The sequence below is a fragment of the Delphinus delphis genome, chromosome X, assembly GCF_949987515.2.
Source record: "Delphinus delphis chromosome X, mDelDel1.2, whole genome shotgun sequence".
Lineage (NCBI taxonomy): Eukaryota > Metazoa > Chordata > Mammalia > Artiodactyla > Delphinidae > Delphinus > Delphinus delphis.
Genome location: NC_082704.1, coordinates 71,856,583 through 72,144,940, shown reverse-complemented (window position 1 = coordinate 72,144,940; position 288,358 = coordinate 71,856,583). Strand labels below are relative to the sequence as shown.

The window sequence follows — 288,358 nt, the reverse complement described above, 5'->3', positions numbered from 1 at the left end:
AAAACATACAAAAGTCAAAACTTTTAACAGAAAATTACAGACATTTTCAATCCTGAAAACAATTATTTTTAAAAAGCATATGGAATCTATCAATTCAATAAAAAATAAATCATGTTATAGATGCAAAAATTTTCATCAAAATATATACAAAGTGACTCAAGTAAAACATTAAAAGAATCATGCAACATGATCAAATGGGATTTATCCCAGGGATGCAAGGGTTCTTCAATATCTGCAAGTCAATCAATGTGATACACCACATTAACAAACTGAAGAATAAAAACCATAGATCATCTCAATTGATGCAGAAAAAGCTTTTGATAAAATTCAAGATCCATTTATTATAAAAACTCTCCAGAAAGTAGGCATAGAGGGAACCTACCTCAATATAGTAAAGCTCATATATGACAAACCCATAGGTAACATCATACTCAATGGTGAAAAGCTGAAAACATTTCCTCTAAGATCAGAAACAAGACAAGGATACCTATTCTCATCACTTTTATTAAACATGGTTTTGGAAGTCCTAGCCACAGCAATCAGAGAAGAAAAGGAAATTAAAGAAATCTAAATTGAAAAAATAAGTAAAACTGTCACTGTTTGCAGATGACATGATACTATACTTAGAAAATCCTAAAGGTATCTCCAGAAAACTACTAGAGCTCATTAATGAATTCACTAAATTTGCAGAATACAAAATTAATATACAGGAATCTGTTGCATTTCTATACACTAACAATAAAATAGCAGAAAGAGAAATTAAGGAAAAAATCCCATTTACCATCACATTGAAAAGAATAAAATACCTAGGCATAAACCTACCTAAGGAGGCAAAAGACCTGTACTCTGAAAACTGTATAAATGTAGATATATAATGTTAAATAATGTTAATAATAAACCTTGCTCATATATATATACACACATATAATGGAATATTACTCATCCATAAAAAGAATGAAATAATTTCATTTGCAGCAACATGGATGAACCTAGAGATTATCATACTAAGTGAAGTAAGTCACATAGAGAAAGGCAAATATCATATGATACCACTTATATGTGAAATCAAAAACATGATACAAATGAACTTAATTACAAAAGATAAATATATTTATAGACAGAGAAAACAAACTTATGGTTACCAAAGTGGAAAGGGGTGGAGGGATAAATTTGGAATTTGGTATTAACAGATACACACTACTATATATACAAAATAAACAACAAGGACCTACTGTATAGCACAGGGAACTATATTCAATATCTTATAATAACTTACAATGGAAAAGAATCTGAAACAGAATATATATCTATATCAATCTATCTATATCTATCTATATAACTGAATCATTTTGCTGTATACCTGAAACATTTTAAGTCAACTATACTTCGATTTAAAAAATTAAAAATAAAAGTGTTGGATTTATATTAGAAATGCAGATGTGTTTAGCATTAGAAAAATCAAGGTAATTTACCACATTAACATTCTGAGGGAGGAAGTCATAGATTTTCTATTTCATTAAGTAGAAAATATACTTGGTAAAATTCAGCATCTCCTTCTGATTAGAAACACTTGGCAAAAAAAGGAGTAATAGGGAATTTCCTCAACATGATAAAGGATATTGGGGAAAATATCTACATCAAACATCATATCAATCATGAAATATTAAAGTGTCTCTTTTAAAATTAGGAATTAAGACAAGGGTAACTACTATTACCATTTCTTTCTTCTTGTACTGAAAGTTCTTGCCTGAATTACAGGATAAGGAAAAAAAGTAAAAACTAATGGGAGCTTGAAATTATGAAAATGTTAGTATTTGCAGACTATAAAACTCTCCACATAGAACAACCAAGGAAACTCTTTGACAAATTATCAATATTGAAAAGAGAGAAAAGGAACCTCACTAAAGATTCCTAATGTAAGCTCACTATACAAGTCAATTGCAATTGCAAAATCAGCAATGAAAAAACAAGAAAGTGTTTTTTTATAAAAACTAAACCATTAAATAAAAGGTATAGAGATTGAAAAGGAAAACATAAAAATGTCCCTACTTGTGAATGATATGATTTCCTATGTAGAAAATCCCAAAGAATTTAAAAAGCCCTCCTAAAACTAATGAGTTCAGCAAGGTTGCAGGGTATAAGAACAACATGCAAAAACTCAATCACATTTGTATATACTAACAATGAACAAGTGGAAACAAATTAAAACCATCATACCATTTAAGATGATTCCAAAGAAAGCAAAATGCTTAAGTATAAACTTAACAAAACATGTACAGGATGTGTATGCTGAAAACTACAAAGTACAGATTAAAGAAATCAAAGAAGGTCTAAATAAATAGTGAGCTATACCATGTTCCTGGATTGGACGATTTGACATAGTAAAGATGTAAATTCTCTCCCCAAAGAGATCTAGGCTTAATAAAATTCTTATCAAAGTTCCGGCAAGGTTTTTTGTGTAGCCATAGACAAGTTTATTCTAAAATTTATGTGGAAAGGCAAAAGACCTTGAATGCGTAAGAAAATGCTGAAAAAGAAGAATAAAGGTTGGGATCACTCTACATCATATTAAGATATACTACACAGCTACAGTAATCATTACAGTGTAGTAATTTTAGAGGTATAGTTCAGAACCTAGAAATAAACCTACACCAGTATGAGAAACTTGATGTTTAACAAAAATGCCAAAATAATTCACCAATTACACAAATTGGTATATAATGCTGGACAAATTGAACATACTGAGGTATACAAAAAGAAGCTGAACCTAAGTCTAATACCTTGAACAAAAGTTAACTCAAAGTGTGTTATGGACTTAAATAAAAAATAAAGATATAAAACTTTTAGAGAAAAGCTAGGAGAAAATCTTCAGGATTTAGGGCTAGGCAAGAAGTTTTTAGCCTTTTAACCAAAAGCAAGATTCATAAAAGGAAAACTTGATAAATTCAACCTCAACAAAACTACAAACTCTTGCTCTATAAAAGGCCTTGTAAAAAGGATGAAAACAAGCAACAGACTTATAAGGAGATACTTGAAAACCACTTATCCAACAAAGAGCTAGCATGGGGCCCGGGTTTGATCCCTGGTCAAGGAACTAGATCCCACATTCCACAACTAAGAGCTCGCATGCCTCAACTAAAAGATCCTGCCTGCCACAACTAAGACAACAGGATATAATGGCACCAAAAGAAACATTACCCAAGGAAACACTCTTTTTCCCTGCCATACATGATTCCTCTCAGAGACACTAGTGCCGGGTGTGGGGCAGGTCATTTTCAAGGGAGATCACACCAAAAAAAGTGACCCTAACTCAGGAAAAGCTCACTATTCCCAAAAGGCCTTCCAGCCTGGAAAGAATGCTTTGTTTCCAAAGGAAGGAGACTCCTTTCCCACACTTACAAGGACAAGTTTTGTGGAAGCTCCTTCTACCCCATCAAGCAGCATCAGCAGATATCAGTGGGAGCCCCAAAATTATGAAATTAACCAAATACCACCATAAAGGCTCAGAAAATTAGAATGTCATTGGATCACACCCCACAAGTGTAGGCCAGCACTGGTGTGCTATACCTCAACAGGGTGACTACTTGCTAAAATAGAAGATTTATATAAGACCCAGAGTCTTCTAGTATAATAATCAAATTGTCCAGGATACAATAAAAAATCATGCATTATAACAAAAAATAGGACAAGTATAACTTGTATGGCAAAAGGCAGTCAACTGTTACCAACTGATCTGAGAGGTCAGATGTTTGACTGACTTGACAAGGATTTTAAATCAGCCATCATAAAATGCTTAAACAGGAAATTACAAATTCTCATGAAACAAGTTCAAAAATAGAAAATATCAACAAAGTTGAATATGTTGAATAGCATTGTTGGTGCTACTGGTTAAAATATGACCAGTTGGAAATTATAGAACTAAAATATACAATAACTGCAATTTTTTAAAACATGATTTGATGGGCTCAATAGTATATTTGATATCAAAAGGGATAGAATCAATGAACTTGAGGACAGAACAATATAATTTATGCAATCTGAACTATAGAGAAAAAAATAGACTAATAAAATAATGAACAGAGCCCTTAGGGCCTGTGGGACAATAACAAAAGATCCCACATTCATATCATCAGAGTCTAAGAAGGAGAGGAGAAACAGTGAGCCTCAAAGAGTATTTGGAGAAAAAATTGCTGAAAATTTTCCCAGTTTAGCAAAATACATAGGACTAAAGATTCAAGAAACTGAGCAAACTCAAAATAGAAAAAACTCAAAGAAATCCAGGCCTAGACATATCATAATTAAACTTCTGAAAAGTAAAGGCAAAGTAAAAGTATTCACAGCAACCAAAGACAAAAGACAAAATACCTATAGAGGAACATCAATTTGAATATCAGTAGCTTTCTCAGAAACCAGGGAAGTCAGAAGGAAATAACACAAAATTTTACAAGTACTAAAATAAAAGAATTGACAACTGTGAATTCTCTATCCAGGAAATCTATCCTTCAGAAATGAAGACGAAATAAAAAAAAAAAGTCATCAAATGAAGGAAAACTAAAAGAATATGACTCTAGCATATCTACCCCTAAAGAAAGACTAAAAGAAATTCTTTAAACAAAAAAGGAACTTATAAAAGAAGGAATCTTGGAGGAAAAAGATGGAAGAAAGAACAATGGAAAGAGCGAAAAATAGGAAAATACAATAGACTATCCTTCCCCTCATGAGTTTCCTAAATCATTTGTTATAACTGAAACAAATATTATAATGCCATCTTATACTTAAAACAATGATATTTAAAATGGGTCCAATCAAGATGTCAGGGTAAGAGGACATGGAGCTCACCTCCACCCACAAACACAAGAGCTCCAGCTATGTGTTATTTATATGCAAATGCAGGACAAAATGCTATTATGAATGGTTGAGTTAGTATAAATGAGAACAATTATTATTTTTATAAACTCATATTTATATAGTGTTTTTTAATATAAAAAGTGCTTTTTATATACTAATAAATCTGCACAATTAATTCTGTGACTTATGTTGTGCCCAATTTAGAGATTCAGAAAAATTTTAGACTAATGCACATCAGACTTAATACACATAAGAATCACCTGCAAATCTTGTTAAACTGCTGTTTCTGATTCTGGAAATCTGGGGTGGGGCCAAGTCTTAATTAATCACTGGTTTCTGGGTGATGCCAATGCTGCTGGTCTGTGGACCACATTTTGAGTAGCAAGGATCTAGTCTCCACTGGTTCTTGGGCCATTACATGCTACTGCTCTTTTGACTATCAATTTTTGAGAAATAAAATGGCAGGGATGTAATGTACACATAGGGAATATAATCAATAACATTGTAACAATTTGTATGGTGATGGATATTATGTCACTGGTCATTTCACAATGCATAAAAATATTGAATCACTATGTTGTATATTTAAAACTAATATAACATTATATGTTAATTATAGTTTGATAAAAATAACATGGCTATATATATATATATATATATATATATATATATATATACATGTGGAATTGTATATTGTTCCACATGTGTGTATATATATATACACATGTGGAACAAGTTTCACTGTAAGTTAGCAGAAGGACTCCTGTACAATCAAGGCTGTAGGAAAGATACACATATAATTAGATTGGGCAGGAAGAAAATCAACTGGATTGGGACCTGCGCTCCTGGGAGGAGACTCAGAGGAAAAGAGGGATCACAAAGACAGACACCTATCATAGGGAGAAAGCAGGCTGAGCCACGGACTGGCTGCCACAGTGCAGGAGAGCAGCCCCTTTGGCCAGTTGGAGAACCATTGGGATAGAAAGGCTGGAGAAGTCTGGACTCCACTTGTAAGGAGCAAAAGAGTGCTGGCTTTCTCCCGGAGCAGGGCAGAAAGAGGTATGCCCTACAAGTTACGAGGTTTCCTGAAATTGCCTCACTGTGATCCCAGACTGAGCCAAGCAAACACTTCATCCCCGTTCATTCCATCAAACAGTGCAGCACTGGACCTAGGGCATCCAGGATCTGTGAAAAGAACTGACCTTGGGATGCAGAGGTGATCTGCTCCAAAGGCAGAGCTCAAGTGAGGTGGCAATGGTCATTGTTGGTGCTACTCAATCAGTGCCCCAGAAACAGCCCATACTTCTTTTATTTTTTAAATTTTTATTGGAGTATGGTTGCTTTACAATGTTGTGTTAGCCTCCACTGCACAACAAAATGAATCAGGCATACACATACAGATATCCCCTCCCATTTGGGCTTCTCTCCCATTTGGACTTCACTCCCATTTAGGTAACCACAGTGCATTAGGTAGAGTTCCCTGTGCTACACAGTACGTTCCCAGCAGTTGTCTATTTTATACATAGTATCAATAATATATATGTGTCAATCCCAGTTTCCCAGGTCCTCCCCCCTCACTCCTTTCCCCCTTGGTACCCATACATTTGTTCTCTAAGCCTGTGTCTCTGTTTCTGCTTTGCATATGAGATCTTCTATACCATTTATCGAGATTCCATATATATGCATTATACGATATTTGCATTTCTCTTTCCGACTTGCTTCACTCTGTATGACATTCTCTAGGTCTATCCATGTCTCTACAAATGACCCAATTTCGTTCCTTTTTATGGCTGAGTAATATTCCATTGTATATATGTACCATAGCTTCCTTATCCATTCCTCTGTTGATGAACATTTAGGTTGCTTCCATGTCCTAGATATTGTAAATAGTGCTGCTATGAACATTGGGGTGCATGTGTTTTTTTTAACTATAGTTTTTTCTGGCTTTATGCCCAGTAGTGGGATTGCTGAGTCATATGGTAGTTCTATTTTTAGTTTTTTAAGGAGCCTCCATATTGTTCTCCATAGTGGCTGTATCAATTTACATTCCCACCAACAGTGTATGAGGGTTTCCTTTTCTCCACACCCTCTCCAGCACTTATTGATTGTAGAATTTTTGACAATGGCCATTCTGACCGGTGTGAGATGATACCTTGTTGTAATTTTGATTTGTACTTCTCTAATAATTAGTGATGTTAAGAATATTTTCATGTGTTTGTTGGCCATCTGTATGTCTTCTTTGGAGAAATGTCTATTTAGGTCTTCTGCCCATTTTTGGACTGGGTTGCTTGTTTTTTGGTATTGAGCTGTATGAGCTGCTTGTATATTTTGGAGATTAATCTTTTGTCAGTTGCTTCATTTGCAAATATTTTCTCCCATTCTAAGGGTTGTCTTTTTGTCTTGTTTATGGTTTCCTTTGCTGTGCAAAAGCTTTTAAGTTTAATTAAGTCCCATTTGTTTTTATTTTCATTACTCTAGGAGGTGGATGAAAAAAAATGTTGCTGTGATTTACATCAAAGAGTGTTCTGCTTATGTTTTCCTCTAAGAGTTTTATAGTGTCTGGTTTTAATTTTAGGTCTTTAATCTATTTTGAGTATATTTTTGTGTATGGTGTTAGGGAGTGTTCTAAGCTCATTCTTTTACATGTAGCTGCCCAAATTTCCCAGCACCACTTATTGAAGAGACTGCCTTTTCCCCATTGTATATTTTTGCCTCTGTTGTCATAGATTAGGTGACAATGACAATAGGTGTGTGGGTTTATCTCTAGGCTTTGTATCCTGTTCCATTGATCTATATTTCTGTTTTTGTGCCAGTACCATACTTTCTTGATTACTGTAGCTTTGTAGTATAGTCTGAAGTCAGGGAGCCTGATTCCTCCCACTTTTCTTTCTCAAGATTGCTTTGGCACCCCAGACTTCTGACAGCAGTGCAGCTGCCAGTTTTCCTGTGACCATATCCCTCTGTGCCCCAGCTCACACCAAGCAAATGCTCTGGCATCACTCACCCCATGCCACAGCACAGTACTGTGTCCTGGGCAGCCATGACCAAGAGAAAGGATCAACCACAGGCTTCATCTCAGTGGAGCTGCATGTGCCTACACAGGCAGAGCATCAGACTCTGTATGCACATGAGACTCACTTGCTTTAGCACTCCCTTCCTTTGTGGCAAATGTACCAGTGAAGGGAGAAGGAAAACCACACACTTAAAGAGAACAGAGCCAGCTCAAGGTCAACCCTCAGGGCTTTTGATCCAGCAACTTAATATCAGACCCCAACCTTGACAGGGTGGTGACTACCACTGAGCAAAGAGGAAGTCCCGCCTCACACCCTGTGCAGTATCTAGCTCCTCCATCTCCAACCCCAAGTTGTAGCAAGGTGATAGCTGCCATTAAACACTGGGGAAACATGTGACTAGTGGCTGCATCAAATCCAGCCCTCCCACAAAAGGCATTGGGTAGACGCAGTTGGCATAGGGACACTCCAACATAAGAACACCCCTTCAAGATGAAAAGAGTTAACTTTCACATAAGTTAAGTAAAATGAAAAGGAAGAGTAACAACACTTGATTGAAAAAGCAAGAGAAATCCCCCCAACACACACACAAAATAATGCAACAGAAGTAAACAATGTACCAGATAAAATACTCAAAACAATGATAATAAAAATGAAAATTGAATTAGGGAAAAGAATTGATCTAAACACTAGTCATTTTAACAAGGAAATAGAAAGTATATAAAAGACCCAACCAGAAACAGACACTTCGATATCTTAAACAAAACATACTAGGAGGAATGAATAGCAAATTAAGTAATAGAGAAGAATGCATAAGAAATATGGAATATAGAATAATGGAAATAACCCAATAAGAACAGCATAAAGAACAACAATTCGGATGAATGGATAAAGACGATGTGGCACATATATACAATGGAATATTACTCAGCCATAAAAAGAAACGAAATTGAGCTATTTGTAATGAGGTGGATAGACCTAGGGTCTGTCATACAGAGTGAAGTAAGTCAGAAAGAAAAAGACAAATACCGTATGCTAACACATATATACGGAATTTAAGAAGAGAAAAAAATGTCATGAAGAACCTAGGGGTAAGACAGGAATAAAGACACAGACCTACTGGGAACGGACTTGAGGATATTGGGAAGGGGAATGGTGAGCTGTGGCAGGGCGAGAGAGAGAGTCATGGACATATACACACTAACAAACATAAGGTAGATAGCTAGTGGGAAGCAGCCGCATGGCACAGGGACATTGGCCTGGTGCTTTGTGACCACCTGGAGGGGTGGGATAGGGAGGGTGGGAGGGAGTGAGACGCAAGAGGGAAGAGATATGGGAACATATGTATATGTATAACTGTTTCACTTTGTTATAAAGCAGAAACTAACACATCATTGTAAAGCAGTTATACCCCAATAAAGATGTTAAAAAAAAATGAAAGCAACCTATGAGATCTCTGGGATAATATTAAGTATGCCAACATTCACAGTATAGGGGTTACAGAAAGAGAGGAGAGAGAATAGGGGATCAAAAATGTATTTAGCGAAATTATGGCTAAAAAGTTCCCAAACCTAAAGAAGGAAACAGATATACAGGCACAAGAAGCACAGAGGGTCCAAGGTAAGATGAACCCAAACAGACCTACATCAAGACATCATAACTAAAATGGCAAAATTCAAAGATGGAGAAATCTAAAAGCAGCAAGAGAAAAACAAATAGTCATATACAAAGGAATCCCCTTAAGGCTATCAGCTGATATCTCTACAGAAACTTTGCAGGCCAGAAGGGAATGGCATTATATATTTAATAAAGTGCAGAAAGGGAACAGCTTGCATTTAGGATAATCTACCAAACAAGATTACCATTTAGAATAGAGGGAGAAACAAGCACAATCTAAAAGAATTCAGCAATACTAAACCTACTTTAAAAGAAGGATATGGAGACCTTCAAGATGGTGGAAGAGTAAGATGCAGATATCACCTTCATCCCCACAAATACATCAGAAATACATCTACATGTGGAACAACTTCTACAGACCACCTACTGAATGCGGGCAGAAGATCTCAGACTTCCAAAAGTTGTGTGGCTGATAGGGTCTTGGTGCTCCAGGCAGGTGTCAGGCCTGTGCCTCTGAGGTGGGAGAGCCAAGTTCAGAACATTGGTCCACCAGAGACCTCCCAGCTCCATGTAATAGCAAACAGTGAAAGCTCTCCCAGAGATCTCCATCTCAGTGCTAAGACCCAGCTCCATGCAGTGACTAGCAAGCTACAGTGCTGGACACCCTATGCCAAACAACTAGCAAGACAGGAGCACAACCTGTCCATTAGCAAAGAGGCTGCCTTAATCATAATAAGGCCACAGACACCACAAAGCACACCACCGGATGTGGTTCTGCCCACCAGAAAGACAAGATCCAGCCTCATCCACCAGAACACAGGCACTAGTCCCCTCCACCAGGAAGCCTACACAACCCACTGAACCAACCTTACCCACTGGGGGCAGACACCAAAAATAATGGGAACTACTAAACTGCAGCCTGTTTAAAGGAGACCTCAAACACAGGAAGTTAAGCAAAATGAGAAGAAAGAGAAACACATAGCAGATGAAAAAGCAAGGTAAAATACCATCAAACCAAACAAGTGAAGAGGAAATAGGCAGTGTACCTGAAAAAGGAGTCCGAGTAATGAGAGAAAAGATGATCTAAAATCTTGGAAATAGAATGGAGAAAATACAAGGAACGTTAAAAAAGACCTAGAAGAACTAAAAAGCAAACAAACAGTGATGAACAGCAAAAAAAATGAAATTAAAAATTATATGAAAGGAATCAATAGCAGGATAACTGAGGCAGAAGAACGGATACATGACCTGGAAGATAAAGTAGTGGAAATAACTACTGCAGAACAGAATAAAGAAGAAAGAATGAAAAGAATTGAGGACAGTCTCAGAGACCTCTGGGACAAATTAAATGCATCAACATTCGATTTATAGGCGTCACAGAAGAAGAAGAGAAAAAGAAAAGGACTGAGAAAATATTTGAAGAGATTATAGCTGAAAACTTCCCTAATATGGGAAAGGAAATAGTTAATCAAGTCCAGGAAGCACAGAGAGTCCCATACAGGATAAATCCAAGGAGAAAAACACCAAGACACATATTAATTAAACTATCAAAAATTAAACACAAAGAAAAAATATTAAAAGCAGAAAGGGAAAAACAACAAATAACATACAAGGGAATCCCCATAAGGTTAAGAGCTGATCTTTCAGCAGAAACTCTGCAAGTCAGAAGGGAGTGGCAGGACATATTTAAAGTGATGAAAGGGAAAAACCTACAACAAAGATTACTCTACCCAGCAAGGATCTCATTCAGATTCAACAGAGAAATTAAAACCTTTACAGAATAGCAAAAGCTAAGAGAATTCAGCACCACCAAACCAGCTTTACAAAAAATGCTAAAGGAAGTTCTCTAGGCAGGAAACACAGGAGAAGGAAAAGACCTACAATAACAAACCTAAAACAATTCAGAAAATGGTAATAGGAACATACATATCAATAACTACCTTAAAGGTAAATGGATTAAATGCTCCAACCAAAAGACATAGACTGGTTAAATGGATACAAAAACAAGACCTGTATATATGCTGTCTACAAGAGACCCACTTCAGACCTAGGGACACATACAGACTGAAAGTGAGGGGATGGAAAAAGATATTCCATGCAAATTGAAATCAAAAGAAAGCTGGAGTAGCAATTCTCATATCAGAGAAAATAGACTTTAAAATAAAGACTATTACAAGAGACAAAGAAGGACACTTCATAACGATCCAGGGATCAATTCAAGAAGAAGATATAACAATTGTAAGTATTTATGCACCCAAAATAGGAGCACTTCAATACATAAGGCAAGTGCTAACAGCCATAAAAGGGGAAATTGACAGTAACACAATCATAGTAGGAGACGTTGACATCCCACTTTTACCAATGGACAGATCTTCCAAAATGAAAATAAATAAGGAAACAAAGGCTTGAAACTATACATTAAATAAGATGGACTTAAGTGATATTTATAGGACATTCCATCCAAAAAAAAAAAAAAAAAAGAATACACTTTCTTACCAAGTGCCCATGGAACATTCTCCAAGATAGATCATATCTTGGGTCACAAATCAAGTCTTTGTAAATTTAAGAAATTTGAAAGTGTATCAAGTATCTTTTCTGACCACAATGCTATCAGACTAGATATCAATTACAGGAAAAAATCTGGAAAGAATACAAACACCTGGAGTCTAAACAATACACTACTTAATAACGAAGAGATTACTGAAGAAATCAAAGAGGAAATCAAAAAGCACCTAGAAACAAATAACAATGAAAACACGATGACAAAAAACCTATGGTATGCAGCAAAAACAATTCTAAGAGGAAAGTTTATAGCAATGCAATCCTACCTCAAGAAACAGAAACATCTCAAATAAACAACCTAACCTTACACCTAAAGTACTTAGAGAAAGAAGAACAAAAGATAAACCCAAAGTTAGCAGAAGGACAGACATCATAAAGAACAGATCAGAAATAAATGAAAAAAAAATGAAGGAAACAATACCAAAGATCAATAAAACTAAAAGCTGGTTCTTTGAGAATATAAACAAAATTGATGAACCATTAGCCAGACTCATCAAGAGAAATGGGAGGAGACTCAAATCAATAGAATTAGAAATGAAAAAGGAGAAGTAACAAATGACACTGCAGAAATAAAAAGGATCATGAGAGATTACTACAAGCAACTATATGCCAATAAAATGGACAAAATGGAAGAAATGGACAAAGGCTTAGAAATGCACAACCTTCTGATGGGAATAAAGATGCGAACCTACTAGAGAATGGACTTGAGGATACAGGGAGGGAGAAGGGTAAGCTGGAGCAAAGTGAGAGAGTGGCATGGACATATATACACTACGGAATGTAAAATAGATAGCTAGTGGGAAACAGCCGCATAGCACAGGGAGATCAGCTTGGTGCTTTGTGACCACCTAGAGGGGTGGGATAGGGAGTATGGGAGGGAGGGAGATGCAAGAGGGAAGAGATATGGGGACATATGTATATGTATAACTGATTCACTTTTTTTATAAAGCAGTAACTAACACACCATTGGAAAGCAATTATACGCTAATGAAGATGTTAAAAAAAAAAACACAACCTTCTGAGACTGAACCAGGAAGAAATAGAAAATTTAAACAAACCAATCACAACCACTGAAATTGAAACTGGGATTAAAAATTTTCCCACAAAAAACCCCCAAGACCAGATGGCTTCACACGTAAATTCTATCAAACATTTAGAGAAGAGCTAACAGCTGTCTTTCTCAAACTCTTCCAAAATATAGCAGAGAGAGGAACACTCCCAAACTCATTCTACAAGATCACCATTACCCTGATACCAAAACCAGACACAATGTCACAAAGAAAGTGAACTACTTGCCAATATCATTGATGAACATATATGCAAAAATCCTCAAAAAAATACTAGAAAACAGAGTCCAACGGTACATTAAAAGGATCATACACCATGATCAAGTAGCGCTTATCCCAGGAATGCAAAGATTCCTCAATATATGCAAATCAATCAATGTGATACACCATATTAACAAATTGAAAGAGAAAAACCATATGATCATCTGAATAGATGCAAAAAAGCTTTTGAAAAAATTCAACACCAATTTATGATAAAAAAAATACCCTCCAGAAAGTAGACATGGAGAGAACTTACCTCAACATAATAAAGGCCATATATGACAAGCCACATCCAACCTCATTGTCAATGGTGAAAAACTGAAAGCATTTCCACTAAGATCAGGAACAAGACAAGGTTGCCCAATCTAACCACTATTATTCAATATGGTTTTGGAAGTTTTAGCCACAGCAATCAGAGAAGAAAAACAAATAAAATAGTCCAAATTGGAAAAGAAGAAGTAAAGGTGTCACTGTTTGCAGTTGACATGATACTATATACAGAGAATACTAAAGATGTTACCAGATAACTACTAGAGCTAATCAATGATTAGGTAAAGTAGCAAGATACAAAATTAACCCACAGAAATCTCTTGCATTCCTATACACTAATGATGAAAAATCTGAAAAATAAATTAAAGAACCACTCCCGTTTACCATTGCAAGGTAAAAATAAAATACCTAGGAATAAACCTACCTAGGGAGATAAAAGACCTGTATGCAGAAAACTATAAGACGCTGAGGAAAATAATCAGAGATGATACAAACAGATGCAGAGATATACCATGTTCTTGGATTGGAAGAATCTACATTGTGAAAATGACTATAGTGCCCAAAGCAATCTACAGATTAAATGCAATTAGTATCAAATTACCAATGGCATTTTTCACAGAATTAGGACACAAAATTTCACAATTTGTATGGAAACACAAAAGACCCCGAATACCAAAAGCAATCTTGAGAAAGAAAAAGGGAGTTGGAGGAATCAGAAGCCCTGACTTCAGACTATACTACAAAGCTACAATAATCAAGATGGTAAGGTAATGGCACAGAAACAGAAATATACACCAATGGAACAAGATAGAAAGCCCAGAGATAAACCAATGCACCTATGGTCACCTCATTTTTGATGAAGGAGGAAAGAATATACAATGGAGAAAAGAGAGCCTCTTCAATAAGTGGTGCTGGGGAAACTGGAAAGCTACATGTAAAAGAATGATATTAGAACACTTCCTAACACCATACACACAAATAAAATCCAAACGAATTAAAGACCTAAATGTACGGCCAGACAGTATAAAACTCTTAGAGGAAAACATAGGCAGAACACTCTATGACATATAACACAGCAAGATCCTTTTTGACCCACCTCTTAGAGAAATGGAAGTAAAAACAAAAATAAACAAATGGGACCTAATGAAACTTAAAAACTTTTGCAGAGCAGTGGAAACCATAAACAAGACGAAAAGGCAACCCTCAGAATGGGAGAAAATATTTGCCAATTAAGCAACTGACAAAGGATTAATTTCCAAAATTTACAAGCACTTCATGCAGCTCAATATCAAAAAACAAACAACCCAATCCAAAAATGGCAAAAAATCTAAATAGACATTTTTCTAAAGAAGATATACTGATTACCAACAAACACATGAAAGAACGCTCAACATCACTAATCATTAGAGAAATGCAAATCAAAACTACAATGAGAGGCTTCCCTGGTGGTGCAGTGGTTGGGGGTCCGCCTGCCGATGCAGGGGACACGGGTTTGTGCCCCGGTCCGGGAAGATCCCACATGTCGCGGAGCCTGCGCTGAGCCTGCGCGTCCGGAGCCTGTGCTCCACAACGGGAGAGGCCACAACAGTGAGAGGCCCGTGTACAGCAAAAAAAAAAAAAAAATTACTACAATGAGGTATCACCTCACCCAGTCAGAATGGTCATTACCAAAAAATCTACAAGCAATAAATGTTGGAGAGGGTGTGGAGAAAAGGGAACCTTCTTGCACTGTTGGTGGGAATGTAAATTGAAACAGCCACTATGAAGAACATTATGGAGATTCCTTAAAAAACGAGAAATAGAACTACCATATGACCCAGCAATCCCACTACTGGGCATATACCTAGAGAAAACTATAATTAAAAAAGAGTCATGTACCACAATGTTCATTGCAGCTCTCTTTACAACAGCCAGGACATGGAAGCAACCTAAGTGTCCATTGACAGATGAATGGATAAAGAAGATGTGGCTCATGTATAAACTGCAATATTATTCAGCCATAAAAGGAAACAAAATTCAGTTACTTGTAGTCAGGTAGATGAACCTAGAATCTGTCATACAGAGTGAAGTAGTTAGGAAAAAAAACACCATATGCTAACACATACATATGGAATCTAAAAAAAAAAAAGTGGTTATGAAGAACCTAGGGGCAGGACAGGAATAAAGATTCAGGCCTAGAGAATGGACTTGAGGACATGGGGAGGGGGAAGTGTAAGCTGAGCTGAAGTGAGAGAGTAGCATGGACTTCTATATAGTACCAATTTTAAAATAGATAGCTAGTGGGAAGCAACAGCATAGCACAAGGAGATCTGCTCAGTACTTTGTGAGCACCTAGAGGGGTGGAATAGGGAGAGTTTGAGGGAGATACAAGAGGGAGGAGATATGGGGATATATGTATAGGCATAGCTGATTCACTTTGTTATAAAGCAGAAACTAACACACATTTTAAAGCAATTATACTCTGATAAAGATGTTTAAAAAACAGAAGGATAAAAACAATATTATCATCTCAATAGACACAGAAAAAGCATTTGACAAAATTCAGCATACAGTTATGAAAGTGTATATAGAGGAAAAATAGCTCAAAATTATAACGGCCATTTACAACACACCCACAGCCAACATCATACTCTTCAGTGAAAACCTGAAAGCCTTCCTGCTAAATTCAGGAACAGGAAAAGCATGCCCATTCTTGCTTTTTCTATTAACATGGTATTCGGATTCCTAGCCACATCAGTCAGACAAGAAAAAGAAATAAAAATTATAAACATAGGAAGGTAAGAGTTAAAACTGCCACTATTTGGAGATGACATGACAGTTTATATAGAAAATCCTAAAGTCTCCACTCCAAAACTGTTAGAACTAAGAAATGAATTCAGAAAGGTTCCAGTATACATGATTAATATAAATAAATATCTTCTCTTTCTATACACTAATAAGGAAATATCAGAAAGAAAAAGTTTTCTAAAATCCCACTTAAAATTGCATCAAAATGAATAAAATACCTAGGAACAGAGTTAACCGAGGAGGTGAAATATCTATATTCTGAAATCTGTAAAACACTGATGAAGGAAATTAAAGATGATACAAAGAAATGGAAAGATATCCCGTTCTCTTGGCCTGTAAGAATTAATATTCTTACAATAGCCATACTACCCAAAACAATCTACAAAGTTAATGCAACCCCTATCAAAATTCCCTTGACATTTTCTGCAGAACTAGAACAAATAATCCTAAAATACATATGGAACCACAAATGACCCCAAATTGCCAAAACAATCTTGAGAGAAAGGAACAAAGCTCGAGGTATATCACTCCCAGACTTCAGCCTATACTACAAAGCTAGAGTAATCAAAACATCATGATACTGGCACAAAAACATATACAAGGATCAATGGAACAGAGTAGAGAGCTCAGAAATAAATCTTGTGGTCACCAAAGGGAGGAGGGAGCCGAATTCGAGGTACAGGATTAAAGATACAAAGTACTGTGTATAAAATAGAAAAGTAATAGGATATATTGTATAGCACAGGGAATTATAGCCATTTTCTTGTAATAACTTTTTATGGAGTATAATCTTCAAAAATACTGAATCACTATGCTGTACACCTGAGATGAATATAATATTGTAAATCAACTATACTTCAATAAAAAATGAAAAATTAAATAAAATATTAAAATGGGTAGAGTATAGGGACCTAAATGGAAGTAATTTTTCACATTTCACTCAAAATGGTAACACCTCAGCACAAGCAGACTGATAAGTCATATATATTTTAATATCTAGAACGACTACCAAGAAAACTATACAATGCAAAGCACTCAAAATTATTATAAACAAATTGATATCAAATCTTAAAAAAATGTTGAATTAACACCCATGAGAGTGAAAAAGGAGGAAAAGAAAACAGAAAACAAAGAGTAAACTGACAGAATTAAGCCTAAGTAGTGACGATTACCTTAAATGTATGTCACCTAAATACACCAAGTAAAGACAGAGATTGATAGAGTAGATTAAAAAAAAATGGTCTAACTATATGCTATTTCAAAGAACTCAACTTCAGTTTCAACAACATAGACATGTCACACATATCTAACAGTATAATCCATAAAAAGCAATAGAACCATATCAAAAGTAAAATATTTTTGCTCTGTGAAATCTTATGTACAAAGGATAAAAATACATACTACAAAGAGAAAGAAAAGTTTACAAACCATATATTCAAAAAAGGATGGTTATGTTGAATATATAATGAACTCTAAAAATTCAACTTTAAAAAAGTCCCAAACATTACAATTAGAAAATATATAAAAAAAGAAAAGAACACCTATTTTACTGAAGGGGATATAAAGATGGCAAATAAGAACATGAAAATGTATTCAATGTATTCAAATGTATTCATTAGCCATAAAGGAAATTCAAATTAAAACTACAATGAAATATCACTATATGGTTATCAGAATAGCTAAAATAAATAGTTGTGACATTAATGTTGGCAGGGATGAAGGTAAACAGTATGATTCATACATTACAGATGGGAATTTAAAATGCTACAGCCATTCTGGAAAACAGTTTAGAAATTTCTTATAAAACTAAACATACCTAGAGTCTGTCATACAGAGTGAAGTAAGTCAGAAAGAGAAAAGCAAATACCGTATGCTAACACATATATATAGAATCTAAAAAAATGGTACTGATGAACCTAGTGGCAGGGCAGTAATAAAGATGCAGATGTAGAGAAGAGACTTGAGGACAGGGTGTGGGGGAAGGGGAAGCTGGGACGATGTGAGAGAGTAATGTTGACATATATACACTACCAAACTAAAATAGCTAGTGGGAAGCTGCTGCATAGCACAAGGAGATCAACTTGATGCTTTGTGATGACCTAGAAGTGTGAGATAGGGAGGGTGGGAGGAATATTCAAGAGGGAAGGTATATGGGATATATGTATACATATAGCTGATTCACTTTGTTGTACAGCAGAAACTAACACAATGCTGTAAAGCAATTATACTCCAATAAAGATGTAAAAAAAATTCAAAGAACATAAAATTCACCATTTAAAAAACTAAATAAACTAAACATACAGACTCCCAATGAACACAAACTTCTCTGATTTCTATCCCTTCTTAGCAAATGTTTTGATCCTAAATCATAGTTCTCAATTTCAGGGTGATTTATTGTGACTCTTAAGGCTACAAATACAAGTATCGTCAGCTTAAGAAGAAGCTAGAAGGTGAGTTCCTCAGACACCTGGACACCAGTTACAAGGGGACACCCTAGGCCACCTAGTTCTTTGAAGTGATGGTGGAGGAGGCTAAGGCTACTTCATGAATAAATATATAGGTTCCTGAATTAGATACTGAAATAGAAAAAGAACTTTAGTAGAAAAACTGGAGAAATTGAACGAAGTTTCTAGTTAAGTTAGTAGTATCTGACCAATGTGCATTCTTTAGTTTTGATTATCATACCACAGTAAATATAAGAGGTTAACATTAGTAGAAGCTAGGTGAAGTGTACATGTGAACACCATACTATCTTTGAAATTCTCCTGTAAATTAAAATTTATTTCAAAACAAAATATCTTTAAAAGTTAATCTGGACTTCTGATTTCAGCTTTAACCTATAAAGGGCTTAGAAGTATCACTCCAATCTTACTAGAAGAGAAAAACTGAAAAAACTGAATATAAATGACTTTTCTTGGCCTTACCAGAGAATTGAGGTCACAGGAAAATTACCACCCCTAAAATGTGGAGATACAGGTGAATGCAGAAAATTAGAGTTGATATCAATTTGCATAGAGCAGAAGCCACTGGAGCCATAAATTGGTAGGAACAGTTGAATGTTAATTTTGACAAATTGCTAGTGACTGAGTGTGGACTACCAGGAGAACAAAAAAACTCATAAGGGCTGAAGTCCTGGTTCTCCACATTTAACATAGATTATACCTCCAATAAATGCACCATGCTGTCAAAGTAAAGAAACAAGAAAAATCTTCTGTTTCTGGAAGAAAAAAGGGAAACGTAGGCATTTTTAAATGCATGCAGAGTATCCTCCATAAAAAGGCCTACTGTGCAGGGGAACATTCTTTACCAGAGCCTTATTCTACCTGAAAGAAAGATATTTACCCAAATCCAGACCCCTATACCTTCCTGTCTCATCTACAAATGGAAAAAAAACCAATAAATACCTTGTAAAGTGACATAGGCTCACAAAGAGAATACACAATTCTCTTACTCTATACCTTACCACCATGCCAACAGTGGTTCTGTATAATAACAGTGGATTACAGCTGAAGGAACTGTAAGTCACTGACTCTATTTAAGAAGAAACTCATATGGAGGGACGCTCCTGGTGGTGCAGTGGTTTAGAATCCACCTGCCAATGCAGGGGACATTGGTTCGATCCCTCATCTGGGAAGATCCCAGATGTCACGGAGCAACTAAGCCCATGTGCCACAACTACTGAGCCCATGCACCACAACTACTGAAGCCCACGCAACTACAGCCTGGGCTGCACAACAGAGAAGCCACCGTAATGAGAAACACGTGCACCACAATGAAGAGTAGCCCCCACTCACCGCAACAAAAAAAACCCACACGCATAAATGAAGACTCAACGCAGCCAAAAATAAAATAGATAGATAGATAGATATAGATAGATAGAGAGAGAGATAGATAGATAAAACTAATTGTATAAAAAAAGTCAGTTTCTTGCTAAAAAAAAAAAAAAAGAAAGAAACTCATATGGAAACCCAAAGACAGTAAGGGTGGCCAAAATAAGGACACTAGAGGAAGTTGAAATCTCTGGTCCCTACAGCTACAGCAAACATTAAATACAGCCCCCCCCCTTCATATAAGTATAAAATCTCACACTAAAGTCCTATTTATCTCAGTTTCTATTACCTAGGAACTTGAGTTACTATGATATCACATTGGGCTTCTAACAACAAAGTTACAAGTCATGCTAAATGGCAAGAAACCAGTTTGAAAAGACAAAAGACTCATCTGAGCCAGACTTAGGTATAATGTAGAGTTTAGAATGAGCCGATGGGCAACTTAAAATAACTATGATTACTATGCTTGTGACTCTAATGAAAAACATAGTTAACATGCAATTACAGATGGGTAATATAAGCAGAGATATGGAAATCTCAAGAAAACATTTTAAAAATGCTAGAATTTTTTAAACTAGCATAAATGAAAAATTCCTTTGATGAGCTCATCAGTAGGTTGGACACAGCTTAGGAAAGAATCAGGAACCTTGAAGACATGTCAATAGAAACTTCCCAAACTGAAATGCAAAGTAAAAAATAATTTTAAAAAACTAAATATTCAAGAACTGTGGGATAATTTCAAAGGTATTATATATATATATATAAATGGAATACCAAAAAGAGAAGAAAAAAAGGATGAAGTATGTGAAATGTTTGAAAGAGTAACGGCAGATTTATTCAAAACTAATGACTGACACTAAACCACAGATTCAGGAAACTCAGAGAACATCAAGCAGGAAACATGTCAAAAAATATAAATCTGGGCATGTCATATTAAGTTGAGAAAACAGAAGACAAAGAAAAACTTAAAAGAAACTAGAGAGATGAGGGGAAAATTTACCTACAGAAGAATAAGCACTACATTGAATTTGTCAAAACCAGGCATGCAGGAAGAGAGTGGAGTGAAATATTTATAGTGATAAAAATAAAACAAAACAAAACAACAAAAGACCACACCATCTAGAATTCTATATCCAGCAAAATTATCTTTCAAAAATGCAAGACAAATAAGGTCATTCTCAACAAACAAACACTAAAGGAATTCACACAAGCCTATCTACTCTGAGGAAATGGCAAAAGAAACTCATTGGTAAGAACAAAAATTAAAAAGGTCAGAAAATAGGATTTACATAAATGAGGAAGAGAATCAGAAAAGGAATAAATATATGTAAAATAATATATCTTATTCCTCTTTAATTGATGTAATAGTTTGTTCAAATCATAATCTTAATAATGTATTGATTGATTATAGCATATGAATAAGTTAAATGAATGACAGCAATGTTATAAAGAAGGGCAGAGAGTAATTTGAAATACTATGTTATAAGATAACTGTACTACACATGAACTGTTATGGTGTTATCTGAAAGTGGGTATAGATTAGTTGGAATTGTACATTACAAACTCTAGGTAAATCACCAATTTTTTAAGGAGTATAATTGATATGATAAGAAGAAAGAACATGGAATTCATAAAATGCTCAACTGAAACCAGAGAAAGTACTCAATCAAATTAAAAGGCTTCTACTCAGCAAAGGAAACCATCAACAAAATGAAAGCAACCTTAAAAATGGGAGAAAATATTTGTAAATTACATATCTGATAAGAGGTTAATATCCTATATAAAGAACTTATACAACTCAGTAATAACAAAAAAAATAGGATTTAAAAATGGGAAGAGGAATCGAATAGATATTTTTCCAAAGAAGACATATAGATGGCCAACTGGTAATTGAAAAGGTGCTCAACATCACTACTCATGATGGAACTGCAAACGAAAACCACAGTAATATATCACTTTGGTGGTGAAGATGTGGAGAAAAGGAAACTACTGTGCACTGTCGGTGGCAATGTAAGTTGGTAGAGCCACTATGTAAAACAGTATGGAGGATCCTCAAAAACTTAAAAATAGAACTACCTTATGATCCAGCAATTTCACTTCTGAGTATTTATTCGAAGGAAACAAAAACACTAATTAGAAAAGGCGTCTGAACTCTTATGTTCATTTTAGCATTATTTGCAATAGCCAAGACATGAAAGCAACCTAAGTGTCCATTGTTGGATAAACGGATAAAAACCAATGTTTTATATATAAAATGGAATATGATTTGTATTGTATCATGTCATCTGCAAACAGTGACAGCTTTACTTCTTTTCCAGTTTGGATTCCCCTTATTTCTTTTTCTTCTCTGATTGCTGTGACCAGAACTTCCAAAACTATGTTCAATAATAGTGGTGAGAGTGGGCAACCTTGTCTTGTTCCTGATCTTAGTGGAAATGCTTTCAGTTTTTCACCATTGAGGAAGATGTTGGCTGTGGGTTTGTCATATATGGACTTTATTATGTTGAGCTAAGTTCCCTCTATGCCAACTTTCTGCAGGGTTTTTATCATAAATGTGTGTTCAATTTTGTCAAAAGATTTTTCTGCATCTATTGAGATGATCATATGTTTTTTCTCCTTCAATTTGTTAATATGGTATATCACACTGATTGATTTGCATATATTGAAGAATCCTTGCATTCCTGGAATAAACCCCACTTGATCATAGTGTATGATCCTTTTAATGTGCTGTTGGATTCTGTTTGCTAGTATTTTGTTGAGGATTTTTGCATGTATGTTCATCAGTGATATTGGCCTGTAGTTTCCTTTCTTTGTGACATCTTTTTCTGCTTTTGGTATCGGGGTGATAGTGGCCTCGTAGAATGAGTTTTGGAGTGTTCCTCCCTCTGCTATATTTTGGAAGAGTTTGAGAAGTATAGGTGTTAGCTCTTCTCTAAATGTTTGATAGAATTCTCCTGTGAAGCCATCTGGTCCTGGGCTTTTGTTTGTTGGAAGATTTTTAATCACAGCTTCAATTTCAGTGCTTGTGATTGGTCTGTTCATATTTTCTATTTCTTCCTGGTTCAGTTTCAGCAGGTTGTGCATTTCTAAGAATTTTTCCACTTCTTCCAGGTGGTCCATTTTATTGGCATAGAGTTGCTTGTAGTAATCTCTCATGATCTTTTGTATTTCTGCAGTGTCAGTTGTTACTTCTCCTTTTTCATTTCTAATTCTGTTGATTTGAGTCTTCTCCCGTTTTTCTTGATGAGTCTGGCTAATGGTTATCAATTTTGTTTATCTTCTTAAAGAACCAACTTTTAGTTTTATTGATCTTTGCTATCATTTCCTTCATTTCTTTTTCATTTATTTCTGATCTGACATTTATGATTTATTTCCTTCTGAAAAATTTGGGGTTTTTTTGTTATTCTTTCTCTAATTGATTTAGGTGCAAGGTTAGGTTGTTTATTTGAAATGTTTCCTGTTTCTTAAGGGAGGGTTGTATTGCTATAAACTTCCCTCTTAGAACTGCTTTTGCTGCATCCCATAGGTTTTGGGTCATTGGGTCTCCATTGTCATTTGTTTCTGGGTAATTTTTGATTTCCTCTTTGATTTCTTAAGTGATCAATTCGTTATTAAGTAGTGTATTGTTTAGCCTCCATGTGTTTGTATTTTTTACAGATCTTTTCCTGTAATTGATATCTAGTCTCAGAGTATTGTGGTCAGAACAGATGCTTCATACGATTTCAATTTTCTTAAATTTACCAAGGCTAGATTTGTGACCCAAGATATGATCTTTCCTGGAGAATATTCCATGAGCACTTGAGAAAAATGTGTATTCTGTTGTTTTTGGATGGAATGTCCTATAAATATCAATTAAGTCCATTGTGTTTAATGTATCATTTAAATCTTGTGTTTCCTTATTTATTTTGATTTTGGATGATATGTTCATTGAGGAAAGTGGGGTGTTAAAGTCCCCTACTATGAATGTGTTACTGTCGGTTTCCCCTTTTATGGCTGTTAGTATTTGCCTTATGTATTGAGGTGCTCCTATGTTGGGTGCATAAATATTTACAATTGTTATATCTTCTTCTTGGATCGATCCCATCATCATTATGTAATGTCCCTCTTTGTCTCTTCTAATAGTATTTATTTTAAAGTCTATATTTTCTGATATGAGAATTGCTACACCAGCTTTCTTCTGATTTCCATTTTCAAGGAATATCTTTTTCCATCCCCTCACTTTCAGTCTGTATGTGTCCCTAGGTCTGAAGTGGGTCTCTTCTAGACAGCATACATACAGATCTTGGTTTTGTACCCATTCAGCCAGTCTGTGTCATTTGCTGGGAGCATTTAATCTATTTACATTCAAGGTAATTATCGATATGTATGTTCCTATTCCCATTTTCATAATTGTTTTGGGTTTGTTATTGTAGGTCTTTTCCTCGTCTTGTGTTTCTTGCCTAGAGAAGTTCCTTTAGCATTTGTTTTAAAGCTGGTTTGGTGGTGCTGGACTCTCTCAGCTTTTGCTTGTCTCTAAAGGTTTTAATTTCTCCATCAAATCGGAATGAGGTCCTTGCTGGGTAGAGTAATGTTGGTTGTAGGTTTTTCTCCTTGATCACTTTAAATATGTCCTGCCACTCCCTTCTGGCTTGCAGAGTTTCTGCTGAAAGATCAGCTGTTAACCTTATGGGGATTCCCTTGTATGTTATTTGTTGTTTTTCTCTTGCTGCTTTTAATATGTTTTCTTTGTATTTAATTTTTCATAGTTTGATTAATATGTATCTTGGCATGTTTCTCCTTGGATTTATCCTGTATGGGACTCTCTGTGTTTCCTGGACTTGATTAACGACTTCCTTTCCCATATTAGGGAAGTTTTCAACTATAATCTCTTAAATATTTTCTCAGTCCCTTTCTTTTTCTCTTCTTCTCCTGAGACCCCTATAATTCAAATGTTGGTGCGTTTAATGTTGTCCCAGAAGTCTCTGAGACTGTCCTCAGTTCTTTTCATTCGTTTTCCTTTATTCTGCTCTGCAGTAGTTGTTTCCACTATTTTATCTTCCAGGTCACTTATCAATTCTTCTGCCTCAGTTATTCTGCTGTTGAACCCTTCTAGACTATTTTTAATTTCATTTATTGTGTTGTTCATCATTGCTTGTTTCCTCTTTAGTTCTTCTAGGTCCATAGTAAATGTTTCTTGCATTTTCTCTATTCTATTTCCAGGATGTGGGATCATCTTTACTATCATTATTCTGAATTCTTTTTCAGGTAGACTGCCTATTTCCTCTTCATTTGTTAGGTCTGGTCAGTTTTTACCTTGCTCCTTCATCTTCTCTGTGTTTTTCTGTCTTCTCATTTTGTTTATCTTACTGTGTTTGGGGTCTCATTTTTTTAGGTTGCAGTTTCATTTTTCCCATCATTTTTGGTTTCTGTTCCCACTGGCTAAGGTTGGTTCAGTGGGCTGTGTAGGCTTCCTGGTGGAGGGGACTAGTGCCTGTGTTCTGCTGGATGAGGCTGGAACTTGTCTTTCTGGTGGGCAGGTCCATGTCTGGTGGTGTGTTTTCGGGTGTCTGTAGCCTTATTATGATTTTAGGCAGCCTCTCTGCTAATGGATGTGGCTGTGTACCTGTCTTGCTAGTTTTTTGGCATAGGGTGTCCAGCACTGTAGCTTGCTGGTCATTGTGTGAAGCTGGGTCTTGGCATTGAGATGGAGATCTCTGGGAGATTTTCACCCTTTGATATTACGTGGAGCTGGGATGTCTCTTGTGGACCAGTGTTCTGAATTTGGCTCTCCCACTTTAGAGGCATAGCACTGACTCCTGGCTGGAGCACCAAGAGCCTTTCATCCACACAGCTCAGAATAAAAGAGAGAAAAAATAGAAAGAAGAACGAAAGAAAGAAAGAAAGAAAGAAAGAAAGAAAGAAAGAAAGAGGATAAAATAAAATAATTAAAATAAAAAATAATTATTAAGGAAAAAAATTTTAACAGGAAAAAAAAGAAAAAGGAAAAAATAATGGATGGTTGGAACTCTAGGACAAATGGTGAAAGCAAAGCTATACAGACAAAATCTCACACAGAAGCCTACAGATACACAATCACAAAAAGACGAAAAGGGCAGAAAATAATATATCTTGCTCCCAAAGTCCACCTCCTCAATTTGGGATGATTTGTTTTCTATTCAGGTATTCCACAGATGCAGGGTACATCAAGTTGATTGTGGAGCTTTAATCTGATGCTTCTGAGGCTGCCGGGAGAAATTTCCCTCTCTCTTTGTTTGCACAACTCCCAAGGTTCAGCTTTGGATTTGGCCCCAGCTCTGTGTCTTGGTCGCCTGCGGGTGTCTCTTCTTCACTCACACAGGATGGGTTTAAAGGAGCAGCTGTTTCAGTGGCTGTGGCTCACTCAGGCCGGGCGGATGGAGGGGTATGGATGCGAGGTGAGCCTGCAATGGCAGAGGCTGGTATGACGTTGCACCAGACTGTGGTGTGCCATGTGTTCTCCTGGGGACGTTGTCCCTGGATCACGGGAGCCTGGCAGTGGTGGGCTGCACAGGCTCCCAGGAGGGGAGATGTGGATAGTGACATGTGCTTGCACACAGGCTTCTTGGTGGCTGCAGCAGCAGTCTTAACGTCTCATGCCCGTCTCTGTGGTCCGCTATGATAGCCGTGGCTCGCGCCCATCTCTGGAGCTCCTTTAAGTGGCACACTTAATCCCCTCTCCTCATGCACCAGGAAACAAAGTGGGAAGAAAAAGTCTCTTGCCTCTTTGGCAGCTCCATACTTCTCCCAGACTCCCTCCCGGCTAGCCATGTTGAACTAACCCCTTCAGGCTGTGTTCACGCCACCAATCCCAGTCCTCTCCAGGCATCTGACCAAAGTCAGAGCCTCAGCTCCCAGCCCCCACCCATCCCGGTGGGTGAGCAGACAAGCCTCTCGGGCTGGTGAGTGTTGGTCATCACCAATCCTCTGTGTGGGAATCTCTCCGCTTTGTCCTTCACACCCCTGTTTCTGTGCTCTCCTCCATGGCTCCGAAGCTTCCCCTCTATGCCACCTGTGGTCTATGCCTGCAAAGGGGCTTCCTGTGTGTGGAAACCTTTCCTCCTTCACAGCTCCCTCCCACTGGTGCAGTTCCCATCCTTATTCTTTTGTTTTTTTTTTCTTTTGCCCTACCCAGGTATGTGGGGAGTTTCTTGTCTTTTGGGAGGTCTGAGGTCTTCTGCCAGTGATCACTGGGTGTTCTGTAAGAGCAGTTCCACATGTAGATGTATTTCTGATGTGTCTGTGGGAATGAAGGTTATCTCTGTGTCTTACTTTTCTGACATCTTCTCTCGAAAACCTAAAATGGAAATTTTAGATGTGAAGAATACAATAACTAAAATAAAACTTTCATTGAAAGCATTCAATACCAGATTGGAGATAACAGAAGAAAGAGCTAGTGAACCTGAAGACAAGGCAATATTAATTATCCACTTTGAAGAAAAGAAAGAAAGAAAAATGAGCAGAGGTTCAGATATTGTGGAACAATACCAAAAGGTCTAATATTCATATCATCAGAGTCCCAGAAGTTTAAAGAGAATTATTTAGAAAAAAATGCTTGAAGCAATAATGGCCAGAAACTTCCGCAAACTGGTAAAATACATAAACTTACAGATTCAAGAAACTTGGCCAAATATCCAATGGATAAACTCAAATAAATTAACATCTAGACACATCATATACTGCCAAAAATCAAACATAATGAAAAAAATATTGAAATCAGAGAAAATCAATGCATTTTATATGAGGAAATAAAGATTCAAATGACTGCAAGTTTCTCATTAGAAACCATGGAGTCAAGAAGACATCTCTAAAGATCTGAAACAACTGTCAACCTGAATTCTATATACAGTGAAAATAACTTTTAGGAATGAAGATGAAATAAAGACATTTTCAGATGAATGAAAAATAACAGAATTCAGCAGATTTCTTCTAAAAAATGATAAAGGAAGTTCTTTATACAGAAAGGAAATGAGTCCAGGTAGTAACTTGGAACACTAGGAATGAAACAAGAGCAACAAAAAGATAAATATCTGTTTAAAAATAGTACACTATTTTTCTCTTTTTTTAGTTGAGGTAAAATTGGTATATAACAGTTTCAGGCATACAACTTAATAAGTCAATCTTTGTAATCACTACAAGTGATCAGCACAATACACGTTTTCACATGTACCATACAATTAACCACCTTCACCCATTTCACTCACCCCTGGTGCCCTTTCCCTCTGATTACTACCAAACTTTTCTCTGTATCTATGAGTTTTTGTGTGTTGTGTTTGTTTTATTTTTTATATTCCACGTATAAGTGAAATCATTGCATCATTATTAACAATAAGATATGGAAACAACTTAAATGTTAAAAGCATTTATCAATGGATGAACAGATAAAGATTATGTGATAAACACACACACACACACACACACACACACACACACACACTGGAATCTACCTGGTGGAGTTTTCAATGTATATAGATGTAATATATATGATAACTAAAACAAAAAAAGAAGGGAAAAGGGACCTATATGCTGCTAAGGTTTTTATGTTGCACTCAAAGTGGTAAAATATTTAGATATTCTGCCCATTTTTTGATTGGGTTGTTTGTTTTTTTGATATTAAGCTGTATGAGCTGTTTGCATATTTTGGAAATTAACCCACAGTCAGTCACATCATTTGCAAATATTTTCTCCCATTCCATAGGTTGTCTTTTCTTTTTGTTTATGGTTTCCTTTGCTGTGCAAAAGCTTTTAAGTTTAATTAGGTCAAATTTGTTTAGATTTGTTTTATTTCCATTACTCTAGGAAACAGATCCGAAAAAATATTGCCATGATTTATGTTAAAGAGTATTCTACCTATGTTTTCCTCTAGGAGTTTTATAGTATCCGGCTTTACATTTAGACCTTTGATCCAGTTTGAGTTTATTTTTGTATATTGTGACAGAGAATGTTCTAATTTCATTCTTTTACATGTAGCTGTCCAGCTTTCCCAGCACCACTTGTTGAAGAGACTGTCTTTTCTCCATTGTATATCCTTGCCTCTTTGTCATAGATTAATTGAGCATAAATGCATGGGTTTATTTATGTGCTTTCTATCCTGTTCTATTGATGTATATGTCTGTTTTTTTGCCAGTACCATACTGGTTTGATTACTGGAGTTTTGTAGTCTAGTCTGAAGTCAGGCAGCAGGATTCCTCCAGCTCTGTACTTCTTTCTCAAGATTGATTAAGCTATTCAGGGCCCTTTGTGTTTCCATACAAATTTTAATTGTTTTGGTTTTACTTCTGTGAAAAATGCCATTGGTGATTTGATAGGGATTGCACTGAATCTATAGATTGTCATGGGTAGTGTGGTCATTTTAATAATAATGATTCTTCCAATCCAAGAACACAGTATATCTTTCCATCTGTTTGTGACCTCTTCAGTTTCTTTAATCAGGGTCTTATAGTTTTAGGAGTACAGGTCTTTTGCCTCCTTAGGTAGGTTTATTCCTAGGTATTTTACTCTTTTTGATGTGAAGGTAAATGGGATTGTTAACTTAATTTCTCTTTATGCTATTTCACTGTTAGTGTATAGAAATGCAAAATATTCCTGTGTATTAATTTTGTATCATGCAATTTTACCAAATTTATTGATGAGCTCTAGTAGTTTCCTAGTAGCATCTTTAGGATTTTCTATGTATAGGATCATGTCATCTGAAAACAGTGATGGGTTTATTATTTCTTTTCCAACTTGGATTCCTTGTATTTCCTTTTTCTTGTCTGATTGCTGTGGCTAAGACTTCCAAAACTATGTTGAATAAAAGTGGAGAGAGTGGGCATCCTTGTCATGTTCCTGATCTTAGAGGAAATGCTTTGAGCTTTTTAACATTGAGTGTGATTTTACCTGTGTGTTTGTCATGTACAGCCTTTATTATGTTGAGATATGTTGCCTCCATGCACAGTCTGGAGAGTTTTTATCATAAATGGATGTTGAATTTTATCAAAAGTTTTTTCTGCATCTATTTAGATGATCATATGGTCTTTATTCTTCAATTTGTTAATGTGCTGTATCACATTGATTTATTTGAGGATATTGAAAAATCCTTCCAAAGAAGACATACAGATGGCCAAAAGGCACGTGAAAAGATGCTCACCATCACTAATTATTAGAGAAATGCTAATCAAAACCACAGTGAGGGATCACCTCACAGTGGTCAGAATGGCAATCATAAAAATTCTACAAGTAATAAATGCTGGAGAGGGTGTGGAGAAAATGGAATCCTTCTGCACTGCTGGTGGAAATGTAAATTTGTGTGGTCACTATGGAGAACAGTATGGAGGCTCCTTAAAAACTAAAACTAGGGCTTCCCTGGTGGCGCAGTGGTTGAGAGTCCACCTGCTGATGCAGGGGACATGGGTTCATGCCCTGGTCCAGGAAGATCCCACATACTGCGGAGCAGCTGGGCCCGTGAGCCATGGCCACTGAGCCTGCGCATCCAGAGCCTGTGCTCCACAATGGGAGAGGCCACAACAGTGAGAGGCCCGCATACCACACACACACAAAAAAACTAAAAATAGAGTTACCATATAATTTAGTGATCCCACTCCTCAGCATATATCTGGAGAAAACTATAATTTGAAAAGATATATGCACTCCAATGTTCATAGCAGCACTATTTACAATAGCCAAGACATGGAAGCAGCCTAAGTGTCTACTGACAGATGAATGGATTAAGCAGATGTGGTATATATACACAGTGGATTATTACTCAGTCCTAAAAATGAATTAAATAATTCCATTCACAGCAACATGGATGGACCTAGAGATTAGCATAGTAAGTGAAGTAAGTCATACAGATAAGGATAAATATCACATGATATCACTTATATGTGGACTCTTAAAAAATGATACAAGTGAACTTATTTACAAAACAGAAATAGACTGACAGACATAGAAACGAACTTATGGTTACCAAAGGGGAAAGGGATAAATTAGGAATTTGGGATTAATATATACAAATTATTATATATAAAATAGATAACCAACAAGGACCTACCATATAGCACAGGGAACTATACTAAATATCTTGTAATAATATATAATGGAAAAAGAATCTAAAAAATAGAATATGTAGATAGATATATATAACTGAATAACTTTGTTGTATACCTGAAACTAACTGAATCAATTTGTTTTATACCTAAAACTAACACATTGTAAATCAACTATATTTCAATAAATTTTTTTAAAAACCCAAAGTGGTAAAATATTAATTCTGAATAGACAGGAACAGTTAAGTATATATATTGTCCTTCAATATGTGAGTAAATAAACAACTGTAGAACATCCATACAGTGGAATAGCAATCAGCAATAAAAACAATGTGCTGTTGATGCAACAACTTAAATGAGTCTCAAAGGCATTATGGTGAGTGGAAGACAGTTTCCAGTGGTTACATACTTTATTATCCATTTATATAACGTTCTTGAAACAAGAAACTTATGGAGATGGGGAAGAGATTAGTGATTGCCAGTGGTTAGAGATAGTGAGGTGAGGAAAAGGTTGAGTAAATATAAAAAGAAACACAAAGGAGATATTCGTGGTAATGGAATAGTTCTCTATCTTGATTGCAGTGATGGTTATACAAATCTACACATGTAACAAAATGACACAGAACTATATACACACATTCTACCAATGTTAAATTCTTGATTTTGATATCAATATTATAATTATGTAAGATGTAACCATTTGAAGAAATCAGATAAAAGGTACAGTCTTCCCTTGAAGAAACGTATCTTAAAAAGTCAATGTTTCTCATAGTTTCACCACCCTGAGGTCATAACTGTTAAACGTACAGTATACCTTTTTCTATATCAAGAATCAAGAAACTTCTTATGTGGAGTCAAATAGTAAATATTTTAGGCTTTGAGGGCCATATCATGAAAGCTATCAGAGACAATTCATAAACAAATGGTCATAGAACTTTACTTACAAAAACAGGTGGTGGTGCTTAATTTGGCCCATGGGCTGTCATTTGATGAGCCCTGCTCTAGATTAAATATATAATATATTGTATGTATAATATAATTTTTGGACAATTACTATAGATAATTATATATAATCTTTATTACATAATATTTTAAATTTAATATATACACCTATACCCATATTATTGTTTATTTTACATATGTATGAACATATATACTTAATGTTTTAAAATTTTCTTTTTGCACTCAATAATACATTGCAGACATCTTTCCTTGTCAGCACACATAGATCAATCTTATTCCATTTCAGTGGCTGCAGAATATTTCATTGAGGAGAAATATATATTTAAGTAACCTCTCATTAATATTTATGGGAATTCCAATTCTTCACAAATATAAGGAATGCTACATTAAACATATTTATATATATGTATATATACATATATGTTTGCACTTGTGCAAATATTTCTGTAGAGATTAATTGCTTTTAATTCACAGATTGTTTTTAACTTCTTTATTGGAGTATGATTGCTTTACAGTGGTGTGTTAGTTTTTGCTGTATAACAAAGTGAATCAGCTATACATATACATATATCCCTATTCTCCTCCCTCTTGCATCTGCCTCCAACCCTCCCTATCCCACCCCTCTAGGTGGTCACAAAGCACTGAGCTGATCTCCCTGTATATGCAGCTGCTCCTCACTAGCTCTCTATTTTGATTTGGTAGTATATATAAGTCCATGCCACTCTCTCCCTTCATCCTAGCTTGAACTTCCCCTTCCTGGTGTCCTCAAGTCCATTCTCTACATCTACGTCTTTACTTTATAACTGTCATGCCCCTAGGTTCTTCAGAACCGTTTTTTTTTTCTTTTCAGATTCCATAGATATGTGTTAGCATACGGTATTTGTTTGTTTTTTTCTGATTCACTTCACTTTGTATGACAGACTCTAGGTCCACCCACCTCACTACAAAAATCTCAATTTTGTTTCTTTTTATGGCTGAGTATTATTACACTGTATAAATGTGCCACATCTTCTTTATTCATTCATCTGTTGATGGATACATAGGTTGCTTCCATGTCCTGGCTATTGTAAATAATGCTGCAGTGAACATTGCGGTACATGACTCTTTTTGAATTATGGTTTTCTCAGGGTATATGCCCAGTGGTGGGATTGCTGGATTGTATGGTAGTTCTATTTTTAGATTTTTAAGGAACCTCAATGCTGTTCTCCATAGTGGCTATATCAATTTCCATTTCCACCAACAGTGCAAGAGTGTTCCCTTTTCTCCACAAACTCTCAAGCAATTATTGTTTCTAGATTTTTTGATGATGGTCACTCTGACTGGTGTGAGGTGATACCTCATTGTACTTTTGATTTGCATTACTCTAATGATTAGTGATGTTGAGCATTCTTTCATGTGTTTGTTGGCAATTTGTATATCTTCTTTGGAGAAATGTCTATTTAGGACTTCTGCCCATTTTTGGATTGGGTTGTTTGTTTTTGCCATATTGAGCTGCATGAGGTGCTTGGAAATTTGTAGATTAATCCTTTGTCACTTGCTTCATTTGCAAATATTTTCTCCCATTCTGAGGGTTGTTGTCTTTTTATCTTTCTTATGGTTTCCCTTGTTGTGCAAAAGCTTTTAATTAGGTCTGTTTATTTTTGGTTTTATTTTCATTACTTTAGGAGGGGGTCAAAAAAGATGTTGCTGTGATTTACGGCAAAGAGTGTTCTGCCTATGTTTTCCTCTAAGAGTTTTATAGTATCTGGTCTAACATTTAGGTCTTTAATGCATTTTGAGTACATATTTGTGTATGGTGTTACGGAGTGTTCTAGTTTCATTCTCTTACATGTAGCTCTTCAGTTTTCCCAACACCACTTATTGAAGAGACTGTCTTTCCCCATTGCATACTTTTGCTTCCTTTGTCATAGATTAGTTGACAATAGTTGCGTGGGTTGATCTCTGGGCTCTCTATCCTGTTCCATTGATCTATATTTCTGTTTTTATGCCAGTACCATACTGTCTTGATTACTGTAGTTTTGTAATATAGTCTGAAGTCAGGAGCCTGATTCCTCCAGCTCCATTTTGCTTTCTCAAGATTGCTTTGGCTATTGGGGTCTTTTGTGTTTCCATACAAATTGTGAATTTTTTTGTTCTATTTCTGTGAAAAATGTCATTGGTAGTTGGAGGGATTGCATTGAATCTGTAGATTGCATTGGGTAGTACAGTTATTTTCACAGTGTTGATTCTTCCAATCCAAGAACGTGGTATATCTCTCCATCTGTTTGTATCATTTTTAATTTCTTTCATCAGTGTCTTATAGTCTTCTGCATACAGGTCTTTTGTCTCCTTTGATAGGTTTATTCCTAGGTATTTTATTCTTTTTGTTGCAATGGTAAAAGGGAGTGTCTCATTAATTTCTCTTTCAGATTTTTCAGCATTAGTGTATAGGAATGCAAGAGATTTCTGTGCATTAATTTTGTATCCTACTACTTAACCAAATTCAGATTAGTTCTAGTAGTTTTCTGGTAGAATCTTTAGGATTCTTTATGTATAATATCATGTCATCTGCAAACAGGGACAGGTTTACTTATTTTCCCATGTGGGTTCCTTTTATTTCTTTTTCTTCTCTGATTGCTGTGGCTAAAACTTCCAAAATTATGTTGAGTAATAGTGCTGAGAGTGGGCAACCTTGTCTTGTTCCTGATCTTAGTGGAAATGCTTTCAGTTTTTCACCATTGAGGACGATGTTGGCTGTGGGTTTGTCATATATGGCCTTTATTATGTTGAGGAAAGTTCCCTCTATGCCTACTTTCTGGAGGGTTTTTTTATCATAAATTGGTGCTAAACTTTGTTGAAAGCTTTCTCTGCATCTATTGAGATGATCATATGGCTTTTATCCTTCAATTTGTTAATATGGTGTATCACATTGATTGATTTGCGTATATGGAAGAATCCTTGAATTCCTGGGATAAACCCCACTTGATCATAGTGTATGATCATTTTAATGTGCTGTTGGATTCTGTTTGCTAGTATTTGTTGAGGATATTTGCATCTGTGTTTTTCAGTGATATTGGTCTGTAGTTTTCTTTCTTTGTGACATCTCTAGTTTTGGGATCAGGGTGATGTTGGCCTATAGAATGTGTTTGGGACTGTTCCTCCCTCAGCTATATTTTGGAAGTGTTTGGGAAGCATAGTTATTAGCTCTTCTCTAAATGTTTGACAGAATGCTCCTGTGAATCCATCTTGTCCTGAGCTTTTGTGTGTTGGAAGATTTTTAATCACAGTCTCAATTTCAGTGTTTGAGATTGGTATGTTTATATTTTCTACTTCTTCCTGGTTCAGTCTCAGAAGGTTGTGCTTTTCTAAAATTTGTCCATTTATTCCAGGTTGTCCATTTTATTGGAATATAGTTGCTTGTAGTAATTTCTCATGACACTTTGTATATCTACAGTGTCAGTTGTAACTTCTGCTTTTTCATTTCTAATTCTATTGATTTGAGTCTTCTCCCTTTTTTTCTTGATGAGTCTGGCTAATGGTTTATCAATTTTATCTTTTCAAAGAACCAGCTTTTAGTTTTATTGATCTTTGCTATCATTTCCATCATTTGTTTTTCATTTATTTCTGATCTGACCTTTATGATTTCTTTCCTTCTGCTAACATTGGGAGTTTTTCTTTTTCTTCTTTCTCTTATTCTTTTAGGTGTAAGGTTCGGTTGTTTATGTGAAATATTTCTTGTTTCTTAAGGTAGGACTGTGTTGCTATAAAATTCCCTCTTAGAAATGATTTTGCTGCATCCCATGGGTTTTGGGTCGTCGTGTTTTCATTGTCATTTGTTTCTAGGTATTTTTTAATTTCCTCTTTGTTTGCTTCAGTGATCCCTTGGTTATTAAGTAGTGTATTGTTTATCCTCCATGTGTTTGTATTTTTACAGATTTTTTCCTGTAATTGATATCTAGTCTCATAGTGTTGTGGTCAGAAAATATACTTGATACGATTTCAATTTTCTTAAATTTTCCAAGGCTTGCTTTGTGACCCAAGATATGATCTATCCTGGAGAATGTTCCATGAGCACTTGAGAAGCATGTGTATTCTGTTGTTTTTGGATGGAATGTCCTATAAATATCAGTCAAGTCCATCTTGTTTAATGTATCATTTAAAGCTTGAGTTTCCTTATTTTTTTTTCATTCTGGATGATCTGTCTATTGGTGGAAGTGGGGTGTTAAAGTCCCCTACTATGATTGTGTTAGTGTCGATTTCCCCTTTTATGGCTGTTAATATTTGCCTTATGTATTGAGGTGCTCCTATGTTGGGTGCATAAATATTAACAATTGTTATATCTTCCTATTGGATTGATCCCTTGATCATTATGAAGTGTCCTTCTTTGTCTCTTGTAATAGGCTTTCTTTTAAAGTCTATTTTCTCTGATATGAGAATTGCTACTCCAGCTTTCTTTTGATTTCCATTTGCATGGAATATCTTTTTCAACCCCCTCACTTTCAGTCTGTATGTGTCCCTAGGTCTGAGGTGGGTCTCTTGTAGAAAGCATATATACAGGTCTTCTTTTTGTATCCATTCAGCCAGTCTATGTCTGTCAGTTGGAGCAGTTAATCCATTTACATTTAAGGTAATTATTGATATTTCTGTTCCTATTACCATTTTGTTAATTCTTCTGGGTTTATTATTGTAGGTCTTTTCCTTCTCTTGTGTTTCCTGCCTAGAGAAGTTCCTTTAGCATTTGTTATAAAGCTGGTTTAGTGGTTCTGAATTCTCTTAGGTTTTGCTTGTCTGTAAGTATTTTAATTTCTCCATCAAATCTGAATGAGATCCTTGCTGGGTAGAGCAATCTTGGTTGTGGTTTTTTTCCCTTCATCACTTTAAATATGTCTTGCCACTGCCTTCTGGCTTGCAGAGTTTCTGCTGAAAGATCAGCTGTTATCCTTATGGGGATTCCCTTGTATGTTATTTGTTCTTTTTCCCTTGCTGCTTTTAATATTTTTCCCTCGTATTTAATTTTTGATAGTTTGATTAATATGTGTCTCGGCATGTTTCTCTTTGGATTTATCCTGTATGGGACTCTCTGCACTTCCGGACTTGATTCAGTATTTCCTTTCCCATATTAGGGAAGTTTTCAACTATAATCTCTTGAAATATTTTCTTAGTCCTTTTCTTTTTATCTTCTTCTTGTGGGACCCCTATAATTCGAATGTTGGTGTGTTTAATGTTGTCCCAGAGGTCTCTGAGATTGTCCATGATTCTTTTTGTTCTTTTTTCTTTATTCTGCTCTGCAGTAGTTATTTCCACTCTATGTTACTTATCCATTCTTCCGCCTCAGTTTTTCTGCTCTTGATTCCTTCTAGAGAATTTTTAATTTCACTTATTGTTTTGTTCATCATTGTTTGTTTGCTCTTTAGTTCTTCTAGGTGTTTGTTAAATGTTTCTTGTATTTTCTCCATTCTATTTCCAAGATTTTGGATCATCCTTACTATCATTACTCTGAATTCTTTTTTACATAAATTGCCTATTTCCTGTTCATTTGTTTGGTCAGATGGGTTTTTACCTTGCTTTTTCATCTGCTTTGTGTTTCTCTGTCTTATCATTTTGCTTAACTTACTGTGTTTGGGGTCTCCTTTTCACAGGTGCAGGTTCGTGTTTCCTGTTGTTTTTCGTGTCTGACACCAGTGGCTAAGGTTTGTTCCATGGGTTGTGTAGGCTTCCTTGTGGAGGGGACTAGTGCCTTTGTTCTGGTGGTTGAGGCTAGATCTTGTCTTTCTGGGGGACCAGACCACATCCAGTGGTGTGTTTTGGGGTGTCTGTGACATTATGATTTTAGGCAGCCTCTCTGCTAATAGGTGGTGCCATGTTCCTGTCTTGCTAGGTGTCCAGCACTGTAGCTTGCTGGTTGTTGAGTGTAGCTGTGTCTTAGCGGTGAGATGGAGATCTCTGGGGGAGTTTTCACTGTTTGATATTATGTGGAGCTGGAGGTCTCTGGTGTACCAATGTCCTGAACTCGGCTCTCCCACTGCAGAGACACAGGCCTGACACCCAGCCAGAGCACCAAGACCATGTCAGTGACTCAGCTCAGAAGAAAAGAGAGAAAAAAAGAAAGAAAGAAGAAAAAATAAAATAAAATAATTGAAATTAAAAATAATTATTAAAAATAAAAAAAATTAAAAGTAATTTAAAAAGGAAAGAAAGAAGAGAGCAACCAAACCAAAAACCAAATCCACCAATGATAACAAGCACTAAAACTATACTTAAAAAAAAAGGACTGACAGAACCCTAGGACAAATGGTAAAAGCAGTGCTATACAGATTAAATCACACAAGGAAGCATACACATACACACTCACAAAAAGAGGAAAAGAAAAAAATATATATATCATTGCTCCCAAAGTCCACCACTTCAATTTTGGGATGACTCTCTGTGTATTCAGGTATTGCACAGATGCAGGGTACATCAAGTTGATTGTGGAGATTTAATCCTCTGCTCCAGAATCTGCTGGGAAAAAAATTACCTTTCTCTTCTTTGTTCGCACAGCTCCACCCCTGGGGTTCAGCTTTGGAATTGGCCCCACCTCTGCGTGTAGGACACCTGAGGGTGTCTGTTCTTCACTCAAACAGGAAAGAGTTAAAGGAGCAGCTGATTAGGGAGCTCTGGCTCACTCAGGCCAGGGGGAGGTGGGTATAGTATACAGGGCGAGCCTGTGGAGTCAAAGGCTAGCATGATGTTGCAACAGCCTGAGGCGTGCCGTGTGTTTTCCCAGGGGTTGTCCCTGGATCAGGGCACCCTGGCAGTGGCATGCTGCACAGGCTCCCAAGAGGGGAGACGTGGATAGTGACCTGTGTTCGCACACAGGCTTCTTGGTGGCTGCAGCAGCAGCCTTAGTATTTTATTCTCGTCTCTGGTGTCCACGCTGATAATCGCAGCTTGCGCACATCTCTGGATCTCGTTTAGGTGGTGCTCTGAATCCCCTCTCCTTGCGCATGTGGAAACAATGGTCTCTTGCTTCTTAGGCAGGTCCAGACTTTTTCCCAGACTCCCTCCTGGCTAGCTGTGGCACACTAGCCTCCTTCAAGCTGTGTTCATGCAGTCAACCTCAGTCCTCTCCCTGGGATCTGACCTCCGAAGCCAGAGCCTCAGCTCCCGGCCCCACCCACCCCGGTGGGTGAGCAGACAAGGCTCTCAGGCTGGTTAGTGCTGGTTGACACTGATATTCTTTATGGGAATCTCTCTGCTTTGCCCTCCGGACCCCTGTTGCTGCGCTCTCCTCCATGGCTCTGAAGCTTCCCCCATGCCTGAAACCCCATCTCTGCCAGTGAAGGGTCTTCCTAGTGTGTGGAAACCTTTCCTCCTTCACAGCTCCCGCCCAGTGGTGCAGGTCCCATCCCTATGCTTTTGTCTCTGTTTTTTCTTTGGCCCTACCCATGTACATGGGGAGTTTCTTGCCTTTTGGGAGGTCTGAGGTCTTCTGCCAGCGTTCACTAGGTGTTCTGTAGGAGTTGTTCCACATGTAGATGTATTTCTGATGTATTTGTGGGGAGGAAGGTGATCTCCACATCTTAGTCTTCTGCCACCTTGAAGGTCAACTCACAGAGTTTTAAGAAAATATTTTAAAATAAATACGATTTTTTTAGTTTTAATTACATTTTTCTTTTTATTCTGTCGGTTTTCAGACTCACTGCCTTATTTGCCAATAGTGCTTTATACTTGTTAAAGAAAACTCATTTGATTTTATAGAAATGCTATTATACAAAGGATACTGAAAGCCATTATTTCTCTTTGTGTGTGTGTGTGTGTGGTACGTGGGCCTCTCACTGTCGTGACGTCTCCCATTGTGGAGCACAGGCTTGGGATGCACAGGCTCAGTGGCCATGGCTTACGGGCCCAGCCGCTCCGCGGCATGTAGGATCCTCCCAGACCGGGGCACGAACCCGTGTCCCCTGCATCAGCAGGTGGACTCTCAAGCACTGCGCCACCAGAAAAGCCCTATTTCTCTATTTTTAAGTTGAGGAAAATGAGGCTGAGGGAAGTTAATTGACTTGTCCAAGGTTGCACAGCAAACTGGTGTCTAAATAGGGCTTGGACTTCAAGACTCTTGATTCTTTGTTTGGGTCACTTTTCTCTCACATGGAGTGGCTCTTGTTTTAGTTTTAGCATGTTTGGAACCTGTATGACAAATATGGTTAATACTTTTAAAGATAAATGGACAAAGGACAGAAGCAAGTTCTTGTCCAAAAAAAAAAAAAAAAACAAAATACGAAAAACAAAAAGAAATACCCATTAAATATATGAAGAAATGCTCAGTTTATACCTTCATTTTCAAATTAAAACAGCAATTGGATTTTTCACCAATCAAATGCATAGATTAAAAAGTGTGTGGAATCCAGTTCACATATTGACTGACAATTGGAGTGAAAATTGAACAATATGCTAGTCTCTATGAGAATTTGAAACGTCCACACACTTTGATCCAAAAATTGTATTGAAATTTACCCTATAGAATTATCTGAATAATTGCAGAAACACACACACACACACATACACAGGGGGGGGGACACAGTAATCTCCAATTGCAGAACTGTTTGACATTGTGAAAAGCTGGAAACAACATAAATATAGATTAATAAGGGAGTGATTAAATTAAATACTATGCCTTTGTTAAAAGGAATAAAGCCAATCTTTTGTACTCAAATGGAAATGTATTCAAGATGTATGAATTGGGTAAAGAAAATGACAATATATTATAATGGTATAATCCTGTTCTTGTAAAAATAAAATGCTATGCAAATATATATACATGTACTTATTTGTGTGTATTAGGGATAAAACAAGTCTGAAAAAAATATCCCAAACTGTTAACAGTGATTATATGTGCAAAATTGTTTTATACATATTTGTGACAAAATGTCTGAATCCTTGGGCTCCTGAATCCAAAATTTTGATGAAGACCATAAAAAGAGAGACTAGACTTTAGAGATCCTTCACAAAAACGGGAACATACATCTCCAGTGAGTGAAAACAGCCAGTGGGGAAAACAAACACAGTTCCCCCAAGTTAAGGAGAAGGATGTTTATATAATTGGAAAAGCAAGCCAACCATTACCCCACTCCACCTTATGAAGGCACTTTAAATAATGCACCCTCGTTAGCTCTAGTGGTTTTCTGGTAGCATCTTTAGGATTCTCTATGTATAGTATCATGTCATCTGCAAACAGTGACAGCTTTACTTCTTCTTTTCTGATTTGGATTCCTTTTATTTCCTTTTCTTCTCTGATTGCTGTGGCTAAAACTTCCAAAACTATGTTGAATAAGAGTGGTGAGAGTGGGCAACCTTGTCTTGTTCCTGATCTTAGTGGAAATGGTTTCAGTATTTCACCATTGAGGATGATGTTGGCTGTGGGTTTGTCATATATGGCCTTTATTATGTTGAGGAAAGTTCCCTCTGTGCCTATTTTCTGCAGGGTTTTTATCATAAATGGGTGTTGAATTTTGTGAAAAGATTTCTCTGCACCTAATGAGATGATCATATGGTTTTTCTCCTTCAATTTGTTAATATGTTGTATCACGATTGATTTGCGTAAATTGAAGAATCCTTGCATTCCTGGAATAAACCCCACTTGATCATGGTGTATGATCCCTTTAATGTGTTGTTGGATTCTGTTTGCTAGTATTTTGTTGAGGATTTCTGCATCCTTATTCATCAGTGACATTAGCCTGTAGTTTTCTTTCTTTGTGACGTCTTTGTCTGGTTTTGGTACCGGGGTGATGGTGGCCTCATAGAATGAGTTTGGGAGTGTTCCTACCTCTGTTATATTTTGGAAGAGTTTGAGAAGGATAGGTGTTAGCTCTTTTCTAAATGTTTGATAGAATTCACCTGTGAAGCCATCTGGTGCTGGGCTTTTGTGTGTTGGAAGATTTTTAATCACAGTTTCAATTTCAGTGCTTGTGATTGGTCTGTTCCTTTTCTATTTCTTCCTGAGTCAGTCTTGGCAATTGTGCATTTCTAAGAATTTTTCCATTTCTTCCAGGTTGTCCATTTTATTGGCATAGAGTTGCTTGTAGTAATCTCTCATGATCTTTTGTATTTCTGCAGTGTCAGGTGTTACTTCTCCTTTTCATGTCTAATTCTATTGATTTGAGACTTCTCCTTTTTTTTCTTGATGAGTCTGGCTAATGGTTTATCAATTTTGTAAGTAGCAAGATACAAAATTAATGCACAGAAATCTCTGGCATTCCTATACACTAATGATGAAAAATCTGAAAGTGAATACAAGAAAACACTCCCATTTACCATTGCAACAAAAAGAATAAAATATCTAGGAATAAACCTACCTAAGGTGACAAAAGACCTGTATGCAGAAAATTATAAGACAGTGATGAAAGAAATTAAAGATGCTACAAGTAGATGGAGAGATATACCATGTTCTTGGAATGGAAGAATCAACATTGTGAAAATGACTCTACTATCCAAAGCAATGTACAGATTCAATGCAGTCCCTATCAAAGTACCACTGGCATTTTTCACAGAAGTAGAATAAAAAACTTCACAATTTGTATGGAAACACAAAAGACCCTGAATAGCTAAAGCAATCTTGAGAATGAAAAAAGGAGCTGGAGGAATCAGGCTTCCTGACTTCAGACTATACTACAAAGCTACAATAATTAAGACAGTATGGTGATGGCACAAAAACAGAAAGATAGATCAATGGAACAGGATAGAAAGCCCAGAGAGAAAACCATGAACATATGGTCACCTTATCTTTGATAAAGGAGGCAGGGATATACAGTGTAAAAAGGACAGCCTCTTCAATAAGTGGTTCTGGGAAAACAGGACAGGTATATGTATAAGTATGAGATTAGAGCACTCCCTAACACCATACACAAAAATAAGCTCAAAATGGATTAAAGACCTAAATGTAAGGCCAGAAACTTTCAAACTCTTAGAGGAAAACATAGGCAGAACACTCTATGAAATAAATCACAGCAAGATCCTTTTTGACCCACCTCCTAGAGAAATGGAAATTAAAACAAAAATAAACAAATGGGACCTAACGAAACTTCTAAGCTTTTGCACAGCAAAGAGAACCATAAACAAGAGCAAAAGACAACCCTCAGAATGGGAGAAAATATTTGCCAATGAAGCAACTGACAGAGGATTAATCTCCAAAATTTACAAGCAGCTCATGCAGCTCAATAACAAAAAAACACACAACCCAATCCAAAAATGGGCAGAAGACCTAAATAGACATTTCTCCAAAGAAGATATACAGATTGCCAACAAACGCATGAAAGAATGCTCAACATCACTAATCATTAGAGAAATGCAAATCAAAACTATAATGAGATATCATCTCACACGGGTCAGAATGGCCATCATCAAAAAATCTAGAAACAATAAATGCTGGAGAGGGTGTGGAGGAAAGGAAACACTCTTGCACTGCTGGTGGGATTGTGAATTGATACAGCCACTATGGAGAACACTATGGAGGTTCCCAAAAATCTACAAATAGAACTACCATATGACCCAGCAGTCCCACTACTGGGCATATACCCTGAGAAGACCATAATTCAAAAAGAGTCATGTACCAAAATGTTCATTGTAACTCTATTTGCAATAGCCAGGAGATGGAAGCAACCTAAGTGTCCATCATCAGATGAATAGATAAAGATTATGTGGCACATATATTACAATGGGTTATTACTCAGCCATAAAAGGAAACAAAATTGAATTATTTGTAGTGAGGTGGATGGACCTAGAGTCTGTCATACAGAGTGAAGTTAAGTCAGAAGGACAAAAACAAATACCGTATGCTAACACATATATATGGAATCTAAGAAAAAAAAATGTCATGAAAAACCTAGGGGTAAGGCGGAAATAAAGACACAGACATACTAGAGGATGGACTTGAGGATATGGGGAGGGGGAAGGGTAAGCTGTGACAAAGTGAGAGAGAGGCATGGACATATATACACTACCAAACATAAAATAGATAGCTAGTGGAAGCAGCCGCATAGCACAGGGAGATCAGCTAGGTGCCTTGTGACCACCTAGAGGGGTGGTATAGGGAGGGTGGGAGGGAAGGAGATGCAAGAGGGAAGAGATATGGGAACATATGTATAACTGATTCACTTTGTTATAAAGCAGAAAGTAACACACCATTGTAAAGCAATTATACTGCAAAAAAGATATTAAAAATTAAGAAAAATAAAAAAATAAAATAAATTGCCACTAAAAAAAATTTAAAAAATAACATATCCTGGGAAGCATCATAAATGACCAGCATGAACATGATAAATTCAATATGAATATCAATCAGCATTTGGACAGCACTTGGTATACGCATACATTATTGCATTCAGTTTTCCAAGAACTTTGTCAAGAAAGCAGGACAATTATTGTTACCTACATTTTGCATGTGAGGAAAATGAGACTCCAAGTGGGCAAGCAACTTGTTCCAATGTCACACAGCTAGTTCAGTGGTAAAATCAGTGCTAGAATTCAAGACTCTGTACATCAAACTCCATGCTCTCTTTGCTATTCATCTCTGGGTCAGTGAAACCACTAAGTTATTAGTGGTCATGTCTTCTTTCAAAGTATGAAGGGAGGTCCATCAGCATAACTGGAGAGAAAGAACAGACCTATTGTTTTATAGTTTTTAAATAATCACCTTCATCTGCCCTCGAAATCTTCAATCCCAGTTAAGAATTATTTATTGACAGATACACTGGGTTAGGAGAGGCCACTAACCCTCTGAGTTACCTAAGACAAGTTTATTTTCATCAGTAAGACTCAGTTTCCTATACAATTGGGGGTTTTCTGGTTTGAACATTCATATTCTCTGGAATTTCTTTCAATCCACATATAGGAGAGTAGACTAAATTATTCTGCTGTTCCAGGTCTGACAGTCTGTTCTTCCAGTCTGTTCTTCTATGAAACCTGCTGTTTATTATTAATAACTAATAGTTATTACATGCTCACCATGTGCCGGGCATTGTACTCAACACTTTACATTTACCATTTCATTTCATTATCACAACAAATCTATGAAGTAGGTGCTATTATGATTCTCATTTGACTCATGAACAGACTGAGACACAGAGATCAAATGACTTGCTCAAGTTTACACAGGAAGTGGCAGAGACAAGTTATGAATCCAGGTATTTTGACTCAAGAGCCCATGGTTTGAACCACTGGTTCCACTAGAAGGGACCATTTCTTCTATTCCAGTCATTTGCCTGAGAAATTATAGGAGATATCTTGATCAGACAGGGCAGTCTGGTCCCATTTTTAATGTCTGAAGGGCCTTCTCTGAATCGTTTTGAAATCAAAATCAGTTGATGCATTTCACCTGGAATTAATATTTCTGTAAATCCCTATGAGACAAATCTTTCATAGAGAAACTTCTCTGGAAGCACAGACATAATGTCAAGAAATTAAGATGGAAACTGAATTCCATGCCCCAAGCCAGCCTTTAGCAACACTGATGTAGAGAAGTTTTGACAGTGGCCTTGTCCTGTCTATTGGTGTTTCTTCCTATCCTCATAGACAGAACCCACAATGTGCAGTTTGCAGGTTATTCACTACACAAGGGGGCCTGGTGGAGGGCATGAGTGAGGACTGAAAACCAGCCCCTATTCTTCTTGTCCTGTGTGCCATGGTTTCAAGCCACAACGCCCCAAAGGAAGGACAGCTTTTTCTAATTTGCAGAAAGGCATAGTTCCCTCTCCAACTACTCACTTGCAGAGCTGGAACTGTTAGGGGTATGAGAGGTCGAGGAGAGTGTGAGAATGGCTTTTGCTAATTCACAAAATTTTGCTGCATGAAGCAGCAGCTGCCCTGCTGATAGATCATTACAGATAATTCTCAGAGCTTTTACAGACTTGTTACACTATCTCACAACTCAGGGTACTGCTCTCTTCTGGGAGACAACTGCTAATCTGAGAAATTAATTCCTACTACCAGTGTTAAATAGATCGACAAGGAGAATAGTCCTCATTCACAGTGAAATGAACATTGGTTAGAAGTACTCGAAATACAAGTGATATGAGTTTAAATAAGTTCAAGCCTCCTAAATCAGAAAAATTACATACCAAGAATTGTGAGAAAGGTTAAACCACTGGGTATTAAACAGCCCTGGAGGATTGCAGTGAAGCTTGAAAGCTGAAGATAGTTTAACAGGGTAAGCATTATCAGAAAGGGGAAGAGGGTGCCTTTGATAAACCACAAATGAACTTCTTGAAATCAGGTGAGATTCAATGACTTGTTTAAGGAATGATCCTTGATGACTTATAAAAAGTATATACTTGAAGCCAACATGCATTCACTGAAAACAAGTGATGACAAATAAACTTTGTTTTTGTTTGTGTTGTTAACAAGGTATCCATGCAAGAGAATAGAGTGTGAGACTTCAGTAAGCTCTCTCATTCTAATCTTTTTTAGATAGAGGCCCTAGGGGAATACTGATAGGGTTCACAACTGATTCAGGGCCAACTCTGAAAGGGGATGAGTAACTAAATAACAGGCTGACATAAACCTGATTAAAAAGCCTTGGCCTTGGCCCATTCACTGATTTATCAATGGCCTAAATGAAAATTGAGAAGATATACTCGTATAATTTGCAGTTATGGATATGGGAAGAGGAAGCAAATAACCCGGATTTTTTTAGAGCAGCCCTGATTTCATATATTGTGTCCCCAGACACCACCAAAATGGTCAAAATGTCCCAGAAATTCCAAAATTTTGGCAACCAAAATATACCCACCAGACTTCCTTCTACAGCTGGACACAGCACAAAATCCCTCTGCCAGACTGTGCCAGTTCAGAATTAGGAAAATATCATTATTCATAAGGAAAATTATTACGTCACCAGTTATATGGAAGGACAAAAGCAGAGGAGCAAGAGTGCCAGCAGGAAAACTGACTTGGGTAGCAGTGATGGGGCAATGTTAGCTGGAAGGAAAGCTATTTGTATTGAATTCTCTCCTTAGAGAAGTTACTACTTTGGTTTCTCTAGTTTCCCAGCCTTTCTAGGTTGCAAACTCAGAGCTTACTTAGTAATTTTGGACATCTTACTTACACTTTAGGACTTTCTTTTAGTCATTGAGGCAGATGTTGAGAAATGAAGCAAGGAAGACGTCAGGTGTTTGGTGCTGGTTGGAGTTGAAAAGCGTAATCCAAGTTATCCTCTGAGACTATGGAGAAATATGGAATGAACATGGGCTTAAGGGGTCAGAGAGAACACATTTCACATCTCAATTTTGCCATTTATTTAGCTATGTCATCTTGAGCAAGTTGTTTAACCTCTCTAAGCCTTGATTTCATAATCTGAAAAAGAGTAATTAGTGTAAAATGATAAACCTCATCTCACAGGGCTGCTGAATATTGATAATGCATATAAAGTGTATAACATGGTATCTAGCACATATTAATAACACAGCAACAGAACTCCTCATCTCTTTTCCTTATGAATTTGCTTCTCCATCACAGTTCTCTTTCCTCAGTGAATGGCCTCATCATTTACCTAGCTACTCAAAACCAAAGACTTGAATATCATCCTTAATTCCTCTATCTCTCTCATCACTCCATCTATCACTGAAAAACACACACACACACACACACACACACACACACACACACACTAAATTATTTAGTTCTTAAGCTCTTTATGCCATTTCTACCTCTTGAATATTTCTCAGATTTCTCCAGGCCTCTTCATTCCAATTGATATGTTCTTAGTCCCAGTCACCATCATCTTTCACCTGTATATTGCCACTGCCTCTTAATTGGTATCTTTATTTCTAGTTTTCTCCTACTATCCTTTTATTTCAAACATCAGTAGCACAAGGAACTCTACTCAATGCTCAGTGATGACCTAAATGTGAAGGAAATCTAAAAAAGGGTGGATATATGTATATGTATAACTGATTCAATTTGCTGTACAGCAGAAACTAATGCAGCATTGTAAAGCAACTATACTCCAATAAAAATTAATAAAAAAGTGATTTTCCCAATATGCAAAGTTTCACTAACCCACTTAAAACATGTCAATAGCCTCCCATTTTCTTTATGACAAAGACCAATCTCTTTAAACCAGCTCTCAAGGACCTGGCATCACAAACTCCTACTGTTCTTTCAGATGTGTCAACTTTAATGTCCCTTCTGAGAAGTCTTCCTTGGTGCAGTTCTTAGCTTAATTGTCACATCGTCAGGAAACCTTTCCTGAATCCCCAAACTAGATTGCCCCTTCTCTTTGTTATATGCTATGTGTTTCCAAGGCTCCCACTATTTCTTCTTTTCTGCACTTGATGCACAAATATTTATATATCACTTGCTGTTCTCCAGGAACTAAGCACTTTAGATTATTGTCCAATGCAATTCTCATGACAATCCTATGAAGTAGGTCCTATTTTTATTCCCATTTTTCAGATGATGAAACTGAAGTACAGAGAAGTTATTTACACAAGGCCATACATCTGGTAAGTAGTAGAGCTGGGGATTTGAAGCCAGGTGATCTGGTCCCAGAATCCATGTTTTTAAATCACTATATTATGTTGTCCCTCACTTTTAATAAATTACTTAATAGCATATAATTATGTAATTATACTAGGCTATAAACTCAAGGTCTGTGTAATTTACCACTGTATCTCTCAATGTGGATGCCAGAAACATAATTAACATTCAATAATTGATCATTAGATAAATTGGTCAATATTTATTGAATGAGTATTGAGGGAATAAATAGTGCCTGTTATCATCATTATCAAATCTGCCCTCAATGGGCTTCCCTGGTGGCGCAGTGGTTAAGAGTCCACCTGCCGACGCAGGGGACGCGGGTTTGTGCCCCAGTCTGGGAAGATCCCACATGTCATGAAGCGGCTGGGCCTGTGAGCCATGGCCGCTGAGCCTGCGCGTCTGGAGCCTGTGCTCCGTAATGGGAGAGGCCACAACACTGAGAGGCCCGCATACTGCAAAAAAAAAGAAAAAATCTGCCCTCAAACATCATCCGCTTTGTGAAGATTTCTCTGATCTCACAACTCACCCTGGACATATTTAGTGATTCCTACCTCTGTGCTCTCAAATTTATTACGTATAATTAGTCTTACCCAAGAGCATGGGAAGTCTTTGAAAGCAGCAGATATTTAGTTCATTTTTGGATCTCTAATATCCATATCAAGAATGCCTGGTATAGAGTAGGTACTTGATTAATGTTAAGGAATATGAAAAAGAAAAGAATATAGACATCTAAGTAGATGATATATGACAGACAGATAAATAGATAATAGACTGATATTACATAACCAAGTGAGAATCCAAAAATAAGTTTAAATCTAATGAGATGAAATTTAATTAGAATAACTGTATAAGGTAAACTCCTTGTTAATCAAATTGTGCCATTGCCAGCAAATGTAACGTGATGTTGTTAGGCCATTTCAACAGATACAGTGTCCAGAAAGAGAGAGCTGACAGCTACATCTTATGTGCTAATCTGCCCATACAAACATTACATGCTTAATTCTGGGCCACCCCCTCTAAGAAGGAAGTTTCATGATTGGGAGGGTGGCTATGGCTACAGTTCTTCATAAAGCTAAACTTATTTTTGGAAACAAATGACCATTCCCTCATGTGTTACTTTTACAAGTTAAGGTTTTCATATCCTTTCCTGTTCTGTATAATAGCAATAATAATAGCACTCCTCCATAGAGGTGCTGTGAGGACTAAATGAGGTAATACGTGTAGAGCACTTTTCCCCATGTCTGGCTGTCTGACTCTAAAGTTATTAGCCACTATCCTGTGTAACAGAGACACATCATAGTATTCGATTGTCACATCACATTCAATTGTTGCAGCACACCTGTGAAATGCATCTTATTATGGTCATTTTACTGGTGATAAAACTGAGGATCAAAAAGCACAAGGGGGGCTTCCCTGGTGGCGCAGTGGTTGAGGGTCCGCCTGCCAATGCAAGGGACATGGGATTGTGCCCCTATCCGGGAAGATCCCACATGCCGCTGAGCGGCTGGACCCGTGAGCCATGGCCTCTGAGCCTGCGGGTCTGGAGCCTGTGCTCCATAACGGGAGAGGCCACAACAGTGAGAGGTCCGCGTACCGCAAAAAAAAAAAAAAAAAAAAAAGCACAAGGGGTCTCTGTAAGTGACAGCTCTGGAATTCAAACCCAATTCCAGAGCCCATGGCCTTTCCACTAAACCACACTATCACCCTGGCAGATATATAAATTGTCATTTAGAAATCCATTATGAAGGAGATAGAGAACACGTGCACCTATCCTTCATCCTTCAAATGAAAAAAAAATAATTACAGCTCTTTAAAGAATCACTGCCTTTCATTAGTGAACAACATATCTATTAAGCAACTAGGAAGTCTCTTGCTTTTTGAGCATATGAGAAGATTACCTTTTCACCTCTGGCCACAGAGCACTTTTTCAACAGTTAAACTGCTCTAGGCCTTTGCTCCAAGAATCACACGCACACACACACAAACACACACACACACTTACACATATAAGCCCTTTCACCTTGGAAATGCTGTTTCTCTACAGGCCAAAACTTAAGATTTGGAAATGTAAATCAGTTCTGAGGAATCCTGGGGCTAAAGGAGCTTTCCCATTGATTAAATGTTATTCAAGTCACTGCTAGCCCACATCCTTTAACATATAATAGGGTTGGTCGGGACAAGGGGAAGATGGCGGAAGAGTAAGATGCGGAGATCACCTTCCTCCCCAAAGATACACCAGAAATACAACTACATGTGGAACAACTCCTACAGAACAACTGCTGACTGCTGGCAGAAGACCTCAGCCCTCCCAAAAGGCAAGAAAGTCCCCACGTACCTGGGTAGGGCAAAAGAAAAAAGAATAAAAAGAGGCAAAAGGACAGGGACGGGACCTGCACCAGTAGGAGGGAGCTGTGAAGGAGGAAAGGTTTCCACACACTAGGAGCCCCTTTGCGGGCGGAGAATGCGGGTGGTGGAGGGGGAAGCTTTGGAGCTGTGAAGCAGAGCACAGCAACAGGGGTGCAGAAGGCAATGGAGAGATTCCAGCACAGAGGATCGTTGCTGAACGGCACTCACCAGGCCGAGAGGCCTGTCTGCTCACCCGCCGGGGCGGGCGAGGCTGTGAGCTGAGGCTCGGGCTTCAGGGAGAGGTTGGAGCGCAGGGAGAGGACTGGGTTGGTGGCGAGAACAGAGCCTGCAGGGGGTTAGTGCACCACGGCTAGCTAGGAGGGAGTCCCAGGCAAAGTCTGGACCTGCCGAAGAGGCAAGAGACTTTTTCTTCCCTCTTTGTTTCCTGGTGCGTGAGGAAAGGGGATTAAGAGTGCTGCTTAAAGGAGCTCCAGAGATGGGCACGAGCCGCGGCTCAAAGTGTGGACACCAGAGACGGGCATGAGACACTAAGGCTGCTGCTGCCACCACTAAGAAGCCTGTGTGCGAGCACAGGTCACTATTCATACCCCCCTTCCGGGGAGCCTGTGCAGCCCGCCACTGCCAGAGTCCCGGGATCCAGGGACAACTTCCCCGGGAGAACGCATAGCACGCCTCACCCTGGTGCAACGTCACACTGGCCTCTGCCGCCGCAGACTCACCCAGCACTCCGTACCCCTCCCTCTCCTCGGCCTGAGTGAGCCAGAGTCACCGAAGCAGCTGCTCCTTTAACCCCATCCTGTATGAGTGAAGAGAAGAAGCCCTCCAGTGACCTACATGCAGAGGCGGGGCCAGATCCAAAGCTGAGCCCCGGGAGCGGTGAGAACAAAGAAGAGAAAGGGAAATCTCTCCCAGTAGCCTCAGGAGCAGCGGATTAAAACTCCACAATCAACTTGATGTACCCTGCATCTGTGGAATATATGAATAGACAATGAATCATCCCAAATTGAGGAGGTGGACTTTGAGAACAAGATTTATGATTTTTTCCCCTTTTCTTCTTTTTGTGAGTGTGTATGTGTATGCTTCTGTGTGAGATGTTGTTTGTATAGCTTTGCTTCCACCATTGCTCCTAGAGTTCTATCCGTCTTTTCTTTTAAAACATTTTTTTCTTAATAATTATTTTATATTTTAATAACTTTATTTTTTTAATTTACTTTATTTTATCTTCTTTTTTCCTTCTTTCTTTCTTGCCTTCCCTCCCTACCTCCTTACCTCCTTCCTCCTTCCATCCCTCCCTCCCTTCTTCTTTCCTTCTTTCTTTCTGTCTTTTTTTCCTTCCTTCCTTCCTTCCTCCCTCCCTCCCTCCCTCCTTTCTTTCTTTCTTTCTCTTTCTTTCTTTCTTTCTTTCTTTCTTTCTTTCTTTCTTTCTTTCTTTCTTTCTTTCTTTCTTTCTTTCTTTCTACTTTTTCTCCCTTTTATTCTGAGCCGTGTGGATGAAAGGCTCTTGGTGCTGCAGCCAGGAGTCAGGGCTGTGCCTCTGAGGTGGGAGAGCCAACTTCAGGACACTGGTCCACAAGAGACCTCCCAGCTCCACATAATATCAAATGGCCAAAACCTCCCAGAGATCTCCATCTCAAAACCAGCACCCTGCTTCACTCAACGCCCAGCAACTTACAGTGCTGGACAACCTGAGCCAAACAACTAGCAAGACAGGAACACAACCCCACCCATTAGCAGAGAGGCTACCTAAAATCATAATAAGTCCACAGACACCCCAAAACAGACAATGAGACGTGGACCTGCCCACCAGAAAGACAAGATCCAGCCTCATCCATCAGAACACAGGCACTAGTCCCCTCCACCAGGAAGCCTACACAACCCACCAAACAAACTTTAGCCACTGGTGACAGACACCAAAAACAATGAGAACTAAGAACATGCAACCTGCAAAAAGCAGACCCAAAACACAGTAAGATAAGCAAAATGAGAAGACAGAAAAACACACAGCAGATGAAGGAGCAAGATAAAAACCCACCAGACCTAACAAATGAAGAGGAAATAGGCAGTCTACCTGAAAAAGAATTCAGAATAATGATAGTAAAGATGATACAAAATCTTGGAAATAGAATAGACAAAATGCAAAAAGCATTTAACAAGGACCTAGAAGAACTAAAGATGAAACAAGCAATGATGAACAACACAATAAATGAAATTAAACATGCTATAGATGGGATCAATAGCAGAATAATTGAGGCAGAAGAACGGATAAGTGACCTGGAAGATAAAATAGTGGAAATAATCACTGCAGAGAAGAATAAAGATAAAAGAATGAAAAGAACTGAGGACAGTCTCAGAGACCACTAAGAAAACATTAAACACACCAACATTCGAATTATAGGGGTTCCAGAAGAAGAAGAGAAAAAGAAAGGGACTGAGAAAATATTTGAAGAGAGTATAGTTGAAAACTTCCCTAATATGGGAAAGGAAATAGTTAATCAAGTCCAGGAAGCACAGAGAGTCTCATACAGGATAAATCCAAGGAGAAATACGCCAAGACACATATTAATCAAACTGTCAAAAATTAAATACAAAGAAAACATATTAAAAGCAGCAAGGGAAAAACAACAAATAACACACAAGGGAATCCCCATAAGGTTAACAGCTGATCTTTCAGCAGAAACTCTGCAAGCCAGAAGGGAATGGCAGGACATATTTAAAGTGATGAAGGAGAAAAACCTGCAACAAAGATTACTCTACCCAGCAACGATCTCATTGAGATATGATGGAGAAATTAGAAGCTTTACAGACAAGCAAAAGCTGAGAGAGTTCAGCACCACAAAACCAGCTTTACAACAAATGTTAAAGGAACTTCTCTAGGCAAGAAACACAAGAGAAGGGAAAGACCTACTGTAACGAACCCAAAACAATTTAGAAAATGGGAATAGGAACATACATATCGATAATTACCTTAAATATAAGTGGACTTAATGCTCCAAACAAAAGACACAGATTGGCTGAATGGATACAACAAGACCCTTATATATGCTGTCTACAAGAGACCTACTTCAGACCTACAAACACATACAGACTGAAAGTAAGGGGATGGAAAAAGATATTTCATGCAAATGAAAACCAAAAGAAAGCTGGAGTAGCAATTCTCACATCAGACAAAATAGACTTTAAAATAGAGACTACTAGAAGAGAAAAAGAAGGACACTACATAATTATCAAGGGATAGATCCAAGAAGATATAAAAATTGTAAATATTTATGCACCCAACATAGGAGCACCTCAATACATAAGGCAAATACTAACAGCCATAAAAGGGGAAATCGACAGTAACACATTCATGGTACGGGACTTTAACACCCCACTTTCACCAATGGACAGATCATCCAAAATGAAAATAAATAAGGAATCAAAAGCTTTAAATGATACATTAAACAAGATGGAATTAATTGATATTTATCAGACATTCCATCCAAAAACAACAGAATACACATTTTTCTCAAGTGCTCATGGAACATTCTCCAGGATAGATCATATCTGGGGTCACAAATGAAGCCTTGGTAAATTTAAGAAAATTGAAATTGTATCAAGTATCTTCTCCAACCACAGTGCTATGAGACTAGATATCAATTACAGGAAAAGATCTGTAAAAAATACAAACACATGGAGGCTAAACAATACACTACTTAATAACGAAGTATTCACTGAAGAAATCAAAGAGGAAATTTAAAAATACCTAGAAACAAATGACCACGGAGACACGACGACCCAAAACCTATGGGATGCAGCAAAAGCAGAGCTAAGAGGGAAGTTTATAGCAATAAAATCCTACCTTAAGAAACAGGAAACATCTCGAATAAACAACCTAACCTTGCACTTAAAGCAATTAGAGAAAGAAGAAGAAAAAAACCTCAAACTTAGCAGAAGGAAAGAAATCATAAAAATCAGATCAGAAATAAATGAAAAAGAAATGAAGGAAATGATAACAAAGATCAATAAAACTAAAAGCTGGTTCTTTGAGAAGATAAACAAAGTAGATAAACCATTAGCCAGATTCATCAAGACAAAAAGGGAGAAGCTGCAAATCAATAGAATTAGAAATGAAAAAGGAGAAGTAACAACTGACACTGCAGAAATAAAAAGATCATGAGAGATTACTACAAGCAACTCTATGCCAATAAAATGGAAGAAATGGACAAATTCTTAGAAATGCACAACCTGCCAAGACCGAATCAGGAAGAAATAGAAAATATGAACTGACCAACCACAAGCACTTAAATTGAAATTAAAAATCTTCCAACAAACAAAAGCCCAGGACCAGATGTGTTCACAGGCACATTCTATCAAACATTTAGAGAAGAGCTAACCCCTATTCTTCTCAAACTCTTCCAAAATATAGCAGAGGGAGGAACACTCCCAAACTCATTCTATGAGGCCACCATCACCTTGATACCAAAACCAGACAAGGATGTCACAAAGAAAGAAAACTACAGGCCAATATCACTGATGAACATAGATGCAAATATCCTGAACAAAATACTAGGAAACAGAATCCAACAGCACATTAAAAGGATAATACACAATGATCAAGTGGGGTTTATTCCAGGAATGCAAGGATTCTTCCATATTTGCAAATCAATCAACTTGATACACCATATTAACAAATTGAAGGAGAAAAAGCATATGATCATCTCAATAGATGCAGCAAAAGTTTTCCACAAAATTCAACACCAATTTATGATAAGATCCCTGCAGAAAGTAGGCATAGAGGGAACTTTCCTCAACATAATAAAGGCCATATATGACAAACCCAAAGCCAACATCATCCTCAATGGTGAAAAACTGAAAGCATTTCCACTAAGATCAGGAACATGGTTGCCCACTCTCACCACTCTTATTCAACATAGTGTTGGATGTTTTAGCCACAGCAATCAGAGAAGAAAAGGAAATAAAAGGAATCCAAATCAGAAAAGAAGAAGTAAAGCTGTCACTGTTTGAAGATGACATGATTCTATACATAGAGAATCCTAAAGATGCTACCAGAAAACTACTAGAGCTAATCAATGAATTTGATAAAGTAGCAGGATACAAAATTAATGCACAGAAATCTCTGGCAATCCTATACACTAATGATGAAAAATCTGAAAGTGAAATCAAGAAAGCACTCCCATTTATCATTGCAACAAAAAGAATAAAATATCTCGGAATAAACATACCTAAAGTGACAAAAGACCTGTATGCAGAAAATTATAAGACACTGATGAAAGAAATTAAAGGTCATACAAATAGATGGAGAGATATACCATGTTCTTGTATTGGAAGAATCAACATTGTGAAAATGACTCTACTACCCAAAGCAATCTACAGATTCAATGCATTCCTTATCAAACTACCACTGACATTTTTCACAGAACTAGAACCAAAAATTTCACAATTTGTATGGAAACACAAAAGACCCTGAATAACCAAAGCAATCTTGAGAAGGAAAAACAGAGCTGGAGGAATCAGGCTCCCTGACTTCAGACTATACTACAAAGCTACAGTAATCAAGACAGTATGGTAATGGCACAAAAACAGAAAGATAGATCAATGGAACAGGATAGAAAGCCCAGAATTAAATGCACGCTTATATGGTCACCTTATCTTTGATAAAGGATGCAGGAATGTACAGTGGAGAAAGGACAGCCTCTTCAATAAGTGGTGTTGGGAAAAGTGGACAGGTACATGTAAAAGTATGAGATTAGAACACTCCCTAACACCATACATGAAAATAAGCTCAAAATGGCTTAAAAAGCTAAATGTAAGGCCAGAAACTATCAAACTCTTAGAGGAAAACATAGGCAGAACACTCTATGAAATAAATCACAGCAAGATCCTTTTTGACCCACCTCCTAGAGAAATGGAAATTAAAACAAAATTAAACAAATGGGACATAATGAAACTTCAAAGCTTTTGCACAGCAAAGGAAACCATAATCAAGAGCAAAGACAACCCTCAGAATGGGAGACCATATTTGCAAATGAAGCAACTGACAAAGGATTAATCTCCAAAATTTACAAGCAGCTCATGCAGCTCAATAACAAAAAACAAGCAACCCAATCCAAAAATGGGCAGAAGATCTAAATAGACATTTCTCCACAGAAGATATACAGACTGCCAAGAAACACATGAAAGAATTCTCAACATCCTTAATCATTAGAGAAATGCAAATCAAAAATACGAGATATCATCTCACACCAGTCAGAATTGCCATCATCAAAAAATCTAGAAACAATAAATGCTGGAGAGGGTGTGGAGAAAAGAGAACACTTTTGCACTACTGGTGGGAATGTGAATTGGTACAGCCAGTATGGAGAACAGTATGGAGTTTCCTAAAAAACTGCAAATAGAACTACCATATGACCCAGCAATCCCACTACTGGGCATATACCCTGAGAAAACCATAATTCAGAAAGAGTCATGTACCAAAATATTCATTGCAGCTCTATTTACAATAGCCAGGAGATGGAAACAACCTAAGTGTCCATCATCAGATGAATGGATAAAGAAGATGTGATGCATATATACAATGGAATATTACTCAGCCATAAAAAGAAACAAAATTGAGCTATTTGTAATGAGATGGATGGACCTAGAGTCTGTCATACAGAATGAAGTAAGTCAGAAAGAGAATGACCAATACCGTATGCTAACACATTTATATGGAATCTAAGAAAAACAAATGTCATGAAGAACCTAGGCTAAAGACACAGACCTACTAGAGAATGGACTTGAGGATATGGGGAGGGGGAAGGGTAAGCTTTGACAAAGCGAGAGAGTGGCATGGACATATATACACTACCAAACGTAAAATAGATAGCTAGTGGGAAGCAGCCACATAAGCACAAGGATATTAGCTCGGTGCTTTGTGACCACCTGGAGGGGTGGGATAGGGAGGGTGGGAGGGAGGGAGATGCAAGAGGGAAGAGATATGGGAACATATGTATATGTATAACTGATTCACTTTTTTATAAAGCAGAAACTAACAAACCATTGTAAAGCAATTATACTCCAATTAAGATGTAAAAAATGAAAAAACTTATAATAGGGTAAATATTAGCTCTGTAAGTACTAGAGACTTTATTTATCCACTGTTTATTTATTCAACAAATATTAATAATAATAGCTAATACAGATGGTGCCTACTATGTTCCACTACTATGTTCCACACACCATTCTATGTACTTTGAGCCTATTAACTCATTTATTTCATATAACAACCCTATGACACAGGGACTATTATTATCCTCTTTTAAAGATTTAAAAAAAACTTATGCATAAGAGAGGTTATGTAACTACTGTAAGGTCACACAGCTAAAAACTGATAGAGCTAGGATTAAAACACAGGCTGTCTGGCTTTAGTGCATGGAACTACTGTCTCTCTAAACTTCCCTAAATATGTACCAGGCACTGGAATAATTTGAATGTTCAGTATACTCCAAAATAAATATTGAGCACCCAGTATGTGCTTCACACAGTGCTAATCACTACATTCAGGATAAAAGAAACATTAGACAATGTCTTTGCCTTCAAAGGTCTTACAGACTATCAGAGGAGAACAGATTAACACATATGAAATAACATATAAAGACTCGGTGTCACTAGAATACTGGGATTCAGGATAATCCTGACTGCTAATAGCCAGTCCTAACGTCTCTGTAAACCCTTGAAATGTACCAGAAATGCAAATATTTTATAATCCAAACCATACCACCCAAACCACATATCAACCCTTTCTCCCACATCCAAAGTGCCACAGAACTTTAGTGACACATATATGCTCAAATACATCAATAATCTAATTTCGACTAATTTTGAGATAAATTCACAAATCACTTCCTGGACTGACACAGGTGAGCCTTTCATCAGGAAATATAGTTTAATATGGCTATTTGGCCTGAGTGGGCACCAGGAAATACCAAGCACTTTTTGAAAATGATGTTTTTCTTCTACTTCTACTTGGCATTTTATGTAATTCACATATGCCAGAGCCTGAAATAACAGAAGGATCATGACACACAAGGCAAGACTAGGTATGGGTGTGCAAACTTTACCATAAATTACACCCTGTAGCTGTCAGTAAATTTTGTCAGAAGAGAACCTATTTACAATGTAGAACTGTCTATAAAACTATACATTTAGAATATTTTCTCTTTTAAATGTTTTTAAAACTCAAAGACATTGATGGTATTTATAACTATTGAACTATTTTATATTTTTAGATTTTATCATCAACTATTTCAGGGATTAACAACCTACAGGCACTGCCTGTTTTGTACATAAAGCTTCATGGAACACCGTCACACTCATTTCTTTATATATTGTCTATGGCTGTTTTTGTGCTGCATTGGCAGTGTTGAGTAGTTGAAACAGAAACTGAATAGGCCACAAAGGCTAAAATATTCATTATTGAGCCCTTTACAGAAAAAAGTTTGCCAACTCCTGGACTATTTCATTGAAAGTGTTAACACCTGGACTATTTTATTGAAAGTGTTATTATAAATCTAATAGTAACAGGGGTTCAAGGTAGAAAAAGCATTGAAAACTTATCAGGAGATGTATATATATACTGACAGCTCATTTTTTATTAAAGAAATGTATTTGAAGATTAAATCCTAGAATATTGAACTGGGCAAAACTTTCAAAATGTGTCCATAGATATTCAATTTTATTTTTAATATTATTGTACTCTTAGTAGGAAAAAAGTCTCAAATACTTTTAACACAGTTATTTAAATCAGTCTGAGTTCTCCTCTGATTCTCGGCAGTGTTCACACATACACATTTACAGAATTATTCACGTACATGTGAATTTTATGATCTGCTTTCTTCATTTAACATTATTGCACAAATTCATAGGATGTCAGTGCTTAGAGGTACTTAGAGATTCTCTAGTTCAACCCAACCCCACCCCCACTCCAATGTTACAATGGGGACAATGAGGCTCAGAGAGGGGAAGGACTTGCACAAGACCTAAGAGACTGAAGTGAGCTACATGTTTTCACTGCTGTTGCCTCAACTCTGTTTTATATACACATTCTTATATACTGACATATCATTTGCATTTAGACGTTAATGGAATTTCTTGCTTAACCATTCTCTTACTTTTGTAACACACTTGGTTTCCAGATGAGCAACAAAGACACAGAAAGGCAAAGTATCCTGCCTAAGATCTCATGATGAATTAGAGGCAGAGTTGGGACTACTTGCATACTGCTATCGTCTGCAGAGAATGACAAAAGGTGACATTTGGTCCAAGCCTGCTGAGAAGAAGCTAGTGGTACTCTGAGACCCATCAGGTTCGCAAGGGAATGTCCACCTTTCACTCGATGTTAAGAAACTATAGATTGTACTACTCAACCTGGCTTCTTGCCTCCTTGTGGGCATAGTAGCCAGGAACAGGTGATTCTCAGGCAGCTTCTCCTGACAGTCTTGAGCAAAACAAGCAAAAGGAAGGCTTGATGAAAATAGGAATTATGAGATGGTACAAGGTTACTTCTGCTTCATGTTTTCCCTAAAGCCATGGATCCAGACAGTACAAGAGAAAAAACTGGGTACTTGCAGAGTCTCTGACATATTGGCTTTGGGACTTCGAGTAGGTCTGACCTTTCACTTTGTGCTCTTTTCAATCTGAATTGCCCAATGTCTCTGTCTCTGTTTCTCTCTCTCTCTCTCTCTCTCTCTCTCTCTCTCTCACACACACACACACACACACACACACACACACACATACACACACACACAATCTGTGCTTTCCAGAAGAGCCTGCTCTTTCCACAGTCCCTACTTGCCCCATCTCCCCCTGGATAAACTTGACCATTTTTCAATGTCATAAAGTCAGCTTGCATGCTCCTGCTCAAGAAACCTTTCAAGATCCCTGCAGCTGAAAATAAGTCCTACCTCCTGTGAAGCCTCATAGCTCTTTCTTGTATAATTCTTTACCTTTAGCCCCTGTATTATTTATTTATTTATTTTGCAGTACGCGGGCCTCTCACTGTTGTGGCCTCTCCCGTTGCAGAGCACAGGCTCCGGACGCACAGGCTCAGCGGCCATGGCTCACGGGCCCAGCCGCTCTGTGGCATGTGGAATCTTCCCGGACCGGGGCATGAACCCGTGTCCCCTGCATCGGCAGGCGGACTCTCAACCACTGCACCACCAGGGAAGCCCCTAGCCCCTGTATTTTTAAGATAGTATCTTGTACAACTAGGTATACCTATTGAAAAAATTAATGATAGTATTTGATCTTTATAAAAAGTGATGTCATAGGTAGAACAAGGGTCATCACTCCCATCTGATCGATAATAAAGTTGAGGATTTGAGAGGTGAAAAGCCGCATTGTTACTATGGGGCAGAGACCAGACACAAACCTAGTCTTCTGTTTTTCCTTATTGCTCTATCTGGAAGATGAACAGAAATAAGTTTTTTCTCTTCAGCGTAACATTTGTCAAGATTATCCCAGAACCCTGAACACACACTGGATCTCTTAAAATGTTGGAAATATGGCTTGGAACCCAAACAGAAAAGCCTGGGTGTGGACTCAGGGATTTTTCAAGCCAGGTTGTGTTTTCTCTGGATTATTTTCTACAGCCAGTATCAGGGTTGCATGGCCTGAAAAGACTATCAAGGTTATCAAGGACACATTTGTAAATAGAAAAACCACAAATTAAGACTGATAAAAACTGAAAGTTGTGAAAGTGCTGGCTGACTCTCCTCCCCTTTCCCTATAAGTGGACTAAAGCCTATATACTATACTTCAAGAGAAAAATACCTTCAAACTTCCACAGGAATTAATTGTGTCTCACCCCAAGACTCATGCTGCTGCTTTGTTGCCCTAGGAAATAAGCCAAGCAGCACTAGTTTAATTGTCAAATTTAGAATGAACATTCTCTGAAGAACTATCAGCCATTGAGAAGCCTTGTGGTCAGGAACTAAAAGCTATGCAATTGGCTTCCCAGGGTCCTGTTTTGCCTGAGGCCTGTTTAGAGTCTGAGCTGCATACTTGACAAAAACTAATTTTTGCAGCTGTCAGAAGCCAGGACAGCTGTGAAAAGAGTGAGTTGGATTGGGTTCTGCCTCCTGTACCAGTCCAAAGCTCTGCCAACACCAGTTTCTAGAACCATTCCCACAAATGAAACTACAAAGTGTAAAGAGTCATGTGTGCTTTTCACAGGCCTGGCAGAGCACAGAAGCTTGGCACTTAGGTACTTCTTGTTTCAACATGTACCCTGAGTAGATTCAAAATAGGAATGGCTAGAGGTTAAATATGAGGCACTGGGGTAGATTTTTTTACAGATTCTCATTTCTGGCCATAACTTCCCTAAATTGTATCTAAATTGCAATTACCAACACCTGTTCTCTAGGCAGCATGCAATTTGGGAGAGATTTGCAGTGTTCTTAGACATGTCTTTTAAAGTTTCATAATACCAGTTCCTATATTTCCCATGCTAGATGGGCTCAGAACTGGCAGTGTATGTTTTCAGAAATACAGGTATGCAAATGGGTCAGGCAGGATGTGAAGCTGCCAGGACTGGCAGAAGTCCAGTACCATATAAAAATGTGGGACCCTTTTCTAAAATTATTAAATTTTCATGATGGGGACTATAGATCATTAAGCCAATCCTGGGTCCTTCTAAATATGGGGCTCTTTGTGACTGCACAGGTCACACACTCATGAAGCCATCCTTGCTCCCTGTTTACACACAGACCAGAACATGATTCTTGAATTCAAGCTGTCCCTTGACAGAAAACCTGATAGGTATAATGGTTATTAAACTATCGTTCCCTATGTGATGATTACATCGTGGAATGCTGCAGGAAGACAAAATAAAAGTCTCCTAATGATGCTAAAGAACCATTTGAAGACTTTACTAATTGAGATGGTGACTTCCTAGACACAGAGGAATTGATTAAATGACCTTTTATCAATCTTTGAAAATGATACTATTTCTGTAACCCTCATTGACTTTCCCTGGCAAAGACCAGAATCTCTTTTGAGCATAATTAACAACCCATGTTGGCTTCTTGCCACTTCACATTTATTCACTGGACCAGTGCATGACTGCTCTTCTCATCCCACACAGTTGGGTCAGAGCCTTCACTGGTTAATATTTATAAAAAATACTTTGAAGATGAAATCCTTGGTGAGTAGAGGAAACCCTGGAGTTGGATAGAACAGAGAGTTTTGGGGTCTGGGCCTCCTCTCAGAACTGCCACTACCGCACATTGTGATCTTTGACAGATTTGTTGTAGCTGAGTGGCTGTACTTTCCTTTGGGTGAAATAGCAAAAGCCAAATAAAGAGTCCACAACATCTGATGGGGTTTTTCCCAGCTCCAATACTGAATGCCTGAGTTGCTTTAGAAGAGAAGTGTTGGCTGTTTTGTCTCTCTGGTCTTTAGTACCTCCTCCCTCCCTTCCCCACGCACACACCATACTTTGAAGATGGTTCTTAGCAGGGAAGTACTTCATATTATTAAGCGAAGTATGCTCAGCAATACCTTGCCTGTGGGCTGGCATTTAATCTTTGTCTACACACAGAAACTGGTTTGACTGAAACCTGAAAAAAACAGACACAGATCAAAAATAATAATCACAGTAGTTTTACAAATACCTCTGTTTTTTATGTCTAGATGACTGATTTAACTGATTTTGTTAGCATTTTCTATCCTGTTATTCTGGTGCTGTGAAGGCCCTAGCTAGAAATGGGAGTTGTGGGGAAATAAAGAAGTTGATTCTGAGCTTATTTCCCCCAAAGCTTCTGAGGGGACTTCACCCTCTCCCCTGAAAGGAAGGAGAAAGGAGTCTATGCTTTTAATTCCATGTAAGGTATAACTGGACTACTCAGAATGTCCCTCTTTGTAATAGTACCCTGACAGCAGGGAGCTGAAGCAGTGTAAGCCAGATTGGGCTCTGCTTGGGGCTCCAGCCTCAGCCCAAGCCTTGGACTGGAAATATCTCCACTCAACCCTATGGCTTGTCTCATCTCCCTGATCTGCCTCCTGGGTGAACTGTAGGCCAGGTTAAACCAGGCCACCTCAATACTTGTGTCATGGGGCAAAGCTGAGGAAGCTTTGCTTCTTCAGCTCCTGGCTTTTTAGCTATGTCTGGCTACCTACATACTGTTGAAAGTCAGCTGCTAGCCTTACCTTAACCAAAACCAGTTGATGCTCTTAAAATAATTTGATTTCAGAAGCTCCTTGGGCATGGCTTAATGTCCTGTATTGCCTTTGGCCCTTGGCTCTGGGGCATTAGAAAGCTGAATTTATTTCAGAGTAATGGGAACCTAGATAGGCTACTAAAGGCTTCTAACTGGCTAACTCTCAGTCCAGTTCAACGTGTACTTATGGAGCCAATTGCTCTGTGCCAGGCCAGTACCAAGAACTAAGGGTACAAAGTGGACTGAGGTCTAGTCCTTGCCCTTCAGGAGTTCATAGCCTGTTTACAAAGCCAGAGGAGTAAACAGATGATTTCAATATAATGTGATTAATGACAGGCAAGAGATGAGAACTTGATGTCTTGAAGGCACTGAAGAGAAGCACCCAACCCAGGCTAGAGGCAGCAGGGAAGACTTCTTCCTGTAGGAGAGTTCAACAGGTATGGTTCAAAGGAGTTAGTGAGAAAAAAGTGAGAAATAAACATCAAAAACTGAACAACAATAGCAATGGCAAAGGAGTGTCTAACAGCACTCTATGCTCAGGGAACTATGAAAAGTCAAGAAAATTAAAATTTAAAGTACAGGGTTTGGAGTGGTAAGAAACGAGAGTAGAGAGGGAGATGGATGGGGAAGTAGTCATGGGAGTCTTGGATATCACTTTAAGGAGCTTAGCTTATCTAAAGGCAATGGGGAGTCAGTAACGAGTTTTAAGCAGGGAAGATCTGTCAATTAAAATATCACTTGGAGTGCAGTGAATGTATGAATGAATAAACATGTCTATGTCACAACTTTACCTGAAAATGTGCAATGTTTTCCAAGGAGCCTACAGAATAAAGCCAGAATTCATTTGCTTGGTTTTCCTCAGGCTTCTCTAACCTAAATTTCTATTCTCAACTCACTCTTTTCTAGCCACATAAAATTCACTCTTCTTACTCATTTAAAGCTCATGCTATTCCTTATTGCTAATTTGTCCCTGTATGCTTCCCTTCTCTGGTGAATTCATAATAATTCTTTGAAAATAAGGGCAGTTATCATTTTCTCTGAGAAGTCTTCCCTGACCTCTGTTTACTCTATTCCTCCTCTGTCTTCCCATAGGACCCTGCTCATGCTTTATAGCTTTTATCACAAAGTATTGTAACATCTCTGTTTCCCTGAGTATTCCCCACTTGGCATGAGCTGCTTGAAAACAAAGAAGATGCCTTATTTATTTCTACTTTATCAGTACTTTACATAGTCAGCACTCAATAAATGTTGGTTGAAATAATCAAAAGATCAACAGGTTAAAACAGAAGGTCAGAAACAGACCATTCTAATCATTCTGGCACTGTAGGAGGTTAATTGTGGAGTGTAGCAGAAAAAGCACCAATCACCAAGGTGTAGGGTGTGAGACAGGACTTGAGATTTCACTCCATGTCCTGATGTTGACTTACTGTAGTCATCTTTTCCTATCTCTGTACTGCAGTAGTCCCAAGCTATGTATTAGTCCAACTGATCTCCTGAAAGGTTACCAATCTCTCTCCCAATCCAGATCTAATTCTCTAGGATAATATTATTCATATTATCCACATTCCTATATCCTAGAGGCCTGCAGAGTCTATGGCAATGGGATATATAAAGCACTTGGATTGAGAAGAAAAAATATGTTAAGTCCTATGATAGAGGAATACTGGGAAAGGTATCTAAGAGATACTTTAGAACATCTCATAATGGAAACAGCTTTCTCTCCCTTCCTTCCTCTCATATCTAAAGAATGGGGCACAGTGACATTTAGAGTTGTGTTGAGTTGACTTTGCCTAGTTGCAATAGCCCACGAAAGCCCATACAAAAGATTCCACAAAGTGAGCCTTGTAAGTTAAATTCCATAGGGTACATACTCATTCATTTGCAGCTTTTTTACATCAAGAGATCTGCTGTTTGATATTCTCCAATCTAAAAAAGATAGTGTTTTCCTGGATTTGGTTGTGAAACCAAAGCCACAGTAGCACAAGCCAGGTAAGGAGAAAAAAAGGAATTGAACACATTAATAGGACCTTTCCTAGCTGCCTGGCAGTAAAGGGGAAAAGCTTAACAACATCTACAAAATGATGGCTAATAGGATGTGTCAGTAGTTAATTTGCATATTTTTCATTTAATGTGAAAACAGAGCCCAGGCGCTTTTCTGACTCCTTTATCACTACTTCCAAACTTCTATAACCCTGACCCATTTGTCCTCCCAACGTTGAACAATGTTGGTTTGGCGAGGCCCAGAGAAGTGAGTGTCAGGGTTCCAGGACGCAGTGTGAAGATAAATAATGAAAATTTAAAATGATAGCATTTTCATAGTGCTTTACTGTTATAATCCTTTTTAGCATAAATCATCTTGATTCTTACAATAACTATGTTCTATTGAGCCTCAGGGCTTTTGCACATGTGCTTCTCTTTGGACAGTTCTTCCCACCTATCTTTGCCTAGTTTTACGAATGCTTCAGGTCTCAACTCAATGATTACTTTATCAAGGTAACCTTCCTTGACTTCATTGTCTATGTCAAGTCTCTCTGTTACACACTCATGACACTAGTACATTTCTTTGTTTCTTATCATAATTGCAACTTTACATGAGTGGGCATGAGCATTTAATTATGACAGCTCTATAATATAAAGCTGTTGTTGAGAAGTGGCTGCCTAGCCAGAGACTACATTTATCAGCCCTCCTAACATCTTGGGAAAGGAAAAGGTGCATATGACCACCCTCCTAACATCTTGGGGAAGGAAAAGGTATGTGCATACGTACCTTTTAGTACAACCAGTTCTTACTAATGCAATACAAACAGAAGTATGTCATTTCTGGGCCACAGTATTTAAAAAGCAGGTGTGCCTTCTTTATCTTCTCTTTGTACTTCTCCAGCCTAGATACAGAGGCTTCTGAGGCCCTAGAGCAGTGGTTTTCAAACTTGACTGCGATGTTAGAATCACCCAGAAACTTTAAAAAATTCTGATACCTCTACTGCATGTCAAGCCAATTAAATCTCTGTATGTGGACACCCAGGCATTAGTAATTTTTAAGCTCCCTAAGATATTCTAATGGATAGTCAAAGTTGAGAAAAACTGCCTAAGCATGGCTTCTGGACCCCTAAAACACTGTGTGGAGAAATGTTGTCTGTTGAGCAGGAATATCTGTATTAGGCTGTCATGTGAGCAAGAAATAAGCTTATGTCAAGCCACAGAAATTTGGGGGGTTGGTTTGTCATATCAGCTATTTTACCATAACTAACATACTCCTCATTGTATCTCTAGTGCCTAGAACAGAGCCAGGTACATATTTGGTGCATAGTTACTAGTTATTGAAGAATGGTATTATCTTTCTCACCTTTACAAATGAAGCTCAAAGTGGTTAAATAACTTACCCAAGTTTGTACGGCTAGAAAGCAGAAGTTTGAATTTTAGCCCAGGTCTCCTTGATTACAAAATAGGTATTCTTCCCACTATATTATAATGTTCCATTTTGCAGATGAGGACACCATAGGTTTTCAGAAGCATAGGCACTAACTTTAATATCCCTTATAGGTGACAATTAGTGGGGTGTGATGGTCTCAGGATTCTGGCAGCTAATGGTGGGGATATTAGCACCTAATTAGTGGTAAATAAAGGAACAGAAAGACACTGATGGGAGTTGGTAGAAATTGGTAGGTGTTAAGACCCTTATCTGGATCTTAGGTTGCCTGTTTCAAGATCAAGCCTGAAACCTCAAACTTTTGACAACTAAGACCCTTTTTCATGAGACCAAAAAAACAATGATTAGAATATAGTATTTTGTGGTAGAAAAACAAAGACGTTGGCCCTGGACCAAATTAAGATCTGATTAAATGGTCTCATTGACTCCATTTTTCCTGTATCTTCCAACTTTGCCTACCATATCTTTCTAAAGACCACCTGCATCATATCACCCCACAGCTCAAAAATATGTAATGGCTTCCTGTCCTTTCCCATATCAATTCCACATCATTCTGCCCAAATCACTAAAGACCCAAGACCCTCCATAACCTGTCCCTGTCATATCCAGCCAACTTTTTCTCTCAGCCCTCCTCTACACCTCTTTTTCTTTAGCCAGAGTGCCCTCTTCACACTTGGTATCACACCCATACCAACTTCAGCATTCCTTCAAACCTTACTTTATGTTGAAGCCTGCTCTCCACCCCACTCTGCTCATGTCCCAAAACTCCATGAAGTCATTTTGTACTACTCTGAACCATCTAGTATTTACCTAGTTGCTATATTTTGTGTATTGGTTTCATCTCCCTGAAGGAGTTTGTCAGCAACTTGGTTGGCAGGACCCCATACCAAGCCTTCTTCATTTATGTAATTGTGACCACTGATTATTTTCTTTACAAAGGTAGTTGGCAAGGCACTCTTGAATACATGATCCCATTTGACAGTCACACTCATCCTGTGAAATACATATTGATTCCCTATTTAACAAAATATTTATTGAGAATCTGCTACCTGCCAGGCACTGTGCAGGGAACTTATTTCTAGCCTCTTTTTATAGATGAGGAAACTGAAAATTTTGGTAAAGAGACTTAGATAAATTCACACAGCTGAAAAATGAAAGATCTAGAGCTCTAACTCATGTTTACCATTCTACATCCAAGGCTTTCTCTATTACATGTTAGACCTCCCTTAGAGTAAGCATTCAATATATCTTAATGAAATAAAGTAAATTTTATTTTTATACATTTGGGAGAATTCATTGTATATTATTGTGAGCATTAGTAATTTGATCAAAAAATATTTATTGGGCACCAATTGTTTGCTGGGTAGGAACGATGTATACATAAAGATTAATAACATTGGTTATGCTCTGTTAAGTTCCAACTGAATGGCAGAAGTTTCCCAGGCCTTATGAAAAGGACAAGAGCACTGTGAGTTAGTGGACCTGGAAGGCTTCAAAGGAAATGTGAGCTTTGAGCTGAGCCTTGAAAGGTAAGTAAGACTTTGATAGAGAAAGGTGAGAGTATGAGGGAATTTCAAGGAGAGGAAATAATTTGAGCAAAAGCTTCCCAAGGTGTTGCAAAACCAGGTCGGGCATCGCTGGTTTGTACCAACAGTAAGAAACAAACTTTTGAGCAATATGTGATAAGTGAAAACCTAGATGGTTTTGAGGATTGAAAGAAGGTGATAAACAAGTGTTAGAGCGGGAGGCCAAAGTTGTGAAATGAGTTACTGAAAGTGACAGAACTTTACAAACTAAATTACAATGCACATGGAAATGATTTAAAGTATTATTGTTGTTTTTGTTATTGCTATTCGACCGACTGCACAGTAAGTGGTTTGATTTAATCATCACTGACTTTCATCATTGAGCTGTGGCCATTTCTACAAAGCAATAAAAGGCATAGCCCTTTCCAGGAAAGGCAAGTAAAGAAAATATACAAATTGGAAACGTTCTTTCTTCTCACATTGTTTTGAACTTATTAGAAGTTCAGGAGGACCTGAATCAGCAGGTGGGTGACTTCAGACACTGTTAGTCCTTCACACTTAAAGTGAACTTCTTGGAGGAAGTGAGTTATGGGGAAAATGAATTTTTTTAACATCTTTATTGGAGTATAATTGCTTCACAATACTGTGTTAGTTTCTGTTGTACACCAAAGTGAATCAGCCATATGCATACATATATCCCCAGATCCCCTCCCTCTTGAGCCTCCCTCCCATCCTCCCTATCCCACCGCTCTAGGTCATCACAAAGCACCAACCTGATCTCCCTGTGCTATGCTGCTTCTTCCCACTAGTTAACTGTTTTACATTCGGTAGCATATATATGTTGATGCTACTCTCAGTTCGTCCCAGCTTCCCCCTCCCACCCCATGTCCTCAAGTCCATTCTCTATGTCTACATCTTTATTCCTGCCCTGCAACTAGGTTCATCAGTACCACTTTTTTTTTAGATTCTATATATATGCGTTAGCATACAGTATTTGTTTTTCTCTTTCTGACTTACTTCACTCTGTATGACAGACTCTACTAGGTCCATCCACCTCACTACAAATAACTCAATTTCATTTATTTTTATGGCTGAGTAATATTCCATTGTATATATTGCCACATCTTCTTTATCCATTCATCTGTCAATGGACATTTAGCTTGGTTCCATGTCCTGGCTATTGTAAATAGTGCTGTAATGAACATTGTGGTACATGTCTCTTTATTAAGGAAAAATAAAGTTTAGAAAAATGAGCCAGCAACACTAATCATCTTTCACTTTGCCTAGCACTTTGGTCTTTTCAGCTATTTCTGTGGACTCATCTTCATCTCACTCTGACTCTGAGAGATGATGAGAACTAATATTACAGTTCTATAGAGGCATTCTTGAAGGCTGTGGAGCTAAGACTTGTAGGTTTAAATCCTGGCTCTGTCACTTCCTAGCCATGAGAACTTATACCTCTCTGAGGCTCAGAGAGAAAAAATAATCCCTAATTTGCAGAATTCTCACGAGAATTAAATAAAATATGTGTCTATAAAGTCTGGAATGTTCCTCAAATATCAATTCTTCTTTGGTTCTCTGGCATTATACAGCATACTTTTGAGAGTCAGAGAAGATATAGACCCAAGTGAAGGAGAATTCATTCAACATATTGCAATTGAGCTCCTCTTAAGTGTCAGGCTCAGTGCTAGGGGCTGGAGAAAGAACAGTGAACAAAGCAAACAAGACCTTTATTCTTATAGAGTGTACAGGCCAAGCCTTTTTGACATATAGTAGCTGTGTACCTGTAATATTTAATTCCACTAGCCTCAGTTTGCTCAAAGGAATGATAGTCATTGCCCAACATACTTTATTAGGAAGTTGTGAGAATCAGATTATATAATTCATATGGAAACATTCTTGTGAACTGCAAATTATTGTACTAATGAAATTATTAGTAGTTGTGTTCCTATTTGATAGCAAGAGGGGCTAAAAACATAAGTTGGTAGCTGTAGGTATCAGAGAATACATTATCACAGAATCCTGACCAGCAGTCTGGCCAGAATAGCATGAGCTGCTACTTATAGGTGCCATAGCACATATTATCATAGAATCCTGATCAAAAGCCTGACCAAATGGAGTGAATATGATAATGTCATCAATATTAAGGGCCAGCTGCTGGAGGTACCCAGGCAATTTGTATAGCCAGGGAGGTCTGGCTGTCTATAATAGTGAAGGAGAAAGCCTTTGTCTTGGGCCTCTAGCCATTCTTCTTATGCTCAAATTCCTATCTTCCCTGTCAGGAAGTCCATATTCCCATTGGCTTCCCAAATTTTCCCCTTCTCCCTCCTGTAAGTGAATATGCTCTAGGGAAATGATATGGTCAATGCATTCATATCAATGTGTCAGTGACTGAAAAGACCTCATGGATGACCACTCCCAAGGAAAAGGATATTGAATTGGGGGCTAAGCCTTAAGATAAAGAAATAGAACACTGATTGGTAGAATTCTGGGGAGTATCAATAAAGCTCAGGCTCCTCTGAAACCAGGTGGATAGGAGACTTAACAATAATGGAACCAGAAAATGTAAGCACTAAAATATTTCTCAAAGTATGTTCACTGGAACACTAGTCATTCATCTATTCTTCTAGAAAAGAAGAGAATGGAGAACTGATGGCCAATAGCCCTGGAAATAAGCATAGATATTTTAGAGCCATTGTTAGGATTGAGGGAGACCTGTTGGCACATGCAGAGAAACCCATCTCTAAATCTCACTAGTAATGTACTCAGGCTGCATTAGTTGGCAAAAATATATATTCTTTGCTTTTGTAGAAAAATCTACTCATTTGATTGTCTTCCCAGAAAACCCCTTTGAAGGAAACTGTCACTTTTTCCAGAAGGAATACCCCCATTCACATATTACTGAGAGCTACTATGCTCTTTTACACTTACTATGCTCTTACACTGAGAGATACTATGCTCTTATGCTACTATGCTCTTACACTACTATGCTCTTACAGGGAGAGGGAGCTCTACTATGCTCCCTCTTGCTGGTAACAATTAACTGGCCAAAGGATGGGCATATAACCCAAGTTTTTACAATCAGTCTTTACCTTGGTTTTTGGACCTGGCGATTCAAGGCCAGTTTGGCTCCTAACTTTAATTGTACAGATGTTATCAGTAGCCATTTTCTCCAGTGTGGACTTAGAACGGAGAAAGTGGTCTGTAGAGAGAGGAGGAGGAGACATGCCAAAAGAAGCAGAGACAATAAGAGGGAAAGAGACCTGACAGCACTGAGCCCCTTGTTCTAATTGTTTCTGAGGCCCAGCAGAATTCTGATCTGTAAGACACCCCTATAGGCTTAATAACAAACAGTTCTTTATGCTAAGTTATTCAATTTCTCTCTTTCCTTAGTGAGCTTAACTGGGTTTCTATTACTTGCAAACATACATCTAAACTAGTAAAGCCTCCTACTTAACAAAAGCAAAAGCTAGTCATTAGTGAGCTTTTATATTTATACAATCCTACCACTGTACAAGTATTTTTTTGTTTTTATTTTTATTATGACTTAATCACATATGATTTTTTATGGTTTTTATTCTTCAGTTTGTTAATATGGTGTATCACATTGATTGATTTGCAGATATTGAAAAATCCTTCCATCCCTGGGATAAATCCCACTTGATCCCATGATCATTTTAATGTATTGTTGGATTTGGACTACTAGTATTTTGTTGAGGATTTTGTGTCTATATTCATCAATAATATTGGCCTGTAATTTTCTTTTTTTGTGGTGTCTTTGTCTGGTTTTGGCATCAGGGTGATGGTGGCCTCATAGAATGAGTTTGGGAGTTTTCTTTCCTCTGCAACTTTTTGGAAAATTTTGAGAAGAACAGGTGTTAACCCTTCTCTAAATGTTTGACAGAATTTGCCTGTGGATTTTGGTTCAAGAGGGTAGAGTAGAAGTACGTGTGCTCACTCCCTCTTGCAAGAGCACCTGAATCACAAATAACTGCTGAACAATCATTGACAGGAAGACACTGGAACTCACCAAAAAAGATATCCCACATCCAAAGACAAAGGAGAAGCCGCAATGAGATGGTAGGAGGGGCACAATCACAATAAAGTCAAATCCCATAATGGCTGGGTAGGTGACTCACAAACTGGAGAACAATTATACCACAGAAATCTACCCACTGGAGTGAAGATTCTGAGCTTCACATCAGGCTTCCCAACCTGGGGGTCTGGTAACAGTAGGAGGAATTCCCAGAGAATCAGACTTTGAAGGCTAGCGGGATTTGATTACAGGGCTTTGACAGGACTGGGGGAAACAGAGACTCCACTCTTTGAGGGCACACACAAAGTAGTGTGCACATCAGGATCCAGGGGGAAGGAGCAGTCACCCCATAGAAGACTGAATCAGACCTACCTGCTAGTGTGGGAGGGTCTCCTGCAGAGGCGTGGGGCAGGGCGGCTGTGGCTCACCAAGGGGACAAGGGCACTGGCAGCAGAAGTTCTGGAAAATACTCCGTGGCATGAGCCTGCCTGGAGTCCACCATTAGTCCCACCAAAGAGCCTGTAGGCGACAGTGCTGAGTTACCTCAGGCCAAACAACCAGCAGGGAGGGAACTCAGCCCCACCCATCAGAAGACAAGTGGATTACAGTTTTACTGAGCTCTACCCACCAGAGAAACACCCAGCTCTGCCCACCACCAGTCCCTCCTATCAGGAAGCTTGCACAAGCCTCTTAGATAGCCTCATGCACCAGAGGACAGACAGCAGAAGCAAGAAGAACTACAATCCTGCAGCCTGTGGAATGAAAACCACGTTCACAGAAAGATAGACAAAATGAAAAGGTAGAGGACTATGTACCAGATGAAGGAACAAGATAAAACCCCAGAAAAACAACTAAATGAAATGGAGAGTGGCAACCTTCCAGAAAAAGAATTCAGAAAAATGATAGTGAAGATGTTCTAGGACCTCAGAAAAACAATGGAGACGAAGATTGAGAAGATGCAAGAAATGTTTAGAAAGACCTAGAAGAACTAAAGAACAAACACCTAGAATTACAGAACAAACAAACAGAAATGAAAAATACAATTACTGAAACGAAAAATACACTAGAAGGAATCAATAGCAGAATAACAGAGGCAGAAAACTGATGAGTGACCTGGAAGACAGAAGGGTAGAATTCACTGCTGCAGAACAGAATAAAGAAAATAAATGAAAAGGAATGAAGATAGCCTAAGAGACTTCTGGGACAACATTAAATGCACCAGCATTCACATTATAGGAGGCCCAGAAGGAGAAGAGAGAGAAAAAGGACTCGAGAAAATATTTGAAGAGATTATAGTCAAAAACTTCCCTAAGATGGGAAAGAAAATAGCCACCCAAGTCCAGGAAGCACAGAGAGTCCCAGGCAGGAAACCCAAGGAGAAACACGCCAAGACATATAGTAATAAAAATGACAAAAATTAAAGAAAAAGAAAAATTATTAAAAGCAACAAGGGACAAATGACAAATAACATACAAGAGAACTCCCATAAGATTAACAGCTGATTCCTCAGAAGAAAATCTACAAGCCAGAAGAGGGTGGCACAATATATTTAAAGTGATGAAAGGGAAGAACCTACAACCAAGATTACTCTACCTGGCAAGGATCTCATTCAGATTCGACAGAGAAATCAAAAGCTTTACAAACAATCAAAAGCTAAGAGAATTCAGCACCACCAAAACAGCTCTACAACAAATACTCAAGGAATTTCTCTAAGTGGGAAACACAAGAGAAGAAAAGGACCTACAAAAACAAACACAAAACAATTAAGAAAATGGTAATAGGAACATACTTATTGATAAATACCTTAAATGTGAATGGATTAAATACTCCAACCAAAAGTCACAGGCTCATGGAATGGATACCAAAACAAGACCCATATATATGTGGTATACAAGAGACCCACTTCAGACCTAGGGACACATACAGACTGCAAGTGAGGGGATGGAAAAAGATATTCCATGCAAATGGAAATCAAAAGAAACCTGGAGTAACTATACTCATATCATATAAAATAGGCTTTAAAATAAGGAATGTTACAACAGACAAGGAAGGACACTACATAGTGATCAAGGGATTGATCCAAGAAGAAGATATAACAAAAGTAAATGCTTATGCACCCAACATAGGAGTGCCTCAATACATAAGGCAAATGTTAACAGCCATTAAAAGGGAAACTGACAGTAACACAATCATAGTAGGGGATTTTAACACCCCACTTACACCAATGGACAGATCATCCAGACCAAAAATTAATAAGGAAACACAAGCTTTAAATGACACAATAGATCACATAGATTTAATTGATATTTATAGGACATTCCATCTGAAAACAGTAGATTACACTTTCTTCTCAAGTGCACACGGAACATTCTCCAGGATAGATCACATCTGGAGTCACAAATCAAGCCTCAGTAAATTCAAGAAAATTGGAATCATATGAAGCATATTTTTTGACCACAATGCTATGAGATTAGAAATAAATTATTTGTTACTAAATAACAAAGATATCACTGATGAAATCAAAATGGAAAAAAAAATACCTAGAGACAAATGACAATGACTATACGATGATCCAAAACCTATGGCATGCAGCAAAAGCAGTTCTAAGAGGGAAGTTTATAGCAATACAATCCTACCTCAAGAAACAAGAAAAAACTCAAATAAACAATCTAACCTTACACCTAAAGGAATTAGAGAAAGAAGAACAAAAAAAAAACTCAAGTTTGTAGAAGGAAAGAAACCATAAAGATCAGAGCAGAAATAAATGAAATAGAAACAAAACAATAGCAAAGATCAATAAAACTAATAGCTGGTTCTTGGAGAAGATAAACAAAATTGACAAACCTTTAACCAGACTCATCAAGAGGCAGAGGACTCAATTCAGTAAAATTAGAAATGTAAAAGGAGAAGTTACAATGGACACTGCAGAAATACAGAGCATCATTAGAGACTACTACAAGCAATTCTATGCCAATAAAATGGATAAACTGGATGAAATGGAAAAATTGTTAAAAAGGTATAACCTTCCAAGGCTGAACCAGGAAGAAATAGAAAATATGAACAGATCAATCACAAGTAATGAAATTGAAACTGTGATTAAAAATCTTCCAACAAACAAAAGTCTAGGACCATACGGCTTCACAGGGGAATTCTACCAAACATTTAGAGAAGAGTTAGCACCCATCCTTCTCAAACTCTTCCAAAAAATTGCAGAGTAAGGAATACTCACAAACTCATTCTATGAGGTCACCATCACCCTGATACCAAAATCAGAAAAAGATACTACAAAAAAAGAAAATTACAGAACAATATCACTGATGAATATATATGCAAAAATCCGCAATAAAATACTAGCAAACAGAATCCAACAACACATTAAAAGGATCATGCACCATGATCAAGTGGGATTGATCCCAGAGCTTCAAGGATTCTTCAGTATCCACAAATCAATCAATGTAATACATCATATTAACAAATTGAAGAATAAAAACCATATGATCATATCAATAGATGCAGAAAAAGCTTTTGACAAAATTCAACAACGATTTATGATAAAAACTCTCCAGAAAGTGGACATAGAGGGAGCCTACTTCAACATAATAAAGGCCATATATGACAAACCCACAGCAAACATTATTGTCAGTGGTGAAAACCTGAAAGCATTTCCTCTACGATCAGGAAAAAGACAAGGATGTCCACTCTCACCACTATTATTCAACATAGTTTTGGAAGTCCTTGCCATGGCAATCAGAGAAGAAAAAGAAATAAAACGAATACAAATTGAAAAAGAGGAAGCAAAACTGTCACTGCTTGCAGATGACATGATACTATACATAGATAATCTAAAAATGTCACCAGGAAACTACTAGAACTAATCAATGAATTTGGTAAAGATGCAGGATACAAAATTAATGCACAGAACTCTCTTGCATTCCTGTACACTAACAATGAAAGATCAGAAAGAAAAATTGAGGAAACAATCACATTCACCAATACAACAAAAATAATAAAATACCTAGGGATAAACCTACCTAAGGAGGTAAAAGACCTGTACTCAGAAAACCATAAGACACTGATGAAAGAAATAAAAGATAACACAAAGAGATGGAGAGATATACCATGTTCTTGGATTGGAAGAATCAATTTTGTGAAAATGACTATACTACCCAAACCAATCTACAGATTCAATGCAATCCCTATCAAATTACCAATGACATTTTTTACAGAACTAGACCAAAATATCTTAAAATTTGTATGGAGACAAAAAAGACCCCTAAGAGCAAAAGCAATCTTGGGGGGAATAAATGGAGCTGGAAGAATCAGGTTCTCTGACTGCAGATTATACTACAAAGCTACAGTAATTAAGACAATATGGTACTGTCACAAAAGCAGAAATATAGATCAATGTAAGAGGATAGGAAGCCTAGAGATCAGCTCATGCACCTATCTATGATCACCTAATCTATTACAAAGGAGGAAAGGATACACAATGGAGAAAAGACAGTCTCTTCAGTAAGTGATGCTGGGAAAACTCGACAGCTCCATGGAAAAGAATGAAAGTAGACCACTTTCTAACACCATACACAAAAATAAACTCAAAATGGATTAAAGCCCTACATGCAAGACTGGACAGTATAAAACTCTTAGAGGAAATCATATGAAGAACACTCTTTGACATAAATCACAGCAAGATCCTTTTTGACCCACCTCCTAGAGTAATGAAAATAAAAACAAAAATAAACACATGGGACCTAATGAAACATAAAAGCTTTTGCACAGCAAAGGAAACCATACATAAGACGGAAGACAACCCTCATAATGGCAGAAAATATTTGCAAACACATCAACGGACAAAGGATTAATCTCCAAAATACATAAACAGCACATGCACCTCAACAGTAAAAAAAAGAAACAACCCAATTAAAAGATGAGCAGAAGACCTATGTAGACATTTCTCCAAAGAAGACCTACAGATGGCCAAGAAGTACATGAAAATCTGCTCAACATCACTAATTATTAGAGAAATGCAAATCAAAACTACAGTGAGGTATCACCTGACACCAGTTAGAATGGGTATCATCAGAAAATCTACAAACAAATGCTGGAGAGGGTGTGGAGAAAAGGGAACCCTCTTGCACTGTTGGTGGGAATGTAAATTGATACAGCCACTATGGAGAACAATATGGAGGTTCCATTAAAAAAATAAAAAAAAGAATTCCCATATGACCCAGCAATCCCACTACTACACATATACCCAGAGAAAACCATAATTGAAAAAGACGCATGCCCCCCAATTTTCATTGCAACACTATTTACAATAGCCAGGTCATGGAAACAGCCTAAATGCCCATGAACAGACGAATGGATATACAAGATGTGGTACATATATGCAGTGGAATATTACTCAGCCATAAAAAGGAACGAAATTGGGTCATTTGTAGAGACGTGGATGTATCTAAAGACTGTCATTCAGAGTGAAGTAATTCAGAAAGAGAAAAACAAATATCGTATATTAACGTATATATGTGGAATCTAGAAAAATGGTACAGAAGACACGTTTGCAAGGCAGAAATAGAAACACAGATGTAGAGAACAAACGTATGGACACCAAAGGGGAAAAGCAGGGTGGTGGTGGTGGTGGGATGAACTGGGAGATTGTGATTGACATATATACACTAATATGTATAAAATAGATAACTAAGAAAAACCTGTTGTAAATAAATAAATAAATAAATAAATAAATAAATAAATAAATAAAAGTAAATAAGAGCCAAAAACAAAGAATTCATCTGTGAAGCCTTCTGGTCCTTGCCTTTTGTTTGTTGGGAGTTTTTTAATCACAGTTTCAATTTCAGTACTTGTGATTGGTCTATTCATATTCTCTATTTCTTCCTTGTTGAGTCTGGGAGATTGTGCCTTTTTAAGAATTTGTCTGTTACTTCCAGATTGTCCATTTTATTGGCATACAGTTTCTTGTAGTAGTCTCTTATCAGCCTTTGTATTTCTGTGGTATCAGTTGTAACTTATTTTTCATTTCTAATTTTATTGATTTGAGTTCTCTCCCTTTTTTTTTTTTTGACGAGTGTGGCTAAAGGTTTATCAATTTTGTTTATTTTTTCAAAGAACCACCTTTTGGTTTCATGGATCCTTGCTATTGTTTTGTCTCTATTTCATTTATTTCTGCTCTGATCTTTATGATTTCTTTCCTTCTACTAACTTTAGGTTTTGCTTGTTCGTCTTTCTCTAGTTGATTTAGGTGTAAGGTTATGTTGTTTATTTGAGGTTTTTCTTGTTTCCTGAGGTAAGACTGTATTGCTATAAATTTCCCTCCTAGAACTGCTTTTGCTGTATCCCATAGGTTTTGGATCATTGTGCTTTTATTTTCATTTGTCTCTAGGGTTTTTTTTAATTTCCTCTTTGATTTCTTCAGTGATCCTTTGGTTGTTTAGTAGCATATTGTTTAGCCTCCACGTGTTTGTGCTTTGTACAGTTTTTTTCTTGTAGCTTATTTCTAGTGTTATAGTGTTGTGGTCAGAAACAGTGTTTGATATGATTTCAATTTTCTTAAATTTACCAAGGCTTGCTTTGTGGCCAAGCATGTGGTCAATACTGGAGAATGTTCCATGTGCACATGAGAAGAATATGTATTCTGCTGCTTTTGGATGGAATGTTCTATAAATATCAATTAAGTCCATCTGCTCTATTGTGTCTTTTAAGGCCTTTGTTTCCTTATTGATATTCTGTCTGGATGATCTGTCCATTTATGAAACTGGGGTGTTAATATCCCCCATTATTTTTGTGTTACTGTTGATTTCTCCCTTTATGACTGTTCGTATTCATCTTATATATTTAGGTGCTCCTATGTAGGGTGCATATATATTTATAATTGTTATACCTTCTTCTTTGATTGATCCCTTGATCATTATGCAGTGTCCTTCTTTGTCTCTTATAACAGTCTTTATTTTAAAGTCTATTTTGTCTGATATGAGCATTGTTACTTCAGCTTTCTTTTGATTTCTATTTGCATGGAATACCTTTTTCCATCCCCCACATATGACTTTTTCATTAACTTGTAGGCCAAGTGCTATTTGCATGGTTAAGAGACCTAGAGAAACTGGGCATCAAAGCAAGGCAAAGACTTATCTAGGGTCAATATCAGAGCTATAACACATATAAAAGCATTATGATTTTGGATTATTCATGAATTTCATTGTCTCAGCCCAAGTTGGGCTGCCTTGGCTTTATACCAGTGAGAATGCCATAAAAATGGCAGGGTAAAAAGCCAAAAGGCTTCCTCTAACCACTTGAGTGACAGAATCTATGTGCTTGAAGCTGTTATAGCATGTGAGTATAGTCATTCTGAGTCCAAGGTGTTTGACACGTTCATTTAAAGCACTATGGCATACAGTAGTTAAAAGTGCACAATTTGTAGAGTCAGAAGATGTTTGAATCTCATCTGTATAACTTTCAAACTGTGTGGTCCTAAGCAAGTAACTTAGACTCTCTGAACTTCAGTTCTCCCATTTGTGAAATGAGAAGAAATACGTTCCTAGCTGAACTCACAGAGTTGTTAGGATTAGGTGGGGAAAAAGGCTTTGAAAATTCTAAAATGCTGAACATGTCCTAATTGTTCTTATTTTTTAACAAAATAAAAGTTCATTCTACTAATGTTGAAAATAATGGACTGGGTTGCTTTTCTATTGCAAATTTCTTGATGGTATGCCTAGTACATAGTAGGTGCTGAGAAAAGGTCAGTTACTTGTTGAGACTTTCTGGCATTTTGTTAATAAGAAAAGGACCAGGCAGATGATATGCAAATATCATTTAGTAGTCAGGATAGCATAAATAATAGTGCCAGGTTTCAGGGGTTCTAAACCTGACTCTATCACTTGCTAGCTGTTTGATCTCAGATAAGTTGCTGTATTTCTCCAAGCTTTTCTTTCCTCATCTGTAAAATAAGAGTAATAATAATAGTTTTCTCACAGGATTGTTGTGAGGATTAAATGATTTAATTCACATAAAGCTGTTAGATGAATGGCTGAACACAGAGTAAGTGCTTTTAGTACTAAATGAGTTGGTTCATGTGTGGCTCTTTTAAAAGGATGGTTAGCACACAAGTGTGTAATAAATATTAACTGTTATTATAGTCAATTGCATAGACTCTGGTGATAAAGGAACTACAACCTGGTTATTACTAGATGAGGCCCTTTTGTTTCAATCTGATCACATAATCCAAATGCTCTTGCAATACTATATTACTTTTGTATCTGTATTCCTGTCCTGGTTTGCTATCTGTAACAGGGGACCACTGGAGCACCAAGGAAGTAGCATCTCTCCTAGCTTTAAACACTATATGGAGGCTTTGCTACTATAAAAGATAGAAATGATCTCAAGTGCATCTTTTAGCCTTACTCTGGTTTTCCCAGAGTATTCACATATCACCTACGGGCCTTTCTATTCTTAAAGGTCCATAGGTGATATATGTTCTCTGATTGATTGTCATTTTTTCCTTTTGGCAGCTATTGATTCCCTCCTCCTTACCTGGTAAAGCAGAAACAAATATGAGCCAAGATTCTCTGTATATTGCCATATTCAAATGGGTTTTTCACAACAAATGCTGCCAAGGACATTTCTAGAGTAGAATGAGATAGGGTCTTTTTGCTGGGGAAGGGTGAGATGTGGGTAGGAAGAAAGAAAGGTCTTGCTGAAATGATTTCCAACTGTAAGCCTCTGCTGCACATGTTTTGAAACCTTTTAAATGTGGAGTTTAAACTTTGAATCCCAAATGTTATCCCTGGCACCTGAACTTGAGGTCAAATATCCTTAGGCATTTTGAAAAGCAAATAGCAGTATACAGATGATACCAGTAATTAACTGTTGCCTAATGCATGAGAGAAAATATGACATTCTGTTTTGTGTCAAAGAGGGCAAGCTTCAAATTCTAGCTCTGCCTCAATATTGTCATCTTTAAAATGGGAATAATAACAATAATGCTTCTCTTGGAGAGCTGTCGTAAGCACTTAATGGACAGATTATTATAATAATCCTTATTGCATAGTCTCTTTGAGTTCTTCTTCTTTTTTTTTTGGTTTTCACAACAAACTGTGAAGAAGAAAATTATTATCTCCATTTTAGAAAAAAATAAAGGGAGGTCCAAACTGGGAGATTACCAGAGGTCACATAGCACATAAATTGTAGGGGAAAGAATTTTCATTCTTCATCAAATGTCACTATAAAACCTATTATGAAATGCCTTGCTCTACCATAGATTCAATACTGTCCCTGCTCATCTAATGTTTGGCTTGCATATTATGGATGGATAGGGCACCTCACCAGAGCATTAGAGAGGCAGCTGGGGCATAGTGGTAATAGGTCAGTTGCTTTGTGATAGAACATCTAAATTCATAGTTGTGCTAGCCCTGCCTGCTATCAGCTGTCTGACCTTGGGCAAATTACCTAATATTTCTGAGCCTCAGTTTCCCTGTCTACAAAATAGAGGTAACCCCTACTCATTTGGTTTATTATACAAAAGTGATTATCAGGGCTTCCCTGGTGGTGCAGTGGTTGAGAGTCTGCCTGCCGATGCAGGGGACATGGGTTCGTGCCCCGGTCCGGGAAGATCCCACATGTTGCGGAGCAGCTAGGCCCATGAGCCATGGCTGCTGAGCCTGTGCGTCCGGAGCCTGTGCTCCGCAACAGGAGAGGCCGCAACAGTGAGAGGCCCGCATACCGCAAAAAAAAAAAAAGTGATTATCAATGTCCTGTAATGTCAGTGGATTCTTACTGAATTATCATTATTAGCAGTCAAATAGCAGAAGTGTGGACAAACCTCTCTTTCTCATAATACTTTTGTAATCTGCATTTAAAATTTTATACCTATATTTTGGTTAAACGGAACATCTAGAGCTCTTAGTCATAGTGCCTGGTAGAGTGCCTGACACACAGTAGGAGTTCCACACATTTGTTGAAAAAAATGAAAAATTAATGAATGGGAATGCACAAGGTGTGGGATACCGCCTGGTGGAGGAGTAAGTTTTTATATCAGATATATTTATATAAATAGCAGGTTGTGATAAGTGTTTTAAAAGTGATAAGGATAAAGAGCTATATAAATTATGATTAATAAATCCAAAACTACTGCCCAGAAAACTCAAGATTTGAGCTGTGTTTTGAAAGTTAAGTTGAATTTGGTCATGAGGGAAGCGAAGGAATAACATTTCTGTAAAAGACAATAGCATGACCCAAAGGTAGGCTGGCCATACAGTGTAGGATATTTTAAGAGGGAACCCAGGAAGTCTGATATGGTTGAGGAGGTGGGTGATTGGCAGGAGAATGAGATGGGAGAAGGGGCTGCAGAGAGATATTAGGACATAACTGTGATAAACTTTAAAGTCTAGGCTATGAAACTTGGACTTGAACCTGCAGGCCAGAGGTTGCAGATTTGCAGCCCACGAACTAATTTTTGTCCACAGACATGTTTTTTTTGGCCTGAAAAATGGTTGGCCTGTATGATGTTTTTAAACCAATTGAATTAGTTGCCAACTTTTTTAAAAAATTCAGGAGCTTTCACATTAAAGTCTGGAATTCTGTTCTTAAAAATAATGGAACATCTGGAATACTGAGACTTCATTTCTGCCTGGCAACAACCAGTTGGAGTTGAGTGGAGGCTGCCCACTTTAGATGGGGCATCTGTTCTCTAGTTGGCCACAGCCTCTCCCACCACAACCTTTTCTCTCTTTAACACCAGGTTCTCTTCACTCACTTTTGTTTAAGGAGGCGTTCAGGTTTGAAACCCCTAGTATAGGCAATTGAAGTTTATAGAGAAGAGAAACAATGCTATCAGAGTTATCATTTTATAAAGAACGCTCTGATTCTGATTCTGTTGAAGATAGCCTGGAAGAAGGTGGTCAGGGGAGAAATTAGGGCTGTAGCTGTGGAGAAGGATAAGATAAGATGGAGGCTCCAATATTTAGGGGGAAAGAAGAAAATATGAGATGAGAAAGTAGTCTTTTATAACCCTCTAAGTGGAGGAAATAGCAAACATCTACAAATCAGCAGAATGAAAAACTCTAAGGGTTTATTCATAAGCCCCACTCCTCATTTCCGGCCCGACTCAATTACAGGTATTTAAATGATTTTTCACTCTCTTTCTTACACTGTGAATATAAGCTCTCAAAGACACAGTCCACAGTATCCTATTCATCAGTGAATCCCAAGTGCCTAGCACAGAGCCTGGCAAGAAGTAAGCGCTTAATAGACACCCATTCAATGCATGAATTAGAGAGATTCTCTATTTTAGGCAGAGAAGGTTTACTGCATGCCTAAGCATGCTGAAACCACAAGGGTTTCTGCAAACCCCCAAAGCCAAGCTCTCAGTTTGGAAATAGAGTTTTAATTCTGTGAAAATAGAATCCATCCACTTATTCAACAGATATTTATTAAATACTGACCATGTGCCACACCAGGCTGAGTCTTAAGGATTCGATGATGAACAAAACCAACATGGTCCCTGCTATCAGGAATGAGGAAAGTCTAATGAGGAAACAGTCTAATGAGGAAAATAGATATTAAGCAACTAAATGCACAATTATTATAATTGTATTTGTGTGAAGACCTCCAATGGAGAAATACTGGGTACTGTTAAAACATGTTAAAAGGTGGGTGAGTGGGGAACTTGAGCTAGCCTAGGGGGTCAAGGAAGTCTTTATGGAAGTGCTCTATGCATAGGCATTAACTAATGAGCAGGGAGAAGGATAAGCCAGCATTTCAGGTACAAGGAACAGCATATGAAAAGGCACGAAAGATTATTGGGCATTTGAGGAGCTCTAAACAAAGGCCAGTGTGAGCAGAGCTCAGAGAGCAGGAGAAAAAGTGGTATGAGATAAAATCAGAGAGATGGCGAGACACCAGATCATATAGTGTCTTGTTAAAGATTTGGGCTTTTATACTAAGAGCAATGAGAAGCCAGAGATAGAATGTAAGTGAGTGAATGATATGATAAGATTCAACTTAAAAAAACTCTCTTCACAAACATATATTGACAGTTCACTATTAACAAAAGTCTAAGGGCAATTAAGAGGAGAAAGAATAGTCTTTTAAACAAATGGAACTGGATATCCATATACAAAATTCAATTCAAAATGGATCATTCTAAGTATAAAACTGAAAACTATACAACTTCTAGAAAAAGAAACACGGGCTTTTAAAAACATAGTTTGTGACGTTGGGTTAGAAAAAGATGTCTTAAATCTGAAACCAAAAGCTTAATCCATAAATAAATAAATTGATAAACTGGACCTCACAGAATTAAAATCTTCTCTTCTTAAAAAGACCTATAAGGACCTCCCTGGTAGTGCAGTGGTTAAGAATCTGCCTGCCAATGCAGGGGACACGGGTTTGAGCCCTGGTCTGGGAAGATCCCACATGCTGCAGAGCAACTGAGCCTGTGCTCCACAGCTACTGAGCCTGCACTCTAGAGCCCGCGAGCCACAATTACTGAGCCCGGGGGCCACAACCACTGAAGCTCACGTGCCTAGAGCCCATGTTCTGCAACAAGAGAGGTCACCGCAATGAGCAGCCCGCGCACTGCAAGGAGGAGTAGCCCCCGCTGGCCACAACTGGAGAATGCTCACATGCAGCAACAAAGACCCAACGCAGCCAAAAAATAAAATAAATTAATTAATTAAAAATAGAATTATAGTTATAAGTTATAGTTATAGTTATATAGTTATAAGTTATAAGACAATGAAGACAAACTACAAATTGAGAGAAAATATTACTGAGTCATATTTCTGACAATGAGCTTGTATCTAGAATATATAAATAACTCTAAAAACTCCATAAAATACAAGCAGCCCAATTTTTTAAAAAAATAGGCAAAAATTTTGAGCAGTCTTTACCAAAGAAAATATACAAATGGCAAATATACACATGAAAAATGCTCTACATAATTATTCATTGGAGAAATGCAAATTAAATGAGAAATCCTTACACATCAAATTAGAATGCTAAATTTAAAAAGACTGACCATACCAAGTGTTGGTGGGGATGTGGAGGAAATGCTGGTGGGAATATAAAATGGCACAACTACTTTGGAAAACAGCTTGGCAGTTTTTTTATTAAGGCAAATATACACCTACTCTGTGACCCACCCATTCCACTACTAAATATACAATCAAGAGGAATGAAAGCATATGTCCATACAAAGATGTATGTATGTATGTTCATAAAAGCTTTATTCGTTATGGCCAAAAATTGTGAAGAACACAAATTCCATCAACAAGCTAATGGATAAACAAATTTTGGTACATCCATACAATGGGATAATACTTAGCAATAAAGAAGAACAAATTACTGATACACATAAAAGCTTGGATGGATATCAAGGGTATCATGCTGAGTGAAAGATGCCAGACAAAAAAGATGATAATTTTATTGATATAAAATTTTGGAAAATGAAAACTAATCTATAGTGACAAAAATGCAAACTTTTGATTGCCAGAAAGGGAGTGTGGGGAAGGGTGGGGAGAGGAAGTAAAAAGGTACATAAAAGAAATTTTGGGGGTGATGAATATTTTCACTATCTTGACTGGGTGATGGTTTCATGAGTGTATGCATATGGCAATGTTATCAATTTATACAACTTCAAATATGTGCACATTATTGTATGTCAATAATGACATACCTTAATATGGTTGTTTTAGAAAAATCCTCTGGAATAGAAAGCCCAGGAATAGACCCACATAAATGTAGTCAATTGATCATTGACAAGGGAGCAAAGGCAATAAAATGGAGCAAAGGTAGTCTTGTCAATAAATGATGCTGGAAAAACTGGCAATCCACATGTAAAAAAATGAATCTAGACATAGACTTTACACTCTTCATAAAAATTAACTCAAAATGGATCACACCTAAATATAAAATGCAAAATTATAACACCCCTAGAAGATAGCATAGGAGAAAGTCTAGATGACCGTGGGTGTGGTGATGTCTTTTTAGATACAACACCAAAGGCACAATCCATGAAAGAAAGAATTGATAAAGTGGATTTCATTAAAATTAAAAGTTTTGCTCTTAAAGGACAATGTCAAGAGAATGAGAAGACAAGCCACAGACTGGGAGAAAATATTTGTAAAAGATGCATCAATAAAGGACTGTTATCCAAAATATACAAATAACTCTCAAAACTCAACAATAAGAAAACAAACAACTGGATTAAAAATGGCCAAAGATCTTGACAGACACCTCACCAAAGAAGATATTCAGATGGCAAATAAATATATGAAAAGATGTTCCATATCATATGCCATGAAGGAAATGCAAATTTAAACAGAAATGAGATACCACTACCAGAGTGGCCAACATTGGAACACTGACAACGCCAAATGCTAGTGAAGATGTGGAGCAACAGGAATTCTCATTCTTTGTTGGTGGGAATGCAAAATGGTACAGCCACCTTGGAAGACAGTTTGATGGTTTCTTACAAAACCAAACACACTCTTATTATACTATTCAGCAATCATGCTCCCTGGTATTTACCTAAAAATGTTGAAAATTTATATCCACACAAAAACCTGCACATGATGTTTATAGCAGCTTTATTCATAATTGCCAAAACTTGGAAGCAACTAAGATGTCCTTCGGTAGATTAATGGATAACTAAACTGTGGTACATCCAGACAATGGAATATTATTCAGTACTAAAAAGAAATGAGCTGTCAAGTCATGAAAGGACATGAAGGAAACTTAAATGTGTATTACTGAGTGAAAGAAGCCAATCTGAAAGGCTACATATTGTATGATTAATACAATACATATTGTATAATTCCAACTATACGACATTTTGGAAAAGGTAAAACTATGGAGTCGGTAAAAACATCAGTGGTTGCCTGGGGATGGGGGAGATGAATAGTTGGAGCACAGAGGACTTTTAGAGCAGAGAAAAATCTCTGTATGATATCATAATGATAGATACATGTCATTATATGTTTGTTCAAACCCATAGATATACAACACCAAGAGTGAACCCTAATGTAAACTATGGGCTTTGGGTGATTATGATGTATCACTGCAGGCTCGTCAGTTGTTACAAATGTACCTCTCTGGTGGGAATGTTGATAATCGGGGAGGCTATGCAAGTGTGGAGACAGGGGTTATATGGGAAATATCTGTGCCTTACCTTCAGTTTTGTTGTGACATTAAACTGTTCTAATTAATTTTTTTTAATTTTAAAAAGTCCCTTTAATTGCTCAATGCAGAACTGACTCCAGGAAAGTAAGAGTGGAAGGAGGAAGCCCATTTACAGTGGTCCAGGTGAGAAAGGACAGTGCTTTGAACTAGGTTGACAGTAGCAGAGATGAAGAGAAGTAGGCAGATTTGTGAGATATTTAGGAAATAAAGCCCACAGGACTTGGCGAATGTCCATCATTTTCCAAAGGTCAGCTCATCCTGGCTTTCCAGAGCAAGGAACTAGGGAAAATTCTATTAACAAAGTCTCCTTGAAATTGCAGAGGAAGCCCATGGCAAAAACATACCCTCAACTCAAATGTCCTGAGAAGACACTACTGATTACTTATGTGGTTGCTAAAAATTGCAAAGAAGAAAAAGAAAAAGAGAAAGAAAGATGGTACAAGCACATAATTTATGTAATAGTCTCCAATAGTGTCTCTTGATCTTTAAAACAATGGGAGAAAAATAAGATTTGAGATTGGGGATCAGAACTCAAAATTCAAAATAAAGTGTAAGCTCCTGTTATGTTCACAGTAGTCTTCCCTGACAATAACATAAATGTAGATAGCACCACCTTTAAAAATATAACATAACAAGGTGATCCTTCGGATTTGTACAATGCTTTCCTGTTTATAAAGTTGTTCCACACACATGATCTCCTTTAATTACCACATCAGCCTTTTAAGGGTACGTATTATTGGCCAGAATTTTATAAGAAAATTTTGAAGACAATTTTGGTGCTGTGAAAGCAACATGAATTTTGGAATTCTTCAGACCTGGGTTTGAATGTCTGTTGGGATGTCATTTATTCAACGGGCAACTCTGAGGAATTATTTCTCACCTTATGTTTTTTCAGGCTTCTTTGCTTATAACTACCCTCCTCACCTCTGTCCATTGGATTTTTCACTATCACTAGTGAAAAATAGTGATATCCCTCCATCCCCACCCTCTATGGAGTGTAGATACCCACCCTCCATATCCACCTCCATACCCACCTTCTACGGAGTGTAGATAAGAAGACAACTCATGTCAGTCACAGCACTCTAAATTGTCAGTGTTTGAAAGACTGTCAGGTTCAGCTTCTATTTCCTTCCCTTCCCATTTCACAGAGCAAGAAACCGAAGCTTATGTAGAGGAAGAGATTCATTGTTAATCTGTAGACAAACTTCTGACTTTGAGACCTATGTTATTTCCATTTCACTTTCCTGCCAGCCCAACTTACTTAATTCCCTTTGAGGAACCCTTGTTAAAAGCTTTGGTGGAACTAAAGGTTTTGATGACTATTTAAATAAGGTTTTCAAAGTATCTGTGCATTTCAATTACATATTCTTGTTTTCCATGACAATAAGGAATTGAGAATTAGCCCTGTTACAATTTGACGTCTCTACAAATAAGACTGCTTCTTTACCATAAGGAGTATTTTGTGAGATTCTTTACCAACAAAGGGTGTATATCTGCGATATGTTCAGGCAGGGGTGAAATCATTAAAATCCCAGAAGATAATTTTTCACCTCCTCAGGTGAAAAGCTCCTCATGCTTCTGGAAGTTTCATTTATAGCCCTTTTCTAAGTTCTCTTGACATTGATGAGTCTAGCTAAAATAGCAATAAGATGGAAGACTAGTTTAGGTTCTACTAAAGTGGAACATAGAACAAATTATGTCCTTGCTTCAATGTCTTCATCTGGAAAATAGAGCAGATCATGCCCACTCTTCCCTGCCTTTAGTATTAAGTTACTTCCTTTGGTCATGGTAAGTAAATTCCCATTATGCTTGGCTGTGAACAAGATAAGATTCTGTAGAAACCTGTAAAAAACAGAACAGGCCCACATGGAAAAACTCCACTTGTCCTCTGGGACAGACAGACCCTGCCCAGATCCAGAAGTCTAAGGAATTTAAAAGCTAGGGAGGCCCAGGGACCCTGCTGATACCAAGGGACACCTCTTTCCCTATAGATCTCCCCTTTCACTTTCTCTACTCTTCCATTCCCAACTGCCTCTCCATCTTTATACAGGGAAGATGAGACCTCTTCCAGAAAAGAACAGTTGCAATAGCCCACATGACCTTCCACTCCTGGTTGTCTACTAAGAGGAAGAAAAGCGGACCTATATAGGTTCCATTCCTTGAATACTGCAGTTTGCAAGCTTAAACTATTCAAAGGCAACTTGGAAAAGCAAGTGCCTGTATATAAGCAAATGTCTGCAAAACCCTGGACAAAATCAAGATCTCTATGTACATGACAAGTGTTTCTAGAGTTTACGTGTTTGCCTGCTTTTCTGGGTGATTTTCCTTTGTACATCGGGATAGATGATAAGTGTGTGGTAAGAAGCAATTCCAGACAGGAAAAAGGGAAGAGAAGAGGATAGAGATTACCTTTTGTTCCCAGGCAGAGGGTTCCTAGAGCAACTGATACAGTGCCACGAGGCCCAATCTACCCCTATGGAGAAATTTGAAATGTTTCAACAAGTATAGACTGGCTTGGCCATTGCTTGTTCCTCAGTTTGTAGGAGATCCTCCCGTCTGCGCTTTTCGGTCTGCCTTCCCTGAACATAGTCCCTCGCTGAAGGAGATCTATTTCCTCTATACTTCTATTGCCCTTTCCCACTCTCTCCCCCCTCCCACAAGTGCACAGGGTCTGTTTTGAAATTGGACTTCAGAATCAAATCTGGCAAGTATGGTCCTCTGAGAGTTTGGTGGCCCTGTCGTCAAAATAAAGCTCCGGGTTAAAGCTTCAGCCCCGATGCTTAAAACCTGGTCCAGGAAAGCAGGAGGTAGTCGGGGAGCTGGGGTGCTCCTGGGCTAGAACAAGCCTCTCCTGCCCTCACCCACGCTGCGATAGCACCTGTTTCTCCAAAGCCGCCCGGCTTTAGTGGACGGGGAGGGGAGGGGAGAAAATCAAAGGGGAGGGGAGGGAGAAAGGAGGTGGGGAAGGCAAGGAGGCCGGCCCGGCGGGGGCGGGACCCGACTCGCAAACTGTTGCATTTGCTCTCCACTTCCCAGCGCCCCCTCCGAGATCCCGGGGAGCCAGCGTGCAGCGAGAGCCAGAGGGTCCGGAGCAAGCCTGGAGGCAGAGGAGGCGACGGAAGGAAAGCGACCGAGCTAGCTGCTTCAGTGTGGGACAGGAGCCGAAGGGACGCACCGCGTCAACCCCAGCCGGCTCTGGCGACAGCCAACGCCTCTTGCGGCGCGGCGGCTTCGAAGCCGCCTCCCCGGAGCTGCCTTTTCCTCTTCAGTGAAGTTTTTAAAAGCTGCTGGAGACTCGGAGGAAGCGAGGAAAGTGCCGGGTAGGACTGACGCCTGCCTTTGTCCTCCTCCCCTCCACCCCGCCCCCCCTCCAGGGTCTCCTGTCCTGCTGCTGCCTCCGCCTTCTCCTCGCAGCCCCCTCAACCCCCCTGCAGTCAGCCCAGCGCAGCCAGCCCGAGTTTGCAGAGAGGTAACTCCCTTTGGCTGCGAGCGGGAGAGCTAGCTGCACGTTGCAAAAACGGCTCTGGGGTGCCAGGAGACCGGGGAGCCGCTTCAGCACTGCAGCCAGAATCTGGCTGGTTAGGCGGTAAGCAGGGCAGACCCCCAGATTCCTCTTACTCCCTCTCCACCTCCCCCTGCACGCCGCTTCCCCCTCCCACCAGTTTGTGGGGCCAGAGATCAAAGGATGAAAAGGCAGTCAGGACTTCAGTAGCCTCCCCCCAAAAAGAAAACAACAACAACAACAAACAAAACCCCAACCAAACCCAAACAAACAAAACCGAATAGCAAAACCCAAAACAAAACAAAACAAAAAGAAAATAACCTGGTTCTTATTTGCACCTGCTTCAGTGGACACCAAATTCAGAAGGCAGAGGGTTTTCCTCCCCACCCCCCTTCAAGATTTGAGCATCTTTTGAATCTACCCTCCAAGTATTCAGGAGCAGATTGTGAGCCTACCAGGGAAGATCGTGTCCAGCGCGTGTTTCCTCTGCACGAGACTTTGAGGCTGTCAGAATTCTTTGGAGTTGTTACTCCCGCAAGTTTCCTCTCCAGGAGCTTCCCGCAGGTGGGCAACTAGCTGCAGCAACTACGCATAGCAGCCTGTTGAACTCTTCTCAGCAAGAGAAGGGGAGCAGGATAAAAGAATTGGGTGGAAGATTCACCCAAGCTTAAGGATGGAGGTGCAATTAGGTCTGGGGAGGGTCTACCCCCGGCCGCCGTCCAAGACCTACCGAGGAGCTTTCCAGAACCTGTTCCAGAGTGTATGCGAAGTGATCCAGAACCCGGGTCCCCGGCACCCTGCGGCCGCGAGTGCAGCACCTCCCGGCGCCCGTTTGCAGCAGCAGCAGGAGACCAGTCCCCAGCAGCAGCAGCAGCAACGGCAGCAGCAGCAGAGTGAGGATGGCTCTCCCCAAGTCCAGAGCAGAGGCCCCACAGGCTACCTGTCCCTGGACGAGGGACAGCAGTCTTCACAACAGCAGTCAGCTCCCGAGGACCCCCCGGATCGTGGCTGCGTCCCAGAGCCAGGAGCTGCCTCGGCAGCCGGCAAGGGGCTGCAGCAGCCGCCGCCAGCACCTCCGGAAGAGGATGACTCAGCTGCCCCATCCACGTTGTCCCTGCTGGGCCCCACTTTCCCCGGCTTAAGCAGCTGCTCCACCGATCTTAAAGACATCCTGAGCGAGGCCGGCACCATGCAACTTCTTCAGCAGCAGCAGCAACAGCAGCAGCAGGAGGCGGTATCTGAAGGCAGCAGTAGCAGCGGGAGAGCGAGGGAGGCCACTGGGGCTCCCATCTCCTCCAAGGACAGTTACCTAGGGGGCAGTTCGACCATCTCGGACAGCGCCAAAGAGTTGTGTAAGGCAGTGTCGGTTTCCATGGGCTTGGGTGTGGAGGCATTGGAGCATCTGAGTCCTGGGGAGCAGCTTCGGGGGGATTGCATGTACGCCCCGCTCCTGGGAGGTCCACCAGCTGTGCGTCCCACTCCTTGTGCCCCGTTGGCTGAATGCAAAGGTTCTCTGCTGGATGATGGCCCGAGCAAGGGCACCGAAGAGACTGCTGAGTATTCCCCTTTCAAGGCAGGTTACACCAAAGGGCTGGACAGTGAGAGCCTGCGCTGCTCTGGCAGCGGCGAAGCAGGGGGCTCCGGAACACTTGAGCTGCCATCCGCCCTGTCTCTGTACAAGTCTGGAGCACTGGACGAGGTAGCAGCTTATCAGAGTCGCGACTACTACAACTTTCCGCTAGCCCTGGCTGGGCCGCTGCCCCCTCCGCCGCCTCCGCATCCTCATGCCCGCATCAAGCTGGAGAACCCCCTGGACTATGGCAGCGCCTGGGCGGCCGCGGCGGCACAATGCCGCTATGGGGATCTGGCGAGCCTGCACGGCGGGGGTGCAGCAGGACCGGGCTCAGGCTCACCCTCAGCTGCCGCCTCCTCTTCCTGGCACACTCTCTTCACAGCCGAAGAAGGCCAGCTCTATGGGCCCTGTGGCGGAGGCGGGGGCGGCAGCGCAGGCGAGGCAGGGGCTGTAGCCCCATACGGCTACACTCGGCCACCTCAGGGGTTGGCGGGCCAAGAAGGTGACTTTCCCCCACCCGATGTGTGGTATCCCGGCGGCGTGGTGAGCAGAGTGCCCTATCCAAGTCCAAGTTGTGTCAAAAGCGAAATGGGCCCCTGGATGGAGAGCTATTCTGGACCTTATGGGGACATGCGGTAAGTTTCTCCTCCTAAAAATGTCTTTAAGCCTAGAGTCAGTCCTCTCCTCCCCACGCAAACGCTCTGTTCTTGGGCGAGCTGAACAAGCTTCCACAGAAAGGGCCGCCCTAAATCTGGAGCCTTTCCCTGGACTACCAAAGATTCGACCTTTGCGCTCTGAACCCCCACTGTGTGCTCCAGTCCCCACCACTGTGAGCCCTGGGTGCTGGTGCAAGCCCTTCCAGATTCCTTGACAACCCCCGCCCCCCACCAGCCTCCAAAAATCTTGCCTGCCACTTGGTACTCCATGTCCCGCTGACTCCAAATTTAAATCCAATTGCAAGGGCCATCTTCCGAAATAAAGCCCTTAAGCCCTCCACTACTTCTCCTTCTCCCCGCCCCCAAATCAGAGAACCTGGACAAGAAATATGGGCACTTTCTCCTCTTAAGGTCTGTTAGGGATTGCCCCCCTGGCCTGTGGCTGGTCTTGGCAGGTTAGAGGCAAAATAACTGACCCAAGCTTTTCTCAACCCGCCTCCTCCAAAGAGATGAAATGGAGTATGGGATTACGGGAAGAAGGTGGTCTCTGGGTTCTGAGGGCCGCTGTGTGAAGAAGGAGTGAAGTCCCTTTGTTGGCAACAAAGAGGACTTGCCCCAGGGTTGGAGGTCAGGAGAGAGACTCCAACCAGGCAAGATTAGAGCAGGCAAAGGTAGGGGAAAGCCAAATGACCCCTTTCCCCGTAAACAATGGGCAAGATTTGCCCTCACAGGTTGACAATGTTGGAACTAGATGGTAGTGTTGGTTTTCTCTTGTAAAGTGTTTATTTTCTCTATGGATTACAACAGATCCACAGTTCCTACTTTGAGTTTGCATTAGCTCTATAAAGAGGAGAATGTTCTTTTAATGAACAATTTAACCAGACTTGAGTCTGACTTACAAAAGTGTTGGGAAAAAAGTTTAAAGGATTTCCTGCTATTCCAGTGTGCATAGAAATCTGCTTTTGTGAGATTAGGGTTTACAAAAGGAATAGGGCTTTTCAATATATTCCTTCATTTTAAGGACATACTTGCATTTTAAAACATGATATGTTACCTCTAACAAATTAAGTAAGAACTGTTAGGGACCTATGAGCCTTAATCTTGCCCAATAGTTTTCATTAGGACATGAGAAAAGTGGCGGTCAATTTCATCTTGCGTGTTAAAAATTCTTACTTACCACAATTGAGCACTTTGGAGACCACATTAAAGATTTTTTTCCTAGCAAACTAAGATATTAGTTTATTCCCATGAGGGAGGGAATATTGACTGAGGAACTAACTCCTCAGATCTGCTGGGTGCTGATGTCCTCATGGATGTTGATGTCTTGTTCCATGTTTCTGTAGCTATTTTCTTTACCTGTGACTTTTCAAAATTTGTTAGACTTAGTATCTTTGTTTGGAGACTTAAATCCAACAATTTGCTTCCTTTCACTGATGCTTCTGTTCTTGGAAGGTTGATAGCACAGTGTTAGAAAAGAAAGAGGAGGATAGGATTTCATAAAATATTATTTTCTGGGTTACTGAAGAAACAGCTTCTAACCAGGCTTTATATTTTTTAGGTTCTTAAGGTTTGGCTTACAGGATTTTCAAAGGCTTCATTTATATTGTCAGTCTTTTCTAGTTAATTTGAAGTTTGTTTTTTTTAAAAATTTTTGCAATGTGGTTATACTGTGGGACAAAAGGTCTTCATTTCATAAGAACAGATTTATTTGCTAGAGTATATATTTTTTCCTAGGGCGGTTGCTAGTCAGCGGAGCTCTCTTCTACTGTGAAATATTTTTCTTTTGGCGGGGTTGGGGGGAATGTATAAGGTGCTTCATGACCTACCCAGTCACTGGAACCGTCCTGTCCCTCTTCTGTATGCCTCCCCCAACACCCAAGTAACTCAGTTAACAGGGAGGGGGTGAATGATTCCACATATTTGTTAAGAGATGTGTGTGTGTTCGAAGACATAACCTGAAATTTTCAGAAAGTGGCTACAGAGAGCTTTTAAATAGCTCTTCCCATCAGGTGTGCAGTAAGCTAGGGGATTTTATCCCAGGTCTTAATGGAAAAACTTCTCTATTTCTAAAACCTGCATAAATTAATGACCTCAACTAGTGAGACATTAGCAGTACCCGAATAAAGTACAAGATTATTTAATCTTTCCTGGTTTGTGATTGCTGCACTAGTTATAGGAATCTAGTGAAAGGGAAAACTGGCATTCCTGTCTTGTGTGTTGACAAAGATTTTTCATTTCTAGGACAAAGAAAATCCTTGAATCAGGTTTTTGAAAATTTATCAATTTCATCAGAATTCAACAAATCCCAATCTAAAAGTTGGTATTTTCTTACTTTCTCTTTCTTTCCCTCGCTTTGTAGGGCCACAGTTTGGTGAAAGGCAAGGAATTATTTTAAGCCAAAGCTAGAGCTTCCACCCTCTCTGTATTGCATGCATTATATGCCAACTTTGAGTTAAAAATCTCAACATTCTAGAGACTTTCAATAATCTGTTGGATTACTCCCTTTTCTGATTGTGTGTGTGTGTTCATACACGTTATTTAATTGTAGGTTTTTTTTAACTTAATAACTTCTGGAACAGCTCTGTGTTCTTATGCATCTACAATATTTCTGCCGAGAGGAGAGAGGCCTAAGGTGGTCCATTAATTTTTATTTTTACTTATTTTAGCATGTGGTATGAGCAGAAGGAATAATAAAAAGTGATAGGGCTTGTGTGAAACCCTGATAATATTTTATGGAGCTGTCTTCCACCAAGAACAAATAAGACTACAACTTTGTTAATTGACCACTGTCTCACTTGACAGAAGTAGGGCCCTTTATATCCCAGCAAACAGCGTAATAATATGACAAATATTTATTCTTGGGAGATGAGACCAAGGAGAGCCTGTTCAGGAATTAGAGTTGGCGTTTAAATAAATTATCCAGATGCAAAAAGAACATTTTAATTTTTCTCTTGATAATTTGTTCTGGTCTTCATAATAGGTAGTATTTTAGTAGTGCTTTGAAATTGGCAAATCCTGCCTTTCTCCATTAGTTGTTTCAAAAGAAGTCATTTTATTAACTCCCCTTTCCATCTCCTCTCCTCTCCACAGTTATCAAGTCACTTTTTATGACTATATTGCAAGGAGCAGTTTGTCTTTTTTGTAAATCTGAGTTTTGCTTTGGGAATGACGCTCTCTGTCCATAGGCCTTCAGGGTCAATATGTTGGAAAGAAGCATCCTTTCTTCACGGTCAGTAAATAACTGGTGAGTTCTGTCTGGGTACCAGTAATCAGAACCCGAGGACCATATAGCCACACTGGGTGGTACCCCATTTGAAAATATGTGCAAGATGTAGTGATAGAATTCTTCTCTTGGTTGTCCACAGAGTATCTCTCTCATCTTGGCCAAAGGTTAACATCAGTGAGAGACATTTTTGAAGACGCTTGCAGCTTTCCTGTTGCAGGGTCACTTAAGGGAGCTTTCTTGCCAGTGCTAATTTTGCCTCATCAGACGTCCATTCTTTTTACGCTGTAAACTTTGATATTAATATATTGAATTTGCTGGCACATTTCATTTTCTTTTTTAAACGTTTTACCTCCCTGTAGTAATTTTCTCATCTGGTATACATATATGTATTTAAACCAAACAATTCTTTGGTCTCCCGACTCTTACTTGTACTGTGGCTGCTCTTGGTGGGATTATGTGAGTTGGAGTTAGGGACATGGACAATTTTATTATTATTGTTATTTACTGTGATATCAAGACCACCAGTTTCATTCAGAACTGTGCTAAGCAGAAAGCAGAATGCCAGCTGGTTGTGGTAAGCAAGGGGCTTATTTTATAACCAAACCTGAAATCATGATTCTGAAAAATAGAAAGCAAATAAAAATCAAGTTTTGTGAGGTTGGTTTGAGAGGGAAAAGGAAACTTCTCCCCATCCCCTACCTCCACCATTTTCTCTTTGTCCGCAGCTTCCTTAAGTGCTGCCTGTCCCCGATTTTCTTTCTTTCTATTCCTTTCATGCTTTTGATATTGGAATATAGACTTTTTTTTCTACTTTTCAGGATATTTTTTCTCATTACACCTGTGGCATGCTCCTAAAGAATTTTTTTTTAATCTGGAGAGTAACAGATCAGATCAACCTCAGCACCTTTCTTTTAAGGCTAGATAGATGACTTGAAGAAATTGCAAAATGAATAGCTGGGCTTTTTTTACCTTAAGGTTAGAGCCTGATTTAACAGTTGCTGAGGGAGCTGAACTAGATGGCTTGAGGACTTGGTGATTTAATGAAGTATTTTGCTGGCTGCTGTCTCTGTCTCTTGTTCTCTGTCTCTCTCTGTCTACTGGCTATTTTGGCAACGTTTTCTCAAAACCTGAGAATAACTGGACCCTCTCGCCTCTGAGACAGCTCTGTCTGGGTCAAACTTCTGCAGTGCTTTCACAAGTAGTACCTGATCTATATGCAACGGTGCTTGCTAGAATTGTCTGGCTGAGCTAATATGGTGATGCTATATGTGAATTAATCATTTTAAAAAAAGAAAGGTATTGAAGAAATTATTCAACCTCAGAATTTGCCTGCCAGCATTACATCACGTTCTGAGATGTTGAACTCAGAGTAAGTTATCCTCATCCTAGGCACAAAGTTGACTTTTTTTCCCTCGTTGCTTGTAAAGCTCCATACAGTTATCAGTATTGGTTGGCATTTGCCATATTGAAGAGAATTATGAAATCTCATATTTATATAGCACTCTTTTCAAAGAAAAGACCCAGCATCTTCTGGTTTATTCACTAGCACTCATGTAAGTTTGAGTAAGCCAGGAGGGTGCTTAGTGTACATCCCTTTGCTAGTTGAGGGAGTAGAAGTTGTTGCATTTTCTATAGCATTTGTTTACCATAGGGAAACCTCTCTAGAGTGGCACTTCCCAACTTTTTTTCTTGAACTTTCCCACCTGACAGATGATGTTTTAGATTTTTGCTCAGTAAGGGCTACTTTTAGTGACTGCTGCTGTGATTTATGCACAGCTCCTTGCACACTCATGAATGCTGCCATCCCTTCTCTCTTACACCAATTCCTGTTGCCAACCTACAGGGCAGAGCAGTGTTGAGAGTGGCTCATCTAGATAAGCATATAGCTCTAAAGTGCTGGTTACTTGAGAATGCTGCCAATTTAGATCATGCAGTACCTGAGTTTTATTTTTTTAATCAACAGCTTTATTGAGACGTAATTCACAATATATAATTCACCCATTTAAAGTATACATACAATTCAATGGTTTTTATTATATTCAGAGTTGGGCAACCATCACCGCAATCAATTTTAGAACATTTTAATCACTTAGCAGTCAAACCCCACCCCAACCCTGAGCAACTATCAACCACCAGTCTACTTTCAGTCTCTATGGATTTGCTTATTCTGACATTTAATATAAATGGAGCCATGCAATACGTCACCTTTTGTGACTAGCTTCTTTCATGTAGAATAATATTTTCAGTGTTCATCCATGTTGAAGCACATCTCAATACTTTCCATTTTATGGATGTACCTCACTTTATCTATCCATTCATCAGTTGATGGACATTAGAGTTACTTCAACCTTTTGGTTATTATGAATAATACTGCTATGAACATTTATGTACAAGATTTTTTTTATGAACATGTTTTTTAATTCTTTTGGGTACATACCTAGGAGTGGAGTTTCTGGGTCATATAGTAACTCTGTGTTTAACCTTTTGAGGCACTTCCAAACTGTTTTTAAAAGTGGCTACACCATTTTACAATCTCACCAGCAATGTATGAGGGTCCTATTTCTTCACATCCTGCCAATACTTGTTATTGTCTTTTTAATTATAGACATCACAGTGGGTGTGAAGTGGTATGTCAAAGTGGTTTTGATTTGCATTTCTCTAATGACTAATAATATTAAGCATCCTTTTATGTGCTTATTGACTGTTTGTATATCTTCTTTGCAAAAAAGGTCTTTGCTCATTTGTAATTAGATTATTTTTCTTATTGAGTTGTAAGAGGTTTTTTTTTTTTTTTTGCGGTACACGGTCCTCTCACTGTTGTGGCCTCTCCCGTTGTGGAGCACAGGCTCCGGACGCACAGGCTCAGCGGCAATGGCTTACGGGCCCAGCCGCTCCGCGGCATGTGGGATATTCCCGGACCGGGGCACAAACCCGTGTCTCCTGCATCGGCAGGCGGACTCTCAACCACTGCGCCACCAGGGAACCCCGAGTTGTAAGAGTTTTAAAAAAATATATTCTAGATAAAAATCCTATAAGAAATTACAATTTGTGAATATTTTATCACATACTCTGAGTTGTCTTTTCACTTTCTTGATGGTATCCATTGAAGAACATGCTTTAAAAATTTTGAAGTCCAATGTACTTTTTGTATGTAGCTTGTGATCTTTGTATCATATCTAAGAAGGTTTTGCTTAACCCAAGGTCACAAAGATTTACACTTAGCTTTCCTTCTAAGAGTTTTATAGTTTTAGCTGTTAAATTTAGGTTTTTGATCGGTTTTGAATTATTTTTTATGTAACTATCTAGTCACCACAGCACCATATGTTGATTCTTTCCCTATTTAATTGTCTTGTCACCCTTTGTGTAAAATTAGTTGACTGTAAATGTTTTTTCTGGACTCTGGGCTATATTACAATACATTGATCCTATACCAATACCACGGTGTCTTAATTACTGTAAGTTTTTAATAAGTTTTGAAATGAGGAAGTGTGAGTCGTCCAATTTTGTTCTTCTTTTTCAAGATTGTTTTTGACTATTGTGGGTCCTTTGAATTTCTATATGCATTTTAGGATCAGCTTGTCATTTTCTACAGAGAAGCCATTTGGGATTCTGCTAGAGGCTACATTGAATCTGTAGATCAATTTGGGGAGTGTTGTCATCTCCACATTAAGTGTTCTGATCCATGGCCATGGAATGTCTTTCCATTTATTTATGTCATTTTCACTTTTTTCAACGTTTTGTAGTTTTAAGAGTATAAATTTTGCACTTCTTTTGTTTAATTAGTTCCTCAATGTTTTAATTTTTGATGCTACTATGAATGGAATTTTCTTAATATCCTTTAAAATTGTTCATTGCCAGTGTATAGAAATATAACTGATTTTTGTATATTGACTTTGTATCCTGCAACCTCGCTGAAAGTACCTGAGTTTTGAACCCCTCTGGGACTTAAGAGGCAAAAGGTTTCTGCTGCTGTGTTGAAAGTTAAAGCATACTTTGTTTCATCCTGTATGAAGACTGCATAAGGACACTGTTCTCAGTTTTCCTCAACTGTGAATTAGAATTGGTAATGCCAGCCCCTTCCTGGATGAATAGAAGAGTGTCTCTAAAATTTTCAGGTCTTCAGACAACAGTAGAGAAGAAACATATTAATAAGGTTTATGCAGTTAGTAGTCCTCTTTTTAGTATTTGGATTTGGGAACTACTAGCAAGGGGATGAGGAATAATAATTTCTATGCACTAAACTAACATGAAGAGGTAACAGATGCAAACTAAGCCAAAGAAATCACTAGTTAGTTGTATTTGGCTTATGTTTAGGTTTGTGTAAGCAGCTGGAGTCATAATTTTATGTTTTTATATGTTGTCCTTTAGACAAGGTAAATGCCACCACTCCTTCTGGTGTGTATTTGTAGATGAAGAAGTGGTCCATTTACTCTCATATAATTTGGGCTTCTTTTCAGGGGTGTACTCTATAACCATAAAGAAGAGATAAAATTTACCTATAAAGGGATTGAACTTTGGTCTTATTAACACTCTAGGCTAAGGGTCATATCTAATCAGCTATAGCTATTGTGTCCTGAAAATGGTAAGTGAACGACAGGCCACTGAACAAAATGTCCTCTTGTGACGTAGTTGTCTTTAGAGATGACCCTAATAAAGTGAGTTTTAAAAAGTATTCATCAATCAACCACTTTTCATTAAACACCTGCTATATGCCCATCTGTGTACTAGAGAGAGATCAGGGTAAAGGGAACACAATTCAGGGAGAATCTTGAGATCACTGCCCTCAAGGAGCTTATAGCTATTAAAACAAAAATAAAAACAAAACAGAATGGCAACACCATGATGCCAGTATGATGAGATGCTGGATTGTATGGTATGTATTTTTTAAATGCAGATATCCAAAAAAGAAATGGATCAACATAGGTGGAAGTGGTCAACAATATTATCTATGGCTGCTTTTTATCCTTATGGATGAGGTTGGGACATGATTTAACTCAAGCAATAGATTATACGTCTTGATGAATATTTCAGATACCAGAAGGTAGTATTTCTGGAAAGACAATGAAGAGTGAACTCAAGGGGTTGGAATCTATTTCTCCTTTTTCAACAGTGCCACCCCAGTCAAGTCAGTTACTAGTTACTTTCTCATTTTTGGCTATATTTTTGCACTTTCTGGGAACATGTTTTGATGTCTTTGACTATACAAGTCTGCAATATATGGGGAAGTAATTAAAATTGAGGGTGATTAATGGGTCTAAGTTTGGCGTGAGAGCCAATAAAGATGCCCAGTGTGGTGGTCAGATCAAGAATTATCATTCTGAGAGGGAAGACATATGGGAACATATGTTTATGTATGACTGATTCACTTTGTTATAAAGCAGAAACTAACACACCATTGTAAAGCAATTATACCCCAATAAAGATGTTAAAAATAAAAAAAAATAAAATAAAAACTGGCAAAAGAATAAAGCATTTATCCAGCCAAAAAAAAAAGAATTATCATTCTGCTCTCAAGTTTTCCATTGATCATGGTGGCTTGCTTTGAGGTTCTGTATAAATGGGTTTTCAGGGTGTTGGTTAAGGGAGAGAAGCAAAGAGCACAAGTCAGACAATTCTGGGAGTAAGGGGAACATGAAAACTTTTTTTTATAAGGCCTTTGCTGAATTAGATGATGTAGCTTTAAAATGGCCAACCCCTTAATTATGGGTTCTGTTTTGTGCAAATTGAGTGTGTTCCTTGCTTGTGGAAGTGTAGTCTTACTATCTGGCCGCTAGGGGGACTGCAAGTGTCCTGTGACAGGGTTTCCCTGGAAATAGTTGGCCTCCTTTGGTGGATTCAACATGTCACAGGATAACTTGAGCCAGAACAACCTAGTACCAGACAATAAATAAGCTACAGTGGTACTTAGTATTTTATCTGGGATGTTCTTTTCCAAAGTTCAAAACATTTTTAGTAGCACTATTTGACTCTTTGACAACTTTTTCTGAATGTAGCACAGGGAACAGTGACATTGGACATATTCCAGTAACACTTTACAGTTTACAGAGTTGTTTCATATTCCATTATTGCATTTCATCCTCTTTTCTACTGTATACAAGTAGCCAGGTTTACTGTGTTTTAATATTCTCCATACTATTATAATACTGTCATTCCCATTGTAAATATTATGTTCAGAGAAGTTAAGTGACATGTCTAAAGTCAAACAGCCTCAAGGTGGCAGAGCTGGGATTTCAGCCCCACTCTTTGTTCCTCAAATCAAGTGCTCCTTTTTTATCACACAGGTCACTCACCTCATAGATAGGAAATAGGAGAGTCAGAGAGGCAAAATAACCTTAACTAGTATCAATAGAAATTCATGAAGCTCTTAAGGCTTCTGGGTCTTTTATCCATTTACTGGACTGATGGATTGGCTTGTGTGGGCATTCAAGTTGCCAACAGTCTTGCCATCTTACTTTATAGACTGCATTTATTCGACAAATACTTACTGAGCTTTTTACATATCAAATTCTATGCTAAGCACCTATGACACAGCAATGAACAAGGCAGACAAAAATTCCTCCCTTCATGGAGTTTACAGTTTAATGAAAGGAGACATGTAGAATATATCTGATGGTGATAAATGTCATGAAGAATAATTTAGCAGAGTGTGGGGAATAGGGATTGATAGTGGGAAGGACTATTTTATATCTGTTGGTCAGAGAAGCCCTTACTGAGAAGGTGATATTTGAGCAGAGACCTGAAGGAAATTAGGAAGTGAACAATAGGGATATCTGGAGTTAGAATATTCCAGATACAGACAACCACAAGTAGAAAAGACCTGAGGCAAGAGCATACTTTGTATGATGGACAATAGCAGAGAGACCTGTATGGCAGTTTAAGTAAATGGAGAGTGATAAGAGATGAGATCAGAGTTAATAAGGGACATCTCAGGTCTTCCTTAGGACTTTGGTTTTTACTCCGATATGGGGAGTCATTGGAAGATTTTGAATAGAGGATTAACATGATTTGACTGATATTTTAACAGATTCTCTTCTTCAGAACATCCACCACTCTTTGATATTTTATACATTTGTTTGTTTACTGATTGTCTGTGTGGAGAAAACACTGTAAGAGCAAGGCGAAAGCAAGGAGATGAGGCTACTGCAGTGATCCAGGTAAGAGATGATGGTGGTTTAGACCAGGGGTTATTGGTAGAGGAGATGAGAAGTAGCTGGATTCTTGATGTGTCTTCATGGTAGATCCTACAGCATTTACTGACAGATTAGATACTCATTGTGAGAAAAAGAGAGAAGTCAAGGCTGATTGCCAAATTTTTGATCTGAGCAATTTGAAGAATGTGATTGCCATTTACTGAAATGATGAATATTGTAGGTAAAGCCGGTATGTGTGTGTGGGTGGGTAGGAATCAAGAGTTTGATTTTTGATGTATAAAGTTTGAGTTATTTGGTGAACATCTTGTTGGCTTCTTCTCAGTTTTCATGCAGTGCCCTTAGCTTTCTGCTTTTCAAGGAGATTAAAACCTTAGAGACCACCTAGATCTTTGATGCCCTCTCACTTCTCCCCTTTTGCTTTATAGGGGCCTAGAGAGGAGTGGAGTCTTGTCTAGGGCGAAACAACAAGCTGGCAACGTAACTAGAGCACAAACTCAGTTCTCCTGGATTCCAGCTTGGTGCTTCTTAGCGTTATCCTGAGACCTCATTTTGGGGGTGGTGTGAGTTTCTTCTTCTTGCCCAAACCTTAAACCAGGTAACTAAACTAAATAATGAATAAAAACCTAGAACACCACGCAAAGTGGCTGCTGCCTTCAATCGAACCAAAATATTGTTATTATGTTTTTACTGAACCACACACCAAAATAATTTATCCATGAAAAACACAGTAAGTAGACTTGTAAAGGCCACTGAGCTTTGATCTAAGCTGAAACTTACAGAGATCTGGAACATAAATGGCCTGAGATTGTAGGATATTAGAGTCTATGGAACGTGGCAAACCATCTTGTCCAGTTTGGTCATTTTATGAATGAGGTGCCTGAGGCAGAGAGATGGAAAGGAATTTGAACAAAGTCACACAAAAAGCTAGTTTCTTTTAGTCAGAGCCTATTCTGAGGGTTAGCTGTCTGTTGCTCCTTTGGAAAATTCTATGTTGGAAAAGTGATTCCCCACTCAGAACAAAGAATTATAATAGCAATAATAATGATAGCACTTACTATGTGCCAAATTTTGGTGCCTTACATGGGTTAACTAATTTAATTCCCACAAAAACCTTGGTAAATAGTCCCAGAGAGGTTAAGTGACTTGCCCAAAGGTCACACAGCTAGGAAGTAATAGAAGTCTGGCTTGTAACTGCGAGGTTCTAATCACTGTTTAGTACCAACAGCTTCTCAGATTAGCTAGTCATTCACCTCTACTGTCCCAAAAGACTGGTGACTAGGGTGACCTCATTAAGCACTGACCCTATATCGTACACTGATCCTCACAGAACACCTGAGTTCCTGGAGATTAAAGTGGAGGTGGAGGGACATAAAGGGGGTGGTGGGAAGAAGTTGATCATTTACAATAGGGATTGGAAAGCAGAACTACAGAAATTGTTGAAAAAGGCCTGGAGATTCCAAGGTGGTTGAAAATCTCAACGCCCACTACAAACATGGGCAATGCAATGCCTGCTTAAATAGGAAAGAAACCAAGGTAAGAAAAATAAAATGGCTGATTTCTTGAAGTCAGGAACTCTTTTATGTGTTTTACATGTGTTAATTCATTTAATTCTCAAAATAACTCCCTGAGGTAAGTAGGATTATCATTTCTATGTTACTGGTGAGTGAATAGGAACAGAACAATTAAGTAACGTGCCCAAGGTTATAGAACAAGTAAGTGAAAGAGACTATATTAGAATCTAGGTAGCTCTGCTCCTCAACTTATATTATTTTCCACTACATTTAGGGAAAGGAGTGCTATTCATATTATAGAATTTTTTTAATGCAAAAACATTGTGCCTGAGCTTCAAACATTGAGCACCTCTTGTCCTTAAAATACACCAGCTTCTTTTAAGGACTCTTAGAAGGAAAGGTACTTATCCAAGGGCACATGGTGAGTAATTAGTAGAACCAGAGTCTGAACTCGAGACTCCAGACTGCCAAACCTCTTTGCATTTTATCACTCTGTTTCCATTTTCACACTGACTTGTCTCCCTTTATTCCTCCTTCTATATCGCCCTGCCTCTCATTTTTTAAAAATTAACTTTCTGCATCAGCAAGATTGGACAGAGAATGGGAGAATGATCAGAATCCATGTCCTATCAGGCATTGTCAAAAGGAACAAAAACGTAAGGAAAAAATGTCAGCATATGGGATTTGCCCTAAATAAGAAGGCGAACTTCCCAGTATGAGAAAATGCTACCTCTGTTCTTCTAGCCCAAATTGGTTGTGCAGGATTCCATAGGAAGTCATGAATATGATTGTCAGATGACTTTTTTGTTATTGTGGAAATGTAAGAAGGCCACTATGAAAGTCTGCTTCTCTCCAGATTTTTTTTAAGGAAGGTGCAATCTTCCCACTCATATAAGTGATAACTACTTAGGAATTTCTTTTGAAAATTGGCAGTACATAAGAGGAAGCATCTTTCCAAAAGTGTCATATTGGTCTACTTCTCTGAAGCATTGTCCAACCTCTGATTAGATGATGAGGTCTCATAAACTGAGAGTTGGGAGTAAGATGGAAACTCCTTTGATGTTTGGGTGCAGAAAGGATTCCAGAACATGTTTTGAGTCTGTTTACTTTACCTACCCCTCCTTCCCTTTCATCTTTGTTTAAAAATACAAAGGTTAGCAAGTGTGTAGTCTGAGTTTCCAGTTGTTCATTTGAAAAATCTGTTTGATCAGGCGTTTAAATAAAAAGGACCAAATTATACTGAGATATTTCAGTCACCAGCTACCTAATAATAAACCAAAAACCTTAACCATACTCGTATTTTTGTATGTCATTTTCTTTGGACACCTGCTAAGCATTGTTGAGGTGCTAGATTGACTCAAAATGTGTCATCATCAGAGATGATCCCACAGTGTCTGGGAAAAGCTGCACTGGAGGCTTTGGGAATTAAGGTAGTGAAATGATGTGTTGTTGTTTACCAAAGACTTCTCTGTCATTCCCTCTCCGTGAGTTCCAGTCCTCATCACCTCTTGCCTGGATTAGTGCAGTGACCTCATGCCTGCTCTCCCTAGTCCTCTGTGCTGCTCTCTGATTCATATTGTATTCATCCTACCAGATTAACTTTCCCAAAACTCAGTTACAATATTGTTAGTATCTTCCTTTAAACATCCATTAGTCTATAAGCTCCTTGAGGGTTAGAACTCTGTTTAATTTATCTCTGTATTCTCAATGCTTAGCACAGAAGAAGCCTTCCTGAGCAGTTGTGTAATGCATGTTTGAAATTGCAGCTCCTCTCCATTTGCTTATAGGTTAAAATACAAATTCTTTAAGTCTGGTGTTCAAAGCTTTTCATTATCTGTATTACTTTTCCAACCTTAATTCCTATAATTACCCTACAGAAATCTTTAACTCCAGCCACATGGATCTGTCACCTTAAACCGTTGTCACTCCTGTTTTCCTTGAACTTGTTGTTTTTCCTATTATTCCTTTGGCCTTGAAGGCTATCCCAATTTTAATACTATCTATTTTTCTAACCTTAGCTCAAATATAGTCTCATATGAGATGAAATTTCTCATCCCCTAATCCATTGAGAAAGTTATCTCTGTGACATGATATGGTTGAAAGAATGTAGGCTTCAGTTTTCATCTGTAAACTAGTGCTCGAAATCTCTAGATTATAAGACTTTTGCAAGGAGATGATCAGATGACGTGATGCATGATGGATGTCAGGTATAAGTCAAGAGTTAGTGCTTAATATCTTTTAGATTCAGCCCTTTTTACCTTCTCCATTGATATATACTTAGTTATTAAATTATAATTATTTATATGCTTATCTTATATATCTTTTTAAATTGTACTCTCTTAGGGCAAAGGTTGTTTCATGGATATATTTCTGTAAATTATATAAAACACATAGCTTAGCATTTGGCTCATAGTAGGTATTCCATAAACATTTATTTATTCAGTGAATCTGAGCCAATCATATTAAGTGCCAAAAACAAATAATGGATTATAAGTTCAATTAATAGAAATATGGGATTCAGAATAAAGGAAGTGAATTCTGGTCAGACCATATTTACAATGTGGTGTTCAACCCAATTTTTCATGAGGCATCTCCTCTTGTTAAGCATGAAGAAGCTGAGATGCTGAGTTGGGTATGGGAAGGGAGGTAGGGAGCAATGGACATAAATATTGTCTCAATATATCTGAAGGGCTATCATGGAATAAAGGAGTTAGATATTTTCTGTAGTACCCCAAAGGGCAAATCCAATGAGGATAAATTGCAGTTCAGTAAAAGGAAGACATTTTCTCATAGTGGATTCACCCTATATTGGAAGTTTCCAACAAGGACCAAATGAGTTTTGGGGTGTGTGTGTGTGTTTGTGTGTGTTTATCAAATTAGTTGCTAACATTTCACGTAAAAATTCAGATTTCCAGTTTGGGAAATGAAGATCTGGAATTATTGGGACTACATTCCTGCATGACAGTAACCAGCTGGAGGTGAGAAGCAAGTGCTCCTCTAGATGGAGCATGTACTTTCCAGTTTACCCAGACACGAGCAACCTGCTTTATTCATTTAAGTTACTTGCTTGACTGTTCTAGGCATTTGAATTTGCCATCCCTGTCAGATCAGGGACCTGGGAAAATCTTGACAGCCTTCTTTACCCCAAGGGCTTGTACTCCTCATCTAGGAGGGACTAAAGAAAAGTACAAGGGATGCTGCAATCAGATGTGACTTGGCTTTCAGTTCTGGCACAGCCATTTACCAACTGTATGACCTTGGGTGAGTTAACTTAACCTCTCTGAACGTCAACTCCTTCGTCTGTATAACGCTCTCCTCACAGCATTATTGTGAAAACTAAATAAAACAACTAGATAAAGGGCATGCCACTTAGTAAATGATGAAATACTAGTTCCCTTCTTCTTATTTATGGCACCCTTTATGTCCATTGGGAGTATCACATAAGTAGTAAATTCACCCTCATTGAAGGCATTCAAGAAGAAGCTGGGGGCTTCCCTGGTGGCGCAGTGGTTGAGAGTCCGCCTGCTGATGCAGGGGACACGGGTTCGTGCCCCGGTCTGGGAAGATCCCACATGCCACGGAGCAGCTGGACCCGTGAGCCATGGCCGCTGAGCCTGTGCGTCCGGAGCCTGTGCTCCGCAACGGGAGAGGCCACAACAGTGAGAGGCCCACGTACCACAAAAAAAAAAAAAAAGAAAAAGCTGGACTTGTTGGAGACCATGTATACAGGGAAGAGGTTTCAACTCATAGTAGGTGATTTCCACAGTCACTTTCTAACAATTTAAAAGCCTATCAATAACTCCAAAATGCCCGTCTGGATGAATTTAGACATACATCACAGAGTTAGGGACTTTTAATAAACAACAGATAGGATGAGGGCTCTTGGGGAAAAAGTTGGGGTCAGGGCTAAAATATAATGTGTTGACATTCAGGAATAGGCTTTGGCACCTGACAGATTTTAGTTTAAATCCTGAGTTTGACAATTACCAATTGTGTGTTCTGGGCCACTTAATCTTATTTTCAGTTTCCTCATTTATATAATGAAGATATTAATACTTCTCTCGTTGGGTTCTTGTGAGGGTAAGTGAGATAATGGATGTAAAAAGTCTTGACCAATGCCTGGCCTAGAATAAAAGCTTGATAAATGGCTCTCCTCCTCTTCCTCCTCCTCATTATTATTATTATTAGAACAGACCAGCAGAGCTTGGGAAAACGCATGGCTAGACTCTGAAGTACATGAGCCTTTCCTCAGGCCACTGCTGTCCCTTCCTCCCCTCCACAAAGCTCTGTCTCCAAAATGCTTTGGCCGGAATGTAAGTGTGAGGTCATTGCAGATAACAGGAGCGTGATTTGTTTTGGTAATACAAGTTATTCAGTTACTTCCCTCAGCCCAGCTGAAATCTTTTACTAGTTGATGCTTGTTTCAAAGTGCAAGACTGAGCTGGTCTGAGAAGACAGGGAAAGTAAGAAGACCCCTCCTCTCAGCTAGAGGTCATGGTCCTCCACAGGGAACAGAATGACCCAGTGCAAAGTCTGGGCCCTTGGTGAGTTTGGGGCCCCTACATTTAAACAAGTCACTCCATTGCATACATTGGTCCCCTTCCCCCACAGAATCACTGGGCAGGAATTTCCTTCACTCCTTCCATGGCCTGGAACCATCCCCCTTCTCATTCTTGTGCTCTACACAGCTGGCAAACAGCAGACAGCAGAACAAAAACAAGCCTCTTAGCATAGAGAGAGAGCTTCATGGCAATGCTGAATTTGCTTGGGAACCTCATGTTAACAGAGGACCTTCCTGACCGCCTCTCAACACCCCAAACAGATTAAAACATTTTTTTTTACTGTGTCTCAGAGCAGCTCCTTGCCTGGGTATATTTAAAGATCTGCTGAGTCACTGAAGAGCAGACTGGCATGTCACAGGAGGCAAGGACTATACCCTAATCTATGGGGGAGTAAGTTGAGAGGTGGAATCTATCTGACTTCCTCCAATGGGGACTGGAAAGGTGACCCACTTCTAGCCCCCATGACTCTAGAGAGCATCTATTAAGGCTTCTTATTCTATCACTTTTTGTTTTCTTCTTAGTTTATAAAAGAGTAAAGATGAGAGGGAGGCAGCACTTGTACCAGTGGGTCAGCTGTCTGAAATTGTAATGCTTCTTTCTGCTATAGGTAGCTGAAAGTAATATATTATCTATTATAGGTAGTATAATTCTTTATACTTTGTCCACCACTGCAGTTATGAATTTATTAGTGGAGAAAATGGCAGTTAGCAAGTAGTTCATTGTAGGTAAAGATTGGGCTTTTCTCCTATAAACCTGGTTTCATCCTGTAAAGCCCTGAGCTTCAACTTGGTCCTGGCCTCTTTGAACCCTGTTCCACAGACTCCAAGCCCCTTTCTCTTTCAAGGCAACTGCTCTCCTCTTTGTCCATTGCTGTCTCCCTTCATCTACTTTTGCCATTTCTACTTATTCAGTCTGCATCCCATGACTTACATAGCCTCCCCCTTCTTTCTATCATGCCATCTCCCTCCCATCAGAATCTTCCTCACAGCCCTTCACTTTGCTGGGCATAGGAGCCAGGGTGGATCCAAAAGGGATGCTTCTTGGATGACTTTAAAAGGTTGGTATTAAGATTTTTTATCAGTGGCAGCAGTAACTTGTTCAGACAGCCATATCCAGGACCTAGAAGAAATCAGATAAGCCAAAATTTGCTTGAAACTGGCAGGAGACCTAGGCCTCTGCTTTCCTCCCCACCACCTTCTTTTATTGAGGTATAATTTATTTATAATATATGTCAATTTCAGGTGTACAACATAATGATTCTATATTTGTATATCCTTTCCCTTTTGCATTCAGTTTTAGATGGTTTTCAGAGGATATGGTGGCTGGCTTTGTTATAGCCAATTGATATGTGAAATGGTAGAGGACTGGAAAATGGGAGTGGAGCCATTGGACATGTTTGAGACTAAATGATTCAAATTCCTGGGAAGTATAAAGTGCTTGAAAGTGCACCAGGTACTTTCAGGCACATTGTCTTCTCAAAACCAACTTGGAGGTAGGCACAATATGGATCAAAATCCTCATTTCACAGATGAAGTACCTGAGGCTGGAGGCAATTGAGGGACATTCCATGGTAATTTAGACAAAAAGTGGAAGAACCAGGACTTGGACCATGTATTTCTGGTTGTAAGCCCTATTTTTTTTCAAGCTCACTGTACAGATTTGCTTTTGAATAAATGAATGAATGAGTATACATTTGATTTGGGAACATTATTTTCAACTTTGAGTTAAAGATTTGCTCCATCCTTTGTGGATCATCATTTTTATTATCAGCAATATCAGTCTTGTCAAATGATAAACATTTCATTCATTAATGCACTAATTCATTCTTTTATCCATTAATATATTTCCTGAGTGCCAACTTTGTAACTGACCCTGTGCTGGATTCTGAGGATGAAAAGAGAAATAAGACATCATCTCAGGTCTGAAAGATCTCAGAGACTGGGGACTGACATCTCAATAGTAAACATAAGAACAGATGCTTATGAAATAACATTACCCAAATTTCAAGTCATATCCCTCTTGCATAGTGAGTATGGCCCTCCTAAAAATGTAGATGTCTTTTATTTTGGGTATATGAATATGAAGTTTTAATGAGTAACTGCTTTTTAATCTAATCCTATCTTCCTAAGAACAAAAGTGAAAGTTTCAGTGTGTGTGTGTGTGTGTGTGTGTGTGTGTGCGCGCGCGCTGTGGGTTGGATGTGTGATGATAGATGAGAGCTAGGGCATTGCCAAGTAGGAGCTATGGGGGCAGGTTAAGTTGTCCTAGTGGGTTCCAACCCAGTGTGTATGTATTATGTAGAGGATCAGGGTGACAAGGATTGTTGTATAAGAGATGATCTTAGACTTTTTCCAAGTAACCAGTCAGCAGAACTAGAGCATCACTATTTCACTTGCTTTGAAAACATGACACTTAAGGCTCTTTCCTAGTGTGGGTAAACTAATTATTATCAGATATTACACATTTTGAGCATCTCCCTCTCAGTGCTAGGTGTATATCAAGGTATTTTCTTGTTTAATCTTTAATCTGATCCTAGACGGTTAATGACTTGTTCAAGGTCATACAATGAGTAACTTAGTGGACTTGGGATTTGAATTTCGGTTTTCAGCTTTTTGTCCTCTGGCCTCACTGCTGTTTTCACTATTCCACACGACTTCAGCTTTATTTTTCATAGAGACCATTAAATCTATTCTCCATTAGCCAAAGCTTCTTGCCTCCCTTCAACATTATTCTTCTCTAGAATGTTCTTAAGAAATCTTCAGAAAAACTTTTACAACCTTCATGAGTACTGTGGCCCAGAGCTTAATCCAGGCTTTTAAGTGTCTTGGTTAACTGTAAAATGGAAAATCAAAGTCTTAGCTACTTCAGGAAATATTAGTTTGGGATGTGAATTTCATTGGCAACTTGTCATCTCTATTTTACTTCCTTAGCTTCGTAAACTTACCCACAATGTTCTCTGAGAGCTAGTAGTAATGAGAATGATGGGGAAAAGCTTCCTTCCCTTCCCTTCCAAGAGCCCTTCAGCCAAGGCCACACCCCCTCCTGCTTCCCTATTTTCTGTGCAGACATGGAGGTGGGAGCTAGAAATGAGTTCCTTTCAGCACTGAGTTGATGCCAGGGTTTTCTTTTCCTTCCGCTGAACCAAAGTGGGAGGAGAAGTTGAATGATTACGAGGAGGACCATGAGTGAAGAAAAAGGCAGGGGTACATGAAAGAGCAGTGAAGGTATGCTTCAAATACCAGGATTTGTGTCCAGACTTTGTTGGTTACTATCTGTGTAACCTTGGACAAGTTAACAGTTGTGAGTCAGAATTTCCTCATCTGTAAATTAGAACATAAATTCTAATTTTATAGATGAAAGGATAAGTCTAAAAGTGTTTTGCAAACTCAGAAAGGGCTTATAGATTTAAAGTGTTGATTTTGTATGGTCAAAAAATTATGCTACTCTTCACTGATAAAACCTTGTCCTGTTTTTCCTAAAAGCCTGAACATGTGTGGCTTAAGGGGTGGGTCTTTGCCCCTGTACCAGCCACATTACAGATGTAGTAACTATGGGCTGAGGGCAGTGGACTGCTTAAGCATTGAGAAAGTGTAAAAGGAGGGTTACATATTCAGGGGTCAGCAGACGGCAAGTAAAGAAGACCAAGTCCCTCTCTCACTCTCCAAAGCCTCTCTTATTTATTCAGACTTAACATCTGAGGCTTGTTTCAAGTAGGCATGTCTATCTGGGCTTTTTTCCTTATTTGTATGTAACAGGCATTTGTTGACTTGGTGAAAAACATTACTCTCTTTCCACTTCTAAGGATTAATTGTGCTTCTCTTCTAGACATCAATTCAAAACAGTGAGTTGAAAAGGGTCAAGCTTATACCAAAGAATCAGAGATTATCAGAATTTAGAGGGGACTCTGGAAATCAGTACCCTTTTATATGGATTGGGCAGGAAGAGGGATTAGACCAAATTCACAAAACTCATCATAGCACATTCAGATTGGAAATCAAGGGCTTCTACTCCCACATCAGTACTAGATGCTCTTTAAGGCCTTTTTCAGTTCAGAGATTCTGTGATCTCCATGATTTTTACCTTTTCTATAATACATTGGGGACAATGGGATCTGAGATTCCAGCTCTAGCTAAAGTGGGAATATTTCCCTCCCCTCCCCTTTGTTTTTTTCAAGGACCTAGAAGATGGAGGAAGTGTGATTATCATGTGTAATACCACTGTCCACATTAGATCATGTTTGTGAATTCTGAATTAGCAAAGAAATGATTAGCATGGAGAGGGCATGTTTGCTTTTCTGCCCCCTTCCTTCTCCCACTTTGTGCATACCAATAAAATTTTTCAGCTCTGATTTGCCAAACTGCTCTCTTCTCCTGTAGGTGTTAAGAGCAGAGAGGGATTCCTCAGAGGTCATCTCTTTCATCTTACTGCCTTTGCAAAAGCCTGCCTCCAAGGTGCTGGAGGCCTGCTTTGAACAGGACTTTGTACAAGTATACCAGGGAAATGAATGCAAAGTGCTCCTGACATTCCTTGTCACTTTTTCCCATGATACTCTGGCCTCACAGGTGGGAGGTTTTGGTTGAAAACTTGGAACTCAGTGGTGAGTGTTGTAAGGTTTGGACTGTGACCTGTGGGATGCAGCCACACCATTATCTATTAGGCATATAGATTAGCTTGCTTATTAAGCTGTTTTAGTATTAAGTGGTTTGAGGAAGACTACAGTGTAGGTAGGGGATTGTGGTGGGGGGTGAGCAATTCATTATTATTAACATGAAAAAAACACTATCACCTAAACCAAGGCTGCTTTTCTCATGCACATCGGCCTGCCTGCAGGACTCTTAGGGACAGGAAGCAGCATGCTTTGTGTCCTCCAGTTTTCAGCCTTTGTGCACAGGATAGGTGTGAGTTTCTGCACATGTATTCTGGTTTAATGCTTATATGTAATTGTGTACCAGACTCTGTGTGTTTCTTTATATGAATCCATTTCTGAACAGTTGTGGCACAGAGACCTAGAAACAGCGTCTAACTCTGTGTACTCTCCGAGTGCGACCATGGCTCTTATTTTGTACCTGTGTCTCCAAGTTATGCATCTTACTGAGTCAATGTGCCCCTGTGTCTTTTCTTCCATTCTTCTGTTCTTGTGTCTCTGTGCTTTCCTATATTTTTTCCCTCTGGTTTTGGACATGTTTCTATCTTTGTGGACATCTCTGACTCCCAGCCCATGTGTCACTGCGTCTATGTATATAGCTCTTTGTTCCTGTCAGTGTATGAATTTATACATCTGGCTGGGTCTTCGAGTGCCAATGCAAGCCAATTTTGAGATGACCATTTCTGTTTATGTATTAGCCCTTCCCCGTGTGTCTCCTTCTCTGTGTGTCTTTTTCTTTGCCCTTAGTGTCCCTGTCTTCGTGTGTCTTTTTATGTGTACGTTTTGATGCATCTGTGTACTTAGTTCATGTTTCTCTGACCTTGTATACTTGTGTCTTGCTTTTCTGGGCCCTTGTAATTTTTGACTTCTTTATGTTTCTGTATGCATCAGTTGGAATTGGCCTGTTATCTTTTTTGTGCATGTGCTTTCATTTTAGCTTGTGTGCATCAGCTTTGGGAAGAACTGTCTATGTTTGTAATCTGTTGTGTATGGTTGTCTCTGTGTGTGTCCCTGTGTGTGTATTTGACTGTATATGTAATGGTCCATGTATCTTTCTGTTTTTCTGTGACCAGATATTTCCATGTAGCTGTCTCTCTGTTGTTTCTGTGTTGTTGGCTATATCTTTGTGCATGTGTACCCATTGATCTCACAAGATGCCCATCTGCTTTCTGAGGAATCCACTGGATTATTTTGTGAGATATCTCAGATATGTTGAACTTACTGTTTATTTTGGGGCTTTCTAGCCACCATGGTACTTAGGTGTGCATTGATACTCAGGTCTGCATAATTCTTCATGTACGATGTCAAAAGAGTAATTTAAGAATTGTACATGTTGTGTCTTTATTGACAGGACACGTGTGTGGGGAGAATTGTTGGTAAATGAGTGGTATTTAAATTGTAAACCTTTTCATGCTAATTTCACTGTGTCAGTGAATTAAATTTGAAAGGACTGGCTGTATAAGATATTACATGCTTTTAGAGAAACTCAGCATACTGATGGTAGAGAAGGCATCTATTTGTACTGTGAAGTCTTATATGTGATGTTCATTACTGGGTTAGAAGATGTTACTTCTCTGGTTTTGTTTGGCTTTTTGTTTTGAGGAGTTACTACAGATGGCTCTGAGGTGGACTTAGAGCACAAGGAGTATAGACACAATGGAGAATGAAAAATGACAGAGGGATGAACATGTTCTTCATCTGTATGGAGTCAGCTGGGGGCTCAAGATGGAATTCATAGGAAATGGAATGATGAGGGCCACAGAGAGAAGCTTAGCAGGATCCCATCTTTCCTTGTCCTGGGCTGCTGTGTTCATCCAAGGAAGGCAGTGAGGGAGGGGCAGGGATGAGGAGGAGGCCAGTCCTCCTTTTTTTTTCCTGGTAGAAGGTGATCTCCTGTATTTAAATTTAAGTTCTTTTGGTTTCTCTTTCTTTGCTTGATATACTCTTTTTGGTGTTTGTTCTGCCACTGCAAGAAGGAAACTTCCAAATGTGGTTCACCTGCTTATTATACTTGTTTCTTTGCAAGATATTAAAGAGATTGTTAAATGTCACTGCAGCTGTCATACAAATTGATCCATTGATGTGGTCAGGGACCCTTTATGGCAGTTTTGCACTCTTCCCAGGGTACCTGTGGTCCTTTATGGGGGCAGCCATGATTTTTCTGACGTCATCCTTTATTCATTTATCTAGTGTGTATACAGAATTCTAAAGAGTACAGTTCCTTCTCAATTATGGTAAGCATTGACAAGGAAGTGGTCACTAGTAGAGGACTAGGCTCAGTGGGAACATCTAAGTTACCTAGGTATAGGAAATTAATTTGGTACTATGCTAAAGGAATATCTATCTAGAAGTCAACTGTTTTATGATTAATAAGGAGATTCCATAAGTATTTTAATCTAATCCTCCTATAAGATTATAGGAAAGATAATTAAAATATTTTAAGACAATTAAAAATTATCAAACACCTAGACATACTATTTATATACAATTGATATGATGATTAAATAATTGTATCTGTTTATACGCTCTTAACTTAGTTTGATATACTGAATGTAAAATAATGCAAATAACAAAACCAAGGGGTAAAATCTATCATATTTTATAATTCAGACAGTTGATTTTTTCTTCTGTTACATTGATTTGAATACAGAGGAGTCTGTGGTCCTGGATTCCAGTCAGAAGATGGAGGTTTGTATGTAGACTCCACATTCTAGCCAACATTGATAACATCAAACCTTGATTTCCTCATTTGCATATGGTCATAATAAAGACTATCTCAGTAAGTACCAAATGACTGCATATGACAAACTTTTCACTTATTTAGGGAAAAATAAGAAAAGTAAGGGCAATGGGTAGATATTTCATAAAACAAAATTTATTCAGTTAAAGTAATATTCTGAGATAGTCTTTTGCGGCAAACCCTGGTCATTTTGTTTTGTTTGGGAAAATACTGATTTGGTTTAATTCTGCCTTTTCTAGGGAGGGAGGGTGAGTATTGGGTTGAGGGGGAGTCATGACTTTTCTGAGATTATACATCCATGGTAAAAATAATGTTTTATACGTATGGCATAAAGTATCCAATTTTGTTAACAACAAATATTTAAGGGACAGGTGTTAGGACCTCAGGTGTGTAGGGACTTCCTTGCTTTCTTTTTAACCTTTTGTAAAAAAAAAAAATCCAAATCAGAATATCAAGTAAAATATCATTCACAAGAATATTATTATAAAGATACTTTTCATATCCTCTAAAAGAATAGAGGTTCTAGACGTTGGTCCAGTTATTGATAGAATATTAGATTAAAAAATTCTAGTATGTAAAAGAAAAAGGACAGCTTCTTGTGATTTGCTATGAAACATCAATCTAAATTTATTTTTTCTATTTTACTAGTGTGATAGAAGCTGGATTTCAAGTTGTAAGTAGATCATTAGACTGCAAGGTAAGCCTTGAGCCTTGAGGAACAAAACCAATCAAACTAGTCTATCAAATCACTTTTCAAGGAGGAAACTCTGCCATTTATTTGGCTAGTTCACTGTACCATGGGTAGTCAAAAATAGTTCATATACTCAAATCAGCATTCTGAAATTTGTTCTGCTGTGCTTAACTGCTTTCCAGGACCATCCTACCTTATTTATTGCAAAGTTATATATGTGTAAAGCGCTCTGACATTTTAATCCTCACAATGACCCAGTGAAGTGGGTAGTAATCTTAATGTCCATTTTATAGAAGAAGAAATTAAGACTCAAAGACATAAATGAACTGGACTAGGGTTCTACTGCTAAAATGTGATGTAGTAAGGATTTGAACCTAGCACATAGTCATCTTCCTATAAATATTTGTTTTATGATTATGTAGAAGTCTGTTCACCAACCATGGTCTCTGCTCTCTGAGGTTAACCATTCTACAAAGCAGAGACTGGAAGGCCATTCAGGTAAAGTGTCTATACTTTTCAGAGGGCCATTAGTAATGCCCAAGTTAAGGAAAAGCAAACAGAGACAACTGAAATATCGACACCTTCAGAAAGTACTTGTGAAACAATTAACCTTTGATAATTTGGCTTTGTGTAAGAAAGGTGGAGTAAGATGGAGGAACCAGTTCTTCTCTGGATCAGTGTTTATTTATCGTGCTCTTCTGAAGTCTGGGCCAAGAGTCCTATTTGTTCTGAATAGCCCCATAATGTTTCTCCATTTGAGGACAGCAGATTTAGCACAAATGGATTGGTTTTCTGGGTAGCACAGAGGGCTGCACTGACTGACTTTTAAAAGTCCTTCCCAACCCTTCAAATCTGTGACATTTTCTCAGGATCATCGGATCCCAAGCCTTCATTTGTGATACCATCTCCATTGCTTTTGTGATTAACAGCACAGGGCTGCAAGCTGACCCACTGGGGGTATGGACTGAGGCTCCTGCCCCCACCCTTTGACAGATTTTTTTTTTTTTTTTTTTTTTTTGCGGTACGCGGGCCTCTCACTGTTGTGTCCTCTCCCTTTGCGGAGCACAGGCTCCGGACTCGCAGGTTCAGCGGCCATGGCTCACGGGCCTAGACGCTCCGCGGCATGTGGGATCTTCCCGGACCGGGACACGAACCTGTGTCCCCTGCATCGGCAGGCGGACTCTCAACCACTGCGCCACCAGGGTAGCCCTGACAGATGTTTTTAATACCTTCTCATTGTATATAAGGAGCCATTGAGGCTCAGAGACATTGAGGCTCAGAGTGGTGAAGGGACTTTCCCAGGGTCACACAGCTAGTTATTGCAAGAGTAAATTTGTATTTCGAATTTGTAGAATAGGTGATTTTATCCCTGGTGTTTTAGTTTATTGTGAAAGTCTTAAAAAGGAAAATTAGAAGTAGCACTTAAAATATAATTGCTCCAATTAGTGACTGAAGATCCCGTTAAAATAAGTTATTGTCATCTAGGAGCATTTTGAGGAGAAGAACTTTTCCGTAGTACTTGTCAGTAATACTTTCCTGTTTCATAGTTCTCTTGGGACTGTTGATCTAGGGTAGTATTCCTGAACATCATTCATTCCCAGTGAACTTCAGCTTCACAGGTTTTGACCCTGCCTACCACTTCTACTACTCTGTACTTAACATTTTTTATTGACTTGCCTTTTGCACTTAATAAATTTATTTTAAAAAGAAACTTTCACATAAATATTGTACATGAGAAACCAGGATTTCCTCCCCTACTTAAAAAAAAGATTATAGAAAATTTCAAAAGTACACAAAATTAGAACAACATATAATGTTCCCCCATATACCCATCCCTAGATTCACCAATTATCAACATTTTGCAGTTTTTGTTTTGTCTATTCCCCACTCACTTTTTTTTCTTGCTGCAGTGTTTTAAAGCCAATCTCAGACTTATTTCACCTGTAAATACTTCAGTGTGTGTCTCTAACAGGTAAGAACTTTCTCTTTTTAACATAACCATAAAATTATCATCACACCTAAAAATAATAATAATCTCCAAATATCATATAATAGTTTGTGAGAACCTGTGCTCTTAATATGCTCATTAAAATGAATGCATAAGTACTAAAAGAGTTTACTGAGGTGCCACCTTAACTCATCTCATCATCTCACCACCAGTATAAGTTTCACAGTTGAGGAAACATTGCTCTGAGTCTTACAGATATTGAAGTGGATAGAATTCCTTTCCATTCTCTGGGTACTATTTTCCTCATCTGTAAAACATGATGGAAATGTATGAAAGATAAGAATTGATAATGTCTAAGGCTCCTGCCAGCATATTAGGACATATGTTCTTCTAAGTGGTGATTTACTTCACTTCAGCTCTGGAAGGCCTATTGAACACCACCCGTAGAAGGTAGTTTGGTAAAAAAAAACACTAGTGACTAAGTGTGTTCCTTCCTGACATGTCTTCTAGATGGTAATGAGTTCCAGCTTTTCCTCAGAGTTGAATTTGGCTTTCATTCCCCTTCTCCACCCATCTTGTCAAACAACAGAGGCAGCACCTATTTATATACTTTCCCATAAGACCGTATTCCTGAAAACACCTTTTGTCAAAATGGAAATATATTCAAGTGCCTCAGTGACCCATTGGACTAGTTTAGACGTGTGTGTGCTTGGTGCTCCCAGTTGTTGCTTAGGCCCACTCCCTAATCTGCTGAGGACTTTTGTGCCACCCAGCTGGGAAATGACTGTCATCATAGCTCAATTATTGCCTCTCAGCTTTCCTTCACTGTCTTTGCAGCAGAGGCTCACATCCCCAGAACCTTGATAGTAGTGTTGAGTTACAAAAGCTTGAGTAAAATGTAGTACTTCTAGATATCTCCCAATTACTTCTCAATCTTTAGAAGATAAACTCTCTTACAGAAGTGCTACAATTAATCCAAGTAAAAGAAAAGATGTAAATAAAGCTTTCCTTCTTCATACATGTGTGGGAACTGCTGGGACAGAAAGAGTTAGCCTAAGGACTTGTGATTACTAGCAAAACTCAGGGCAGAATATTCTATTTCTCAATATGAGGTAAAGATTACAAGCTGAAGTTTCTGACTTTCTGGTAGCGCCAAGCGATATTAAGCAAAGTAAGAATACCCTAAAGATAAACCCCAAAAATAGAGCCAATTTTCTTTCTTTCTTTCTTTGGGGATGATGTCTGACTGGTGACATTGGAAAGGGTAAGGGAAAGACTTTTTTGTAACAAAAAAAAGTGCGGACAGCAGAGATATCTACTAATTGCACTCACAGGGTCCTTATGGAATCCTTATGGGCCTACTTTCAAGTGCATTGGATGTATGTAGAGGAGAAAGATTTGCTGAGGTTATGAGAATTGGGCCAAGAATTAACACATTTTTGAATCCTCAAGAGGTAATTTACTGGACAGTGGAGGGGGTATGGTGGGGTTAGTAAGAGTATTTGTGATTATGTTTTAAAAGGAGAGGGAGCGAGAAAAGGAAAAACTGGGTCATCCATCCATTAAAAAGAAACCTTGAAAGAGATCCAAAAATCCTTAGAAATCCTTGACTTCTTAAACATGATAAGTGTTTGTTTGTTTTTTTCCCCCTGATAATTGTAGAGGTCAGAGAGTTCTCTTTTCTGTTGCAGAATGTTGAGAGGATGTAGAAATAACTGTAGGTAGCTTAGCTCTGGCATAGGGCAGAACTTTTGCACTATGCCTTTAGGATCTGTTTGAATTTATACAATATGTGGCTATGCCAAATACTCCATGAATTATCAAAATGGAATATCATTGCAAATGATAGTGCTTTTGTTTAAAAGAAGAAATGGAATACCTGTGGTCCGGTACCTAAAAGAAGGCAATAAGGACTTTTAGAAATTTCAGTGCTATACTGAGAAGGGCTTAATATGGAAAAGCCATCATCTCTCCTCTCCTTGTAAGTCTGACTGAAAAGAATATGGAAATTCCATTAGCATCTCAGAAATGTAATTGCCAACATTTTAGCTTGATAGTGACTTCAGATGTTATCTCCTTTACCCCTTAACACTTGGGTGTCTATTTGGGATGCGCTGCAGTACTAACCATTCTGTTTATGTCATTTGCTTTTGCTTGCATAGGAAACTGGTGTGTGTATGTGTGTGTGTGTGTGTGTGTGTTTGTTATTTTGGTAAATATCAGCTCATTTTTCAACTAAAGCTTTATTTGTTTAAGTTTCACATGAAGAGGCAAGGAAGAGAAGAACACCTTGTCAAAGCAGAACGAAAGAACAAAAAGAGTCAAAGAACCTATTTCAAATGTCCAAGAAACTTGTGGGTTTTTATGTATATTACACAGGAAAGATTTTCTGTCATCTGGTTGCCAAACCAGAGGCCAGGAGACTTCGAATGTATACCAAAAACGTTGCTATCTTCAGAAAGAAAAATAATTGCCTTTCCACATCAGCAATATGGCTGCAGACCACAGTCTTCATGGAGAACTGGAATATGGGTATTTTGGAATCTCTGGTTAGAGTAGGCTTTTAGTTCAGTCCCTCAGTGGTACTCCACTAAATTTTCTTTTTCCTTTTTGATTGTTGCTGTGAAAAGAGGTGACAACCGTACCTGTATTTAGTTGCATTGTGTAGTTGACAAATAGAGCTCACTGTTAATTTAACCCAGCCCTAACTTCCTTGGCATTATACTCATCTTCTGCTGTGCCTGCTGATGAGCTGCCATATTGAGTATATACATGGACAATAAGGCCAGGGAACTGTGTTCATAAATTAAATAATGAGCTGGTGCCTTGGGAGCTATGCTTTAAACACTTACTATTTCCCTTACTTAGCGAAACTTCTCTTTGGAAAGAAAAACACATAAAGGTAGAAAAACAGGCTGGCAAGAACCCTCTTCCCAATACTTACCCAAGTTGGGATACCCTGGTCTCAGTCTCATAGGTCATGTTTTCAGCAAAGTGGCCCCCAGCAGTGGAGGATTTTTTTTACAGAGTCTGGTTTTTGGAGCTGGTGAGCTGAGAGCCAGTAGAGAGCGTTCTTCTCAGGCAAATACACTAAAGGGGAATGTTTGCTGTTGGAAATTTCAGCATCCTTCTGTAGTTCTCTCTTCATTGTAACATCTGGCTGTGTAACCTTTATTTTCTTTTCTACTTTTCCTCTCTGAAAAAAATTGATGGTGGATTTTCATATGAGGCATATTGCCTTTTTATAGCTTTGTAGATATAAAATGTACATACCATAAAGTTCACCTATTTAAAGTGTACAAGTCAGTGTTTTGGTATATTCACAGAGTTGTGCAACCATTATCAAGTCAATTTTAGAATATTTTCATCACTCCCCAAAAACTCTGTACCCATAGCGGTAACTTCCCATTTCTCCCTATCTTCTCCAGCCCTGGGTGTCCTCTATTGATTTGTCTATTCTGGACATTTCATATAAATTGAATCATGCAATATGTGCCTGTTTGCATCTGGCTTCTTTCAGTTAGCATAATGTTTTCAAGGTTTATCCACATTGTAGAATGTATCATTTTTTTATGGCTGAATACTATTCTATTGTATGAATGCACCACATTTATCCTTTCATCAGTTGACAGACATTGGGTTGTTCCCACTTGTTTGTTTGCTATTATAAATAATGCTGTCGTGAATATTTGTATATATTTGTGTGGACGTCTGTTTTCATTTCTCTTGGGTATATACCTAGGAATGGAATTGCTGTGTCATATGGTAATTATGTGTCCAACCTTTTGAGGAACTGCCAGACTTTTCCAAAGCAACTGCACCATTTTACATTCTCACCAGCAGTTTATGAGAATTTCAGTTTCTCCACATACTAGACAACACTTGTTATTGTCCATTTTAGTTTTTTTTGTTAATAGCTATCTTAGTGGGTGTGAAATGGTATCTCATTGTGCTTTTGATTTGCATTTCCCTTGATAGTTAATGATGTTGAGCATCTTTTCATGTCCTTACTGGCTGTTTATATATTTTCTTTGAAGAAATGTCTATTCAGATCCTTAATTGGATTATTTGTCCTTTTATTATTGAGTTGTAAGATTTTAAAATATATTTTGGTATGTTTGTCTTTTTAAGGATAGTACTTTACAGTTATATGATATTTTCTAGTGTAGTTTTATTGGTACTATGTATTTTAGCTGCATTAGCCGCTTTCCTGGGTATGAATGCCAGTAAAATCTGAGTGACCTTGGCTTCCCTGGTGAGAATGCAGCCCAGGGACAGAAATTTATCAGAAATGTATCAGAAATTTGCCACTTAAGCCCCCCACCCCCATCCTTATCTGGGACAAGGAGAATCTACATTTAAAGGTCTGTATTTTTTGTTGTTGTTTTATTTTTTATTTTAGCTTGGCTGTGTCTGGGACCTTTTCTTTTTGTTTTGCCTTGTGCATACTTGAACAGGGAAGGAATGGCATGAGAAATTGTGATAGAAAAGTGTTTATGTTTTATTCAAATCAGCATATTTATGTTGGTTTGTGTGACGGGTCAGGTGGCTGAAGAAATCTCTCATTTTAAGCTCTGGGATACTTTGAAGTACCAATAAGACATACACAAACGTGTATTTGCTTTATGTATGGTTTCTATGTACTTGTGTATGAAGCAGTGGACATGAAGAATATCCCCTCTTTGTTTTAGCAATTTATATTGGTGATTTAAAAATAAAATAATGGAAAGTGGAAAGTCATAGAACTCCACGTAAGAAGAAATAGTTTTGTAATCCCACAGACCTGAGTTTCAAATATTGGTTTTTCTATTTCTTAGCTGTGTCCTTACCCAAGTTACTTTGCTTCTCTGAAAGCAAATGAGATAGATGAAAACCTACCTTCTCAAATTACTGTGAGGACTAAATAAGATAATGTATGTTAAAGTATCTGGCACATATGTGCCCAATAAGCTAGCAACTATTTTTGTATTCGAGGATAGGGGCAAGTGGGTTTATTAATGGGAAACTGTACATTGGTGGTATAACTCAATCTGGGATGGTAGCAGAGAGTCCATAAAACAGAATAGGCTGGAAAAATGAAAAGACTTTGAGCATTTATTTTCTCCTTTATCTAGGCATAAGTGCTCGGTAGCTACTGACAGTTTCTTCTCCTGATTATCTGACTTTTTGAGGAGACTATTAGCCAGCAGAACTTTCTTGTAATAATAATCTCTTACATTTATAGATTGTTTTGTGTTTTTAGAAGTACTGAATGCTCCTTATTTCACTGTCTTCTCGTAAACAGCCTCTGAAGCAGGTGTGCAGTCAGTATCAATTACATTTTTCAGATGAAATAACTGAGACCCAGAAACATTTAGAGATGTGTTTAAATTCACCCAGCAGTTCAGTGACAGGATATGAACCAGAGTTACTAGTATTATTTCCCAACATAGCTCTTTTTCTATGCATTATGTTATACATAGTAGGAATGCATTATGTTGCCAGCTTGTTTTCTTAAAGATCCTTTCAGCGGCCTTCCTTGGGCAAGATTTTTCACGGTTCCATGTCTGTTAGTGTACCTATAGAATTGTCATTGAATATCTTAATACTTCAGGTGGTCCTGATGAACAGCTTTGCCCTTTAGAAGGACACTGAAAACTGGCAAAGGCTGCAGAAGAGTAGGTGCCCAGACATCATTTTTAGGGCTGGTAGACTTCCTACTGAAGCTATTTGCAAGGCTACTTTGTATTACCTAAAAGCACTACTTCAGAAGGGTGTTGTGAGATCAAAATAGACACTTTAAATGAAGAAAAGACTGTAAGCATGGGTGAAAATGTGGTTGATGATTGCCTCGCATTACTTTCTTTAATGTCTAGCGAGCAGTCCTTGGAATGCTATTTCAACAAACCTTGTATAATGTAGAAGATACTGTTACAGATTTCTAACACGAAGCTCATAAATCTGCAATTCTCTGCAATTCTCTGTCGTCCTGGGCACATGAAGGAGAATTTATGAGCTTCAGGTTTCTACATAGCTATTAAACAAAGCATATTTAATCTGGTTAGAGCTCACACTGGCTCTTGCTTGCATGCTTGTGCTGTTGTTCTCACTCTTGCTCTCACTCTCCTTCTTTTTGGTTAAAAACAACAAATAAGTTTGTTTTCCTTCAGATGTCATCAATGCAAACATTTGTAATTTTCATCTGTTAGTTCATCCCCTTGCAAAACAAAATGGCAGCACACAGAAGATTGCAAAAGTTGGATTAGTTCCTTCTCTGAGTGTTGCCATAAGTCGTCAGTTTGCTCCTTTTTCTTAAAGTTGGCACATAACCCTGACAGTAAAGGTAGGGTGGCCATTTTTTGTCTTTTTTGGCCTTTCCTCAGCTGCCACTCAACAGTTCTCACACATATTTGTCATATAGCCTACTTCCCTAACTCCACAGGAGTTCTTAATTCATCTTAAGCAGATAGCTGTCTGTCTTTTTCCTAAAGATCCCCAAGGAAAAAAGGCATCTCCAGGGGAAATCTAGTGCCTCACAGTCCTGACAGAAATTTGTTCCCAAATGCTAACCAAAACCCTTTACTTCCATTTGCCTTTTATTGTGTTTAGGGAGATGTATAACCTAATAATAATGATTATATTGTACACAATAATGACTTTAACAAGTAGTAGTATCTTTTGTCAAAAAATATACAGAGTTTTAGATTTCTTTATTATAAACCACTCAACTATGGTTTAAGAACAACTATGAATACTAATTTTGTAATAATTTTACCCCATAATTTTGAAACTTATAAAGTCAACTTTAAAGTGTTACTATTATTCTGGCCAAAGGATGGAGGGTTTGTCCCTAATTACTAATCTATAGTCTGAATGTTCATTGTACTTTTTTGCCAAATCTAAAGATACTATCTTTGCCTGACTTTCCATGGTCTTTTGGACTCTAGGTCTTGCCTTAAAAGCCTCCTCTTCAGATCGGCCTTCCCTGTCCACTCTATTTCAAGCTAACTTTCTCAGTAATCCCTGTCATAGTATCCTGTTTGTTTCCTTTGAAGCACGTATTCCGATGTCTCATTATAAATTAGTTTGTTCACTCAGTTGCTTATTATCTATCTTCCCCACTAGACTGTCAGCTCTATGAAGGCAGAGACCGTGATCCTTTTTTTCACTACTGTATACATTCCCAGCACTATCAGAGTGTTCAGCACATAGAAAATGCTTAGTAAATATTCATTGAATGAATAAGTCATAAGGAAGAGTTGATATTCTCTTAGTCGAATAAATCTAGGTCAAGAATTCTCTACCTTGGTTGCACGTGAGAATCTTTAATAGAACTTTAAAACAATGTCAAGGCCAACCCAATCTATTCCAGGTCTACTTGGGAATGTCTATTTTTTAAAAGGACCATAAATGACTCTAATGCATTTCCAGAGATAAGAACCACTTATTAACAGTGTAAAATCAGCTTACTGGCTGGATGAATTTCAACAAGTCACTTTATTTATTTCTGCCTCCAGTTTCCTCATCTGTAAAAATGGAAATAATAGCTCACAGTGTTGTTGTTGTTTGGCACATAGCAGGCACTCACTGAGTATTAGTATCAGTCAGTCAATCAAAGTCAATCCTCCTCTCCTCTTCTCTCCTTACAATCAATAAGTCAGTCAATCTTCAAGATAGTTAATATTATCCCCAGTTTATAAATGAAGAAACTGATCTCAGACAGGTTAGGGTGTGTGAGGAAAAAAAGCAGCCTTCATTAAGTTTCCCCTTTTCCTACCCTGTGCAGTAGAAGTGATAGAAGGGATTTGTTAAAGACATAGTCCAATTTTACAAGCCTCCTGGAAAGGTACAGTTTCCAGCCACTCAAGTGAGTTCCAGAGTACCAGTACCTGGCTTGCCTTGGAGTTTAGACTACTCATCTTAACACTTGTGCTTGATCTCATTTGTTTGAAAGACCGTCCTCACAATTTTGTAGTTTAAGTCAAGACCAGATTCAGTTAAAATTTACTTTCCTTACAACTTTTTAATATCACATCTATTTTGCAAAGCTGTAGTAATAAATGTATCCACATTTGCTCATATGAGCTCTCTTTTCTTATTCTTTGATGTTTCTTGGCTGTGCAAATACGATGGGCTCTTTGGAGTAAAGGTACAATATACTTACCAATCCAAGAGCAAGTTTTCTCTTTTTTGTTCCTGACTGTTTTGGCTGACAGTCAGAGCTTTTGTCTGTAACATTATTTCTGCATCACATTGATCAGGAGATTTGGCATCTCCAGAGCCCTGGGATGAGGACTTCTTCCTGGTTATCAGGAAGGAGCAGTTGATATTTTCTCCATAGGAAGAAAGTGCTTGATTATGTGTTGGCTTTGGGAAAGGAAAACTTGTGGACTCAACTCTAAGTAGACAGAGTGACCTTTCACCTCATCTGTTTCTGTTATTGTTCATGCCCAGGTCATCCTGAGGGAATGGACACTTTAGGCTTATACATCTATTTTGTGGCTAGTTACACAGAACTGAAGATGATGATTCCCAGTCATGACCTCTTCAAAATCTCCTAGGAAATCAAAAATAATTATACTGGTTCCTTTCCCCAGAAGTTCTGATTCATTTGGTCTGGCATGAAAGCCAGGAATCTATACTTTTAAAATTTACTCAGTGATGGGGCTTCCCTGGTGGCGCAGTGGTTGAGAGTCCACCTGCCGATGCAGGGGACATGGGTTCGTGCCCCGGTCCAGGAAGATCCCACATGCCGCGGAGTGGCTGGGCCCGTCAGCCATTGCCACTGAGCTTGCGCGTCCGGAGCCTGTGCTCTGCAACGGGAGAGGCCACAACAGTGAGAGGCCCGCGTACCACACACACAAAAAAAATACTCAGTGATTTTGATACACGGCTATAATTGAAAACCTGTGGTTGAAGTTGTTCACTCTCCCATACCCTGCAATATTTCCCTAAGGTGGCATTTAAGCTTGGTCTTGAAGAATAGGTGGAGATTTAATATGCAAAGATGAGTAGAAAGTGAAGACTTTCCATGTGGAGGGAATTTGGAAGAAAAAGTCACAAAAATATGAGAGCTGCCAGAACTTGGATTTTTTTTTTCCCAATGAGAGAAGTGGAAGCTTTATCTCTGGACAAAGCAGATAGCAGTGCCCAATGTATGGGTAAAGAAAAAGAGATGGTGTGCACCAACTTGGAATTCCTTTGTATGGAAACCTTGATACACGTCTCTGCTTATAAAGGTGATTTAATTCTGAGCCATGTACTACTGTTGAATCTCTTTCCCCAGCTTGAGATCTTTTTTAAAAATAAATTTATTTATTTTTGGCTGTGCTGGGTTTTTGTTGCTACGCGTGAGCTTTCTTTAGTTTTGGCGAGCGGGGGCTACTCTGTGTGGTGTGCGGGCTTCTCATTGCAGTGGCTTCTCTTGTTGTGGAGCCTGAGCTCTAGGCATGCGGGCTTCAGTAGTTGTGGCACACGGGCTTAGTTGCTGCATGGCATGTGGGATCGTCCCAGACCAAGGTTCTAACCCATGTCCTCTGCATTGGCAGGCAGATTCTTAACCACTGTGCCACCAGGGAAGTCCCAGCTTGAGATCTTGAAGAGTAAGAGAATTACTTCTTTCTTCAGTAGAGCCATTTATTAGTTTTTTTCTATTGCAGATACCTCCAGAAGAACAGCATTCCACCTAAGTGTTCCATTTTAGTTTGATTTATGTAAAAATAGCCAAACTGTTCAAGTGGAGTTCCTTTACAAGGCAGTGATCTCCAGTTCTGTTGCAAAAGTCAGGAGTCATAGAATGAAAATGATACAGCGTTTTCTATAACAAAGAGCCACAACAGCTCTTTGGTATTTGCACAGCCATCAGATTGCCATGGGACTACAAGACCATGCAGGTGCTTGATCTTTTTGCCTGTTGTTGAATGAATCTGTGTTTACATTAATGGAGTCATCTGGGAGGTAGGTCTCCACTGTGAATCAAGAGGTTTGTTTTGAATATTGTTTGCCAGTGGTCACTCTGCTAACCACTCCAGTTCTCCTTTAGATAGAGACCTATTCAAATTCAGGTCTTTATATAATTGGTGGCTTAATCATGGTACACACCAGATATATTGAACAACCACAGTGAAAACAATTAAAGTTCAAGAAGTGTGTCATGAATGTAGATGCTGGTGGTATATAACTCCCCAATACCAAGGAAGAGTGGGGAAAAATCTATTGTTCAGTAGCAGCATCCTACATCTTGCAGGTAGGATTTAGGAATGTACATCTGACCTATACATGTTGAGGTATTGCCTGTTCCCTAGGCAATCCTGGTGGAGTTTTCTGGTGTTAATTTTTTCTTAATGTTTAGGACATGCCCACAGATTACTGCTGATTTCTGCCTATTTGCATAGCACCTGCAAGGCATAGGATTCTTTTGTGTCCAGGATCGAGGAGAAATGAATTAACAGACACAAAATAAATGGAAAATGGGCCAATTCTCTTGTCCAGTCACTCCATGAATATTTGCTGGGTGTTCAATAACTCTAGCAGATGCTAGTTACTGGGGATTCTGGGAGATAATACATAGTGTCTATGTCCACTGTTCACTCAGACCTCCTCCCCACTCACAAACTCCTATCTCCATCACTCTCCATATTCACAGATCCAGGGGACAGTTCATGGAAGAGGGAGAACTTGAGCTATACTTTAAAGTTTGGAGATAGATGTCAAGGCAAGAGGTATAAGAGAAGGTCAAGGTCTTCATAGGCCATGGCCACGGTTTGCACAGAGGAAAGTGAATCAGATAGGCTCAGGAGGAGATTTTGAGTAAGGAGTTCTGGAGATGACATTGCAGAAAAATAGGTTGGAATCTTGCCCCAGAGGGAACTCCTGTGGATTCTTATTGAAAGAGTACCTGACTTGGATTCAGACAGATCTGCATTTGACTACTGCAAATCTGCATTTGTCATAGTTGACACCAGTAAGTGTGGGATGGGTTGGTAGAAAATTTTGTTGGCTGGCTGGGTGGAAGAAAGTAGAGAGAATAGGGTCAGAATATATGTCTCTGTAAAGCTGAGAAAAGAAGAATATGAAATAAAAGAAAACACATAGAAAAATGAGTTTTCAGATAATAGGATCATCACAGGCTAGATTGTGAGACATACACTGGAGATTTTTTTTTTTTTTTGTAGTACGCGGGCCTCTCACTATTGTGGCCTCTCCTGTTGAGGAGCATAGGCTCCGGACGTGCAGGCTCAGCGGCCATGGCTCACAGGCCCAGCTGCTCTGCGGCATGTGGAATCTTCCTGGACCGGGGCACGAATCCGTGTCCCCTGCATCGGCAGGCGGACTCTCAACCACTGCGCCACCAGGGAAGCCCCACTGGAGATTTTGAGTTCTCCTGAATATATTTTTTGATAAAGTAGTCCTTTTTTTTACTCTAAATGAAGCAGACTTGGTTCTCTTCTGTGGCAGATCAAAGTTGAATCCTTAAGGTGGGCTTGCTGGATAGGTTGTACCCCTTGGTGAGCACTGTAACCCCTCCACATCCCCAGTAAGGCTTAACAGGGCTCTCTGAGGAAGCAAGCTCCTGAGGATACATGTATATTACATGAAGGTAGTTAAGGAAAATCATCTCTTAGAATTGATTAACCAAACATAAAGTCCTCAGGGGGTCTTGCTTCGGAAAGAGCTGTGAGATGAAAACCCCAGGCTAGAAGGGCATCTTCGCAGCAGTGACAGCTCCCCAACTTCCCTTTGAGTTGTCATCGCCTCTCCTTTGTTCCTACTGCTGACACTACTTGTAAAATAATGTCTTATCTTAAATAAGCAGAAGGTATAATCCTCCATATGACCAAAGAAGAGCTCTCTAGAATAACCCTCAGTGGAAGTATTTTCTTCATGTAAGGGGTGATTCTCTTTTCAGAGGTAGATTAGAGGATTTGGGAAGAGTGTAATCAAGCTAGGAGATACATGCTGAATTTAAAAGGCAATATTATATCTAAATATGAAACTAAGGTGATAGATTCAACAGTGATGCTTTGCTAATGTAGAGCCCTCTGGAAACCCTATTGCTCTATTTGACTGACTATAGGTTTATTAATAAAGAACTCATAGTTTGGGTGTTCATTAAAATCAGCCACTTTAAGTTTATGTGGAGATATGTGGATCTGTGTCCACCAGCTGCAGCCTCCATTGCAGGTTGGAGCTGGCAGAGACACTGGCTAAACAATAAGTAAGAGTGCAAACTACAGATACTTCTCATATTAAGCAAACGCAATAAAGGAAAACCAAGATTTACACAAAGGATTAATTAGGGAACGATTATCCTCATTTCCTTAAAAGATTTTGAATATGATTCTTTTTAAATAGGAAGCTCCCTGAGTACACTTCAAATATAGTTGGATGTATATACATTTACCTTTCTAGGAATTGTATTAAAAACACATAATTCTGCAACTTATAGAGGAAATGTGCTTCCATTTATACATTTGGCATTCCTGAGAGATTGTGAAATTAATTTATTGTCTATAACATCATGTTTCTTATTGATTTCTTGTCTTAATATTCCTAGGGAAAACTTTTTTTTAATGTACTAGGTATGATGGATAAGACTGAAGATGAATCTGTTTAAATTAAGCCATTATCAACTACTTATAAAGATTTTGTGATATTCTTATCACTGCAGAGCTTTGAGCATATACTAAAGGGAATAATTACCTCTACAAACTGTGTTTCATTGAGTCATTACTAGTAACTGATTTTGGTGCTTCTTGTTTTGATAGCTTAGAAGTGTGAATAAGTGGAAAACTAAGAAAGCCCAAGGAAATGCCACTCTAGTATTTCTATTAAAAAAAATAATACTAGAGAAAAAGAATATAACCTAACTACCCCAAAATTCAACAATATAACTCATTTACTTTGATAATGCTATTCTAACTCTACTTCAGGCCATTCCCAGCTGATTTAGGAATCAAAGTTCTAATGTTTCATCACGTTAAGACAATTGTTTTAATTGCAACTTTAGTTTTTAAAAGGCACAGCATCTTAAATGTCCTTAGCCTCTTTCACATTTGATATGTTTTGAACCTTTTACTTTTTCATTGAAGTTGAAATCATCTTTTTGGAAATACCTTTATCTTTAGTTTCTTCTCTGGATTATTTTCCTTACCTGAATTTCTGAACTTCTTAGACTGGTGGCTTTGGGTCTTCTATAATTGGTCCCAGTAATAAGTTTTCTTTAAGTGATTTCTTAGTAGTCTGATTTCGTTTTAAATATCCAAACTATTTTGTTACGCAACAGAATGAAATGCTAAACCATTTCATAAAGCAAATACACGTGGATTTTTCCTCAAAAAGTCAACTAATGTCTTTATAACATTGAACATATTTTTGCAACTAATAGATAGTGAGTTTAATTTTAGAAGGTACATAATATATTTAAGGAAGTAGTTAATTTTTTTCATATTAATTTTCAGAAAGGTAACTGATTCTATTTACTTCACTTCAGGCATCAAAATCCATTAATCAGAGAGAATTGAGGAACGATTTGGTTATTTTAGATCTTGTTAAGCTTTGGGAAGAGAAAAATTTCCAACGTAATGGGCAAATTATGGATAATTGGAGCTGTTTTTGCCATAATTTATGTAGTAAACAACAGCTCCCCCCAACAAGCTGGTCTCTGTAATATTTTTATTTAATGAAATGGAGAAAATATTTTATGTTGAACAACAAATATAAATGTTTTAACTAGGCAAGCATCTGTAGTTTAGCATTACCAAACCAAACCAGACAAAAACCTTACAGTTGTGTTAGTTTTTTAAACCTCAACAACAACAACAAAAATCACTACATAAATTGGTAGTGAAAAACTTAAAATATCGGCTTATGGGACCATTCAGTCTTCATCTTCCTCTTCCTATCTACTGATAATTAGGAAATGAAAAACTTCCCTATTTTTTAAATTTCTAAATAATTTCCCAATGTAGCATGTGATAAATTCCAAAGGAAGACAGTTACCATTTCAAATCTGCACAAGTTGTGGCTTTGATTTTGAATATCTGTTAAATTAAAATGAGCTGCACCAGTGCTTAAACCTGTCTTTCTTAAAACATTCTGAGCAAACAGATTACTTGAAAGGTCTTAGCTTGAACACTTCAGAAATTACTGTGGAAGGATTGTTGATGGATACTGCATCACAGCTAACTCTGGTAATTAAAGATTTAGAAAACCCTCATACTGATTATCGAAAAATTTAGCATGAGTTTGAGGAAAAGAATCATGGCCTGCCACAGCCAGTTTTTTTTAACCTTTTATAAAGGTTATGGACCATATTATTTATAAATACTGTACAATGGAAGGTATAAGCCTAGTTTCATAATTCTGTCTTTATACTTCAGTCTAACTCAGATTAAGATTTTTTTTAAATCTAAATGATCTTGTTATTATTTTATTGTAAGTTTCCCATGGAATTTTAAAATTCATGAGAAGGACTTTTGACTTCATTAGGTCATGAAATTTCTGATTTGGTGATGGATTTCAGAGAGGCAACTGTTCCATCTATTCACTTAAATTCAAACAGTGAAAGACTTTGTCTGTTTATCTTAATTACTGTATATAAAATCTTATATTTTCTTGTGCTTTACTAATCCTGTGGATTTGGGGAAGCTCCACTCTTTTTCCTGTTTTGCTCCTGGGTACTCTTTTTTTTAATGTCTCTTATTTTTCTTCAAAATGTAAAGAAAGGGAATAAAACACTATTAAGTTACTACCAGCATAAGGGAAATAAGTCAGACAGAGGAAGACAAATACTGTATGATCTCATTTATATGTGGAATCTAAAGCTGAACTCATAGAAACAGAGAGTAGCATGCTGGTTGACAGGGGCTGAAGGGTGGGAAAAATTGGGAGATGTTGGTCAGAGTGTATAAACTTCTTCCAGTGATAAGATGAATAAGTTCTAGGGATCTAATGTACAGCATGGTGACTATAGTTAACAAAACTGTATTATTTACTTGTAAATTGCTAAGACAGTAGATCTTACATGATCTCACTAAAAAAAAAAAATATGTGAGAAGATGGAGGTGTTAACTAACCCTACTGTAGTTATCATTTCACAATATATACATGTATCAAATTATCTTATTGTACACTTTAAACATACACAATGTTATATGTCAATTATATCTCATTAGAGCTGGAGAAAAGATATTACTATGTGCATCATGTAGTTTAGTGGTTCTCATTGAAGCCAATTTTGCCCCCCTTGTTCCCAGGACATTTCACAATGACTGGAGACATTTTAGTTACAACTGAGGTGGGAACAGTGCTCCCGGCATCTAGTGTAGAGATCAAAGATGCTGCTAAACATCTTATAATGCACAAAACAGGCCCCCACAGAAAAGAACTATCTGGCGCCATATGTCAATAGTGTGGGGACTGAGAAACCTGGTATAATGGAATCCAGGAAACTTGGAGTCTAGTCTCAACTCTCCCACTAACCATCGAGTCATTTAACACTTCTCTGGGCCTCAGTCTCCTCATTGAAAAATGATGGACTGAGTTACATGATCTTTAAAGAATTTTTCAGCATCCAAAGCTTAGAAACCTATGAAACCTCATGGTCATCTCTTTGTTATCAGAAAGAAGGGTTCCTTGATGACTCCAATTTTTTCTTTGTTTGGGTAGCCTTCCAGATGATGTACTTATTTACTTTGTTTTTCAATTAATTTTTATTTTTTAATCAAACTAATATATATAGAGATATCTATCTATCTAGATATCTTTAAAGCATTCTAAAATCTATTTTACACAAAGCAGTTGAAATATAAAGTCCTATTTTAGATTATTTTGAATATCTGATTTTTAAAATGGTTTACAAATCTACCTTGTCCTCCATATGCAATTAAACAAACAACACACTTTAAGCATATTGCTTTGAGGGTTCTGCCTGTGTCCAGGCTGTGTGTATTCAGTTCTCCCACACAACCCTGTAAGAAGTTAGTCAGATGGATAATTAGATTATCATGGCACACAATCTTCACACACTCATTTTAGGCATATGTAGATTAGTGAGCACCACACATTATATGCCATTTCTCCAGAGAAACTGGTTGTGTCATTCCTGAAGAAATCTCACTTAAAAAGCCACATGTGGGGATATTTTCTCAGGCAGTTCAAAAACTAAAGTGGTCCCTAATTTGTACTGAAAAGTATTGATTCCTTTAAGAGCAGCTGTTCTGGTTCTCCCTGTTTCTCTTGGTACCATATGCCAACCATTGTTCTATGCACTAAAACAATAGCTAGGTTTTATGCTGTGCCTTACAGCCACATCACACCTATTTTACAGGGGAAGAAACAGAGAGGTAAGTGACTTGCCCCAAATTACATAGCTAAGAAGTAGTTTGCTCAGTGTGGAAACTTCTTCACAATGTCATTTCATCAATTTGATATTTGTACACCTGAAACTAATATAATAGTGTATGTTAATTATAACTCATTTTTTTTTTTAAAAAAAGCCATTTCATCAAAATATAGGAAAAGCTTCTGGTATCTCTTTTGAGCAGGGATCAGCAAACTTTTTCTGCAGGGGCCCTGATAGTAAATATTTTAGGCTTTGTGGGCCATGCAGTCTCTGTCAAAACACTCAAATTTGCTGTTGTATCACAAAAGCAGCTATAGGCAGTACACAAATGAATGAGTATGGCTGTGTTCCAGTACAACTTTACAAGATAAGGTAGTAGCTTGAATTTGGCATGTAGGCCATAGTTTGCCCATCCCTGCTCTTGAACATTCCTTAAGGTTCCATGACCCTGCTTGATATATCCATTTGCCCTCCTTTTCACCCTTTGGGAGCGTAGCTAAGTTAAATATTTCATTAGGTACTTTAGTAAGAGCACACGTAAAACACTGGGCTCCTCACATCACCAGAAGTTAACCTCCTGAACTCTTTTACCACAGACTAGGCACTGTTCTGATTTGCTCTCTTCTAGCCACACCTTTGGCCCCTTCACAAAAGCTGGCACACAGGCTTTCCAGAAAGCTATTTGAGGCGGAATGCAGAACAGTTGGCTTATAGTGGCCTATGACTATCTGCTTTCTGCCCCGGTAACTATTTCCCAGGTGAGTAGGTGCCCTGCCCTTCCTACACAGAGCTTTTTGCTAGTCATGGTATAGAAATTGTGGATATCCCTTGCTTTTGGAATAGATGTGTTCCATCAGGGCTGGCTAGAAGAGGGAAAATAGAATTATCCAACTACCACTTTGTAATTGGACATGGATTCTTTTGGATAAAAATCATCTTAGCAGACCAAATACACTTTTGGTGAAAGGCAACCTGTTGCAGGCACAGAACACTTGGACAAGATTTCCAAGTCCTAGCTGCCTTCACTACCAGCTTAACCACAGTGCTCATGGCCTTGGGCAAGTCACTTCCCCTCTGTGAGCCTTAGGTTATTATCCATGAGATGGGGATAACAATTATAATTATCCCTCAGAGTTCTTCTGAGAACTAAAGGAGATAATGAATGAGAAAGCGCCCGGAACTGCCACACGTAAAGGAGGGAGGGAGATGCAAGAGGGAAGAGATATGGGAACACATGTATATGTATAACTGATTCACTTTGTTATAAAGCAGAAACTAACACACCATTGTAAAGCAATTATACTCCAATAAAGATGTAAAAAAAAAAGGTGAGGGAATAATTGAGATGAGTGGGCCATTGGGTCAGTAGCCCAAAAAGTGCTGAAAATCTACTGCTTAAATAATCATCTCTTATTGCTTTTCTTTTTTGCAACACTTCATAGTAATTAGTTTCTATTCTAATTAGAAAAGTAATCTTTGGCTCTTTGCTGAGTTTACCTATAATAAGGGTACCAGTTTACCCTTAGAACATTAGTTCAAATATTTTTTTAATAATACAGAATTGTTTGGCTCCAACTGGAGCCACAACCCTCTTAGCCAACATTCTTAGACATTCTCTTCTTCACCTCATCTCTTTCCACTTTTTTGTACCCAAGGCAAAGTTTGAGGCAAAGAAAATCCTCTTGTGATCTTAAGACAAGCATGATGGTAACTTATCCACGAGCAATTTCCTGAGTGCCTAACTGTGTGAAGAACAGAGTAGAATCCTTGGTCTCAGAAAACTCAGTCCGGATCCATGCTGTCCATTATGTAGCCACTAGCGACATGTAACTGTAGAGCTCATGAACTGTCACTAGTTCAAATAGAAATGTGAGGGAGGGAGTGGGAGTAGGAGGTGAAGGAAATTATCCAGAGGAAGGTACTCAAGTACACCAGAAATGGGTATTTATTAGAAAAGTGGGCTATAAATCGTTAGGGAGGTGACTAATATGTGTGACATTACTTGCTCTTACATACTCTGCTTTTCACCTTTTTGTGGCTTTGATGGATGTAGTCTCAGCTCTATGTTATATAGGTAAAGTTGCTATGTAGATATCGTATTTCAGCAATGTATACTGAATACCTACTCATCCATAGAGTACAGGACAGTGGGGGATAATTTGCTTGTTTTGCTACATGGAAAATACAAGATGCTCAGTGGATAGATTCATGTCATAGTGAGTTCACCACTGAAATTAGACTCTGAGATTGGGTTTGATTTAAATGGCTGGTTAGGAAACTGGATTCAGTTCCCTTAATTCAGGAAGCTCATTTTGGGCAATTTCTAACTCACCAATACTGTGTTTGAATGTTAGAGCCTTTGTCTTCCAGTTACTACAGTGTAAGAGCCTTGAGGAGGGAGACAGATATTTATTCATCTCTGAACCTATACCTGTCTCTCTCCTGTGCCTAGAACCAAACAGGTGCTCAATAAATACTTATTTACAACACAAATAATAGTCCATGAAGTTTACTATTTGACAAAGGAACATAATTGTAAAGGCAATTTTTACTACTTAGAACTACATGTCGATTTTCATTTTAGAGATTTCACAGTACTGATTAATTATTTCAAAATAAGTTTGAAGCTAAATGTCAAGTCTGAATGATGAATTGATTTTATTTACTTTATTTGTCCCAAGCTTATGATTTTTTCATGTCAATGTCTAGAGAAATTGTTAAATAAATTATGGTATACTCATAATATGGAATATTATGCAGCCATTAAATCAGGCAGATATGCATATACTGACACACCATACTGTTGAGTGGAAAAAGCAAATTTCAAATCAATATGTTAAGTATCATCTGACTTTTGTAAAATAAAATCACGGCATTTGAATGAACATATATGCATATGTTTATATGTGTATAGGAAAAGCTGTGGTAGAATATATCTCAAGTTATTTAAAGTGGATCCTCCTGAGCAGTAAGATGGAAGAGACCTGGGTCTCAGTGTTTATGTTATACACCCTGTATTGTTTGATTTTTAAAACAATTATTATGAACTGCTTTTGTAATTTTTTAGAAAATTATTTTAAAATTCTGGTACTAAAAGTAGAGCAAGTCAATACAAGTTTTAAACAAAACTAAACTAATTAGGAGGAAACTGATCTCCAATTAAATTGTATATTGGGGGACATATTTGTCTATTAGTTCAACAATGGTCACTTAGAAAAGAAGATTCTTCAACAAATTCTGCTTAGTTCAAGATAAATTTTCTAATGGCACATTTTCTTTGTAAAATGATGTATTATGTATTTTTAGTTAAAGTTTGAAGTATAAATTGTGTGTGCTTTTAAAGTAAATTAAATGGATATTTCAGGCAGATAATCATGAAAATACATGGGATAATAAGGGGTTATGCAGCAGCTCACAGTCTGTACCTTTTTTTTTTTTTTTTTTTTGTGGTACGCGGGCCTCTCACTGTTGTGACCTCTCCCGTTGCGGAGCACAGGCTCCGGACGCGCAGGCTCAGCGGCCATGGCTCACGGGTGCAGCCGCTCCGCGGCATGTGGGATCTTCCCGGACCGGGGCACGAACTCTCAACCACTGCGCCACCAGGGAAGCCCAGTCTGTACCTTTTTCTTGTTGTTTATTCATAACTTAGGAAATAAAAATACATTTTGGGCCTCTTTACTTCCCAAATAATTCCCTGTCTCTCCAGTACAGTTGTAAGTTTATTGTTAGTGAAAGCTATGTATCCTGTATATTAGGAAACAATTTATTTATATCTTATAATTTATAATTTAGGATTTAAGATATAGAATTTAAATCTTAGGTTATCAGGGTTGAAAGAAGTCTTAAATGCCATCTACACAGTCCAACCTGTGTGACACTTGAAATTCCCCTGCAGTAGGAAATGCTAAGTACAGAGAAGGCACTCCACACTGTAGTTATTTAATTATTCAGAGAGGAGACTTTTTGAGTCTTACTGTATAGTAGGTACTTTTAGATTATTTATAATAATAATAATTTAGATTATTATTTTATCCTTTACAGACCTGCAGAAAACTGTTTAAAAAAGTCTCTTTTTCAGATTCAAATGTTTACACAATTGACTCCTTCATTGGTTTCATTTTTTCAGCTCTTATCAGCAAGTGTAGTTTCTTGAAAGGTTCACCTTTAATTCACAAGAATAATGTAGAGAGATGAATGAGAAGTAGAACCATAGACTGATTCAAATGAATGGGAGCTTGTAGATAACTCAATCCAACCCCCTCGTTTTACAGATGGGTGAACTGAGGCCCACAGAATGGCAGAGACTTGCTCAAAGTCACACAGCAAGTCAGAGGAGGACCTAATTATGTCTCTTGCCTTCCATTTTAGTGAGCTTCCTGTGGTGATATTCATACCAGTGTCAAATCCCCTTTTGCATTATAGCTTGACCATAGCAATTTGTCCTGAAAAATATGGCAATAAGTTAAGTATGGGTAGACCGTGTGAATATGATATCATTCCCATGATTAGGTTATATTATATGGCATGATTGACTTTAAGAGGGGTCTAATCACACAAACCCTTTAAAAGCAGAGACTTTTCTTCACCTGGTAACAGAATAGAAAGAGATATGAAACTTGAAAGAGATTTGATGTGCTAATACTGACTTGAAGATGGAGGGAGCCACATGGAGAGTAGAGTGGCCTTTAGGAATGATCCCCAGCTGACAACCAGCAAGAAAATGGGGACCTTAAATCTAGAACTACAGAGAAATGAATTCTGTCAACAACCAGTGAAACTGGAAGTGGATTCTCCCAGAACCTTCATATAAGAGATCAGTCTGGTTAACACCTTGATTTTGGCCTTGTGAGACCCTGAGCAGAGAACCCAGCTGAACCTACCAAGACTTCTGACATACAGAACTTTGAGATAATAAATGGGTGTTATTTTATGCTTCTCAGTTTGTGATAATTTGTTATGCAGCAATAAAAAAACCTAAAACTTGTACCATGTGTCTAAGGTAAGCCATTTATCAAATCTCACATGCCTCAGTTTCCTTTTGCTTGTCATAATGGAAGTAACCTATACTGCTTTGAAATTGTAGTTGTGAAATGTGACTTCCACAGTAATAGGAGATGTATTATTAAATTTGGGTGGTATTATTAATAACAATTTTTATTCTCCCAGGCCTGTAAAAATCCTTTTTGCACACACACACAAAAGTAAAGGCATATAATTTGACCCTAGGTAGAATTTCCCACAATGTAATCTTAGAATAACCAGGCCATATACCTGCAGCTCTACTGTAGCAGAGAAAATATCGAGCCTGTAAAACTGTTCATTCATATCACATACTGATTGAGAACTCAGGCTGTACCTTGCACTGTGGTAAGATCTGTAGATGATATAAAAGGGAAAGGAATCAGACATGGTCTTTGCCTTCAAGTAACACATAAGGTAGTAGAAGAGAGAAGATATGGGGTCACACTAATATACGCCAAGATAAGAAGTGCTTGAGGCCTTGAGATGAACAAATAAAGTTTGGTGAGAGTTCAAAGAGGGTTTCCTGTGAACTAACTTAGCCTTGAAGAATAGTGAGGATTTGAATAGTAGGAGACAGAAAAGGAAAAGCATTCCAGCTAGAGGGAGGAACATAAGCAAAGACGTTGATAACCAAGAAGGTTACATGAGGGAGTAACAAGTAGTTCAGTATAACTGAAGTGCAAGATGCATAAGTATAATAGGAAATGAGTTTGGAAGAATAGATTGGGGCCAGATCATAGAAGATCTTGATTTCTGTGTTAAGGAGTTTGGACATTATCATGTGTTTTTTGAACAAAAAGTGAACTGATCAGATTTGTGATTTAGAAAGAAAATTATATCAGCTATGGGGATAAGGGTTGCTGGTGAGGTTTGGAAGGTGATGAGGCAGAGACTGGAGACAGTGAGACAATTTAGGAAAGAAACAAAGTAAGAGATGATAAAACTTAGGAGAGTGGTTTTAGGAAATGAGAAGAGGAATGATGTTTTAGAGGAGTCACTGAGGTAAAATGGACATAGCATGGCAAGGAGGCAAAGCTCAAGAAGTTTGTAAGGTGCTGAGATAGGTAGAAGGTACACAGCTAGGAAGTTATCAGTCGGGATTAGTACCCAGACAACCTGGCTGTGGAGCTCTTGCTTAACCACTGTAGTTGACTCCTGAGAGTGTGGAGAGCAGCAATAGTCAAGGAAAAGAACCCTTTTATATGCAATGTGACAGGAGCAGCACTCCCATCCAACCTCCAGCTGCTCTTTGATTGAAGGCTAGGAGTTGGGGTGGAATATAAGTGTGTTTATGTGTGTGTACATGCACTGCTTCTGGGAATGAAAGTGGGGAGTAGATTAGGCAAGGCCACCGCAGTGAAATCTGTGAGCTACCCGCACACGCCTGCTCCAAGGAGAGTCTGTAGAAATTTGGATCATTTCACCGAGCATCACCACATAATAAACACTCATATAGGATGACTGCATTACACAATGCCTGAAGGTTACTTTTGGAATCCACATTCATTTGTTCTGAGTCTGTTCTAAAGATTTGCTAACTCTCTGCTTGACCCCTGGCATGCACAGCCTGATTCATTGGAAAATATGTAGCACTTATAGCATAAGGCCTTGGGAGGCTTCCCAAATAGTCTATGGAAGGATTTGTGACATATGATCTCAGGACTGCCTATATGGAGCCCCTGTGGTGCATGTTGCAAATGCAGATTCCAGGGCTCACCTTCAGTCTTATTGAGGCTCAGGAATCAACATTTGTAACAAGCTTGGGTCTGTTTTCAGTAAACATAAAAATTCTTTCTTTTATTTATTTTTATTTGTTGTTTGAAATCGCCAAATAAATTAGTCATTGTGCCAGAATAATCAAAGTAATTATGATACTGAATATGTTTCTCTGAATGACACCTTCTCCCAGAGATTCTGATATATATCTCCCTTCATCTATCCTGTTTGATAATTAAAGTTTAGACCATTTACCTAAAGAATGAGAGTAGGGGCTTCCCTGGTGGTGCAGTGGTTGAGAGTCCACCTGCTGATGCAGGGGACACGGGTTCGTGCCCCGGTCCGGGAAGATCCCACATGTGGCGGAGTGGCTGGGCCCGTGAGCCATGGCCGCTGAGCCTGTGTGTCCGGAGTCTGTGCTCTGCAGCAGGAGAGGCCACAACAGTGAGAGGCCCACATACCACAAAAAAAAAAAGAAAAAAAAGAATGAGAGTAGAGTTCCCTACTGTTGTTAAAATTTTTTTTCTTGATTCTCAACAACTTGTGTGTGACTCTAACAAGAATACATCTAGTTAACATTAATGTTAGCATATTCACCCACTACCTGAAGAAATTTGGTCCTAATCTTAAAGGAAACTAAAAAAGTTCTTCTTTACATTTCTCTTCTGTGAAATTTTTATACTGGTAGTAGAATAATTGTCACTGCAAGTCACCATTGTCTGCCTCCAGATGAGGAGGCTTGACCTGGTGATGGTAACTGTAGCATTTTTTTGAACATTCTTTGCAAGGTTGATTGTCTTGGCCTCCTTAGAACAGTCTCTTTCACTTTAGTCCCTCAGTGACCAGTGTGGGAAAGGGAATTTTATGCGTTGGAGCTGGTTAAATGAAATCCAAAAATAATTAGGACAGCGGCTCTTTCTTTCGGATTAAATTAGGTAGGAATCTCAATGCACTGGGAAGCATCAAGGTCTCAGCCTCAGGCATTCCCAAAGGATTCTTCAAGTGGCCTGTATTACAGAGGACACTGTTGGAATTGCCTGTTAATTTTGAGAGGAGATGTGTACCTGGTTGTAGGATGACTCACCCTTTTTGCTTGGATGGTTTCTCTTTCATTGTGGTCAGACAGACTCTCCAGAGGGCCAGTTCATTGTACGTGTGTGTTTATTCCACCCTGGAGCCTTCTTTATAAGAAAGCATTTGTGGAGTGGTTTGCTGTTTTGTTTTACAGCCACTCTGCAGGCTGTGGAATGGTCATCTGGCCTCTTTATTTGCCTGAGAAAAGCAGTTTTTCCCCTTCTTATCTTCATGGCTGCCAAACAGCAGAAGAGTAACTCAGGGAAGCCATATGATTTCCTTCAATCTGTCTGTTTTGAGACCATTCAGGAACGGTACAAGAACACCAAATCTGAAGTTTATCGGTTTGTATATTTGCTCAAACTGGACATGTGATTTTCTGTTTTTTCAGGTAACATAACTGACAGATCATTGGTACCCCTTCATTGAGGTGAATTAATCCATAATGCTTGCTATCTACCAGGCACCTGTGCTAGGCATTCTCTTAACTGAGATGAGACAAATTTCTGTCCTCTAGGTGTTTTCAGTCTAGCAGGGAACAAATATAAACAAATTGCTATTTTTTTTAAATGTCACAGTGTATGTGAGTATAAAGTACTGAAAAGGTGATTAATTCTGAGGGAAAAGAGTGATAATGGAATGTTCTCAGAGGAGGTCAAGTTGAGGGAAGAAAGGCACTCCAGACAGAGGGACTAGCAAAGAAACATGCTAGTACATTGAGTTTGAGGGAATGGCAAATAGTCCGGTGTTGCTTAAGCAGAGTGCAGGTAGTTGTTAATATTCTGTGTTAGGTTACAAGAGGCCTTGGATGTCATTGTGAAGGTTTTGAACTTTGTCCTGTGGACACAGTCTTAGAAGGATTTAAAAATAATTTGTTAATTAATACAAAAAATAGTATTGAGCACTTCTTATGTACCAGGCATTGTGCATGAAGTGAGTATTGTCTTCTCTAACATTAGTTTTCCCCATTGAGGCTTGGTAGTTTTTAGTTTGCCTGTCCTTAGAAGGATTTTAACTAGAAGTGTGACCCTGAGAATTTGCATTTTAGAATGAGGGCTTTGAGAGCAATATTCAGTGGTGAAACTAGAGGTAGTGAGATCATTCAGGAGACCACTGCCTAAACTGGGCTGTATATGGGCAGAAAAGGATGGGCAGTATGTTTATTGGATGGTCCTAGAGATTTCAAATACATTAAATTTGAATAAATAGTCTGGGAATATAATTAACATATATGAATACAAATAAACCACATGGTGTTTTTGAAAGAACTTGGAGCTTGGAATTATTAGAACATTAGATTCAGGCCCTGACACTACTGCATAGCTAGTTGTGAATCTATAAGAATCTTGCTCTTCTTCTTTAAAGTTTCATTAACTATAAAATGGGAGTTTGAAACTTGCTAGCTACTTCCTAGAGTTATGGGGAACAATTGAGATAATACACGTGAAAGAGTGTGCTATACAAATATCGGTTCTTGAGGCAGCTGTGATTTAATGTACTTAGTATTGTGCCTATCTCACAGAGTTGTTATGACCACCAAATGGAATAATAGATTTGAAAGCATTCTGTTAACTTTTAAGTGTGATTCAAGTATGAAGAATTAGTAAAAATAATAAAAGGTTGTGACCACCTAGAGGGGTGGGATAGGGAGGGTGGGAGGGAGACGCAAGAAGGAGGAGATATGGGGATATATGTATATGTATAGCTGATTCACTTTGTTATAAAGCAGAAACTAACACTTCATTGTAAAGCAATTATACTCCAATAAAGATGTTAAAAAATAATAATAATAAAAGAGAACAATTCATTCTACATCCAGATGTTCTGTCTCCACTGTGACTCATGTACTCATTCAGAACTGTGCAGATGAATCTCCACTTAATTTTCACAGTCTGGATTCCCACACGTAACAGAATCGAATGGGACTAAAAGATTCTATGCATTGGCTTCTTTCCTGTCAAAGTTTGGTTCTGAGACTAACAGAACACCCATTTTACATGAGCTGTCACCAACACTGTGCCCACATTGAGTTACTTTATACCCATGTGCATGCTGAATTTGGGCACAGGCCCTCAGATCCAACAGAAACCCCAAGTTTCCTTCCGTTCAATTGACCAGATACCAATCTTCAAGTTTTGTGCCGAGCAGGGCTACAGGTTTTCACTGGGCAGAAAACACCATGAAACCAGGCATGATCTGGAAATCTATTGCTTGTGATCAGTGGAAATACCTTACCAAGCAGACCCCACCATGGTTTGTTGTTTCCGGTGGAGTTAACAACCACATGGAAATTCTGCCTTTGGTGTCTATGAGATGGAGGATAGAGGTGAAAAATCAGAGCAGCTTCCACCCTCACCTTTGAAATTCGAAGATAAAGAGAACTTCAAACTCTTCTAATCTATTGTTCATTTCATCAGCAGTCAACAGAAGCTGTGTAGTAATTCTCTCTCCATTCTCTTATTTTAATTTCAGTGGAGCTTAAGATGCTCTGGCTTTTGGTTTTCATGGATCATGCCATATTTTCAAACTGTTATTTTTGAGGACAAGACATTGGGAAGAGCCTGATTCCTTGTCTCTTTACTCTTGGCAAAGAAGATGAAATCGTTTAAAGAGATGCTCTATTGGCTGAATTCATGAGTCAGTATTAGTGAATCTAATGCATATTCAAGAATTTTGTACCATAAGAGTTGAAATTCCAACCTGTAATGTAATCTTTTAAAAAGATTTAACATGGAAAAATAATGAAAGAAAATTAAAGACAAGTAAAATGTATCACTAGTTACCTAATCACCCTATCAAAATTCATTTTCATGTTTATACAAACATTTAACCATTTTAATTTTCTATATTTATCCATGTAACCTGTGTTTCTTTATCTGGTGTATATAAAACATGTTTTTTTTTGTCATGGGTTATTTCTTTTATATTTTGTCTTTTTATGGACATATTATACATAGTATCTTTTATTTTAATTGCTTCTTGACATACCATAGAGCTGCACTGTCCAATACATGTGGCTATTTTTATTTACATTTAAGCTAATTAAACTTAAAGTAAATTAAATTTTCAATTCCTCAATCTCATTAGCCACAAGTCAAGGACTCAATAGCCACATGTGTCTAGTAGCTACTGTTTTAGACTGTGGAGATATAGAACATTTCCATCAACAGAGAAAGTTCTATAGGGAAGTATAGCCATAGAGTAAATGTGCCATAATGTAGTAAACCATTTTTCTATTATTGGGCATCTAATTATTTCTCATTTTTATATATTATGGATAACTTGATAATGAATATACCTGTGTATGTAGCTATTTGCTTTGGTTTAATTAATTCTTAAAATCAATTTCAAAAACTGAGTTATGGGGTCAAAGAGTATGAACATGATTTTTTTAGAACCTGTAGTGTATTGCCATAGTCTTTTCAAGAAGGTTTATATTGGAGAGTGCCTAAAGTTTGCATGATTTTTTTATTAGTTGTTTTAAATAATAAAAGTAATACATTCTCATGGAAGAATGATCAAACCTTACGAAAGGGTATATGGAATGATAAAAGTCCTACTCATGACCTTACCTACTATTCTCCATCCCCCCTCTTGGTTTCACTCCTCAGAGGTAAGCGTGGTGACCAATTTCTTGTATATGATTCCAGAGATATTCTGTGCATATAAAAACTTGTTTATATAGTTAAATACATGCATATTATTTTTCAAAAATGCTATCACACTACAATTACTGTTCTGCAAATTGATTTCTTCACTTAATAGATCTTACACACTTTTCCATATCAGTATATATATCTGTATTAATTTTCATAAAGGCTTCACAATATTCACTTGTATGGATGTGTTGTAATTTATTTTGCCATTTCCCACTACTGATGGATATTTTTTTCCTAACTTTTTAAATTAAAAGTAGTACTGTAATTAACATCCTCAAGAGGCAGTATATACAGTGCTTAAGGGGAATGGTTCTGGAGCAGACTATTTTGATTTGAATGTTGGTGCTGCTACCTCCTTACTGTATGATCTTGGACAAGTTACTTAGTTTGTCTCTGCCTCCGTGTCTTCTTGTGAAAAAATTAACATAATAATAATCTCTATCCCATAAGATGGTTAGGAGGATTTGATGAGTTAACAATACACATTAAGAACTTAAGTATTTATACATTACGTGCCAGGCACATGGAAAATATTAACAATCATTAGTTAATATGATTGTATACCTTTATTAGCATACTTTTGCAAATATAATTTCTTAGTTATTAAATAATTGGATAAAACAGTGTATGCATTTTAAATGCTGGTAGATATTACCCCTTTCCTTGCCAAAAAAAAACCCTGCAAGCATTTGCTATTATTAAATTTTTAAATCTTTTAAACCTGGTAGGTGGGAAAAAAAGCAGCTTATCATTATTTTAAGTTTCTTCTCTTTAATTATGAGCAAGCATGAGCATCTTTTCACATGTTTATTGGCTATTTATATTTCTCTCCATGTGAACTGCCTGTTCTTGGCTTTTGCCCATTCATTGTTGTTGTTTGGCTTTTCGTCTGTTTCTTATTGATTTATAGAGCTCTTTGTATATAAAGGAATTTGGCTCCTTTTCCTATGTGTTACAAATATGTTTCCCAATTTATCTTTCAACTTTGTTTATATGTTTTTCTGTCCAGCAGTCTTAAATTATATAATTAAATTAGTCATTCTTTTCCTTTATGGCTTTTAAGTTTGGAGGTTATGCTTAGAAAGTCTTTCTAGGTGGGTTTGATTTAAATCACATACTGGAAGTAGTTTTGCCAAAAAGACTCAATTATGGATGTAAAAACTAGAAGGGATCTTAGAGGTTGCATAATTCAACTTTCCTCTCCTCATATCTTTTAAATTTTTCTTTGCAGAGGAAAAGAAATTTAGCCCAATGAAGGGAAAGATTTCATAGCAAGCTAATGGTAAAAATGTAGACTGGAGTGCTGGGCTCCTGATGCCTATTCCAGTGATCAATTTAGTTTAACCAGATTGTTTCAGAAAAAGAGTTTTCTTACTTAAAAAAAACACATATTTAAACAACTTAGAGATAGAGTTCGTTTTTAAGAAAGTACACAGCACATTTTAAAACAAAGATTCATTTTATTTTTCAGTTAATTTTTACTTAGAGAAACATCAGCATATTTTCAGTTAAAAATAAATCATGTATGTGCTTTAGGTATTTAGTTGAACAAATGTGCAAGTATTCTAACCAAAAGAGCATATCTGGTTTGGTTTTGTTTTTTACTTTCTCAATTATCAAGTGTGAAATGTGGATTTATTTTAACAGAAATGTATTATGTCTGATAGAGATGAGAACTGAAAAATGTTGGCTTGGCTGCTAACTGCATTCTCACCTTCCTTTCCCTGCTTTGACAAAGCCTGGAATGAAATCTAATTCCTTTTAAATTATTTGGGACCTTAGCCATTGTGACCTATCTTGAATGCAGATCTACTCAGAGCATTCCCTATTCTAAAGCTCTCTCATGGCTCCTCATTTCCTGTAAGATAAGGTCCAAGCTCCATAGTCAAACTTACTGTAGCCATTTGACCTCTAGCAGCTATGCATAGTCTTCCAGTCTTATTTACACTTCTGTTTATACATGCTGTTTCCCTGTTTGTGGCAACTTTTTGTTCCCCACCTGCCTGCCTGTCAAAACCAATTTAAGTAAACATTATTTCTGCTACTTCTTGTGAAGGCTTTTCCAATCTTTTCACCCCAAGACTAAGTTTTCCTATAGTCAGGACTTCTGGAGTGGCAATTCAAGCATCATGGTGCATCCTTTACCCAGCGAAGCAGCCATTTAACTGGTAACAATTAATAAAAACAACCATTTAAAATCTCTGGAAATTTCCCTAAAGGCATAAAGCAAAGGGAGAAACATTTATTCAAGGAAATAATTAAATCTCAGTAAGAACAGCAGGAGTCTATGGTATTTGAGCCATGTCCTACTCTCATCCTCACCCTAGCTCCATGTGATGGAAACTGTTCTCCAGATAGGTACAGCCAAGAAGATGAGGGATCCCTCTCCCCCAACTCCTATTCTAGAGCTATTGTTAACCCAAAGGGGCAGTTCATCAGCATCTCTTAGACCCTTTAGCCCTGTATTGCAGAAGCACTATTCTAGGCAGACACAGCTGAGATGACTTGAGATCCCTCCCATCACCTAGTTTCCACTCATGAGGATTTTACCCCAGTGGTGGTAAGTCAGGACGACCCAGTTCATACAAAGGGTGAAGGTTGGGAAAGGCAAGCCAAGAGGACTAGGGACTACTTTGACTCCCCAGGGTCCACAACGATAGCAGAGGAATCACTTTGGGAGAAGCAGGTCACTGCCTCTGTTCCCCAACTCTACTGCAGTGACAGAGTTTCTGCAAAGTGGAGAAGGCAGGCCATTAGTATGGAGAGCTCCACAGGTCTGCACGAGGGAACTGACTTTATTTGGAACAAAGCTTGGACAAATTCGTGCCTAAGAGCATTGTCAAAAATAATGGAGATCTTGGAGATAAGCAATTAGAAAGGGATTGAAGGAGTTCCCTGGTGGCCTAGTGGTTAGAATTCAGGCTTTCACTGCCATGGCCCGGGTTCAATCTCTGGTCAGAAAACCGAGATCCCTCAAGCCATGTGGTGTGGCAAAAAAAAAAAAAAAGAAGAAGGGGATTGATATTTCCATCAGTAGTTGCAACAATTAAAACATCACACCAGCTAGAAGAGGCCCTGTGGAATCATACTCATTTCTAGGTTTGTAGAGTGTTATGTACATGTGGTAGGCTGTACCCACTAAGCAGAAATGAGAGCAAGAGGTGGGGCACACTTTGAAACATTCCTCAAGCCACACACAGATCTGCAAAATGCATTAATAAAATGCAGAAGGCTTAAGGCTGAAGATGCTTAAGTACAAGCTCTGAGCAAACATTGCCTGAACAATATGCTACTCTGACCCTGGGGCAACTCCTAGGAAGCCAGGCTTAATAATAAAATACTTGTCTTTAGTGGAATGTAAGACAATGCCCAAAGCTGTACCTTCCGAAGAGTGAACAGAGAAAAAAACTTCTGAAATACTTGTCCCTGGCTGGATGTGGGGCAAAATCCTAAACTCCCTGAACTGTGAATGTAGTCTCCAAACCACGTGTATGTTCAATGGTAAAGGGCACAAATCTAACTGGCTAAGGGGCTTAAAGAGCAGCCTTTAACCAAAATGGGGTTTATGTACATCCAGGGTTAACCTATGGGAGGCCAGTCTAAAAGATAATAAGGAAATGTATCTGAACAGACATTAGAAGCTTCACAATGTGGGGGAAATAGACTTCATAGAATTAGTTCATCCAAGTCGCTAAACAAACAAATGACCAAGCAGAAAATAAGAGCAACAAGCTTTAGAATGGGGCAGGACAGTATCCAGAGTTGTTACAATCTAGTATCTGAAATAATCCAGTTTTCAGCAAAAAAATTGAGATGTGCAAAGAAAGAGGAAAGTATGGCCCATACACAGGAAAACAAAAAAGCAGTCAACAAACACTGCCCACGAGGAAACCCAGGTGTTGGACTTACCAGACAGAGTAATATATTTAAAGCTACTTTAAATATATTCAATGAACCAAAGGAAATCATTTATAAAATACTAAAGGAAAATATGAGAACAATTTCTCAACAAATACAGAGTATCAGTAAAATGGTAGAAAATAAAGAAGAACCAAATGGAAAATCTGGAGTTGAAATATGTAATTGATATGAAAAATTCACTAGAGAGACTTAACAGTAGATTTGAGCTGGTGGAAGAAAGAATCAGCAAATTTGAATATATATTAATAAGATTATGCATTTTAAAGAACAGAAGGAGAAAAATAATGAAGAAAAATGAACAGAGAGCCTCAGAGAAATGTGGGACACCTAAATAGTGCACCAATATACATGTAATGGTAGTATCAGAAGGAAAGAAGAAAAAGAACAGAAAGAATATTTGAAGAAATAATGGGTAACACCTTCCCAAATTTGATGAAAAACAATCTGTACATCAAAGAAAGTCAACTCCAAGCAGGAAAAATGAAAAGAGATTGACACCCAGATGTATTGCAGTCAACATGTTGAGGACAAATGTAAAGAGAAGATCTTGAAATCAGCAAGAGGAAAATGACAATGAAAACAAAATAAGCTTAACGACTGACTTCTGATTGAAAATAAGAGAGCAGAAGACAGGGTTATGGCACAAAGTGCTGAAAGAAAAATCTGCCTACTAATAGTCCTGTATTCAGCAAAACATTTTTAAAAGTGAAGAAGTAAAGATATTCCCAAATAAACAAAATCTGGGAGAATTTGTTTCCAGCTGACATACCTTGCAAGAAATATTGAAAGCTGTACAGCAGAAACTAACACAACATTGTAAAGCAACTATACTCCAATAAAAACTTTAAAGAAAAAGAAATATTGAAAGGAAGTGACATCAGACAATAATTTGAATCCTCAGGAAAAAACAAAAAGTTAAAGTAAAGGGAATTATGTAGGTAATGATAAAAAGTATAATTATATATTTTTAAATGTTTTTTCTCTTAACTCAGTAAAGATCAATAGTATGAAACAATATCAGTAAAATTGTACTCTTGGGTCTACGACATATAGAAATGTAATATATTTGACAATAAAATGCAAAGGAGGAGAGTGGGAACCAAGCTAAATTAAAGAAATGGTATCAGTTAATGAATCTACAGAAAGAAATGAAAAAAATAATGATAAATAGTAAATATGAAGATTAACATAAAAACCTCTATAAATTGTTCTCCCCTTAGCTTCTTTAATAGACATAGGATTATATAAAGCAATAATTATAAACATGTATTGTTTACTTGATTACATATATAGACAAATTAGGCAAAACAGTTATTATATAAGGGGAGAGAATGGATCTGTAGAGGAGTAAAATTTCTTTAACCTCCTGGAATTTAGTATAAATCTGAGATAGAGTTTGATCATTTAAAATGTATGTTAGAAGGCCCAGAGCAACCAGTGAGAAAATAATACAAAAATATAGTTTACAAAAGTTAACATAGTTAAAATTGTTCACTAGAAAATATCTACTTTAGAAAAAGAGGCAGTAGTAAGAGAGGAGCAGAGGAACAAACAGTAATGAGAAATATAGAAAACAAAATGGAAAAGGTAACTCTAACTATGCCAGTAATAATATTAAATGGGAATGAATTAAACAATCAAATCAAAGAGTAGAGATTGTCAGCATGGATAAATAAAACAAGATACAAGTATATGCTGCCTACAGGAGACTCACTTTAGATTCTAGCACACAAATAGGTTAAAAGTGAAAAGATGGGAAAAAATATTCCATACAAATAATAATCAAAAGAGAACTGGGGGCTTCCCTGGTGGCGCAGTGGTTGAGAGTCCACCAGCCAATGCAGGGCACACGGGTTCGTGCCCGGGTCTGGGAGGATCCCACATGCTGCGGAGCGGCTAGGCCTGTGAGCTATGGCTGCTGAGCCTGCGTGTATGGAGCCTGTGCTCCACAACGGGAGAGGCCACAACAGTGAGAGGCCACAACAGTGAGAGGCCCGCGTACCGCAAAAAAAAAAAAAAAAAAAAAAAAAAAAGAACTGGGGTGGCTTCTAGTAATGTCAGACAAAATAGACTTTAAGTCAAAACTATTACTAGAGATAAAAGACATTTTGTAATAATGAAGGATCAATCCATCAAGAAGATATAAAAATTATAAACATATGCACCTAACAACAGTGCCCTAAAATAAATGAAGCAGAGAGAAATAGTTCAACATAATAATTGGAAAGCTCTATCCATTATATAGAACAATTAGACAGAAGATCAGCAAAGAATAGAAGACTTGAATAACTCTATAAAGCAGCTGGACTTAACAGACATTCATCAAGCACTCCACTCAACAATAGCAGAACGCAAAACCTTCTCAAGTGAATATGAAACATTTTCCAGAGTAGACTGTATAATACAGTATAAGAAAAGCCTTTTGTGCTGCAAATTATACAATCAATAAAATGAAAATCCAACCTATAGAATAAGAAAGCATGTATGAAAATCATGTATCTAATAAGGGACCTATATGTAGAATATATAAAGAACTCTTACAAGCTAATAGTAAAAAGACAACCCAATTTAAAATGGGCTAAGGATTTGAATAGGTATTTCTCCAGAGAAGATATACAAATGAAAAAATGCTCTATATCACTAGACATTATGGAAATGAAAATCAAGACCATAGTGAAATATCACTTGATACCCACTAGGATGGCAGTAATAATCATAATCATAAAATCATGTAAAATAACAAGTGTTGGCAAGAAATTTGGGAAATTGGAACCCTCATAGACTGCTGATGGGAATGTAAAATGTTGCAGCTGGTTTGGAAAACATTCTGGGAGTTTCTCAAAAAGCTAAACATGCGAATTCACTCTTAGATATATAACTACAGGTACATAGCAATTTCATTCCTAGGTAAATATCAAGAGAATTGAAAATATATGTCCACACAAAAACTTGTACATGTTCATAGTAGCTTTATTAATATTAGACAAAATGTAGAGACAACCCAAATGTCCATCAGCTGACGAATAGATAGGTAAAATGTGGTATATCCATATAATGTAATATTACTCATCCATAAAAGGAAACAAAGTACTGATATCTGCTACAGCATGGATGAACCTTGAAAATATTAACGTTAAGTAAAGGAAGCCAGTCATGAATGGCCACATATTGTATGATTTCATTTATATGAAATGTCCAGAATATGCCAATCCATTCAGCCAGAAAGTAGTTAAGATTCACAGGGGCTTTGAGGAGAAGATAGGGAGTGACTGCTAATGGGTATATGTTTTGTTTTGGGGTGATGAAAGCATTGTGGAATTTGATAGTTGCACAACTCCGTAAATACACTAAAAACCATTGAACCGTATACTTTAAATGGGTAAACTTAATGGTTTGTAAATTTTATCAATAAAGCTGTTAAAATGACTGTGTTCCTCCCCCACCATGTTTTTGCATCACTCTGTATTGTTCTCACTTATGAATTTTTTCAAGTTACATTTTAATAACTATTTGCTTCTAAGAGCCTCAAAAGACAAGGTCTGCTGCCTGCTCCTTTCTGTTTCACTGGCTCATAGGATTCGGTTGCCACCTTTTGAATGGGTAGGAAGACTTTGATAAAGACAATGAGTTGTAGCAAATATAGAATACGGCAATTTTTGGAATATATAGAATAGATAAACAACAAGGTCCTACTGTATAGCACAGGGAACTATATTTGATATCCTGTGGTAAACCATAATGGAATAAAGACTCAGAATGGACTTGAGGACACGAGGAGGGGGAAGGGTAAGCTGGGACAAAGTGAGAGAGTGGCATGGACATATATACACTACCAAATGTAAAATAGATAGCTAGTGGGAAGCAGCTGCATAGCACAGGGAGATCAGCTTGGTGCTTTGTGACCACCTAGAGAGGTGGGATCGGGAGGGTGGGAGGGAGACGCAAGAGGAAGGAGATATGGGGATATATGTATATGTATAGCTGATTCACTTTGTTATAAAGCAGAAACTAACACACCATTGTAAAGCAATTATACTCCAATAGAGATATTAAAAAAAATAATCAAAAAGAAAATGAATGTATATGTATAACTGAGTCACCTTGCTGTATAGCAGTAATTAACACAACATTGTAATTGAACTATACTTCGATACAAAATAAATTAAAATTAAAAGAAAAGAATATGGCAGTTTAGTTATCTATATGCAAATCTATAAGATATCAGTTCCATGGTAGAGGGGCTCATTGCAGAAAATGTGCTTTTTCCATTAGCATAAATGAACTTTAGCATATCTTATATTAAAAATGTCCATTTTGATTTACACTTTTATAAAAGTATGCTTTTTTTCCTTCGAAATCCCAAGCAATATCTTTGACTTTAGTTTTTTCAGTTTTAGCCACCTCCCTTAGCTTATATCAAGGAATAAAAATGGAGTTTTAAGATATAATTACATTTGCTACCAACACTGGTGTGCAGATGGAATTATTGTAAGTCGATCAGGATTTCTGAACATCAGTGACTAGTTGATGCCAGGCTTTATTTTGGACTTGTGTGATACAATGAAGGAATAGTCAAATGAATCTAGCTGCTAGTTCTTGCTGTGTTTCTTCCTAGTTTCAGGACCTTAGGCAAGTTACTATGTCTCAGTGTGCTTAAGTTTCCTCATCTATTATCTCTACTATGCAGTGCCGTGGAGAAGATGCATTATGATAATTGATATGAAAGCACTGAAAACACACACTGCACATAGATGACAGTGACGATGATAGCAGTGGAGGCTCATTTTGTTACTCAATGTATATTATATACCAGGCACCGTGCAGAGCACCTGACATGGACTAGCTTACTTAATCCATGCAACAACCAGGGGGGTAGATATTGTCACTACAGTTGTAGTGACTATAGGTATCACAATGCTGGCGTGTGGTGAGTGCTAGGTAAATATTACCTTCCTTTTTCCATAGGTATTTTTTTCCACTCTCCATCTAAGTCAGTTTCAGATGCTCAGAGACCACTCTGTTTTTATGTGTGTATAGCACAGGCATCTAGGCAAACTGTGACTAGGACATTTAATGAAAATGGACCACAGGGTCCCAGGCAGCCCAGTATTACTTAGCCCCATGAAAGGTCCCCAGGCCACTCTAGTCCTTCCTGGATGCAATATTGTCCTTTTCAGCATCCAAAATGTGCAGAAAGCAAGAACCACCACATTTCAGAGCTACTACTTCCTCATCACATAAGAAGTACAGCAAACAAAGTTCCGTTTTCCAGGGCTGAGAGCTGAAGAAAATCATATCACGGGCCTCTCCTAACAACCTCTTAGAGGGTGCAGTTAATTTTCAACTGACCTGGTTATGTTTCTTGTAGTATGATGTTCCCTTCTCCTTCTTCTCAGATGCCAGTTCCTACCTATCTCTTTGCCATGCCTGTTTGTTCCTGGGAGAAAGCAGCTGAAGCTTGCTTCCAGGAGGAAGTTGAGGGTAGTTTTGCTCCTTTGCCAGGAACACACCAACCCAGCTTTCTGCAGGCTGTGTTAATTTGTGTTTTCATTGGTTTGTACATTCATTCATTCATTCATCCACAGACAATTAATATTTGACAAACAATATAAGAGCCAAGTCATGTGCTACGCACTGGGGATAGAACAGTGAACAATACAGAGTTTCTGCCACTCTCAAGGAACTGCTAGAGATAACAAAATGAACCATCACATACCCTGGTCCTGTTTTGAAGGCTAGGTGTCTGGTGTTACCAATCTTATGATCACAAAACATTTAGCCCAAGTCTCATCCTCCTTCAGAGAAAGAACATTATTAAACCAAGTACTCAAGAGTTAGTCATTTGGAGACTGAATCATGGAAACTCAGAAAACTAGTGCCAGGAGTGAGGCAGCAGAAAGGAATGAACATGGAACATATAGTCAGAAGTTATTGTGCCTGGGCCCAACTCTCCTGTTCACTGGCTAAGACAGTTAGCTTCTCTGCCTCCTTTTGCTCATCTGGAGAATGGGGTTAATGAAAATCTCTACATAGCAGGGGTATTGGGAGATTAAATAAAATACTTCTCAGTCACTCTGTATCCACCTACCCTGCTGTACTTATCAATATCTGAAATTATTTTTTAATTCTTTATATACTTGTTTCATGCACCTCTCCTAAAATGGAAGCCTTCTAAAGGTAGTCAGTGACTTTGTCTGACTTGATCATCACTATATCCTTACTCAGATTGTGCATGGTAGGTACTGGTTTATGGCAGGTACTGAATACATTTTTATTGACAAAATGGATGATAATGAATATGAAGGTATTTTTAAATTTATTAAATGCTATACATATAATAGTTGTTAAAAATTTCTAATCCAACCCCCTTGTTTTATAGATCTCTGAAGACAATTTGGTATATTAGAAAGAGTGTTGGATTAGGAATTAAAACCAGAGTTCAAATTACAACCCTGCTACTTTCTAGCTGTTCCACTTTAGACAAGTTACTTAACCTCCCCAAACTTCCCTTAACTCATCTGTTTTCCTCACAGAGTGGCTATGCAGATGACATGAGATAAATTCATATGCCTGCTTTATGACCTTAAAATGTTTTGCAAATATAGGTTTTATAAGATGAGAAAACTGAGAATTAGGAAAAAGGGTAACTGGTCCAAGGTCATGCAGCAAGTTAGTATCAGAATTTATAATGGAATCTCAGGCTCCTAACTCCTATCCTATTATACTGAGGCAGATTCCAGAGCAGAAATAGTGGAGGAAAGTAGATAGTGGCCAGGGATAAGGGAAAGCAGGCTCTGTCTGGCTGACTCTTGTCTTTTCATCATAATGACAAAGGGGAACTAGGAAGGTAGTGTGTCAGAGACCACATGATCACTCTGCAGAATGGAAAGAGCTTGCTCATCAAGTTGAAATATTTATCTACATTTATCTAACAATGACAGTTCCATCAACTCTTTACCACTTCACTTTTACCTAGTTCAAAAAGATGCCAAGAATGACACATTTTCTTCCTCAGGTTTTATCCTAGATTACATTTTGTTCAACTTGTGTTTACCTGTAATCTAGAAAGAGAATAAGGCAAACTAAGAGTGTGTAACAATTATTCTCTATTTCTATTGAGGACAAAGGGAAAAAATATCTGAGAGATTTGGATTAGATATGAGGAAGAACTTGTAGCCAGGATGTGAGCAGTATTGTGATCAAATTGATATTGTGGGAGGGCTGAGCGCGAGGTCTACCTGCAGGAAGTTGGCAGCGGAAACCGGGATAGTGGTGGAGAAGAGCATCCTGGCGGAGAAGAGGTTCTGCCGGAACAAGCTGGTAGAGATGCAACTGAAAGTTTTGAAGATGTAGGCCACTCCTCTGATGCCAGAGAAATGCTCAAGCAGTACTATATTGGTGATGTGCATCCGAATGACCCTAAACCTGGGAGTGGTAGTAAAGACCCTCTGAAGAGCAATATGTGCAAAAGCTACTGGTCATATTGGATCTTCCCCATCGTAGGTGCTATTCTCTTAGGTTTTCTGTATCATTACTACACGGTGGAGAGCAAGTCCTCCTCAGGAAACCTTGTTGAAGTCTGGAAAGCACATCCACTTAGGAGTGAGAACTAGAGACTTGTTTGGAGGCTGCAGCGGTGCCCTCTTCTCAAACCCTGCCAAAAGTATTCTTCTCCCTCGGACCCCAGACTGTTGGCCAGACATCTGCCTCAGCCCTGGGGCCAGTGTCCAAGTCATTTCTCAGAGCCTTACTCTCAAAGCACCAGCTCATCGTTCTGTGTCCTTGCCTTTGTTTCCTCTCTTTACTCTTTTCCACGAGCACCTTTATGTTTCAAAACTTTCTTTTATAATTGTAAGTCCATGTGTCCTAGTGACATTGCCCTTCGGTAAAATAGCCTGCTTTCCAATACTTTGAATGCACATTAGACATACTTAACAGGGCATCACACTCTGGTTTTGAAGATTTCTTTTTCCCTTTTTGCTTTTAAGTAAATATTACTTTTAAAATTATGACTTAATTCTGTTATTTATCATAAGAGGTTTAATTCATGAAGTCAGGTTGCACACCTGCGACTTAAAACACAACTGCAGAATCATCTTGTTCCTTGTTTATATTTGTTAAAACTGAGGGTAGCAAGGAGTCCTTGCCACCTCCTAAGGCCACCAAGTGGTGCTGGGCAGAATTCTGCTTCCCTTTTGTTTATGGGGAGTGGAGAGAAACAGGGAGAGGGAGAGATGAATTGGGATAATAGAGTGAATTACAGTAATCTTTCTTTTGAAAAATATTGAAAAACACTACTTTTATGACAGGAGTTTAGAAAAAGCACCGAAAACTTAATCCTTTACTTTGGTTTGGCACCAGTTCCTAGCCATCTTTTTTTTCTTTTTTAAACCCCTTACCATCTTTTATTGGTAAAATATAAATTTATAAGTATGTCTTTAGAGCTTTACAGTTTTGTTAAAGGATTTTGCTATTTTTTTGTTTATCAACTTTTTACTCAAGGGCAATTTTTTATTCCCCTTTTTACAGAAGTAAGAGACTCCAAATTGATCAAAGATACAGTATTTGATCTTACGTTTGCCCCAGTAAAATAACTCCCGTGGTAAAGTGGCATTCGGAAAGGGGAGATCGGGACAAGAGAATGTTTTCAGTTTCATCCGTATTTTACCTCCATGGCTCCAATTTGTGATTTTGTTGTTTTTCCATTGAGAATAAAAAAAACTGATAATTGTTTTTTTCTCGGAGAAAAAATTGATATTGTGAAATCTTTGGTATTTTTTGAAGAGCTTTTCATTCATCTGATATAAGTTAACAGTGTCTTAATTAGAACTCAAAAGTTGTTCAGGGTCCATCTTGGCCTTCAAATTAACATGCAGCATTGATGGTTTTCAAGTTATTTGGCTTAAGAATAAGTGGAAGAGCAAAGAAAGAGGGAGGAGAGTTGATTAGAAAGTTCTCTGGCAGTGTTTGGGCTAGACACTGGAAGTTCATCAATGAAGGCCATATGATGGATGGGAACAACATACATAAATGGATAATTTGTGGTATAAAATATTATAGGTGCTCTGAAAGAAAACTGTACAAGTTGGGGACATGATCATATTCTATGTAAGGGATGCAGAGTCATGAAGGGCTTCATGGAGTAGGTGATGGCCTCTTGAGCTGAGACTTGAGATGCAGCCAGGGAGGCAGATGGGGGTAGGATGAGGTCATTCCAGTTGGAGGGAATGGCAATGTAAGCAAAGACACAGGGGTGTTAAACAGCTGGGTTAGGCTGGAGAACTGAAATAGGGTAGTACTGCTGGAAGGTCATTTGGAAAAGGTTGTGGAAGTGGTGAAAGAAAGAGCTAGAAATAAGCCTTGAAAACAAAGCTAGTGCTTTGAATTTGTATCCTGTAGGATAAGTGGTTTCCAGTGCCTGCCCAAGGAGATTGCTTAGACGTTTAATAAAATTACAGATCCTCAGGTCTTACCTGTAGCTTCAGATTCAGAAGACTCTGGGCTAAGTAGAGATGGGATCAGATCTCTGTACAGTTGTCCCTCACTATCCACAGGGAAATGGTTCCAAGACTCTTGTGGATACCAAAATCCACAGACACTCAAGTCCCTTATATAAAATGGTGTAGTGTTTGCATATAACCTATGCACATCCTCCAGTATACTTTAAATCACCTCTAGATTACTTATAATACCTAATGCAATGTAAATGCTATGTAAATTGTTGTACATACAGTGTAAATTCTTTGTAAATAATTTCCAGCCTGCAGCAAATTCAAGTTTTGCTTTTTGGAACTTTCTGGAATTTGTTTAATGAATATTTTTGAGCTGCGCTTGGTCAAATCTGTGGATGCAGAACCCACAGATATGGAGGGTCAATTGTATTGCTAAGTAGCTCTTCAGGGGATTATGATCCATCAGTGAATTAGGCCACTGCTATAAACCATGGGGAGTTCTGAGAGCTCTTAAGGAGAGAAGTTACAGAAACAAATATTTTAGATAGGATTCCTCTGGGATACAGTGTAATTTGTGGATTGGAGAGGATCAGACAGGAGGCAGAAAGACGTGAATAAGAGAGTTCAGTTATTTTGAAGGTAAAGTTGTGTGTGTGTATGTATGTATTTGTGTGTGGGGGGTACGATTTAGGTAGTAAAATTAACAGATAGTAGTCACTGATGGACTGGATAGTGATGGTACATGGGATACATTGAGGAAATGTATTACATTAAGTCCAAGATGACTTATAGTTTTCTGGGTTGAATCATTGGGGACTACCATCCCCTGTGAGAAACTATGGTCTAATAATTTATCTTGGAGTTAGAGAGACCTAAGTTCAAATCTTGCAGCCATCATTTACTGTCTGTGAATCTTGGGCAGAATGCTTAAGGTTGCTGGACTTCAGTGTTCTCTTCTATAAAATGGGGATAATCTTACATTTGTTGTAAAGATTAAATGAGGTTAAGGTATATAGAGTGCAGTATGGTAGCTGGGACATATAAGTACCCAGTAAATGTTAGCTGGTATTATTGTGCCATATGTTGGGATGTATACTGGAATGAGATGGAGTAGGGGATTTTTATTCTCTGCCAATGACCTCCTCTCCCAACAATCAAAATCAGTATTTTATGCTGGGGATCAAAGCACTTTCCCAAGTGTCAAGTTCATACCTGGCCTTGTTTTGCCTTGGGGCAGGCCTTGCTGTTTGTGTGTTTAAGAGGGCAGAGTAAGCCCTTTTGCTGGTGAGTGTCTCAATGAGACTGTTTTCCTAGATCCTGTAGGTTCTTTAGGCCAACATGAAATGTCTAACCTTGGATTTCCTGGTTGTGGACTGAGCTTGGAATCTCATCAGCATTTCATTCCTACCCCTGTTGTGTCTGCTTTCATGGTGCTATCTTCCTTCTTTGGGTTTCTGAAGCCCTCAGACACTTTGCTGAATATTTTCACATTTCTTAAGCTACATTGTGTTTTCCCTGACTCAGACAAAGTCACAAAAAGACTTTAAAGTTGTTTTTTTCAGTGCTTTCACAAATTTTGCAAAAAGAATAGCAGTGGCTGCTGCTTTTCTGCCTTAACCAGTAGTGTCTGACAGAGGAGGAAGCAGTATGGTGTATTTCAGAGCTCACTGGACTAGGAGTCAGATGCCTTGGACTCTAGTCCCAAGGAGAAGTTGGGATGGTATGAGGAAATTGGGGATAAATGATCATTTATTTTAAGTGTGCCAGGCCTTTTTCTGTATATTATCTGATGCATTTGTCACAAAACTCCTTTGAGGCTGGTATATTATTTTCCCCACTTTGTAGATAATGAAACTGGTGGTAGGGAGGTTAGGTTCATCTTGTGGCCAACATCACATGGCTAGTGATCAGTAATAGCAGGATTCAAACCCAAGTCTCTCTACCCCCAAAGCCTTTCTTTTTTTTTCTTGTGACAATGCAACTTACTAGAAAACACCATTTACTCTGAGCTTCATTTGCCTCATTTGTAAAATGGGTGCTGTAACCTTTGCTCTGTATGACAGTAAATTTTCTCAGACTTAGGATAGGAGACAGCAATATTTGTATCTTTGGGTCTTTAATGTATTCTAAGTGCCTCTCACAGTGCCTACTACCTAGTAGGGCACTCAATAAATATTTGCTGATTTCTTTCTAGCAACAGGGTAGTTCCATAATGGATGAAATCCATTTTGGGGGCTGCTATACTGTTTAATGCTATTACCATCTTTTCAAAGGGTTCTGGAGTATAGCTAAGTGACTGTTGAATGTTGGTCATCATATAGATAGCGTGGTGGACAAAGCATAGGTTTTGGAGTTAACCAGATATGCATTCAAGTCATGACTCTCCTACTTTACTAGCTGTGTGATCTTGAAGAAATTGTTCAATGCCTCTGGCTCTGCATTGTAAAATAGAGATATTCTACGTACCCTGCAGTAGTAGTTGTAAGGATTATGCACTGTCAACAGTGCTTAACAGATAGTATGTTCTCAGTAAATAGTCTTTTTAGTATCAGATTTCCAAAGGAGGATGTAAGGAAAATATTGGTCCAATAATGTTTAAGAAGTAAATTAAAATCAAGTTGTTTTCTCATTTCCTGCTTTCTTGGCAATGGATTCCGGAAACAAAGAATGTGGAAACGGCTCTCAGTCCTCAGATTTGATGACACTGCAGAAAGGAATCTGGCTAGTTCTTATGTGACCAATTGGCTCTGATGGCTCAGAAGCCATTGGAAAGATTTTGGCTCACAGAATATAGCAGGTGTAGCTTGAGAGATACAAGGACATGACTGTAGTAAGGATTCACTGTTCAGACCCATTTCTGAGAGTGATTTCAGGGGAAACGGACAGCTGTCATTTTGGTGGGGCACACCGATAAAAGTCTTGCTCTTTTAGCATGTTTGTCAGTGATAAAAACTGCAGGAAAATGGAAGTCAGCAGTAGGCCTATAACTGCCTCATGCATAGTGACATGTATATTTCTATTCATCATTGTGTATTGTGCAAAGCAATCTCTTAATGTCAGGTTTTAGACTTGAGTATGTATTAGAGACATGGGCATCTGATCTATTCTAAATGTTTGACAAGTATGTAAAACACCTAGTTTGGTTAGTAATAGGATTTAGTACATGGTGGGCTTTACTCCCTAAACCCCTCAGACAACACACACAATTTTCTGTTTCTAGAGTAATCAGCATCTTGGCCCCTTTTACAATATTTCTCTTTCTATACCTTGCATTAACCATTCAGGCACTTGTCATAGCCCAAAATGAGCCCATGAAAGCTCTTAGAGGATAGGGGCTATGCCTTCCTCATCTTTACATAACCACCATGTAGCAGAGCTGTCTCTTCATAATGTATGAATAGTATGAATTTTTGAATGGATGAATGAAGAGTATGAGCAACCTCGTCTTCTCCCCTTCATGATGTATGATGTTGATTAGTGTGTGTGTATTGGGGGAGGGCTGATTCTTGTATCATACAAAATATAACCTGACTTGGAAAACAAGGCTTCTAGAATGGTAAAGTGAATACTGACATAAATCTACCCTTTTTTAAAATCAACAAACACACTAGCAAAAATTGTGAAAATGAACTTTTCCAGATCTCTAGAAAGGAAATAAAGGCTTGCAACAAATCTGAGGAAAATTTATTTAAGTAAAACTGCTGTATGTTCTCTGATCACAATGGAAGTAACTAGAAATCAATAACAGAAGGAAATTTGTAAAATTCGCAAATGTGTAGAATTAAACACACTCCTTAATAAACAGTGGGTCAAACAAAAAAAATCACATGAGAAATAAGAAAATACTTGAGGGCTTCTCTGGTGACGCAGTGGTTGAGAGTCCTCCTGCCGATGCAGGGGACGCGGGTTCATGCCCCTGTCTGGGAAGATCCCACATGCCACGGAGCGGCTGGGCCCATGAGCCATGGCTGCTGGACCTGCACGTCTGGATCCTGTGCTCCACAACAGGAGAGGTCACAGCAGCGAGAGGCCCGCGTACTGCAAATAAAAAAAAAAAAAAAGAAAATACTTGAGATGAATAAAAACAAAATTGTAACATAACAAAGCCTAGGGGATACAGATACTCTAAAGCAGTACTTAAAGGGAAATTTATAGCGATAAATGCCTATTTCTATGGCCTGAATATTTGTATCCCCACGTAAATTCAAATGTTGAAATCCTAATGCCCAATATGATGGTATTAGGAGTTGGGGACTTTGGGAGGTACTGAGAACATGAGCGTGGCACCCTCATGAGTGGAATTAGTGCTCTTATAAAAGAGGCCCCAGAGAGCTTGCTTGCCCTTCTGCCATGTAAGAATACAACAAGAAGTCTGCAAACTGGAAGAGGGCATACATCTGACAATGCTGGCCTCCTGATCTCACATTTCCCACCTCCCGAACTGTGAGGAATAAATTTCTTTTATTTATAAACCACCCAATCTGAGGTATTTTGTTATAGTAGCTAGAACAGACTAAGACACCTACATTAACAAGGAATAAAAATCTTAATAGCTTGACCTTCCACTTTAGGAAACTAGAAAAAGAAGATCAAAATATAAACAAAGAAAGTAGGAAGGAAGATTAATAAAGATTAAAGTAGAAATAAATGAAATATAGGATAGAAAAAAATCAATAGAATCAATGAAATAAAAAGTTGGTTCTTTGAAACATCAACAGAATTGACAAACTGTTAGGTTAACTATGAGAAAAAAAGAGAACTCACATTACAAAATTGGCAATGAAAGTGGGGACATCACTACCTACCTTAAAAAATAAAAAGGATTTAAGGGGAATGCTATGAACAACTGTATGCCAAAAAATTACATGACCTAGATGAAATGGAAAATACCCAGGAAGACACAAACTATCCAAACTGACTCAGGAGGAAATAGAAAATCTTAATAGTTCTATAACAAGTAAATAGAGTGAATTACTAATAAAGAAACTTCCCATAAAGAGAAACTCATATCCATATGTTTTCACTGGTGAATTCTATCAAATGTTTTAAGAAGAATTAATACCAGTCTTTCACAAACTTCCAAAAAATAGAAGTGAAAGCACTTCCCCCCAAATTCTGTGGTTCTCTGAAACCAAAGATATCACACACACACACACACACACACACACACACACACACACACAAACAAACAAAAAACAAAAACTAGAGACCAATATCAGTTCTGAATATAGATTTTTAAAAAATCCTTAATAAAATAATAGCAAACCAGCAACAAATAAAAAGGATTATAATGACCAAGTAGGATTTATATCAAGAATGTAAAATTGGGATTTATCTCAGGAAGGTAAGGTTGGAAAATCGGCTAATAAATATAATGCACCATATTTAAGAGAATAAAGGCATCATGATCATCTCAATATATGCAGAAAAGCATTGGCAAAATCTCTAACATTCTTTCATGATTAAAACAGTCAAAAAACCAGGAAAAGGGGAGAACTTACTCAAACTGATAATGGATATCTATGAAAAACCCACAGCTAACATCATACTTAAGAGTGAAAGAATGAAAGCTTTCCCTGTAAGATCAAAAACGAGACAAGGATGTCTGCTGTCACCGTTTCTATTCACCATTGTATTGGAGGTTCTAGCCAGGGAAATTAGACAAGAAACAAAGTAAAAATCATCCAGATTGTAAAGGAAGAAAGAAAAACATCTTTATTCAAGATGACAAATTGCTAGAAAGATACAACCTGCCAATAATGAATCAAGAAGAAACAACAGCTTGAACAGACCAATGACTAGAAGTGAAATTAAATTTGTTAATAAAAGCAAAAAAACTCCCAGCATACAAAATCAGGACTGGAGGTCTTCATAGGTGAATTCTTACAAACATATAAGGAAGAATTAATGCCAGTTCTTCTCACACTACCCCCAAAAATTGAAGAGGATGAAAGACCCCCAAATTCACTCTAGGAGGACACCTTTACACTGATACCAAAACCAGACACAGAGACTACAAAAAATAATATTATTGGTCAATTCTTTGATGAATATAGATGCAAAAATACTCAACAAAATATCAGCAAACTGAATCCAACAATATATAAAAAGGATCATACGCCATGATCAAGTTGGATTTATTCCAGGAATGCAAGGATAGTTCAGCATTCACGAATCAATCATTAATATTAGCAAAACAAAAGAAGGAATAAAAATCACATGATCATCTCAATAGATGCAGGAAAAACATTTGAAAAAATTCAACATCCATTCATGATGAAAACTCTAATCAAAGTGTGTATAGCGGGAAAATATCTCAACATAATAAATGCCATTTACAACAATCCCACAACCAACATTATATTCAGTGGTGAAAAGCTGAAAGCCTTCCTGCTTATTCAGGAACAAGACAAGGATGCCCAGTCTTGTCCCTTCTATTTAACATCATATTGGAAGTCCTAGCCACAGCAATCAGAACAACAACAAAAAAAAGAAATAAAAGTTATCCAAATTAGAAGGGTAAAATTGTCACCATTTGCAGATGACATGATACTTTATATATAGAACTGTAAAGTCTCCAGCTCAAAACTGTTGGAACCAAGAAATTAATTCAGTAAGTTTCCTGTATACAAGATTAATATACAGAAATCTGTTGGATTTCTATATGCTAATAATGAAATAACAGAAAATTTTTAAATCTCATTTAAAATTGCATCAAAAGAAAAATATACCTAGGAATAAACATAACCAAGGAGGTGAAGGAACTATACTGTGAAAACTATAAAACATTGATGAAGGAAATTGAAGATTATACAAAGAAATGAAAAAAATATCCTGTGCTCTTCGATTGGAAGAATTAATATTGTTAAAATGTCCATACTATCCTGAGCAATCTACAGATTTAATGCAATCCTACCAAAGTACCCATGAAATTTTCCACAGAACTGAAATAAATCATTATAAAATTCATATGGAACCACAAAGTCCCCAAATTGCCAAAGCAACCTTGAGAAAAAAGAGCAAGGCTGGAGGTATTACCCTCTCAGACTATATTACAAAGCTACAGTAATCAGAACAGCATGGTACCAGCACAAAAACAGACATGTAGATAAATGGAACAGAATAGAGAACCCAGAAATAGACCCAAACATCTATGGTCAATTAATCTATGACAAAGAAGGCAAGAATATAGAATGGAGGAAAGATTATCTCTTCAACAAGTGGTGCTGGGAAAACCCAACAGCCACATGTAAAATAATGAAATTTGAACATTCTTTCACATTATATGCAAAAAAAAATCAAAAGACCTAAATATAAAAATGAAAATCATAAAAGTCCTAGAAGTGAACATAAGCAGAACACTCTTTGACATAAATCACAGCAATGTTTTTTTGGATTGGTCTCCTCAGGCAAAAGAAACAAAAGCAAAAATAAACAAATGGGACCTAATTAAACTTAAAAGCTTTTGCCCAGCAAGGGAAACTGTCAACAAAACAAAAAGACAACCTACGGACTGGGAGAAAATATTTACAAATGATGTGACCAGCAAGGGGTTAATATCCAAAGCAAATAAACAGCTCATACAACTCAATATCAAACAAACAGCCCAATAAAAAATGTGAAAAAGACCTGAATAGACATTCTTCCAAAGAAATACAAGTGGCTAACAGACACATGAAAAGATGCTCAAAATCGTTAATTATTAAAGGAATGCATATCAAAACAACAATGAGATAGCACCTCAGACCTGTCAGAATGACCATTCATCTAAAAGTCTACAAATAACAAATGTTGGAGAGGATGGGGAGAAAAAGGAATCCTGTACACTGTTGGTGGGAATGTAAATTGGTGCTGCCCCTATTGAAAACAGTGTGGAATTTCCTCAAAAAACTAAAAATAAAATTACCACATGATCCAGAAATTCCACTCCTTGGTATATATCCAGAAAAAATGAAAAAAGTTATTTGAAAAGGGGCATGCATCCCACTGTTCATAGCATCACTGTTTACAATAGCCAAAACATGGAAGCAACCCAAGTGCCCATCAATAGATGGTTGGATTAAGAAGATGTGATACACACACACACACACACACACACACACACACACACACACACACAGAGGAATATTATTCAGCAATAAAAAAGAATGAAATTCTGCCATTTGCAGCAACATGAATGGACCTAGAATACATCATGCTTAGTGAAATAAGTCAGACAAAAGAAGACAAATACTGTATGATATCACTTATACATGGAATCTAAAACATAATATAAATGAATGTATACACAAAACAGAAACAGACTCACAGGTGTAGAAAACAAAAGTGTGGTTACCAAAGAGGGGAGAGAGAAATGAGTAGCATGTGATTAACTAATACAAACTACTGTGTTTAGTAGATAAGCAACAAGGATTTGTAAAGCATACCAAATTATAGCCATTACCTTGTAATAACCTATAACAGAGAATAATTTTCAAAAATGCTGAATCACTATGCTGTGCAGCTGAAAGTAATATGATATTGTAAATCAACTATACTTCAATTACAAAAAACTATAAAACACTATGGAAACAAATTTAAGGTGTAAATCAATTTAATAATATTCTATGTTCATTGATCTGAAGATTTAATGTTTTATTTATTTTTTATTAAAATATAGTTAATATAGTTTCAAGTATATTACATAATGATTTGACATTTGTATATATTGTGAAATGATCATCATGATGTCTAGTAACCATCTGTCCCATACAAAACTGTTAAATTATTTGTACTGCATATTACATTGTTGTGACTTATTTATGATATTACTGGAGGTTTGGATCCTCTCAACCCCTTCACCTTTCCCCTCATCCCACAACACCTGTTCATCTGGGAACCACATGTTTCTTCTCTTTATAAGTCATTTTTTGTTTTGTTTTTATTGTTTGCTTTTCTTGTCTTTTATTTATTTATTTTTATAACCAAGGACTACACTCTTTTTCTAAGTTTTGTTTATTTATTTTTGAATATTTTTTATTTATTTATTTTGACTGCACTGAGTCTTAGTTGCGGCACATGGGATTTTTAGTTGTGGCATGCTGGCTTCTTAGTTGCAGCATGCAAACTTCTTACTTGTGGCATGTGGACTCTTAGCTGTGGCATGTGAACTCTAAGTTGCAGCATGCATGTGGGATCTACTTCACTGACCAGGGATCAAATCCAGGCCCTCTGCCTTGGCAGCATGGAGTCATACCCACTGGACCACCAAGGAAGTCCCTTTCTTATGTTTTATATTCCACATATAAGTGAAAACAAGCAGAATTTGTCTTTCTTTATCTGACTTATTTCACATAGCATAATACCCTCTAGATCCATTCATGCTGTCAGCAATAGCAAGATTTCATTTTTAATGGCTGAGTAATATTCCACTGTGGTGTGTGTGGTTGTATACCATATATTCTTTATCCATTCATCTATGGATGGGTACTTAGATTACTTCCATATCTTGACTATAGTAAATAATGCTGCAATGAACATAGGGTACATATATCTTTTTGAATTGGTATTTTTGTTTTCTTTGGGTAAATATCCAGAAGTGAATTGCTGAATTGGATGGCAGTTCTATTTTTAATTTTTTGATGAACCTCCACATTGTTTTGCCTAGCAGCTGCACCAAAATACACTCCCACCAACAGTGCACGAGGAGTCTCTTTCCTCCACATCCTTGCCAACAGTTGTTTTTTGTTGTCTTTTTGATGGTAGCCATTCTGACAGTTGTGAGGTAGTGTCTCATTGTGATTTTGATTTGCATTTCCCTGACGATTAGTGATGCTGAGCATCTTTTCCTGTGACAGTTGGCAATCTGTTTGTCTTCTCTGGAAAATTGTCTACTGAGGTCTTCTGCCCATTTTTAATTGGGTTGTGTTTTTTTTTATGTTGAGTTGTGTGAGTTCTTTGTATATTTTGGATATTAACGCCTTGTCAGACATATCATTTGCAAATATTTCCTTTCACTCAATAAACTATCTTTTCTTTTTTTGATAGTTTCAGTCGATGTGCAAAATCTCTTTAGTTTGATACCATTTGTTCCAATTTGTTTATTTTTGCTTTTGTTTCTCATACTTGAAGAGATATAAAAAAAAATATAATGCTAAGACTGATGTCAAAGAGCATACTGCCTGTTTTCATGTAGGATTTTGTTATTTCACATCTTACATTTAAGTCTTTAATCCATTTTGAGTTTACTTTTGTGTATGGTGTGAGAATGTAGTCCAATTTGATTTTTTTGCCTATAGTTATCCAGTTTCCCCAACACTGTTTATTGAAGAGGCTATCTTTTCCCCATTGTATATTCTTGCCTCCTTTGCCTCCATTAATTGACCATAGAAGTGTGGGTTTATTTGTGGACTCTCTATTCTGTATCACTGATTCAATACCATACTGTTTTGATTACTGTAGCTTTGGAGTATAGTTTGAAATTACAGCACATGATATTTAGAGCTTTGTTCTTCTTTCCCAAGACTGTTTTGGCTATTTAGGGTCTTTTGTGTTTCCATAGAAATTTTAGAATTATATTTTCTAGTTCTGTGTAAAATGCCATTGGTATTTTAATAGGGATTGTTTTGAAATGGTATATTGCCTTGGGAGTATGGTCATTTTAACAATATTAATTCTTCCAATTCCTGAGCACGGTATATCTTTCCATTTGTTTGTGTTGACTTCAAATTATTTCATCAGTATCTTTTAGTTTTCAGTATACAGGCCTTTCAGCCTTGGTTAAAATTATTCCTAGATATTTTATTCTTTTTAATGTAATTGTAGATTGGATTGTTTTTTATTATTTCTCTTTCAGATAGTTTGTTATTAGCTTATGGAAATACAACAGATTTCTGTATCTTAATTTTTTATCCTGCCACTTTACCGAATTTAGTGTTAGTTCTAAGTGTTCTGTGTGTGTGTGTAGCACCTTTAGGACTTTTTATATATAGTGTCATGTTATCTGCAAACACTGACTGCTTTATTTCTTGCTTTTCCAACTTGGAGTATTTTTTACCCATTTTTCTTACCTGATTGCAGTGGCTAGGATTCCAGTACTATGTTGAATAAAAGAGGAAAGAGTGGGCATCCTTGTTTTGTCCCTAATCTTAGAGGAAAAGATTTTAGCTTTTCACCATTGAGTATTATGTTGGCTGTAGGTTTGTCATATATGGCCTTTATTATGTTGAGGTATGTTCCCTCTAGATCCACTTTTTTAATCATAAATTGTTGTTGAATTTGGTCAAATGCTCACTCTACATCTATTGAGAGTAGCATATGATTTTTTTTTCCTTCAGTTTCTGAAGTGGTGTATCACAATGATTGATTTGCAGATACCAAACCATCCTGTATCCTGGGATAAATCTCACTTGATTTTTTTTTTTTTTTTTTTTTTGGCCATGCCACACAGCTTGTGGGATTTTGGTTCCCTGACCAGGGATCAAACCTGAGCCCTCGTCAGTGAGAGCATGGAGTCCCAACCACTGGACCACCAGGGAGGGAACTCCCTCACTTAATTATTGTGTATGATCCTTTTGATGTATTGTTGAATTTTGTTTGCTAATATATTATCGAGTATTCTTCCATTTATGTTCATCAGTGATATTGGCAGGTAATTTTCTTCTTTTGTGATATCTTTGTATGGTTTTGGTATCCAGGTGATGCTGGCCTCATATGATGAGTTTGGAAGCATTCCTTGCTCCTCATTTTGTTTTTTGAATAGTTTCAGAAGGATAGATGTTAAATCTTCTTCAACTGTTTTGAAGAATTAACCTGTGAAGCCATCTGGTCCTGGAGTTTTCTTTGTTAGGATTTTTGTATTACTGATTCAACTTTATTATTGTTAATTGGTCTCTTCATATTTTCTATTTCTTCATTATTCAGTCTTGGGAGATTATATGTTTCTAGGAACCTATCCATTTTTTCTAGGTTGTCCATTTTATTTTTGTATAAGTATACATAGTAATCTTTTATTATACTTTGTATTTCTGTTGTGTCAGTTGTATCTTTCCTTTCACTTCTGATTTTATTTATGTGAGTCCTCTCTACTTCTTTATTGATGAGTCTGCCTAAAGGTTTATCAAATTTATTTATCTTTTCAAAGAGCCATTTCTTTATTTCATTGATATTTTCTATTGTCTTTTTATCTCTATTTTATTTATTTCTGTTCTGTTCTTTATTATTTATTTCCTTCTATTAATTTTGGGTTTTGTTTGTTCTTCCTTTTCTAGGACTTTTAGGTATAAGTTTTGGTTGTTTATTTGATATTTTTCTTGTTTTTGTGAGGTAGGTTTCTATCTCTATCACTATAAAAATTCCTCTACAAAATACTTTTGCTGTATCCTGTTGATCTTGGATCATTGTGTTTTCATCTTTCTTCAGGTATTTTTTATTTCCTCTTTGATTTCTTCAGTGACCCTTTGTTTGTTTAGTAGCATATTTTTAACCTGCATGTGTTTGTGTTTTTTCCAGTGTTTTTTTTTTTTTTTTCTTGTTGATTTCTAGTCTCATTCTGTTGTGGTCAGAAAAGATTCTTGATATGATTTCAGTCTTCATAATTTATTGAGCTTGTTTTCTGGCCTAGCATGTGATCTATCCTGGAGAATGTTTCATGTGCCCTAAAAAAGAAAGTGTATTCTACTGCTTTTGGATGAAATGTTCTATATAGATCTATTAAGTCTATCTTATCTAATGAGTATTTTCAGGCCTGTGTTTCCTTACTGATTTTCTGTCTGGATGATATTTTCATTGATATACATGGGGTGTCAAAGCCCTCTACTATTATTGTGTGACTGTCAGTGTTTCCCTTTATGTTTGTTAATATTTGCTTTATGTATTTAGGTGCTCTTATATTGGGTGCATATATATTTACTATTGTTATATTTTATTGTTCAATTAATCCCTTTATCATTATTTAATGTTCTTAGTCATCTCTCATTATATTTTTTTAATATCTATTTTGTTTGATAAAAGTATTGGTACTTTAGCTTTCTTTTCATTTCAGTTGCATGGAATACCTTTTTCTGTCCCTTCACTTCCAGTCTGTGTGTGTCTTTCAATCTGAAGTGAGTCTACTGTAGGCAGCATATATATGGGTCTTATTTTTTTTAATGCATTCATTCTCTCTATATCGTTTGACTGGAGCATGTAATCCATTTACATTTAAAGTAATTATTTACTCATTGCCCTTTAGTTAATTGTTTTTTGGTGGGTTTTGCACTTTTTCTCTTCTTCTTCCTCTCTCTTCCTTTTTTTTTTTTTTTTTTTTTTTGCGGTGTGTGGGCCTCTCACTGCTGTGGCCTCTCCCATTGTGGAGCACAGGCTCCAGACGCGCAGACTCAGTGGCCATGGCTCACGGGCCCATCTGCTCCGCGGCATGTGGGATCTTCCCAGACCAGGGCACGAACCCGTGTCCCCTGCATCAGCAGGCAGACTCTCAACCACTGCGCCACCAGGGAAACCCCTTTCATCCTTTTTGATTTGATGACTTTCTTTAGTGTTATGTTTGAATTTCTCTTTTTTGCATGTGTATCTTATGTTTTATATATATATATATATATATATATATATATATATATATATATATAATGATAACGATTTGATGTTGATCATCTCTTAAGTTTGAATGCATTCTAACAACCCTACATTTTTATCACCCCCCCCCAAACATTTGATGTTTTTGATATCATATTTTACATCTTTTTGTTTTGTGTATTCTTTACCTATAGTGGATAGATATAGATGATTTTAATACTTTTGTCTTTTAACCTTGATACCAGTTTTATATATGGTTAATCTATTACCTTCACTGTATCTTTGCCTTTACCAATGAAATCTTTTATCACATACTTTTCATATTTCTAGTAATGGTCTTTTCTTGCAGTGTGGATTTAGTGGTAGTAAACTCTTTTCACTTCTTTTTGTTAGTGAAACTTTTTATCTCTCCTTTAAATCTGAATGATAACCTTGTTGGGGAGAATATTCTTTGTTGTATGTTTTTTCCTTTCATCACTTTTAATATATCTTGCCATTCCCTTCTGCCCTGCAAATTTCCTGCTGAAAAGTGAGCTGATAGTCTTGTTAGTCTTTCTAATTGCTTATTTCTCTTGCTGCTTTTAAGATTCTCTTTAACTATTGCCATTTTATTTGTCTGTCTTGGTGTAGACCTTTTTGAGTTCATCTTGTTTGGGACTCTTTGTGCTTTCTGGACCTTGATGTATGTTTCTTTTCCCTGGTTAGGGAAGTTCTCAGGTATTATTTCTTCAAATAAGTTATCTGCCCCTTTCCCTCTGTCTTCTCCTTCTGGGATCCCTATAATGTGAATGGTAGTACACTTGATGTTGTTCCATATGTCTCTTAAATTGTTCTCATTTAAATTATTTTTTTTCTCTTCAGCCTGGGTGATTTCCACTACTCTGTATTCCAGTTTGCTGATCCATTCCTCTGTATCACCTTATCTACGGTTGATTCCTTCTAGTGTATTATTTATTTCAATTATTGTATTCTTCAGCTCTGTTTGGTTCTTATACTTTCTATCTCCTTGTTAAAATTCTGTTCATCCACTCTTCTCCCAAGTTCATTGAGCACCCTTATGATCATTAACTTGAACTCTTTATTGGATATATTGCATATCTCCATTTCATTTACTTCATTTTCTGAGGTATTGTCCTGTTCCTTTGTTTGGAATATAGTCCTCTGTCTCCTCATTTTGCCTATTTTCTGTTTTTATTTCTACTTATTAGGCAGATCAGTTACATTTCACAGTCTTGGAGAAGTGACGTTATATAGAGGATGTTCTCTGAGGCCCAGCAGCACACTGCCCTCTGTTCACCAGAGATATATGCTCTGAAGGTGCCCCCTTGTGCATGCATGTGCCCTTCTTTTGTGGCAGGGCTGACTACTGTAGGAATGCTGGTAGGTGGTGTTGGTTCCCAGCCTGGCTGGCTGCCAGGCCCTCCCTTGTGCAGTGGCTTGATGGTGGGTGGGGCTGTGTCTTGACTCAGCTGGCTGTGTGGCTCAAGGGTTCCTGGGGCTGATGCCAGCCCCCTGATGGGCAGGGCTTGGCCCTGGTATAGCTGGCTTCAGATCCTGTTGGGTCCCAGGGCTGGTGCTGGTCTGTGGATGTGGAGGGCTGGGCCCTCGTGCAGCTGCCTCTGTGACCCCAAGAGTCTGGTGCTGGTGCTGACTAGCTGGTGTGTGGAGTTGAGTCCTGATGTGAGAAGATTTAGTATTGTTAAGATGGTAATACTTTCCATGGATTCAAAGTCATCTCTCTCAAAATCCCAACTTACTTCTCAGCAATGGTGTGAGCTGCTTTACCTCCAGCATCTCACTGAATCTTCATAGCAGTTTTATGAGTTCTATATTTCTTTATGCACTTTGCATGTGAAGAAATTTAAGCAAAATGACTTGTTCAAGGTCATTCTGTTAGAAAGTGGCAGATATGACCATGAAAACCAGATGTTGTACCTGTATACCTTCCCACTTCAACAAAGGGCATCATTAAAGAGAATTGGAGAGATATGACATAAGCTCGGGTAATACTTTTAAAAGAAAACATGATTGTTTTCTTGGACAGACAGTTATCAAATTTAGAATCTCAGGCTGTCAGGGGAAACGTAGCTACAAGTCTTATATCATTACTTTGCCAATTTTTCTACTGAAATATCCTTTATACCCCCAAAGAAGTAGGCACAAGTGATCTATGAGGAGAAAATAACTTTGAACTCTTTGATTTTTATCTTAAAAATTCATTTAAAGTCTTCATTATGTTCCACAATGTGATTAATAAAAATATTTTTTAATTACTCAACATCAGGAAAAATATGATGCTCTGTAAAGATGTTTGGTGGTTTCCTAAATCCCTTCTTGTTTGAAAAGTACAGAGGTATGTACAAAAATGTTATACTTTTACACATCTAGCCTTTTTTCCTTCTCTCTCCACCTATATTTACCTTTCCCTAAGAATACTGTATAGCCAAGAAGGATGGTCTTTTTTATTTTAAGACTATAAGACATTTCCCTTTTTTATGGTAAGACAAAAGGTAATGACATTCTAGACTTATAATGCAGCTACCATGTGGCAGCATAGAGGGAAGGGCTTAACATTTGTTATTCAATGTAGTTCTCACAAAAGCTCTCAAGGGTAGAAAATATCCCCACTCTCCAGATGAGGCAAGCTGATCTCAGAGAGCCTAATTACTGGGCCCAAGGTTCAGTGGTGGAGGCAAGATATTAACCCAGGTCTGGCTGGCTCAAAAGCCCTGCTGAGTTTACATTCTCTCCCAAACAGGGAAAACTGGTCTGTGACTTTTACATTTCATCCTGGTTCCACAATTACTGAGGGACTTGCTTAAATTAGCCAGACCCCTTAAGGGATCTAAAGTATCCTCAAGTATGAGAGACAGAGAAACAGAGAAAGAAAGACAGAGAAAGAGAGGGAGACAGAGAGAGATCAGGGGAGAGAGAGACTGAGATTACAGCTGGGTGCCAAGGGTTTCTGAACCCAACTTACTCATGGTTGAGCTGGCGTTTGTAAGCCTATAGCTTCTAGTAAACCACTTTCATTTAATTAATTGTGAAACCATTGGAGAATAGCAAGTCATGTTCTTGTTTGGAAAACTTCCATGCTATGTGGCAGGGCTTTTGCTTCAGACTTCATAAAACTGAATGCCCAGCACTGGGATAAGAAGTGAGCACATAACACAGGGGAGGTGGTAAAAAACACAATGTTGCATTCAAATTCTGCACTTACTTATTCTCAGAGCAAACCTCTGCCGTGATTGCAGTTAGAATTTTATGTAGGGAGATGTTAGAAACTCCTGAGGTTTTTCTTTTAATTTTTTTTATTGTGTCCTGTTATAGCCATACAAAATACATGTAACATGCAAGTTACTTATACAGCATAATAATAAAACAAACACTCATGAGCCCTGATTAAGGAATGAGAACATTAACACTATTATTTGTTCACTAGTTTAACTAACCCCAGGACCTAGAATGGTGCCAGATGTGTAGCAGGTGCTTAATAAATATTTTTAAATTAATGCATAAATCAGTTTGTATCTTCCTTCCTTATATCATTACCCCACAGCCTCCCCTCAGGGATAACCACTGTCCTATATTTGGGGTTTATCACTCCCTGGCATTTTTATGTCTTTTCATATATATATTCCCAAATTACATATTGTTTACTTTTGCTTCTTTTCAAACTCTATGTAATGGAATCATATTGTATGTATGCTATTATGAATTGTCTTTTATGCAACGTTAGCTTGTGAGATTCGCCTATTTTTAGATATATTCTGTTCCTTGTCATTGCTGAATTGTACTTTATTGAATGAGTATGATATAATTTATTTATCCTTTCTCCTCTCAGTGGATGTTTATCATTTCTGCTTCTATAAACAAAGCTGGTATGTCCATTTCTGCATATGCTTCCTGGTACAAATGTGCACAAGTTTCTCTAGAATACAAACCTGGGAGAGGGACTGCAGTTGTAATTCTCATTTCCAGTGCTAGAAGATCAATCAGTCCATGAGTCACTGCAATGTGCCCTTTGTTCACACTAGGCCAGGGTCAGTGGGAATCCTGTCCAAATCATTTTGCCAGAGAGAGGAGGGAGGAGGTAGGCAGAGACTGGTCTGGTAAGGTCAGGAAATATCTCAGGCCTCTAGCCAAAGTGGGTTGTAATTAGGAAAAATTCAAATTCTAAAATTGCTTTCATTATTTCTCCTACTCTTCCACCTCCTTTATAGCTATTTTTGTGTGAGGTGTATTTTATTAAATTCATATCTAATAAATAAAATGATGACTTTCTTCAGTCTTTAAGTATTGATTATAAATTTGATTAATTAGATTCTTTTAAATAATTTGTGTTGTATTTTAAATTTTAGTATGGATGAAAATTTCTATTTTTAAAGGATCTTTCCAAAAAGACCACTTATTTACTTTATGCAGGTTCTCATTTTGTTTATCTAATATTTACTCTTCAATCATATAATAATAATTACTGTCATTACCATCATCATTTCATTCATATATACACATATATACCTTTATACCTTTCAAAATGCATTTCTGTCTTTGAGGTACTTTCTCATTTGTAGCAATATGCACTCTACTTTATTATATCATCTACTATGTTATTTTACAGTTCTTTGCTTCCTGTCTTTCTTCTCTACTAAATAGCAAGTTGCTTAGAGGCAAGGATAATATCTTGATCATCACTATATCCCCAGCACTTATCCCTGTACCTGGTCCATAGGGCCAGGTGCTAGGAGTTGAGTTGAATCAACTTATCTAATCTAGACCTTCAGTCTCATAATATGGTTAGCCATTGGTAACAAATCCACACTTTGTAGTCAGACTTACCTCAGATGGTAACCTGGCATTTCCACTTACTATAGGAGTGATCTTGAACAAGTTTACTTAATTTTCCTGAGCATCAGCTTCCTCTCCTACAATATAGGGATGACACAGAACTACCTGGCAGGGTTGTTATAAAGATTAAATGAGATGATATATATGAAATAGCTTGGCACATAAAGTGCCTTAATACATGTCCTTTAGATTTTAACTGTATTAGTTACAGAAGTCATAAAATGTAAGAAGAAGATTAAGACACTTTAAAACAAACAAAGAAACAATAGCAAAAAGCCTCTGCGTCTTCTCTTTGTTTCATGAATGAGGATGGGGGCACAATTTTTACCCAAGGAAATGACATTTTTAGCCAAAGGAATGACATTCTTAGCTTTTCTCCCATTTGTTTATGGAAAGTGAGCTCTTTTCCTGTGGAACCTGTGGCCCTCCTAGTCTTGGTCTGGTGGACAGACTCCTGCTGGCTTTCCAGTTAAGGTAGGAAAGGGAAGGATTATGGGGAGAAGAGATAGGCCGCCATAATCAGCTGCTGGGTTTGCATATGAGCAGAACTTTCTGAGTGCTTTCTGTTGTACTTGGGATGTGAATAAAAGCTAATATTTGTGTCTTAGAGATAAAGTGCTTGTCAAGTGTAGCCTGAGTGAAAGCCTTCTTTGCTCTTGCCCTGCCAGGGCTGTTCACTGAGCATTGAGAGGAGGATAACCTTTCATTCTCTTTTGGGATTCTGATGACTGTGCTGAGTATAACCAAAGAGTCATGGGTAGAAAGTGAAGGTGAGTACTGAGAAGACAATAGGATAATGGAAATTGTGTTAGATTTGGAGTTAGAGAGTCCTGGGCTTAGGTCAAATAGTTTTGAGCTTTTCTTCTCTGAGTCTGACTTTCTTCATCTGATATAATAATGAGAAAAAAATGTCTCACAGAATTGTTTTGAGGAGTTGAAATCACCCAACACAGTGAACAGGCTTATTTTCCTTCCTTTCTTTGCTTAGTAAGAAAGAAGTATTCATAAAAATGGTGGCTGCATTCCTGTGGATGAGAGAATATGCAGTTGTCACCTATCTGTGGCAGATTTACCCAAGAAGTTAATTACGTTTTGTTTAATGATTAGACATAGGACATAGAAGAGGAAAAAATTGACCTTTGGGTAGTACGAACCATGTTCCATTTGTTTAAACTTGAATTAATTACCATGGGAGACTAAGAGCTACCTTTCCATTAAGGTTTTAGGATTGGCTTTCTGGCCCTCTCCTTCAGTCCACTTGGAAGGACACAGACACAGATCCTCTTGGAGATAGGCAGTTAAACTAGGTGACCTGTGAAGCTCCATCCTAGCCCAAGGAACCTGAGTATTCTAATGGCTAAGTGTTGAGATGGTTGCCTGAAAGGTTTCCAGCATCATTGTGCATCATTTCACAATAAAATCTGGCATAGGGATTCTGCTACTTTATGTTACAGAATGTGGGTGGGGGATTTACATGTGATTTAGATAGACTCCTAAAGAAAGTGAGGGAATGGAAAAAAGACCAAAGAAGACTGGTATGATAATACTAATCATGATCCCTCACTTCTGTATTCATTTCAAGCACTTTTTATACTTTTGTTTAATTCATACCTCCACTCACACAAGTAGCTCGGTAAGATGGGTGATAATTATTCCTACTTACAGATGAGAGTGAGGCTCAGAGAACTAGAGCAAAACACATCAAAGTGCTTTGATACTTAGTCTGGTTTTTCCATAGGTCTCCCTTTGGATAAGGTAAGGTCTTAGGGCTGAGTACATACCCTTTAGTTACTCTGAAATTGTTTCCTGACCACCAACTTAAGTTAAAGACCTTAACCTCAGGTTTCTGCCTTCATCCTTCCCTCATGTAGACATAGCCCATGAGATTGGCTGATTCCAGAGAACTTCTCACATCCTTTCACAGGATTCAAAAGGGCTCTGTCCACATGACAGGAAACCCTACATACATAATCCCTAGGAGAAGTCCAAGGAAAATTCAGCTTCGCCCTGACTCAGTTAAGCAATAAATAATATTTTACATGTGCACTTTACTGCTGAAGACTTCAGACTTCTACCCTCCTGTTTCTGTCAAGTACTGACATGTGTTGCATTGTTCCTCTTGGGTCTTTTCAGTTTGGAGACTACCAAGGACCATGTTCTGCCCATCGACTATTACTTTCCACCCCAGAAGACCTGCCTAATTTGTGGGGATGAAGCTTCTGGCTGTCACTATGGAGCTCTCACTTGTGGAAGCTGCAAAGTCTTCTTTAAAAGAGCCGCTGAAGGTAAAGGATCTTGGACACTAACTTCTGTTTCCCTTTCTGCTTTATCTTCTAAAAAGAGACACCAGTCTATCAGGACCCAGGATTTTATCATCTCTGAGACAAGGTAACTGGCAGGGCTGGTTCAAAGAACCTAAGAGCCTTAAAAAAAAAGTCAGTTTTCATACTTGCTGGTCCCCTGGCTTTGGCAGCCTTGGTAGTATAGGCAATGTAGGCAATGAAGGTGGTCCCAGCTGGTGCTTGGAGCTTGGTGGGTCCTAGGAATGAAAGAAAAATTAATGATTTGAAAAGATTTAATTTCCTCCTTGCTTGTGTTCCATTCTCCTGCCTAGTGAGGGAAAAAATTGTCCTTATTAGAGAGGTTAGAAGTGGAGAAACCCCAACTGAATCCCCAGCCTGTTCTCTGTGGTGAATACGAAACTGTTCCTTCGTGAAGGCTTTCTGGCCTCGGCCCCAGAAAGGAAGTGTTCTCACTGTTCAGCAGACCATCAGTCTATGCACCTGCTCCCTCCTGCTGCTGCATCCTTGGGGCCTCTTTGCATTAATAGCTCCTAGGTAGATAAGGACCCAAAGTGATGAAACATTTTTATTCTCTCCAGAGAGTTGTCCTCAGTCCCTGTCCATTGGTCCAGAACCATAAGCTAAGTTGCATCTTATATTTGGCTAAGTGGGCTCAAACCCTGGCTCCTTAATATTATTTAACTTAAAACAATTAATGTCTGCTTAGCCCCCAGAGGTGCTCAGGCTGCATCTTACAGGAGGAACTCACACTTCCATACCTCCTATATATACTAGTGCCTCCTTCCTTCCCAATATCCCTGGGCTTAAGCCTCCTACCCATCCACTTCATTCCACATCCTGTACTAAGGGCTTTCTTCTCAAAGGGACACTGATGAACAGTTTCTAGACAGAGATACTCTGCTCTGGGAGCAGACCCAGTTGCTAAACACCACTATTTACTTCTGCCTCCATTTTCCACAAAGGAAGTACATCCTGCCAAGACCTTTTTCTTCCTTCTCACTGGCCTAGAAGTTTTGAGTTCCAATTCAGAATCAAAACAGACAGCTTTTCCTTATATAAAGGCTACAATCCCTGAGGACAGTCTTGAAAGTGGCAGGTATATAGGCCACACCTTTCAGCAGGAATATGATGACACCCACCAGAGGACAGCAGAAGCACCATAGAGTTCTTGGCATCTAGAGAAAAGGTAGAAAGTGTGTGCCCTTTAACTGGCCTCCCTATTGATAGCCAATTGGAATGATGATTACCTTTTCACCATTTTAGCCAGATGGCAGGAATACCTATAAAATGGAAAGCTATTTTGTTTTCTTCCAGTCCCCCAGGCAACAAGGAGACAGCTAGCATTTAGTATTAATGAAAATATGCTGCATGTTCCACCCATAGCCTTGAGTGGCGCATTACTACTGCTTACACTGGACAGTATGAAGTCCAGGGCACCAGTGCCTAGGCGTAGGCAGTTTGGAAAGAGACAGAGAGCAGTGTCTTCCTTTCTTAAGAGTACTCACAAAAGAATGGCTGTCAGAAAAGGAAATGAGGAGTAGCTCCAAACACTTCAGATCACCCCACCTTCTCCAGTGAGAACCTGTCTCTTCCCCATACGCTGTCATCAGGTAGGCCCTATCTATAGAGCAGAGAATGAACCATAGCACCCATCTAGAGCTAATGTGTCAGTAAGCCCAGGCACCACAGTAATAGCAGCCATATTATATGGGAAAAGAGTTCAAGAAAGCAAGCAAAAAGCAAATTCAATAGTCAGATAGATTAGATTGTATTTGATGCTGCCTTTGGGTTTTACAAATCTGGGTCGTGATATTGTTGCTTTTCGAAAACAGTGGGAATGATCAACCATATTGTGAAAGGGAAGATTTTTCTGTCATAACTATTCCACATGGGAGCTTTCTGAGGAAGTTAGGGCTGAAGGAGGGAGGCAGGCAGAAGGGCAGCTGGCAGGGCTGCCTGGGAGGAGCTCTGCTATTATGTGGATCTTGGACTATTTGAGAACAAGGAAGCTGGGGGGAGGGGTAATCACTCATATTACTGAGCACTTGGAAATCCAGCAAGGTCTCAAAATTCTTCAGTCCCTAGAATCACTTGTTAGGGAAACTTGGTGATATTTTATTTGAGAAAATGAGACTCTATGAACTCACAGAGCCAAATGCTCTTAACTGCTTGAAATATTAAAATCTCCAGTGGATTCATTGCAAAACTATGGAGCCCATTGGTTCCTTTGGAATGTGAACCACAGGTTCCAGTCCTGAGCCCTTTGAGGGACAGGAGAATGTGGTTTAAGAAAAAACATGAAACAAAGCAAAAAACAATTATTGGTGTGTTCTTTCACCTCCCATCTGTAAAGCTTGGTAGCTGGAGTTTACTGCCATTATTATCTCTATTTGAAGGCAAGGGGCTGTCTTATTACCTGCAGAGAACATTTATTGATTTTTTTTTTTTTTACAATGCGTCTTTATTGCCCAAATGGCCTTTCTGAAGGTGATTGTGAATCTTCCTTGTTGAAACTTGGAATTCCACCTGTCTTGGAGGGAGTGGGAGCACAAATCTTTTCTTCCTCATTTGTCTGTCGTTGTCAGTAAGCTCAGATGGAGTATTCAGAGTGTTGATTACCACTTTATTCATGGTTTCGGAAATCTCTGGACTGGGCACAGGTACAAGACTTAAAAGCCTGGCATGTCAGACAGAAATCCATTTCTAGCTTTGGTAGTTCATAAACCATGAAGCTTTAATGCTGTCATTGGTGCAAGGCTCAGCACAGAGTCGATTGTAATCTAGCCAGGTTTTCCTGTTGAGGAGGAAGAAGAGAAGAGAGCCCCACATTTTCTCGTTGTCAGTAATGCTGGGAGTTCGGGGTGATGGTGAGGCTAGTCAGGGAAGGATCTGAATATTTTGAGATTTAAAAATAATGGTAATAGGTCAAGGGGGTAAAAACCACTAAAATCTGCTTGATGGAAACTTAGTGAAATAATGTGTTTGTGTATGTGTGTGTGTGTAAGCGCATTTGAGTGGATGGTCTGTGGGTTTGAAACAGGCATGTAGAGAATCAGTTAGTGGTGGGTGGGTGAGATGAGTGGGGAGGTAAAAGGGGAAGTCATGTTAGATGCTATCAAAAAGACCAGGAAGTCAAAGGAAGGTGATATCCATGAGCAGGGTAGGGGCTCAGAGGGGGTTTAGTTGTGTGACACTGGATAAGAATTTTTCCCCCTTTGGACCTCAGTTTTCCCTGTCTGTAAAATAAGGGAGTTAAACTAGATACTTTTAAAATGACTTTTCAGCTTAGACTTTTTGTGACAATTCTGCAAGTTCCAAACATCATCATTGTTATTTCAGCAAACACACATGCATTTATACCTGTATGCATGTTTGGTGTTGCCTTCCTAGAAGATGGTAAATCCTAGCTCCCATTCTCTTAAAAAAATCAATCTTCAGAGGGGAATAGAGCCAGCTGAGAGAGTGCACTGTGGATGGGCTGGGTTAAAAGTCAGGACTGAGATTCCCTCTTCTCCCGGCATTATGACCATGGCTGGATAACTTCCTTTCTTTTCCACTTTCTCATCTGGAAAATCAGGATATGAATCCTCATCTCTACCTCATCATGTTTCAAAGAGGGTTAATTAATTCATCATGTGCATTATGTGCTCAAGAATTTACTATTTTTCAGACATTTTCTAGTAAAACATTGGAGATTGTACATCCATTTGTTTTGTACACATGAAGCACTGTTTGGTACACATCATAAAATTGAAACTGTAGTTTACATTCTGAACTCAAAGAATTACACCATCCTCACTGATGTTTACAATATGTCCCAATTTAGTATCCTTGGCAAATTTTATATAAGTATGGCTTTGATTCTTTCTCTAGCCCCAGGTTTTTGTGAGGAAAGAAATGTAAGTGAACCCTCATTGAACTCTTTCTGTCCTTTAAATCTACTCTTTCCCACCTCAACTCATGTGGAATTGAATGTTACTTCTTGTTTGGAGTCTTGCAGAGAGTTTTTGGTGCATATCAGTGTCCCCTTCACTCCCTGACTTTCAGAGGAACATTTCCCAGGGGCAAGTTAACTCTGCTAGGAGGATCTACTTGCAACTTCAACAGAGCCTTAATCAGGTATCTTTGGCCAAGAAGTTGACTGATCCTGATTGCACGAGTCCTAGAGATTTTTTCACAAAGCTCCTATTATCTTTTCTCTGTCTCTGGTTTTCTTAAATATCATAGCCAGACTTTAGATTAGGGGCCAGCAAACTTTTTTCTATAAAGGGCCAGATAGTAAATATTTTAGACTTTGTGGCCTATATGGTCTCTGACTGTACTATTCAACTCTGCCTTTGTAGCATGAAAGCAAACCTAGACAAAACTAATGGGTATGACTGTACTACAGTAAAACTTTATGGGCACTGAAATTTATATTTCATTTAATTTTCACATGCTTTTAAATACTATTTTTTTATTTTTTCCAACCATTTAAAATGTAAAAATCATTCTCAGTTCTTGAGCCACACAAAGACAAGCAGCACATTGGATTTGGCTTGTGAATTGTAGTTTGTTGACTCTTGCTCCTGTGCTTACAAATCTGTATAGTAAATTTTGCTCTTTCTGGTCTCCTGGTATCTTAGCAACTCTCTAGATTATCTAATTTTAAACATTCTTCTGAGTTGGCCAGTCAAAGTTTGTTCCCCTTGCTTGCCTAGAATACCTGGTCTGGTGGCATCTAGGTCTTGAGCATTTTTCACTAAACAGGAGAAAAATAAACAAATCTAGGAATGCTACAAGGGGATACTTTTTTTCTGATGATCTTGTAGATCACTCACCCTTGCAATACCCAGAGGAGAAGTTGAAAATATTCTACACATTTTCTTTTTAGACTTTTGTACCATAACCATATGGATAACTATAAAATATATATGAATGAGTTTTGATGGACACCACATATACCCCAGATGGTATAGAGGAAGGGCTTTGGGGACTCTCTGGTACTAAGCGTTATGGAAAAACTCTGTCTCATAGAAAGTAAGGCCCAGGTGGCCAGCTGAGTTATGAATCTACCATATATTTCCCCATGATTCTTTGTCTTTACACATTTGCTGGCTTAATTCTGGTCCTCCTCATCACAAGACTAGACCACAGGCTTGCAGAATAAGTAATTTAGCTCTGTAACTCATTCCAGTTGATGCCCACCCAAGTCTCTTATTAGAGCCCAATTTGGGAGCCATGTCAAGAATTTGCCATTGCTCGTCTATAGTGCCCTGTGACTGCTTATTTATAGCATGTGCATCTTATGAAACAATGATTAACATGAAATTTCTGTGTCACTTGTAAGATCTTCTGAGTCCATTGTCTCACTCCACCTTGCCTTATTATTCCCCAGTGTGTTATATTTTTAAAGCCCATCCATATACTGCAGCCAGAAGCTTTTTTAATCCCTCACAGAATCTCTTGATAATTGTGAAGCTCTGGGTGGTAGATTTTAGCAGTTGGTTGCTCTTGCAAGGGTGTTAGACCCACTTTTTCTTCAGAGGTAGGAGTTATTTCTTACTTCTCTGATCTCTAGTCTAGTCCCATGGCAAGAAACACACCGTCCCTCATAATAACTGAATTCTGGGAGAAGCTGTTATTTCAAAAAACAATCTCTTCAGTTATAATAGTCATGTGTGCATACTTCTGGAACCTATTTTTCAGGTGTTCACGCTCCTTCTCTTCATGGCTAGGTAACTGCCCTCAGCATTCCAAGGAGGCAGGTAATCTTTTTACCTGTCAGAAGAGAGCACAGAAAAGGAAACTTCCTCCTATCCAAAAAAGGAAACTGGGACTTGGAGGTGAATGATTCTTTATAAAGGGAGCAAAGGGATTAGAATTCTCAGTCCATTTGCTTCCAGCCCATGTTGTGACTCCTGATACATCCCACTGAAATCACCACAGCTTCTGGCTAGACTCGTGCCAATATTTTACTGAGTACTTCATAAGAACAGGCCTGGTGGTAATCTCCTCATGCATTCAGTCAGTATACATTTGCTGGGTCCTTACTACACATGAGATACTAGGCTTACATACTCAAGATACAGAGCCTACCTGAAGGAACTTAGTGATCATAGCCCTGGACACTTTTAAATTTCTTCAGTGGATGAAGAGCTATCATATCCGATTTCCATTGAACTTCCCAACCACCTAGAACAGAGGAAGATGTCATCCTCCTTATTTTCCATGTAAGCAAACTGAGGTTTTCTCAGTTAATCAACAGGTAGTAAGTGGACTATCTGGATGTAAACCCAGGCCTTCTGGGTCCAATGCTAGCAGTCACTCTCTTACAGCACAACTACCCCTCAAATATATAAACATACTAACCTAAAGCAGAAAGAAAGTGCAATGCCTAGGCAAACAAGAAAGACAACAGTGAAGAGGAACAATAGAGTCAGAAATTAAAGAATTTACGAAAGACTTAAGTACTGTGGGGAGAAACCAAGGAGCCAATGAGTAGCACCAATATCACAGGGAGCTTTCTTCCTAAAAAAGCTCCAAATACTTAAAACAGCTCCAAATACTTAAAACTCTTCATTAGGTAGGGCCAGGGACATGTGAGTAATAGTCCTTCTGCCAACTTCTATTCTTCAGAGGGAAAGTTCTGATTCTGATGAAACCAGGCTTGGTAGCTCTTAATTCACTCTCATCACACAACCACAGAACAGGAAGCATGATTTAACACCTATGCACATGAGAATTTTACTCCTCACTACCAAGCTAAGGGAAGAACTCAGAGACAGGTTGTATGGATACAAATGGTAGAATCATGGTTCCTTGACTCTTTGCTTTGAGCCTTCTCAGATAAGTGTGCCACAGAATGTTTTCCATGGGGCCAGGAGCAAGAGAACTCCATTCCCCTCCTCTTTGATGTCATAAACCAGAAAATATTGTCTTTCAGGACAGAGCTAAAAATTGAGGCAAAATCTTCTTCTCTTTTATCAGGGTTTTATCTATTTATTTATTTATTTTTTGCGGTATGTGGACCTCTCACTGTTGTGGCCTCTCCCGTTGTGGAGCACAGGCTCCGGACGCGCAGGCTCAACGGCCGTGGCTCACGGGCACAGCCGCTCCGCGGCATGTGGGATCTTCCCGGACCGGGGCACGAACCCATGTCCCCTGCATCGGCAGAGGGACTCTCAACCACTGTGCCACCAGGGAAGCCCTTATCAGGGTTTTAAATTTTTAATTGTCCTTCCTCTCCTGGTTCACCTCATAGTGTAGACGGACCATGATTTCACTCTGGTACTTGGATATGGAACCTGGAGACTGTGGGCCTCTTACAGGTCCCTAAGTTAGATAACCACATTTCTATAGTCCCATGTTCACAAGTTCTTTCACTTTCTGGGCAGTTGACTCAGCCATGAGTTATTTAATGAAAAGACTTAAAAGATTTGCAGTACTTGGAATCACAGGATCTTTAAATGCTAACCTGTTAAAATTTGAAGGAAGAGAACTTAGAAATCTAAAAATTTGACCAAGCCATTTTATAGATGAGGAAACTGAGGTCCAGAGAGAGGAAGTGACTTTTCCAGGTTCATAGAACATATAAAAGGCAGAAATGAGGGTCTCCCAGCCATTTCTTGTTTCTTGTCTGAGGGGTTCTCCAGCCTCACAGCTGATCAGCAGAGCCTCAGAGATTGTTGCCTTGGAATCTCCAAGAATTATGTAAGGCAGCATAATAAACCTTTATCTTGACTGCAGGGATATCTAAAATTGCTATTTGATGACTGGCACTTTCCCCAGATAACATCCATTTATTCAACAAACAGTCAATGCTTACTTATTGTGTACACTAGACCTATACCAGGCACTGGGATAAGAGATAACAACAAAAACTAGTCATTGAACACTCAGTATGTATTAGTTGCTTTGTAGACATTTTCTCATTCCATCCTCACAATAACCCTATGATGTAGATATTATCATTAGCCCTATTTGCAAATGAGGGAACTGAGGCACAGAAGAGTTAAAGTGACTTGCCCAAAGTCATATAACTTGTTAGTGGCTGTGGAGTGAATATGACACAGAGTTTCCAACATAATAGAGTAAGATAAGTGCTGTACTAGAAGTAAGTACACAATCCACTGAGCAGACAGAATAAGAGAATGAGTTATTTTACCTGGAATGTTTAAGAAATCTTCACAGAGGAGTTAAGGGTTGATTTAGGTCTGAAGGGATGCGTAATAGTTTGCCAAGTACAAAAGGTAGGAAGTGAACTTCAGGAAGACAGGACTTCAGGAACAGACTGGCCAAAGACAAGGCTGCGTGAAAGTTGGATGCTTGTTTTAGGAACATTTTGGAGTCCAGAAGTGGTTGAGAGGAACCTCATGAGATGCAGCACGTCCCTTGACCAGCCTTCAGTTAGCCTTTTATGCCTTCACCCCCCACCCCGATGCTGAGCTGTACATCACTGTCCTACTCTACTCTCTGGACTTTTTGGAAGCACACTGCTATCTAGGTAGTGGAATAAGATGCAGTGCAAGAGCACCAAATGGAGCTCTGGTTCTGCCATTGACTTACTATGTGGCCTTAGGCATGTCTCATTCCTTCTTTTCACTTCAAATCTCCATCTAAATAATAAAAGTGTTGAACTAAATGATCTTGAATATTTTAGCAATAAATCTATAAAAACCTAAATCTTTAACAATAAATCTCTAAAATGTTATAGATATTCCAGATGTTTCTATTGGCCAGTGGTTCACTTTATATGCATCAGCCTTGGAAAATAGACAACCCAATCCTTAACTCCAAGACTTAATAGATATGCAGCTTTGAGCAAGTCACTTAACTTCTTTGTGCCTCTGTGAAGATAGCAATAGATCACAAGGTTATTGTAAGAACTAAATGATATGTAACACAGCTCCAGTGCCCAATAAGTTTTGGTTCCTTCTACTGGAGTGAAGCCTTGTTTATTGGCACACATACACTTATGGTGTCCCCTGGGTAGCAGAAAGGAGAGATGGCAAATAGTATTTATCGTAGTTCTCTGGTAAAGAAGGCTTTGGGTTGGGTTTGGTGTAAGGTCCTCAAACAACCACTTATCTTCAGTGTTACTTAATTGGTGATCCGAAGGGCCAATAGCATTTGTATAAGAACATAGCAAAGGTCAATCTCTTCCTCTTTCCTCTTGGCCTCTCAGGGCACTATGAGTAACATTCCCCAGAAAGCCCAGCAAGCATGTGTTCATCGCCTCTCTTGAGTTTTGGGCTTTGGACTCGAAAGTGTCAGAGCTCTCTGTGTATCTTTGCCTGCAACAAGATTTGTCTGACCTCCCTGGTAAATTCAGATCCATAGCCACAGGCCAGGAGAAAAGCTAAGAGAGGTCATAAATTATCTTCCACATTCTTCAGCGATTGGTTTCCCTCATCCAGCCAGTGGCGTGTCTTAAAAGTATGTTGGGGCCAGATTCAATAGAAACCTGAACCAGCACCTGTGTAAATAAAATTTTAAGGCTTCTTTTCCTGAAGCCGGATGGATATTTTTTAAAACCAAGCTGGACTTTATTTTATCTAGAGTGCTGTCTCCTATGCTCTTAGTGCTTTGGACCCCTTGGAGGAATGTAGTCTGGTTGTAGTGTTATTGTTTTGTTTATTATTTGTGAGGGAGGGGCATTTATTTCAAAACTCGGATAATGCCTTGGTATGGCCTGTGACTTCACTGTGTATAAAATGAAACTGGTGATGTACCGTCATTCATTCTGCCTCCCACAGATTGGCTTTATATCCCTACATCCACGCCTGCTCTTCAATTCTGATCCTTTTAAAAACCAGCCAACCAGGTTCCTTAAAAAACTAAAAATAGAACTACCATATGACCTAGCAATCCCACTACTGGGCATATACCCTGAGAAAACCATAATTCAAAAAGAGTCATGTACCACAATGTTCATTGCAGCTCTATTTACAATAGCCAGGACATGGAAGCAACCTAAGTGTCCATCGACAGATGAATAGATAAAGAAGATGTGGCACATATATACAATGGAATATTACTCAGCCATAAAAAGAAATGAAATTGAGTTATTTATAGTGAGGTGGATAGACCTAGAGTCTGTCATACAGAGTGAAGCAAGTCTGAAGGAGAAAAACAAATACCGTATGCTAACACATATATATGGAATCTAAAAAAAAAAAAAGGTTCTGAAGAACCTAGGGGCAGGACAGGAATAAAGATGCAGACGTAGAGAATGGACTTGAGGACACAGGGAGGGAGAAGGGTAAGCTGGGACAAAGTGAGAGAGTGGCATGCACTTATGTATACTACCAAATGTAAAATAGATAGCTAGTGGGAAGCAGCTGCATAGCACAGGGAGATCAGCTCGGCGCTTTGTGACCAACTAGAGGGGTGGGATAGGGAGGATGGGAGGGAGACGCAAGAGGGAGGGGATATGGGGATATATGTATATGTATAGCTGATTCACTATGTTATAAAGCAGAAACTAACACACCATTGTAAAGCAATTATACTCCAATAAAGATGTTTAAAAAATAAATAAAATTAATTAATTAATTAATTAAAATAAAGGAAATAAAAAAAAACAAAACAGTCAACCCAAACCAGCATGTAACATACTACTTATCTCTAAGTCCTAACTTAATGACCCTCAGATCTTGTCCAAAACCCTAAATGTGGAAAGGAGGTTAGCATCTTGCCTAAGGCCCCTTGGGCCCAGCAGTAAGTGGATATCCAGTCCTTGAGGTCCCTTAGCTCTGCTCAGCTTCAGAATAGAGACAGGATCCTTCATATGTGTTGCTTATGATTAAAGGCCTCCTACTTCCCACTGTCCTACCGCACCTCTTCTGCCACCCCACCTCTATAGCTTCCATGGCTCCCCAGAAACTCCTCTGTAACCCATGTCACTCGGAAAGAGATTTTCTTGTCTCTTTTGCAATTTCATGAAGACTAGCTAGCAAGTTTAAGTCCAGATTATGCTTCCATGGGGGCAGAGATAGATGTAGAAAACAATAGAAAGGGGTTTGGAGATGTGGAATGATTTGTCACCTATGTAGTGAGCCCTACAAAAATATTGAAATGTTCTCTACTCAGAAGCCCTATTGATATAGGGGTAAAAGACTTGATTTGAGTCCAACATTTGTTGACTCTGTGATCTTGGGAAAATGACATGTCCTCCGTGAGCCTTAGTTTTCTCACTTTTAAAATTGGGATAATGATGACCACCAGAGAAATTCTAAGGATTACATGAGATAAAGCAACTAGAAGTTTTCTTACATAGTGCCAGACTTTCAAAAAAACTGAACCAAACACTTTCGACAATGCCTCTTAATGTGTAAATGAGAAATCAGCTCCACGTCAAATTTCAGCATGTTTCCAGGGGTCCCATGATTTCACTGTAGAAATGCAAGTATGAATTAAATAACTCACCTGTTGCTATTTACATGGATAGTTTGGTAGTAATTATTTTTAGACATGTGACATATTTCAGACATAATTCAGACTGTAATAGTTTTGCAGCTTTGCAGATGTATTCATTCCCAATTACCAAAGACCTAAAAGGAATTAGCTAGAGCTATGAGGGGTAGTACAAAGGTAGACAACACAGGGCTCCCTGGGACCTGTCCCTTGGTTAGAGGGAACTCTGGATTATAGGCATTTGTATTCATATAGTCTAGTGTCAGGGAAGAAGAGCTGGAGGTGAGTAGCTTCCACTCATTCATTTTTTTAAACACGCATGTATTGTATGAGGCCCTATGTGGACCCAGAGATGAGTATGAAATGGCCCTGTCCTCAGGGAGCTTCTAGTCTGGTGGACGTGCCCTCCAAGGTCAGCTACAGTTTTACACTACACAGGGTATTTAAGCGCAGCAGAAGCAGTGTGATGAGACAAGGGAGAGAAAAATCTACAGGCATAGCTTCCCATACCCAAGGGCAACACTGACCAAGGCTGGCACAGTTTGAGGGAACTGTTCGCATGAGCAGGTCTGGAAGCCTTATCAACAACAGAAAATAATGATGATGATAGTTATAGCAGCTGATATTTACTGAACATTTTCTGTGTTAGATGCTACACTAAGTGCTTACTTAATCTTCACAACAACGTAATGAGATAGTAGATACCCTTACTACCCTTATTTTACAAATGGGGAAACTGAGGCTCAAGGACTAAGGGAACAGGAAGGGAACTAATTCATCTGAGTTCAACAAACATACCGCATCTTATATGCCAGGCCTGTGCTAAGTGCTAGGGAGAGAGAGATGAGTAAAACATACTCTCAGTCCAGAGGGAGCAAACCAATAAGTGCACAGTGAGGCTAATATATTCCAGGCCTTCTGCTTGATGCTGCGAACTCAGTGATGAATGATACACAGTCCTTCTTGCAAAGCTCTCAAAGTTTATTGGGGGATATCAATGTGGAAACAAAAATTATATACTGCTGTGAGAAGTGTCATAAGAGAGATAAGTGCAAAATGGGACAGAGATTGTGCAGCAAATGATTGGTTTAAATCAAAGCCCAAAAGAAGCAATGTTACTAAGAATAATAGAGAAACTGATTGATTTAAATCAAACCCCCAAAATAAAAACCAGTGTTATCTAATTTTATTCAGGCTTGGTCAGTTATTTTCCATTTTTCATTCTATCCCTAAAATGGATGATCAGTATTATTTCCCATGGAAGGATGATGAAATACTATCAAACTATACTATTAAACTATCCCTTTATCCCATCTCATGCCCACACTTTCCCTTTCCTCACCTTTACTCAGGTTACATCCCTCTACCTCAAATGCTTTTTAAGTCCCACCTTCCTTCAAGGCCTCACTCAAGTGCCTGCTCCTCCATGAAGCTTCTACCCCATGAGGATATGGGGAGGGGGAAGGGTAAGCTGGGACAAAGTGAGAGAGTGGCATGGACATATGTACACTACCAAACATAAAATAGCTAGTGGGAAGCAGCCGCATAGCACAGGGAGATCAGCTTGGTGCTTTGTGACCACCTAGAGGGGTGGGGTAGGGAGGGTGGGAGGGAGGGAGACACAAGAGGGCAAAGATATGGGAACATATGTATATGTATAACTGATTCACTTTGTTATAAAGCAGAAACTAACACACCATTGTAAAGCAATTATACTCCAATAAAGATGTTAAAATTAAAAAAAGCAAAAAAAAAAAAGGCATTCTACCCTCTCCCGTACTCCCACAGCACTTCATGGGTGCTTCTCTTGTGGTTCTTACCACTCCTTGCTTTATCTTTAGGTGATGTACTTACACATCTTTTTTCCTCTACTAGACTGAGCTCCTTAGTGGAAGATTCACTTTGCTGAAACCATGATTTTATTTTAAATTCATTGGAATTCTCTTCTGGATTGTATTGTTGCCTAGTGGGCCTTACCCTTCAATCTTAAGCATGTGAAATTGCATAACCTATCTGGAGATTAACACGTTCTACTCCTAGCTTTTAATAAAGGCTACTACATTAATATAACAATGACTAAAATGTGTCTTCATTTCTTTTAGGTCTTGCCCTCAGTCATACATAATTTATAGTCTTATTATCTCCCCTCAGGCCTCTGTTGTTGGATGTTTAGATTGTTTACACGTACTTAGGTTGCATTCATGTACATTACTTTTACTCTTTTTCTTTTAAAAATTTCCTTAGGATCCATTTCCACCAGTGGAAATACTGGATCAAAAGCAGAGGTTGGGGATGCGAGCATGTGATGTGCAGATCTTTAGGAATGGTAGATGCATTCGAGGAATTGGAGGGAGACAGATGACTGAATAGACAGACAAAATAAAGTGTTATGATTTAAGAATTTATGAAAAGCGTCTCTGTTTGAAAGTATCTTGCCACACATGATCTGTCACAGGGTCTGAAACTCGCCATATGTAGGACTGTTTTGGAAGACTGCTTCCTAGGACACATTCAGCCATCATCAAGAAATGCTGTTGGGACATAGGTTGTCAGTATGTTTCTTGGCAGGATTCTGGAGGATAGGAACACCAGCCTCATAAATTTTGAAAGGGATAAGGGATTCAGGACAAGTTCTGAACATAAGGTGCTTATCTAGAATAGGAAACTTTATAGATAGAGCATCAAAGTGGCAAGCTCTCAGGAGCCAGGGGTCAAATTAAGGCATTGAGCATTCGGTAGGATGAAAGGACAGAAGGGGAAGAGGGAAGCAGAGGAGGAGTTGTGGTGAGAGATGAACAGGTTTCACCTACTTAACAGGACTTGGAATTTGGGGTTTGTGTTGGGTTTGTGATATCACTTTATACTAGGGAGAGATGACTGAGTTTTGGGCAACCAATAGGTGATTTTAGATAGAATTGTACGGGTCAAGGCCTAAGGGGATGCCCAAGTCCAGGCCAGCTTCTGTGGACATCAGAAAACCATGAGGCATTTGGATATCAGAAACCTATCAGGGGCAGAAGAACTCAGGGCAGCATGGCAGACTCAGCACATACAAGTAAGTGCACACCAGTTATCTCACAGGATTAAGATTACTGATGCAGGATAGAGGCCAGCTGCCACTGCCCTCTGTGATGGACAGATCTTTAGGGGTGGTAGGCACATTTGAGGAATTGGAAGGAAGTTTTTACCTATTGGTTGAATTCACTGACATGGTTTGGGGGTTGTAGCTTTCAGATACTCAGGTTTTCTTGTTCAGGTGGAGACTGCAAGATCTACTGCAGAACTGCATATTCTATGTGGGGAAAAAAAAACAGGTCTCCTGAGTTAGAACAGAACATAGAACCCTGCAGGGTTAAGGATAGAGGTGCTCTGTAAGAAGTCAGACAGCATTTTCCAGTTCTGTCCGCCAGAATTTCTTGTCCCCCTTGGGACTCAATTTCTCTTACTCTGGTTCCTAGTGTTCTTCCACTCTTCACCTTGAGTGTAAATATAGAGCACATTCCTTGGGTTCCCAGAAAACAATAGGGATGACCTCTCGTTCACCAAAGTGCACATTAGTAAATACTAAGGGAGAACAAATGGGAAATCCAGTATAGAAAATAAAAGTAGGATTCTATTCCTTGGTATCCCAGATTAAACAATAAAGAACGCTAAATTCTTTATTGTTTAATCTGGGATACCAAGGAATTCTTAAACAACAAGAATTAGATGCCTTCCTGTGGCTCTTTTTTAGTCATGTCAACGTGGCCCAGTCTTCACTTGGTAACCCTTCTTCCTTGTTTGTTAACCCTTCTTCCTTTTTTGTTAACCCATCCACTATGCTCCTATGGGGTCCTAGGGAAATGACAAAAATTTACACACATATCCAGTAAGAGGAAGGTCACTCGTTAATAGCAAACCCTTTTATGATGTTGTGAGCATTTGACACCCATGTTGCTAGGAACACCTGTGAGTAACCTGACCCCTCTTTGGAGAAGAATGTGATTGGTGTATTGCTTCAAGGAGACCCTCACTGTTCTGGGAAATATAACTCCAAAGTTTGCTGAATATTACCAGGGAATATGTACAGAGAATAGAGCCTGCAGATAAGCCGTCTTCTGATTAGCTTCAGGCATGTTTAAAGCAGCTAGGATGTGGTAGATTTAGCCTTTAGGAAATTCACTTGACCTCTCTAAGCCTCAGTTTCTTCACCTATAAAATGGAGATAATATAGCGGTTGAAAAAGCTAAAGGAAATGATGCTTGTGAATACACTGTGTAAATTGCAAAGTATCCTATGAGTAGTAGTTTCTAGAGGATCTCCTTACCATCATTCAAGACAATCATGCCTATGTTATATAAATACTTGCCTCTGACCACCCTGGAAACACTTTGCAAAGAGTTGTCTATAGGAGAAACAGTTTAATATGCAAATTACTCCTTAATTTGCATGTTTTCTATATAACAGCTTATTAACATGAGGTACATCTTCTCTAATCTGCAGTCATACCAGAATGATTACCTCTTTGAAATACCTTCCAGAAATCCTCAAAAATGAATTTTATTCCTCCAAAAATAGTCTATCGCAAAGATAACCTCCAAATTGATTGACAGTATGTCCAACTACTTTTGCAAGATATAGGGCTAGGCAGATAATTTTATTTATAGAGATAATTATTGTCTTCCTGCAAGTGAGCAGTAGCCAGAAAATGGACAAGAGAGGCATGAGAATTGCCTTCCTATTACAGCTCAGCTTTGGGTCTTACCTGCACGGTTTCTAAAAGCCTGTGCAGATAAGTTGCAGTGTTTATGGCAAAAGTAAAACTTGCTCTAAATGCAAGCCCTTGTTTCATTGCTTAGTGTTTTAATCCCCATCAGACATGACTTTGATCTGGCATTTGGCAGCAGGGCAGGTTCCTAAGCTGCTGTATACAAATTGGGGAGGAGTGGTGATATTATTGGAATGAATTTATTTGTTGTAAGTTATAAATACATGGGCTTTTTCAGTTTCATCATCACCCTCAAAACTTTATCTGTTTTCCCCAACGGAGCCGTCTCTCAGCCTTTAATATGCTTGCTTTGAGCTCACGGGCATTGCTGCCTGGCTAACACAGGAACCTTGAGAACTTGCTTCCAAGGTCCTTTTCTTTGTTTTCTCTTGATGCCCAAGCTACCAGGGTCAGTAGTGACTGTGGTGAGCTGACAGTGAGGTGGCAACAAACTGAGCTTTGTCCTCTGGCTTCCCTTGACCCCTTCTATTCATCATCCAAGAGGCTCCAGGCCAGCATTCCATAGAGCAGCCTCACCAAACTCACTAAGACTGAAGAGGAACCAGGATTTCAAATAACTGTTATGGAAGGAAGGAATGAGAATTAACATTTATAGAACTACAGTGATCTCTTTGTTGAGTCTTTTCACTCCAGAAAGATAACTACTCTTTTTAGGAAGCCTTCAAACCCTAATGATCTTCTAGGACCTGGACTGCTTTCTTAAGAAGCACATTACAGGGAGATGTCTTGGCCAACAAAATATTAAAAGACCAATCATTCATTCACTTATGCATTCAACTAATGTAAATTGATAATTTTTTATGTACCAGACACAGGAATGACAAAAAGGAGTAAGTTTTATCCTTCTCTCCTTCACAATCTAATAAAGACAGCTATTCTTTCATTTTGTAATGATCTGTCACATTTCATACACTGCTGGATATCTTTACATGGTAATGACACAAGGGAATGATTGAAAAGCCGAGACAGGGGCAGGAGGACTGAGTGTGTATCTAACCACTCTCAAGGCTCCATTTTGAAATACTGGGGTTGCAGTTTCAAAGGACTATTTTGAAATTTCACCCCATGGCACTGCAGGTAATAGAATCTTGCTGTCACTGGAGGCAAGAACATGGGTGATAATGACATAAATGAGATGAGAAGTTGGGACTAGTTAGTGTTCATTTTATTTTAGAGAAGAGTATACTTTATGCATGCATCATGGCAGAGTAAACCACTACTAGGAAAAAGAAAGCTAGCATGTGACCCTAGGCAAGTCACTGAAGCTCTCTGGACTTGTGCTTCTGCATCTGCAAAGCTGTTAATGGTATTTGCTCTTTCTACTTCATGGGTATGTTGTGAGATGATGTATAGGAAGGGATTTGCTAATGTTACCACAGCTTACAAATGTATGAAATTGATTTTAGGACCTTATAAAAGTATACCTGCCTTCATTAATGATTTAGAGTGTCTTTAAAGACGTCTGCATGCTTTTAAATTAGATCATTTGGACTACAACTTACAAGGCAGTCTTGATTTTCTTTTCTGACTCCTATTATTGGCACCAAAAGGCGTGCTAGGATTTTTTTTAAGATATAATTCACATGCCACAATAGTCACCCTTTTTAAGTGTGCAACTTCATGGTTTTTAATATGTTCAAGAAATCATGCAAACGTCACCACTGTCTAATTCCAGAACATTTTCATCATCTCAAAAAGATACTTACTCCCAATTTCCCCTCCTCTCAGACCCTGGCAACTACTAATTTACTTTCTGTCTCTGTGGATTTGTCAATAATAGACATTTTATCTAAATGGAACAATACAATATGTGACGTTTGTATCTGGATCCTTTCACTTAGCATAATGTTTTCAAGGTTAAACCATGTTTTAATATGTATTAGTATTTTATTTTTTCTGACTGAATAATAATTGCTAGGTTATATGGTAACTCTACATTTAACTTTTTGAGGGACCAAGGTTTTTTATTTGTTTGTTTGATTGTTTGTTATAGAGACTCCACCATTTCACATTTCCGTCAGCAGTGTATGAGGGTTTGAATTTCTCTACATCCTTGCCAACATGTTATTATGTTACATTAGTAGTAGTAGTAGTAGTAGTATTAGTACTCTTATACCCATCCTAGTGGGTATGAAGTGGTATTTTGTTGTGGTTTTGATTAGTGTTTAGCTAATGGCTAATGATGTTATGCATCTTTTCACGTGGTTGTTGGGCATTTGTGTATCTTCTATGGACAAATAACTATTCACATCTTTTCCCAGGTTTTGACTGGATTATTTGTTTTTTACTACAGACTTGTGTTATTTATGAGTTCTAGATACAAGTCTCTTATCAGATATGTGATTTGCAAACATTTCCTCCCATTCTGTAAAGTTGTCTTTTCATTTTTGATGGTGTCTATTAAAGAACAAAATCTTTAATTTTGATGAAGTCCAGTTTATCTATTTTTCCTCTTATTGCTTGTGTTTTAGTGTCGTATCTAAAACTTCATGCCTAATCCAAGGTCACAAACATTTACACCTATGCTTTCTTCAGAGAATTTTGTAGTTTTAACTGTTACATTCGGGTCTGTGATCCATTTGGAGTTGATTTTTATTTTATATGATGTGAGGTGAGAGTCCAGCTTCATTCTTTTGCATGTAGATATCTTGCTGTCCCGGCATTATTTGTTGAAAAGAGTATTCTTTCTTAATAGAGTCGTTTTAGTATCCTTGTTGAAAAACTATTAATCATAAATATATGAGCTTATATCTGAACTCTCAGTTCTATTCCCCTGAACTATATATATTTTCTTATGAAACCAGCACACCATCTTGATGACTGTAGCTTCGTAATAAGGTTTGAAATTGGGAACTGTGAGTCCTCCAAATTTATCCTTCATTTTCAAGATGATTTTGGCTATTCTAGGACACTTGCATTTTCATATAAATTTTTGAAAAACATCATCAATTTCAGAAAAAGTGACAGTTGGGTTTTTGATAGAGATTACACTGAATCTGTAGATCAATGTGGGGAGTTTTGTCATGTTAACAATATTAAGTCTTCAAATTCATGAACACAAGATGTCTTTCCATTTATTTAGTTGTTCTTTAATTTCTTTCAGTTACGTTTTGTTGTCTTCAATGTACAAGATTCACAGTTCTTTTGTTAAATTTATTCCTGAATACTTTATTCTTTTTGACACTTTTGTAAATTGAATTGTTTTCTTAATTTTATTTTGGATTGCTCATTGCTAGTCTAAAAATGTAACTAATATGTGTATATTGATCTATTATACTGCATCCTTGCTGAATTCATTTATTAACTCTAATAGTTATTTTGCATATTTTTTTAGAGTTTTCTTCATATAAGATAATGCGATCTGTGAATAGAGACAGTTTTCCATCTTCTTTTCCAATCTGTATGCCTTTTATTTCTTTTTCTTTTCTAATTGCCCTGGCTAGAACATCCAGTACAATGTTGAATAGAAGTGGTGAGAGCAGACATCCTTGTCTTGTTCCCAATCTTAGGCAGAAAGCTTTCAGTGTTTCACCATTAAGTATGGTGTTAGCTGTGGGTTTTCCATAGATACCCATTATCAGGTTGAGAAAGTTTCCTTCTAGTCCTGGATTGTTGAAGTATTTTTATCAGATGCTTTTTCTGTGTCTATTCAGATCACATGTGGTTTTTGTCTTTAATTCTGTTAAAATGTTATATTAAATTGATTGATTTTTGTTTGTTGGACCAACCTTACATTCTGGGGTGAATTTCACTTGGTTATGGGGAATAATCCTTTTTATATATTGCTTTTTGGTTTGCTAGTATTTTGTTCAGATATTACCTCGATATTCATAAGAAAATGGATCTGTAGTTTTCTTCTTGTACTATTTTTGTCTTGTTTTGTTACCAGGGTAATAATACCTTCATAAAATCAATTGGAAAGTGTCCCTCATCATTTTCTTTTTCAGAAGTATTTGTGAAGAATTGGTATTAGTTCTTGAAACATTTGATAGAATTAAGTAATAAAGCCATGAGTCCCTGGGCTTTTCTTTGTGGGGAATTATTATTTTTATTACTATAATTAGTCATATTACTAATTCAGTATCTTTATTTGTAATATGTCTATTCTGAATTTATATTTATTTTTGTGTCAGTTATGGTAGTTTGTATCTTTCTAGTAATTTTCATTTCATCTGTGTTACTCAATTTGTTGGTATATAATTGTTTGTAGTATTCCTAAATAATCTTTTTTATTTCTGTAAGATTTCATTCAGTAAAGATGATGCAATAAATAATCTTTATTTCAGTAGTATTATCTCTTCTTTCATTCCTGATTTTCATAATTTAAAAGTACTGTTTTTTTTTTCTCTTGGTCAATTTCTTAAAAGGTTGTCAGTTTGTTGATCTTTCCAAAGAACCAAGATTTGGTTTTGTTCATTTTCTCTTTTATTTTCTATTGTCTATTTCATTTATTTATGTCCTATTTTTTAAATTATTTTTCCTTCTGCTTTCTTCTTTTTTAGTTTAACTCTCCTTTTTTCTAGTGTCTTAAGATAGAAGGTTATGTTACTTATTTGAGATCTTTCTCAATAGCTGTAAATAATGTATATGTAAGCAGTTAGAACTATAAATTTCCTTCTAAGCACAGCTTTTATTGAATTCCAAAAGTTTTGGAATGTTGTTTTTTCATTTCAATTTATCTGAAGGTATTTTCTTATTTCCCTTGTGATTTCTTCTTTGAACAATTATTTAGGCTGCACTGTTTAACTTTCACATATTTGTGAATTTCTCAAAGTTTCTGATTGCTAATTTCATTCTATTTTGATAAGAGAACATCCTTTGTATGATTTCAGTCCATTTAGACGTATTGAGACTTGTTTCATGGCCTTAAGTAGGTTCTCTCCTGGAGGATGTTCCATGTGCACTTAAGAATGTGCATTATGGTGTTTTGGGGGTGGAGAATTCTACAGATGTTTGTTAAGTCTAAGTTTTATAGTGTTGTTCATGATTTCCCTTTTCTTATCTTCTGCTTACTTGTTTTATCCTTTATTGAAAGTAGGGTCTTTAAATTTCTATTATTATTTAATCACCTATTTTCCATTCAGTTCTACCAGTTTTTACTTTATGTTTTTTGGGTTCTGTTATTAGATGCATATATTTATAATTGTATGTCTTCCTAACGGATTCAACTTTTTACCATTATAACATGTCCATCTTTGTCTCTAGTCACAGTTTTTGTCTTGATGCTTATTTCGTCTGATAATAGTATACCCACTCCAGCTCTCCTTTGGCTGCTCTTTGTGTGGAATATCTTTTTCCATTCTTTTACTTTCAAAGAGTTTGTCTCTGAATCTAAGGTGTCTCTTGTAGAGAGCATATAGTTGTATCTCGTGGTTTTTTTCCAATTCATTCCTCAAATCTCTGTCTTTTAATAGCAGTGTTTAATCCAATTACACTTAATTACTTAGGCAGGATTTACACCTGTCAAACCTCATGGATTGTTGTTGCTGCAGTTTGTTCTTCTTTTAGTTGTTTGCTTGTTTAGTGACTTAAAAAAAAAAAACAAAAAAATTAGGGCTTCCCTAGTGGCACAGTGGTTGGGAGTCTGCCTGCCGATACAGGCGACGCGGGTTCGTGCCCTGGTCCGGGAAGATCCCACATGCCACGGGGCGGCTGGGCCCGTGAGCCATGGTCACTGAGACTGTGCATCCGGAGCCTGTGCTCTGCGACGGGAGAGGCCACAGCAGTGAGAGGCCCGCGTACCACAAAAAAAAAAAAAAAAAAAAAAAAAAAAGTTTAATTATTTGGGCTTCCCTGGTGGCTCAGTGGTTGAGAGTCCACCTGCCGATTCAGGGTATGTGGGTTCGTGCACCGGTCCAGGAAGATCCCACATGCCATGGGTCGGCTGGGCCCGTGAGCCATGGCCACTGAGACGCCGCATCTGGAGCCTGTGCTCCGCAACAGGAGAGGCCACAGCAGTGAGAGGCCCATGTACCACAAAAATAAATAAATAAATAAAATTAAAAAAAAAACTAATTCTAGATGGCTGGGAATATGTTGATTTTCAAAGCCTCCATTGGACATCTCATTTCTCCACCTCTTTTTTAAGCTTTTTGGTTAGCTCATTGTTTGCCACAATTGTTACCACCAACTCAGCCAGCCTTGATGTTCAACATTTGTCTCTCATTATCTTCTACAAACTCCCCCAGGGAAAAAGCTATTCACACTTGGTAAGCTCTGATTCAGGTTAAATAAACATAGCCCTGAAAATGTAGTCTTTCAGGGAACCCCAAATGGTCAAATAGTGACTGTTCTCTGAAAGGGGGGCTTTAAAGGAGTCCCAGCCCCATTCCGCCTCCTCCAGTGATTACCAGGCTGCTAGTTTTCACCATCATTGCAGACTGTTGGTTTTCATGGTTACTATGGAGCTGGGAGGGGATGATGGGCAATAGGGCAAGTTTAAATGTCATAAAGTTTTGAATAAATCCTCCTCAGATTGCTACAAGCATTTGGTTAATTTCTAGAGTTCTGAAAATGTTTATTCTGACCATCTTTTGTACAGTTTTCTAATTTATTTAATGGAGGAGAGAATTTTAGGAGTTCCTCACTTCATCATTTACTCTGACATTACTCCAGTCTAAAGTGTGTTGATCGAGCACTCCTCAACCTTTAAAAAAGGGAATATCTACAGTGTCCAGGAAAAAAAAGACCCTGAAAGTTAATTGGATTTTCAGGATCCTTCTGCTGTTCCTGAGGTCACTTAACCCAATGTTGTTTTTCATTTGACAAGCAAGAAGAAAGATGTTTTCTTGCATGTGATATAAACATATAAGCCAGACCATGTTTCCCCTCTACTCAGAATCCTCCAGTGTATCCCCATCTCACTTATTATAAGAGTATTTGACCTATAAGTTAATGACCTATAAGATCACAAATGATCTCTTCTGCTGTTGCCTCTCAGACCCCGTTTACCATATTTTCCCTGCTGTAGCTGCACTGCCTTCCTTGCCAATTCTCAAACATGATAAGTATTCTCCCACATTAGGGACCTACATCAACTGCTCCCTAGGCCATTAATGATCTTCCCTTAGATAACTGTGTGGCGCACTTTCTTACTTCCTTCAAGTTTTGGACAAGTGTCACCTCAATGAAACCTGCCTTCACCACTCAAGTTAAAATCATTGTCACTCAGCACTCCCCATTCCCCTTACCATGCTTTTTGTACATAGTACTTGTTTCTTTCTAACATACAATTTAATTTCCTAATTTATTATGTGTATTGTTTATTTTCTGCTTCCTTCCCTCTTTCACTTCCCCACACACATTAAAATGGATGTTAGTCAAGATAGGAACTTGTGATTATTTGTTCATTGATATATCCCTAGCATCTAGAACACTGCTTGGCATAGAGTAAATATTTAATAGACATTCAATTAATTAATATTGAATTTAATAGATATTCAATTAATTAATTCTGCCTAGATTTATCTTAATATTTTATCTGTTACATGGGCATGTGTTTAGTATAGATTCTGGTATTTATTAGGTGTATATTCATTTTTCACTGAATAACACAATGAATATTATGCTCCATTTCTAACCCTTTATTTTTCCAGTATTGTCAGGTAAATGAAATGTTCCACCTAAATGAACTTTGCCATATAACTGATCTCCAAGAAGTCTAGGTTTTAACATTTTTGTATATCTCTTCATGGAATGGATACAATGGTTTTCACGCCTTCCGGAACACAGCAGAGTGACTATAATTTAGCGTTTTTGTTGGATTTTGAAAAACTATGGAAAAAATAATAGGAATAAAAGAATACCCTGTGTGGCAAGAATTTAATCTCTTACTTAACTGTATGAGCTTGGGCAATTCTGTTAACCATTCTCAGCTTCAGTTTCATCGTTTGTAAAAAGATAATAATAACTTCCCTGAATAGCTCATATATTGCTGTGAGGTTCAAACAAGATAATGCATGGGAATACTATCTCTAAGTTGTAAAGCTACCAACAAATGCAAGGTAGAGTTGATACAAATGTTTATGATTTAGGAAGATGCTGAATACATATGAACTGATCCCTACTGGTGAGTTTTTAGGGAACAGAGAAGGGTTACACTCAATGTGAGAACAGCTAAACCTGAATAACATCAGCTCTACCTGTCATTAGTTGAAAATAATTTTAGATTCCTGATGTTTTAGTGTGAGCAACTTTCAACACTGGAATTTTGTAAGTCTCCTTGCCCTAGAGTATTAAGAATTATCAACGTTTTACATGTTTTGGAGCCAAAGATGACTCCCGTGTTTCCTAGGAATAACTCTGGTGCCCTTGGTACTGAAAAGGTACTCCAAAATGCAAAGACGCTCAGATACTTAGGGAACCCTGGGACAGTGAAAAAGAACAGAAAGTTAGAGTCGTTTGTCAGCTCAAGTTCCTGAAGTTGGTCAGGGTGGGGTTTTTTTGTTTGTTTTGTAATTGTTGTTTTGGTTTTTTAACATCTTTATTGGGGTATAATTGCTTTACAATGGTGTGTTAGTTTCTGCTTTATAACAAAGTGAATCAGTTATACATATACATATGTTCCCATATCTCTTCCCTCTTGCGGCTCCCTCCCTCCCACCCTCCCTATCCCACCCCTCCAGGCGGTCACAAAGCACCGAGCTGATCTCCCTGTGCTATGTGGCTGCTTCCCACTAGTTATCTACCTTACGTTTGGTAGTGTATATATGTCCATTGTTTGTTTTCCATTAAGGAAAGGCTAGCAACATGTACCTGTGAGTTCTTCTGACTTTCCAAATCACAAATGGAAAGGAATAATGTATTCATTTTTCTTGGGTCCTGCATTATAGAGGAATTTTAAGATTAAAGAGAGACATCTCATTTTGTCAGTGACCACTATTTTTGTTTGTAATTCAGTTGATGTCAACATTTTCAGTGAGAGTTTTGTTGGGGAACTGAAGTATTGGGTTGACCAAAAGGTTCGTTCAGTTTTTCCCATAAGATGGCTCTAGTAGCACTTAGTTGTCTTTAACTTCATTTGAAACAATTTTGTTAGATTGTTTGTGACAGCTGTCATATCAGTGTGCATTTTAAAAAAGACTTATCAAAATTGGTGAACTTTTGTGCAGCCATTTTAATATTGAAGATGGAAGAATAAAGCAACATTTTCAGCACATTATGCTTTATTATTTCAAGAAAGGTAAAAATGCAACTGAAACGCAAAAAAAAAAGATTTATGCAGTGTATGGAGAAGGTACTGTGACTGATCAAATGTGTCAAAAGTGGTTTGTGAAGTTTCATGCTAGGGATTTCTTGCTGGACGATGCTGCATCGTCGGGTAGACCAGTTGAAGTTGATAGTGACTGAATCAAGACATTAATTAAGAAAAATCAATGTTATACCATGTGGGAGATAGCCAACATACTCAAAATATCCAAATCAAGTGTTGAAAATAATTTGCACCAGCTTGGTTATGTTCATCGCTTTGATGTTTGGGTTCCACATAAGTTAAGCACAAAAAAACCTTCTTGACCATATTTCCACATGTGATTCTCTACTGAAACGTAATGAAAACATGCCATTTTTAAAACAAATTGTGACAAGTGGTGAAAAGTGGACAATGTACAACAATGTGGAACAGAAGAGACCATGGGCCAAGCAAAATGAACCACCACCAACCACACCAAAGGCTTGTCTTCATCCAAAGAAGGTGATGTTGTGTATATGGTGGGATTAGAAGGGAGTCCTCTATTTGAGTTCCTTTCAAAAACCAAACTATTAATACCAACAAGTACTACTCCCAGTTAGACCAACTGAAAGTGGCACTCGATGAAAAGCGTCCAGAATTAGGATAATGCAAGACCGCATGTTTCTTTGATGACCAGGCAAAAACTGTTACAGCTTGCCTGGGAAGTTCTGATCCATCCTCTGTATTCACCAGACATTGCACCTTCAGATTTCCATTTATTTCCGTTTTACAAAATTCTCTTAATGGAAAAAATTTCAATTCCCTGGAAGACTATAAAAGGTAACTGAACAGTTCTTTGCTCAAAAATATAAAAAGTTTTGGGAAGATAGAATTATGAAGTTACCTGAAAAATGGCAGTAGGTAGTGGAACAAAAAGATGCATATGCTGTTCAATAAAATTCTTGGTAAAAATGAAAAATGTGTCTTTTATTTTTACTTAAAATCCGAAGTCACATTTTGGCCAACCCAATATATGACAGGAAAAGACGTTATCTTTATGGCAAATGGATGGTATGGGTGGACCTTTCTTGATGGATGTAGTCTCACCACCTTCTTATTCTCTGATGGCTGGAAAGTAAAGCCCAGGAGTGCTTTAAGTAAGCAGTCAGTATTCTTTCTAATACCCCGCTAGCCTCCACATGTCATTTTTCTGGCCATGACTGTTGGTCAGTTCTAGCAACTGGTCTTTCAGGTAGTAATCACCAAAATGCAGGCCATAGTAGAGGTTGGGGAAAGGAACAGTCAAACCCATTTGGCTGTCTTAAGGAAGTTGTAAAAAGAAAAACTTTGTTTTTAGTAGAAAGGAAAAGAAAAAGTGTATGGAGTCAATGTGTTTGGTCAAGACTAATTGAATATCTTAGTTTTTGATGAGCCACAAGTCATTAATTTCACAGTTTGTTTTATCCATTAATGTTGGCTCTTTCCAACCTCCATGCCTTTTCAAATACATCATTTCCTCTGCCTGGAATGCTCTACCTGTGCTTTGTTTACATAGTAAAATTCTGTGTTTCCATCAAGATTACTGCTGTGAAATGCAACTACTCTTAATTCTTTCATTTTAGGAGTTTAACTTAACATTAGCAAGCTGTTTGCATTTCTTTTACTATACAGCTTATTAGCGTCCCATTATTTTGTCTTCTGATGATGTTATATAACAACTATTACTCTCTTTTGCCCAATTAGTTGTACATATTCTCCTAGGTCCTATTTTTTTTTAATTTACTCATTTACTCCTCTCTTTTTCTCTTTCTCTTTCAATATTTAGTGAATGCCTATGAGGGCCAGACATTGTGTTAGTTGTTTTGCCCACATTATTTCATTTATTTCATTTACATGTCACAGCAGACTTATAAGTCATTATCTCTATTTTACAGTGCACTAAATTGAGGTCTAGAGAAGTCAAGTTACTTGCTCCAAAGTTCCAGCTAGTAAGCAGGGATTTTTGTGGAAATACAATGCCCTATTTTTTTCCCTACTCTATTACACTGGCTCCTTTCTCTATAGTTTCAATTGATTCCTCTATATGTGTCTGAAATCAATCTTTCGGTGCCTTTATGGGGCTAGAGTAAGAAAGGAATTTTGGCTTCTTAGTGCTCAGGGTCCATCACAGTGTGACTCCCTAAGAGGAAGTAACTAAAAATAATCCTTGGAGAAGAGAGACTTGGAGAAGGTGGCTATAAAATAATTGGGATACAAGCTCACATCTTCCCTACTGCAACAAGGAATGCTTCTACCCTCAGTAGGGATGGCAGTGACACCACAGGTAATGTTGAGCCCAGTAAGGCAGCACTTGGTGGAGGGTGGTAATGGCTTCTTCAGCTTTTCTTGAAGCTGTCACAGAGCTCGGTAGGTCCTTAGTGAGGCCCAGGATTGAGTTTTTCGTTCTATAAAACTTTTCTTTTCTTTTTCTTTTCTTCTCATATCTTCCTTTTTCTTCTTCTAGTCCTGCCCCCTCCCTTCCCCTTCTACTCCTCTTCCTCTTCCTCTTCTCCTTCTCGTTCTTCTTCATCCCTTCTTCCTCTTGTTTCTCCTCCTCCTCTGCCCCTCCTTTTCCCCCCCACCTGCGTCATTAATCTTGTCAAGAAGCATGTGTTTTGATAAGGTATACACTATAATCATCTTGATAAGTAGTTTTTGAATTTTTAGTAAATCAAATCAAAATGGCACTCAGAAAGGGAGCATAATGAGGGTATGTTTGAGCTGCAGATTAAATTTCAGTTTTCAAATTTGATCTTAGGTGACCTTTATTTTTAGAACTATATAGGAAGAAAAATCTGTGAAATTTTATTAAAGCTGTTTATTGTGGAGTACTTGATAAATAAATAACATTAAGTACACTCCTTGAATGCTGCACAATAAAGATTTCAGCAGTAACTTCAGCCTTGGTCAGTTCTTCCCGCATTCCACGTGATTCCAGGAGAATGCACACCATTCAAACAGCTCTTGTTTACCAAATAGCTAAAATTTGCCAGATTTACATAAGTTATTTTAAATGTCCATGGCTCTGCAAAAGTGGATGATATGATACAGATTTTACAAAGGAGGAAACAGATTCAAAGAGGTTTATGCTGCTTGCCCAAGTTTATGCTATTTACCATAACTAGTAAGTGACATTGCTGGGACTCATAACCCAGTCCCTCTGACTCCTAAGTTCTTGCTTCTGCCACCACACCGTACTTCTTTGCTAATTAACAAATAGCTAAGAACAAGTAATAGAAATTTCACAGTCTATGTTATAGTCTTTTAGTCTCTGGAATGAATATTAATTTATTGAGAGATTACTGAATTCTCCTCCTCATGCTCCCCCATCATTTTCTCAACAGAAAGAAATGTCCTCACAGTGAGCCACTGTAGTCAAGCCATGACCTACACCTCCTTGCCTCATTCCATAACTCTCTCATCCTCTTTTGTCTTATTGCTATTTCATCTCCCACTAGATGCAAACTCCTAAAGGGCAAGAGCTATAATTTCTCTTTCTCCTCTACAGACTTCAGCACAGGGCTGGACCATTGGGGTTTTTTTGTTTGTTTTTTGTTGTGTTTTTTTTGTGCGGTATGCGGGCCTCTCACCGTTGTGGCCTCTCCCACTGCGGAGTACAGGCTCCGGACGCGCAGGCTCAGCAGCCATGGCTCACGGGCCCAGCCGCTCCGCGGCATGTGGGATCCTCCCGAACCAGGGCACGAACCCGTGTCCCCTGCATCGGCAGGCGGACTCTCAACCACTGCGCCACCAGGGAAGCCCTGGACCATTGGGTTTTCAGTAGGTATTTGTTAACTAACTTTTTTTTGTCAATAACAGAAGTACCTTCTCTGGCCATATTAGAAAAGCAGCTTCCTTAATTGCACAGTATGGTGAACAGGAAACACACCTGTTGTGAATAGTGACTCAATAAATTGGGGACTAGGATGTGCTTGGGGACACCCCGTTTTGGTTTCCTCTCTGAAGTATGGAGTTTAACCCCCTTGTTGTATAGATAGGGATGCTGAAGCCTAGAAAGTGTAAATGATTTGTCTCAAGGAAACAGGGAAGCCTAACAGAGCCATGACTATTTTAAATCTATGTTTAAAGCAGACAATACATGCACATGGTACAAAATTTTTAAATCACAAAAGGTTAAAGAGTGAAAAATAATTCCAGCCCCCCATCCTTCAGGCATGCAGTTCTCTTCTTCAGAGGCAACCAATATTTATTAGTTTCTTGTGTGCCCTTGTATGCATAGTATATTCATTAATAGACACATATAGAAAATACATAAAGTTTTCCCCAGACAATTGGTGTTCTGTGCTGTTTTGTATATTTTTTCCCACTTTACTATATATCTTAGAGATTGTTCCACTCAGTTTATACAGAACTGCTTCATTTTTAAATGGCTGAATTGTATGACTCCATCTATTGATGAGCATTTATGTTGTTTCCAGTCTTCTGCTATTATAAACAAAGTTGCAGAGAATGTTCTTGTATATGTGTCATGCCACACATGTGCAAACATGTGCTGGGTCAAAGCATATGTACATTTCAATTTTGAAAGCTTTTGCCAAATTGTCCTCCACAAAGGTTGTAAGACTATGCAAAATTTGTATTTGACAAAATTTATAAATGAAATAGTTACTGTTAATTTTACAAAAGAATGATTGTCTTGACCTTACAGAACTGTTCAATACAGTGTTTCTTTAATTGTCAATCCCCACTGTACACTCAAATGAGAATTCAGTTTAAAGAAATGTGACTTATACACTACTCTTCAGGAACACATCGATTGGGTAAAGCATGTGAAGATGGCAATATGTTTCTAAAATGCAACTGAGGCTACATAAACTGTGCTTCTAATCATATTACCAAACCCCAGAGGTGTGATCAGGTGAAAGTGTGTGGAGAAAAGAACAAGGGGGTCAGACTCAACTAGAAGGAAGTAAAGCTACCACAAGGGCAGGACTGGTGTCGTGCCAATAAACTGGGTTTCTGTCTGCGAGGGGGCAGGGGTCAGCAGGAAGTCTTGATATTTGTACTGTTCACTAATTTCCATGATGTAGATACTCTTATCAGGACAAATTTCAAGCTACCAGTATGACAGCACTGAATGTGAAATTATGAAGATGCTCAGAATTGGTATTTATGAATCACTACAAACCAACTCCAGCACAACACTGCACAGAACCTAAGGGTAGACAGCTGGAGAACATACAATTTGGGTCTGACCAAATGTCAGATGACCTTGGCAGAAGTGAGCTGCCTATTCTTCATAGTGTTTTCCTTGGTGAGGTTGGAGCCTGTACTTCTCCAAGATGGTCTTTCCAAATCCCATCTGAAGAACATTATCTGTTTGGTGCTCCCGACACTATTCATCTGAGTGGACTGAACCTCACTAGTCTCTCGAGAAGCAAAAAAAACAAGGAGTTTTGTAAATTCTCAAGTGCTATTTCAATGTCAAACATTCATCCTGTTATTAACCTGATGTCAGCTGCAGAACTACATAAGCAGTCAACTCATGGGCAAGGTCCAACATCAGCAGTTCTCTCCCCTAGCTGCACATTAGAAACAATAGGGGAGTGTTAAAAAAAGTCATAGTGCCCACCCTTACCCCCAGTCAATTGAATAAAAACTACTGAGAGTGAAACCAGGCATAAGTATTTTGTAAAAGCTTCCCAGATGATTCTGACTTGCAGCCAAGGTTGAGAATTACTGCACTGCACTACCTGGTTCTGCCATCGAATCAACTCTTCCTACCACCTCCCCTCCCTTATCATATGCCAGTCACACTGACCATCTTGCTGTTCCAACAACACACCAAACACATTCATGACTTTAAGGCTTTGTATTTGCTATTACTTCTCTTGAGAATTTTTCCCCCTGACTCTTTGCATGTCTGGTGCTATTATTCAAGTTTCAGCTCAAAACCTCATCCTCAGATAATCTTTCCCCACTCTACCTAAATTTACTCTCCTATTCTATCACAGCACTCTGTATTATTTCTTTCATTATATGTATCACCATCTGAAAATATCTAAATTATTATTTATCACTCATTTATTACTTGTCTGTTTCCACCAAGATCACCCAACTTGAGGGCAAGGACTTTGATTGTATTATTCACTGTTGTTTCCCTGGTTGCCTAGAATAGTGCTTGGAACATAGTAGGTATACACTCAAAGATTGTCCTTTAACCATCAGATGATAGTTATTAAACATCTTCTATGGTTGAATTCAATGATGTATTCAAATATTTCATTGTGTTAAGGTTTAAACTGCATAGCATTGCATTCAAGGCTATTCGTGACCTAGCCACCATCAAACTTGTCAGCCTCACCTTCTACTTGCTGTCCTCTTGAAGCAGGAGGTCTATATGAATTGCAGTAGCTAGGGAACGTGGTCTGGAACTGAACACTGCAGGGTTTTCTTTAACAGAGAAGTGTATTTGTGTGTGTACTGGGGGCAGGAGGCAGAGGATGGAATGTTTGTGGCCAGGGCAGGGGCCAATGAAGAGAGTAGCATAGTCATAAGAAGGTTGCTCTTGGAGGGGAATAGAAGACAAGATAGACTCAGTAACATTATACATAACTCATCTAATGTACTGATATTTTCCCTTTTACAAATCACTTGCACATGCATTCTATATTATTTGTTTTGTATAACTCTAGGATGGAGGTAATGCCATTATTTATATCCTCATTTTTTAGATGAGTAATCAAGGTTCAAGGTTCAAGGCCTTGCCTGAGGCCATTTGGAGCTGGGATTTGACACCTGCTGTTCTTTCTGACTGCCAGTCTAGTACTCTTTACATTTCTATTTTGTGGAGCTTGGACCAGACTGTGGAAAGTACAGAAAGCCAAGAAAAGGAGTGTGGGCTTGATTCCTGTTCCCCTCAGTAGAGCTAACTATAACATCAAAAGAATCAAAAATGATCATGGGTTTATAACCACTCCCAAGAAGCATTCCTGTTGAGCATTAGCTGAGGGGCCTGGCTGAGGGCCCATCATGGTACTGGGTTAACGGCCATCTGTGTTTCTGGGTGGGTGGGACAGGTGGGGGAATGGTTGCAGCCCTAGAATCACAAGGAGTCAGCTACCTTATAAGTTCTTCTCACAAACGACTTGCCCTGTGGCAGGGCACAGACTGTGTTGTTTAGAGTTTTCTAGCCTGTTCCACAGGCCAAAGAGCAGTATTCTAGGAGAAAAAACAGTACTAGGAATCAATAATGCTTGGGATTGCTTTTCATAGAAGAGAGACCTTGGGTGATTAAGCCAGAGGTTCTAGGCTGCCTCAGCCCCAGAGAAAGTAATGTCCACAGGATACATGGCCCTAAACAGGCCTTGGTCTCCTTCCAGTATATGTAGGTCACTCAGGGAAGAGGCACTTAGCTACTTCTTTCTGTAGGGTACTGTCTTTGTTTTTCAGAGAAAGCCCTTAAAGTCAAGAGATTTGAGATTGGAAAAACAAGATAGGTATGCAGACTGGCTTCAGCCCTCCTAGAGTCACACTCAGGGACTCTGAGACTCCCATCACAAATACTAATGTGAATAGAAGACTTCTGAACCTACCTTCCTTAGTCTGCTACTATTCTCTTAATGCCTAACATATTCCCATCTAGTTATAGATCAGGGGGAAAAGATGAAGAGAGAAGTAGAGGAACTTCCCTGGTGGTCTAGTGGTAAAGAATCCGCCTTCCAATGCAGGGGACATGGGTTTGATCCCGGGACAGGGAACTAAGATCCCACATGCCACAGGACAACTAAGCCCACGTGCCACAACTACTGAGCTCACATGCCTCAATGAGAGAGCCCACCTGCCACAAAGTACAGAGCCCACACACCACAACTACAGAGCCCATGCACCACAACTAGAGAGAGAAAACCCGCACACCACAAGTAGAGAGAAGCCCGTGCGACACAACAAAGAGCCCACACTGTGACAAAAGATCCCACGTGCCATAGCTATGACCCAACACAGCCAAAAAAAGAAAAAGAAAAAAGAAAGAAAGAAAGAAAAAGAGAAGTAGAAATATGGGTCACATAGTGATTCAGTAAGACCACAGGGCTGGTCCTCAGGTCTTCCTCCTTCCTGCTCTATGATCTTTTACTATTCTGTGCTACTTCTTTCTTTGAAATATAGTGTCAGGGTCCATATGAGAAAAGATATCACATTGATAAAGACAAGCATCTATATCACAGGTCACACAGACCTGGCTTCTGATTCTGCTTCTGCCACTTATTAGCTGGTAACTGTAGGTGAGTCATTCAGCATCTCTGAGCCTTATTTTCCTCAACCCTAAATTAAGAATAGTAGCTACCTGGAAGAATTTTGACAAGAATTAAGTGAGTCAGCATCTTTAAAGGCACCTGTAATAGTACCCAAAGCACAGTGGGTTACCTCCTCTCTCCATTGCTTTCTCTAGGAAAGTCAAGGATTACTCTTCCTTGACACTAGGAAGAGGCAATGGGTATATGTAGAAACTACAGGGCAAATAAGTCAGGAGAGAGGCAAATATTCAATAAAATATTTGCTTGGTTTTATAGTGGTTCAGTAGAAAGCATATGGTAACCTGGATTGAAACTGGGCTATATTCTTTAGTCTCAATAGGCACTCTGTATCTCATGTTTCCTCATAAATTGAGGGTAACGTTCTGTACCCTCCCTACTTTGAAGAAAGGCTCAGCAAGATAATGAATATGAAAATGATTTTGAAGTAATAAAGCAAATGTGCAAAGAACATTGTGGGCAGGAAAGCTGAGTTTTAGTTCCATCACTGTCATTGATGCATTGTTTAACCTTGGTCAAGTCCACTCTGCTTTCTGGATCTCAATTTCCTCACCTGTAAAATAAGAGTGTTGGACTAGATGATCTCTGCAGAGGTCCTTGCCTCTTCTGATATTCAAGGAGTTTATTATTTAAATAATAATAATAGATAAGATCTGTATAATGCTTTATGCTTTATGTTATTTTTACATCTATTATCTTATATGAGAATAGCACTGAACTGCTAGACTGGGGATAGGGAGACATGGATTCTTGTTGCTACTTTGACATTGACTCATAGTATGACCTTAAGCAAGCTTTTTCCATTCTCTGAGTCTAAGTTTCTTAGTCTGTGAAATAGGAGATACTGAGGGTTGAACTAAGTCATGTAGGTCTCTAAACTTTTCCACAAAGCCCTGGGGAGTCCTATAGAGCTTTTCTAAGGTGGACCACAATGATAAAGCTGCAGAGAAGGGGAGAAAAGGAGAGGTCTAGCAGAAGTTCTAAGTTTCCTATGCCTGCTTCAGGCACATTAAGTTTAATTTTTATCTGTTACGTTATATGGGGCCTTTATGTAATGTTTCATTTATTAAAAAGGTTCACCACAAAAGAATAAAATAACTTGAATGGATGTTCTCTAAAGCCTTAAGTTTTAAAAGTGGGATTCAATAACATATGTTGTTTGATAACACCATTGTTGTTTTTTGAATAAAATAGTATATTGTGAATATCCTTCCAAGTTAAAAAATAAGACACTGACTGCAGTGCTCCTTTGCATGAATATAGAATAATTTAATCATTCTCTTAATGTTGGACATTTAAATTTTTCCAATGCAGTCGTCCCTTGGTGTCTGCTGGGGATTGGTTCCAGAAGCCCTGGTTGATGCCAAAATATGTGGATGCTCAAGTCCCTTATATAAAATGGCGTAGTCCACCTGAAACTGTAAAACTCTTAGAAGAAAACAAGGGCAGTACACTCTTTGATATCAGTCCTAGCAATCCTTTTTTGGATCTGTCTCCTCAGGCAAAAGCAACAAAAGCAAAAATAAACAAATGGGACTACATCAAACTAAAATACTTATGCATAGTGAAGGAAACCATCGACAAAACAAAAAGACAACCTACTGAATGGGAGAAGATATTTGCAAATGATATGTCAGATAAGGGGTTGATGTCCAAAATATATAAAGAACTCACACAACCCAACATCACAGAAAAAAAAAAAAACCTGAACAACCCAAACAATGAGCAGAGGACCTGAATAGACATTTTTCCAAAGAACACATACAGATGGCCAACAGGCACATGAAAAGATGCTCAACGTCACTAATTATCAGAAAAATGCAGATCACTAATTATCAGAGAAATGCAAATCAAAACCACAGTGAGATATCACCTCACACCTGTTAGAATGACTGTCATCAAAAAGACAACAATGGACTATTACTCAGCCATAAAAAGAAATGAAATTGAGTTATTTGTAGTGAGGTGGATGGACCTAGAGTGTCATACAGAGTGAAGTAAGTCAGAAAGAGAAAAACAAATACCATATGCTAACACATATATATGGAAGGTAAAAAAAACAAAAACAAAAACAAAAAAAAAACAGTACTGATGAACCTAATGTCAGCACAGGAATAAAGACATAGACATAGAGAATGGACTTGAGGACACCAAGGGGAGGGGAAAGCTGGCGCAAACTGAGAGTAGCATTGACATATATACACTACCAAATGTACAATAGCTAGTGGGAAGCAGCAGCATAACACAGGGAGATCAGCTCTGTGCTTTGTGACCACCTAGAGGGGCAGGATAGGGAGGGTGAGAGGGAGGATCAAGAGGGAGTGCTTATGGGGATATATGTATGCATATGCCTGAATCACTTTGTTGTACAACAGAAACTAACACAGTATTGTGAAGCAATTATACTCCAATAAAGATCTATTAAAGTAAAAACAAAAAACAAGTGTTGGAGAGGATGTGGAGAAAAGGGAACCCTCATGCACTATTGGTGGAATTGTAAATTGGTGCAGCCATTATGGAAAACAGTATGGATGGTCCTCAAAAAATTAAAAATAGAACTACTATACGATCCAGCAGTTCCACTTCTGGGCATTTATCTGAAGAAAATGAAAACATTAATTCAAAAAGATTATATGTATCCCTATGTTCATTGCAGCATCATTTACAATAGCCAAGATATGGAAGCAACCTAAGTGTCCATCAATAGAAGAATGGATAAAGAAGATGTGGTGTATATATACAGTGGGTATTATACTAAGTGAAATAAGAGACAGAGAAAGATAAATACCATATGATTTCACTTATATGTGGATTTTAAAAAACAAATGAAAAAACAAAACAGACTCATAAATTCAGAGAGCAAACTGGTAGTCACCAGAGGGGAGGAGGGTGAGGGGTTAGGAGAAATAGGTGAAGGGAATTAAGAGATAAAAGCTTCCAATTATAAAATAAGTCACAGGGCTGTGATGTACAGCATAGAGAATATAATCAATAATATTGTAATAACTTTGTATGATTTACTAGGTTACTAGGCTTATCATGCTGATAAAATCCTAAAGTATATAAACGTCAAATCGCTATGTTGTACAACTGAAACTAATATAATTCTGTATGTCACTATAGTGCAACGAAAAAGAGAAAAAAACTATGAATAACAAATAAATAAATAATAAAAATAAACTGGCATAATAGAATGAATACAGTTGAAATTTCGATCCATGGTTGGTTGAATCCACGGATATGAAACACATGACTATGAAGGGCTGACTGCATTCCCTGTTTAAATAATGCTACACTGAACTACTTTCTTGTGCTTAACTTATTATCTTCTTATAAAACATTCCAAAAGTGGAATTACTGGTTGAAGTTTATGTGAATTTAATTTTTTTAGATATATGGCAAAATTGCTCTCTAAAAAGTTTACACACCCACTAACAATACCTTTTCACCAGTAATTAGTATTAAATTTTTACTAGTCTTCCTTGTGAAAATGATATCTTATTTAAATTGTATTTCTATAATTATTAATACAATTGAAATTGCACAAATTTCATATGCTTACTGATCTTTTGTGGTTCTTCTTTTAATTGCCTGTTCATGTCTGTTGCCCATCTTTCTGTTGTATTGTTCATTGTTATATGTCAAGGAAATTGACCACGGCTTTTACATACTTGATACTGATATGTATTTTGTAGTTCATGATTGTCTTTAAATTCTATTATTATGTTTGTTTCACATAAGAAAGTTTAAATTTTTTCTAGTCAAGTGTCAGAATTTTTGCTTATGTATTCTTTATTGTCATGTTTTAAAAATCCCTTTTGGACCTTCAAAAATTAAAAAATGTTCACCTACAATATTTCAATATCTAACAATATTTCAATAATTCCTTTTTGTTTTTTTTATTGACATATTTAATCCATCTGGAATTTATTTTGGTTTCAACTAGTAATTTAACTTTATTATCTTTTCCAAATGAATAACAAGTTGTTCTGACACCATTTAATGAATAAATCATCCTTTCTTTACTGATTTAGAATGACATAATACATGTGCAGAGTCTGTTTTTGGCTTTTCTGGTCTCTTGCACTGATAGGTCTATGCTGAGTCAATACCAAACTGTTGTAATTATTATGGCATTATAATACTTTAAATGTCTAGTAGGAAAAGTCTCATTACTCTTCTTTTTCAAAAATATCTTGGCAATATCACACATTTTATTCCTTTAGATAAACTTTGGGATAATGTTGCCAAAATTTTGTTTGGATTGGTTTAAATTTATAGATTTGACTGGGGAAAATACTGGCATCCTTGCAGTATTGCATCTTCCCATCCAGAAACACTGTACATCTTTCCATTTAATTCCGATCTTTTTTTACATACCTCAATAAAGGTGTTTTGTTTTGTTTTGTTTTTAGTTTTGTTTATATAGGCCCTACACTAACACTCTCTTTATGAAGCATGAGAAGTCCTACTTCTTCAGTCTTCTCTATAGGTTCATAATAAAGATGATGACTTGACCCTCTTCTCATTTGCATGATGTGTTGCCACAGATGGTGGGTAACTCCCCTACTTTACCTCCTCAGCTCCAAATAGGATTTTTCACAATGAACAAATTGAAAAAAACCTAATCAGACGTTGACCTCAGCTCATACTGCATGGCAGCACCAAAGGGGCTGACAGAAAACAATAGAAATGGGGAGTCTCTGGAGAAAATATCTGAAGCCTGTCCTGTGACCTTTGTTTCTGCTGGAGCTTTGAATCAGACTTAAGGTTTATGATGGAAGAATAGGACCCATGAAGAAAAATGCAGAACACTATCAGGCAGTCAAGAATTTCAGAGCCAGCTGGCATGCAGAGGGCCTCATATCAGTTCATTATGTGACCATTCACAGGGATAAAATGTTTGAGCTGTTCTAATAAGAGAGTTATCAAGTATTTAAATGTGCGATCTGTTTGTAGTTCTAGAGTTTGGACTTACCTCCTTCAGCATGTGAGAGGGGTTTTTATATTTTGCCAGAGTTTTCACAATGACATTTTTTGTGAGACTGATTATAGGTTGTTGATAAAATTTTGCTGTTGGAGGTCAACAGTGTCAAAGAGCCAGGTGTAATGTTTGTAGAATCTGAGGAGGAGAAGAAGATGGTTTGTAGTTTGTGTTCTCTATGTTAATTATTCAGTCACCTTGGCTACAGCATGGGAACAGAGGACCTTCTAGGACCATCTTGGAGCAGGCCCAGATCCCATTTACACAGTTCTTTTGTCAACTGAGAAGGCCATACACTTACTAGATAATAAACAAAGATACTTAACATCCTCAGAGTGCTCAGTCTTGAGACTACACCCACCCACAACATGTCTCCTTTGGATGCATTTACTAGATCTTGTGCTGGCTCTACCAATTTCCTGTGATTTGGGGCATGTCATTTCAATACCTTGAGGCCATTTTCATAACTGAAGAGTCAAGCAGTACTTTGGGACATTTTATTAGAAGACTTTTAAAGTCCTTTACAGATCAAAGATTATCTATTTTTAATAATATATAATTATTATGTATTATTACCAATGGGTCAAAGCTACAAGGAGACAGACACTGAGTTTCCTGGAAGTAAGAGCATCATAACAGAGTCCAGAAATGAAGTGGGCTGCAATTCAAGAAAAGGTGGGGCAGGGATGCTATAGAGGGGATTCAAGCTTTTTATGGAGAAGTAGGGGTGGTGTGACCAGTGTTTAAAATTCTTTCCAATATGTAAGATTCATAGCCTTATGGACTATGATATGGAACAAATAAACTGTGTGGTGCCATGCAGGTCAATTTCATTTTAATGAGCATCATTTTCTTCAGCTGTATAATGTGGTATATAGTAATCCCTGTTATACTTAATTTGTACAAGATTCTTATTAACTTTTGTAAGCTAATCAAATGGGATGGATTTTTATTTTATTATGTTTTATATTAGGTTTTAATTTATTATTACTTTATGTTATTATATATTATTTATAATACATAAATAAATAGGTATTATATAGTAGAGTGTAAATGTAACCTTTATATGCACTAGGAAACCAAAAATTCATGTGACTCCCTTTACTGGCATATTCACTTTATTGCAGTAGTCTGGAACCACACCCACAATATGTCTGAGGTCTGCCTGTAGTCTTGAGGTTTGCAGCAGCACTGATACTGTGGGGGTGTCCCAGGTCTAGAATACCCACAGCACTGGAAATGAACCCACTGGAATTTGGTACAGGGCCTGCCTTCTAGGAGTTGACACCTAAAGGCTATATGACAATCATCAAAGCACCATCCATTCTGTGCACATATTACAGTCCTCAATTTGCAGCAGAAAGAAGCTGTTAGCAAATTATGTGTTCTATTTATACAAGTAAAATCCTGCAGTATGGTAGAAAGGGTATTGGCCTAGAGGCCTTAGTTTTTTCATTGTTGAGTGAAAGTGATGACAGTACCTACCTCAAAGCATTGCCAAGGCGATTTATTTAAATAGCATATGTAAACCCCCTCACACAGGCTTTGTTCATAGTAAGTGCCTATTAAATGGTAGTTTTTCTTCCTTAAGGTGCCTCCAATTCAGTGTTCTTCAGGCAAGTCACCTCCCCAGAACTCATCCTTGGAATGAAAGTGTTGTCCTGGGGTGATTTTTAATAGTTCCTTCAAGCCCAGCATTTCAGAGTCCTTTGACAAAGGGAAGAGAAAGAGGGAGGGAGGGAGGGAAGGAAAAAGAAAAGGGGAGAGGAAGGAAAAGAAAATTTTGCTAACCTGGTTACAATGAATCTCCTACAAAAAATAACCTACTACAATAGATGTGACTGTAATGTAAATTTTAGACTGAGTGAAGAGAGAGGAAAGCTGAGCTATAGCTAAATTTGTGGGCTTTTTCCCCGATATCAAATAGCAATTGTGCTTCATTTTTTATTCCTTTTCTCTACCACAAGCATTCTTACTCTGCCAAAAGAAGCCTCCTTAAAATCTCAGTCTATCCCATAAAGTAAAGCACAGAAGTAAATGAGAGAAAAAATACCAAGGACTTGGAGAAAGAAAGGGGTGCGATGAAGGGATGCACAGGCTCAGTCTGGGGGGCAGGGCCACAAGTGTAAGTTCTGCATGTTTCAGAGCAGCAGGGTCTGTATCGCTGTCTATTTCTGCTGGTGACCCTATGTGCCTCTGGATCTCTCTGTTCCACTTGAGTATTCATTCAGTCAGTGTTTATTGAAGGCCTACTGTGTGCCAGGCCTGTGCGAGGAACAAGGAGACAAAGTATTGAGTGAAATTTGTGTTTCTGAGTGGACCTCCATGTTTTTCTTTGAACAGCTATAATCCTAAGGATTTCTGAGTCTGAGAATGTGTGTGGTGTGTTTGTGTGTGTATATTTCTGTGTATCTCTCACAACTTCACATGTGCATGACAGTGATTGTTTTTCTTCTGCTACCTTCAGAGGACTTCCTTTCATTTGCTGTGTTCACTTTGCAAAGAGTGGGCTTTATCTGTTTGATTTTTACAACCTGAAGGATTGAGGGTATGATCACTAATATTTTAAAAACAATTAAAAATCACATGGAGTTCTCTTTTATAGAAGGCTTAATTGTATTATGAAAAATAAGCATGTTATTAGCTCAAGTATGATCCTATGATGATTACAGAAGTCAGGAGAAGGGAATATTGCCTGAGCCCAAGTCTCTGCTATGCCATGCTAAAGGAGTGACAATTTCCACCATATTTTCTCATGGACATTATTGACTTTTAGTAAAGAGCATCTTATTTAAAAAGCCAGTACGTAATCCTAATAAAGGAGTATCAGCAGGACCTGAATTGTTCATCCCTTTGAAAAACACCTATGAAAACCAAACAATATAGCATTGAATTAAGCCATCCTGGTTTAATAGTTAGAGTCTTTGTGATCAAATTGTATGGGACCATTTTCTATCCACTTCTCTCATTGGGCGGGGTATATCGTCACACCTTTTCTGCCTAGAAATACTTTCCAAAGAGACTCTGGCAACACATTAACAGGACTGTCTACTCTTATATTTGTTCTCCCAGGAAAACAGAAGTACCTGTGTGCCAGCAGAAATGATTGCACCATCGATAAATTCCGAAGGAAAAATTGTCCATCTTGTCGCCTCCGGAAATGCTATGAAGCAGGGATGACTCTGGGAGGTACAATATTTTTCTTCCTCTTTCTCCTTCTTCCTTTCCCTCCCTCATTCTCTTATTCTCTCTTTAAACCAGATTTTCCTCTTTGATGCTTCCATGGAGGCCAGCCATGCTCTAGATACAGGCTGACCCCTTCATATCCTATGTGGCCATCAGCCAGCTGGTGCTTTTCTTTATCTTTAACCATGCCACACCGCACTGTGGGGCTCAGCATAGGAGCAGGAGTTGTGAAGCAGGGATCAGGACCCATCAGAGGGTGAGTGAGTGTGGACTTGACTATGAAGTGTTCCCCAGGGGACATAATGGTACTGACCTTCTGTTGTTAAATGGTGGCTAGGATGAGAGAACTAAGGAATCCAGAACAGTCACAGGTGCAGGATGACCCAGGCACAGGCTGGCCCTGAAAACCCAGGAATATCCCTCAGTTAGCTGCTGCCTGTGTTGTGGAGTTGGCCACCTGGAATGAGAAGCTGCTTTTCTTTGGAGCCTATGACTAGGCTGCCAAGCAGAGCCAATTTCCTATCCCACATCTCCCAGGGATGAGCAGGCCTTTTAATCATTTCATTTTGTTTGCAAATCTATTGACCATTTCCAAAAGCATTTTTTTTAGTAGCAGGGTAACTTGACAGAACAAAGATACAGCTCTTTCAAGGGTAATCCCCCATCGTAATGCTCTCTGTCTTTTATTCTATGTCTACCATAATTGTTGTCACTATTACAGAAAGGTTTGGCTGACACTTACATTTTCCCCCTTCAAATTCCTCATTTCTTCATGTTTATATCTACTCAGTGCCAGGGTCCTCTCTACTGCCTGCTGCTTCCAAAAACATGCACCTTTCATGAGAAAAACTAGCTTATTAGTCTACTTTGATTTGGAAATTTGAAGAAAGGCAAACCTGTTTCTGAACACCTGAAACTGTAGCCTCATACCTGATTACTTATTATCAGCCTGGAAAACCCAAGTTCCTATAATTCTGCCCTCTCACCTCCCCTTCTCAAGGCTGATTTAGAGTACTTGTTTATCATTGGCTTTCTGCAAGGTGCTTAATACCTTGTCTGCCTATGTGCATATTTACAGAAACCAACATGGTTGTTTTCTAACCATGTGTGGGTCTTCATGTGGGTAACTGTGTCCTCCCCTCCTCACAGGCTAGTGATAGTCTTTAAACAGACCAAAGTACTAAAAATGAATTGACTCAGATTCAGCTTGAGACAGCCTCTCAAGTAGTGTCTAGTACTCCTAGACATCGCAGCCAGATGCTCTGTGAGTGGTTTTCCAGGCAACCACATCAAATGAGATTCAAATAATATAAGAAAAGTCAACTTTGTTCTTCTTTGCTTGGCTTACTACAGAAAAATCCTATAATTGTGGTCTACAGTGGGGAGGAAGAAACAGGACTGGGTGTGGAGGGAGAGGGCAGAAAGATAGCCAGGAAAGTTGACAAAGGGGTTGACAAGATGAAGTGTTCTCCATATGAATGTTGTCACAACATTCATGGTGGGGGGTCACCCCATGGTGAGGGTTCTGATACTTTCGACTCTCAATTATTTAGCCCTCTGTGAATTATGTATAAGATATGGGGGCTCCTAGATATGGAAAACTTTTGCTTAGTTTTCCATCTGCTGATATGAATTGCAAGCCGCTTTGACACAGGTAAAGTTTAATGGTAACAAAAGTCCTCATAACATTTGGGCCCAAATCATAAAATTAGTTTCATGTATCAGCTAACATCCTCTGTTATAAAGCAGACTGTGACATGATTACAGTGAATCTCTTTTGAAAAGAAGTTTGTGTATAACAATTTCACTATTCCATATAGCAGTCCGACATAAATCTGTAAATTAATTTCTTGAAGAGAGTGGTAAAGTAAGTTTTCAGATTGATTTATTAAAGTGTTCAAATTTGAATGGGCTTGGTCAATACAATGAAAAGAAGCTGAGAAGTGCTGTGGCTGGCTTTGGTTCCAGTTCCCTTTTTACATTTACTGAGTGTCTGCTATGTACAAGGTACCATGCTAGGCAATAGAACTTCAGGCAGGCAAACTTCCAGAAATGTCCAAAAACTACAAGGATTCTTGATGTCCTGTAAATGATCTTGCCTTTGGAGTCAGGCAGACCTAGGTTAAAGGCCCAGCTCCATTATTCACTGTGCCCCTTCTAAGCTTCAATTTCTTCATCTGTAATTTAGACATACCATTCTTACAGAGCTATGATAGGGTCAGATGACATGATGAATGTGAACATGCTTGGTAAATGACAAAGTGCTAGACAAATGTGAGGACTTATTATAATAGTAAGGTCACTGGTAATTTAGCTGGTAAGGCTCTACACAGCACTTCCCAGTTGGCTTTAATCCTGAGTTACTTAGCATGCCCTATAATATGTAATAGCTCCAACAGGCAGACCATCACCAGAAATCATCTCAAAACAAAAGTACCATCAAGATCCTACTTGGAAGCTGATTCTAGTAATTAAGGGAATCATATATTATGTTCAAGTACCACATCAGTAAAAACCCAAATGTTTACCCTCTTAGACACCATTGTTTGAGAAACAAACCTTTCCATTTTGCTAAACTTATCTTCACATTCCTTGCTTCCCTGCTGCAAACCCTTCCCAGTTTATTGTTAACTTGCAAATTCAGTGTATACTATACCTTTACTCAAACAATGGAAAAAAGAAAGCAAGCATCAATACAGTGATCCTTCTGAATATATTGGTAATAGACATCCTTTTTCACAAGATGTGGGTTTAGCATCAACATTTTGATCACCTTGAAGGAGATTTTGGATAATTTTGTTTTATTTTTCCCATCACTCAATTTAAAATTGTATAATATCTTCCAAAACGGCAACTAAGAATGTAGCTTTGGTCAAATCCCTTCTCCCATCTGAGGCTCATTTTTCTCATCATAAAAACGAGGTAGTGGGCTTCACCAAGGACCTTTTAGGCACTACCATTTTGTGATTCTATGTCTAAAGTCACAGAGAAAGGATTGTAGATGTATCAGCCCTTTTTTGGATTGTCTATTCACTGTTCCAGAGGTATAGATTAGTCTAGACTTGAGTGCATTGACTTGTATAGTAATTTTAGCTACCTCAAGTCACACCTAAATAAGATCTATCATGTATCTAGACTGTATGGATAAGTTATTGATGGAGTAGAGGGCAGAAGGACTGTCTTTATATCTTAGAGAAGCTGGCACTCTGCAGCTGATGGCTGCTTGGTCTTGATGCCTCAAGGTCTCTAATTTGGCTTTCTCTTTAGTGTTCCCTCTATGTTTGGTGATGGAATCTCCTCAGCTCAGAGATACTTAAAACACATACCCTTTTCCTTTTTGCTTCTAGGCCTATCTACCTGTTGATTCTTGTTATCTTAGCAGCTCTTGGTGTTTCTGAAAGGATCCTGGAGGTGGTTGGATTCTCAGAGTGGTTTCCTTAAAGCCTACCTTCAGGCTCTCAACTGCCCATCTACAACAAGGATAGGCCTTTCTTTGAACATGGTTCATTTCTGGCTGCTTTTGAAAAACCACATGTTGCTAATTGCTTCAATAATCTAACCTCCTTGCCTACATTTTGTTTAAGAAATTTTTAAAAAATATAAATGTCCAAAGAAGCACCTTCTCCCTGATGAATTAACTGCTGCTTTTTCACAGTTCATAAGTAGAATAAATATACAGCCATTTCTTACTTTTCTTTGCACTTCTCAAGGATATACTCCCAGTTTCTAAGATGGAATAAGAAGGAAAGAATTACCTTTACCCGCCATATTCTTCCCTGACCCTTCCTTCCTTCTCATTTTCTCTCCTATTCCTCCCTAAACATTATTTCTTTCTGTGTTATGCAACTTTTGAGTTCTCAACCTTTAATAAATGGCTTTGGCCCCTGCCTACTCCCTCCTCTCCTGAAACATGGAAAATGGTAGGCCTTTTAGGAATTTCAGGTAACAGCCAAACCCCAGAAGAGGAGAAGAAACATGGAGCCCCAGAGCATGTGAGAATCTGAGGTGTGCAGCATTTTCTTCAGAGGTTACTCTAGCATATTTGAGAAGTCTCGTTCTTACTAGGAGGCTGAACTCCACATCTGAGACTCAAAACTGTTAACAGATCTGTAGGTTTTAACAACCTCCATGATTCTCTAGTTGAGAGGATGGCCTGGTCTGATGTTGCCATGGACACTATGAACATCCTTGTCATTTCCAGTGTTGAAGTGTTGAAGCGTTGACGTCAGCTCTTTCATCTTTCCCCATGCTCACGAGCAGCCCACCATTGTTACTTCTGGATCACATGCCCTGGATGCAAGAGAGTGATTCCAATGCTGAAATACCATTTCATGGCTTGGTTCTTCAGCAGAAAAGTTTCACAACATTTATTCATCCATCAAACTATCCATTCATCTTTCCAACCAGCCAACTAGCTATCCCTTTCATCTTTCCATCCATTCACTCATATATTTATCCCTTTAACACATATTAATTGAGTGCCAACTATGTGCCAGCTTCTGTGGTAGGCATTTTGGGGGAACATAGGTGAATGAGATACAATCCCTGCCTTCAGAAAGTTAAACAAGGGGAGACAGACCGTGATAACTAATACACCTTAACTTTAAAGGCTAAATAGGAAATGAAGAAGCTGGGAAGAAGTTTAATGAGGTAGAGGGAAAGGACATTCAAGGCAAAGGGCACAGTTTGAATAAAGGCAGAAAGACATTTAAAAAATTCATTGAGGTTTTGAGGAATAGCACAAGTAGTTTAATATGGCCAGATCTGGAGAAAGGGGGAAGGCAAGCTGAAACCACACTGAAAATGTACTTGGTTATTATGCTAAAAGGTTTGAACTTCAGGCAGTTGAAGAGCTATGACACGGAATAGACATGTTCACATACCATTTTGTTTATTTGCATGCTTGTTTTTTAAGAGAATTAGTGATGACATGAATGCTGTATAGATGAGGGCTTAAATTTTATAAAAAGAGATAGTATGCTAGGTAGAGAGAGAGAAAGAAATTTCTAGCATCGATTTCATTAAACACCTAGGATTATAGCCTTGGTTCCTGGGGTTAGTTGCCTCTGCTTGGATTGATACCTGTAAGTGCTGACCATGTGCATAAGTCCTTCCCTTATACAAGTCTGCTGCCTTGATCTGGGCCAGTGCTTCTCAGTATGGGTTCTGAGAAAAATAGTTCTGTGACATGATACATGAAAAATTATTTTTATGGTTAAATAAGTTAGGAAAACTTGCATATTATGGTCTTGATCAGGAAGATTTACAGTGCATGTTAGCATATCACAGACCTTGTCAAGTATTGCAATAAAGTAACCTGAGGAGCTTGGTAATTCAGGATTCCCAAATTTAACTCAAGCACAGAAACCTGTTTTCACATAGTACCTGTTAATATCCTATAAAACCACTGTTTTCTGGAATGTACTTTGGAAAACTTGGTTATAGATAAATACTCTATCCTATAAGTAGGCAATACCCCAAGCCCAGGTCATCCATTTTATAGATGTGTATACCTACATGTATATTGCTCACAAGGAGAATCAATTAAGAATGACTTCATGACCAAGAGCAGACCATCTTCACCACATCTCAACTGTATGCACCAGAGGCTACTAAAACCACTAAAGTAAACCATGTTGGGTCTGTAGTATTATTGTCATACACAAAGGATAGGATATAATTCAGGCCCAAGTTATCTAATAGCCACAGGTACATATTCCTGACCCAAGGAGCATGCTAGATACATAATTTCTGAGAAATATAATGACTTCTAGCATCATGCAAAGTGATCACTAAATATTTTGGCTATCTAGACATTCTACCCTAAAGTTTAACAGTCCTTTTGTGTACTCTCTGACTAGCATTCCAACATCCACCCAGAACCTCATCATGGTGCTACCACATACACTCATTGCTCATGTAGGAGGCCTAGAAATCACAGATTTTAAGAATTTGTGTCCCACTGCCCACACAATGATTGAATCCCCTCTAAACCCTGTTCAGCAAGCAGCAGAGTATCATAAAGAATCAACAATGTGGAACTCAGTTAATGGAATTTCCTCCCTTCTACTTGGACTCTGTAGATTAGAGCCCAAAAAGTCTCTAGGTTGAAGATGTAAGCAGTAAGTCTCAATTCTAAGAAGTGCTACTCCCCACACAAATTTCTTAGATACTTGAGTGCTCTTACAGATCAGCATAACTGAGGCATGCACAGAGGAGCAGAATTGCCCTATAAATTTTGACACCAACCTGTACAACATGTGGCTCAGCACTTACAGTTTCTGGTTTTGTTTTGCTTTTTTTTTTCTTTTGGTTTTGTGTTTTAAGAGGTCCTGTGTATAGTGGAAATAGCATGGTGGACTAGGATACATACAGGCCTTGTTTCTAGTCCTGGCTCTGGCACTTAGTATCTTGATGACCTTGGATAAATCATTAGATCGCTCTGAGCCTCAGTTTCTCCGACTCAGTTTTCCAACTACACTATGGGAATAATAAAATTTTCCTTACAGAATGGTGGTAAATTTGTAAAGAAACTGGTACATAGTAGGCACACAATAAATATCACTGTATCTCCCTTTTTGGATGAAAATTGGTCTGTGCGCTCCCAGTCACTAATGGAGCCTGTTCTTTCTGCTATAGGAGTGTGGATTATGGTACTGGTTCCTTGGTTCTCTGGTCTCTGAATTTCCCCTAAATTAACCCTTGCAATCTGTCCTCCAGGGTCAATATTGCCATCCTCCAATTGGTTACATATATATTTGGTGACATTGGAGAGAAAAAGGTATACTTCTCTCTAACTGTAGTTCTCAAGTGAACTTGTATATGGAGAGATGAGAGACCATATCTCTTATTTCCTCCAAACCAAATTATTTGGTACAGCACATATATGCTGTAGTCTGTCTCTGAATATTTGTTTTTAGAGAACTATGGTAGAGGTAAATAATTTTCTCTGATCATCAAAATTGATGATACCACATATCTGGTTCTTGAATAAGTATCTAACTTATAAAATTTCCACTTAAAATCCTTGAGTTTTTAAAGTGTAATAGCAGCAGAAAGATTTTATTGTTGTTTACTTTCGCTGTGAGTGCTCCAGATTCCCTGAGGTGCTTTTGAGAGAGTAAAATGATGTCACAGGCAATGTTTTTTGAAAGTAATATGCAGAAAGCTAAGAGTACACAGCCCACAATAGGTCATATATACAAAGGCAAGTATTTTCCAAATATAAAAATTCAGAAAAAAAGTTTCATATGAACTGATAACATAATGGTTTGTATGAAAACATTTTACTTTTGATTTAAGAAGAGTGCCACTTGTAGTTACAAATTGGAGAATGTATTCCTTAAGATCAACAAAAGTGTTTAGAATATTTTCCTATTGTCCTGAACTTATACATAGACAATTTACCTGAGAAAGATGCTTTTTTAGAGACTTTTATACATCCTTTGGGATCATGTTTGTATGAAGTAGAACTAAGGGGGAAATACACAACCACCCAGAAACCAGTAGAGCCTTCAAATTATCTATTATTGATAATATTTCCATGGCAACAGATATCTAGGAAGTAAACTGCAAATGGCATCACTACTTTAGATCACCTCGTTTGGAATCAAGTTCCATTCTCTTCAGTCCATTTAATTCTTGCTACACTTTTTAGATCTCTTAACCCAGGCATAGAAATGTATTTCTTTCTCCTGTTTAATACCCCATTGGACCAGTGGTTCTGTGGCTGAAGTGAAAATTGATTGTTGAGGGACATTTCAGACTTCTAGCAGTCAGCACTTAAAACAATGTAAGCACCAATCCTGAAGAAATCACCTGCAGAAAACTTGGACTGACATTTGGAACTAAAAAGAAAATCTGGATCTTGACCAAGACAGAAGGTCACCAGCCTGGGCCTGCACAGTGTGGTGTATCATGCTGGCCACAGTGAAACTGGAAGAGAATGAGGACTCTCACCAGGGTGGAAAATGAGGCATGGAAGCTTTGATTAGTGAGCTGTTAGGCACACAGACATTAATTTCGAAGCATTCCCATCTCCAAGCTGAGTAATAATGTTTGTAATATTATGGGATTGTTTGGCAGCTGCAAGAAATTCAGAAAACTGAATAAGGAGTCTTTGTTGGCCTCTGAGTGGCTATAATGAGACCTTTAAATTTCACCTCCCTTCCCTTCCTCCACATCCTCTCTGCCCAACCACCACCACCACTTAATTCTTGCCCGCTACGTAGCAAGAGGCACATAACAAACACATATATAAGCTCTTTAGTATATTCGTCAATAAAGCAGAAAAGAAAGGGGAAAAAACCCGCAAAACTCCAAGTAAAGAATTTTCCATTTCCCAGTCTCACTTCTGTATTATGGGTAGGTAGGGAGACAAGGAAACCCCCAGTCCAAAATGGCAGTCACTCATTCTCCCCAACTTTGCATGCTGCCTCCTATGTCAGAGGATCTGACTCAAGTATCTGATTATGGGGCCTGCTAGGTGCTAGCCCATCGTTAAGTTGCTATGTTCACCAGTGTCACTGTTTCATATTAGAAAAAATCCAGGTTGGATACTGTAAGCATCTCAAAATGACCAGACACTGAAGAAAGGCTGACCTGCCTCATTCAAACTGAGGGTTCTAGAGGGCTCTAGTGGATAGCAGGAAACACCTGGAATCTGAAGCTTAGGGGCTTAAGCCTTTGCTCCTCAACAGATACTCTAATGTTGGGACTGGGGGCTACTCTCTTAGTTGATGACTCCTCCCAGTGGGACTGATGGTGTTTCCCTACCTCACAGGGATATTGTGAGGACTAAATAATAGAGTTACCAATTCATATAGTCATGAGCATCATGATTGTTGTTTTCTATAATATGACTTGGCATTAACAGAGTGCCCTTTGATTGTTTTTGATTGTATATGATAGCATCAGGCACTGACTCAAGTGGATGCAGTGAAGCTCTGGCTCAGTTACTTGCTTTCCACAGTGTGCTACTGCTGGGAAGAAGCTTTGCTAATAGGACTCAAAGTGCTACCTTGAACAAGAAGCCACTGTGCTTATCTGAGGCTCCTGTGGCATTTTCACTTGGTTATTAGGCAATTCATGAGTTTCCTCTTACCTCCATTTTGCTGGACCACTGCCAAGGAACTAGATCTTAACCTCAGGCTCCATCATTGAGCTGAAGGTAGTAGCTGATCCACAGAAATTCAGTAAACAAAGACCAGATTTCTGTTTTTCCTGGAGAAACACCCCCAAGAAGCCAGCCAGCCTCTCTCTTCAAACAGACCAGGAGACTACAGTCAGACATTTCTTTTCTCCCTATTCCCAAAGTTAATGTGACTCTGCTTTTAGGAACACACACACACTTGAACTTTTCATAAAGCAGGAGGAAGGCAAAATCCAAGAACCAGTGTCTACTCTCTTGTTTTCTATTAAAGTTAAGATGATGGAGGAAAGTAGATAAGACTTTACCTCTTCTAGCTTTAGTGCCCCACACTTTTCACTCACACCATACACTTGCTTCTCCAGCAAGTATGAAGCCTTATTTTTCTCCCAAGCCAGCCTCAAAATTTGCATTGATGTAAGAGGAGAGGTCCTTAGAGTTTGTAATATCTTGCTATGCTCTGTCTCTGCCTCAGAGCCTCCATATCGAAACTAGTTTTCTTCTGGTGGATGTGCAGTCTTTGAGGCCAGGGGCAGACAGGTATGAGGGTCAGAAGCACTCTTCCAGCCTTGCCTGGGACCTGCATTTTCCACCCTCTTCCTTCTCCTCTCTCCATCTACATGCACACACACACACATACACACACACACACACACACACACACACACACGCACACACTTCTTTCTCCTTCCCCTGACTCAGCAACATTCTGGAGAAAAGCCAAGGAAGAACTTCAAGGAGGGAAGGGAGTTTCCCCCTCCTTGGGGCAGAATTTTAATCTCCAGGCCAACAAGAGTTTCCCTAATGTGGATTGAAAGGCTAATGTGGTTTATTCTTTAACTGCTTTCTATTTGTTTGAATGTTGCATATTTCTGCTAGTGAATTTTCCTTTAATAAAGCCGTTAATACACCAATGGTATTTTCTTATTTACAACAGACTGACAGGACTAATGCTGTTAACATTGGGCCTTTTTTTCTTTTTCGTTTTTCTTTCTTTTTTTTTTTTTTTCTCTTGTTTGCTTTCCAGGTCATGCTGACCTGTTCGGCTTGGACTGTTTCACATTTGTTTTTAATGTCAGTTTAAATGTAATTGTAAAAGCATGTATGCTCTAAATTCACGTAGTTACTTTTTCCAGTAGAAAAGCCTCATATGCGAAACCATTTCCAGGCTCTGCAATTTCACATGAGCAGGTTTTTGGTAATGACCTTGTGCCCCTCACCCAGGATGGCATCTGGACAGTGAACCTCTTTCTTCTGGCTCAGTAGTCAGAGAGAGGAGACTTGGAAATAGTTTCTGCCAGGTCCTGTGCTTTGGCAAGCATATGCAGCATTGCATATCATTCTATTATTAATTACGTTTACTCCTCCATGAACTAAAAACCATTAGACTAAATAGTCCAACATAAACCTTGAAAGATAAAATTCAATATTCTTTTCCCTGGCTATTCCTATGACTCAGAATTGGGACAGGGAGGAGAATGGGGGCATGGGAGGAAGGACCAAGAAACCTTATTGCCTGAGAGAATTTGACCTACACTTATTTGTGTACACTTACACTTGGATGCACCCCTACTAATCTCTCACTCCATGGCTGCCAAGAACTGGCTCTGTTCCCTGTCTCTTATCCTTGTCCTAATTCTTCCCCACTCATTTCCAGCTGACCCTTCTCCCCACTAACATGCTACCCTACCTGATAAAATTGAAAGAGTACTACCCTAGAAGTCAGGATACCTGACTGCTTTGCTACTATCTAGCTGTGTGACCTTGAGCAAGACTTAGCTTTGGCCTTCAGTCTGCTCATCTTTATAATAGGGATTTGTTTCAATGGGAAAGGAAGAAATAGACAATATCTGGGGCTTTCAAACATTTTCTTGGCAATGGAATCTTTTCTTCAAACAAAATCTGATGCAGAGTCCCAAATGAAGATACGGAATAGAGCACCGCTTTGAAAGAAGGAGGGTTTATTGGAGCCACATGCTCAGGCCTACTTTGCCTCTTCTCAGGGCCCTTTAAAATCCTTGGAGCTCCACTACTGTACTAGATTGATGTCTGGGGAAACTTCTGATTTGATTCTCTCTCCTAATTGATTTAAATCCCTGTGGAAACTCTATATGTTTCTTTTTTTTTCTTTTATAACATCTTTATTGGAGTATAGTTGCTTTACAATGTTGTGTTAGTTTCTGCTGTATAACAAAGTGAATCATCTCTATGTATACATATATCCCCATATCCCCTCCCTCTTGTGTCTCCCTCCCACCCTCCTTATCCTACCCCTCTAGGTGGTCACAAAGCATCAAGCTGATCTCCCTGTTTCATCAGTTAGCTTTTTCAGAGAGAAATTCAGCTGCTTGAGATAAAGGGAATGACGTGGAGCAATGTGGGGTTTAGCAACTAGCAAGAAAGAGTAAGAGGCATCATGTATTGACATACAGAATTTACTGTGTGCTAAGCACGTTACATGTATTCTGTTAGGTAAAGTTACAACAACTCTGTGAGGTAGATCCTATAATTATCTTAGGATTCTTGAACCTGTCAGTTTGGCCCTCAATCTTTGACTTGAGACCAGTTGACCAAGATGGAAGACAATATTTCTTATAGGTTGCCACCCTAAGCAGTTTTTCAGAGTGTTTTCTAGCTAGAGATTCATTCTTGGAAAATGTCATAGCCTGCCCATTGATATACAACTTTACAGAATTCAGAGTACTTTCATTGAGATCATCTCACTTTCTCCAAATAATAGTCCTATGCAGTAGTCAGGTCAGATGAGAAAACTGAGGTGTAGGAGAAATCAAGGGATATGTTCAAGGTCAGACATCCCATAAGAATGTGAATACCACCACCAATAATAAAAAGCCCTTTCTTGTGAATAACATTTTAGAACTTTGATGTCATCATTGCATTCTGCCTCCTTAAGTACAGTGAAATTTTTCACCATGCCACAGTCTTGGAGGGTTCTACTGGTGGTGTAGAATCTTCCCTCTACTCTCAGACACCACCACAGTGTCTATATTCCTCTTTAACAACCTTATTAGTTAGGTGCTAATGTTATCACTGATTTATAGATGAGGAAATTGAGGTACAGAGAGGCTAAGTCTTGCCCAGAGTCACACAGCTAGTGAGCAATACAGCCAGGCTTAACACTGAGACAGTCTGACTCCAGACTTTTTGCTGTTAACTACTACCCTTTGTACATATATCAAGAAACTAAGAGCAAAAGAAAGAAAAGGATGTTCTGGAGATCATACAGTGAGCTCCCCTGGATCTTAATCCAGTGTTCCTCTGAATATCTAAACCTAAAGTTGTACAATGAGATCCCCTGACTCTAATCCTAGTGGATGAAATGATGGTTGGCATGATTTAAGCCAGAGGCCACAAATTGGTTTTCCACAGGCCAAAATTGACTTGCAGAATTGTTTGTCCAGCACAAACAGACTTAGACTGCCTCTAGGCAGGGCATCAATCACTTTCCTGTTCCCTAGCCCACCCTATTTATGTTCACTAGGCTGTTTTAGATCATTTGCGTATCTGCCTGACTAGTGAAGATATTCAAATTCATAACCCATACATTTAAGCATTATAATATATAAGCACCTGCACACACACACATAATTTCAGACATTCACATAAGTACAGCCTAGTCTGGTTTCACAAAGAATTTGAAGCTCTGCACCAAATGTACCTTTGTGTTTAGTTAGCATTTAGAATTACACTTAAGACCTGAATTCAGTTTTATAGGCAGTTATATGCTGAAGAAACTCAGTTACTTTTTTTCATCTCATAATATGTCACTCTTCCGTTCCCTTCTCTGCCATATCTGGTTCTCTGTTAATCCTGCTGTCCCTTCTTCCCCATGTCCGAGTTTGGTCTCCTGTAATCCAGTCACTCTCTACTCTTTAGGAATGGATGGAGAGTGAAGAAAATCATTTTGGAGGGCTCACTATGTGCCAGGCATTCTCTCTCATTTAGTTCTCATAAGTGTCCTAGGAAGCAGGAAGCGGCTTCTCCATTTTATAAAGGTGGAAACAGAATCTCAGAGAAGCTAGGCAATTGGCTCAAAGTTATTAAGCTAGTAATTGATGGAGCTGGGGTTTGAATCCAAGATCTTCTGATTCCAAAGCCTATTATCTTGTCTATACCCCAATTTTGTAAAGAGAGTGTATTAGTTTTCCACTGCTGCATAACAAATTACCTCAAATTTAGTACCCATTTATCAGCTCACAGTTCTGTAAGTCAGAAGTCTGACACAACATGACTGGATTCTCAGCTCAGTGTCTCACAAGGATGAAATAAAACTATTGGTCAGGGGCTTTGTTCTAATCTGGAGCTCACAGTCCTCTTCCAAGCTCATATGATTATCGCAGGATTCAGTTCCTTGCAGTTGTAGGATTAAGGTTTCTGTTTCCTTTCTGGCTGGCTGTCAGAGGCTGCTCTTAGCTCCCAGAGGCTGCCCTCATTCCTTGCCATGTGTACACCTCCACTTTCAAAGCCTGCAACAGAGAATATTCCTTATATTGAATCACCCTGATTCCATGAATACCCTTCCAGAAAGAGTCCAGTCCCTTTTAAGTCTTATCTGATTAGGTCAGGCCCATCAAGGATAACGACCCTCAAAATTCAACTGACTTGTGACCTTAATTACATCTACCTAATCCTTTTACAACAGCACCTATATTGGTGCTTGACTAAATAACTGGAAGAAGGTATGTGAACACCAGGGGTTGGGAATATTGGTGGCCATCAAGTATACCTAGCACAGGAAATGATTCTTTTATCCTTCAAACTCCATGGTGAGATTCAAGGAAGAGAAACATCCTTGACCTTGGGGAGAGGAACTTGAATTTTCTAAGAATTTGTAAACTTTACCGCACCTTGCCTCTCCCCTGCCCAAGGATGAGAAAACCTCTGTCTTGAGGTAGCAAGGAATGAGGCTGGAATAGTGCCTCATGGTCATAGTGGCTATAGAAGCTACAGATTAATCACATCTACTTCTCCTGAGGGATGTACCATTGAACCTGATTGGAAAAATCTTTCTCTGTTGCTGTAGAGACAGCCCTCATAGGGGTCTAATGCCACTATGCTGAAAAGTCAGCTCCCTATAAGGTCCAGGCAGCAGGATCCAGGCATGTTTTCAAGGGCTCTCTTCCCCTAAAGATCAGGTACAGACAAGGATGTGCCTTGCCAATGTCCCTTTCTTGTCACTGCTTTGACCTACGATTGAAAGACAGTGATGAGATGCAAAGCAACTCACACACCATTAGAACTATCAACCTATACTGTCCCCTTTATCCTGGCTTCATCACTCAATTTGAGCAAACCAATGGGTCTCTGCAGTAACACAGGGGCCTGACAAGCCTGTACCTCACATGAAAGAGTTAGATATGACTCTGGGGCTCAGGTGCAGGAGACAGGAGGGGTGTGGGGGCGGCCTTCATGGATGAAAACAAGGCCTTGGGCATTGAGTAACAGCTGAGACTAGCAAGCCTCATTGTCCAGCATTCCAAGTCGTCTAGCAACATGCTGGCCTCTGCTGCACAGAGAGAACAGAGGATCCCCCGGCAGAATGAATGGAATCTGATTTCAATTATGTTCAGTACAGTCACCCTCTTCAGGCAGAGAGGCCAGAACACCTGGTGCAGCTTGGGCCACCGTGGCCGCAGGGACAGCAGGTTACCCAGGTCCTGGAGGCAAGTGGGAATACGGATTCTCTTTCTCAAGCAGATGCCATATAGGTCTAGAGGAGGAGGATATGAAAATACCAGCCAAGTTTTCATTAGCACTATGCAGAGAAGGGGAATTATTTTAGGTTGATGGATTCTCCCCACAGTTTCTGCACATATTGATCTTGCTTGTAATGAGTTTGCTTAGGCCCACAAGTCATCAGCCCACTGAGATCTGAGTCATTGGTGGGAGAGTCAAGGTGACAGAGCATACCTCGCTGATTGCACCAGCACCAATTCCTCTCTGTGTCGTTCCACCTTTTTGAAAAACCCATGGATTCTTCTATATAAAATTCATTTGGATTTGTTTTTTAATCAATAGCATGAGTAGGGCATGACAAATGGGACAGATGCCCCAGAGAACAGTCTAGATTCACAACAGTATTCCATAGAACTTTGTGAGATGAAGGATATGCTCTGTAACTGTACTGTCCATTGTAGCAGCCATAAGCCACATGTGCCTTTTGTGCACTTGAACTGTGGCTAGTGAGCCTAAAGAATTATATTTTTAATTTTATTTAATTTTAATTAATTTAAATTTAAGTAGCCACATGCGTCTAGTGGCTCTTGTGTTGGACAGTGCAAATCTTGAGTTCAGAGAGGCAGGTACTGAGATAGAGTAGAAATGACTTACTTACTCAGAAAAAGAGCTGGTATGGTACAAGGAACTCTGGATTAGGAATAAGAGCCCGGTTCTAGTCTCTGCTCTGCCAGTAGGTGACCACACTCACTCTGACCTCAGGCTCTCCATCCTTGACTTGAAATGTTGGATTAACAACAGAAGTCCCAAAATAATGGCTAAGGCCTGAATTCAACTTTGGGATACAGAAGAGTTTTAGGAAAAATTTAAAATATTATATGAACGCCTTCTAGGAGTATGTATATGTGTGTGTGTTATGTGCACATGCATTGCAGGGGCAAGAAGGTGGTAAAGCATTCACTTCAGTTCACCAGAGTTCCCACCATTCTCCTATAAACACACACACACACACACACACACACACACACACACACACACACACACACACTGTATTACTTGTGTAGACAATGAAGGTATATTAATTCTGTGAACCCCCTGGATGTGATGAGTTCTAATGACCCTTCCTATTTCATCATGCTATGAATCTCTAAGCCACTGTAGTTCCCCAAACCTATTTCTACTTTGGGCAAATGACTAGAGGAGTCTCATAGCTTCTGCCTTTTCCTTTCTGGATTTGATGCTAGTTACTGAAGTTTAGAGTCACGGGTGAGGGTGGAAGGCAGGGAGAATATAACCCTAGCCCTACTCCTCAATTCTATTAGGCTAGAAGTAGGGTTTAGGGCTTCAGACTCCTTGGGGATGCAGTATGATATAGTAGAAAGAGCATTGGCTTTATAGTCAGACTAAGTTAAGATTTTTAGGTTCTATTTCTTGATAGCTGTGTTACCTCAGTTTACTCACTTGCAAAACAGAGATAGGAAATATTCCTCACCTCCTAAGATCATTGTGGAATTAAGTGATACAATATGTTTATGAAGTGAAGTATATAGAAGGCTCAGAAAAAATATTTAACCTTATATCTCTTAGTTCCCTCAGGCATAAGGCTAATTATATCTGTCTTCTCCCAGGCTGAAAGGGGGACTACATGGCCTGGCAACTTCTGAGCCCAAGGTCAGAAAGTACCAGTGATGGGGAAGAGAATGTCTACCTCTAGAACCTGTACCAGGGGAGCAGATCCAGAAGTCACTGTCAGTCTGTGGAGCTGCCTACTTGAGCCCATGTCAGCAATGGGTTCCCCAGATGACAAAAAATTTTAGGGGCTAGGCCAGTAGCTCTGGGACAAGATGAGCTTAGTCCTGCCCATACCTCCAGCCTGTGCCCTTGATGGGAGGTGGGAGTTGACAGTGGGTGTGCATATCTCATTACTGGCTGTGCCCAAACCTTGCAGAAATGATTGTTGGACAAGGTCATCTTGAACTCTGTGTTGATTTTCCAGGCTTCCTTGTTATTTTACCCTGAGTTCTTCTCTGGGCTCTTCTTGCACCACCAAACCCTCTATTTTCTCCTCCTCTACCCTGGTTGTTGATCCAAACATGTGATTCATTCTTTCATTGATTTACTGAGTTGTACTATGATTGGAGTTTGCATTGCAAGACTTATTTTTCTAATTAGAGCTGAGAGTCAGTTCCAGATAAGTATCATTTTTTGCAGGAGCCAGAAACAGATCAGCAACAGGTTTTGTTGTATTTATCCATTAAAATTGAGCAATCAGCTTCTCTCTTTGTTTTATACCTTTTAAATTTTATTATTATTTTAAAGGGATTAGAGATAAAGTGGTTTATGGTCTGTCCTGGTGCAACTGCCTATGCTAGATCTCAGAGTTATGACCTTTTCAATTATTTATATTTCTGCCAATATAAATGCTAAGGAAAATAGCACAAAGTAAACATCAGGATGCCCAAGGACCTGTAAATTGTGTGTATGAGAGCACAGGGGGAGGATGGTTCATAAGGTTTGAGTTTTAGATTATTCTTGTTTTTTTTAAATAATGTTATTTCTATCATCCTTTTTAATGGATGGTTCCTGTTTTACAGGCAGATTATAAAGGTAGGGACATTCTGTTATTTCTTTGATACAACTGGGGATTTCAGACTTCAGCTTCTCTCTCTCCCCTTTACTAAAGATGAAAATCAATATATGTGTTACAGTGTATGTTCAACTATGAGTGTAAATGTCTGACAATACCTGGGACTATTATCGTTGAAGTGAGAAATGCTGCAACACCAAAAAATTCCCATTCATTGACCCCAAAGTGGGATGATAAGTCTAGTCCTTCTCCAACAGATCTGCCTTTCTAGTCTCCTTCCCTAGCAGTTTGCTAGACATGATAGACATAGACACAAGTACAACATTCCCTTGATTTAAAACATTCCATACTTGCCTATCATCTATGTGATAAAGCCCAAATTTCTTAATATGATACACATGCTCCTTTAAAGTCAAACCCCACCTTTGTTTTCAACCTCATAAACAGCCAGTCTCCCCACATATACAATATACACTCCAGCCACACTGGTCTCTTTTACCCCTAAACACTCAGTGATTTTGTTTATGACCTTTCCATTCCTCTCTGCCTGGTGAAATCCTCACTATTCTTCGAGGTCCAGGTCATATATCACCATAAACATTTCCTGACCTCACCTATGCAGAGAGATTGTTGTTCTTCCTCTTTTGTTAATACTCCTGTTGTAACATTCACCAGTTTGGCATTTTCTAATTGTTAGAATTGTTAGCGGGCGTTTATTTCTCCTCTACCAAACAGGGTTAGGGCCTATGTTCTTTTCGCCACCCAAAAGCAAAGGCCTAACAATGGATGTCTGTTGAATGAATGAATGAGTGAATCATGAATATATTAGTAAATGATTTAATTGAAGATCCAAGGTATGAATAGTGGAGACTGCATTTAGGCAGAGTCCAATCCAAGGATATACTAGGTCTGTCTGGCAAGAGGATCACAGAGAAAACAAGATATGAAAGTTTGAGTTAGGAGGAATTTAGAATGATGAATCATTCATTTAACCAGTGTTTAAACGGAGCACTTGTCCTTAAGGAGTTTAGAGTCTGTGACTAGGGAGAATGAACATCCTTGTTTTCTTAGCTCAAACAGCTTTTCTAACAGGGTAGCTGTGCTGTGTGTTTTTGGCCACTGATAATAAATCCAAGTTTCCCTTCTTTCCCAATAGCACGGAAGCTGAAGAAACTTGGGAATCTGAAACTACAGGAGGAAGGGGAGACTTCCAGTGCCACCAACCCCACTGAGGAGTCAGCCCAGAAGCTGACAGTGTCACATATTGAAGGCTATGAGTGTCAGCCCATCTTTCTGAATGTCCTGGAAGCCATTGAACCAGGTGTGGTGTGTGCTGGACATGACAACAACCAACCTGACTCCTTTGCAGCTTTACTCTCTAGCCTCAATGAACTGGGTGAAAGACAGCTTGTACACGTGGTCAAGTGGGCCAAGGCCTTGCCTGGTAAGGAAAGTGGGGGCATGGAATGTGGGAGGTCATATTTAGTGAAGACTTCTTTGGGCCAAGCACCATGCCTGTTTACTTCCCATCCATTAACTCATGCAATCCTCACCATAACCTTGTGAGGGAAGAGATTGGTAGAAATTCCTACATTAAAAATAAGGAAACTCAGAAATCAAGGAGAAAAGCAACATTATTGAGTATCCCACATGCCTCACATCAGCACACAGCAACCATGTTTCTATGTTCAACCCACAGATTTAGTCAGCAAATGTTCCCATAATCATGGATCACATAGACATACCCTTATATGCCTTAAGATGCTCTTCTATATGTACACACACAGGTTCACCCCAAAGATAATCTTGAGCCTAACTGATATTCTGTCTTTAATATTACTTGGAACCCATACCATGGGAACTCTTATAATATGGTATGATAGAAGGAACATGGGGTTGGGAGTCAAAACAGTTATGTTCTAGTCTTAGCTCTGCTGGTAACTCATTATGTGATCCCTTCCCTTTCTTGGTCTCAGTTTTTCCATCTGTACAATGTGTGAAAAGTGGTTTGGACTAAATTGATGGTTTTCCAGTTTTACTTCAAGGAACTCTTGGTGCTCTTTAAACTACCTTAAGGAATTCCCTGGCAGTCCAGTGGTTAGGACTCCATGCTTTCACTGCTTGGGGCATGGGTTCGATCCCTGGTCAGGGAACTAAGATCCCACAAGCTGTGCCATGCGACCAAAAAAGTAAAAAGAAAAAAGAAATAAAATAAGCTACCTTAGCATCATCATAGTGGAAGGAAACATTAGGTGATAGTGAAAGAAATATGAAGTGTTTTTCTAACTTCTGCATGGATACCTCCAGTGATGGGGAATTCACTTCCTCTCTTGGCCATCTGTTGTTTGGAAAGGTCTGATTATTAAAATATTGGAGCTTAAAGAAGCCCCAGAGATCCTCTGTCCAACGATTCACAAATGTTCCTTTAGCAGCCAAACTCTTTATTTCTCAAAAACATGGTACACAGATCCAAGTGGAGCTGGTTGATTTAAAGCCAGTGCCTCTCCCTCACTACCCCTAGAGAAGCCTCAGATCACTCTTGCAGAATCTTAGGGCTCCAGGGAACACAGTTTGGAAACAAGAGAAACATAAACTCTTTAAGGGTTCTCTTAATCCTAAACTTCCATGACTGAAAGATTCTTTTGAAACATCAACAACCAAACCTCTCCTTGTGGAGTCAAAGATTAACCTGCCATTTAATAATAACTGTCAATCAGATGTGAATTTATGGTGAACAGAGAAGTTTCATATGTAGTACCTCATTTGATCCTCATAAGAATTCTGTAAAGTAGGGATTCTTTTCCCTGTTTTATAGATAAATACACTGAAGCTCTGAGAGGTGATGTGCTTGCCCACAGTTGCACATTCAGAAGGTATCAGGGCCAGAACTTGAGCCCACGTCCCCTCCTAACTCCAAATCCCCTCCTCATCCAACTCTACCCATAGTCTGTGTAGTACCACTGTAGTTCTCTAGCCTCGGGCTTTACAGTGAGGGACCAAGACTTTAACCAAGGCCAGTTGGGTCATAATGTGGACTTGCTGCCTTGGAAGACATTGCATGTTGACTGTCAAGCCCCCTTTTTGTCTTTCCAACTCACAAGGCCCAGTTACAGCTACCAGATTGTCCCTAACACCTTCCTAGCTTGGAAAGCTGAGGTTGACTAGCCAATTAGATCCCTGGGAAGAAGGCCCAAGGACTCTGGCTGCATATACACTGTACCGAAAACAGAGAGTTCACACAGGGAAGAAAAAAATACAAAAAAAAAGGAAGAAAAGAAAAAGTTGCTTTAATTCTTATCACTTATTCAGCTGGGTGTCTTGATGTCATGTGTCTAACAGAGATTCAGTTTAATCTTTCCAAGCAGTTGCCAGACACCTTAGTGTCTCATTTTATAGGATAGAACCTTTTCTTATATATGATTCCACTTAATCCTCATAGCAGTCCTATGAATCATAAGGACTTTCACTCCCATTTCAATGATAAGGTTCAGAGAGGTTAATTAACTTGTTCTATTTGGTCACTTAACAAATGCAGCCAGAGCTTGGGCTCAAACCCTCTGAGTTCTAGTTTGATGGTCTTAACAATAACCTGGTGCAAAGCATTATGGCACAATTTGTATAACTGGGAGCCACTGGATTTCCTCAGCCTAACCTCCAGGGTTGGAAGCCCTTTCCTTACATTAACAAGTTTGCAAGTTAATATCAGTTCACCATCTAGCTCGTCTAAGGAAATGATCTCTGACCCTGAGTAATTTAAAGAATAGCTTCAAAAGAAAGCCAAGTACCACATTCATTAGAACTGTTATTCATGTTATCAATAATCACCTACTAATTCAAGTTATTTGCTCATTGAACACATTGAGTTCCTGTCCTTTGAGAGGCACTGTGCTAAGTACCTACTCAGATCAATTTTGTTGTGAAGTTTTCTGTGATAGTGATGATATATGTAAATTGCCTACTATAGCACCTGGTACCTTAGTAAATGATAACTATTGAGGGAGGGTGAGTAGACTGTATGTACACAGTATATTTATAATCAGATGTATCTGGCTTGGAATCTTAGCTATACGCTAGTTGTGTGACTTTGAGCAAACCACATGTCTGCAGTACTCGTTTCCTCATTTGTAGAGATGGTAGAACAATTGCTACCTTGCAGATGGTTATCAGCACAGAAATTAGGTATAAAGAGCATCTAGTATAATAGCTGAAACATAGAAGATGCTCCGTAAATGGTGGGTCATTATTATCAAGCTTGAGTGCTAAACCACTAAAATCATTTTAAGCTGCCACTAGTTTTTCCTAGAAGCTCATTCATGGGTCCCAAAGATGAATTGTCTTCTTTGAAGACCTTAGCTGTCAGGTGCAATAAAGCAGCAAATATTTCCTAATTGACCTTTCTTTGGGTATGTTCTTCCAGACTAGACATGAGACTATAGGTTTCTACTGAAGATTGCTAAGAAATGATGTTGATTGGATTCTAGTGAGAAAACAGAATCTCAGGTTAGCCTCTGCTCCCTAACCTGTTTTGTGTGTTTCATAACCTGAAACCATGACTTCTCTCTGTTTCTCCAAAACAGCCTAATGCAGCGCCAAATAGGTGTTGAGTGAATGAATATATGTTGAAGGAAACCTGTAGACTGGAACTACTGTTTCCTCAAGTCATCCCTTGATAGCCGTACTATCTGAGCAGGCTGCTTCAAAGGATGGGCATTAGCGGGCTAATTTTCCTATAGGTCTAATCTGATTACAATACCTAACTCTGTTCTCTAATGCCCAGCCTTTGAAGCAGCTATGTTGTTGATGCATATACAGTAATTAGGCTTGAGTTCTAAGCAGCTCTCACTAAGGACTGTTAATTAGTATTACAGCCAAACTAAGCTTTCCCTTTTTCTCCTCTTTTTTAGTTCTCTGGCATCTCAGGGAAGGAAAAATCATCAGTATTGACGGCTTCCTTGGTATTTGTACAGTTTAATCCTCATCCCCCCATGCACCCTCATATTCACACACTCACCAACCAAGGCTTTCCTTGATTCCCATTGCCTCCCACCCCAGGGGTTCAGGGTTCAAGCTCCCGGGCCCCTCCCAAAGAGATTCTTTGATGTTCCATGCTTGACCCTGGCTTTTTGTCTCCTACTGGAAAGAATCAGTCCCAGGTATTCTGTGCTACAGAAGGGCTTCAGGCAGGAAATACTCTGGGGTCTGAGGCTCCAGCTAGTCTGTTAGCAGACTAGCTCCTGTGAAGATGTGAGGCACACGCCTGGGAACTAAGATTGCAGTCAAAGGTGGTGATGTGAGGAACTCTAGCATCCTGATGTCTGGTAGGCTTGGAACCTAAAGGAAAAAAGGGTAAATAGGGGGTGTGTGTGTCAAGAACCAACCAAACAGAACAATGTGTCTAGATAGTGTAGACTTCAGACCTGAGCCTATGGCTAAGAAAAAACTCATGACCTTGGTAGTTCTTGAGCTGTGTTGTTCAGCAGTAGTATGGGAGAAGCACTGAAGAAGAGAATTAGAACACCTGGGTTCTAGTCCCATTTCAGCCACATACAGACTGTATGAGCTTGGGGAAGTCAGTTAACTTCTCTGGCCCTCAGATTCCTTGTTGACAAAATAAGTGTCACATTGCCCACACTCTAGGGTAATTGTGAGGGTTAAATGAGGTCATCATCAGGAAAGTTAGAAGCATTATACAAATTCATGTAAGCATTCCTAATAAGGTAAGTAAGACAAAATTTCAGATAATTCTGGATCTGTTAGGGAGAAGATAAATGAGGCACTGGTAGGGGATGAGCTCTGAGGTGATGCTTTAAGTATCCAACTATTTGGAAACCTCCAGGAGAGCATACATATCTGTTCTACCTATGTGGAGGCAGCATCTGGGAGCCTCTGTTATCTGAGCTTAAGGGAGGTAATTTGGAGATCATCTATAATTCTCATTTTATAAAATGAAAATAATGAGAATCCTAAGTCTAATTAATATTTCTCAAACGCCTACTCAAATATCTGAACTGTGTTATATACTAGAGAGGTAAAGATGAATAAGAAGGGAATGGTCCCTGTCTTCAAAAAGTTCTAAGTCTTACAGAGGAGACAGATATGTGCATAGATAAATTCCAGTACAGTGTAATGAGTGCTATAATTGGACAGAGCTACTTAAGATTCAGCAAGATGGTAAGAGAAGAATCACTAGGTCTTCTGTCTGGATGAGTTGGAAGAGGCATCACAGAGGAGGTAGCCTTTCAGTGAAGACTTGAAAGATGAGTAGGTGTTTATCAGATGGAAAGCCTGGGGAGGGAAGAATGCATTCTAGGGAAAGGCAGCTGCCTGTGCAGAGATAGCAGAGATTTAGAGGCATGATGTGTGTGTGTGTGTGTGTGTGTGTGTGTGTGTGTGTGTGTGTGTGTGTGTGTATGTTCAGCAAACTGTGGGTTTTTCAGAATAGCTAGAACCTAAATTATGAGAAGGCAAATGGTAAGAAATTAGTCTGAGAAAGCAGGTCATAAAGGGCCTGTTTGTGTATAATAATGGCAGTAGGCAGGAATGGCAGTAGAGTGGGAAACTAGCAGGGCCAGGTATTTATTGAATAGAAAACAATAGAGAGGAAGTGGGAGGCAGGAAAAGGGTCAGGGAAAAGAGATGGAACCTGAAGGTGGTGTGGAGAAGGCATGGCTGTCAAAGGCATTCCACCATATGCTGATATGTAATAGTATCCCTTTCCCAGGGTTGTTAGAAGGTACAAACAAGATTATAGCTAGAAAAGAGCTTTGTAAAGTGAAAAATGCTGTTCATGTGAGAGAAATGATTATTACACTGTGTCTTTGGAAAGGCAGTGAGCCTTTCTGAAGATCAAGGCTTTGGAATCAGACTGGCTTTGGAACTTGATCTGCCAATTACTAGCCTTATGATCTTGGACAAGTTCTTCAACCCTTCTGTGACTCACTTTTATTGATTCACAGAATGGGAACAATAATAGTATACACTTTATTGGATTCTTGTGAGAAATAAATGAATTAATATAAGTAACATGCTTAGAAAAGAGTTAATTCATTGTAAGCAGTCAGTAAGTGTTAGATTATTATTCTCTTCCAATGGACAGTGCACTTTTTGCCTCTGTTTCTTTTGAGCAGCTCAATGAAGTAGGGAGTGCACGGAGTGTTATCCCTACCATATAGTTTGTTCCCCTCCTGCTCCCCAGCATTGATGGCCCCTGGGGCTCCTCAAGGGCAGCCCAAGTGCCAGAAATTCTCAGCCCAGCAGAGTCCCAGACTTCACTCAGCCCATCAGTGCTCAGTCTGACCACTGCCTCTGCCCTATCTCCAGGCTTCCGCAACTTGCACGTGGACGACCAGATGGCAATCATTCAGTACTCCTGGATGGGGCTTATGGTGTTTGCCATGGGCTGGCGGTCCTTCACCAATGTCAACTCCAGGATGCTCTACTTTGCCCCTGACCTGGTTTTCAATGAGTAAGTGCTTATGGGTCCAGAACTCACATAAACACAGACCTCGTTGGTGGTGATGATGGTAATGTAAGTAATGGTGAGAGTTGGTTCATTTGACCTTTAGGTGAGGCAGTAGAAGCCCAGCCAGCCTGCTCAATCTGAGGTGGCTTTGCCTGGCTGAAAGGCCAATTGGTAGGAGGGAACAGGGGAAGGCTGTCGCTTTTCCCAATCAAGACTCAATCCTGGTAATTTGGCAGTGCTTCTGACCTGCTTTTACCTTATCTCAGACCCTCATGTCAGGATCCTTTTTCTTCACTCTGAGCAACATAGGGAGTGAACAGAGAGACTCTAGTTGTGAGGGCTGAAGTTCCTTTGGTCCCTTATGCTACCATCAAAAGCTACTGCCAGTCACCATTTGTTGAGAAACTCCTTTGTGCCAGGACCATACTAGATATTTTCCTAATCCTTTCTCATTGAGCACTCATGAGAACTTGATTTCCCCTTTAAAAATTTTTTTTTAATGGATGGGGAAAATTAGGTTCAACAAAATAAAGTGACTTACCCAACAACGTCAAACAGCTAGTGCATGTTGGCAACAGAATTCAAAGTATGGCTCTGTAACTCTTAGCTCTTATACTGCCTCCTGATGGTAAGTGATGAGGAAGTGCAGCTCCATCATTTTCTGGCCATGTGACCTTGGCCCAGCCACTTCCCTTCTCTTAAAAACAGTTTTAATAAATGCTTGCCCTGCCACCGGCTCTATTTACCCTTCATGAATTTGGCCAAGAGCTCAGGGTTTAAAATTGTACTTTCCTCAACTGAAACCTCTATTCTGTTATTTCCTACATCATTGTCTTTGGGTAAGACCCTTACCTTCCCTGATCCGCAGTTTCCTAATCTGTTAATAAAATAAATCTTTCTTAAATGGTTTTGTTATGACAACTAAAATAGGAGCTAGTGGATGTGAAATGTCTGTCCCATAATGGGCAAGAAATAAAAAAGAAGTACCTTTCCAATACTCTCTTTTCCTAACAATGATAATCTGTTCTGTGTCTGCTATTTGAGGTCCCTTGTGGCATTGTGAATGGAGCTGGCCAGAAAAAATCTTCCCAAGAACTTTGAGCTAGTCTCACCACAGAGAATCCCTTTGGTCAGGAAGGAATTGACCTTCCCTCCCCTTTAGCCCTTTAACCCAGAAGAGCCTTAAAATAAAATCTACAGTCCAGTGGTTCCTTCCAGTACAGCAGTGCCATATGGGGGAAAATAAGCGTCCCCAGCTGCCCTCTTCCAACTCAGCCAGCTCTGGTAGCGAGAAGCTAAGAATAACCATTGAGCTTTTGGCACAACCTGCTTTGTGGTTTCCAGATCTCCAAAGAGTTACCTATGATGCCATCTTCTGGAGCAGGCCTTAAAAAGCCCTCTTCCTGTTCATCTCTCAACCCACCCTCTTGCTGCCCTCCAGCGATTAAATCAACTACTGGGCACCTGCACTACCCTCCCCATCCAGAGCCTGAAGACCTTTGAACCTTTGCAAGGTGATAATTGGCTATTTTCTAAATCTTCATTTCCTTTTCCACATCTGTGTAAATATGTGACACCCTACCTCAGCTATCTGGTCCACTTCCATGTACCTCATCAAAAGGTACCACAGGATTCCCCACAGAGTCAGGGTCCTATATCAAGCCCCAGGGCTCCTGAAACAGCAGACCCCCTTCCTCTTATAGGAACCCGCCATGTTAGAGCTCTTAAAGTCCCTAGAATCATCTAAACCAATGTTTCTTAACAGGGATGCTGTTGACATTTTTCATCTTTTAGCACATTCCTGCATATTGGAATGTGTTTAACTGCCCTGGTACCTGCCCACTAAATACCAAATAGGATCCTAGTCACTGTGACAGCCCAAACTGCCCCCACACATTTCTAGCACCCACTAAGGGAGCAGTACCTCTCCAGTTAAAAGCCACCAGTTGCTGCTAGCCTCCTCAAGGTACCAATGGGGAAACGGAGGTCCAAAGAAAAAGACAGGGACTCTGGGCCAACCCATTTGCTGACCTCTCTGACACCAAACCCTGTCATCAACCCTGCTTTCTTCTTTTCTCCTCCTCTCTTTGTGGAGAACACAGTTTGTGAGGGTAATGGACCTGAACCCTAGCTGTGTGACCTTGGGTAAATTACTGAACTTCTCTGAGGCTTATTCTCCTCATCTGTAGAATAGTGAATAGAATCATAATGGCACTTTCCATTTTTTGAGCAATTACTATGTGCCAGGCACTGTGCTCCATCATTTATTTCCAATGTTCGTCTCCCCACTTCTCCATTCTCTTTTAATCCCACCTACTTCTGCTCACCTCCTGAATTCCATTCCTGCCCCTTGCTTTCTACCTTCTGCACTCTATTCCTTTCTTTCCTCCTCAGGTCTTATTCCTTTTCCCTTTGAATTCCTTCCCTTGCCTTTCTCCCCTCCTTTCTACACCTTCTCTGTTCCTGGGGTCTGCAGCAGTATTAGAGCAATCCTTCATGTCAGGATTACAATTTCAATGGTAAAAATACTGCAGTGTTGTCATCAACAGAGGCTTGGAAGCACAGACAGACCAGAGCAAGGCCATGCCCTAAGGCTCAGCAAATCTTACTTAAAAATTCCTTAGGGCGAAAGAGCTTGGAGCAGCATTGTTTTGGTCAGTTGACTTGTGATACTATCTAAATGCTTCATTTTTCCAGTTGGGTTCCAGCCTGCATCGAATATTTCTACATTATCTGCCCCTTCCTTTCCCTCTTTCTCTACCATCCAAGATCTCTCTGAGATAGGGTGCTGAGCTTCCACCCAGCCAGTACCAGGCCTGCTCAACCTGTGAACAAGGCTAGTGGTTTGGGGACCAAAATGTCAAACCACAGGCTTCAGACCCAATCTGGGAGGGCTTTTTCCTCACCACTTAAGTGAGTGTCAAATTCCCTTTCCTTTCTCCACAAGATATAAAATCAATTTCTCTCTCTCCCTCTCCTCTTTGTCTCTCTCTCTCTCTCTCTCTCTCACACACACACACACACACACACACACACACACAGACACAGACACAGACACACACACAATTTCTGAAGTGCTGAAAACCAGGAAGGTTTGCTAGCAGGAGGATGCTGTATCTTCTCTTATGGGCTTGTCATGGCCAGTCATGGAACAGAGAGGTTGCTCCCCTCGAGAATCTGTCCAAGCCTTGGTCACTTCCCTATATAATTTATAGGTGATAATGTGATGATGTTTTCACAAGTCACTATAATAAAAGCAGCTCACACGTGTTTATAACTCCCAAACTGTGATAAGGAACAGCCAGTATATGAGGGAGTAGGCTCCGCTTCAGCAGGGGACATTTAGATTTGACATTCAGAAATATTTTCTGGCTGATTTGATAAGCATTGGAACTCATTTAAAGGGACAATGGGGAATCTCCTTTTCTGGGAGTTTTTAAAGAAATGATTAAATTTCTAATATGGGAAGTGTGGTCACTTGGGAATCCTGATGTCCTTATTTTAAGACTTGATTTCTAAGGCCTGTCTCCTAGAAATCCTCCAAGTTTGAATGTCTGGGAGGCAGGTTCTGGCTCTGGCTGCAGCTGAGATTTTAGGACTAGTCAGGGAGACCATGTGCCAGTCCCATTGTATTCATTTGGTTAGGCTTTCCTGTCCTTGTGCCAGGAAACAGGAGGACCACGGGGACCTGGAATTTCCATGTGGTAATCTATATCCTGGCCAGGCAAGATGAGTAGTTATCAGGATATCATGATTTTGGAGAAAAAAGAACAACTTTGTTCCTGTCACTGAAGCACCAGCAAGAGAAACAGCAAGCTCTTCTTGGAGAACTTGGAAAGGGGAGGGCAACCACAGATATTCTCTCTGGGTTTATTGTAAGCCTTTCCTTACTCCTCTTTTTTTCTCTGTGCTTCCTTCCCAGGTACCGCATGCACAAGTCCCGGATGTACAGCCAGTGTGTCCGAATGAGGCACCTCTCTCAAGAATTTGGATGGCTCCAAATCACCCCCCAGGAATTTCTGTGCATGAAGGCTCTGCTGCTCTTTAGCATTAGTAAGTGCCTGGAAGGGCAGAGAATGCCCCTAGGGGCATAGGGGATCAGAGGGAAGCTGCTTTTTTCATTAAAGGATTATTGGGAAGAAGCCAGCTCCTGAACATTTCCCTTCTTCTTTCACCTTCCCTCCTCCACTCTCCCTTAGCATCCTTTTTCCTAACAAGGATGAATTTCATGGCTAGAGACCAATTTCTTTGCTATAATTCAACCTCCATTAGATCCCCACCTACCCCCAATCTCTTTCTGGTACAAGGCCTTTTTGTCTGGTTTTAGCAGGTCTCTGAATTTTTCCATAGCTTCTACCATAGAAACAGGCAAGGACCACCTTATATGTCTTGTAGGGCAGAAGGGATTGCCTCCTGGAAGGAATTTCCTCTTCTGCCAAAAAGAGAAGTTCTGTGTAAGCAACTCAGAAAGGGCTTATTTGGCAGCCAAGGAATATTTCTTTAATGTCTCTTCTAAGCAGAGTGCTTAGCCTCTATGAGGGAGAAAGGAGACAAAATTTGATATTCAAGACCACGTGTTTTAATTTTCTAATTCAGAGCCAGACTGTGAACAGCGTAAAACCATAGGTCCTAAGAAATGTGTAGATGAGAAGTCTAGAGAATGGAAAAGCTCATTAAATTTTATTTACTTGATACCCTACACACTGGGTCCAGCTAGCCTTTTCCCTAAGACCTTCCTAGCAGACTTCTTAAAGGTCCCAGGCATATAGGCCTCAAGTGACAGGAAACCAAGTAGATGGTTCTCTCCCTGTGGGGGTGGGGGTCAAGTTTGTTGTCAGAAAACTTGGTGCTTTATCTAATGCTCCTTCGTGGGCATGCTTCCCCTCCCCATTCTGTCTTCATCCCACATCAGTTCCAGTGGATGGGCTGAAAAATCAAAAATTCTTTGATGAACTTCGAATGAACTACATCAAGGAACTTGATCGTATCATTGCATGCAAGAGAAAAAATCCCACATCCTGCTCAAGGCGCTTCTACCAGCTCACCAAGCTCCTGGACTCTGTGCAGCCTGTAAGCAAACGATGGAGGGTGCTTTGTCAGGGAGAGCAGCCTGATAGAGCCAAGTGATAATATGCTCTTCTAAGGTCTGGCACCACCTGTTCGGAGGTGCTTCCATTCCCCTCTGGCTTTGAGTGTGGTCCAGGAAGAAAATTCAATGAAGAAGAAAGGAACACAGGTCACAGTGTCCCAGCTGGATGTTGTGAAAGAGGTGGAGGAGTTGAGAACAGAGCAGTTGGGATTCAGAGAAGGGGCTTAGAGTAGATAAGTTCTCTACGCAGACAAAACAGACCTGGATGTTTTCCCCCTCTTCCTCGAGTCATGTGCGTTTGTGTGTGTGTATGAGAGAGCGAGTGTGTGTGTGTGTGTGTGTGTGTGTGTGTGTCTATGCTGAGGAAACGGAACACGCAGTCTTGAGTCAGAGAGCTTGCAATGGTGTAAGAGATCTCTTGGGAGCCTTCGATGACTCCCTGGAGACAATTTAGTGCACATGTGTGTGTACGCACATGTGCACACACACACACACACACACACACACACACACACACACACGGAGGCCCAAGGACATGGAAGGAAAGAGGAGGAAATCAAAGAATGTGGGGATAGACCCTGACAAGAAGCCAACTCCTTGTCAACCCTGTTTTCTCCCTCTCTTATTGTCCTCCTGCAGATTGCACGAGAGCTGCATCAATTCACTTTTGACCTGCTAATCAAGTCCCACATGGTGAGCGTGGACTTTCCAGAAATGATGGCAGAGATCATCTCTGTGCAAGTGCCCAAGATCCTTTCCGGGAAAGTCAAGCCCATCTATTTTCACACGCAGTGAAGCTTTGGAAGCCCCCATTTCCTCACCCCCACCCCACTCCCTTTCTCAGAAATCTTCTGCCTGTTTTAACTCTGCACTACTTCTCTGCAGTGCCTTGGGGAATTTCCTCTATTGATGTACAGTCTGTCATGAAGATGTTCTTGAGTTCTATTTGCTAGGCTTTTTTTTTTTTCTCTTTTCCTCCTTTCTTTTCTTTGCCTCCCTATCTGACCCTCCATGGCACTTTCAAACTCTGCTCCCCGCTGTGGCCCTTATCTGTGTTTTGAATGCTGTTGTATTTCTTTAAATCTGTGATGATCCTGTGGCACAGTGTCAAGTTGTGCTTGTTTATAGCACTGCACTGTATACCAGCCATGCAAACGTTTACTCACCTAATGCCACGTGAAGTTTAGAGAGGTAAGAGTATCTGGGAAAACAAAAGACAAACAAACAAACAAAAACAAAAAAAAATTGCTAGGGTTTTGCCTCTTAAAAAATATAAAAACAAACAACAATCCCTGAAGAGACCAACAGTAACTAGAATAAAGTGAAAATTGCAAGCCCATGGGGAGTCACTGCTTTCTTTCCCCAAACCCTCTCTCCCTGGGAGACTGTATTTTCTGCCAATGGCTATTGCCATTAGAGGGCAGGGTGACACCAGAGCTGACGTGGATGGGAGGCAGATTTAAGAGAGGACAGAGAGGACAAATGGATCACCAGTACCTGCCCAGAGCCTTGGCTCCTGAGGGCTAGACTGCTCAACTGCAGCACAGTTCATGGTACTGAAAAGTGTACTTCTGGTTTGAAAACTTGTCTGTATGGCCTCCCCCCACCAGTCCCTTTCTCTCTCATCCTCTGCCTCCACCCTCAAATTGACTTTCAATAGCTTTTCTAAGAGCTTTGAACTGAATGTTCTCTTTAGCCAAAACTTGGCCACTTCCACTGAAGAATCAGACCAGCAAGAGGGAGAGGGAGATCTGACCTTTTGTAAGTCACCATTCCGATCCAGGTCTGCTTTCCCATTTGTGGCCCAGGGAAAAGCTTGGGGCTGCAGTCAGAGGAAAAGGAAGTGGTGGCTTGACTGTTTTCCTACTTAGGACACTGAAGATTTGATCCCTCTTTGCCCTTATCTTTAAAAGATCTGAATGTTTTCTGCCTGACTCCATACAGCTACAAGCATAATCCACCCTCCCTTCAGTGTTTTGTGGGCCTGAACTTCACCAGGCTGCATTACATCCACAGTGGTGAAGCTTGTCCACTTCCTTGGGCATGTTCACAGACTCTCTGCTAAGAACTCCCACCACTAAGAAGGCTAGCAAGCCAGCAGTCTCAATGTCTATCTCTAGATGCCAGTAGGCTCAAAGACTTCTTAGAAAATGTCTCTCATCAACTATCAGATCTCTGGAGCCCTTAGACAAACTGGAAAGAAGGCATCAACGGGATTGGACAAGCTGAGCGTCTTGCTCTTGTCCCCCAAAGATGACACCTTCCCACAAAATGGAGAAATGCCGACTTCCACCTTCAGAGCAGCTAAAGGGGCTACTCAGATCAGGGTTGAAGAGAAAACTCAATTACTAAGGTGGGAAGAATGAAGGCACTAGAACCAGAAACTCTGTAAATGCTCTCCTTGCCACCCAGCATATCCACCTGCAGAAGTCATGGGAAGAAGAGAGAAGAAACCAAGAGAAGACTGACTACTAAAGTAAAAGTCTTCAGAAGCAAAGTCTAAAGCCAGATGGGCACCATCTGGTGAGTTTACTCATCATCCTCCTCTGCTGCTGATTCTGGGCTCTGACATTGGCCATACTCACTCAGACTCCCCACCTTTGTTGCTGCCTTTCAGCCAGAGGAAGCTGAAAGATTGAGACTACAGAACCATGGCCTCCGTTGGAAAGGTTGGTGTGGCTCCAATGGGCTGCCACCCATGAACTCGGTGTGTTCCTGGGATACTGGTTTCATATAGTCCTTTGGCACACCTCTGTTCTGTTGAACAGAGTCGCGAGTACAGGGGAATGTCCACCTACTTTCTCATCTTGGCCACTGCCTCCTCACTTAGCTCTTAAATTCATCTGCTAAACAAGAAATGGCCAGTCACCAAGCAGCCCATTTCAGTTGGTTCACTCTACTTGTCGTTGAGAAGATAGTTTCTGAGTGACATGATATGATCTACATGGGTTTCCTCCCCTGATTTCTGTTGATATTAATAGCCAAATGAACTTGCAAAAGAGCTTCTTTAAATAACAAGGGAGAGGGGAACCTAAGATGGGTGTTATACCAATCCAAGACTGCTGGACAGAACTAAAGCTGACAGGTTCTGTTTCTGGGGTAGGATAGAAAACTTCTGTTTTTCTTTGTTATGACACCATTTGGCTTATGTAGGGTCACAGGATCACTTTTAGCTGTTTTAAAGAGAAAAAATTCACTACTTTTTCATTTAAACTAGGTTACCTTTTAATAGTTCCTTTACATCTGTTTTGAAATGATTCTCATCTTTTGTGGTGCATGGATTCAATTATATCATTCTAATACCTCTCCTTGTAAATATTAGATGCTCTCCTTTCCATTTCTCTGGCTATCAAGTTTTTCATCTTTATGGATTTCCCAATTGTGACTCTTGTCTTTATGAATATATGTTTTTCATCTGTGAAAGCCAAAATTCAGTGAAACGGCAGTGTAATTAAAAACAGCAACAACTGGATTACTCCGAATTTCCGAATGGCAAGACTAGGGAAAAATGGCCTAAACAAGAATTTAGGCCTACTGTTTTTGCACTGGGGTTTCAGTGAGCAAAGGAGATTTTAGCTTGGCTTTATCTCCCACAGATGAAAGGGGGATTATTTTTTTCTTTTGGCCATTGTTGTTCCAGCCAGTGTAATTGACAGAAGTCTCATTTTGCATGCACTCTGCTCTGCAAACAGAGTTGATGTAGTTGGTACACTGTGCTCACCCTTGAAGGATCGGCAACTCACACCCACACAACTGGTGAGCTTAAAGATGAGGATCACTCACCAGACAAGCGACGGGGACTATCTCCAAAAAGGTTTGCAGTGCTCAATGGGGATGGAGAGTGAGGAAGAGAAAAAGAAGAAGCACCAGGGAGAAGGTCCCATCTGTGTTTGGCAGCAGACAGCAGCCAGGGTCACAAACTCTGTGGTCAAAGAAAAGAGTCGTGTGGCAGTTTCAGCTCTTGTTCATTGGGCAGCTTGCCCAGACCTGGCCTCTGAGTTGAAACGGGGGTTGGGTTCTTTGTTCCATAGCTTTTCTATGCCACAGACAGTATCTTTGTTCTTGGAGAGTTCATTATTTTTTTAATGAGAAAGGGGTTTTTTTGAAGGATTCTGTCATATATCTTAAAGAAAATCAGTAATACATATATTTTTATATATGTTCACTGGCACTAAAATATGGGGGGGAAAAAAGCTTCACTCTGTCCTCTGGGTAGTTGCTGAGGTGACTGTCCAGGTTGAGAAATAATGTGCTGATGCTACAGTCCCTCTCTGTTCATACTCTACTTCTAAATACATATATACATATATAGCAAGAAGTATTCTATTTGTACTTTAAGAGGAAATAGGCCCACCATTCACATGATACTGACACTACACAAGTGACCTAACTTTAAGCATCAAGTAGCTTCTGTTTGTTTCATTAGGCAGAGCACAGACATGGCCTTTCTTTCTCCCTTGATATTCGGCATGGCTCAAAAGCCCAAGCCACTCCCTCTGTCCCTTCCCAGTCTTGTGCTAAGGTTGCATTTCATGAGACTCTCTTCAGACAGCCCAGTAAGTATCCCTGCATGGTCCCTACATGGCCCTGGAAAAACAAGAGGTTGACTACTAATTATCTTATGCCAGTTGCCCAGGTGAGAGGGCACTGGGCCAAGGGGGTGGCCGTCATGCTCAACCACATGTAGGGGCTCATGGGAACCAGGAATGCTAAAACACAAGATCCAATCCCAAACTTAAAGTCAAAATAAGCCATTTAGCATGTGCAATTTCTTATAAAAGGATATTTCTACCCTTGCTGCCTTTTATAGGCAGGTCTGTTCTCACCACTAATCTCTTTGAAAATCTGTGAAAGCAGTTTTAAAAAACAAAGAGATGAGAGCATCGCATTACATAACCAAAGATTACACTGTATCTGCTAAAATACCAAAATTTTTAAGGGCAGGGAGGGAGCAAGCATTAGTGCCTCTTTGGTAACCTATCCAAAGACAGACTAAAGGATTTTGCTGGTGACTGACTTATAAGAGTTTTGTGGGGTTTCCCCCACAATATACACGTTTAGAAGAGTGGAAGATAATTTTGAAAAGAAAGGGATTATGGGTCCTTCAGTAAGTGATTTTTTATAAGCAGAACTAGCTTTCCTTTTCTGTTGTAGTTGCTGAGCAAATTCTTAAAGCTCCATCATTGCATGGTTAGAAGTGGAGCTGTCTTGGCCATTGTGTTTGCTAGTGCCAATGTTAACTTATCTGAAGATGTGAAGCCCTTGCTGATAAGAGGAGCATTTAAAGGACTAGATTTTGCACTAGAAGGACAGCAGGCAGTAATCCTCATTTCTGCCCACTTTGAATGGCACAAAAAAGTTCTCTGTGGTTTAAGGCAGAAGGTTGAAATATATTGTAAATGAGTATTTGTATCCATGTTTCAAAATTGAATTATATATATAGATATAATGTGTTCTGATAGCTTTACCTTTCTCTGCACCTTTATATTTGGTTCCAGGTCATAATTGATACCATGTATTTGTGAGAGAGGCCAAAGCTACGTTTTGGAAGCTCTCTCAGAATGGAAAAGACACTTGGGTTGATCAGATAGCCAAGAGATCTCTGCTCCTATTGAGGCCTGACCCACAGGCCTTGCAAAGGAGCAGAGGGGGGAAAAGCGTAAGGTACATGATGTGTTGCACTTTACTAGCCCAAGACAGATGAATGTGTAAAGGGTGGTGAAGTCTCATTGGAACTGACTGGGATTTACCATAGGGAAGGCCCAGACTTGGGGCCAAAGGCCCACCCAAGCAATTAGCCAGTGACCCTCTAATGGGACCTGTGCAGTTGGAAGAAGGAAGGATATTTTTTGTTCTTCGCCATCCCTGTGAGAAAAGGGCAGTTTCCTGCACTTGGGAACCTGGAGCAAGTGCTCCATTTCAAACAATTCACTCACCTGCAACTGAGGTGCTCTTGCTACTGGGTGTCTATTCTGGTTTTGGATACGTTCTGTAAAGATTTTGACAATGAAAATGTGTTTTTCTTTGTTAAAAAATTTATCAGTGTACTAGAAGTAGTTTATCTGTAGGTACAGGTCCATCTCTGCTCACAGGTAAGGGTGTTTTTCTTCAATTAAGAGACTGACACTGGGGTCTGTTGCCCAGAGCCTCCCAACCCTTAACCATTTCTAGGTGAAGGCAGAAAAATCCACAATTAGTCACTCCTCCAAAGACACTTCAGCTGAGGTAACAAACCATTCGGAATGTTCCCACTCCAAAAATAAGTGGTAAATATTGTAATTTAGCAGGCAGAGTCTTAAAGGGAAAAGCAGCCTTTGACTCATCTTTGATTTCTCCCCATTAGATTTGGCCAGAAAATAGATCATATGTATGGGTTGGTTTCCAACCCCAATTCAGTAGAGTGGGAGTGCTGATTCCTTTCCTTATCCCACTTGTCTCAGCTTTTTATAGAATTAAATGAGAAGCTACCATCTGAGTGGTCTTTGTGGCCTAAAACAGTTTGCATCTGCACTACTTAAAAAGGCTGGCACATAGCTACAGGTTCCATTGGCCACCAAAGACTGGAGCCCACACATATGTCCCAAAGGAAAGGAAATTCTGGAATGCTGCTGCTTCTCTGGTGGTACCCTCCTGGGCTGATGCTTCACATTTTGGAACTCTCTTCCCTGAGCATTTACATAGACCAGGCCTGCAGTCTCTCCCAACCTTAGCCCTTGGTGCTAACTGTCCGGCAGTGAAGTGCATGTGGGGTTGTCCTATCCCATAAGCCACTCAGGTGCTGAGAATAGCCACCATTGGGATGACCCAAACTAAAAAGAGAGTCCCCTCCCACCACTCAGTGACACTTTTCTGCTTTCCCCTAGACTGGAACATTGATTAGGGAGTGCCTTGGACATGACATTCTTGTGCTGTCCTTGAGATTCATTTGGCAGCAGGAGGGAGCAGACTATGTAACCAGATGTAAGAATTATTTTTTTATGTTGAGGGAAAAAATTAAAAAGAAAAAAAGCATCATATAAAAGGTTTTTTTTCAAAGAAACATTAATTTTGCTTGAAACTTCTTTCGATGGGGCTTCAGTTCTCACAGCGGCACTTGGCCTCCACTGGGCAGCAGGACCAGCCCAAAGCGCTAGTGTTCTATTCACTTTTTGTAATCTTGGAATCTTTTGTTGCTCTAAATACAATTAAAAATGGCAGAAACTTGTTTGTTGGAATACATGTGTGACTCTGGGTTTGTCTCTGTCTCTGCTTTCAGAAATGTCATCCATTGAGTAAAATATTGCCTTGCTGGTCTGCCAGCTAAAACTTGGCCACAGCCCCTGTTGTGGCTGCAAGCTCAAGTTATTGTTAACAAAGAGACCCAAGAAAAGCTGCTAATGTCCTCTTATCACCGTTGTTAATTTGTTAAAACATAAAACAATCTAAAATTTCAGATGAATGTCATCAGAGTTCTTTTAATTAGCTCTTTTTATTGGCTGTCTTTATTGAAGTCGAATTGGTATCATGCCCAGTGGCTTTTTAATGCTACTTTGATTTTAATATATTTAAAAAAATCTTTGTACAGGGGTTATAAATTTGTCCTGTGTTGGCCTTAGCATAGTTTGACCTGGGACCACCAAAATATCAAAAGGTCTGGGCTAGAAAGCACAGATGGACACTGGCCACCCATTACAACTTCTCATCAAAAAGCCTGAGTTTGTCAACCAGGAGAAAGCTATACAAAACCCAGCTGTTCACCCTCATTCTCATCCTCGTGGGAGCATAAAATGGGTGGGGGCTTCACTGCCCTGTTCTTGCCAAGCTTCCGGTAAAGAATGGGCATGTTCACACCCTCACTGGTTTTGAGGACCTATATCGTCCTTGACCATCAAGGTAAAATCCGAGCCAGCCTTCTTTAGGGTTTGCAAAAGTTCAAGCAAAGCCCACTCCTGTTTCCTCTCAGTGTGAATACTTAATGAGATCCCAAATTGAATTCTGGGCTTGAGATACAGGCCATCAATGAAGTGTGACAGATGTGTTAAGGAATAATGGGAAAGTTCTCTATGTCTCAGTGTCCTCACCTGTAATAGGGGTTGTCACAGTGCCTCTTTACTGGGCCAGATTGGGGATTCAGTAAGAATGTATATGACCCAACTGGTGGGCTTATTGCTCTGGCTTTGATCCCTGATAAAATGCCAGAACCCCTGAGAGTGATCCCACATTGAGCCATGTTTATCACTGACCATTTCAGAGTAGATGGATTTCTCAAACTTTTCCTGAGAGCAATGCTTGATGGAGAGGACACGAAGAGATTCTTAGGATGTGTGTTTGTTTGTGTGTGTCTAAGTAAGGAGAGAGAGAATATGAATGTTTGTGGGTTGTGTGTGGAAGTCAGAGCCTGCCTGCAAAAGAGCCCCTCTGACAACCATTGCTTAGCTTCTCTTCTCTTAGACCTACAGAGAGTGACCTAACAGCCACCCTATTTGGTTTCATTGACCACTCAGCTCATGCCTAAAGTGACATGGTAGTTATCATCCACCATAGATTTTCCAAGGAGTGGAAAAGCACAGAGGTCAGGGGGAAAAGGACACCTAGAGGATTAAAAAGAGCCTGGAGGCAGGAGTCTTATATGTGACTTAATCATGATCATATAGTATATAGCTAGGATTCAGACCTGCTGATTCACTGTATGATACTGGACAACCCTCTCCCCTTTTCTTGACCTTAGTTTTCTCATCTATAAAATGAGTGTGTCTGAAGATGCGAAATAGAACTAGATGAGATGTAGAGCCGCTTCCAATGTGTACACCGTGGTTATTGCAAACTACAGCAACACTTTTAAAAATTGTAACATAAAAGGAAAAGGAAAGAGCCTTTTATTATCCCTAGAACACATAGTTTTGTAACTAGAATCCCCATGTTTGTACTCAATAAAAATTTACCAAACACCTGGGGCAGAGGGTCAAAACAAAATTTGAGTCCTGTGTAATAAATGCTGTCAACCCCTTGATGGATGGGGATACTGCTCAAAAGTAAAATAATTTACCATTTAGATGATCTCATAAATAGCAGAGATAAGTAGGAGTTAAGCCACAGTCCATGCTTTCAGTGAGTTTATAGTCTATTAAATGCCTTAGGCCAGGCCAGTCTGGGACTTCAACCTATCACATCTATTCCTCAGACCCTCCCACATCTATTCCTCAGACAAGATTGGTCTAACCCCTGATTTCTAATTGCTGCCTTTTAGAGATAGAAGGGATCTTAGCATCTAGCCCAAATTTTGCATTCTTTACATAAGGAAGTCACGACATAAAACTTGTTGAATGTTATTGTGAATTAGGACCTGTGTCAAGGGACTAGCTCTAGCACACCCAGCTCATAACCCGTTCATATGCTTGCAGGCAGCATGCCAGGGTGTCAGAGTACCTGAAAACCTCTTACATCCCCTTGCACACTGGTTCAGAGCCTTGGTGAGAGAGCCTGCACTTCTCATCTGTGGTTCCCTTGTATACAGCCCAAGGATCTCTACTCCAACTGCAGTACCTACTTCACCTACCACCCACTCACAGAGGTTTCCTTCATGCCATTGCAGGGGAGAGTGAAAGAAGAGAATTATTGGTTGAGCTGGAATTGGGACTGTAGAAGCAATGAGAAACATTTAAAAGACACACTGAAGTATGAAAACCTAGTTTTCTGAGTTAATAGGCAGATGCAGATGATTCAAATTCTCAGATTCTTCTGCCACCGTTTTTTCAGGCCACAACTTCCCCCTCTTCCCTCAACTTTTTTCCCAAAGTACTTCAAGTGAAGAGAAGAGTATTTGCAAAACTTTGACTGCCAATCAGCAAGACTGTACCAAAAAAGCTGACTTAAGCCAGACTTTATGCAAACTGTCCCCTGAATCCCCATTGAAGCAATTCAAATCTAAGACCAGAAAATAGGCCAACCGAGTAGGAAGGTGCTGTGAGAGAAACATCACTTACCACCTAGGCAGTGACACTTGTCTCCAAAGAAAACAAGTCCTTTTGATGCTTATACACAGTGCCAAGAGTAGGTAATTTCAGGATTGGACTAACCTTGTGAGAGAATCCCACCACCTCAAGAGACTGCAGGGACTCTTCATGGGGGCACAGTATCCAATTATCCCCTCATTCATTTGTTCTTTCATTTATTCAACAATTATTTATTTGTGTAACCACTATGTACCCCACATAGGAACAAGACAGACATGGTCTCTGTCCTTATGGAGCTTCTAGTCTAGTAGGAAAAACAGACAGACACAGACAATTATAATGTAATGGGTGCTATGGTGAGGGAAGTGCAAGTTTCTGCTGGGGTGCAGAAGAAGGATGCCTAGCCTGGTCTAGTGGGAAGGTCAAGGAAGACTTCTTAGAGAAGTCTAGGCTGTGACCCAAGTTCAGTGAAGATGGGGTTGAAGGTAGAGAAAGGGGCATTCTTTCTCAGGCAAGAGGCAGCAACCTTGTAAGGGAAAAGACAAATTGTTTAGTTTAGCCTGAGTGAAAAGTTTGAAAAAGGGTATGAGTGTGAGAGAAAAGAGTAAAGAAAGAAGCAAAAGCCAGTGAGTGTTCATGTGTCACACTAAAGAGTTGAGCCTCTATTCCAAGGTTAAAGGGAGCTATAGAAATCGTTGCCACCATTTCAGTTCCCAGACACATGATCTCATCTGAACCTCATAACATCCTGAAATCAGGCAGAACAGGGATCAAGCCCATTTTTCAGATAGGGAAATTGAGGCTCAGCACAGCGAAGTGATTGGCCCAAAGGCTGCTCCTGAATAATTAATGACCCTAAGTCTGAACTGGAAGCCCTGAATCTCCTGATTTCCAGTTTTAGGCTCCTCACATTAGAACAATCTATCAAAAACCTGGACATGGTATAATCCTTGGAATGTGTTCAAGGGTCTCTGTCATGACAGTATATACTGTTTACTATGCCACCTATACGTGCCATGGTCTTCCTAAGTGACACTTACTGGCATGATGTTCCTGGATGAGAGACAGGGCATCCCAGAGAGTATCACCAGCAGCTTCATACCCCATAAGGGGTAGTGGAGGCTATGGGAAGCCAATCAAATTGGTGTTCTATGGATGTGGGGCCTCATTCGTTCATCAAAACAGGAAGTCAGGAAAAACGCTGGAGAAGAATATACAACATTCCACCTTCCTAGAGGTGATGATATCTGACTCAGGCCTTGAACAGTGAGATGAAATTCCACAGGAGGGAAAAGTAGCTGAGCAGCCAGGAAAGAGTATATGGCTACTGCTTTGGGACAAAGCAAATAGGAACTAGTAGAAAGTAATAGTTGGAGATGAATCTGGGCTAAGGTCTATTGAGAAAAGCCTGCGTGTGCCACAAAGAAATTTCTTCTGTAGGCCAGTCATTCTCAGTTGCGACAAGGGAAAGCTAATGGCCACATATGTGACATGCCCTCAAGGGAGCCTCCAGGGTTATATGCAATTCCTGATACACAACTGTCACTTAGCCCCTTTCTCTCCCACTTAAGAGAGAAAATACGAATACAAGTGAGACTGACAATATTTTTTTCCTTTCGTTGCGGAGCACAGGCTCCGGACACGCAGGCTCAGCGGCCATGGCTCATGGGCCCAGCCGCTCCGCGGCATGTGGGATCCTCCCGGACCGGGGCAAGAACCCGTGTCCCCTGCATCGGCAGGCGGACTCTCAACCACTGTGCCACCAGGGAAGCCCTAGACTGACAATGTTGAAAGGAAAATCTTGAACCTCCTATAGTATAATATTAAGAAAATTATTCACCAATTTCAATGTTTAAGATATTATCAACATATTATTTGACACACCTAACAAGTAATTACAGAACACCAGTTGAGATAACTAAGGATTTTTGAACAAAGCTGTAACATAATTAGTTTGGGGAGTTGAAAGCTTTATTAAAACATGTATAAGAAAGAATATAGTAGAGGGTAACACAGAGATTGACTCAAAGTAATAATAGTAGTAATAATAATAGTATTAAATGTATTGAGCCCTTACTATGTGCCAAGAAATGCTAAGGCAAAGCTCTTTATATCGTATCTTACATAATCCTTATATTAACCCTATGAGTTGAGCACAATTACTCCCATAATACAAAGAAACTGAGGCCCTGACCCAAATTATTTCTGGCTCAGACCCAAGGTTACTTCTAAGTAATAACGCCTGAACTCAAACTAAAGTACGTTTGTTGTCAAAGCCTACGATTTTGATCACTGCGGTATAGTTTCTTTTTTGAAAGGCTGGTTGATTTTCTCAGTCTTTTGCAAAGAGGCCCAAGGAACTCAAAACAGGCAGCATTACAAATAGGAATAAGGAAGGAATGATATCACAATGGAATTGCCTTTACAACTACTCATTCCAAGAGTGAAAGAGATGTCTGGTGTACATGAGCCCATGATTTCCTCAGTAGCCACCTACTCCCCAAACTTCAGATGAGTACTTTTGGGAGGAAGAATTGTCTGTTCCAGCCCTACCATCTCTCAAGTGTCTTTCCAAGCCTCTTGCTTTCCTTTCCTGTCTCTGGCTAGAGGTGCCTGGGGTACAGCAGTTCACTGGGTGTCCAAAAAACCTATGAGCATATTTGTCTATAAAGGCATGCAGGGGAAAGAGCATTGGATCAGAAATCAGAGTACCAGCTTCTGCCACTAACCATCAGGTGAAGTTTAGCAGGCTCTTTCCCCTTTCTGGGTCTCAGTCTCCCTATCTGTAGAGCAAGGGAGATAAGAACTAGGCTAGTTTCTTCTAGCTCTTACATGCCTTCTTAGATTCTGTGAAACTTTTGGCTAAAACCAGAATTTTGTCAATCTGGGAATTTCCAACTTTATCTCACTCCCATGCCTGTAGTCTCATTCCTCTATTTTAGAATCTGTACCATGGAAAAGACTAATGATATTTTTGCTGTACTTGCAAATGTCCAGTCACCAGCATCCTTGACAACATAGCCAGTATTTCATTGCTTGTTGTTCCACAACAGCCTATACCATACAGCATGCCATCTTGCCTAAGACACCCATCATTCTTGATGAGAGTATATTTCTCCTAATGCATCTTGGGTCATTCTGTACCTGGACAATTTTGATATGGACCGAAGACCCTGTTAGATATATCTCTTGTACAGAATAAACATGGGCAAGTGTGACTGCTTGAGGAATCTCTGAGGTGGACGTGGTATGGACTTTATTAATGGTCTAGGTAGGAACCAGAGTACAGGCAGTGCCATTAGATAAGCACTAATGGACAAGAGACCAGACCAAAGACCTCCCTTTGGGAATAGAGCAACACATTCTATTAGCCTTCATTCATGCAGTGCCCTTCATTTGAAATGACCACTTCCACTTCTGCCTAGGTAAATCCTTCCTACACATTAAGGCTCAGCTCAAAAGCCAACTCCAGTATGTTTTCCCTATTTCCTCAGCTGGAAATCAGCTTTATCTCCTTTAAACTTTGAATCTCCTTCCCCTAAGCCCACACCACTGCTTTGGCTTGCACTTAGTTATAATAGCAATTTATTGTCTTTTAAATAGTGCTTTATACCATATAGCACTTTGATATCAACTATCTCATTGGAGACTCACATGAACCCTATAAGGAAAGCACAGCAGGAATTATTAATATCCCAGTTAAATATGTGACAGGAAGGAAGCACTGTTATTTTAGAAGTTGGCTAGAGACTTCTATTTTTAGCAGTGTGTTTTGCTAGATAGCCTGAATGACTCTCCCAATGAAAACAAAATGTAAAATATAAAAATAATATTTTAAAATTCATTGCTGAATTAGTATGATAGTAAAAAAAATCCACAGCCAAAAAGGAAGTTAAAGTAGGAACACTGAGGTAAATGAGTATCAAATCCAAATTTTGCCCTAGGGGTTTTACCAGACCTGGAAGACTGAATTTCTACATTGATGACTGCAAGAGGTGAAGGAATATGAGATAAAGACTAGAGTGAAGTCAATGTAAGAGTGAAGAAGAATTAAATCTGTTTCACAGAAGGAGATGGCAAGGAAACCTGCCTGGCTTCATCTTGGCACTGGGTGGAGGAGAAAAATAAACCTCTCATGAGAATTTATAACCATAAGTGGCCTTCATATAGTTTTTAGTCCTAATTCAAGATACTAATGAGGTCTGAAAAACTAAAAGATGACATCCCAGATTGGTGGTTCTCACAGGAGACTGGCAAAAGCAAATCCTCTGTAGAAGAATGTAACTTTCATCTAGACCTCAAAAATTTCTATACATAAAGGTCCAAATAAAATAAGCATCTCACAGTCAAAATTTACAAAACACACAAAGAAACAAGACACCCTGAGTAAAAGTCTTCAGAAATAACAAACAACATAATCAGACCCACAGACTATAGAATATAAAACCATCACATTTAGAATATAAAATTAACTTTACTTAAAGTGATTAAGTATATTTATAAAATGCTTGAAATAGATACAAGGAAGAAGAGACTATAAAGAACAACCAAACATATTAGAAAAAGTATAAAATAGAATCTCTCCAACTAAAAAAGTAGAATAGTAGAATTAAATCTATATTGATTGATTAGAACACATAATATATGCAACTAAAGAGAAAATTGGGGAAATGAAAGATGGATGCAAACAAATTATCCATAATATAGAACAGAAATGAAATAAAATGGAAAATATGAAAGGTTAAGAGACAAGAAGGTAGTGCAGATAGATCTAATATATATCTAACTAGACTTCCAGAGCATAGTCATGGAGTAGGAAAAAGGCAATATTCAAAAACATAATAACTGAGAATTTTTCAACATTGTTGAAAGACATTCATCTTTAAGACCTACATTCCCCACAAATCCCAAGCTAGACAATTAAAAGAAATCCACACTAGCTCAATTTTGTTTCTTTTTATGCTAGACACATCACAGTGATTTTACAGAATGCTAAAGGAAAAGAATATTACAAAAGCAGTCAGCGAGGAGGGATAACTAGGACAAAACGTTATTTACAAAGAAATAGCCACTACACTTAAGATTAACTTATCAATAATAATAATGGTAGCAGAACAGAGTGGAAAATGAACTTTGATATACTGAGAGAATTCTCTACTCAACAGAACTATCTTTCAAGTTAAAATAAAGATATTTTTAACCATATCCTCAGTAAAGGAAATTCTAAGTGACGTACTTCAGATATTTGGGAAAAGATCTTGGATGGAAGGTCTGAGATGCAAGAGGTAATAGTGAGCAAAGATATTCATAAACATGTGAATAAATCTAAACATACATTAACTATATGCAAAAAATATAGTGATGTCTAATATTGTGGGAAAATAACAAGATAGAATTAAAGAATCTGAAAACTGCTTATATATTGAGAGGGGATTATTACAGTTATAAAACTGAAGTCCTTAATTTGCTGAGAAAGAAGATAAAGATACTCATTAACTTAATTTTTATCCAGTTCTTTTATTTTTCCAGTTTTATTGAGATATATTGATAAATGACATACAGCACTGTGTAAGCTTAAGGTGTACAGTATAATGACTTGACTTTCATATATTGTGAAGTGGTTATCACAGTAAGTTTAGTTAACATCCATCATCTCATATAGATACTAAAAAAATGTTTTATTTTCTTTGTGGTGAGAACTCTTAAGGTCTACTCTCTTAACAATTTTCAAATATACCATACAACAGTGTTACTATAGTCATCATGTTGTACATTATATTTGTCTTTCTCTGTCTGACTTATTTCACTTAGTATAATGCCCTCAAGGTCCACGCCAGTTGTCACAAAAGGCAGGATTTTTTTTTATTTTTTGTAGCTGAATTATATTCCACTGTGTATATATATACTACAACTTCTTTATCCATTCATTTGTCGATAAACACTTACATTTTTCCATTTCTTAGCTATCATAAATAACGCTTCTATAAATCTGAGGGTGCAGATATCTCTTCAACATAGTGATTTTGGATATATCCCCACAAGTGGAATTGCTGGATCTTATGGTAGTTCTACCTTTAATTTTTTGAGGAACCTATACTGTTTCTAATGCTTTGTAGATGGAATTGTTTTCTTTATTTCTTTTTCAGATAATTTGTTGTTAGTGTATAGAAACTTTGATTTTTATAAGTTAATTTTATATCCTGCAAATTTACTGAAGTTGCTTAAATATAATGGTTTTCTAGTGCAGTATTTAGGATTTTTCTATATATGAAATCATGTTATCTACAAATAGAGACAATTTTACTTCTTCATTTCCAATTCAGATGCCTTTTCTCTCTTTTGGTTGCCTGACGGCTCTGGCTAGAACTTCCATTACTATGTTGAATAGGAGTGGTGAGAGTGGGTATGTTTGTCTTGTTCCTGATCTTAGAGGAAAACTTTTCAACCTTTCACCACTGAGTATGATCTTAGCTGTGGGCTTGTCATATATGGCCTTTATTATGTTGAGGTATGTTTCTTGTACACATAATTTGTTAAGAGTTTTTATCATGAATGGATATTGAACTTTGCTCATTAACTTTATACTTTATTAAGTTAAATGTCTACATAATATTGTTAAAAATAATCAAAAAGTTTGAATGTCAAAGAATAGAAAATGTATACTAGGCAAATACCAACCAAAGAAATCTTATTTAGTTATATTATTGGCAGACAAAATAAACTATATGACAAAAGCATTACTACAAATAGATGTTTGTCTCACACCAGTCAGAATGGCCATCATCACAAAACCTAGAAGCAATAAGTGCTGGAGAGGGTGTGGAGAAAAGGAAACACTCTTGCACTGCTGGTGGGAATGTGAATTGGTACAGCCATTATGGAGAACAGTATGGAGGTTCCTTAAAAAACTACAAATAGAACTACCATATGACCCAGCAATCCCACTACTGGGCATATACCCTGAGAAAACCATAATTCAAAAAGAGACATGTACCAAAATGTTCATTGCAGCTCTATTTACAATAGCCCGGAGATGGAAACAACCTAAGTGCCCATCATCGGATGAATGGATAAAGAAGATGTGGCACATATATACAATAGAATATTACTCAGCCATAAAAAGAAATGAAATTGTGCTATTTGTAATGAGGTGGATGGACCTAGAGTCTGTCATACAGAGTGAAGTAAGTCAGAAAGAGAAAGACAAATACCGTATGCTAACACATATATATGGAATTTAAGAAAAAAAATGTCATGAAGAAGCTAGGGGTAAGACAGGAATAAAGACTCAGACCTACTATATCATGGACTTGAGGATATAGGGAGGGGAAAGGGTAAGCTGTGACAAAGCGAAAGAGTGGCATGGACATATATACACTACCAAACGTAAAATAGATAGCTAGTGGGAAGCAGCCACATAGCACAGGGAGATCAGCTCAGTGCTTTGTGACCACCTAGAGGGGTGGGATAGGGAGGGTAGGAGGAAGGGAGATGCAAGAAGAAAGAGATATGGGAACATATGTATATGTATAACTGATTCACTTTGTTATAAAGCAGAAACTAACACACCATTGTAAAGCAATTATACTCCAATAAAGATGTAAAAAAAATAGATGTTTGAATTGATAAAAAGCCCAGTTTACCAGGAAAATAACATCATTTAAAATTTATATGCCTCTCATAAAAAAGCCTGAAAATATATAAAGAAAAATGTGAAAATACATGAAAAATTAACAGTCTTGATATTACAGTGGGAGATTTTAGCATATTTCACTCAGGAACTGATATAGTAAGGAGACTAAAAAATGAAAAGGAGGACCAGTTCCCGGCAGTGTCCAGGACAGCGTGGATCAGCCACCCGGCTTGGATGTAAGCTGTGTGGCTGACAGGGTCTTGGTGGTCCGGCCGGGTGCTCAGGCTCTCAGGTGGGAGAGCCGAGTTCAGGACGTTGGACCACCAGAGACCTCTCATCCCCATATAATATCAATCAGTGAGAGCTCTCCCAGAGATCTTCGTCTCGACGCTAAAACCCAGCTCCACTCAATGACCACCAAACTCCATTGCTGGCCACCCTATGCCAAACAACTAGCAAGACAGCAACACAACCCCACCCATTAGCAGAGAGCCTACCTAAAATCATAATAAGGTCACAGACACCCCAATACATGCCACCAGATGCAGTCCTGCCCACCAGAAAGACAAGATCCAGCCTCATCCACCAGAACACAGGCACCAGTTCCCTCCACCAGGAAGCCTACACAACCTACTAAACTAACATTAGCCACTGGGGGCAGACACAAAAAACAACGGGACCTATGAACCTGCAGCCTGCGAAAACGAGACTCCAAACACAGTAAGTTAAGCAAAATGAGAAGACAGAGAAACACACAGCAGGTGAAGGAGCTAGGTAAAAACCCACCAGACCATACAAATGAAGAGGAAATAGGCAGTCTACCTGAAAAAGAATTCAGAGTAATGATAGTAAAGATGATCCAAAATCTTGGAAATAGAACAGGGAAAATACAAGAAACGTTTAACAAGGACCTAGAAGAACTAAAGAGCAAATAAACAATGATGAACAACACAATGAATGATAAGAAGGTGATACACTTATAAAAAGTCACATAGTTAAGAAGCAACAGAGTCAGGACTTTGGCTTTCTGACTCCAAATCCAATGCCCTTGAAACTATGAGCACCTCTGGGAAAGCCTAATCCTCTGTCTCCACTTCAGTCAGCTCTATGTAGCAAAAAGTCCCCTTCTGGTTTCATATATACATAGACCACCACTTATGGTGGGGATGAGGAGACATTTACAGATAAGTTGTTTTTTTGTTTATCCATTCATCAGTTGATGGGCAATTGGGTTGTTTATACTTTTTGGCTACTATGATTAATGCTAGCAGCATTCATGTACAAGATTTTGTGTGGACATCTGTTTTCATTTCTCTTGGGTATATACCTAGATGAGAAATTGCTAAGTATCATGGCAACTGTGTGTTTAACATTTTAAGGAAGTGTTAGCCTATTTTCCATAGTTGCTGCAACAGTTTACATTCCCACCAACAGTGTATAAGGGTTCCAGTTTCTCCATATCCTCACCAGTACCTGTTACCTTTTTTTTGGTTTGGTTTTTTTTGGATCATTGCCATTTTGGTGGGTGTCGAGTAGTATCTCATTGTGGTTTTGATTTGCATTTCCTCGATGGCTAATGGTATTGACCATCTTTTCATGTGCTTGCTGGCCATTTGTATATATTCTTTTGAGAAATATCCATTCAGATCATTTGCCTGCTTCAAATTAGCTTATTTATCTTTTTATTATTGAGTTGTAACATCCTTTATATATTCTAGATATAAGGCCCTTATCAAATATATGATGTGCAAAATTTTCCCCTTATTCTGTAGAATGTCTTTTCACTTTCTTGGTAGTGTCCTTTGAAGTGCAAAAGTTCTTCATTTTGATAAGGCCAATTTTTCTGTTACTTCTTTTGTTGTTTTTGCCTTTGGCATCATACCTAAGGAATCATTACCTAATCCATCCTCACAAAGATTTATGATTATATTTTCTTCTAAGAATTTTACAGTTTGAGCAGTTACATTTAAGTCTTTGATCCATTTTGAGTTAATTTTTATATATAGTGATAGGTAGGGGTCCAACTTCATTATTTTGCATGTGGATATCTGGTTGATCCAGCACCATTTCCTGAAAAGACTATTCCTTCCTCACTGAATTTACTTAGCACCCTTGTAAAAAATCAGTTGACAGTAAATATAAGGGTTTATTTCTTGACTCTCAATTATATTCCATTGCTCTATATGTCCGTCCTTATTCAAGTACTACATTCTCTTGATTGCCATCCCATTTTGTCACCATATGGACAGAAATCCTACAACATGCCTTCTGCCAAAATCCCCTTTATGACTCGCTTTCCACCCAACTCTTCTCTAGGTCTCAGGGTAAGATATGCCCAAATGGCAATTTAATTTGGTTAGTTCCAAGCCCTCATTCATTTTCACTATCTTTCCTTCTCTCTTGTTTATTCTCTCAATCTGTCTTTTCTTTGTCTCTTTACCCTATCTGTCCCCTTCCCTCTCAGTTGCCCAACCTTTCTCTTTCTTTTCTTTTTCTTCCTTTTCCTTTCATTCTTTCTATCTTTTCTTTCTCTCTCTATTGTTTTCCCTTCTCTTGATGTTCTTGCTCTTTTTCATTTTTACTGCCCCTTTCCACCCTTCCAGTTCAGTCTCACTCTCTCTCCAATCTCAGTCTCTCTCTCTCTCTCTCTCTCTCTCTCTCTCTCTCTCTCTCTTCCCCTAGTCTTCAGCTGTGAGCTCTCCCAGGTCCTGTCTTTTAAGATCTTGCCAATTCCTGCTGGTGCCTGTGCAAAACTATCCAAAGAATGTAGTTAGCTTTGAATTGTACTAGGGTCAATCTCTATATTAAAGAGATCTCAAACGTTGCTTCAAATATTTCAATTCAACAAATATTTATAGAGAAACCACATATATCAGACATTATGCTCAGTTTCATTATGCATAATTTCATTGACTCTTCACAACAACTTTGCAAAGAAATAAGGAGCTATTATTCCCATTTTACAGGCAAGGAAACTGAACTGAGTGTTGAAGTTCAGTGAGGAAAAGAGGCATGACTACAACTGCATGTAAGCATTAAGATTTGTGTCAGGTCCATGCTATTTTCACTCTACTGGGCTGGGAATGATTAATACCTATCCTCTAGAGCTAAAACTGAGAGTAGAAGTGTAGAATAGGTGTAAGGAGAGGTTGGAAGGGAGAGGAATGGCCAGGTGGTATAAGTCCCAGCTCCCACCCTGCCCAATTTTCCAACCCAAATTTGCCACACTCTTGATTTCATTCTCAGACCTCTTCCTGCCCCAGGTCCTGAGCCAGTCTTGACCGAGATAGAAAGAATCTTAGAATTTTTATTCCCTTCCGTCAATGCACCCTGGAAACAAGTTACACTCCTCAAACCCAGGACCCAACATTGGGTTGCTATATTGTATCTACCACTTCCACCAGTTTCTTTTGGTGCTAATTGAATTTGACACTTGGTGGGTGAGTAGTCAGACATAAACATCCGTGTAACCCTTAGGTTTCAGTATTCTGTCCCCTCACCTCATGCTTGTCCAGTGCATAATCTTGGCCTCCTGCCTTGTTATCCTGCTTCATGCATCTCTAGGCCTGGGGCTCTGAACACATGCTCATAGCTACCTCCCACTTTAGCCTTCCTCCTCTTAGAGCAGGTTCCACTTCTGTACCTTCCATTCCTCCCATCTGTTACCCACAGCCAGATATTGCATCACATATCATGCAAGATGTGTAGTAGCTTGCAATTCTTCCCTGCCTGCTCTTGCCTGGACCAGGCTACCTGTATCTACTGGGCTCCAACATTGCAGTCAGGATAGTCTTCTCCTGGGGTATCTTCTTCCTACCAGGCCCACATTACCAAGGTCTTGGGGACCCTGGAACTCTTGTGACTGAGTCATGAAGAAATCAGAGTTTAGCCTTAAATGAAGGCCTGAGCCTGATCTCCTCCCCCACCACATTATCTTGCTTCTATGGCCACAATCCAGACTGGAATTAATTAGGTAGTACACGTTTTTCAGGTACAGCATAACCTTTCCATGGGGAACTCTGACTGACAGATTCTAATTTATAAGCTTTATTCCAGTGCATAGGCAAACACTGCCACGCTCAGACTGTATCATTTGAAGGTTATAGCATTTAGACCCTAAAGCTCTTAATTTTATTGGAAATGGGAGAAAAAATGTCATACAAATATTTCATTTTGATGCATAATGATTCCAACACACACCCCTTACTGCAGTAATTGCCACCCACTCACCTGCATCATAATTTGATAGTCAGTTACAAAAGGGCCCAACTTCCTGCTATGCCTTTTTTTGGTGTCTTAGAGCAAGAAAAGTGGGCTTCTTCTTCCCCCATGATAGTTTTCAGAATATCATCTTCCCTGTGTACACATAGATTGGGGTGGGGAATCCCTTCTGATGCAAGTTTAGTATTTCAGTATATTAAGTGTTAACTGGAGTATCTTTCCAAATATAATGGAGCCATTGAAACTTATTCCTGTGCTAGAGTCCCCTGGTAGGCTAGCTGGCAGAAGCACCTTGATCATTCCAGCCTAGATGGTGTAAATGTTGCCTAGAAGGAAAAGAATAAAGAGAAATAAACAAGCAGAGGGGCACACAGAGTTTGGTACCAGGAGAGCTGAGGAGAGAGAACTTGGAATCTCAAGAGGGCCACTGGACAAAAAGCTCCAGTGAGAAAGGCTGAAAAGTGAGCTTAGGGGCAAAGACTGTGCTGGTTTAAGCAGGAATGAAATGAGAATGGAATGGGAAATAGTGAAGAAGATGCCTGGGTAAAACATGATTTGGGAGAAACACTGGGCCTGCAGACTGGAAAGGATAGAATGTAAATCAGAGTTGGAAGAGCTGCCTGAGGGGCAGTTGTAGCCAAAACTCTGGTCGTGGCATCCAAACCTACCATAAGGAACCATGCTTCTTTGAAGATGAAAGGGAAAGAGTGAGCCAAACTCAACAATGGACTAGAGGTTAGTTTTTATAGCCAGAAGCTTGGCTTGAACTTACTATCAGAGTGCATACATGGGGTCACTACAGGTACAGAATTTGTCTTTGTAGTGCAAGAGGCCCTGGCTCTGACCACCAAAATTCTGGCCACAGGGGAGGTTGTGAATAATGGCTTAAGGAGTCAGGTGTTGAAGAAAAAGGTTGGGGAGGTCTTTCTTACATTTTAATTCCATATGGAGCTTTCTCTTTGGCTCCCCTTCTCTTCTTCTCCCCCAGAAGTCTTCATCATAGTCAGACATACCCAAGTTCCAGTCCTGGTTCCATCACTAGATGACATTTCTGTAAACTGAAGATAATATCACAATATTCTCATTGAGGTTTCTCAGTGTTAAGTGAATGTAATGCAGCTCTGTCTCCTGCTGACCAAGAGAGGGCAGTACGGTAAATCTCAAGATTATAGCACCACTTGCCCTTTGCTGCTGGGTGGTCTGGGCCTTGGACCAACTGGCTCTTCTACTGGATAATTGGAGCAAGGGTCTGGTAACCCCTGCCAGGTTGTAGATAGGATGGATGTCAGGGTAATGGAAAAATTACCAGAGTTAAGGCTATTCTCAAGTGGAAGTGGAGAGGAGATGGCAGCTATAAGAATGCCCAATGCAGCTGAGAGGTCACCTATCTCCCGCTCGGCATCTTTACTACTTCCTACAGTGAAATAGAAAGTGTCCTTGATCTCCATCAGGTGGGAGCTGTCCTGCTCTAAGTCAGTTAAGTTTTCTGACACTTGGCTCAAATCCTTCTCCCTCCCTTCCTCTTCCCTGCCTCTACTCCACTCTTTGGAATAGCTATGGGAACCATCCTTTGTGGGGCTCTGCCAGGCCTCCAGACTTACACTCTATTTACCAACATTTGTGGCTATGTTAGGCAGGGTACATGACTTCAGATCTCTCCAGTTGTCCTTTTAGCCTATACTTTAGTAAATAAGAGGATCACTAGAATTTGTTGAATGCAGAACATATTCTAAACACAGCCAAATACATAGCATTTTGTTACCTCATTTAAAGTGTCCTATAATCACTTTACAGATGAGAAAATTAAGGCTGATAAGAAGGTGATAAACTTATGAAAGGTCGCACAGTTAAGAAGCAACAGAGTCAGGACTTTGGCTTTCTGACTCCAAATCCAATGCCCTTGAAACTATGAGCACCTCTGGGAAAGCCTAATCCTCTGTCTCCACTTCAGTCAGGCCTATGTAGCAAAAAGTCCCCTTCTGGTTTCATATATACATAGACCACCACTTATAGTGGAGATGAGGAGACAGTTACAGATAACTTTCCCTCACACTCACACTAGGCATTCTTTTAGTTATCACGCCTCACCCCAGGTAATCAGGGAGCAGGTACTGGTGACTCCTGTTTTCACTGTTACTCCATAGATCTCAGCCTCTCAGTATCTGCCTGAATAAGCTGTCTTCCCTGGCCTGGACCAGATGCTAGGTAGCAGACTTCTCTCTTTCTTATTTCCATCCAGATGCCACTACCCTTGGTAGGACCAGCTCTCACCCTTATTCTTCATCTAGAGTCCCCAGGTAGGCAGACTGGCAGGAGAACCCTGATTGCTCCAGCCTGGATGGAGTAAATGCTGCCTGGAAGGAAAGAAACCTTGGTCTTGTACCCATGGCTGCCAGAAATGGAGCCTAAAGGTCCACCTCCTGTGTGTATGAAGTTAGTCAGTGTTTCTAATAAGGTAGGCCACGAAAGTTGACTAATTTCTGCCATTTGGCTCTGGCCTGGCCCAAACCTGCACCTTGGAAAATAGTGAGCCAGTCAGGCCTGAGAGCTCAGCCACAGCTGCTCTGGGAGCCCACAGCTTGTGCCTGGCCCATTCCCTAGCCCTGCAGTTTTATTAGCTTCATTTTTTTATATGCCTTTTAATTTCCTGAATGCAGCCAAAACCAACATCAAATAACTTCAAGGAACACAAGTTCATGATTCCCCCAACCCCTAGTGCTCATCCCCCCAAGTCACTTTGAAGCAGGGTGAGCAGAATGTGCCACAGTTTTCCCCCTGCCTATCTTTTCAGAGGGTGGGTGTTGCTGCTCTGCGAGCTATTCTCAGACACTGCTGCCTCAGAACTCACTGTGAGAGACGGTTTCGGGTCACCATAACCCAAAGAGCAGAAGGAGGGAAAAGGGGGTGGGGAGAAAACCCAGCCAGCAAGTAATTCTCAGATACCAGCCTCCCTGAGGCCATGAGTGCTAGGCCTAATGGTCCTGGCCAGTGCCTACTAGGAGGGACAGTTGGAGAAATCAACCCCCTGCTTCTCTGCCTCCTTCCCTACTTTTCTTCCTCTTTCCTTTCTTATTTCCTTCCAGGCTAGCTAGGAACAAGCATTCTAGCAGGCCTCCCAGATGGGCTGTAAATCCCAGCCACCCCAAGGGATTCACCAGTCTCTTTCCTTGAGTTCTTAGGTATTGAAGCCAAGAGCCACAGACAGGTCTGGGAAGTTTCCAAGCACAGCAAGCTCGGCACTGGTCCTGAAATCAGATGCAGAAGTCAAGCTGCTTGTGTTGAAGGAGTTCCCCAGCCTAGAGAAAATCAGAAAAACAGTTCGCATTATAGCTTTCCTGACCCCTGGTGCTGGGATTAAAGGTAGGACTCTAGGACTGACTGGACAGAGCCTTGGCCTTTTAGTCAAGAGCCATGGGTTCTATTCCTGAGTGTGTATCTTTGAAAAGTCCTTTTCCTCTCTTGGTCGCAGAATGTCCCAGAAACATAGCAACTTCCTCTGAACATATTCCCCTGAAGTGGAATGTTTCTAATTTTTTAAAATAGATAATATGTTGACATTTTGCCTGCTAAGACTTTGATGAAGAAATTTTAGAGGTAGCAATGTAAAGCAAGACCATGTGACAAAGGGAAGGCAATTCTAGAACTTTTGTTATGTGCTTGCTCCCTTAGCAAGCAAGGGCTTTGGCCCTGTTGCTGTGCCCCCCTACCCCCATTAGATTCTGGCTAAATCTTTGGTGTCCTCATCTGTAATGTGGACAGAAGGTCTCTAAATACCTTACTACCTTAACATTCTATTATTATCTAGCCTCTGAGGTTTCTTTCCCTGTCCTTGATGAGACTATTTAATAGTTTAATATTTTCCTCTGTGGATAATTATGAATCTATATATTTATAGAACTTCTATCTCTATCTATCAATCTATCTATCTATCTATCTACTGATCTACCTACCTATATACCTATCTGTGTTAAGTATAGCATTTACTACATGAGTTCCTTATCAATTAACTGGATGACAATACTTCTTTTGATTGTAATCTGTTTCTCTGTGGGCCTTTTTTCTCATAAAATAAGCTCAAAATGTAAGTTAATCAGTTCATTTTGTCCATTGATAATGGGAACATATAAATAACATCTCTCTCCTTCAGATGAGAAAGTATTATTAATATAGAGTAGATAAAATTATTATGTTAGGACCCATGAACACTCCCCATTCAGAAACTATAATAGGTGCTTGTAGATCCAGTCAGAGATAATATTTCTTCTGCAGACAGGTCAGATAATATAGAAATTCTCGTTCAAGTCCTCTCTCCCCTCCCCCAGCATTGAGAAGTTAGAGACAGGAAAAGAGAAAGTGGAAGGAAGCTCCAGGCCGTGTTGTGGCCTCTAACACAGAGCAGGGAGATAGGCAAGAGAGGAAGCACATTTAGGTCACCTTCCCATCTATTTCTCTTCATTTATCAGGTTATATCAGAAGTTCCCGAACTCTTCTTTGTTATTGACGCCCTTAGCATCTCATTATTTTTTTTTCATAGTGTTTCTAAGCCAAAAGAAACATCCAATAGCTCCATTTATTAGACAGTTAAGTCCAAACAAGTCAAAAAGTACTCATGCCCTAATAACTTAGTAGCTGTTTAAAAATAATACACATACATTGAAAGAAAAAATATTAATATGCATATTAATATACAGTAAAATATTATTTTATGTCACCTTGAATAGTCATATTTCAGGCAGTGTAAATCTTCTCAGATCTTTGAATCAGATTGGACATCACTACTCTCATTTCTTGTTCCATATGGATTTTCACACAGTACTTGATTTTTATCACAGCAGCCATCAAAAGGAATGTAGCACAATCAAGTGTTGAAACTTTGAACTACCTCAAGCTAGTAGCTTGCAGGATGTCTGACAGATGTCAAGTACTACTGTGTTTCCCTCAAAAATTAAAATGTGTCACATGCACATTTGAATTCACTGCGGTACCCTGAAGAACCTCAAATCATAATTTAGGAACCGCATGGTTATATATTCTTGGACATTCTTAGTTGTAACTGCCTCTTTTTTCCCTCCACTGGCTGAAATGTCTTTCCTTAGTTCTATTTCCACAACATGTCCTTTGTTGTAAATGCAATCTGAAATAAAATAAAAGTATGTCTACATCATCCATAAAATTGCTGTTGAAGATGTGTTCTACTTGCCCCTTCCACTGCATGCATCACATTGAGCTGGGGAGATCTTTTTAAAATTGCACATCTGGCATGCCCATCAGATTGGAAAATATTTAAAAACCTGACAACAAGGGCTTCCCTGGTGGCGCAGTGGTTGAGAGTCCGCCTGCCAATGCAGGGGACACGGGTTCATGCCCCGGTCTGGGAAGATCCCACATGCCGCGGAACGGTTAGGCTCGTGAGCCATGGCTACTGAGCCTGTGCGTCTGGAGCCTGTGCTCTGCAACGGGAGAGGCCACAACAGTGAGAGGCCCCCGTACTGCAAAAAAAAAAAAAAAAAATACCAAAAACCTGACAACAAGATGTGGTGGTGAGAATATAGAGTAATGGGAGCTCTCATATATTGCTGGTGGCAATATAAATTGGTATAAACACTTTGTGAAGATGTTTTGAACTATTTACTAGAGATGGACATATGCATTTCCTATGACCCAGATAGTCCACAACAACTGGTATAACCTGAAAGTTAATGTACCTGTGCACCATGATACAAATACCAGAATGGTCATGATAATATTGTTCACTATAGCACCTTTGAAGAAACCTAAGTGTTGATGTAGATTAGAATGGATAGATTGTAGTACATTTGTACAATGGAATACTATACAGCAATATCAGCAAAGGAATCATAGTTATATACAACAACATGTATGGATTTCACAAGCATAATGTTGAACAAAAGAAATCAAAGAAGAATACACACTATATGATTCCATTAATATAGTTTATCAAAAAGCAAATCTAGCTATATTTTAATGGATTTATGTGCAGATGGTAAAATTACATTTACAAAAGACATTACTCTGGTTCTGCCAAAATAGAGTAGCCCCAGTGGGGCTGGGGCTGGGGCTGAACCTCAGCCTCCACACACACCTAGCAGCAATGACTCTGTAAGAGGAAGCGTGAAACAGAGCTAGGGGGCACTCCTGCTCCCTCTCCCCACTAAGTCAGTGGATTCCAGTGGAAGCTGAGCTTCCACCTCCACCCTGAAGCAGCAGAGCAATTTGAATCAGCCCTCCACGAGGGCAGTGGAACCAGAGAAGTGTTGATTTTACACCTCACTCCAAGGCAGCAAAAGGGTGCCCTGCTTTCACATATCAAAGGGGTAGAGGGGGAAGCTAAACTTCTACACCATCCATCTGCAATGAAGCAGCATGAGTAAGTGCATTGCTTTTGCAAAGGTGGTGTCAGCTGTGCCCAGTAAGAAGCTGAACACACACACCCATCTGGTCCCTGCACTATACCACAATAAGGGGACTGCCTGCTTAAGAAAAAGAAGATAACATGAAATAAAATATTTAAATAGGTCTCAGAGGCAGGAGGGATAAATTGTGAGACTGGGATTGACATATACACACTACTATATATAAAATAGATAACTAATAAGAACCTACTGTATAGCACAGGGAACTCAACTCAATACTCTGTAATGGCCTGTATGGGAAAAGAATCTAAAAAAAGAGTGGATATATGTATATGTATAACTGATTCACTTTGCTGTACACCTGAAATTAATACAATATTGTAAATCAACTATACTCCAATAAAAATAAAATTAAATCAATGCGTCTCAGAATATCATCTTATAATGTCCCAAACATCCAGAATCCAATAAAAAAATCACACACCATACCAACCAAGAAAATCACAACTTGATTGAGAAAAAATAATCAGATTACATTAACATTGATATTAGAATTATCTAACAAGGATTTTAAAGTAGCCATCAAAAAATGTTTCAACAATCAATTAGAATTTCCCTTGAATCAAGTGAAAAAATTATAAAATATCAGCAAAGAAAAAGAAGTCATAAAAAGTACTAATTAGAAATTATAGAGTTTAAAAATACAATAGCAGCAGGAAAAAAAATACCCTCACTAGTTGAACTCAACAGTAGAGTGGAGATGACAGAGGATCAAATCAGTAAACTTGAGGACAAAACAATAGAACTCACACAATATGTATAACAGAGAGGAAATAGACTAAGGAAAATGAATCTGTGGAGACCTGTGGGACAATAACAAAAGATCCAACATTTGTATCATTGGAGTCTGAGAAATGGAGAACAAGAGAAAGTGATATATTTTTCGAGTACTGAAAGGAAATAACTGTCAATCTAGTTTTCTATATCCAATTAAATTATACTTCATGATGCAGGGAAAATAAAGACATTCTAAAATGAAGAAAAATTGAGAGAATTTGTCATCAGTAGACCTATCTTAAAAGAATGGCTAAAAGAAGTTCTCTACATATAAATGATGACATAAGGAAGCTTAGAACCATGTAAAGGAAAGCAGAACATTGAAATGGGTAAAGTTAGGGATGAATACAGTAGACTATTTTACTTCTCATGAATTTCTTAAATCCAAATTAATAAGTGAACCCAAAATTCTAAAATCTGATGTAATACCCAATGTAGGCAGAAGAAATGCTTAACAAATTATATTTTTTATGTGGGGAGGGTAAAAGGACCTAAAGAAAGTGAAGTTTCTGCATTTAAATCAAAATAGTAACTTGGCAATACCAGAAAACTTTAAGTTATGTAGGTATATTTACTATCTAGAGAAACCACTAAGAAAATGATACAAAGTGATATACTAAAAAATACTACAAATAAATCAAGATGGAATACTAAAAACAATGTTCAAATAACCCAGAAAAATGTAAAAAAAGATAATGGGAATAGGAAACAGAGCAAACAGGAAATAAAATATGACAGACTAACATATCAATAATTACTTTAAATGTAAATGGTCCAAATATAATTAAAATACAGATATTCACAGAGTGAAAAAATAACTTATCCAACAAAATATTTTCTATAAGAAACTCTCTTTAAATACAATGACATCACTAATTTGAAAGTAAAAGAATGGAAAAGATATGTCATTCAAACATTAATTTAAAAGCAAGAATAGCTAATATTAATATAAAATGAAGTATATTTCAGAGCAAACAATTACTAGAGACCAAAGAGCACACTGCACAATGATAAAAGGATTATTCCACTAGGAAGACACATACTCCTAAATTTGTATGCATCAAGCAACTGTGCATCAAAACACAAGATGCAGAAAAATGATAGAGCTGAAAGGAGAAATAGACAAATCCATAACTGTAGTAGAAGACTTAGTACCCTACTCTCAGAGATTTATAGAACCACTAGACAGAAAAACTGAACAATACAATCAACCCAAATGATTTTATATATACATTTTAAACATATATTTTATATATATATATATATCTGACAAAGAAAAGCATCTATAAAGAACTCTCAAACCTCAATAGTAAACAAACAATCCATTAGAAAATGGGCAAAAGACATGAGGTGGCATTTCAATGAAGAGGGTATACAGATGGCAAATAAGCACATGAAAAGATGTTTAACATAATTAGACATTTGGGAAATGCAAACTGAAACTACAATGAAACATCACTGCACATCTATCAGAATGGCTAAACTAAACAATGGCAACACCAGATGCTGGGGAGCATATGGACAAACTGTATAACTCATGCATTTCTGGTGAGAATGGAAATGATACAACCACCCTGGAAAAGATTTTGGCAATATCTTACAAAATTAAACACGTAATTACCAAAAAGCCCAGAAATTGCACTTATGGACATTTATCCCAAAGAAATTAAATGTATGTTCACACAAAAACTTGTACACTGATGTGTATAGCAGCTTTATTCTCAATAGCCCAACCCAAACTGGATGCAACCCACATGTCCTTCAACAGGTGAATGATTAAGCAAACTGTACTACATCCATACTATGGAATACAATAAAATGGATTGAACTATTGATACACTCAGCAATTTGGATGAATCTTCAGGGAATTGTGCTGAGTGAAAATAGCCATTCCAAAAGGGTCACATGTATGATTCTATTTAAATAACATTCTTCAAATGGAAACAGTTATAGAAATGGGGAACATATAGAGCAGATTAGTGGTTTCCAGGGTTCAGAAATGGGTAGGGTGGAGGGGCAAGGAGGTGAGTGTGGCTTTAAAAGGGCAACAGGAGGGATGCTTGCAGTGATAGAACTGTTCTCTAGCTTGACTGTATCAATATCAATATCCTGGTTGTGATGTAGTACTATAGTTTTGCAAGTTGTTATTGTTGAGGAAAATTTGGTACAAGAATCTCTCCTATATCATTTCTACAACTGCATCTGAATCTACAATTGCTATCAAATGGAAAGTTTAATTTTACAAAAGAAAAAAATAAAAAAGACATGGGTATCACAAAAGTCAGTAGAGCAATTACCTCTAGGGGAAAAGAGAGGATTATGATCAAGGAAGGTCACATGGAAGTGTTTCTGTGGTCTTGGCAATGTGTTATTTATTGACTTCAGTGATGGTTATATGCATTTCATTTTATAAATTGTCACTGATTATACAAATACTTTTTATATAGCTTTCTACATACATGCTATATATTATAATGGTAAAAAATTACTTAAAATATATATCGGATCATTTTCATTCACTTGCTTAAAATTCTCCAATGGTTTCTTTTGTGCATAAGATAAAATCCAAACTCCTCAACAAGGCCTATGGGACCTTCTTCACCAATCATTTCCTGCTTATGTTCTGTGCTCCTGACATATTGGAGTTTTTTCAGGTCTTCCCACCACAGGATTTTTGCACAAACTTTTCCATCAGCTTGGAGAATGTTTTAGCACTCTCCCTATCCTTTATCTACAGATTTAATGCAAACTCCCAGACTATATCAAACTCAGTGATATGCCTTTTTCCCCTTATTAACACTTTCATAATTTATAATAATGTATTCTAAATAATATTTTGAGTACTGCCTGTGTCTTCCTTAACCCCTTGGCCCCCAAGCCATAAACACCACAAGTACAAGAACCCAATTTACCTTGTTTCTTACAGTGCCTAGAACAGTGCCTGGCACATAGGATATACTCAGTATATATTTGTGGAATAAGCAGAATAAAATTTCATTTTGTCATTTTGTGTTACTTTTGGAGGTAACATGCTATGTTGGAAAGATTCTTTAGAATCATATTTCTCAAATCTTGGTCAAATATTGAGTCTATCACTTACTAGCTATTGACCTACAGCAGGATTATTTACCTCTCTGATCCTTAATTTCATCACTTTCAAAATAAAACTAATAATTCTTATCTAATAGGACTTACAAAATTGAAAAGCAGTATTTTATTTTATTTTTGAATTTTATTTTATTTATTTTTTTATACAGCAAGTTCTTATTAGTTATGCATTTTATACATATTAGTGTATATATGTCAATCCAAATCTCCCAATTCATCACACCCCCCACCCCACTGCTTTCCCCATTGGTGTCCATACGTTTGTTCTCTACATGTGTCTCAATTTCTGCCCTGCAAACTGGTTCATTTGTACCATTTTTCTAAGTTCCACATATATGCGTTAATATACGATATTTGTTTTTCTCTTTCTGACTTACTTCACTCTGTATGACAGTCTCTAGATTCATCCATGTCTCTACAAATGACCCAATTTTGTTCCTTTTTATAGCTGAGTAATATTCCATTATATATATGTACCACATCTTCTTTATCCATTAGTCTGTCGATGGGCATTTAGGTTGCTTCCATGACCTGGCTATTGTAAATAATGCTGCAATGAAAAATGGGGTGCATGTGTCTTTTTGAATTATGGTTTTCTCTGGGTATATGCCCAGTAGTGGGATTGCTGGATCATATGGTAATTCTATTTTTAGTTTTTCAAGGAACCTCCATACTGTTCTCCATAGTGGCTGTATCAATTTACATTCCCACCAACAGTGCAAGAGGGTTCCCTTTTCTCCACACCCTCCCCAGCATTTGTTGTTCGTAGATTTTCTGATGATGCCCATTCTAACTGGCGTGAGGTGGTTTTGATTTGTATTTCTCTAATAATTAGTGATGTTGACCAGCAAAAAGCAACGTTTTATGTCAGGATGCCTATCATAATGTTGAAACAATACGTGCAAAAAATCTTTTCCTGCATAAATTCCCTTTCCATTTAATCCAGGAGAAACTTTGTTACTCCTAAACAACTCATTTTCTTTTATCAAATATAGAAATTACATAGCCCACTATGTATCTCTTTTTTCTCTAGCCTCTAGGAAGCTCAAGCACTCAACCTCTCAGTGCAAGTAGGATAAGTGCCTCAGTTACACTAGATTATCTCTAAGGACACTTTCAGGGCTGTCTTTTCTGGTTCTTTTCAGGATAGTGCTCAGTATAAAAGAAGAGTATTGCTGAACAAGCCCCTGTAGACTTACTGCAGCTTTCAACCACAGGCTTTTGCAAACATGGAACAGATAGTTGCCTGCTTAGTATGATCTGATAGGCCTAAGCAGGGTTGCAAATGGATATAATTTTTCATTCCAATGTTTATCCATTTACAGAGGATGATTGTGAGACAGTATCTAAGTTCTATAGAAGAAAGTGGTATGATCAATTAGTGATTTGTACACGGGCACAGAATGGGGTAATGGTGGCATATTTACTGCATGATTAACATTTCAGATCTTGTAATATGTCTCCCCACCACCTGATCCAAAGCCTGAAATTCCATCATTGGTGTTTCATACCTCTGGGAGGGGCCAAGTGAACAACCTGAGGCTTATTAGCAGGCCTCGGAGCAACGACTCATTGACAGCCAGCTGAGACCTGATAGTAATGGCACATAGGATAAGAGTGGCTGCTAAAAGTTCATGGCATGGAATATAAATGAAGTTTCTTATCTGCAGACTATGTTCATTGCTTCTCTGGACCTCCTGGTGTACCCAAAGTCTTTAGAAGCCACTACACAGAGGTGATAGAGCTGATGCTCTCACCTTGGTCCTTTAAATCATGTCAGGTTCTAAGGCAAGTCATCTGATGCCTGTGGGCCTCAAAGACCAAAAGACTGTAGAAAAGAATGTATAGATAACCTAGTTTCTACATACTGGCTAGGAAGACTG

General features: G+C 38.7%; 1 protein-coding gene across 1 annotated transcript; it reads left to right on the top strand.

The window, feature by feature from the left end:
- Positions 1-92,299: 92,299 nt before the first annotated feature.
- Positions 92,300-255,582, top strand: AR (androgen receptor). The gene is made up of 8 exons (XM_060002616.1): positions 92,300-94,206; positions 182,402-182,553; positions 224,274-224,390; positions 242,976-243,263; positions 249,140-249,284; positions 253,204-253,334; positions 254,194-254,351; positions 255,010-255,582. The coding sequence occupies exons 1-8, from the start codon at positions 92,672-92,674 to the stop codon at positions 255,163-255,165; spliced, it is 2,682 nt and encodes an 893-aa protein (XP_059858599.1). The 5' UTR covers positions 92,300-92,671; the 3' UTR covers positions 255,166-255,582.
- Positions 255,583-288,358: the final 32,776 nt, after the last annotated feature.

Excerpts from the sequence above, each read along its gene's own strand:
- AR (XM_060002616.1), top strand. The coding sequence starts at position 92,672 with ATGGAGGTGCAATTAGGTCTGGGGAGGGTCTACCCCCGGCCGCCGTCC. Across the intron at positions 224,391-242,975 it reads AGCAGGGATGACTCTGGGAG|CACGGAAGCTGAAGAAACTT; the intron begins GTACAATATTTT and ends CTTTCCCAATAG. Across the intron at positions 243,264-249,139 it reads GTGGGCCAAGGCCTTGCCTG|GCTTCCGCAACTTGCACGTG; the intron begins GTAAGGAAAGTG and ends CCCTATCTCCAG.